Consider the following 288,358-nt stretch of genomic DNA (forward strand, 5'->3'; position numbering starts at 1 on the left):
TCGTCGTAAATAACCTCTTGTTCCTCGTATTTTATCCCTCATGCCTTAAAAATTACAAAGATTCCAGTTCTGTTAACATAATCTAATGATCTGGCATTGTAACACTAACCAAAACGGCCTTGCTGTGCTGGTACTGCGAACGGCTGAAAGCAAGGGGAAACTACAGCCGTAATTTTTCCCGAGGGCATGCAGCTTTACTGTATGGTTAAATGATGATGGTGTCCTCTTGGGTAAAACATTCCGGAGGTAAAATAGTCCCCCATTCGGATCTCCGGGCGGGGACTGCTCAGGAGGACGTTGTTATCAGGAGAAAGAAAACTGGTGTTCTACGGATTGGAGCGTGGAATGTCATATCCCTTAATCGGGCAGGTAGGTTAGAAAATTTAAAAAGGGAAATGGACAGGTTAAAGTTAGATATAGTGGGAATTAGTGAAGTTCGGTGGCAGGAGGAACAAGACTTCTGGTCAGGTGAATACAGGGTTATAAATACAAAATCAAATAGGGGTAATGCAGGAGTAGGTTTAATAATGAATAGGAAAATAGGAATGCGGGTAAGCTACTACAAACAGCATAGTAAACGCATTATTGTGGCCAAGATAGATACGAAGCCCACGCCTACCACATTAGTACAAGTTTATATTCCAGCTAGCTCAGCGGATGACGAAGAGATTGATGAAATGTATGATGAGATAAAAGAAGTTATTCATATAGTGTAGGGAAACGAAAATTTAATAGTCATGGGTGATTGGAATTCGATAGTAGGAAAAGGAAGAGAAGGAAACGTAGTAGGTGAATATGGAATGGGAGGAAGAAATGAAAGAGGAAGCCGCCTCGTAGAATTTTGCACAGAGCATAACTTAATCATAGCTAACACTTGGTTCCAGAATCATAAAAAGAGGTTATATACAATGAAGAAGCCTGGAGATACTGACAGGTTTCACATAGCTTATATAATGGCCAGACAGAGATTTAGGAACAAGATTTTAAATTGTAAGACATTTCCAGGGGCAGATGTGGACTCTGACCACAATCTATTGGTTATGAACTGTAGATTAAAACTAAAGAAACTGCAAAAAGGTGGGAATTTGAAGAGATGGGACCTGGATAAACTGAGAGAACCAGATATTGTAGAGTGTTTCAGGGAGAGCATTAGGGAACGATTGACAAGAATGGGGGAAAGAAATACAATAGGGGAATGAGTAGTTTCGAGAGATGAAATAGTGAGGAGATACTGAATTTAATTGATGAAAAGAGAAACTACAAAAACGCAGTAAATGAAGCAGGCAAAAAGGAATACAAACGTCTCAAAAATGAGATCTACAGGAAGTGCAAAATGGCTAAGTGGGGATGGCTAGAGGACAAATGTAAGGATGTAGAGGCGCATATCACTAAGGGTAAGATAGATACTGCCTACAGGAAAATTAAAGAGACCTTTGGAGAAAAGAGAACCACTTGCATGAATATCAAGAGCTCAGATGGAAACCCAGTTCTAAGGAAAGAAGGGAAAGCAGAAAGGTGGAAGGAGTATATAGAGGGTCTATACAAGGGCGATGTTCTTGAGGACAATATTATAGAAATGGAAGAGAATGTAGATGAAGATGAAATAGGAGATATGATACTGCGTGAACAGTTTGACAGAGCACTGAAAGACCTAAGTCGAAACAAGGCTCCGGGAGTAGACAACATTCCATTAGAACTACTGACAGCTTTGGGAGAGCCAGTCCTGAAAAAACTCTACCATGTGGTGAGCAAGATGTATGAGACAGGTGAAATACCATCAGACTTCAAGAAAAATGCTATAATTCCAATCCCAAAGAAAGCAGGTGTTGACAGATGTGAAAATTACCAAACTATCAGTTTAATAAGCCACGGCTGCAAAATATTGACACGAATTCTTTACAGACGAATGGAAAAACTGGTAGAAGCCGACTTCAGAGAAGATCAATTTGGATTCCGTAGAAATGCTGGAACACGTGAGGCAATACTGACCCTACGACTTATCTTAGAAAATAGATTAAGGAAAGGTAAACCTACGTTTCTCGCATTTGTACACTTAGAGAAAGCTTCCGACAGTGTTGACTGGAATGCTCTCTTTCGAATTCTGAAGGTAGCAGGGATAAAATACAAGGAACGAAAGGCTATTTACAATTTGTACAGAAACCAGATAGCAGTTACAAGAGTCGAGGTGCATGAAAGGGAAGCAGTGGTTGGGAAGGGAGTGAGACAAGGTTGTAGCCTATCCCCGATGTTATTGAATCTCTATGAATCTGTATATTTAGCAAACAGTAAAGGAATCAAAAGAAAAATTCGGAGTAGGAATTAAAATCCATGGAGAAGAAATAAAAACTTTAAGATTCGCCGTTGACATTGTAATTCTGTTAGAGACAGCAAAGGACTTGGAAGAGCAGCTGAACGGAATAGGCAGTGTCTTGAAAGGATGATATAAGATGAACATCAACAAAAGCAAAATGAGGATAACCGAATGTAGTCGAATTAAATAGGGTGATGCTGCGGGAATTAGATTAGGAAATGAGACATTTAAAGTATTAAATGAGTTTTGCTGTTTGGGGAACAAAATAACTGATGTTGATCGACGTTGAGAGGATATAAGATGTAGACTGGCAATGGCAAATCGAGTATAGATTTAAGTGTCAGGAAGTCGTTTCTGAAAGTATTTGTATGGAGTGTAGCCATGTATGGAAGGGAAACATGGACAATAAATAGGTTGGACAAGAAGAGAATAGAAGCTTTCGAAATGTTGTGCTACAGAAGAATGCTGAAGATTAGGTGGGTAGGTCACGTAACTAATGAGGAGGTATTGAATAGGATTGGGGAGAAGAGGAGTCTGTGGCACAACTTGACAAGAAGAAGGGACCGGTTGGTAGGACATATTCTGAGGCATCAAGGGTCACCAAACTTAGTATTGGAGGGCAGCGTGGAGGGTAAAAATCGTAGAGGGAGACCAAGAGATGAATACACTAAGCAGATTCAGAAGGATGTAGGTTGCAGTAGGTACTGGGAGATGAAGAAGCTTGCACAGGATAGAGTAGCATGGAGAGCTGCATCAAACCAGTCTCTGGAGTGAAGACCACAACAACAACTACAACAATCTAAACGTTTCTCTTAACCTACAAAGGCTATAAGTGTAGGTTTGCCTCTCTTTAAGCCACATTGTAAGATATAGATTCATTACTGCTAGCCGCACGGGGTAGTCGAGCGGTCTGAGGTGCCTTATCATGGTCCGCGCGGCTCCCCCCATCGGAGGTTCGAGTCCTCCCTCGGGCATGGGTGTGTATGTTGTCCTTAGCGTAAGTTAGTTTAAGTTAGCGTAAGTTAGTTTAAGTTAGATTAAGTAGTGTGTAAGCTTAGGGACCGATGACCTTAGCAGTTTGGTCCCATAAGAGCTTACCACAAATCTCCAATTTTTTTACCATTATTGCTTCCATGTTCCTACATTCCTCCAGAAATCAAACTGATCTTTGCCAATGCTGTGTATCGGCTACTCGCCTATCAGTCAGCTACCAAACACATCTACTGAGTGGCCATGCTCCAGGCGTTGACCACGGCAACCAGTACTCGCGCCTGCAGGCCAAGCACTAACCCGCACTCACCTAGCATGTTACTTAACTTTCTGGACAACGACCACACAGGCTGACTTCTTGTCCGCAGAATTCACGGCAGCCGCTACGAGATGTGCCTGGCTCGCAAGCAGATCGCGCATTCATTACTGCGGCGCTGCAATCACGGGCTCTGCCTTACCACCGCGATCTCACGTTCCTGTAAGCTGGTTGCACTGTATCTGTGCTCCGTGACAGTATTTATGCCGGCGCACAACTACGGAACTGCAGTTCACATCGGGAGTGCACTCTGTACACACCTGTGGCTCCTCAATGAGATTCACTCCGTGAAGTATCCATCTGCCTGCAGTTCCAACACCGGCTTTGGACTTACTTGTAAGCAGCATGACAACGATCCATAGTTATTGTTTGGCCACTAGACTGCTAATGAATACATATGTAACCTTATGACAATATGTATGGTTCTAATACAAACGTACTTAACCTCTCGTTGTCTGTTTCTGCATTTTATAATGCGCAGGTGCTCTTTTTATTACGTGGGTCGTCCAGAAAGTAAGTTCCGGTCGGTCGCGAAATGGACACCACACTGAAAACCCGATGAAGCTTTGCACAGATGTGTTGGGTGGGTCTCTAATATGACCGCCGATAGCATCAAGACGCTCTCTTCAGTTGTGAGATCACTGTGGGCGAGTAAAGGTGCCTAGAACAGCAATGTCTGCCGCCGAGTAGGAGGGCCCGCTGAGGTGCTTCGCCTTAATGAATGCAGCCCACGTAACACAACTGCCACGCACTTCCTCCTTCATGGCAAGTCTCAGCCGCACCCTGCAAGGGCAGGGAAGACGCTCCTGCAGCCTTTTCGATGGGAAGTGTTCGATGACCCACAACACAGCCCTAACTAGCTCGTCCTGAGTATCGTATCTGTTCACATGAAACGCTGGATACGAAGTCAACACTTGGGCGCAGGTTACGCACTATAAACCAGCGTATAGAATTATCGGAAAGCACAGCCGGCTGCCTTCTATGACAATGCTGTTGGAAATTTGGTATAACGCTCCGACAAATGTCTAAGTCGGAGCGGCGACTATGTAGAGAAGTATCTGGAAAGTGTAGCTAACTCTTGCAAATAAAATGTTTCTGATTTTCACTGTTTCCATTTAGTGACCGATCGGAACTTACTTTCTGGACAACCCTCGTATTTAGGATACCTATTTGTCAATTTTCAACATAATTACACGGTGGTTGATGAATACTCTGATGATTAAGACCATTGTTTCAGTCAAACGCAGATGCATTCACTGAATCACAAATTTCTGCAGGAACTCAGCCGCAGTGATCGCATGGTTGCTGTATTCCACTGATAATGATCACTGTTATGGATGACTTTCATGCTTGATTCCAGATGTGTACGAAATTTAATGATAAATGCTACATTTCCCCCTGAGGATATTGTTTTAATGTAAACCAAACACATTAATTGTTAACGCATGCTTTCAGCACAACACGACTGTATAAATTCTTCTCCAGCTGCCAGCGGCGGTTACAGATCGAAGAGCTTTCACTTGAATATTCTCTGGCCATTGTTAAGTGCTAACGGACCGCCGTCCAGCCTCGACCTTACTGTCGAAATACTCTACTGTCGATCTTCGGTGGAGGCTTAGCCCTCGGGCTTTACTTTCAGACGTCTGTACGTCCGTTGCTCGTTTCTTTTAGTCTTGGCTTTCCTTTCCGGTACCGATCTGAAACACGCAAAAACAAAATTACATTTCTACACTCCTGGAAATGGAAAAAAGAACACATTGACACCGGTGTGTCAGACCTACCATACTTGCTCCGGACACTGCGAGAGGGCTGTACAAGCACTGATCACACGCACGGCACAGCGGACACACCAGCAACCGCCGTGTTGGCCGTCGAATGGCGCTAGCTGCGCAGCATTTGTGCACCGCCGCCGTCAGTGTCAGCCAGTTTGCCGTGGCATACGGAGCTCCATCGCAGTCTTTAACACTGGTAGCATGCCGCGACAGCGTGGACGTGAACCGTATGTGCAGTTGACGGACTTTGAGCGAGGGCGTATAGTGGGCATGCGGGAGGCCGGGTGGACGTACCGCCGAATTGCTCAACACGTGCGGCGTGAGGTCTCCACAGTACATCGATGTTGTCGCCAGTGGTCGGCGGAAGGTGCACGTGCCCGTCGACCTGGGACCGGACCGCAGCGACGCACGGATGCACGCCAAGACTGTAGGATCCTACGCAGTGCCGTAGGGGACCGCACCGCCACTTCCCAGCAAATTAGGGACACTGTTGCTCCTGGGGTATCGGCGAGGACCATTCGCAACCGTCTCCATGAAGCTGGGCTACGGTCCCGCACACCGTTAGGCCGTCTTCCGCTCACGCCCCAACATCGTGCAGCCCGCCTCCAGTGGTGCCGCGACAGGCGTGAATGGAGGGACGAATGGAGACGTGTCGTCTTCAGCGATGAGAGTCGCTTCTGCCTTGGTGCCAATGATGGTCGTATGCGTGTTTGGCGCCGTGCAGGTGAGCGCCACAATCAGGACTGCATACGACCGAGGCACACAGGGCCAACATCCGGCATCATGGTGTGGGGAGCGATCTCCTACACTGGCCGTACACCACTGGTGATCGTCGAGGGGACACTGAATAGTGCACGGTACATCCAAACCGTCATCGAACCCATCGTTCTACCATTCCTAGACCGGCAAGGGAACTTGCTGTTCCAACAGGACAATGCACGTCCGCATGTATCCCGTGCCACCCAACGTGCTCTAGAAGGTGTAAGTCAACTACCCTGGCCAGCAAGATCTCCGGATCTGTCCCCCATTGAGCATGTTTGGGACTGGATGAAGCGTCGTCTCACGCGGTCTGCACGTCCAGCACGAACGCTGGTCCAACTGAGGCGCCAGGTGGAAATGGCATGGCAAGCCGTTCCACAGGACTACATCCAGCATCTCTACGATCGTCTCCATGGGAGAATAGCAGCCTGCATTGCTGCGAAAGGTGGATATACACTGTACTAGTGCCGACATTGTGCATGCTCTGTTGCCTGTGTCTATGTGCCTGTGGTTCTGTCAGTGTGATCATGTGATGTATCTGACCCCAGGAATGTGTCAATAAAATTTCCCCTTCCTGGGACAATGAATTCACGGTGTTCTTATTTCAATTTCCAGGAGTGTATGTTAAAAGAACATACTATTCGGCCAAGTGTCGTCAACTGATCTCCCGGAGATAAGATGTTCCTGCTACTTGATGAAGTTCCGCTGTGCGAAGATCACGAGATAGCTCTATTTTGCAACCTCTGTATGCGATCGATATGGCACCTGTCGCTTTTCCCCTGAAGACAGATGCGTTCTCCAAAACTGCGCCTAGTGGCGACTTGTACTGACCAATACCAGCATACTGTGAGACTGTTGACGTCTAGTATAGCAGCGGGTGTAGATGGCGCGGTGCTTTACCACTTTTAACCTTAGTTCTTCAACCTGTTGGTACTGTTAGATACCTCTCGAGAATGACATGTAGATGCTCTCCGACTGCATACACTCAATACATCTGACTCAAATCTGCTGCCGGGTGTCTGCTGCTACGAGGTCTTGGTTTTCGCTACATTTGATACCTCCTCCATTTTGGCGTTCTTGACTCGACGTCGTCGCAGACTGTCTGCATATCCTGGCCGCTCATACTACGCGTAAATACTCTACTGGCCATTAAAATTGCTACACCAAGAAGAAATGCAGATGATAAACGGGTATTCATTGGACAAATATATTATACTAGAACTGACATGTGATTACATTTTCACGCATTTTGGATGCATAGATCCTGAGAAGTCAGTACCCAGAACAAACCACCTCTGGCCGTAATAACGGCCTTGATACCCTTGGGCATTGAGTCAAACAGAGCTTGGATGGTGTGTACAAGTACAGCTGCCCATGCAGCTTCAACATGATACCACAGTTCATCAAGAGTAGTGACTGGCGTATTGTGACGAGACAGTTGCTCTGCCACCATTCACGAGACGTTTCAATTGGTGAGAAATCTGGAGAATGTGCTGGCCAGGGCAGCAGCCGAACATTTTCTGTATCCAGAAAAGCCCGAACAGGACCTGCAACATGCGGTCGTGCATTATACTGCTGAAATGTAGGGTTTCGCATGGATCGAATGAATGTTAGAGCCACGGGTTGTAACACATCTGAAATGTAACGTCCGCTGTTTAAATTGCCGTCAATGCGAACAAGAGGTGACCGAAACGTGTAACCAATAGCACCCCATACCATCACGCCGGGTGATACGCCAGTATGGCGATGATGAATACACGCTTCCAATGTGCATTCACTGCGATGTCACCAGACACGAATGCGACCGTCATGATGCTGTAAACAGAAACTGGATTCATCCGAAAAAATAACGTTTTACCATTCGTGCACCCAGGTTCGTCGTTAAGTACACCATCGCAGGCACTCCTGTCTGTTATGCAGCGTCAAGGGTTACCGCAGCCATGGTCTGCTGAAAACGTCGTCGATCTGTTCGTGCAGAAGGTTGTTGTCTTGCAACTGTCCCCATCTGTTAACTCAGGAATCGAAGCTTTGCTGCACGATCCGTTACAGCCATGCGGGTAAGATGCCTGTCATCTCGACCGCTAGTGATACGAGGCCGTTGGGATCCAGCACGGCGTTCCGTATTACCCTCCTGAACCCACCGATTCCATATTCTGCTAACAGTCATTGGATCTCGACCAACGCGAGCAGCATTGTCGCGATACGATAAACTGCAATCTTTATCAAAGTCGGAAACGTGATGGTACGCATTTCTCCACCTTACACGAGGCATCACAACAACGTTTCAGCAGGTAACGCCGGTAAACTGCTGTTTGTGTATGAGAAATCGGTTGGAAACTTTCCTCATGTCAGCACGTTGTAGGTGTCGCCACCGGCGCCAACCTTGTGTGAATGCTCTGAAAAGCTAATGATTTGCATATCACAGCATCTTCTTCCTGTTGGCTAAATTTCGCGTCTCTAGCACTACATCTTCGTGGTGTGCCCAGTAGTGTAGCACCGTGCTTTCGGCGTACAGAGCTGTCTGCAGAAGTGAATGTGTTGGCAGGTCCACAGTGTACAGTGTGTGCAACAGGGGATCGGACACACCGAATTTTGCGGCACCCTCTCTAGTATCCAACGGTCTGAGGACTGCCATCCGATGTCCTCAAATGGAATTTCTGTTTTCTCGCCATCGGCTGTAGTATGATTGCTAGTCTTGCCGTTGTAGAACTGTGGCTCTGTGACGTCATTGGTCCTCAGTGAATCCCTATATAAGGGAGTGTTTTTTCCACTCGCCAGTGAGCTGCAAGCCGCCATCTTCATGGAAAGTAAAGGAAGAAAGAAGTTTTACATTCCGTCGACGTCATTAGCGACGGAACACAAGCTCGGGTTGAGGAAGCTTTGGGAGGGAAACAGGCGGTGCCCTTTCGAAGGAAACTCTCGGCGTTCGCCTTAAGCGATTTAGGGAAATCATGCAACATCTGACTCTGGATGGCCGAGCGGGGATTTGAATCGCTATCCTCCCGAATATGTGTCCAGTGCCTTATAACTGCGCGATGTTGGCATTTGTGACGATAGAGTTGTCGTCGTACGCAATTTAACGTACATTTTTGATAGCATGCTCAGTTATCGCCGATACGCCGATTGGGTCTCAACCACCTCGCATGTTCAGTCCGGTGTTGTCTTGTTATGCACATGGTCTGCCGAACTTAATACTGTCCGCACTCGCATGCTGTTTATCAAACGTTAAGAACTTCGTTATCTTTCACAGGCTTCATTAGTTGTTTTTTAGCCGGAGGCCTAAAGACTGGCGTGATATTATGTCTCTTTACGTACCGGTTAACCTTCACTCTTAGCAAAGCACAGAAAGTCAAAAAACGCAAGCTTTTTTACTCATCTCTTCGGCGATGTTCTGCTCACAGATACCTTTTGAAATTCCTTGCGACAGTTGCTGACGGGTGTAGATATATATGAACAGGGACAGGTGGAAATGTGTGCCCCGACCGGGACTCCAACCCAGGATCTCCTGTTTACATGGCAGATGCTCTATGCATCTGAGCCACCGAAGGCAGAGGATAGTGCGACTGCAGGGACTACCTTGCGCACGCCTCCCACGTGGATGGAGCATCTGCCATGTAAGGAGGAGATCCCGGGTTCGAGTCCCAGTCAGGGCACACATTTTCACCTGTCCCCGTTGATATATATCAACGCCCGTCAGCAGCTGAAGGTATTAATATATAATTCTAATTTTGATCATCAGTCAAGTGGTAGTTGCTTTCATACACAGTCGACATCACATTCCCTGACAAACATCACGAACATAACAATACAGTGCATACATAGCCTGTGTTACGTATGTGAGTTGCTAAGTGTTGTGTTCCAAGGAGCTAAATGTTATGCACTTGCTGCAATTGATAAATGTATGGAAAGTGGCCAAAGGATCTTTCGCCATAGGAATATGGACAGGCAAGTAAAAGATTAACTGACATGAGGGCACTTTAAACAAATATAGTTTACTCAACTTGTGCATAATAACAGCTGCACTGTTGGCAACCTGTGGCAGTTGTGGCTAGCTATATGTCGAGGCCTGTCATGGGCATGTTTCTATGTGTACTAAACGTTTTCCAGTAGAGTTAATTATCAACAACTTAGTGCAAAATTTGACACAAGCTACCAACTAGGAGTAATCTAGAATTATAAAACTGGTGCCCCTGTGTTCGCCATATATAACATTGTTCTGGCGGTCTTCATTGGTCGTTGATCTGGAGGTTTTCCATTGGTGGAGATGTTCAAAGCGCCGCTGAAGAAGCCTGCAGGATTCTTTGGAGCAACGGCTCTGGTTCTACCAATGAGATAAGATACTACAGCCTGGGACCAAGGACTTCCCTGCTTCAAGTTTTTGAATGTCTCACGTTCTGGCTGAAGGATTGAGGGACTTTGGCCATTCGCTTATGTAATAAAATGTAACACCTTGAGAGAGGACAAGTTACTCTCTCACCTATTTTTCGTATACAGAAAATTATTAAAGATTTTGTTACAACCTGAAACACCTTGAGCGAGACTCTAGAAAATTAACAGCCTGAGTAGACGCTGATGGAGCCTGGTAGGGCACTGAAAGGCATGAGGTATTTTTATGTTTCTTAGCTCGCAGAAACGGCAGGTTAGAAATTGAAAGCAATTGGTGGCGAGCCTACCCCTCGGTAAATCTTGCCAGACAGGCTCACAGCCATACAGGACAGACAGAGCAGTCCCTAGTGGAGACAGGTCTCCAGCAGTACAATGCCAAGCTACCTGCCCCGGCGCCAGTAGAAGGCTAGGCTGGGAGCAATGGACTGAAGGGACGTGTCTACACAGTGGAGTCGTAAACTGGACATTGTGTGCAGAGCCATGCGTAATAAAAGTTCACAAGTTTTCGTGTTCACAGATACTGCAAATAGGCCTGTGACCCACTTCCATCAGCCGCTTTGGTTGCATAAGAAACTCCGGCGTCTGAAAAACGTTTAGAGATAGAGACATTATTACACCTCATAGCCATGACTAACATGCTCCAAGGCACAGGCGATTTAGATAAAGGTCTTTAAGATTGTATCTGTTTGCTTGTTGCTGTGGGAAGTGATGCGACTTTGGAGAAAAGTATCTTCTATCTCCATAAAAACTTTAAAAAAGCCAGTAATTGGCGTTTTTTTTCCAGAGACACAGGTTTCTTAACTCTTGCCCTGGTTCGACAGGAGTTTGTTCTGTTAAGTGGGTTCTCTGCCTCGTGATGACTGGGTGTTGTGTGATGTCCTTTGGTTAGTTAGGTTTAAGTAGTTCTAGGGGACTGAAGACCATAGATGTTAAGTCCCATAGTTCTCAGAGCCATATTTTTTTTGTTAAGTGGGAGGGGTGATTTAGCGCCTCTAAAGCGTGTTGATTAGCTCAAGATGGCGTGAAGGCGGTGTTGTTCGTGCACTTTGCGGGTAAACGGAATTTTTTTATCTGGAGGTGCAAAGCACTCGGATTCTGGACTTTGGTCTGAAAGCATCTTCTGGTCGAAGCTCTGGCATGTGTGGTTGGTACTTGAGACCTGTCATAAGACTGACTTCACTTGTGAGTAGTTAGACTGGGGAGCTTGTGGGTAAGATCTTACTGTACCGACAGTGTGACTTCAAATGTTTCAGACTGCTCATTTGCTGAGGGCACACTTATTCGTTTTTGGTTTACCAGTCTTGACGTCTGGTATCCTTGTGTGCTCTGTCGTATAAGTGAGCCTAATTGGTCCTTGGTATGACTAGCGAACAGGTGTGTCACACATTGGAATCTTCCGTGATTTCAGGGCTCTGGTAGAGAGTAAATTGAGATCCGTCTGCCTGATCGCTAGACCGTGAGATTTTTCCGTTTCTTTTGTGGCCGCGGTCGATTCACAGGTGCTGCCTCAACGTCTCGCCACCGCCTCACACTTCTCCCCAGCTGCAATTTACATCACCGCATGAAGCCTTGTCAGACCATAATCAATCAAAGTCTGCTCAGCGTCAGACCAATTCAGATTGTGCTATCTACATTTTTAGGGCCAGAGTACTTGCCTCACTTCTGCCACCCAGGATCCTTGCCCATTGTTCTCTTAACCCAAATGTTAGTTGTTTACAGTATTCAATCAGTAACTAAAATTCATGTCTGTTTTTTCTTTTACAAAATAAATGATGTTAGTAACTTTTACTACATTCTCAATCATTTTATATAGTCATCACCGTGGGTTAACTTTCATTATGGCGCCCCTTGCCAGGATAACTTTCATTGTGGCGTCCAATGCCGGGTTTACTTTCAACCTGCAGCAGTTCTTTCCATGTTATTTATTTTGTAAGTACCAGTTTCGGTGACTCAAAACACCATATTCACACCTTAACTGACACTGAGGGGATGAACTCCCATGGTATACACGATCCCATCAGTGGCCAACACCTATGAACTGGTATCCGTAGACTGCTGTAACAGCGATGTTGTGTCTGCAACCAGGATGGCAGCAGGTGTTACACTTTATTAAATTTCCTGCTTCAGGTGTAGTGACAGTATGGTAACATCTGTATCAACAACATCTTTGTCTGCTGAACCAGTACGATGAGAGTGTATATATGATAAAACTTTTATCAATCACCTTGCTACATGGAAAAAAATCCATTTTTAGTACTTGGTGGAAAGTCGTATTAATGTGCCAGTGAGTAGTAGTGTAGATGGTATCTCCGGATGTTCGTAAATTCACTGCATATTGCTTTATGGGGTCCACGAAAATCCGTCATACTGTCCTCTCTTTTGGGAGGCCAGGTTCTGCAGGTCAGAAACTCGGATAGAGAGCAAGTAGCGAGAAATAACACCTCCTTAAAAGAAAAAAAAAAAAAAACCATGGACCAACAGGCGCTGCGTGTAGCACCTCGTAAAGGCCTCTCTCCAGAGTTGTAGGGAAAACTGCAACAGTCTGTGAGGCAAAGAGTGCCAGGCGACCACCAATATGGGTTACAGAGTGGAAACTCAACCCTCACTATTCGGGTTGGTACACAGTGGAGCTTTATCATGGAGGAAGTCAGCAGTTCTTAACAGTCACAGCGAATTAGAGGAGACTGGTTAACACATCATTCCTGACCATGACCTTGGTCTCATTCTGTGACGGTTGTGGATGCTAGAGTGGGCTTTCGGTGTCTGGAAGAAGGCTGCCACCTGCACACTGGAGGCAGATTGGAGAACGATTCTACTTCTATCAAAGAATACCTCCTGTAAGAACTGTGAAGACAAGGTGTATATATATATATATATATATATATATATATATATATATATATATATATATATTCCGTAAGCCACTTCACAGTAGGCGACGGAGAGCAATTTCGTTATCACTGTCTATTCCTCCCACCGGTGTTGCTGTCGCAAATGGTCCGCGGGAAAAATGATTGTTGGGAGGCCCCTGTGTAAGCTCGAATCTCTGAAACTGTACCTTCACGGACATCTTGCGAGAGGTGCGTCAGAGGAAGCAGTATATTGGCTGACTCGTATATGAGCCTACGTGTTCGGAATTTTAACAGTAGACCACATCATGACGCGGAACACCTCTCTTGCGGCGTCTGCCATTACAGTTGGTTGAGCATCTCCATGTCTCTTTCGCGCTAACTAAGTTGGTCTGTAACGAAATGCTCTGCTCTTCTTTTGATCTCCTCTGTTTCTCTCTCTCAAGCATATGTAGGCTGGGTCCCAAAGTGGTGATCAATACTCAAGTACTGGTCGAACGAGATAGGAGATAGGAGAAATTAGGTTTCGTATGGAAACAGGTAGATAATCGTTTTTCCCTCGGCCTATTTGCAAGTGTGACAGGAAAGACATTGGATAGCTATGCTTAAAGGTACCCTCCGACAGCCGGCCGAAGTGGCCGTGCGGTTAAAGGCGCTGCAGTCTGGAACCGCAAGACCGCTACGGTCGCAGGTTCGAATCCTGCCTCGGGCATGGATGTTTGTGATGTCCTTAGGTTAGTTAGGTTTAACTAGTTCTAAGTTCTAGGGGACTGATGACCTCAGATGTTAAGTCCCATAGTGCTCAGAGCCATTTGAACCATACCCTCCGACATGACACGTGTGGGTGTAGATGTAGATGTAGATTTAGATATCGATAGTGGTTCGGGCTTTCTGTACGCCTTTCAGAAGTGATTTTGTCAGAGCATGTCATGCTAGCCTTAGGGCGAGTGAGTTTCTGTCATTTCCAGCGCCTTTAAGATTTAGGGGAACGTTGGTTAGCTTCAACCACTTAGGGCAAGATTGGTATCAAGCTTAAAAACATTCTGTTCGCAAGTAACACATATTTCCATTTTTAAGACAGATAAAGTTGTTAAGACATTAAAGAATCTCAGTTCATTTGCAAACATCACTTGTTCTGTGGTCAGACTAGTTCCATTCCAAGGTACAAGATGGTTCACGGTGGATAAAACCAGTGGCGGCTCGTGACCAAAGAAGATGGTGGTGCACTGTGCTCACAAAGGAAAACATCAACAAAAATGAGAAAATCAGTACACTGCTCATGTTTTTGTAATGCCTGATATAAACAGATCGCTCGCTCGTGTCACTCCTGCATCTACTCATAATAAAACCAAAAGGTGTACACAAAAAAAGTACACCCCTGGAAATTGAAATAAGAACACCGTGAATTCATTGTCCCAGGAAGGGGAAACTTTATTGACACATTCCTGGGGTCAGATACATCACATGATCACATTGACAGAACCACAGGCACATAGACACAGGCAACAGAGCATGCACAATGTCGGCACTAGTACAGTGTATATCCACCTTTCGCAGCAATGCAGGCTGCTATTCTCCCATGGAGACGATCGTAGAGATGCTGGATGTAGTCCTGTGGAACGGCTTGCCATGCCATTTCCACCTGGCGCCTCAGTTGGACCAGCGTTCGTGCTGGACGTGCAGACCGCGTGAGACGACGCTTCATCCAGTCCCAAACATACTCAATGGGGGACAGATCCGGAGATCTTGCTGGCCAGGGTAGTTGACTTACACCTTCTAGAGCACGTTGGGTGGCACGGGATACATGCGGACGTGCATTGTCCTGTTGGAACAGCAAGTTCCCTTGCCGGTCTAGGAATGGTAGAACGATGGGTTCGATGACGGTTTGGATGTACCGTGCACTATTCAGTGTCCCCTCGACGATCACCAGTGGTGTACGGCCAGTGTAGGAGATCGCTCCCCACACCAAGATGCCGGGTGTTGGCCCTGTGTGCCTCGGTCGTATGCAGTCCTGATTGTGGCGCTCACCTGCACGGCGCCAAACACGCATACGACCATCATTGGCACCAAGGCAGAAGCGACTCTCATCGCTGAAGACGACACGTCTCCATTCGTCCCTCCATTCACGCCTGTCGCGACACCACTGGAGGCGGGCTGCACGATGTTGGGGCGTGAGCGGAAGACGGCCTAACGGTGTGCGGGGCCGTAGCCCAGCTTCATGGAGACGGTTGCGAATGGTCCTCGCCGATACCCCAGGAGCAACAGTGTCCCTAATTTGCTGGGAAGTGGCGGTGCGGTCCCCTACGGCATTGCGTAGGATCCTACGGTCTTGGCGTGCATCCGTGCGTCGCTGCGGTCCGGTCCCAGGTGGACGGGCACGTGCACCTTCCGCCGACCACTGGCGACAACATCGATGTACTGTGGAGACCTCACGCCCCACGTGTTGAGCAATTCGGCGGTACGTCCACCCGGCCTCCCGCATGCCCACTATACGCCCTCGCTCAAAGTCCGTCAACTGCACATACGGTTCACGTCCACGCTGTCGCGGCATGCTACCAGTGTTAAAGACTGCGATGGAGCTCCGTATGCCACGGCAAACTGGCTGACACTGACGGCGGCGGTGCACAAATGCTGCGCAGCTAGCGCCATTCGACGGCCAACACCGCGGTTCCTGGTGTGTCCGCTGTGCCGTGCGTGTGATCATTGCTTGTACAGCCCTCTCGCAGTGTCCGGAGCAAGTATGGTGGGTCTGACACACCGGTGTCAATGTGTTCTTTTTTCCATTTCCAGGAGTGTATTACTTTTGCAGAATAATAGGAATTAAAATCAACTGCAGCTATATGTACTCAAAAAGTGGTAGGAATGCCTTACTAACCTTTTTCAGCAGGACAAACGTTAACGCCATTCGGTTTTATCTCTGAATTTGGATGTGGTGGTGATCACTTGTACAGGAACTCTATTCTTCTTTCCTTCATATTTGCAAATCTTTCAATCACTCTTTGATTGAAGTCTGCAATTCCTAAAACGAGGTTTCGTTCAATAGAGAGCATCGCGAGTGCTGATAGTCTTCCTTACTCCATAGTATTCGACAAGAAGATTTTCATCCATTTCAGCGAAGGAAAACAACGTTCTGCTTCTGATGTGGTCACTGGAATTGTAATTATCACTTTCAGGAGCTTCACAGATTCACTCAGTGTACTACAAAGATTATTGTCTGTTATGTAATCCAGAAAGCTCAAAGCTCCACATATGCTTTTGAACTCCTCTCTTACATAAATAACAGAGAGTTCTGTTCGAAGTTTCTTTGCTTCCAAAAAAGAGTAGCATTCGATAGCAGCTCTGAAAGAAGTTTCTCGAAAACTGGAAGACTAAGTAGCGAATTTCTCTGGTAGAAAGAGAGAGGCTGCAACTAGGTGTCCAGTAAACTTGAATCTTTCTTTTGCCTCGTAAAGTGTGACATCACATACTTCTTTTTCCTCCCGCATTAGATTACACATCGCTGTGCCATCTTCAGTTCTCCCTCTTTTATGGTGCTCGTGTAAACCTGTCAAATTTTCACTCACTCCTTCCCTAATGTTCGCAGTTTCACGCTCAAAAGCTGTCAGCTGATTTTGTGTGTAAGTTGGGTCAATATTCCGTTTTTGTAGCTGGTTATACAAAATATCCACATGGATCATGATTTTATGAAAAAATGAAAGGAAAAAATGACCTTTTCATCCTTTAAAATTGTTACTAAGCCACAGGCTTGCAGTATCGTGTTCTCATTACACAGTTTTCCCCCCTGGCTCATATTATTCATGCACGTGATAATATCTTCCCTATATTCGAAAACGGTATTGATTCTCCTTGACTGAAAATTCCAACGATTAGGCACTGAACGTGGCAGTCGTTTTCGTACTATTTCGTCGAGAACTGCTGTTCTTTGAGGAGATGCTGAAAATAAGCTGCAAAGACCCTGCAGTTTAGTGAAGAATATTAGCCCATTTTTATTAATGGAAGAGGCTTTCAGCATAATGCGATTCAACTGGTGGGCTTGACAATGAATGTATGAAGCATCGGGAAACTTTTCCTTAACAGAAGCCTGCATTACACGTCACGAACCACTCATGACTGCTGCACCACCATATGTTTGCGCTATTAGCTTATGTGGACAATTCCCCAAATGATTATTTATCTGTTCGATGATGGACGTTGTCAAAGACTGGGAGTCATGCTTTTCTGCTGCTATGAGGTTCTAAATATTTCAGTTGGTCTTCCGTTAATGATGAACCTATATACTATAACCGTCTGGAAACCACAGGCTACATCACTGCTTTCGTCAGCTATTACGTCCAAAAATTTAGCACCCTTAATTTCCTTTCTAATTTCCTCTTGCCAGACTTGAAGCATGCACTGGAGGAGTTCATTCTGGATGGTTTTTGAGGTTCCTTTAAAAACTATAGCTTTCTCTAAATGCGATTTAAATACAGAGTCTAATTCTGCACAAAAATTAATCAAGGAACGAAAAACATCAGGATTGGAAGATGATTCAGTCTCATCATGTCCTCTAAGGGCAAGTTCCAACGCATCACAGAAACGAATACATTTAATAGATTCAGTATGTACCTGTTATCAAAATGGCTCAAATGGCTCTGAGCACTATGGGACTTAACATCTGAGGCCATCAAACTCCTAGAACTTAACCACTTAAACCTAACTAACCTAAGGACATCACACACATCAATGCCCGAGGCAGGAATCGAACCTGCGACAGTAGCGCGGTTCCAGACTGTAGCGCCTAGAACCGCTTGGCCACTCTAGCTGGCTACCTGTTATCCATAACTTTATGGTTGTGTAATGCCACTGACTTTCTGTACCCACTGTCTAATTGGGTAGCTATATTTAAATTGCCTAGACTTGCCATATTCAAAACGTTATTTACATGGACTGAAGAAAGTCCGTGTTTTCTAATTTTGTTATGATCGTGTTGAGTGTCACAGACTCCATGTTTAGACCATGAAGGATCTCCTCCAAATAATTAACAAGAAAAACAAAATAAGCATTTTTCATGTCACAACCACACAGCCGTTCATGCTTGTTGTATAATTCAGAGTTAAATTACCTATTGAACTGGCAACTTTTGGGTTTAACGGTCTGCGAAACTGTTAAAGCAGGAGTCGGCCTACCTAGCCTCTTGATTTCTTATTTTTCTTCAAACTTTCGTGAACTGAAGGGTTCAGAGAGCAATGAAATTACCTGATTCATTATTTCACGCATTCACTTGTCACTTGAGCCTCAAAATTCGCTGTAGCACACGTTAAAATAACTAACACAATGCACAGGAAAGAGTTCGCTCGCAGCTACACTTGAACTGGTAAGGTGACGCGAGAATCGCGCTTTTTTCGAAGATCCAATAGTTCCTTTTCCCTTCAGAAGAGTTCGGGCCCTCTTCCTGTGCCTGGCAGGGTGGCCCGGGTGAGGTGTTTATACACACAAGCCCGCATACGAGTACAGTGTTGCCAAGCGTTGCCCCCGCGCCCCGCACCCCCTCTGAGACACCCAAGTCCACGTTTGCAGCCGCAGTGCAACCCGCTGCCGCCGTTGCACATTCCGTTCAACTCCGATGCGTTCGGCGTTTGGAGCCCGGACATTTCAAAAGAGATAAACGGCGCGCGACTTCTCCACTAGTATAGAATGCTCAGAAGGCAAACACAGTTGAACAAAATTATTCCTTGGGGGTAGCACAAACCTGCAAACCTATACAGGAGCTACCCCTGCATGAAACATTAAACATTCCTTAACCGTCCACATGTTATGTAACTAGTATGTATAGAGAATTTTACACACCATAAAACCCTGTAGCTGAAAAATAAACAATATGTTCAAAATACCTTAAACATACTTTGAAATTGTACCTTTGAAATTGGACATGGTGGGTTGATTTTAATCAATAATGCCTTTCAGGCGACAAAGACGCCATTATCGACACCTGACTGAGTTTGAACGAGGTTGTGTAATAAGGATACGAAAAGAAACTGGATGTTCCTTCTGTGAAATTGCAGAAAGACTTGGGAGGAATATAGCCACTGTAAATGATAGCTGGCCGAAGTGGTCACGGGAAAGTACAGTCCCAAAAATAGCAGGCTCCAGATGGCCACATAGCACTCCCTGACGGGAAGACTATGGAGTTCAGCGTATGGCTCTGACGCATCATACTGCAGCTGCAGCACCAATGTGAGCAGCAGTTGGCACCACAGTGACACAGCGAACTGTTACAAATCGGTTCCTTCAAGGATAGCTCCGAACCAGACGCCCTTTAGCGTGCATTCGAATGACCCCAAACCAGCGCCATTTGCGACTCGAGTGGTGTCAAGTGAGAGCTCATTGGAGGGCAGGGTAGAGGTCTATTGTGTTCTCTGATTAAAACTGTTTCGGTACCAGTGATGGCTATGTGCTAGTTTGGAGGAAGTTAGCTGAGGGTCTGCTACCAACCTGTCTGCATGCTAGCTGCACTGAACCTACTACTTGAGTTATGGTCTTAGGTGCGATGTCGTATGACAGCAGAAGCAATCTCGTGATTATCCCAATCATCCTGATTGCAAATATGTACACCAGTCTGGTGGATCAGTCTGTTGTGTTGCCATTCACGGACAGCATTCCTGGGGCTGTTATCCAACTGGATAACATTCGCCCAAATAGTACTGCTGCAACCCAACGTGCTTTTCAGGGTATCGACATGTGGCCCAGGATGCTCGCTCACCAGATTTGTCTCTAATCCAGCACGTATGGGACATCTCAGAACGACAACTCCAGCGTCATACACAAACAATATTAACCGTCCCTGTGTTGACCGACCAAGTGCAACAGGCATGGAACTCCATCCCACAAGCTGCCATCCAGCACCTGTACAATATTACGACAGCATGTTTACATGCTTGCATTCAACAATTTTTCACCGGTTACTACTGTACCAACATTTTACAGTATGAACGGCTTGTAGTTGTTGTGGTCTTCAGTCCTGAGACTGGTTTGATGCAGCTCTCCATGCTACTCTATCCTGTGCAAGCTTCTTCATCTCCCAATACCTACTGCAACCTACATCCTTCTGAATCTCTTGGTCTCCCTCTACGATTTTTACCCTCCACGCTGCCCTCCAATACTAAATTGGTGATCCCTTGATGCCTCAGAACACGTCCTACCAACCGATCCCTTCTTCTAGTCAAGTTGTACCACAAACTCCTCTTCTCCCCAATTCTATTCAATATCTCCTCATTAGTTATGTGATCTACCCATCTAATCTTCAGCATTATTCTGTAGCACCACATTTCGAAAGCTTCTATTCTCTTCTTGTCCAAACTATTTATCATCCATGTTTCACTTCCACACATGGCTACACTCCATACAAATACTTTCAGAAATGACTTCCTGACACTTAAATCTATATTCGATGTTAACAAATTTCTCTTATTCAGAAACGCTTTCCTTGCCATTGCTAGTCTACATTTTATCTCCACTCCACTTCGACCATCATCAGTTATTTTGCTCCCCAAATAGCAAAACTCATTTGCTACTTTAAGTGTCTCATTTCCTAATCTAATTCCCTCAGCATCACCCGACTTCATTCGACTACATTCCATTATCCTCGTTTTGGTTTTGTTGATGTTCATCTTATATCCCCCTTTCAGGACACTCTCCATTCATTTCAACTGCTCATCCTAATCCTTTGCTGTCTCTGATAGAATTAGTGTCATCGGCGAACCTCAAAGTTTTTATTTCTTCTCCATGGATTTTAATAGCTACTCAAATTTTTCTTTTGTTTCCTTTAGTGCTTGCACAATAAACAGATCGAATAACATCGGGGATAGGCTACAACCCTGCCTCACTCCCTTCCCAACCACTGCTTCTCTTTCATGTCACGTAACTCCTATAACTGCCATCTGGTTTCTGTACAAATTGTAAATAGCCTTTCGCTCCCTGTATTTTACCCCTACCACCTTCAGAATTTGAAAGAGAGTATTCCAGTCAACATTGTCAAAAGGTTTCTCTAAGTCTATAAATGCTAGAAACGTAGGTTTGCCTTTCCTTGCTCTATCTTTTAAGATAAGTCGGCTTATCTCGTACTTATTTTAACCTGTTATCTTGCAGTGTTTATCATTTAAATATGTTATCTAGACATACGTATTGCCGAAATTTTATTTCTGTACATTAACTTTTTTTTTCGCTTGTGATTTTTACCTTCACTGTATTTTACAGTACTTAAATATGCAATATTCTTAGTAACTACAAACACTGCACAAAACACAGCCTCATGTGTACAACAACAAAAACAACGCCGGCTGGGGTGGCCTAGCGGTTCTAGGCGCTACATTCTGGAACCGCGCTACCGCTACTGTCGCAGGTTCGAATCCTGCCTCGGGCATGGACGTGTGATGTCGTTAGGTTAGTTAGGTTTAAATAGTTCCAAGTTCTAGGGGACTGATGACCACAGAAGTGAAGTCCCATAGTGCTCGGAGCAATTTGAGCAATTTGAACAGAAACAACAATAACAATAGAAAATGCCGGAACTGGTAACGGTGGTGTCTAATGCGAGTTCCTTCGTGTGATACGGTCAGTAGACAGAAACACCGACCAGGTACGCTGTCCTCCAGATACAACATTCTTCCTGTTACTCGCATTGGGAACGACATTACCTGTCATATGAAATGAGAAATGATCATTTTTTCGAGAACGTGGTAAGACAAAATGTTTATATCAGATGACGGTAGGATTTGAACACAACTGTATTCTCTGCATTTCAACAGAAATTTTTATAACACACACATCAAAAAAAGTTTTGCATCACCTCAGTTCCGAGAGTTCCCGAAACTGTACAGAAAACTGGAATAGAGATCAACGTAAAAATCATTTACGCCATTTTTATTGCTCATGGAAGCCACCCATTGCATGTTGCACCACCATACAGCGAGACCTTCAGAGGTGGTGGACCAAATTGCTGTACACACTGGTACCTCTAATACCCTGTAGCACGTCCTCTTGCATTGATGCTTGCCTGTTTTCGTCGAGGCATACTATCCACAAGTTCATCAAGGAACTGTTGGTCCAGATTGTCCCACTCCTCAACGGCGATTCGGCGTAGATCCCTCAGAGTGGTTGGTGGGTCATGTCGTCCATAAACAGCCCTTTGCAATCTATCCCAAGCATGTTGGACAGGGATCATGTCTGGAGAACGTGTTGGCCACTCTACTCGAGCGATGTCGTCATCCTGAAGGAAGTCATTCACAAGGCGTGCGCGATGGGGGCGCTAATTGTCGTCCATGAAGACGAATGCCTCGCCAATATGCTGCCGATGTGATTGCACTATGAGTCGGAAGATGGCATTCACGTATCGTACAACCGTTACGGCGCCTTCCATGACCACCGGCGACGTACGTCGGCCCCACATAATGCCACCCGAAAACAGCAGGGAACCTCCACCTTGCTGCACTCGCTGGATAGCCTGACCTGGTTGCCTCCAAACATGTCTCCGACGATTGTCTGGCTGAAGGCATATGCGACACTCATCGGTGAAGAGAACGTGATCCAATCCTGAGCGGCCCTTTGGCATGTTTTTGTGACCGCGCCGCATTGTGTCGTGGTTGCAAAGATGGACCTTGGCGTGGACGTCGGGAGTGAAGTGTTGCATTATGCAGCCTATGCGCACAGTTTGAGTCGTAACACGACATCCTGTGGCTGCACGAAAGGATTATTGAACAAGGTGGCGTTACTGTCAGGGTTCTTGCGAGCCATAATCTGTAGGTAGCGGTCATCCAGCCCTTAGGCGGCCTGAGCGAGGCACGTCATCGGCAGTTCCTGTCTCTCTGGATCTCCTCTATATCCGAACAACATCGCTTTGTTTTACTCCGAGAGGCCTGGACATTTCCCTTGTTGAGGGCCCTTCCTGGCACAAAGTAACAATACGGGAGCGATCGAACCGCGGTGATGGCCGTCTAGGGATGTTTGAACTACAGACAAGAAGAGCCGTGTACCTCCTTCCTGGTGGAATGACTGGAACTGCTCGGCTGTCGGATCCCCTCCGTCTAATAGGCGCTGCTCATGCATGGTTGTTTACATCTTTGCGCGGGTTTAGTGACATCTGTGAACAGTCAAAGGGAGAGTGTCTGTGGTACAACATCCACAGTCAACGTCTATCTTCAGGAGTTCTGGGAGCCAGAGTGATGCAACACTTTTGTTGGTGTGTGTACGTAAGCAAGTAGAATCTGGTGTAATATTAAAGTGTCAGACATGGTGCCGTCTGCAATATGTGCTGTTTAATACTGGGGCTACGTTTCGGGAGTACCAAAAATCTGCTCAGAAAACGCTAGACTTGATAGTAAATAGGTACTTATTGCAGTGTTACTCCTGTTTCTCCGAATTTACGCCATTTGTCAGTAAAACAGCGTTGTGAAACACATCTAAACTTTGGACTGCAGATGCTAGATGGTACCGTAATAGTTGTATGCGCGAGTGCTTAGGAGATTTAAGCTAGCGAGGCGAATGGTAGGCAGCTATTTTGGCACTCAAGAATGCTTTCTATTTTCGCAGACACCAATAGAGCGCTTTGTTTCAACCGTTCTGGCTAGCGTCACGGAAGAGACGACGAAACTTCAGAGAGCAGAGAACAATAAATACAGCTTGCAGCAAAAAAGTATCTGCTAAACTGACGATGAGCTTCGAAGTCAGTCGGCAGTTACTTCATTTGCTTGCGACAGATTGTTCTGTCAGAACCGTAAGGCGCTACCGGTATCGCTGTTGTGGTGTGAATACCTTTTTTTTTTTTATTTCGCTGCCGTAACCACTTACAACCTGTATTATCTCGTCAGGATGAGAATGCTATTCAACTAGTATATTTATGTGTTGATGCGACGGTCCTCATTTCTAAGAGATGAATGTTTTTAGCAGCTCTCGCTGCCTAAAAACCAGGATTTCCGTATTGTGTATTGTAATAAGCTTCAGTATAATTATATTCACAATGAACGCGCCCCCCCCCTCCCCGTCCCTTGAGAGATAAGTATGTAGGGTCAGGCGTATATAGATTGGAGTGCAGCGACCAGTGACTGCGAAGTCATACATAGGCCAGACTGCCAGAAGGTTCAGGGAGCACCTGTTAAATGAGAAAGGTCAGATAAACAAAATTCCGTATTTGCTGTGGATCTGAAGTCCAGTGGGCACCAGTCCTCCACAGTAGAAAACCTGAGGATCCTACACCTTGCTTAGAAGGGGAAGAAGTTCAATCTACTAGAGGAATTGGAAATTGTTGTTGAAAGATCAACTGATTCGCAGTAATCAAATATATTATGATACAATGTTAACAGTGTTCCAAATGTTGCTGCAATATTATTTAATGTCACCAGCATCTCTCTCAATTTGTTGTTTTCGTGTGTTGGAAGTTCGGGGAACCATATTTTAAAGAGGGATTTTTAATGACTTTTTGTCGTACATGGTTTTACGTCTTTACATTTTATGAGTTTTGTTTCTTTATTGTAGCGATTAAGAATATTTCTGTCTCTTCTTTGCGATGCTTAACACTGCCCCGATCCTGGTATCTTGAAGTTTTTTCGATTCAGAAGGCATACGCTATGAATGTACTCCAAAATTTAGCTGTTTTACTCCCTGTGATGGAGTTTTAATGACTTTTTTTATATAATCATTTTTTTATCTATTCTTTATAAGGCGGTAGTTATATTTTTTATTTTTTGGGGGTTTTATATGTTTGATTTGGTTTACTCATGTGCATTTTAATTACTAGTTTTGCGTAATCTTGCGTACTGTTTCTAAAATATGCCTTAAGACGGCCTTGCGTGCCACCTGGGCAGTTCTTGCCGCACTATACGCGGCAACTGTATCTCAATTTGTCACAGTAATGTTTGTGTGCGCGCCAACACAGACAGTGCCCTATGCAGGATGTACGGCGATTTTGTAAGCGTGGCCATGTCTTGTACCGTCACGGTGAAACCGGCTGGTGTGTTCAAGTTGACTTTCGATAACCGTAACAATTTTTTCCGCCACATATTTTTACAGCGTTTGCTGTAACAGTCTGCCATGATGGAATGGGAAAATTTTTCCTTACATTAAATACAGTATTTGTACATGCAAACGCCTAGCATAATACCCATTCAGAGCACTGCCAAAAATGTGCTTCTGGAGGTGAAGTAGGTTACAATAGAGCAGACGCGCGGGATTAGCCGAGCGGTCTGAGGCGCTGCAGTCATGGACAGTGCGGTTGATCCCGGCGGAGGTTCGAGTCCTCCCTCGGGCATGGGTGTGTGTGTTTGTCCTTAGGATAATTTAGGTTAAGTAGTGCGCAAGCTTAGGGACTGATGACCTTAGCAGTTAAGCCCCATAACATTTCACACACATTTGAACAAAAGAGCAGTTTACAAAGTTTCGCGTTTAGCTTTTCAGAAATACACTCATGCTCATAAATTAAGGATGATGCTCACACATGGTGAAACAACGCTCTGGTGGGCGGTTTGCGGGTTTAAATCACCGCGGGGTATGACCATGCGGTGCATTTGACCTGCCGTCGTCGCACGGTGGCGTTGGTAGCAGTCCACATACACAAAAGTGTGTTGGTGCATGTCAGAGTACGGTGCAGCGAGTGAGTGTGCAGACGTTTTCAGACGTGCTAATGGTGACTGTGTGTTGAAAGTGGCTCAAAGAACACATATTGATGACGTTATGAGGGGTAGAATACTAATGCGACTGGAGGCTGGTCAAACACAGCAGGTCGTAGCACGGGCCCTCCGTGTGCCACGAAATGTGATCTCAAGATTATGGCAACTATTCGAGCAGACAGGAAACGTGTGCAGGCGCTACCGTACGGGACGTCCACAGTGTACAACACTACAAGAAGACCGGTATCTCACCATCAGTGCTCACAGACGGCCACGAAGTACTGCAGGTAGCCTTGCTCGGGACCTTACCGCAGCCACGGAACAGTTTTCTCCAGACTTACAGTCTACAGACGACTGAACAGACAAGGTTTATTCACCCGAGATCTGCAAGGTGCATTTCACTGACCCCTGGTCACAGCAGAGCCCTTAAAGCCTGGTGTCAAGAACATAGTATATGGTCGTTGGAACAGTGGTCCCAGGTTATGTTGACGGACGAGTCCAGGTGTAGTCTGGACTGTGATTCTCGCCGGATTTTCATCTGGCGTGAACCAGGAACCAGATACCAACCCCTTAATGTCCTTGAGAGGGACCTGTATGGAGGTCGTGGTTTGATGGTGTGAGGTGGGTCTATGATTGGAGCACGTACACCCCTGCATGTCTTTGACAGAGGAACTATAACAGGTCAGGTATATCCAGATGTCATTTTGCTCCAGTATGTCAGCCTTTTCAGGGGTGCAGTGGGTCCCACCTTCCTCCTGATGGATAACGTGCGGCCCCACCGAGCTGCCATCGTGGAGGAGTACCTCGAAACCGAAGATATTAGGCGAATGGAGTGGCCTGCCTGTTCTCCAGACCGTGTCGTGTGTGTTCCCTTTGTGCCTAGGCTATTAGCGCCAGTTTTGTGCAGAGCCACGTTGTGTGGCACTACATTCTGCAATTATCCTTAATTTATGAGCAAGAGTGTAGATACATTGACTGTAACAAATTCATTTTGTGAAAATAGAGTTTGAAGCTGCAAATGATAAAAATAAGTTCCTCATATTTTTAAACGAAGGCTCAAAAGCACCCAGTAGCTTCGTCAGGATCTTATCCCTTGTCTTCTCTTTCTCTGAAAGCATCTTTCTTCAGGATGAGTTCGCTTATTTGGTGCTGAACTCAGCTGCAGCCTGCGACTTGGCAAATTTTAATTCATCTGTAGCTTGCAGTCCCTTTAGAGTATGACAGCTAGGGCCCATGTAGAAATGCAGTAGCACTCTTATTCTCCCCGTGTTTTTATCATCAACTGATAACATAGCATCATTGACTGCCCATTTCAGAGTTTTTATCACCTCTAACACCATATTTTTTGGTAATTGTGTCATTACTCATTGTGGTTCTAAGTGCGCACACGTAGGCACTTCCCGAAGAGATGTGGCTGAGCCATATCACTGTAAATTGGCGTGATAACTTCAATAACAGCTTCATGAATACAGTTCTTGCACCCTGGTACTGGGCGTGTCTCTCTTGTTGGCTGACGTTACACTGTGAACATCTGCTTCTCAACGCTGATGGATTCTTCGTTGCGAGTAACATATGATTTTTCCTTTATAGAATGATGATTACTACTATAATTACGTTTCGTAAAGAGAGTGACACTGATAGGCTTGTTTATATTTTGTCAGACTGCACCAGAGCACACGATTCCACATGAAAGTCACCTGTTTTCATATAAAACAAATCCAAGCGGCAGACATGGTAGCCAACATTGAGCACTGCGTGTCAGATAGCGATGAGTGAAAACCACATCTTTCTATGCAGAGTAGTCTCACAGACATCCATATATAAAAAGATACATGTCCAAAATTAGGTAGCTTCACAGATATGCGCGTCATGAAAACAAATGAAAAGAAAAACAAATAAATAAATAAAAATAAATTCTACTGAGATTCATGCAGGGACAAATTATGTATCATTTCACTCAGGGAAAAGTTAACAACATTATATAACTAGTTTTTAATAGTGCCATAAGTTTCCAATTTTATTCTTGCAAGTTCCTTTTAATGTAACTAGATGTAACCTTTATCCATTTGCGAGCCTTTAGCCACGCGAAGGCAGAGAAGTCAAGTCGCGCGTAGCTTTGGTGTGTCTGCAGTCGCGCCAGTGGAAAGGGTTGCATTTAATTACATCAACACATTGACAGTCGCATGCGTTTCACCGCCAGTCTAGGCCAGACACACGGCATTAAGCCCGATTTAGACGAGCGACTTTCTGGTCGAAACTGACAACTCGAAATGGTCGTCTTGTGTGCCTGAGCGTAAATCAGCAACCAACGACGATGCGAGTGTGTCTATGACCCAGTGAACTATAGATTATGCCGAGAGTGGAGTTCTAAATTTCCGACTACGCTGCACACTGAGCATGCGCAGAAATAGGGGACTGTGAGGGCGTCTGCTAATATGGGAAATTAACCTATTCTGGTCGAACTCACTCCTAATACAGAAGTGGATGTTGTGTCTCATTACTCTTTATTGTGTTTCTGCTCTGTTTTCATGACGCATTCAAAAATTATACAAGGTTCGGGTATTTGTTTCCTGCTAGTGTTCTCTTACAAGAGAGACGAAATATCTGAAAACAAAACTGTATTTGCGTTTTAAAGAGAGAAAAATTTACACTACTCGTAAATAAGAATAGATAGACATATTATACTGAAAATTATTTGAACAGCGAAGAGGTCAGAATTATTTGACGAGAAAAATAATTTTCGGTGTTATTTGGCGCTTAGGAAGGAAACAAGATACAAAAGCAAATAGGCGCTATTTATTGCGTTCTAGATATAGTTTGCTGTAGGTTTAAGGAATTATTGCAACCAATCGCCGTTTTTTCTTTAATTTTTATTTATTCATCACCGGCTTTGAATGCCTTGGCGATTCATCATCAGATGGTACAATTTAGTTTGGAGTATTGTGGGGATCGTGCATTGTTTACAATGCTCCAAACTAAATTGTATCATCTGATGATGAATCGACAAGCGATTCGAAACCGGTCATGAATAAATAAAAATTGAAGAAAAAACGGCGATTGGTTGCAGTAATTCCTGAAACCTTTAACATACAGTCGCAGCGTTCCAACTCCAGAATGGATAAAAGTTTTATTGTTTGCTTTGTTTGCAAATATAGATTTTCTCGAACAAATAAAAGTTTACGTTCAGAAATTTTTGGACGACAGCTTTCGCATTCTTTCAATTCCCAGGAGTGTACAGAATTTATCAGATAACATTTGACAAGACCCGCCACTATGAATTCTGTTTTGGTCACTAATAAACTCTATTATCACTGCTTGTTCTCACATTTTGTACATTATTCAGAACTTTTCGTAAGAAGGGTAGTCCCTCATATTCTCACTTTCACGTTTCGGATACCAAACTGCACAAAAATTGTTCTCACAACACATATAATTTTGCGCTGACGTGTAAACGAAAATGACCGCTCTTAACAGACGAGGCTCAGTACAGAAATAAAACGCCAGGGGCTCCGCGGAAGACCCACTTGCCTCGAGTAGTCAAATGAGACAAAAAAGCCGATGGTGTAAAGGGGACTCTAGGCATGAGGCTCCGCCGTGGGCTCCGGCGGTCGCATGGCAGGCAACCTGGTACAGGACTGCCATTGGACGGGCGCACAGCGCGGCATAGCCGCCACGTTGGAACTGAACCTTAAGGAAACTGCCACTGCCGTGCGCAGGATCACCCATGCGAACCTTTTCCACGTTTTTCGGACTACCAGAACTATTTTGTTGATCATGAGAATTTCCAAGCCACGACTTTATAAACTCAACAACCATGAAACAATCCGTCTACCCCAAAAGTCCAACGACGGCCTCTCTACAACCTCGAGAGCTGCCGATCAATTATTCGAGTACGCGAACTGAAAACCTGATCCACGAAATGATTTAACAACACACATCAAAAGAAATTTTGTATCACACCAGTTCCCAGAACTCTTGAAGATAGACGTTGACTGTGGGTATTGTATCAAAGACACACTCCCTTTGACTGTACAGAGATGTCACTAAACTCGCCCAAAGATACAAACAACAATGCATGAGCAGCGCCTATCAGACGGAAGGGGTCCGACAGCCAATCAGTTCCAGTCATTCCACCAGGAAGGAGGTACACGGCTCATGTTGTCTCTAGTTCAGCCATGCCTAGACGGTCAATACCACGGTTCGATCGCGTCCGCTTTTGTTACATGGTGCCAGGATGCGCTCTCAACAAGGGAAGTGTCCAGGCGTCTCGGAGTGAGCCAAAGCGATGCTGTTCAGACATGGCGGAGATACAGAGATATAGAGAGACAGGAACTGCCGATGACATGCCTCTCTCAGGCAACCCAAGGGCTAATATTTCAGTGGATGACCGCTACCTACGGATTATGGCTCGGAGGAATCCTCAAAGCAACGCCACCATGTTGAATAATGCTTTTCGTGCAGCCATAGGACGTCGTGTTACGACTCATACTGTGCGCAATAGGCTGAAAGATGCGCAACTTCACACCCGACATCCATGGAGAGGTCCATCTTTGCAACCACGACACAATGCAGCGCGGTACAAATCAGCCCAAAAACATGCCGAATGGACTGCTCACGATTAGCATCACGTTCTCTTCACAGATGAGTGTCGCATATGCCTTCAACCAGACAATCGTCGGAGACGTGTTTGGAGGCAACCCGTTCAGGCTGAATGCCTTAGACACACTGTCCAGCGAGTGTGGCAAGATGGAGATTCCATGCATTTTTGGGGTGGCGTTATATGGGGCCGACGTACGCCGCTGGTGGTCATAGAAGGCGCCGTAACGGCTGCACGATACGTGAATGCCATCCTCCGACCGATAGTGCAACCATATCGGCAGCATATTTTCGAGGCATTCGTCTTCATGGACGACAATTAGCGCCCCCATCGTGCACAGCTTGTGAATGACTTCCTTCAGAATAACGACATCTCTCGACTAGAGTGGCCAGCATGTTCTGCAGACATGAACCCTATCGAACATGCCTGGGATAGATTGAAAAGGGCTGTTTATGGACGACGTGACCCACCAACCACTGTGAGGTATCTACGTCGAATCGCCGTTGAGGAGTGGGACAACCTGGATCAACAGTGTCTTGATGGACTTGTGGATAGTGTGCCACAACGAATACATTCATGCATCAATGCAAGAGGACGTGCTACTGGGTACTAGAGGTACCTGTGTGTACAGGAATCTGGACCAGCACCTCTGAAGGTCTCGCTGCATGGTGGTACAACTTGCAAAGTGTGGTTTTCATGAGCAATAAAAAGGACGGAAATGATGTTTATGTTGATCTCTATTCCAATTTTCTGTACAGGTTCCGGAACTCTCGGAACCGAGGTGATGAAAAAATTTTTATGATGTGGGTAGAACTTTCAACTATTCGGACTCTAAAGCAGAATGTAGACATTGTAATTCTTCAGCTCCTGCTCCCTGTAACAGAAGCATTGATCCCTGCTTAAACTTTTCAAAGTTTAGTTGGACAACTGTCAGTATGGGTCAGTGGACAGTATAGGTCAAGCGACAGAGTTTGTCACAAAACAACGGAAGCACGCCATGCTTGAAATAAAATGCAACAAAAGACCGTCAATTGCTACAACTTAGGCGATGCAGCTGTTGAGTTCGTGTCACATTTCAGTTTCATTTGTTTCTGTATGTCGCAGTTGGTGATCGCTGTAATTTTCCGTAGCGATTTATACTGTTACAGATAACAAGTAATATTTTTATATTGGTACTAATATTTACGTAACATAATGTACATTTTATCATAAAAATGAATTACATTCATTCAAGCCATCTTTTGATTTGGAAAGTCAGTCCAGTAGTGTTGGCTGGACGAAAGTCGAGTGGTATGGGAAATACAAGTAATTTTGTTTTTGTATTGGGACTGGCCCAATACTGCAATGAATGGAGCAGTTTCAAGTGTTCTAGAATGCGAAATGACTAAAAGAGCTGCTGCTGTCGATGCTCCTATTAGGTTGGTGCTTAAATTCGTAACGTTTTTGTTTTGCGTATTGGTATTCCTATTGCTATGGGATGTGTATCGATTGTCATCTTTATTTTCAATTCCTTATTGCTATTTGAGCTGGCACATTGCCATTTTGTTACTTGGAGATATTAATTGGAGCTATGGACGCTACAAAATGCATTGCGAAGTAGAACACTTCCAATATGTTCCTCCTTTGAGTTCATTAGATGGGTGGCAGCAGCGAGGGCAGCCAAAAACATTTGCGCCGTGTATGGGGATAATGCCACTGGATACATAGAACACGGCAAGAAAATGGTTTGCTCGTTTTAAGGAGGATCGTTTTGACATTAGTGTGTGACCGCGTTCAGGATGACCTTCGGAGTTTGGTGAAAATCGTTTGAACACATTAATCCAGAATGATGCACGTCAGTGTATTCGGGAACTGCCAGATGTAATGAACCCTAATGATTAAACCATCGTGCGTCATTCGGTTTCAATGGGGAAAGTTAAAAAGTCGGGTGTATTGGTACCACGGGCTCTGAGCCAAAATCACATCTAGGCATCTCTGATTGCTCGACATCAATTGACTCGTAACCAACACCGAGAATTCCTATATTGCGTTGTTACTAGTGACGAGAATTTGTCTCTTTATGATAACTAGAAGAAAAGAAAGGAATGCTTGAGCCCAAACAAAGCAGCAACGCCTCGTACAAAGACGTTCGTGCATCCGCAAAAGATAATGTTATGCATCTGATGGATTAGCGACGGCGTGTTGCACTACGACTTTTTCCCCGACGTGTAACCATCACTGCTGACGTTTGTTGTCAACATCTGAGACGTCTGTAAGACGCAGTCCAACAAAAAGGACCAGGAAGACTGCGTGAGGTATTGCCTCTCCACGGTAACTCCCCCTCCCCCCCAATCCCCACATTCTGATAGGTTGAACAAGAACACTATACAGGAGTTGGGTTGGGAAGTCGTTCCGCGCCCATCTTTTTCTCCTGATCTTACACCCTCAGATTTTCGCCTTTCGCGCTGTGTGTCGAACAACCTTTAAGAGATTAAAACTGTGTGCCCGACCGAGACTCGAACTCGGGACCTTTGCCTTTCGCGGGCAGGTGCTCTACCATCTGAGCTACCGAAGCACGACTCACACCCGGTACTCACAGCTGCAGAGTGAAAATCTCATTCTGGAAACATCCCCCAGGCTGTGGCTAAGCCATGTCTCCGCAATATCCTTTCTTTCAGGAGTGCTAGTTCTGCAAGGTTCGCAGGAGTGCTTCTGTAAAGTTTGGAAGGTAGGAGACGAGGAACTGGCAGAAGTAAAGCTGTGAGTACCGGGCGTGAGTCGTGCTTCGGTAGCTCAGATGGTAGAGCACCTGCCCGCGAAAGGCAAAGGTCCCGAGTTCGAGTCTCGGTCGGGCACACAGTTTTAATCTGCCAGGAAGTTTCATATCAGCGCACACTCCGCTGCAGAGTGAAAATCTCATTCTGGAAACATCCCCCAGGCTGTGGCTAAGCCATGTCTCCGCAATATCCTTTCTTTCAGGAGTGCTAGTTCTGCAAGGTTCGCAGGAGAGCTTCTGTAAAGTTTGGAAGGTAGGAGACGAGGAACTGGCAGAAGTAAAGCTGTGAGTACCGGGCGTGAGTCGTGCTTCGGTAGCTCAGATGGTAGAGCACCTGCCCGCGAAAGGCAAAGGTCCCAAGTTCGAGTCTCGGTCGGGCACACAGTTTTAATCTGCCAGGAAGTTTCATATCAGCGCACACTCCGCTACAGAGTGAAAATCTCATTCTGGAACCCTTAAGAGATTTCCTTTCCAGATGAAAATGGCCCTCCGAGTTGTTCGCCTCAAAACCACATGATTTCTACAGTCGCAGAAAAGTTGCGTTGGGAGACTGTGTAAATAGTGAAGGAGAATATATCGGTGATGACTAAAGGCTCTGTTACGTGTATGTTATCGAATTTATGGAGAAACGCTACGAACGTATGCATCAACCCAATACCTTCACAACGATAAAGGAACCTGTAATACGCAATAAACAAAACGTACAACTCATAAGACAGAGTAATGCGATAATCCTCTGATGAAACACGAACACTTTTATTTCAGTGTGTTCTGTGAATCTACAGTACAGCATGCAACAAATGCAGAACTGATACGTTAAAGGTATTATTCAAAATTTCCATCACGTACATTCGGCTGCTTTATATGCTCAACAACTCCACGAGTTTGGCGCGCTACTTTCGTGGCTGCGATTTTTCAAGCAAGTTCGTATGGGTATCATCCGGAGTCTCATAAACTAGGATCTCCACGTGCCCCCAAAAGAAAAATCCATTGATTTCCGAGGTAGACATGGAACGGGACCAACGTATTGTTGTCCAAACGAAATGGAATTGCAATGTTTAGAGCCAACGGAAGGTATCTGTGGACAACCTTTGAAAGTTTGTCGGTGGAGTTCTAGTTCTCCCTGTATGTTCTGAACTGTAATGATCCTATGACACTCGATTGTGGTGCACCCAAAGCTCCTTTTACATCTGAAGACTTCTCTGTTAAGAACGACATTATGTATTCTTCTTGCTAGGAACTTTCCTATTGAAGCACAGACCTGGTCTGCTACCGCATACGCTTGTATTTGGTTCATTCGGCGTGAGTGCGGAACTGTATCGAACGCCTTCTGAAAGTTAGGTGACACAGCATCAGTCTGTATGCTGGTATCCACTAAACTCCATGTCCCATAGACTAAGAGAGCGTGAGGCTCTTAGCGGCAAGGAATGCACAGCTGAAGGAGGTATAAATGGATGCAAGTTGCGGTAGTTATTCAGAGACGACGAGGTTTGCTCAGGCGTAGCAGTGCATTGAGCTGCGGGAAACCAGTCGTCGAACTGAAGACCAAAACAGCAACAATGTGCATCACCCACAACGATCTTTCAGTTTATGTATGTGAGTGATATAATCTCTCCATAATGCGAACATTTTCCAGTCAAGGATTCTCTGTGTGTGTGTTGTCAGGTAATGGGCGAGTTGTGGCGCCCTGAAAATATTCCAAGTTCGGCGTTGGCGGGGCCACACTGCGGTCTTTCGGCGGGCCGCAGCTCGTCGGCGGCCACGTGGTGCCGAACGATAGCCGGGGTCCAGGGACCACGCGGCTGGGAATTCCATGGTGACGCTGAGTCGATGAAGGAGACATGTCGGGAGCGCAAAAGATGGCAGACTTTGTGAATCCTTAATGGCAGACATTCCACAGTTCGTATAGAAATTAATAGTAGCCAGATGAATCGTGATACCTCAAAAAGAAACATGTACATTACCGTTATTTGCACGACGATTCTGATGGTGTAATCAGATTTCCAATATCTTTATTAGTTTAAAGTTTAGTATCTGATGATAAATTATACAAGTAACACCCAGCAACGAATTTCCAAAATCTAAACGGTTCATCAGATTTTGTCGATCGACGTGTCTTTAGAAATATATTAGCGTAAACCTAAATTGGTATAAATTACGGGAATGTAACTTGAATAGTAAATGAGTTATTGGAGGTAAAAGTGACCGATTACTATCGATCGCGTCAGGCCATAAGTACTTCACAGTAACACGAAAAAACGGTAGCAGCATGCTTATAAATATATTTATTCATCTATGTCTTTGTTTATATCCGATATATACTATTCATTAAGAAATTGGTCAATTATTTACTGTGTTTTACAAAGCACAGAGATATTAGGCCACTGGCTTACTTCTACATCTACATCTACATACATACTCCGCAATCCACCATACGGTGCGTGGCGGAGGGTACCTCGTACCACAACTAGCATCTTCTCTCCCTGTTGCACTCCCAAACAGAACGAGGGAAAAATGACTGCCTATATGCCTCTGTACGAGCCCTAATCTCTCTAATCTCCTTGAGCATCACCCGAGTTAACTCGAATACATGCCATTATCCTCGTTTTGCTTTTGTGGATGTTCATCTTATAGCTTTCTTTCAAGACACTGTCCCTTCCGTTCATCTGCTTTTCCAGGTCCTTTGCTGTCTCTGACAGAATTACAATGTCGTCGGCGAATCTCAACATTTTTATTTATTCTCCATGGATTTTAATTTCTACTCCAAATTTTTCTTTTGTTTCCTTTACTGCTTGCTCAATGTACAGATTGAATAACATCGGGGATAGGCTACAGCCCTGTCTCACTCCCTTCCCAACCACTGCTTCCCTTTCGTGCCCCTAGACTCATAAGTACCATCTGCTTTCTGTTCAGATTATAGATAGCCTTTCGCTCCCTGTATTTGACTCCTGCCAACTTCAGAATTTGAAAGAGAGTATTCCAGTCAACACTGTCAAAAGCTTTCTCTAAGTCTGCAAATGCTAGAAACGTACGTTTGCCTGTCTTTAATCTATCAACTAAGATAATTCGTAGGGTCAGTATTGCCTCAGGTGTTCCAACAGCTTCAATCTGGAACCGCGTGACCGCTGCGGCCGCAGGTTCAAATCCTGCCTCGGGTATGGAAGTGTGTGATGTCCTTAGGTTAGTTAGGTTTAAGTAGTTTTAAGTTCTAGGGGACTGATGACCACAGATGTTAAGTCCCATAGTGCTCAGAGCCATTTGAACAATTTGTTCCAACATTTCTACGGAATCCGATCTGATTTTCCCCGAGGTCGGCTTCTACCAGCTTTTCCGTTCCTCTGTACTGGATAAGGCCATAAAAAAGAAGAAGATTGTGTGACGTAATTCGTGCTTGACTACGATCAGCTGATTTTTAGCGATCCATTAAAATAGTTATATAAGACGGGCACAGAGTTTCTTGAGCGAAACTGTTCTACCGAGAAGCTACTGAAGATTCAGTTAAGATGATTCAGCATTATCGCAGTTTAATGCAAAATGTTTTGATGCTTACAACCTTGGCTTCGAGTGAGTTATTATCCGAATGCCCTAATAAAAGAAGTAAATAAACAACACAGGTGCCGCACCGTTTGGACGCTGTAGGCGCCGCTGGCGCGCCGCTGCCACCTTGACCACAGTAGTCTCCGAGGCTGAGCAGAGATGCCGCCGCCAGCCGGGATTTCCGCCAATGAGGGAGCCGGACGGGTCGGCGACCCAGCAGTAGCTGCTGCGGTGTAGAGGCGCCGGCAGCAGCAGTAGCAGCATCAGCGGCAGCAGCGGCAGCAGCACCAGCCATGTCCTCCGTCCACGACTACAACAGGGCCGAGGTCCCCGGCAGATCGGTAAGTCCACTGTTCCAGCACACACGCCGATGGCCCCTGCTGTTCCACACACCACGGTGTGTATCTCTTTCCGATAGTTAACCGACCTTTAATTTGAGTTTTAATATCCACTGTAGTGATTCTCAATCTTTGTACGACCGTTACCCTTCAACGAAAACAGATGGCGGCTAATACCCCAAACAAAGTTCAGCACCTACCTAAACTTTAGATTAATAGCAACAAAAGTTGACATTCATATTTTGAAAATTGCTTATGATGCATAATAACTACCGCAAAAGACAAAGGTCCCGAGTTCGAGTCTCGGACCGGCAGACAGTTTTAATCTGCTAGGAAGTTTCGTATCAGCGCACACTCAGCTGCAGAGTAAAAATTTCATTCTGGAAACATCCCCCAGGCTGTGGCTCCGCAATATCCTTGCTTTCAGGAGTGCTAGTTCTGGAAGGTTCGCAGGAGAGCTTCTTTAAAGTTTGGAAGGTAGGAAACGAGGTACTGGCAGAAGTAAAACTGTGAGGACTGGGTGTGCGTCGTGCTTGGGTAGCTCGGATGGTAGAGCACTTGTCCACGAAAGGCAAAGGTCCCAAGTTCGAGTCTCGGTCCGGCACACAGTTTTAATCTGCCAGGAAGTTTCATATCAGCGCACACTCAGCTGTAGAGTGCAAATCTCATTCTGGAATGATGCATAATGTTTTGTTAATATTCGACCAAATAAAACTACGATGTTTTTATAGATTTTTTATGGTAGCTGAAAATTAGATACTCAGACAGTCTGTTCTACTTACAGGAATGGGTTTTAAGTTTTAATTACAGACCCATATCAGTGACGGCGATTTGTGATAGGAATTTGGGACACTTATTGTGTCCGAAGATTTATCGCCAAGTGGTCAGTACGGATTATGAAACTATCGTTCTTACGAAACGCAACTGTCTCTTTATTCAAACGAAGTAATGAGTTCCATCAACAGGCGATCTCAAACAGACGATCACAGATTTATTCCGTATTCCTAAATTTTTAGAAGGCTTTTGACACCATTCTTCAAAAGCGAATGCTAATCAATTTGCGTGTCTATAGAGCATCGTCTCAGTTATGCAACTGGATTCGTGGTTTCCTGTCACGAAAGTCACCATTCTTAGTAGCTGACGGGAAGACATTGAGCAAAACAGAAGTGATATCTGGCATTCTACAAGGAAATTTTGTATGCCCTCTGTTATTTCAAAATGAATGGACGGGTTTTAAGACTTTGAAGGACATATTGGATTCACCTTACAATTATAAATAATACACCAAATGAAAGAGAAACACAGTTTTTCTTACAGTTATTCAGTGTGAACACCGATCACACATCGATTCGATAGGCGAGTTGTTCCGAAACCTTGGTTAAAGTGTCAGGAGTAACCGTTCCAACAACACTGTTTCTAAAAGTCAGATAAATCAGCTGGTATCGGGGACACATACACATGATCGGGTCAGATCGTGTGTGAACGTGGAGGTCATGCATAAAATGCTGTGTCAACCGGCCACTTGCGCCCAGTCCTTCGCTCGGATACAACGTTATTTAACCAGTCGCGTACTGAGTTATGCCAGTGAGGCGGCGCACCATCTTGCTCCCAAATAAAGATGTGTTGTTCAACTTCTTCTCGTTGAGGCACGGACCGTAGCTGTAGCACATCACGATAAGAAAGTCAGTTACAGTTGATTCACCGAAAAAGAAAGGCCCATAAACTTTCCGCGGGCATTTTTCTTGGGGCTAAGCGTCAAAGACTCGCACTCGCTCAACACATTTTTCAGTCACTCTTTGTCAAATGGCTCTGAGCACTACGGGACTTAACATCTGTGGTCATCAGTCCCCTAGAACTTAGAACTACTTAAACCTAACTAACCTAAGGACAGCACACACATCCATGCCCGAGGCAGGATTCGAACCTGCGACCGTAGCAGTCGCGCGGCTCCGGACTGAGCGCCTAGAACCGCGAGACCACCGCGGCCGGCTCACTCTTTGTCATTCCAAACTCTTCCCATTGCGCACAGGTATACAAACGAAGCTGAGTTGCTCTTTCATTTGGTGTATTATTTACAACAGTACGTTGAACGTAATAAATGCTACAACGCCTTAGAACCGGTATGCTCATTTTGAAACACTCTGTATGTAAACGATTTAGGACACAATCTGAGCATTCCTCTCAGATTGTTTGCGGATGATGCTGCCATTTACCGTCTAGAAAAGTCATCAGAAGAAATAAAACCAATTGCAAAGTGATATAAATGAGATATCTGTGTAGTGCCAAGACGGCAGTCTACTCTATATAATATGAAGTGTCAGGTCAGCAACATGAATATTAAAAGGAATCCGTTAAATTTCAGTTACACGTCGATTCACACAAATCTAAAGGCTGTCAGTTCAACTAAATACCTAGGGAATACAGTTCGAGCAACTTAAGGTGGAACGACCGCATAGATGATGAGGAAAGCAGACCGACGGCTGCGTTACGGTAGTGGAACACTTAGAAGAAGTAAGACGTCTATTAAAGAGACTGACTACACTACGCTTGTCCCAATTTCTGCGTGGCATGCGATCCGCATCATGTAGGACTGACGAAAGATACAGAAAAGGTTCAAAGGAGGACAGCGCATTTCGTATCATCACTAATTAGGGGAAAGTGTCATTGATGTGAAATGCGACTTGTGACGGTAATCATTAAAAGAAGGCGTTTTCCGTAGTTGTGAGATCTTTTCACGAAATTTCAATACCCCACTTTTTCCTCCGAATACGAAAATATTTTGTACGTGCCCACCTACATAGGCAGAAATTATCATCTTCATAAAATAAGACGAAACGGAGCATACATGGAAAAATTTAAGCATTAATTTTTCCCGCACGCTGTTTGGAACAGTAGACAAATAGCCTATGAACCATCTGCCAAGCAACTAATTGCATTGAAATATGACATTACCATCGTTTTAGAACTTGTCGTTTCTTATTGTTAAAACAATAGTAGCTCAGAAATTGGCCGAGCAGCGTGTTTACAGCGAGCGTTTCAAAAATGAGTTGCATTATGAAGTGTTAGTTTCTAGATGCACCTGAAAATGGGTCATATCCAAAATTAACATTGCCGATTCAAGCACCACTTTTAAAATAAAGCTCGATGGAATGATGTCTTTCCCCAAATTTATGGAAAGCGTAATGTCCATCCAGAAGAAAACGGCCAAAATAAAATGTAAAGAAACGGATGAGAAAAAAAAGGAAATCGCATATGAATATTTTGTACCACGATCTATTATGATTTTCGCAAATGCCTGATCAAAAACAATGGCACAGAATCATCTAATTCACCATTTGACAACCGACCAGCTTTAGAAAAGCCAGTTTACAAATGGTGTTCAGAATTTCTTGTAGCTGAGCTTCCGTTTGCGTCGAATTTCGTGAATGTCGACCAAAATCGGTTGTTATTCCCGAAAAACGTCAAAGCTGTGCCCAACGTGATTCAACAGGTTTTGCATGTTACCTCCCGTGACAAAGAGCTATCCTTAGCTATATTAGAGACTATAGTACATTCAATCCTGCATGTTCATTTAACTAAGAAAAACATTTGTTCGCGGTTGATTCCGAACAATTTGAACGAAGGTTAGAGCCAGGCTGTATCAACTGGTGTAAGAAAGAATCCAAAAGATTCGACTGTGGTAATGTAAAATTAACATACAACATCTCAACAGGATACGAAACTTACATATATGCGTACGAACCTTAAGTTGCGAGCAGCCAACCGTTTGTTTCAGAATCAAACGTTCGCGAAGCACTCCCAATAAAATGATCGCTTGTTTCTCTTGGTTACAGCAGACATTTTGCTACTGTTGTTTTAAAGAATCAAAGAAGAGTTAACGATGAATGGTATACAACGAATTGCTTGCAACAAGTCATCGATGAAATCACGAAAAACAACAGAAAACATCGCATCGCTCATTATCATAACAAGGCCAGCTGTCACACAGCAAGACAAACAAGGGGTTATTTCGCATAGAAAAAGCAGCTGGTTAACGTCTTATTTCTGCGTTCACCCAATTTGTCGACTAACGACGCTCCCGTATATCTAACAAAATGCGCGTGGACAACGATTTTAATCACTTCAAGAAGCTGTCGAATGTTTGTAAAGCCATGTTTTTGAGGTACCAGCATCAGAGTGGAAAAAACCTGTTATACGAGGGTTGTCCAGAAAGTAAGTTCCGAAATGGAAACCACTGGGAAAATCCGGTAAAGCTTTGCACAGATGTGTTGGGCAGTGTCTCTAGTATGCCCGTCAATTGTGTCGTGTCGCTCTTTTCAGGTTTGAGTGAAAGGTGAGCACGTAAAGATGAGTAGGGAATAGCGTCTCCCGCCACGTATGAGGGCTTGGTTAGAGATTTCGCCTGTGACATGCAGCCCACATAACACAACTGTCGAGCAGTTCCTTCTTCGTGCCAATTCTCGGCCGTATACTGCAGGGGCAATGAAGATGCTCCTGCAGCGTTTACGATGAGAACTGTTTGATCACCCACAATACAGTCCGTAATTGGCTCCCCCTGAGTCTCATCTCTGTTCACAGGAACCGCTGGCTATGAAGACAAAATTTCCCCGCACACAACGAGCTGCAGACCAGTGCAGATAACTGGCCGAAAGTACAGGCAGCTGCTTTCTATGACGCGGATATTGGAAAGCTGATACAACACTACGACGAAACTCGAAGTTGGAGTGGCTACTATGCAGAAAGTAGATGGAAGGTGTACATGACTGTTGTAAATAAAACGTTTCAGGTTTTCACTGTGGTTTCCAATTTCGCGACCAATCGGAACATACTTTCTGGACAACCCTCGTATATTATTAAACAGCTAACCCGTGGCTCGGTCCCAGTTGCAGGATGTCTATCTGATGGCTTTGATTTTCAGTAGGTCATATAGTTACTCACCGAATTTAAAAATTGGAAATGCTGTCGTAACAACTCACTGCGATATCAGAGGTTTAACAATAAGTCATGTATGGGTACTGCACTTACAGACAGTGTGTATTGTTTGAGGCAGCGTAACTCACAGCACGCAAATTACCCAGAGTATATCCAACCGATATTTGAGAATGAGAGCTCTTAGCGACACCCAACAAACTTTACACATAATTTCGAATCTTTAAGAAGCTTTTTCTCCTTGACACCGCCCCACAAAATGATGAAACCGAACACAATTATCTCTTAGGTATATTTTCGCCATTCATGCAGTAAAAATGCAGCACTAAGCAGGACGTTTTAATTTACAAATTTTTAGTGTTAACTATATTCACGAAACATTTCACGAAACATTTCACGAAACACATGTCACTGCACAACACATAATTTGGGAGATGTGGTGTTTTGTACAGGGGATTTCGAATCTTTAAACAATCGGGGTGGGAATTAACTGGTGTTTCCAGAATTTGTTTAAAATCGTATAAGACTGTGTAATTTTTAAAGACAAATATTTTCAGAAATTATATAATGGTTTGTATCAAAAACATTTCTCTTTCATTGTTTTTGTATGTAAGGGATCCGTGATCCCACAAACGTAGATGTTAGTATCCGACACCGAGGTCGATAGCAGACAGGAATCGATTCTCGAGTGCTGCAGGGGGCAGTGAGATGAGTGTCGAGTGAGCAGTAGTACTGGAGAGAAGGGCAAGAATTGTGGTCGAGTGAGTAGTAAACGGTAAATTCGCCGGAGTATGACAGATGAGCGCGTCCCCCTGATCGTCGTGGGGTGGACCCTCATCGATACCGATTCGCAAGTGATATGACACCAAAAGTGACAAGTGCCGAATAACGTGTTTCGCGTCAACCGCGTCGGCCAGCCACAACCATGGATTGCAATGAGGCTTGTTGTGAATATTAACCACCATCATTTCGTGTGACGAAGTCCTTAAAATCGGCAACCAATAAAAAGATATAACCGTAATTAGACGTGTAAGGCGAAGGTAGCAACTGCCTCAGAATTTGTGAGTTCGTAGAAAATACAATACAGTTTGTACATCGCAACCTTTAGGGTTTTTTTAATAATAGACAAACTCTCAATAATTAACTATTCCGTCTCAGAACAGCCGCACTCGGTTGAAATACTCCCGAAACCACAGCAGAAAACCCGAATGCCTTTCATCCATTAAGCACACGGTCATATAATCATAATAATTAATTGTTTGGCGGTTTCGGTAAATAAAGGAATTGAAACGGGGGTGTTTCATGTAGAAAGTTAAAAAATGGTACTGATATTTCTAGCGATCTATTCAGAGTGTTTCAAAATCCTTCCATCAAACCACTAGGGGTGTAGAACACGTCACAGGAAAGAGCTTTTTTGGAGACAAAATGTTCGCTGCTGCTTCCTGTCGACGCAAGGCATCCTATCGGATTAGTTATGCCCCTGAGAGACAGCAGGGTAGGCACTCTGCGACACATGTCTGCAGTGTGATTTGCCTATAATTTAGTCATTTTCTTCGCATGAAAGGCGGTAGGCCGACCAATTAAAGTTCTTCATCCGCTTCTAAAATATCGTCCTACACTTTGAGGCATTCACTCTTAAGGTTTTCCTGTTGAAAATCGCTGTCAGTTCACAGGGGTGGGTAGTATGGAGCACACCTCATTAGTAGGCCCTGATAGTTCTGAAAAAGCCCCTCATCCCAGAACGGGTAGATGATTAGTGAAACTGAACAGTTCAAATTTCTAGGTGATCAGATAGATAGTAGGCTGTCGTGGAAAGCTCGCGTTCAGGATCTCGTTCAAAGACTGAATACTGCCATTTTTGCTATTCGAACTTTATCAGAAGTAAGTGATTGTTCGACACGAAAATTAGTCTACTTGGCTTATTTTCATTCGCTTATGTCGTATGGTATTATATTTTGGGGTAACTCTTCCCATTCTAAAAGGATATTTTTGGCTCAGAAACGGGCCATTCGGGCAATAAGTGGTGTTAGATCACGAACTTCTTGTCGACCCCTGTTCATGAATCTGTGTATTTTGAAATTGGCCTCTCAATATATATATATATATATTCCTTATTGTCTTTTCTTGTTACCAGTATTAGCTTATTCCCAAGAATAAGCAGCTTTCACTCGATTAATTTTCGGCGCAAATCAAACCTGCATTTGGATCGGTCTTCCTTAACTCTTGTGCAAAACGGTGTGCAGAATACTGCTGCATCCATTTTCAATAAGCTACCACTCGAATTCAAAAATCTTAGCTGTAATCCACCCGCTTTCAAATCGAAACTGAAGAGTTTCCTCATGGGTTACTCCTCCTATTTTGTCGAGGAGTTCCTTGAAAAATTAAGCTGATTCTTATTGTATTGTTGATTGCGTTAACTTAATCTTATGGACTGAGTTTTTTCAGACTCATGAACATTTATTTTTATCTGTTATTACTTTTATGTTGTAATTTCATATTCTGACACGTTCCATGACCTTGGAAATTTACTCCTCAATTTGGTCCTACGGAACTTGACGTGTAAATAAAAACAAAATAAAATAATAAATACTATGTGACGCCTAGCGTCCATGGGCAGCGTCTGTGAACGTTTCGTCTCTAGCATATGCTGTTTCCGATTATGTGATCTACCACCACTAGACGTTATAAGCAAAGACTGAATCAGTCTGTGTGTTCTGTTCGGTTTCGGCCTACGCACGTCATAAGCTTTGCTCCAGATTCAATCGCTTGTGGCATTTCTTTTCATTGCTACCGTAGCCAAATATCCACTTAATCATCCGTAAGTTTTGGCACAGTATTTTTAAGGCTTTTTACAACAACAATATATGATATGTTCTGTTTCAGCAAAACATGTTTCCACTTTGTTGTGATTTTGGAGTCCAAGAAATTTCGCTATGGCTCTGATTTTACTATGTGAAAATATTCTTTTAGTCACAGAAAATAGTCTACGATCCAATCAGGAAAATTGACGCTAATTAATGTATTTCTGGCGACGTCGGGACTTATTTTATCTCTTAATGAACGTTTTCAGTTGCTTCCGTTGAACAAAATTTTCAGCTCTGGGAACAGTGAAACAGCCTACGCTTCAACTCTGTGTTAGTAAAGCTCTAATTTGAGATGAAGACTGCCAATCTTATTTTTCATCGTTATAATATTCATCCTGGCTCTTTAGATATCTGTTTGTTTGTCCAAGTACTCGACGAGGTATCTGCTACTTTGGCTCAGTCAGTGAGTGCGCAACTGATTGCTGGAACAATGAGTGTCAGAGGCAGTATCTCGGTCAACTGCTGGACACGACACAGTTGCGGTTGCGGTTATGTTGCGGTTGTGATACTTTGTGATAACGCGCGAATAGCAAATAACTTAGTCGATACAGTCGTTTCGTAAACTCTAGCTTCCGTTGCACTGTCTCATGTGGTAAAGCTCGTATCTGAAATTTTTTCTTAATGACGTGGCCTTGGAACATCTGAGATCTTGTATGATGCAGTTTGACGACAGGTGCCATATGGATAACAATGATAACTGACAAAAATGCCTGAAGGCAACACAAGTCAAAACTTTAACGTATACAGGTCTATTACAACAAATTTTTTCGACTAGGAAATATTCTTGCCTCTGCATACGGAGTTGCTCAGTGACAATCCAGAAGACAGCCTGGAAAGAAAAAAATGTGCACCGAATCGCCAAAAATGTCAGTAATGCCAGACCCTTTTAAAACATGTGACACGACCCTTTCGAAATATGAGTTTCCTTTTTCGTCGTTTCCTCCTTATCACACGAATTTATATTTCGGGTTCTACCTCACTTCATCGATTTACCATCATCGGACAATGACAGTGGCGTAACTTCAGATTAATATTTCTTATCTGATAGGTTGTCGCCCAGTACTGTTTCCTATTAGTAGAGAACAATTTATAAAAGCCACTCTCAGTAAGCGTAGATGTGATCAGAATGACTCAACGTGAAGGCAATGGCCGGAACGGACGCTCATCCTGCTGTTTCTAACAAAAATTAAAAAGAAAAGGTACATTGAATTTAGTGGTGAACGACAGGGCTCCATCTACATTTTCTGACACATTGAAATACGCGAAATTAATAAGATATGGTGAAGATAAAGTACTAATGACTCATCAATTCATACATCGTAGACTATACGGTGACACATCACGTGGGCATTTTTATTGTGATGATTACATACTCATGTGATCGTATCAAGAGCGGATACTTCATATACAACTAACGTCGTTTGTTTATTATCACAGACGACTAATAATGTAATGAACAAACAAGTTTCACTGACAATAAACATCGGATCACTTTTACTATGAAGTTATATCGATGTTAGCATCAGTACGATTCTACGAACACAAAATATACAAAGACCGATAACCCCCTCCTTCCACCTCCTTCCCCCATGACTCTTTAAAGAAACGAATTCCCACGTATAAAACAGTTTTAAACGTCTTCTGACTTTATGAATGAGTTACTATTGTGTGTTAATGTCAAATATATGACGTAAAGCAAGTAAAATCGTTAGGAGGAAGATGTAAAACGCTAGTGACATTGGTTTTATTACTTCTGGATTATTCACTCATAGACTAATAAACAAGTCAAAACAAAAACCGGTAAACCAAAGAAGTCATAACCCCGTTATATGATGCTTTTGTGACAGGTGTCAGTGAAAAAAAGTTTCAAAAATGGTCTGAAATCATGTGTAAATTTTGTTGAAGTCGCTAAGTGATCCCATTCTGAAATATTGGATAAAACAGTGTGGGTAATTTACACACTGTAAATTACACTGCCTCAAGATAGATGCACAGTTTCTAGCTTTAATGCTTGTCTTACTTTGGTAATCATTTAACTTAAGATCATACGTCTTAATCAGTAGATTATGATAGCGTTTCAAATATATCAATAATTGTAATGTAGATAAACGATCTCTCTCTCTCTCTCTCTCTCTCTCTCTCTCTCTCTGTCTCTCTCTTTTTGTGTGTGTGTAACTGTGTATACGTCTGTATATGTACAGATACTGGGTATAAAATATTAATACCGAAAGCTGACACCATTGGAAGTATACAGTGATAGAAGAAAAAATGCATTTCAGTAAAACTGGATCCGCAAAAGAGTCGATTGCGAGATAATCGCGAATGTGTGGTTATAAGCAGCCACTGACATCAAGTATGAAATAGCGTCCTAGTTAGTAAGAATTTGTTTAAAATACAAAGTTTTAGATTAAGATCCTATCTAGTTGGGCTCAAATTTCACGCATGCCCTTCCATAACGACATCTTACGCACCAAGACGTTTTGACGAGGATAGGTCAAGGAAAGTCTGTACCTTGGTCTGTCAGAACACCTGACCGCCCTCGTCTGGACTTTCCTGTTCGGGCCACTTTCGGACGTGAAGTGTACAGTACTCCCATTGACATGACTGAAGAACAGAAACAACGAATTGTACAGTCTTTCCAGACGTCACGAGATGACCTGGCGGGAGGGTGTGTTTGAAAGAATTCGTAGGGCACTGTAGAGACGAGTGCAGCATTGCATCCAAATCCAAAGACGATACGCGGAACACCTACTTTAACAGGAAGGAGTGTGACGTAAATGGCAACAGGTAACTTGTAAAGTCGTATTTATTGTTATGGTAGGCTGTTGTTGAAATCTGAGCATTTGACTGGAACTTAATCGAAAAGCTTACGTTCAAAAGACATCTGTAATGACATTAGCAGCTCAAAACTACACATTCGCAGTTATCTCACAAACGGCTCTTTGAACACCCATGTTTACTGCAACGTTTTAGGTTATGTTGTCCTTTACTTTCATACGTGTTTTTCGCTGTTCATTATGGTACACCCTTATACTCCGAGTCTTCTTCTGGAGCTGAGTGGTAAGCGTAGATGTCTGCCATGTGGAGGACCCTGGTTAGATTGACGGTACTGGCCAGGATTTTTGCTTGGCGGGAGGTCTAGTTCAAAATGGCTCTGAGCACTATGTGACTTAACATCTGAGGTCATCAGTCCCCTAGAACTTAGAACTACTTAAACCGAACTAACCTAAGGACATCACACACATCCATGCCCGAGGCAGGATTCGACCCTGCGACCGTAGCAGTCGCGCGGTTCCACACTGTAACGCCTAGAACCGCTCGGCCACTACGGCCGGCGGGAGGTCTAGTGCGGGATGCACTGAGCCTCGAGATGCCACCTGAGGAGCTACTCGACCGAGCAGTGGCGGCTCCACGGTCTGGAAAGTCTGCAAAACATTCGAGAGAGAGGTCTGCTGACAACGTGCAACTCCATACCACATCCGCATGGCGCCGCAAGGCAGAGGACGACAGGACTGCCGGTAGACAGCCCTTAGGCCTGGCGAGGAGTTAGTTTTGTAAACTCCAAAGTACACGGTGGCGAGTACGTCATACCGATCTTACAAGGAGACCACGCAGCAATCGGATTTTTGTACTTTTTTATACTTATGATACGTGAAGTTCAGAACTCAGATATCAGTTACCAACAACAGGTCAATGCAACTTCCAAAAATTCTCGGGAAAATCGACTTTGTAGTTTTATAAACGTTTTTAGTACCTTAAATCTACATCTACGTCATACTCCGCAAGCTACTTAATGATGTGTGGTGGAGGGTACTTTCGGTACCACCATCTGATCCCTCTAACCCTGTTCCACTCGCAATTAGTGCGTGGGAAGAATGGTTGTTGGTAAGCCTCTGTATTGGCTCTAATTTATGGAATTTTCTCCTCGTGGCCAATACGCGAGATGTATGTGGGGAGAAGTAATATGTTGTCTCACTCCTCCAGAAAAGTGCTGTCTCGAAATTTCAGTACTAAATCTCTCCGTGATGCACATCGTCTCTCTTGTAACGTCTGCCAGTGGAGTTTGTTTAGCATCTCCGTTACGGTCTCTCGTCAGCTAAACGATCCCGTGACGAAACGCACTGCTCTTCGTTGGATCTATCTTCTCTATCGGTCCTGCCGGATAGGGATCCGAAACAGATGAACAATACTCAAGCATTGGGCGAACAGGCGCCTTATAAGCCACTTCTTTCATGGATGAGTTACATTTCCTTAAGATTCTTCCGATTAATCTGAGTCTTGTGTCTGCTTTTCCCACTATCTGTTTTCTATGGCCATTCCACTTAAGGTCTCTCCTAGATATTTTACGGCAGACGCTGTCTCCAGCTATTTCCCATCAATAGTGTAGCTGTACAGTAGTGGATTTCTTTTCCTATGTATGCGCAATATGTTACATTTATTTACGTTCAGGGTCAACTGCCAGAGTCTGCACCATTCATCAGTTCTGTGTAGGTCGTTCTGCAAATTCTTACTATCTTCTGGCGTTGCTACTTTGGTATAAACAACTGCATCATTTGCGAATAGCCTTAAAGAGCACCCGAAGCTTTCTACTAGATCATTTATATATACTGTGAACAGCAACGGTCCTATCACACTTGCTTGTGGTACTCCGAATACTACCTTTACATCTGTCGATTTAGTTCCGTTAAGAGCGACGTGCTGAGTTCTATATGCAAGAAAGTCTCCAATCCAATCGCAGGTCTGCTCTGATACTCCGCAAGCTCGTATTTTGCAGTGCGGGACGGTGTCAAATGCCAACTGAAATCAAAGAACACGGCATCAGCCTGAGCGCCGTTGTCCACTGCGCTGTGCATCTCATGGAGGAACAGAGCGAGCTCAGTTTCACTGGATCTTTGTTTGCGAAATCCATGTTGATTTTTATAGAGGAGTAGTTCGTTTTCCAAGAACGTAATAATTCTTGAGCATGACACATATTCCATAATTCTACAACAGATTGACGTCAACGATATAGGTCTATAATTGTATGGATCTGTCTTACAGCCTTTCTTAAAAACGGGGATGACCTGCGCTAATTTCCGGTCGTTAGGTACCTTTCGTTGCTCAAGCGATCTACGATAAATTACTGCTAGAAGGCGAGCAAGTTCTTTCGCATAATCTCATCTGGTCCTGAAGCCTTTCCACTACTAAGCGATTGTAGCTGCTTTTCGATTCCCCAATCGGTTATCTCAATATCTGCAATTTCGACGTTTGCACGAAGATTGAAAGGAGGGACAGTGTAACGATCTTCCGCGGTGAAACAACTGCGGCCTTCTCTCTGTTAGCTTCCGTTTCGGTGACGGTGTGGTCGCCGAGGGAATGAATAGATGATTTTGACCCATTGACTGATTTTACATACGTCCAAAATCTCTTAGGGTTTTTACTCAGGTCGGTTGACAACGTCTTACTTTCGAATTCATTGAACGCTTCTCTCATTGCTCTCCTTCAGCTCATTCTCGCTTCGTTCAGCTTTCGTTTGTCAGCTAGGATTTTACTTCTCTTCAATTGGAGATGAAGTACTCTTTGTTTACGTAGCGCTTTTCAAAATTGGTTCAAATGACTCTGAGCACTATGGGACAACATCTGAGGTCATCAGTTCCCAAGGACTTAGAACTACTTAAACCTAACTAACCTAAGGACATCACACACATCCATGCCCGAGGTAGGATGCGAACCTGCGACCGTAGCGGTCGCGCGGTTCTAGACTGACGCGCCTAGAACGGCTCCGTCACAGCGACCGGCACGTAGCGCTTTTCTAACACGGCTATTAAACCACGGTGGATCTTTCCCATCCCTTACATCCCTTCAAGGAACAAACTTGTCTAGGGCATATTGAACGATGCATTTGATTTTTTTTCCATTTTTTCTCCACATCTTCGTCCTCATCACCGAATATTTTATGCTGACAGCTGAGATATTCAGAAATTTGTACCCCGTCACCCTTGCTGAGCAAACATATCTTCCTACTTTTCTTAACATTCCTTGTAGGACCCGGCGTCATAGATGCTGTCACAGCCTTATGATCACTGTTACCTTTCTGTACGTTAATTGATTCGATAAGTTCAGGTCTGTTTGTTGCAAGAGGTCTAAGATTTTACCCTCACGAGTTGGTTCTCTAACTATCTGCTCAAGGTAATTTTCGGACAAGACATGCAGAACAATGCCACACGATTCCCTGTCTGTGGCACCTGTTTTGATGGTTGATTTGTTTCGACAGGCAGCGTCCCTCTATGGTGGAGTGGTCGTCTACCATGTAGGCGTCTTAGCTTCGATCCGCTTGTTCTACAAATATTTGTAAAACTTTTGTAAAAGACCATTAATTAATAATTATTAATTTCCATCGGTAATTGGGTTTTTGTGTACAATATGTAGTTAGAAATAAGAAGAGGTAAATTTTTCATAAGGATGCCAATTAGATATGTGTTAACTTGATGAATTTTATATTTCAGAGACGCAGGTATTCGAGCTGAACAAAAAAAGGAAAAAATAATGATCAAAACGAGACTCGAACCGGCAATTGAGCGATTAGCAGTCTCGAGCGCTACTGATATTTTCCCATCTTTATGGATTTTAGACTTCACGGAAATGCTGGTATAACTTCCTACCTTCTTCAAAAATTTGCCCTGTCTAGGAATCGAGTCCACAACGCCTACATGGCATGCGAGCATTCCATCACAGAGCTGCGCTGTTTGTCGAAAAAAATTATCCTTACTTGAGGGACAGGCGAAAACTCTCGGAAAATTTCGGTCAAAGTTCAGTATCTGTTCTTGTCAACTTAGTATCTGATACGTCTTGCATCGCAAGAGCAGAATATTAAACTCATTTTTGGCTCACGACCGATTGATAGGGACTTGCTCCATCTCTGTCGCGGGTTGGCCCGGCATTGGCGAGAATTTTTGAGAACTGAACCAAATGCTTTAATTTATTGTTATTTAAGTTCTGAACTTCACTTACAATAGATACAAAAAAATTATAAAAATCTGATGGCCCTGTGGTCTGCTTGTTAGTCATGCTACCCAATTCTTTACAGTGCGAGGAGAAAAGCTATATGCCTCGGAATGCACCCGAATCCATTTTATTATCAAGGTTCCTGTGTCAGGTAACTGACGCAGAAGAATAGGTAACTCGATTTCTTCGAATACTGGTTTTATAAGCTCATTGAACATTGTTTGGTGTCCTTCCGACGGATGAGAATAGAGTAACACCCCTCCGTGACTCGTAAATGTTACACCATACTAAGTTCGTAGAACTACTCTGTTCGTATAGCTTAACGAGCAGTGAACTAACTTGCAAGACAAGGACGGGGGCCAGATTCGAATCCGTCTAACGACCCTGGGCTAGTACAGCGGCTACGCTGAGTAACGTAGTTTGTAAGCGGTTTTTCACGCTCATTTACGCAAATGGTGAGCTGGTCCCCAATATGCCCCTCAGAAAACAAGATAACAAGCAAAACTAAATTTAGAAGATTTACAGACAGGTGGTATACACGACTTCCTTAGGTTGACTAAGCCGGCCGGAGTGGCCGTGCGGTCTAGACGCTACAGTCTGGAACCGAGCGACCGCTACGGTCGCAGGTTCGAATCCTGCCTCGGGCATGGATGTGTGTGATGTCCTTAGGTTAGTTAGGTTTAAATAGTTCTAAGTTTTAGGCGACTGATGACCTCAGAAGTTAAGTTGCATAGTGCTCAGAGCCATTTGAACCATTTTTTAGGTTGACTAATGACCGTGGCGACACGAAGGACGTCCGGCCACAAAGCAAAAAATAAAATAAATATGCCAAATCATGTCATCTTAGATGACAAGATAAATGCCAACAGTGAGAGAGAGAGAGAGAGAGATAGAGAAAATGAATGTCCAGACGTACGTGCCGGAGAGCACTTTTGACTTAGCTACAACATACAGTTGATCCTCAAACGTTGTGAGCATTACTAAACCATCAGCAACCAAGCTCGAGTCATTTTCATTTCGTGCCTTACATGTGTTGGACAAAAATATGGAAACACTGCGAGAAATGCATACTTGAACATAAACGCAGGTGCTAACCAAGCCTGCAGGTTGCACTGTTGTATTTGACCTCGAATGGCACCTGTAAAGCGTCCTGAACACGTTGCTAGTGTACGTTGTGGTCAAAACAGTGTTCTTTGTAGTTGTGAGTGCGTTATGTCGGAGCTCAGTGCATTCGAACGTGGGCAGATTGCTGGTGCTTGTAAAATAGGTGCTTCCGTAACCAAGGTAGCTGATGTTGGTATTCTATTTGCCCTTCGTATTTTGCAAGGTCACATTACTGTCAAGTATTATGTGGCCATTTTGGCTGATCAGGTCCACCTCAGGGTACAATGTTTGTTCAACAGTAGTGTGCTCCATTCCAAGACGACAGGGACTGGTTTTTCGAGCACGACCATGAACTGACTAATCTCCCCTGGCCATAACAATCATCATATCTCAATATTATTGAGTCGTTGTGGTCTACTTGGTAGAGAAGGGTTCTCGATACTACCTACCTCCATCATCGTTACCTGAAATTACCACTATTGAGTGGTAGTGGTATAAGAGTGCCTTGGAAACCGTGCAGAGACTGTTTTTATCCATTCTGAGACGACTGTTTTGAATGACAACGGTTTTTCCTACGCCGTATTAGGCATGGTAATGTGTTGTGTTTTTGCTGTTTTCATGTTTTTCCCTACCCCCTGTACAACATGTCTACAGTCTGCTCTACGTCAGAATATACACTGGTGATAGTTGAAGAGGCAGTTACTATAGACACAAGTTGCACCATCTGAAATGAGCTCATGTGTCATTCGGTTGTCCGTTCTGTGGTCGCTCTCGTTCTTGCAGTTCTCAGGGGTAAGCTATGTGATTTTTGTATCACCTATAATTCGAAGAAGATGTATTGATGTGATGCCCCCGCTGATGGAGTTTTTCCAACTATTCAGCTGGTCTCTGGACAAGACCCCGTGTTGTAAGTTGCTCTCGAGATATAATTTTTTGTGTCATCAGTCATGTGACCAGTTTGTCGAGTCCCACCATGAATTCCTCTACTGCACACAACGTGATTAATTATATGTTGTATGTATACCAGTCTTCGTCTTCCCCTAAAATTTTTATCATTTGCGCCTCCCTCCAATACCATGGCACTTATTCCTTGATGTCTTAACACATGACCGACCATTTTGTCTTTTTTTCTTATCCATGTTTTCTCTCCGATTCTGTAGAGAACCTGTTCATTCCTTATCTTATCAACCCACCTAGTTTTCAACAACCTTCTATAGCGTCACATATCATACGCTTCGATTATCTTCTGTTTTGAATTTCCCACAGTCCATTTTCACTACCACACAATGTTGTGCTCCAAACATACGTTCTCAGAAAGCCTTCATCTCGTTAAGACCAATATTTGATACCAGTATACTCATCTTAGCCTAAAATGATCTCTTTGGCTCTGTTAATCTTCTTATGTCGCCCGCCCTACGTGTGTTAAAACTTTACTTCCAAGGTAGTAGAATTCGTCTACTTCGCCGTTCCCAATTATGGTCTTATATTTATGGCCAGTTTCACTTCTGCTATTCCTCATTAAATTCATGTTTCTCTGCTTTATTTCCAACCCGTATTCCGTACTCATTAGACTATTCATTCCATTCAAAAGATCCTGTAATTCGTCCTCTCTTTCACTAAGGATAGCAATATCATCAGCAAATCTTACTACTGGTATCATTTTACCAGGGATTTTAACCTCACTCTTAAACTTTTCTTTTTTTACGTCAGTTCTTCAAAGTAGTGATTGAACAGAAGGGGCGAAAGACTACACACATATTTAATACACTTTACAATCCGAGCATTTTTTTCATGGGCTTCCACTCTTATTTTTCCCTCTTGACACTTCCACAGAGCTTTCTCTGTAGTTTCCATCTACTTTTCTGAGAATCTCGATCATCTTGGGACTATACTGGACTGTCTAAGAATTTTTACAAGACGACAAAGTCTATGAATATCTCTTGATTTTTGTTGTCTTGATTCCATTATTTATCGTAATGTCAGAAACACCTCTCTGGTGCCATTAGCGTTCTTATAGTAAAATTAACAGATCTACAATTTTATTTCCATTATGCTGTACATTCATCTTGTCGGGAACTTGGGCCGTTAAGCTGACTGTGCGATAGATCTCGCACTTATATGCCCTTGCTATCTTCAAGATTTTGTGGATGATATTTTTGCGAAAGTCCGGTGATACGTCTCTAGACTTACAGATTCTGCAGACGAATATGAATAGTCGTTTGGTTACCACTCCCCACCCCCCCAAAATGGTTTTAGAAATTCCGAGCCCGCATCTCGTGGTCGTGCGGTAGCGTTCTCGCTTCCCACGCCCGGGTTCCCGGGTTCGATTCCCGGCGGGGTCAGGGATTTTCTGTGCCTCGTGATGGCTGGGTGTTGTGTGCTGTCCTTAGGTTAGTTAGGTTTAAGTAGTTCTAAGTTCTAGGGGACTTATGACCACAGCAGTTGAGTCCCATAGTGCTCAGAGCCATTTGAACCATTTTTAGAAATTCCGAAGAAATGCTATCTACGTCTCTAGACTTATGGATTCTGCAGACGAACTTGAATAGTCGTTTGGTTGTCACTCTCCCCAATAATTTTAGAATTTCCGAAGAAATGTTATCTGTGCCTTCTGCCATATTTGGTCGCAATTCTTCCAAAGCTCTGTTAAACTCTGACTCTAATATTGGATCCACTGTCTTCCACGTGGAGTCTGGTTTTTCTTCTGTCAATCTGTCAGTTCCTTCCAGTTGCAGTGGCCCGCAGTGTGATCTTTCCGTCTATCCGCTCTCTCCTTTGTGGTTAATAGTGGAATTTATCTTTCACTCTTAATGTTGGTACAATTGGTTTTAATTTTATGTAGGGTTTTTCGGATATTCCATAGCCACACATGAAACTTTTTGACATTACACCATCAGTCCAATAAACAAGTATTCGTGCGATTTTGCTGTATCAAGCAAAATTATGCTCGTTGTATTGATACTGCGTGAAGAGTTTGACAGAGCACTGAAAGACCTGAGTCGAAACAAGGCCCCGGGAATAGACAACATTCCATTAGAACTACTGACAGCCTTGGGAGAGCCAGTCCTGACGAAAATCTACCATCTGGTGAGCAAGATGTATGACACAGGCGAAATACCCTCAGACTTCAAGAAGAATATAATAACTCCAATCTCAAAGAAAGCAGGTGTTGACAAATGTGAAAATTGCCGAACTATCAGTTTAATAAGTCACGGCTGTAAAATACTAACGCGAATTCTTTACAGACGAAGGGAAAACTGGTAGAAGCCGACCTCGGGGCAGATCAGTTTGGATTCCGTAGAAATATTGGAACACGTGAGGCCATACTGACCCTACGACTTACCTTAGAAAATAGATTATGGAAAGGCAAACCTACGTTCTTGGCAATGTTGACTGGAATACTCTCTTTCAAATTCTGAAGGTGGCAGGGGTAAAATACAGGGAGCGAAAGGCTATTTACAATTTGTACAGAAACCAGATGGCAGTTATCAGTTATAAGAGTCGAGGGGTATGAAAGGGAAGCAGTGGTTGGGAAGGGAGTGAGACAGGGTTGTAGCCTATCCCCGATGTTATTCAATCTGTATATTGAACAACCATTAAAGGAAACAAAAGAAAAATTCGGAGTAGGTATTAAAATCCATGGAGAAGAAATAAAAACTTTGAGGTTCGCCGATGACATTGTAATTCTGTCAGAGACTGCAAAGGACTTGGAAGAGCAGTTGAATGGAATGGATAGTGTCTTGAAAGGAGGGTATAAGATGAACATCAACAAAAGCAAAACGAGGATAATGGAATGTAGTCGAATTAAGTCGGGTGATGCTGAGGGAATTAGATTAGGAAATGAGACACTTAAAAGTAGTAAAGGAATTTTGCCATTTGGGGAGCAAAATAACTGATGATGGTCGAAGTAGAGAGGATATAAAATGTAGACTGGTAATAGCAAGGAAAGCGTTTCTGAAGAAGAGAAATTTGTTGACATCGAGTATAGATTTAAGTGTCAGGAAGTCATTTCTGAAAGTATTTGTATGGAGTGTTGCCCTGTATGGAAGTGAAACTTGAACGATAAATAGTTTGGACAAGAAGAGAATAGAAGCTTTTGAAATGTGGTGCTACAGAAGAATGCTGAAGATTAGACTGGTAGATCACATAACTAATGAGGAAGTATTGAATAGGATTGGGGAGAAGAGAAGTTTGTGGCACAACTTGACTAGAAGAAGGGATCTGTTGGTAGGACATGTGTTGAGGCATCAAGAGATCACCAATTTAGTATTGGAGGGCAGAGTGGAGGGTAAAAATCGTAGAGGGAGACCAAGAGATGAATACACTAAGCAGATTCAGAAGGATGTAGGTTGCAGTAGGTACTGGGAGATGAAGAAGCTTGCACAGGATAGAGTAGCATGGAGAGCTGCATCAAACCAGTCTCAGGACTGTAGCCCACAGGAATGAATGTATTGATCTCGAGGTCAGCTGTCCAAAACGGACTACATGAGTGCTTTCAGTACACATGAAAATTGTACTACCACTGTATTGGATTCGAAGTAACTGAGCTTTATTGAATACAGCGTTTAAAAGATAAATGTCTGTTATATGGCGTTTAATGTTTTCTACTTGTTTAAATGACTTTTCCTGTCACATATTATTCACTGGGATCAATCACTGCTACAAATCGACTCGCCGGATTATAGTCCAATAAAATCTTCTTGTGTTTCTTGGTACTCCTGTTTGCATGTGTTCACGACGTTTCGGAAAGCGTGTACTCTCCTTTCGTCATATGTCTCGCAGTCCGTCTCCTTGCATAGGATGAACCAAAACTCCACGGACAAAATTTCAGGGGTTGTAGTATGGACGAAAACAAGACAGGGAAAGGTGTCCAACAAACATGACCTATAAAATGCTTACCTTAAGGGCTATGGGCATGTGCTTTCTTCACGCACTTCACGCACGCACACACACGCACGCACGCACACAAACAAACACACACACACACACACACACACACACACACACACACACATATATATATATATATATATATATATATATATATATATATATATCTTATACTGAAAGCTCTAACCTTCTTATATTTTGAATGATGGTAGTATGGACCAAAAGAAAAAAGAATATCCAGTAAACATGGATTCTAAGGTGCGTATCTTAAAGAGCTATTAACACGTGTTCATCTTCGATACTGCGAAACATGTTCAAAGTATCTAATGAAAAATATTTCATGATGGGAAATTGCGGGGAATGAAAATTATTATGTTTTACAATGTTGTTGGGACAAAATAAGCTGAAAGGGTAAGCGCTGTGCTACATGCCATAATTTACTTGTCACGAAAGACAACAACCTATCCACACGACGTTTTCATTTGTTAACAACGCTCTTAGTACTCATTGCATTCAAAATGTATTCAAAATGCATGTCATTTAAGATAAGGGAAAAATGACTGTAAATTCAAATTAAAATGAAATCCGAACTTGGTTAAGTTTCTCAAAATTGCAGACATAACATTTAAACCCCTTTTAATAAAATGACTCGTTGTTTTCAAGCCTATCACAGACACTAGGCATTATGAAGTATAAATTTGCTATCAGTTTTACTTTTAAATTATTAATCAAAATATCGTTTAAACTAACAGAAGTGGATGCTAACATCTTCGAAATAGGACTGTGAATCGTCTCCTTTACGCAAAACTTGAAATCACTGAACAAAGTAACTTAACAAACTACCATAATCGCCAAATGCACACAAAGCAATACAACAAATATCTTTTGACTGCTGAGTCATTTCTCCGTCAACATAAATTCCAAAATCCTTTTCTCCAATTATACTCGATTCTTAGCTATTCTCCATTTCCAGTTTCTCATCTTCAAAAGGGAACCCACTTGCTCTAACTCCTCAGTTAAGCTTATCACTTCTCGCCCAAGACTCGACTATGTCTGACTCTCCCAGCTACTGCTGTTCTACCCACGGTGCACTACTTTACTCAACAATGCTTTTCTTATGCTCGAAGACTATGTATCCTTTCATGTGTCCAAGCTTTACAAATGTATCTAAGGAAGTTAAAGTCTTTGAAACTGATCTGTTACAAAAACGATTAATAAACTCGTGCTATGGAAAATTATGTCTTAGTAAATCGAATGCAAAAGTTGTCATATTTTCTCCAAAATGTATTACTTGTATGACAGTAGCATTGTTATCACAGTAGAAATTTCAAAAAAGTATGTGGCCTAATTGGCATTTAGAGAAATAGTATCTAAATATTTGTAAAACCTTTCATTTGATTAAAATAATTCCAGTACATGTTAATAAAAGTAATGTATTTGATCTCTGAATCACTGATATAGGTGTGTTAGTTTCAAAGGAAATTGTACCTAAAGCTACAAATTTCATATTTCCGGAAAATAGATTTAAAATTTATGATACAATCTTTTCAACCTACATTCAAAGTTAAAGTTCATCAGGTCGATAGCTGTCGTCTTTGCGAGTTTCTGGGATAACGTCTGGAGGCTCACTTTTGAATTCTGACCTCTTGTGTCATTTTTAGGCCACTTTTCTCTGTTTTCTGTGACTTCGACTGTTCAGTTGACAGAACGCATTCTTCACGTTCACCCCAAGTTGTATACCAGTATCACTGAAGAGTGCCATCCTGCTGGCTGACCTATCATTGAAATACAGCACTGCATCCATGACTCAAGTCTTCAGGAGTCTGAGGCCCACAAATACTGTTTTCAGCGAACTTCCCCACACACGGTTATTGAAACTTACGTTCGGATTTTGAGTTCTCCATGAGTACGTTTACCAGGCAAGTTTTTGGTAAATGAGTCTCTGTAGATAGATTCTATATATCTATATATCTGCTATTGACATTGGTAGGGAGTGGTTGTGTCTGTATTCATCACCAGTTGGATCGGCTCTGTGATACCCCATGACTCTGGACCCTTTGGACAGAAAGCGTGACAGTGATCCTCTGTTACCTTTAAATTTATTCGCCGTATTTATGATATGCACGGATAAAATGTAATTATAAAGCCAATAAGATTACTTCCTAAAATCAAGTACTATTTCAGATCATTAACACGAGTAAAACGAAAACAGAACGCTTAAGACTGCCCAACTTGCAAAGCAGTGATCAAAGAATAAATACAGTAAAGGCAAAGAAAGTCTGCTGCAGTCGGGGTAAAGACAGCTCAACTGACAGCAGACAGAAGAGGGTGTGCCCATCCTTTAAAAAATGCTCTTGTTTCATATTAATATGCAGCAAACAAATAAAAACTATACTTACTCTGAGTCACGAAGGAATGGGGTGCAACTTATCACAATTTAAAAAATCGTTATTTCAAAAGCTTTTCACTTCCTGGTTCTCTTAAGATATGCATTTTAGAACCCAACTTTACAGTTATTTTTTATCGTTTTACTCCATACTACCACGTCTGAAAGTTTGTAGGTTTGTATGTGGAGTTCTGGTTCGTTCTGTATGGTAATCAGTAGCAGTGAATATGTAAATGCCCGCAACATGCTCCATGAACTTGGTTACAAGATCGATTCAGTGAGACTGAATATGTAGCTTGAAAGTAGAACGGAAAATTTTTGAAAATGTTCACGCACTACTGCGTTTCTCGACGTCTTCTTCAGGTATGCTCGCCTTTTCTTTGTGAGCGTCAGATAGCTTTTCGCACTTTCTAACTCCGGATCAAAAGTCGATCAATCGGGTGTCCATCGTCATGCGTACTGTGAGACCCGACAGTTTGAATACTGATAGCAATAATAATAAAAATAATGATAATCTTCTGATGTGAAATGTGGCATCAATTGTTAGAATTTGACTGGGACACAACCCTGTGCACCTCTATAAGGTGGGAGTGATAGACTGTCCCACGAGCAGCGGACATTCAGAAGACGGCGGAGATCTTAACCGTACCATTTTGGGATGGTCTGAATTTGCTCCACACCGCGATAAACTGCGTGAAAACCTCGTAAAAATGAGGATTCCTTTGCCAGCCAACATTAAAACGCTAATTAGTGAGGAAAACCTGGAAATTATATGCTTAATAGCACGTTACCTGAAAAAACGGATACAAATATGTGAAGTATCAAATCCTGATATTTGTAGTTTTATATATGTACTAATCTTAATGAGCAATTGTAATAGCTGGAGTGCTCCTAGGAAGTTAATAAAAGAAAATTAATGATAATAACAATAATGATCTTACGAGAATATACAAACACATTACAGTTCAGAATCATTAACGAGTGATTCTCATAATGTCGTGCTATCTTATTTAGGTACCTTTTGGCTATAATTCTTCTGCAGCATTTGAGCTGGTATCGATCGGGGTGTTGTAAGTGAAAATCTCTTTGTGATTATGTATTTTTCAACAGCTTATTTTTGTAAATACGCTCTTTTCATTCCTAGAGACATAATAACCTCACTTCCATTCTTGTAACTCTTCCGAGCAAAGGTTCCATTACGTTGTGAGCAACTGCTAGCCCGCAACTTAAAAATATTTTAAAAAAGGCCATGTTTCAAGTACGTCTTTATTAACTATCAGTTTCCATCAACGGCTTATCGTCAGATACCATGAAATTATTACGTCAGCCTATGTGACAAGTAGAAGGGGGAGTCCAATAAAAACAAGACAGATGGAAAAAGATAAGTTTACTCTTTGTTATTTCAGAAGTAAGTGCCATAACAATACACTGATCCTTCTGTGAGACAAGACGGCCAATGCCTTCTTGGAAAAATGTCCGCGGTTGCCTATGGAAGCATGATCGTGCCCAGGCGTGCACCTCTTCATCTGAAGCAAATCGACGGCCACGAACGTCTTCCTTCAGGGCTTCAAAAATACGGAAATCGCAAGGGAAGGGATAGGAACTGTATGGAGAATGTGTAAGGGCTTCCCTGCGGAACTTCTGCAGGTTACTGAAAACAACCCTGGAATCATGTCGGTAGGCATTTTGTTGGCATCTGGCGCTGCACATCTTCCATATAGTCCGATCTCTCCCCATCCGATTTCCATATTTTTAGAGCCCTGAAGGAAGACTTTCGTGCTTTCGATTTGCTTCGGACGAAGAAAAAATGGTTCAAATGGCTCTGAGCACTATGGGACTTAACATCTGTAGTCATCAGTCCCCTAGAACTTAGAACTACTTAAACCTAACTAACCTAAGGACATCACACACATCCATGCCCGAGGCAGGATTCGAACCTGCGACCACAGCAGTCGCGCGGTTCCGGACTGAGCGCCTAGAACCGCTCGGCCACCGTGGCCGGTTCGGACGAAGAGATGCGCGTCTGGACACAGGGAAACGTAAATATTTTTTCCATGAAGGCATTACCCGTCTTGTCTCACAGTGAGATAAATGTACTGACAGGTATCGCGATTACTTATGAAATCACAAATTTCCTTACCTTTCTCCATCTGTCTGTTTTTCATTTGACTGTTCCTTACGTAGCAACGCCCTTCACTGTTGACTCCGTTAAAAGCATTTTCCCGCTGACGACAGTTTCAGTGACGGAGGACGCTACCGGCAGTCCAGCCAGCACAGTGACTTTTTGTGGGGAGTTAAATGGGGAGACCAGACAGCGAGGTCATCGGTCTCATCGGATTAAGGAAGGACGGGGAACGAAGTCAGCCGTGCCCTTTCAAAGGAGTCATCCCGGCATTTGCCTGGACCGATTTAGGGAAATCACGGAAAACTTAAATCAGGATGGCCGGACGCCGGATTGATCTGTCGCCCTCCCGAATGCGAGTCCAGTGTGCTAGACACTGCGCTACCTCGCTCCGTGGAATTAAAGAGAATGGAGTACAGTGGTAGGGTAGCTCCTCGTAAGCCACACGTATTTTTAGTTAGCCCTAATCAACGCTCGATGTGATGGAGGGAGCGACTCCATTAGGCAGAAGATGACTGCAAACGAATGAGTTGGAGTTACGAACCACGCTATACCCTGTCGCACCCCGGTGGAAGGGTTCGGGTTTGGCGGGTGCCTGGAGAAGGTTATCTGTCATCATGTGTACTGTCAACAGTGAAGTACGAAGGAGGTGGTATTACGGTATGGGCATGTTGTTCGTCGTTGGGGTATGGTCCACCTATTTGCACTTAAGAAAACAGTAAATGCAGGAAGATGTGAACAATTTTACAGCGTTCTGTAATAAATAGATTAGAGGAACAGTTCGGACATGATGATTGTATCATCATGACGCTGTACCCTGTCGTAAAGCAGCAATGATTTTGGAGAATAACATTCCTGAAATGATTGGCCAAGAGTCCCTACCTGAAGACAGTGGTTCGTTTGTGGGATGAGTTAGACCATCTACTTAGCTTGAGGAAGAACGGGTTGCCAGTTCTCCACAGACATGCAGACCCCTCACTGAAAGTGTCCCCTAGCAGAGTTCAAGCCGCCATAAAGGCGAAAGGAAAATACGAGGGTTGTCCAGAAAGTAAGTTCCGATTGGTCGCTAAATGGAAATCACAGTGAAAATCAGAAACATTTTATTTGCAAGAGTTAGCTACACTTTCCAGATACGTCTCTACATAGCCACCGCTCCGACTTAACATTTGTCAGAGCGTTATACCAAATTTTCAACACCATCGTCATTCAAGGTAGCTGCCCGAGCTTTCCGATAATTCTCTAGGCTGGTCTGTAGCGTGTAGCCTGCGCTCAAGTGTTCTCTTCGTATCCAGCGTTTCATGTGAACAGAGATGATACTCAGGACGAGCCAATTAGGGCTGTGTTGTGGGTGATCGAACACATCCCATCGAAAAGGCTGCAGGAGTGTCTCCACTGCCCCTGCAGAGTGCAGCTGAGAATTGCCATGAAGAAGGAAGTGCGTGGCAGTTGTGTTAGGTGGGCTGCATTCATTAAGGCGAAGCCTCTCAGCGGGCCTTTCTACTCGGCGGGATACACTGTTGTTCTGGGTACCTTTATTCGCTCATAGAGCGCTCACTACTGAAAGAAGCGTCTTGCTGCGACCGACGGTCATACTAGAGACACGACCCAACACATCTGTGCAAAGCGTCATCGGGTTTTCACTGTGGTGTCCATTTCGCGACCGACCGGAACTTACTTTCTGGACAACCCTCGTACATCCCATATTAACATCCGATAACAAGTGTCCGTATACTTTCGATCAGATAGTGTATCTCGTTCCCCTGATCGCGAGTCGTATATGGGGGAAACTAATTTGTTGCGTGACTCTTCTTGGAACGTAGTCTCTCGAGATTTATTCGGAACGCTTCCAAGAATGAAATAAATACTTTTATGGTCTGTGGTGAAGATCGATTGATCGAAACTGATGAGGGTTTATTCCCTCAGCAGTTCTTGGTGTTCCTGAAATATGCTTATAATCGTTACCAATACAAGACGCAACTTTTGCATCTACATGCAACATGATGTTCCAAGATATCTAATGATAGCAATGCCCGAAACGCGTAATAATGGAATAATATTGTAAGCTTGCACCGAGTCAGTGACTTTTTCCTTATCGACCTGTTCAGGATTTTGCAGATTGCAAATATGTCGTTTTTCAAATATTGCGCTCTCCTTAAGCCAAGATGTAAGAAGAAAAATAAAGAGTAGTAGTAACATACGTATTTAATCTTATAACTGGAACATAAAGTACAATTTAAAAGATGCTGCAAAGAAATTAAATGTAAGTAAATCAGAAACTAAAATTTTATAGAACGCTTAGTGCTGTTCTGTTATGAAAACTTCGGATCGTAGTACAGTTTTCCTGTTGTAAAAGGGGAGTCCACAGTGAAGGGTAGATGACATTGTAGTGCGAACCCGTTGTGATTTAGCGACAGATCTTTTTAATTTTTTATTTTTTTTATGCGCGTGACACAGAGAGCAGATCGTCCTTCCATTCAGCAGTACTCTCTGTCCTACTACTTTCAAGAGATAGGGATTGTTCCAAAGGATATCTTCATACCATGTTTGGAAGAGTTTTGGCATAAGTGATGATGGACTGTTAGAGTCATTCTTAAATTATTTCTTTAAGAAGAGTACTAAATGACTGTTAGATCATAAAGTTATGTCATATTCGAGTATCTACGTTGGTGTGCAAAACGTAGGGACAAAAGCAACTTTCGCGTGTTGTCACTGCCAACTGACCTACGTTGTAACTTGGACCATATATCGGTGAAACTGCTGAAGTACAATACAGTACAGTACAGTATAGAAGATAACCGAAAGGAATACGCAATGAGACCAACATAAACGACACTTTTATTCACAAACAATAATTACAGTAAAGTCTCCTCGATTTATGACGGTACACTGATGTTACAAAAGCGGAACGTGTTTCATATTAGGGCGGGTGATCTCCAATACCCGCTCTGCAACTGGCTCCCATGTTGGCCACACTTTCTCGCGTCCGTCGGCAGTCGTAATTTAATTTATTATTTACTACAGAAATTGATTGGTAATGGTGATTGTTGCCGACTTACGTGGTGGGCCTTAATCAAAATGATATTTCATTCAATTTCGATTTACAATTAAATGCTTTTGTGAAGTTCCCTTTTTTAACAATATTAATCTTCAGTCGAAATTATTTGTTACTTTAATGAACGTTAGACTCGCTGAATCTTAAAACATGAGCATATAAGTTGAACAATGGAATAAACTTTTCATATTAATTTACTCGTCTAGTCAGTTCAGTTTAAACCAAAAAACTTCAGTTATTAATTACAATTGGGGCCCACACACGCCCGAGAGTATTTTTTCTTACCTCCGTTAACCATTGCATTGTAGTCTGAGTCGTGACTCTGTTTTTCGGCTGTTGTACTGAAAATAAGAATCTTAAAGCTACGTATTTTCTGCAACGTCGGGCGGCTGTGGAGAAAAATCTATGTTATATTAATAGCGGGCGAGTTTTTCGCTTCTGCTAATTTTTATAAATTAATATCGCCACATAATGGCGTCGTTGGCTGCATCGGCTGCTGCGATTGTTGCATTGTAAATTATTCGAATGCAGGTTAATTCAAGAAGGCGGACATGAAATCGGAATCACCTCTTACAAATTAAAAGTGAACAATAATATTAAATCAATATATTATCTGCTTAAATAGTACAAATATGCTTACATTTGCCACCACTTGCAAGATGTCCGTCTAACGCAACTAAGACAAGAGAAAAGTGAAGACACTAAAAATTTAGCAAAAGAGCGTATCTTGTCGTCTCTTTAGATCATTTTGCTATATTTCTTTGCCCTCGAAACTTACACAGAGAAATTATTATAATACGGATATATGAGAAAAGTACATGTTCGCCTGAGCTGCTAGTGTCCCCTTATTATTCAATTTTTAAATGTCTCTTCTTTATAAATACTGTTTTTAAGTCTTTTCTTAGTATTTCACTAGGGACGCTATAACTTCGAGAGTGTGCCGACTGAAATCTTCGTCCGACGATTAGGAATTTCGCCATTTCCCAGAATGTCACAATGATCTCTTTGAAAGGATAAGATAAATTCCTTCCCCATCAGTCTCCAATCCTAGCTTTTGCACAGCCTGATGGCCTCATTTCAGACAGGGCGTTAAATCCTGATTTTCTTCCTTCCCACCAATCCCCCTCCTCAATTCCCCTGACCAATTTCTTCCCCGGATGGAATGCAGGAAGAAAAATACTGTCATTAACCCTTTGTATAAACTGATTGTATATGATTTTTCCACTGCTGTCACTATGGACCCTAACTGGAATGGAAAATGTTAAACCGTGAACACCAAAAGCTGCCAAACTGTTGCTGCAGTATTTCCATTTCAGTGGGATATGCTTCTGACAATCCACTCCTTTTCACATTAGTCAGACATCAGCAAAAACAACCTGTGAGTTCATTAGCGTCTATAGAATAAATGACTGAGGTTAGGAGTGGACCCTTATTCTATGACAGAGCACATCGGTGTTTAGCTGTACACAATTTCTTTAATTTCAGAATTATTGTCAAAGAAGTACACAAATTTACATGGATTGTGACCTGACACTTACAGGACAGTTGTCAATATAACGCATTACGTCCTGCTTAGTAGAAATAACCCTGAACACAACAATATCAAATTTAAATAGAAAGTTATCTACAAAATTATTCCTACTACTACACCATGAAGTTGGCAATATTATTACAAATCATCCGATTCCGGTTCTAAGTTCGGTACTGTTTAAGATAACAATGAAGTCTACAGAGGATGGTTAGTTCTTGTGAGAAGATGAGCAAAAGATTACTCAAGGTTGCTCAAGTTCACAGTGGACGCGAGCTGGTGAAGCATGAACCAACAAGTTTACGCCTCTGCCAGCAGCAATTACCTTTCAGTTGCAATGTGCTGTCGGCTGCATGGCTGCTCTCACCCTCTGAAAATCCTATAAAAAACTAATCAAAATCTTTACTTACTTTGTCAGCTGAAACTGCCCTATGTTTATCGTTAGGCGAGAAAACATGCACTCTTCGCTAGTCTGGAAAATATAGCAATATACATGTGCATAGATGGTGCAGTGAGTATACTTCAATGCCCTCTCAGTTCTCACAAGAACAATTAACTACGTAGCTGTTTCGTTTCTCTGCTATCGGAGCTCAACGACTCTTCAGCTACTTTCTAGCTGAATGTCAGCCCCACCTGTGTCCTTTCATGCTTCGCATCACTGCTTTTTCAGACCATTGGGGGCGTTCCTTTCATCTTGTGGAAACTACATCTGCCAATCGCAAAGGGCCTACCTTTAAACTGCATCGAAATATCACCCCTTTCTACTCCTTCTGAGTTTATTTCAGCCAGTTGGACATTTTGTACCCACTCCTGATGCCCAAAAGTTACACACATTAATCGCGAGCATACCACAAGCACTTCACATGATCAGCTGCATCGCTGATCTGTCTGTATCCATCTGGAAATTCCCCAACGCAGTTTTCCAGATAACTTCTCTGTCGCAAGCAGTACTGGCCTGCTAACTGCTCTTCTCGATGTATCGTTTGGTGCGTTTGTTGTCCCTCTCACCATGGATCACCAAGCCCTTTTTAGAAGCGTTCCGTTGTACTAAGGCCATGACAGCACAAATCGCATCTGCCCCCAAACCAAAACGTTTCCTCCAGCAGCTTTTTTCACTTTTGCCCCTTGAAATGCAGGATTTGGGTTCGGTGTTTCAATACCATCGAAATGAGTGTTATTTCTTTGCATTACATACTGTACATTTTTACAAGCATATATGCTCATTATCAACAAAGTATGTCAGGTGATAATTTATCTACTTGTTATGACTTATACAATCTCTCATGCAAGGTGCGAAATTGATATTCATTCAAGCTGCAACCTTACATGGTTATTAAACTTTCATCCTTGCACGAACTTACCTGCAGTATTTCCACTAAAGAAAATATCCATTACTACAAATTGAGAGTGGTTTGAGTGTGTGGACCCTCTCAGATAAAAACAGTGGAACACAGCGTGGCCAGAGGATGTGCACGTGCATCTTACCGCTATCGTTGAGTCTCTGAGACAGATCGATTCATTGGCATGAATGGCATGGGAGCATCATACTGACACATTGCGCAGACAGTTGGCAGTTGTGCAATAACTGCTTAATGAGAGGTGACAAGATGGCCTCAAGACAACAGCGTGGCGCGAAGAAGATCCACTCCACAAGAAGATTGGAAGACCGTTCGACTGGTTGTGACGAGTAGAGGGATGACAACAGGAGGAATCTGGACAGAAGTTACAGGCAAGGGTGCCACCGTGTACTGGGAGGAACAGAGTACTGAAACTGGATTGAGATCTGGACTTGTTAGCTTCGTTTCCCACTGACACTATACCCAGACAGCAGAGACTTCCATGGTGGTGAACCAGAGTCAACTGAGACACTGGGTCTAATTTTGTTATGTCCATGCCCGAGCCTCTCTTCTGTTTGTGGTGGTCAGACTGAAGGCAATCTGTTTCCTGAAGTCAACCCAGGTGAAAGGCCACTTCTATGCAGGGTTTGGTTGCGACAGTGAGTCGTGAGGAAGAGGAAGGGCGACGGAAGTTCAGATATATGACACCAAAAGTCAAATATTTCGCTGGAAGTTATGCGATGACACTAATAGCGTCGTAGTGATTCGGCCACGCCCCCTTTCAGCACATTATGAGTACGGTGTGTAGTGCAACTATGATGGCTAGCTCATGGCCAGTAGGCCATAATGTCTACACCAAGGAATCTCCCTGACGCCAGGTGCGTGCCATGACGCGTGCGCCTCAGTTACACACGACCATCTGCGTGGAAGGCTGCCGGAATGCTTTCAGGGGAAGGCAGCGTCCGGTACTGAATCTCGCTCCTGTGAGTAATGCCCAAAAAATAGTGGCGGCAGCACACTGCAGACGCCCTCATGAGATATAACAGGAAGCAGTCGTTGGGAGTCATGCACCTGCAATACCTCCAGTTACGATGCGGGACCTATTGGATCTGCCAACAGGACTGAACTGCTATGTGCTCAACTGAGGCTCTAATCTCACCTGTTTGTGACATCCCCTCCATGAGTGGGGTAGTGCTGTATTCCAGCAGGATAATGCAAGACCCCACACTGCAGTTCACACCAGTTCTTCTTAGTGGAATACTTTCTGTTACTGTATTTTCTGTATCTTCGAAAATTAATGTATGTCTTAGCTTGTATGGGAATGTGGGCTCCCGGAATTGTGAGGAAAACCCTCCATTTTTGCATTATACCTTTCTTTTAGAGGCTGCCACCGAAATATGTTGAACACTCTCGTGCTAACCAACGAACACCTCAGGAAGCAGGCAGTTCTTCTAGTTATGTACACTTAATTCTGCTTACAACTTCAGTTTATTTACAAATCTCATTAAGTATCTCGATCTTGAGAGCGCATTGAAAAGCAGACTGAGCTGAAGACAAACAATGATCGAACCAAACATAGACTACGATATAAAATTGCTGCTGAAAAACTGACTCCTATGGCGGACTCCACCGCCGGATTACGAATAAGTTTTCGGCAACAAATACGAAAATACAATTGTTACAACATGTGTAAAATTAATTTACAATTAAAATTTTTGCTTTTAGGTAGATTCATATAGATGAACATGTTCTGCAGATGCTATATATTGAATCGTTGGTAAATGCGGTTTTTAAATATGAACTTCTTATGGCGTATGTGATTAGCTACTCTTGTCAGAGAATATTAGTTTGTTTTTAATGAAGAAGTATCATTCCTTACCAACATTTATTCTCAAATTTGGTTCACATTCCAAAATTAAACATTTGATGTTTTAGGAATAAATAGTTAGGGAATTCGACTGCAGGAACTGATGCCAAAACGATTTTTGAAAATTTGCATAAAGCAGATTTATTTAAAATAATTATAATTTGAAAATCAGAAACAAGAATACCTGAGCGTAAAGATAATAATAAACTTATATCCAAATGGAAACAGGAAAATTGGTATTGTCAGTCATATATAGAATATGTATTCTATATGCGACACGTGTATTGGAATGTGCGTCGTTCCCAGCATCGGTAACTTCAGTATACTTGTTTCCTGGCCTGCTACATTACAGATAGTCTTGAGATTTTCCCAAATGATTCGCCTGCTTCCTCCTTACCGCTGATACTATTGTGAAAGCAACGAATTAGAAACGCGATAGAAATGAAGAATGTATAGAAAAGTCTTTAAACACAATATTGTTAATAAAAGTGTTAATGTAAACGAGTAAGAAATATTTAATTTATGTTATTCAAATCAATGCTATTACAGCTATGCAATTCTGTGACACCATGAGACTCAGAACGGAGTTTCGTCGAGTGACAAATGAGGTTCTATTTTGAAGCCAGGAAGGTGCCACGTGACAAATGCATCTCTATAAAAACTAAGTACTGATGTGCCAAGAATTTTTAATTTGGGCGACAGTCGAGGTGAGCAGTTTCGGCAGTGGGCACTGGGCTTTATCCAAGTTGCATGTCTTTCTTGAGTTATGATTCTTTCGAGTTGTTTCCGCGTCCATCTAAGAATCGTCAATAATTTTGTAACTACTACAGCCTCCCTTTAGTGATCAATCCGAGAACTTTTTGGCAGCAGTCACGCTTTTGTACCTTCATCTGCATTCTTTTGTTGGACCTACAGTCGACATTTTTTACTGTTTAAATTGTGTTCAATATTATGGAGCCACAAACCACAGTCTTAATAGACCGGACCGAGACCCTGATACTGTCGAACTTTGACAGGGCCTGGTACACTTTTCTCCTCCTTACAAGGTCTTTCCACAACGAACATAATTATATACCCGCTGCATAACATCTCCATAAACACAGATTGTAGATGGCTTCACTCTCACCTACTATGTGTGATTGCACTGAAATGCTATTCTTTTCTATATCCAAACATCTATTACATTCAGTCTGTTTTATGTGCATTCTGAGACAAAAGATAAGAAAAAAGCCACGCACCACGAAGAAATTTTCCGAATGGAATAGAAATCGCTAGATATGATGTACATGTACAGACAAAAAAATGATTAAAATAACTCGATTGATTCAAGAGAAAGAGCTTAATAAATTGAGCAAGTCAATAACGCGTTGGTCCATCTCTGGCCCTTATTCGATTTGGCATTGACTGATAGAGTTGTTGGAAGTCACCATAAGGGATATTGTGCCAAATTCAGTCCAATTGACACGTTAGATCGTCAGAATCGCTACCAGTTCGAGGACCCTGCCCATAATGCTCCAAACGCTCTCAAATGGCCACCTTGCTGGCTGAGGTAGGGTATAGAAAGCATGAAGACAACCAGTAGAAACTATCCCGTGTGCGGGCGGGCATTATCTTGCTGAAATGTAATCCCAGTATGGCGTGCCACGAAGGGAAACAAAAAGGGATGCAGGATATCATCGTCTTACCATCGTGCTGTAAGGGGGCCCCTGTGCTGTAAGGTTGCCGCTGGTGACAACCAAACTGTTCATACTACGAAGACAAATAAAACCCCAGACCGTCACTCTTGGCTGTCGGGCCGTAAGGCGGGAGACAGTCAGTTTCGTTTCCCATCGCTCTCTGGGACGTCTCCAGACATGTCTTCGTTGGTCATCGGGGTTCAGTTCAAAGCGGGTCCCGTCACCGAAACAATTCTACTCCAGTCAGTGAGATTCCAGGCCGCAGGTGTGTCTGGAGACCAGAGGCGGACCAGAGCGATATTCACTTACTCAATTAGTGAAGCAGTGCCTCTTCAATAAATAATTTTCTCCTTTTTGTAATCATTTGTTTATCTGTACATGTCTTTACCTCTACCGATTTCCAACCCATTCGGATAATTCATTCATCGTGCGTCGTTTTTTTTCTTTTTTTAATTTTTTCTAAAGTGTGTGCTGCATGCCGTCTTCATGGTGATGTAATCTAAACATCCGGCAGCGGATAAAGAGTTGTAAACTGTTACTAAGAACAGTTTCGCCTCTTGGATACTACAGTAGATGTGTGCGAAACATTCGATTACGATTATAGCCTCTTTCAGATCTACCATCACGGAAATTGTGTCACATTCTTTCTCTTTATTCATTTTGCAAAACAATTCGAGCCCATCAACAGTTGCAGACGCTGAGCTCTTGGCTCACACATTTCTCTGAATTGTCCGTTAACAGGAGATAATTCCCCATCGCAGATGTTTTTGTCAAAACCTTATTTTTTGCCAGAGGTTTAAAGTACCGCTTCAGTTGTAAAGTTCTTTTATTATCACACAACCGGTTTCGGGCTTTTATACGCCCATCTTCATGTGTCGTAACTTGGTGTTGTGACTCCCAAGCGCCGCGGCGGACATGTACCAGGCGCGGTGTGCTACCTACGACCACAGAACATGGAGTTTATAGGTTATGAGATGGGAGTGAGGGGATGGAGAGGTCAGTCTTGTGTATTTTCGCGTGTCAAAGAAATCCCTCTTTCATCTTCCTAACACAAACTTTTGTGGCTGTCATTGCCAGTTCTTATGCACTGAATGATCGCAATGGGCAGTCGATGTTGTCCATTTAGTGGCGTGTAACATGACCCTCACAAGTTTTCTGTCTGCATTTCTCATTTGTCCTTCTGTCAACAATTATTTTGCACTAGAATGCGAGTTTTTGCGCCATGGAAGGCACTGGAGTCAAATACGGTGTGATGTGTGTTCAGATTCCTACCCAATAATCCTGATTTTCACTCTTTGTCGTTTCCATTACACGCTTAAGGTGAATGGATGGATTATACTCACTTAGGTTCTATCTTTCAGTAGTCGGTGCAGCAGTAGTCAAAAAATCCAAAATGGTATTGGTTGGAAATTTAAAAATTGCAAGATGGTATTGGTAGGATATTAAATAGAAACGAGATGGCGCTGGTACGAAATTTAAAATGCAAGATGGTGGGAGTAGCCCAGCTGTGCTTTGTACCTCCTCCGTCTCTTTCCTCCATAGGTATTCATCAAAAGCCTTTCGATTCGAAGAGACACGAAAACTAAGGCCACTAATAAAAGTAAATCAGGTTCCTACATCACTAAATGATGAAGAAATTCTTGGCGATCTTTATGAAATAAACCTCAGTGAGCACATTACAAGAGAAGAATTTCAGGAAGAAGTCAAAAAAAGATTGAAGACAGGATCTACAGGCAAAAGAACTGTCAACAATGTACTTGAGATTACACCGAGGGTCAGATTTCTGCTTTCACAAGGCGATAGTGTACATACAATATGAGTCGTTACGTATCAGATACTTCTTGTCAGTCAAAAAATATTCTAAATGTTGGGGATTTGGTCACCCGACCAAAAATGTTGTGGTGAAGACGTAGATCACGTAAGATGTGCTAAACCAGGCCACAAAAAACCGGAATGTACAAATCCAAAAACAGAATTTGCAAGAAGGCCGGGGTCCAGAGTGTCCGACCTATAAAGAACTGCATACTCATAAAAGGCGGACAGAACATACTGATTATGACATATCCAATAATGTTTACGTAGCAGTACATCAACGATAGTGAATACAGTCATCCCCTACAAATATCAACAGTAATTATCTAAGAGTACAAACCGCAGATAACAACATGACACAAATACAAATCTCCATCTACGCAAACAAGAACCTGGCGGCGAGCAATAGCATGGAGGAAACAGTTAGGGCTACTAGAAAATGACACGGAATCACCACATCTTCTTACATGGGAATTTATTAAGAGTAAATATTTATATATTGCTGATTTCATAGATGATGCATGTCTGCTAGGTGTTATGGACTGGCCGGCCGGATTGGCCATGCGGTTCTGAGCGCTACAGTCTGGAACCGAGCGACCGATACGGTTGCAGGTTCGAATCCTGCCTCGGGCATGGATGTGTGTGATGTCCTTAGGTTAGTTAGGTTTAATTAGTTCTAAGTTCTAGGTGACTGATGACCTCAGAAGTTAAGTCGCATAGTGCTCAGAGCCATTTGAACCATTTTGTTATGGACTATACCATAATAAGGCACCTAGAACACGAAAATTTCCTATGGGCAACGTTCCAAACAGCAGATTTTATGAAGTTTGAAGAACTAGAAGAGGAACTAATCAGAAACGAACAAGAAATACAGAACACGTAAAACACCACAGAGAATCCTGATCACAAACATAGCTATACAAGCATCAATAAATACACAATAAAGGGTACAGTACTCAAAGAACTTAGAACAGCATAAACAAAATAGAGCAACTGAAGATAACAAAGCCAAAGATGACGAAATAACGACTAAACCTAAACAAGAATACTGTGGGCTGAGTATGACACATAGGTCGGCCGGTACCGTTGCGCCTTCCGAGGTCTGTTCGGACGGAGTACCCACCACGTAGCCACCTCCAAACAGGACAACCTGACACCTTCCAAAACCAGCACTCTCCACTGTCCCGGGCCACCTTCACGTAATCCTGGCTGTTAGCAGACTGGCAGTCGGTATCCTAATTACGCCCATCTTTTCCTCGTATCGCGCTTGCACATCATCCGGCAAGGTGGCAAAAGCGGAAGTGGCGTCCTCTTGCGGCGTGCGATTCCAGGGAAAGTTAAAATGAAATTGCCGGAAGCTTACCCGAAATATCGATACTAACGTGTCAGAACTTTGTATAGACATCATACTTCACTGCCTCATCAATAATTTAATACGATGGATTGTGGCGTGCGTACTGTAAGACCTTCGGTACACACACCATCAGATTATTTGACTTGTCGCTCTAACGAAGTAGGCGAGTGTCAGCAATATGTCTCGTGGTCTTATCGTGGCGTGTTTATCTTCTGCCGTTAGGTCAGACGATAGATATGCCACTTGCACGATTAGAGTAGCAGATTGACGGTGACCAACTTTAAACAGAACTTGATTAATTTTCACACACATTTATTAAAATAATAAAAAGGCATAGGTATTACGTAACTTGATTCTGGATGCTGTTTACAATTGAAAATCTGAAGTTCCTTTGGTCTTGGTACGTTAATCTTATTCTCACATATCTCTCATACTTGACAAGTGTCTATTCATTTATCTTCATGGCTATGTAAAGGAATATGGTAATCTTATTAGGCGCAGAATGAAACTTGACTACAGACTAATGCAGACTGGTACAGACAGGTGCAGATAAATGCAGACTCGTACAGACTGGTGCAGACAAATGCAGACTGGTACAGACTAACGCAGACTGACTAATCAGAGGTGTGTACATTCGTTATAATACCTCTAGCATTCAGGTATCACTGCGCGAGTGTGATCCGCGAGAAGAAAAAGTTCTACGTTAGCATCAATCTCATTGGCTGCGTTACATATTAATATGCGGATAGGCGGAAGCAGAATTTGGTCCGTCTCTAAGATAGCGACATCTCGTAGTGCGGAGACGGACGAGCGCTGCTCCTTCGCTGTTGTGCTTAGCGGGGCGCGCTCTAGTGGGAAAGATGTGTACGCGCTGACTACGCGGAACTATGTACACAACATGGATTGAACTGTTGGTGTCTGTGCAGCACTGTTTTACATGATTTGCCAGAAACTTGTTTAATATGTGTCTATAACAAAAGTCGAAATGTCCAAAACGGCCATTCTTAATACAAAGACTACATGAAGCCCTTTACTTCAAAGTCAACTAATGTTTCGTTACAAATAACACTATTTTGGAAATTTGGAACGTCAATTAACGCAGCTGTTCCACATCTGCCTTCCTACGATGTCTCTAGCCTTATTCCTGCATCGTTCGCACATTTTACATGGCCTTTCCAAGAACACTACTGTTCATCAAGTTGAAAAATCTTTGCTCTAAATCAGTACTTGCACTCGTGCATTTTTATGTATTAATCTCAGTGTGTGATCAATCCAGGGAGCTTGTCTAAATCATATAATCTGGTGAATCTTTTTTAAAGACAATTCATGTTGCAAATATTGTTCCATATTAGTCGAAAACACAGTTTTTCTTATCATACAATTCTGAAAGTAATTTTTTCATTTTCTTACTGTCAGACGATGACATTTTTTCTAGACATGAGGGCATCTATGAATAAAAATCGTGAATATTGTCACAATATTCCAGATCCACTTCTAAAATGTACCCTATGTCGAAATTGTCTCGTACGTTTTCCAAATCGAAAATTTCAACACTAATTGGAAAAATAAATACAAAATTGGACACTGGAAGATACTGACTACTGCCCACACATACAGGCTATTCACATCGAGATATTCATTCGTAACGTAAGATTCATTCACTTTGTCATCATAACTGATCATAAATTGGTAGGTGGCAACAGCATGCCTGCAAGGACAACGGACAGCACTGCCTCTAATGTGTCTTTCAACAAACTGTTGAGTATTGGTAATAAGGTGCCATTCCGCTTAAGTAATTTTCAGCAGAGCATTTCATGCCAAGCCATGTGAAGCAATATTAGGTACGACATCCAGTTCACATATTTTAAGGCATAGACTGTGAAAGTTTTCAAACACATCAGCAAGGTGCAGCGCGTCTATTTTCAAATATAAATCAGAATAATCCCTACTGTTTTATACCTGAATACATTCCATACCCTGCAAGCTCCGCGCTATTCGCTTTCTGTTATCATTTCGCTTGTTAACCAACACTGAAATTTTTCAGTTGGGTGGAAGTGTTCTACCAGTAAAAGTGATTCGTTGTTCACATGGTCGTATGAAAAAAATCCCCTTTTGGTTAACTACATTAAATTGTATATCAAGTAAATATGTCCTCATTATCTTGAGTTCATTGTATTTGAGGTATAATGCATACTTTTTGAGTGATCGCGTCAAAAAAATTTGCGAATAGATAAATCGAAAATTTGTACCGCAGTTCCACTCTTGATGCAATACTGCAAGGACTTTGTAAATGATTTACACAGGATGCGGCACGTAAATCCGGTCTGCCGTACGCAACGCAGTCCAAACAGTCGCGCACGAACCAACCGTTTCCTCTGATGTAGTGACACTGCGCGGAACTCTGTTTTTGTGTAAAGCAGCTGCAGTTGCAGCCAGTGGAACGTGTCGAAACTAGTTGAGAAAATGGTCTCGTTGTGTGAAGCCGGGTCAGTGTGACTGTGTGATAATGACGTATTCGTTTCCCCAGCTTGTTGCCGTTGTTGAAGCATTCATTCGCACATTTTATGAAAACAAATAATTTGTTTCAGAATAAATTTCCAGGACGCTCTGAGCCAGCAAAAAGAACCAAACAGAAATTGATTGAAAAATGGCGGCGTACAGAATCGATTCAAAATTCCCCCAAGAACAGATCACCACCTTTCTACACACCTGAATTAAAGAGGCAGGTGCAAGAGATAGTGACAAGAAGTCTTCGTAAGTCAACCAGGAGACTGAGTCAACAGGTTCATGCGAGTGAGAGAAGTGGCAGACGTGTTTTAAGGGGACTGAATTTAAAACTGTACCGGATAAGTGTTGTGCAAGAACTGAAGGAGCCTGACCTGCAGAAAAGAGAGCATTTCCGTTCTTGGTTGCTGAGAAATGTTGCCTGTGGTGTCTTGGACCCACTAAGGCTCATCATGAGTAACGAGGTGTGGTTCCACCTATTTGGTGTCATACATTCCCAAAACGACCGATATTGGTCGACAGAAAATCTACACGCGATCCACCAGGAAGCCTTGCATGACGAGGTGGTTTGTGTCTGGTGTGCCATTTCCGCTAAGCGCGTTATGGGACCGATATTCTTTGAGACGACAGTGAACAGCGACATGTATTTGGAAATCCTGGAGGAGTTTTACTCAAACTTCACAGAAGAGGAGCGTCAGTTATGTTACTTTCAGCAGGACGGTGCAACATATCAGCTGCATCATTGTCCCATGTGCATGAGATGTTGACACCAGAGAGGACAATCAGCAAAGGCTTGCGACCTCCTCGGTCGCCAGACTTGTCCACTTGTGACTTTTGCTTGTGGGGAGTGTTAAGGGAAGAGTAAACGAAACACGTCTTCACACAATTGAAGAACTCAGGTCCAGGATCCAGGATGCCTTCAACAAGCACTGACGAGGGTGTATGTGAATCTCCTCAAGAGTGCTCACATGTGTGCTGAATTAGGCAGAGGACACTTTCAGCACCTACTGTGAAGGTGAGTAATCATATTCAACACATCCATTCTATGATATATTCTTGTGTTGACTTTACGATCTGGTTTTACATGCCGCACTCTGTCTTTCTCCATAGTAGATGGCACCAAAAAGTCCCGATCTGGATGTAATTTAACTTCTCGGTTGTTATCTGTCGCTTTTGTTTGCATGTGTTCATGACCAAGATATGTCCTTAGTAACTACTCAAAATGTAGTCTGTGACTGTCACTGCAAAGTGAGCCCTGAAGTTCACTGCGACTTAGTATGCACTGGTGAAATGGCAATGGTATCCGCGTGTAATACCTCCTTCCTTAAGCGTTTCCCGGCAAATATGGCAGCTCTCTGTTTATCGAAACGAGAATTTTTCTTCAGGATGTATTTCGATCCTTATATTTTACAATAAAAAGTCATTCACACGCTCACCAACAGTGAAGCATTTCTTGCAACAACTGCCTCCGCTAATAAATGTATCTTACCAGAACGCTAAACAGAGCCGTTACTACAGCTGCAAGTAGCAGTTGGTTCTACTACGCATTCTATGTTAGCAAAAATTACAAATTGCACCTTTAGTTTGTTACTAAACTATTTTTTGGAAAATTGTTCGTTCCACTAGGCATAACATTGTCGGCTGGTTCAGACTTTGAGCAGTCAACTAAATGCGCATCTAACTTTTCTTTGGAATAAAATCGTCACAGAGAGCGCTCAGATACTACATCATACCAACCTCGACAAGGTTTTTATACAATAGTATAATAGTTTTTATACAATCTGTATTAGGAACCTGCAACTTTAATAGATTTGTGTGTTTCTCGTGGTGGTGCTTTGTGATACTTTGCAGTAGAACTCGAAATTCTTTGTTCTCTGTCTTGTCTTCCATTCATTATCAGAATACTGAGTGTCATGGACATTTACAGAGACTTTTCGTTCTGCTTTTTGAAAATGTGAACATGTATCAGCTCGCTAGGAAATTTATTTGTTTGCATACGCAAAATAGTTAGACACACATGCTGCAAACTTATTTACAGGATTTAAACATGCTACCACTTGAAACAGGCAATATCGTATGACTAAACATTTAAACATTTATTTCTGCTTTTTTATATGATATCATTTTTGGCAGTTTCCTCTACAGTCCTGCACAAAACATTTTCTTTTCATTGACATTAGCATGCAATTGACCTCTTTGGCTCACAAATAGCCAAATAATCAATAACATTATTTCAACATTAATCATCGCTAGCTTCAGATGACATTAAATTCACATTCTTTTTTCTAAGGTACGTTTGTTTTTCATCTGGTTTGAGCAAGAGAAACTTAGAGACAAGCGTAAAACTGGTTTTAAGAGGCTGGTTAACTAGACGAACTTTGTTTTAAAAAACGTTGAACTGTGACCAGGAAAGGACTACGCTCCTTAAACTAAGATAGTTCCAACTACTACAGGTTCTCATCTTGTAACTGCGATTACTTGGTTAGTTAAAACCATTTTACAAAAGTTAGTTGAGCATGTAAATCGTTGACGTTATCTAGGAGACCACTGATTACAACTGATAAACATGAATGCATTTAATATCCGCACCTTTGTGTCTATAATGTTCTGACAACAGGAGTTCACCATATTATCTCAGATACTTAATACTTCTATGCAAAATCTGGCCACAACAACATCTTACTAACGAAAATGAATTTTAAGTACCCAATCTTTGACTGCTTTCACTTATCCCAAGAGGCTTCAGTCGAACCAAAAAGCTTCTGAAACCGTCTTATGCCTACCTATCCATTTACGTTTGAATGAAACAAGCAAAGAGACTTCAATCGAACCAAAAAAACCTCTGAAATCATCGTGTAGCTACCTTTCCCTTTATGCCTGACTGAAACGAGCAAGGCAACACAGTCACGCACTCGCGTTGGCTTTCACAAGACACTGAATACAATTATACACATTAATGTAGAAATTCTATTGCATGATAATTATTGATTGTTAAATACTTGCTATTGTTAACAGATATGTGGATAAGTAACTCAGTCATGTTTGGTGTGATTGTTATGCAAAGATTAAGTGAAGATAAATAATTTACTGATGTGTGTTAGCAGTTAGATGTAGCATAAGATATGTAGAACGAACGTAGTTATACAGAAGTATAACATCGATCGCATATCACGATGAGAAGCCTAATCAGAATGAATTAATTGTAATAGAGATTATTACTTAATGAAAATAGCACTTCTGTATGAAGTCTAAATTCAGCTTTGCTGTCAGCTACGTGTGAGCTCCTGTTGTTTCACTACAAGTCTTGTCTTTAATCTTGTGTGTTTAATATTAGTCTATTTTACTTTCTTCGAAATGTGTTTAAAAAAACTATTCCAATAAAGATAAAGTGTGGGACTGCTGCTAAAAGATGATACTCCAAGCACAACTCTAACGTTAACATGGTTTCGTTATACCATATGACTGCAAAATTATCACTATGTGTAATTAAATGCTATAACGGTTAATGTAATTATTAACTGTGGAATACTGTAAGTAATTTCTTAAACCAACTTTAACAATGTAACCATATATTTGTTGGTTTTAATTTAATAGTTTGACGAAAGTCAGCCTTCTCGGTCTCGAAACAATCTCCATGAGATCCTGAGATTTTCCAAGTTTCTGCACTGCTAAAACTGTTCTTTTCATGCACCAATAAATTTTTCGCAAAATTATTCCACACTCACGCCCAACAGCCTTTAACACTCGAATATATATAAACGCACTAGTACTTCTCAATTTCTCCGCAAAGTGAAGAAAACTGGGTTGGTGGCGAATGATATTGAAACAAAATATGCCGTTGTATCAAGCTGTCAATATCCCATTTTTCCCGCTGTGGTTGAAGGTCATAATACACTACTGGCCATTAAGATTGCTACACCATGAAGATGACGTACAACAGACGCGAAATTGAACCGACAGGAAGAAGATGCTGTGATATGCAAATGATTAGCTTTCCAGAGCATTCACACAAGGTTGGCACCGGTGGCGACACCTACAACGTGCTGACATGAGGAAAGTTTCCAACCGATTTCTCATACACAAGCAGCAGTCGACCGGCGTTGCCTGGTGAAACGTTGTTGAGATGCCTCGTGTAAGGAGGAGAAATGCGTACCATCACGTTTCCGACTTTGATAAAGGTCGGATTGTAGTCTATCACGATTGCCGTTTATCGTATCGTGACATTGCTGCTCGCGTTGGTCGAGATCCAATGACTGTTAGCGGAATATGGAATCGGTGGGTTCAGGAGGGTAATACGGAACGCCGTGCTGGATCCCAACGGCCTCGTATCACTAGCAGTCGAGATGACAGGCATCTTATCCGTATGGCTCTAACGGATCGTGCAGCCACGTCTTGATCCCTGAGTCAACAGATAGGGACGTTTGCAGGACAACAACCATCTGCACGAACAGTTCGACGGCGTTTGCAGCAGCATGGACTATCGGATCGGAGACCATGGCTGCGGTTACCCTTGACGCTGCGTCACAGACAGGAGCGTCTGCGATGGTGTACTCAACGACGAACATGGGTGCACGAACGGCAAAACGTCATTTTTTCGGATGAATCCAGGTTCTGTTTACAGCATCATGATGGTCGTATCCGTGTTTGGCGACATCGCGGTGAACGCACATTGGAAGCGTGTATTCGTCATCGCCATACTGGCGTATCAACCGGCGTGATGGTACGGGGTGAATTGGTTACACGTCTCGGTCACCTTTTGTTCGCATTGAGGGGCACTTTGAACAGTGGACGTTACATTTCAGATGTGTTACGACCCGTGGCTCTACCCTTCATTCAACCTCTTCGAAACCCTACATTTCAGCAGGATAATGCACGACCGCATGTTGCAGGTCCTGTACGGGCCTTTCTGGATACAGAAAATGCTCGACTGCTGCCCAGACCAGCACATTCTCCAGATCTCTCACCAATTGAAAAGTCTGGTCAATGGTGGCCGAGCAACTGGCTCGTCACAATACGCCAGTCACTACTCTTGATGAACAGTGGTATCGTGCTGAAGCTGCATGTGCACCTGTACCTCTACACGCCATCCAAGCTCTGTTTGACTCAACGCCCAGGCGTATCAAGACCGTTATTACGGCCAGAGGTGGTTGTTCTGGGTACTGATTTCTCAGGATCTATGCACCCAAATTGCGTGAAAATGTAATCACATGTCAATTCTAGTGTAATATATTTGTCCAATGAATACCCGTATATCATCTGCATTTCTTTTTGGTGTAGCAATTTTAATGGCCAGTAGTGTACCTTTGAATGAGTTCAAGAGTACAAGTACATTGTATCCAGCCTGAATAATGTATTCATGTCACATTTAATATCACGGAAGAACAATATTCTGCTGTACATGACACTAGTGCAGCCGATACCTTTATATGGTTGTTAGTCCTGGGCGACATTAGCAACAACTGGAGAAGCAATCTGTGCCGTCTAGAAGATGGTACTTCGAAAGATCTATGCACCCATTTACTATACCACTGAAGGAAAATGGGGATGAAGAACGAAAGAAGACGTGTCTGTAGCAGCGGTTTCGAAAGCCACACACTGGAAAGCGTGCCAATACAGTTGGTCAGCGTCCCCTGTACAACCCGCCATGTCACGGTAACGACAAACCGTTTCCTGGAGCCCAGTCATTCTGCCTCTCTCGAACTCACGCACATGCTGATATGTGACTGGATTTGTGCTTTCCTGTCAGAGAGGTCACGGTTCGTAGTAATTGACGGAAAGTCATCGGATAAAACAGAAGTGATTTCTGGCGTTTCCCAGGGTAGTATTACAGGCCCTTTGCTGTTACTTATCTGTATAAACGATTTGGGAGACAATCTGAGCAGCCGTCTTGGTTTTTTTCGGATGACACTGTCGTTTATCGACTAAAAGTCATCAGAAGATCAAAACAAACTGTAAAAAAAAAAAATGGTTCAAATGGCTCTGAGCACTATGGGACTTAACAGCTATGGTCATCAGTCCCCTAGAACTTAGAACTACTTAAACCTAACTAACCTAAGGACAGCACACAACACCCAGCCATCATGAGGCAGAGAAAATCCCTGACCCCGCCGGGAATCGAACCCGGGAACCCGGGCGTGGGAAGCGAGAACGCTACCGCACAACTGTAAAAAGATTTAAAAAATATCTGACTGGTGCGAAAATTGGCAGTTGCCCCTCAATAACGAAAAGTGTGAGGTCATCCTCATGAGTGCTATAAGGAATTCGTTAAACTTACACGATAAATCAGTCTATTTTAAAAGCCATAAATTCAACTAAATACCTAGGTATTACAATTACGAACAACTTAAATTGGAAGGAACACAAAGAAAATGATGTGGGGAAGGCTAACCTAAGACTGCGTTTTATTGGTAGGACACTTGGAAAATGTAACAGATCTACTAAGGAGACTGCCTACACTACGCTTGTCCGTCCTCTTTTAGAATACTGCTGTGCGGTGTGGGATCCTTACCAGATAGGACTGACGGAGTAGGTTCAAAGAAGAGCAGCACGTTTTGTATTATCGTGAAATATGGGAGAGAGTGTCACTGAAATGATACAGGATTTGGGCTGGATATCATTAAAAGAAAGGCGTTATCGTTGCGACGGAATCTTCTCACGAAATTCCAATCACCAAATTTCTCCTTCGAATGCGAAAATATTTTGTTGACACCAACCTACATAGGGAGAAACGATCACTACTATAAAATAAGGGAAATCAGAGCTCGTACGGAAAGATATTTCCGCGCGCTATACGAGATTGGAATAATAGAGAACAGTGAAGGTGGTTCGATGAACCCTCTGCCAGGCACTTAAATGTGATTTGCAGAGTATCCACGTAGATGTAAATTGAGCCGTTTGACGTCGACCAGTCATACCGACACTTGGTTGAACGTTTACACTTCGTTTGACAGCTCTGCGCCGACAGAGAGTGACGTAACACTGACATATCCGCACATACAAAAGAGGACGTTGCTGGGCCTACATGCACGCACGCAATCTCTCTGTAATCTTACTAACTCATAATGGTTTCAATGTTCTACTCATTCTTCGAGTTTGGAGTGTTTCAAACCATTCCTCGTGGGTGTTGCCATTTTCTTGTGTAGTTGTGTATGTTGGATGCTGTAGAACCGTTCTGCAGTGTGTCGCAGTTGCCATTGCTCTAAATTTTCTCAACAGTGTTTCGTGAAAAAAGCGTCTTCCTCCCTCCATAGATTCCCATCGGAATTCAAAGAGCATTTCTGTAGCACTCGCGTGTTGGTCGAACCTACTGGGAACAAACCTAACAGCACGCCTCTGAACTGCTTCGATGTATTTTTTCCAAACATTCGATCAGTACCCAAGAATGGATCGTATAATTGTTCTCTACACGGTCTCCTTAACAGATGAGGTTTCCTAGAGCTCTCCCAATAAACCAAAGTTTACCAATCACTTTCCATGTACGGAGCTTATATGCTCATTCCACTTGTCGCTTTGCAACGTTACACCTCGATATTTAATCGACGTGACTGAATTAAACAGAACGTCACGAACACTGCAGTCTAACAGTACAGGATGGTTTTTCGAATACATCTGCATTAAGTTACATTTCTCTACATTTAAACTGCCTTCCTTCACATCAAATAGAGATTCTGCTCGAGTTATTCTGTATCTCCTATAGTCTCCCGACGATGACACTTTCCCGTACGTTACAACGTCGTCAGGGAGCAGTCGCAAATTGCTGTTCACCCTATTCGATGGATTGTTTGTACAGGGTATCCCAAAAAAAAAAAAAAACCACCTACAAGTTTTAGGGGACAGGTTCTAATATACACTCCTGGAAATGGAAAAAAGAACACATTGACACCGGTGTGTCAGACCCACCATACTTGCTACGGACACTGCGGGAGGGCTGTACAAGCAATGATCACACGCACGGCACAGCGGACACACCAGGAACCGCGGTGTTGGCCGTCGAATGGCGCTAGCTGCGCAGCATTTGTGCACCGCCGCCGTCAGTGTCAGCCAGTTTGCCGTGGCATACGGAGCTCCATCGCAGTCTTTAACACTGGTAGCATGCCGCGACAGCGTGGACGTGAACCGTATGTGCAGTTGACGGACTTTGAGCGAGGGCGTATAGTGGGCATGCGGGAGGCCGGGTGGACGTACCGCCGAATTGCTCAACACGTGGGGCGTGAGGTCTCCACAGTACATCGATGTTGTCGCCAGTGGTCGGCGGAAGGTGCACGTGCCCGTCGACCTGGGACCGGACCGCAGCGACGCACGGATGCACGCCAAGACCGTAGGATCCTACGCAGTGCCGTAGGGGACCGCACCGCCACTTCCCAGCAAATTAGGGACACTGTTGCTCCTGGGGTACGGTCCCGCACACCGTTAGGCCGTCTTCCGCTCACGCCCCAACATCGTGCACCCCGCCTCCAGTGGTGTCGCGACAGGCGTGAATGGAGGGACGAATGGAGACGTGTCGTCTTCAGCGATGAGAGTCGCTTCTGCCTTGGTGCCAATGATGGTCGTATGCGTGTTTGGCGCCGTGCAGGTGAGCGCCACAATCAGGACTGCATACGACCGAGGCACACAGGGCCAACACCCGGCATCATGGTGTGGGGAGCGATCTCCTACACTGGCCGTACACCACTGGTGATCGTCGAGGGGACACTGAATAGTGCACGGTACATCCAAACCGTCATCGAACCCATCGTTCTACCATTCCTAGACCGGCAAGGGAACTTGCTGTTCCAACAGGACAATGCACGTCCGCATGTATCCCGTGCCACCCAACGTGCTCTAGAAGGTGTAAGTCAACTACCCTGGCCAGCAAGATCTCCGGATCTGTCCCCCATTGAGCATGTTTGGGACTGTATGAAGCGTCGTGTCACGCGGTCTGCACGTCCAGCACGAACGCTGGTCCAACTGAGGCGCCAGGTGGAAATAGCATGGCAAGCCATTCCACAGGACTACATCCAGCATCTCTACGATCGTCTCCATGGGAGAATAGCAGCCTGCATTACTGCGAAAGGTGGATATACACTGTACTAGTGCCGACATTGTGCATGCTCTGTTGCCTGTGTCTATGTGCCTGTGGTTCTGTCAGTGTGATCATGTGATGTATCTGACCCCAGGAATGTGTCAATAAAGTTTCCCCTTCCTGGGACAATGAATTCACGGTGTTCTTATTTCAATTTCCAGGAGTGTAAAAACAAGAAAAAATGTCTAGTAAACATGGGCTTCAAAATGCACCCTTAAGAGCTTGAGCTCTTTTTCAGTAGAACAAAAGCAAATTTGTGCTTTTCATTTATTAGAAGAGATATGTTTCAGACTAGAGATGAACAAGTGCTCACAGCTCTTAAAGCATGGATTTTAGACCCCACGTTTACCGGACATTTTCCTCTCGGTTTAGTCCAATTACCCCCAACCAAAATATGTAAATCAAAGTCCTTGCAGTAGAAGAGATTTTTCCATAGTCTCAGAGACGAACAAGTTCTCACAGCTATTAACGTATGCAATTTAGAGCCAATACTTACTAGACTTTCTTTGTTTTGGCGTAAGGAACCTGTCCCTAAACTTGTCAGTGCTCCTTTTTATTTTTATGTCCTGTATATACAGAATAATAGCGGTCCTATCACACATTCCTGAATTATTCTTGACGATACCTCTGTCTCTGATGAACACATAGCGTTCAAGGCAACGTACTGGGTTCTATTAATCGAAAAGTCTTAGATACATTCACATATCTGAGAACCTTTTCCGTACACTCCGACCTTCATTAACAGTCTGCAATGTGGCACTGCGTCAAACGCTTTCCGGAAATGTAAAAATATATTATCTGCCTGTTCCCCTTCATCCGACGATCGCAGGATATCGCGCGAGAATAGGGCTAGCTGATTTCCGCACGAGCGCTACTTTCTAAGTCCGTGTTGATTTGTGGATATAACTTTTCTCTCTCAAGGAAATTTATGATGAGGGTTGCCCTCAAAGTAATACACCGCATTCTTTTTTCTCAGCCGAAAACAATGCTACGAATGCGAAACGTTACGTATGTATTATTTGAAATCTCCTGAGTGAGCTCGTCAAGTTTCCGTCACTTCCGATGGACGGCGTAGATGCAGGAGTTTCAAAATGGCGTGTGTGGGTGATGTACGTTACAAACAACGTGCCGTCACTGAATTTCTCACTGCAGAAAAGGAAACTGTGAGGAATATTCACAAACGCTTGTGCGAAGTCTATGGAGCATCTACTGACGACAGTACAGTTAGTCGCTGGGCACGGAGGGTGAGGTCGTCAGAAGGCGGTTCGGCGGAGCTCCACGATTTGCAGAGGTCGGGGAGACCAACCACGGCTGTCACATCTGTCATGCTGCAGCGAGCTGGTGTTGTCATTCGCGAGGACGGAAGCATTCGCGGAAGACATTGTGAGGCCGATGAGTAGGCGATTCACACAGTGAAGCACTGGCTCCGCCACCAGGACAAGGACTGGTACCGACAGGGCATACTCTTTTGTTTCACGTTGGAGGAAGAACGGGATGGAGATTACGTGAAAAATAGGGTGTGTAGATAAAACATCATTCTTTCGTGTGTGTCATTCTCATTATGTTTAGTAAAGAACTGTTGAAGAAAAACAATGCGTTGCATTACTTTCTGGGCAACTCTCATATATTCGAACATAGACTATACTCAAGAATTCTGCAGTAATCAAGCGTTAAGAATGTTGGTCTGTAATTTTCCGAGTCTGTTCTTTTACCCTTCCTGTGTGTAGTGGTCACGTACGCTTTTTTCCTGTCTTTTGAGACTTTTGGCTGGGCGAGAGGTTCACCACTGCCGAATAGTACTCTATGTAAAACCGAATTGGCATTCTATATGTACCTGGCGGCTTATTTGTTTTCAACTCTTTCAACAGCTTCTCAATGCCATGAATGCCTATTTCTGTATTCTCCATACGGGAATTTGCCCGTCGGACATTTTGGTTTTTAGTCCAGGGGTCTGGCACTACAAACAAAAAATAATTTTTCCGGAGTGTAGCTTCTCATGAATGAGATAGTGGACAGTGGTCGATGTGCGACTTTCACAAGTCACAGAACGCCAGAATACACGCGGAAAAGCGCGTGAGTCCAGTTCAATCTGAACACAGCCGGTGGTTGCCAACGTCGCTGGCATCCCATTTAATTAATACCGGTTCGGCCCCCACCCGATCCCGGGAGTATCTTTGTCTCGCTGCCCGAAGCCGTGCGTCTGAAGGTGGCCAGAAGTGCCAACTTTATGGATCTGGCACGGTGCATCAGACGGCTGCCCTGACTTCGTTCGTAACTGAAATGTGTTCGCAACTTTACTGCTCAACACTAACTGCTCCAGCAACAGCACTTTTCTCTCGATATTTACGCGCTTTTGTCTTCCGTTCGGTATCACACCTCTACGATCTGTCCTACGACAACCCGAATTCAGTGTTTACGGCTCCAGAACTGCACGTGAACGACAGTGATAACTGGCTCCCCGTGGTAAATCAGTTGACGATGGGAAAACGGCCTATGCTTTGCGCTGTCTATTTCTCACGTCGTAAAGTAGCCGCAATGCACCAGTTTGCACAAGAGCTATGAAGTTACATTTCTGGCACGACAGAGACCAGCAGAATCTGCTTCCTACACACATACGCCCATAAACTTCATTTCGTAACGACTTTTCATCTACAAATTAAAATGATTTCACTAAATAGTTTCTTCCTAATTTAATCCTCCACATTACTCTTACTTTACATGGTTCACAGAAAGGTTGAGGAGAGGCTGTATCCCTCAGGTTGCTCATTGTCTGTCGTGCCCCGAAATTAAAACTCTATGTACAGTGTGTCTTAGAAGTCTTTCCCTGATTGCAAAAATGCATCAGGCTGAAATCACATGTCTTGCAGTGCACAAAACATAAGCCTTTGCGTACACACACGAAATTAATAAATTCTACGTGTGCTCCTTTCGTTGCCCGAAGGATACCCGGACGGCATTGCAGTTGCAACCATGTTCTGATCAACATTTCGTGAGGGACGGATCCCGTCAGCAATTATGCGCCATAATGCTGCGATGTCGGTCTCTCATGTTTGGTAAACCTGGCCCTTAACATTATCCCAAAGGAATAAATCCAATGATATTATTTCCGGTGACGACAGAGGCGAGTTGATGGGATCACCGCGCCCGATCCATCTACCCGGAAATGTTGTATCCAAACACACACAAACATCTAACTCCCAGGCCGGCCGCGGTGGCCGTGCGGTTCTAGGCGCTTCAGTCCGGAGCCGCGCTGCTGCTACGGTCACTGGTTCGAATCCTGCCTCGGGCATGGGTGTGTGTGATGTCCTTAGGTTAGTTAGGTTTAAGTAGTTCTAAGTTCTAGGGGACTGATGACCATAGATGTTAAGTCCCATAGCGCTCAGAGCCATTTGAACCATCTAACTCCCAAGGCAGTGGCGCACCATCTTGTTGGAAAATTAAGTCCCCAATGTCCTGAATCTGTGGCACATCGTATGACTGGAACTGTGATTGTCATTTCATTAAAGATAACAGGTCGTTTTATTGTGCATAAGACAGCAATACACGTTCAGCTTAGGGCAGCTTCTGACGGCCTCAGACACAGCGTGGGGATTCTCGGACCCCCAGATCCTGGCACTGTGTCGGCTGACAACACGGTTCAAATGAAATGTGGCCTCAGCTGAGAAAAGGACGCGTTTCAGGCAGTCATTATCTTCCTCAGCCTCAACCAGCATGGCAACAGCAGTCATAACTAGCACTGTAATCCTATCGTTGGAGGGACTGGACGATCTGAACTTTACACGCACGGAAAAAAAGTTGCTTATGTAGGATGCGGTGCAGTGAAGTCGACGGAATCTGCCTCTGCGGATGGACTTCTTGACACTTCTCACGGAGGCATCTCTTACTGTCTGAATTGTCTGCGCACTAGAGCCAGGCCTGCCTGTTCCAAGCGCATCACAAGCGCTCCCTGTTTCCTTAAACTTCGCATAACACATCTTGATGCTTTCAACACCTGGTGGCTGTCTATGGTATGCAGCCCTGCAGCAAACAAAGTAACAGTAAGTGTGTATGTAAACGGAAACTGGAATACATCACATGCAATTCAAGATCAGAAGTATTTACCTATGTGTCATATTTATGAGTTATGAATGTTTGTGTCACGGCAAGACTCACAGCATTTTGTTTTGAATTTAATTTGAAGGGTGAGCATAAAATCTTTCCTGATTACGAAAATATTATTTCTGAGAAACTATAATAAATACCCCCCCACGAACCATGACCTTGCCGTTGGTGGGGAGGCTTGCGTGATACAGATAGCCGTACCGTAGGTGCAACCACAACGGAGGGGTATCTGATGAGAGGCCAGACAAACGTGTGGTTCCTGAAGAGGGGCAGCAGCCTTTTCAGTAGTTTCAGAGGCAACAGTCTGGATGATTGGCTGATCTGGCCTTGTAACATGAACCAAAACGACCTTGCTGTGCTGGTACTGCGAACGGCTGATAGCAAGGGGAAACTACAGCCGTAATTTTTCCCGAGGGCATGCAGCTTTACTGTATGATTAAATGATGATGGCGTCCTCTTGGGTAAAATATTCCGGAGGTAAAATACTCCTCCCTTCGGATCTCAGGGTGGGGACTACTCAAGAGGATATCGTTATCAGGAGAAAGAAAACTGGCGTTCTACGGATCAGAGCGTGAAATGTCAGATCCATTAATCGGGCAGGTAGGTTAGATAATTTAAAAAGGGGAATTGAAAGGTTAAAGTTAAATACAGTGGGAATTAGTGAAGTTCGGTGGCAGGAGGAACAAGACTTTTGGTCAGGTGAATACAGGGTTATAAATACAAAATCAAATAGGGGTGGTGCAGGAGTAGGTTTAATAATAAATAAAAAAATAGGAGAGCGGGTAAGCTACTACAAACACCATAATTAACGCATTATTGTGGCCAAGATAGACTCGACGCCCATGCCTACTACAGTAGCACAATTTTATATGCCAACTAGCTCTGCACATGATGAAGAAATTGATGAAATGTATTATGAGATAAAAGAAATTATTGAGGTAGTGAAAGGAGACAAAAATTTAATAGTCATGGGTGACTGGAATTCTAGAGTAGGAAAAGGGAGAGAAGGAAAAATAGTAGGTGAATATGGATTGGGGGAAAGAAATGAAAGACCAAGCCGCCTGGTAGAATTTTGCACAGAGCATAACTTAATTATAGCTAACACTTGGTACAAGAATCATAAAAGAAGGTTGTATACATGGAGGAATCCTGGATATACTAAAAGGTATCAGATAGATTATATAATGGTAAGACAGAGATTTAGGAACCAGGTTTTAAATTGTAAGACATTTCCAGGGGCAGATGTGTACTCTGACCACAATCTATTGGTTATGAACTGTAGATTAAAATTGAAGAAACTGCAAAAAGATGGGAATTTAAGGAGATGCGACCTGGATAAACTGACTAAACCAGAGGTTGTACAGAGTTTTAGGATGAGCATAAGGCAACAATTGACAGGAATGGGGGAAAGAAATACAGTAGAAGATGGATGGGTAGCTCTGAGGGATGAAGTAGTGCAGCAAGCAGAGGATCAAGTAGGTAAAAAGACGAGGGCTAGTAGAAATCCTTGGATAACAGAAGAAATATTGAATTTAAGTGATGAAAGGAGAAAATATAAAAATGCAGTAAATGAAGTAGGCAAAAAGGAATACAAACGTCTCTAAAATGAGATCGACAGGAAGTGCAAAATGCCTAATCAGGGATGGCTACAGGACAAATATAAGGATGTAGAGGGTTATCTCACTAGGGGTAAGATAGATACTGCCTACAGGAAAATTAAAGAGACCTTCGGAGAAAGGAGAACCACTTGCATGAATATCAAGAGCTTTGATGGAAACACAGTTCTAAGCAAATAAGCAGAAAGCCCTCAAACACAGCGTGGGGATTCTCGGACCTCCAGATCCTAGCACTGTGTCGGCTGACAACACGGTTCAAATGAATTGTGGCCTCAGCTGAGAAAAGGACACGTTTCAGGCAGTCATTATCTTCCTCAGCCTCAACCAGAGCAGAGGGTCTATACAAGGGCGATGTTCTTGAGGACAATGTTATAGAAATGGAAGAGAATATAGATGAAATAGGAGATATGATACTGCGTGAAGAGTTTGACAGAACATTGAAAGACCTAAGTCGAAACAAGGCCCCAGGAGTAGACAACATTCCATTAGAACTACTGAGAGCATTGGGAGAACCAGGCCTAACAAAACTCTACCAGCTAGTGAGCAAGATGTTTGAGAGAAGCGAAATACCGTCACACTTCAAGAAGAATATAATAATTCCAATCCCAAAGAAAGCAGGTGTTGACAGATGTGAAAATTACCGAACTATCCGTTTAATAAGTCACAGCTGCAAAATACTAACGCGAATTCTTTACAGACGAATGGAAAAAACTGGTAGATGCCGACCTCGGGGAAGATCAGTTTGGATTCCGTAGAAATGTTGGAACACGTGAGGCAATGCTGACCTTACGTCATATCTTGGAAGAAAGATTAAGGAAAGGCAAACCTACGTTTCTAGCATTTGTAGACGTAGAGAAAGCTTTTGACAATGTTGACTGGAATACACTCTTTCAAATTTTGTAGTTCGCAGGAGTAAACTATAGGGAGCGAAAAGCTATTTACAATTTGTACAGAAACCAGATGGCAGTTATAAGAGTCGAGGGGCATGAAGGGGAAGCAGTGGTTGGGAAGGGGGTGAGACAGGGTTGTAGCCTCTCCTCGATGTTATTCAATCTGTATATTGAGCAAGCACTAAAGGAAACAAAAGAAAAATTTGGAGTAGGTATTAAAATCCAGGGAGAAGAAATAAAAACTTTGAGGTTCGCCGATGACATTGTAATTCTATCAGAGACAGTAAAGTACTTGAAAGAACAGTTGAACGGAATGGACAGTGTCTTGAAAGGAGGGTATAAGATGAACATCAACAAAAACAGAACGAGGATAATGGAATGTAGTCGAATTAAGTCGGGTGGTGCTGAGGGAATTAGATTAGGAAATGAGACACTTAAAGTAGTAAAGGAGTTTTGCTATTTGGGGAGCAAAATAACTGATGATGGTCGAAGTAGAGAGGATATAAAATGTAGACTGGCAATGGCAAGGAAAGCGTTTCCGAAGAAGAGAAATTTGTTAACATCGAGTATTGATTTAAGTGTCAGGAAGTCGTTTCTGAAAGTATTTGTATGGAGTGTAGCCATGTATGAAGTGAAACATGGACGATAAATAGTTTAGACAAGAAGAAAATAGAAGCTTTCGAAATGTGGTGCTACAGAAGAATGCTGAAGATTAAATGGGTAAATCACATAACTAATGAGGAGGTATTGAATAGCATTGGGGAGAAGAGTAGTTCGTGGCACAACTTGACTAGAAGAAGGGATCGGTTGGTAGAACATGTTCTGAGGCATCAAGGGATCACCAATTTAGTACTGGAAGGAAGCGTGGAGGGTAAAAATCGTAGAGGGAGACCATGAAATGAATACACTAAGCAGATTCAGAAGGATGTAGGTTGCAGTATGTACTGGGAGATGAAGAAGCTTGCACAAAGATAGAGTAGCATGGAGAGCTGCATCAAACCAGTCTCAGGACTGAAGACCACAACAACAACATACGTTTTCTACCTCTTCTTCGTCTGCTTGCGACGTGGATGTTTGTACATGAACTATTATTGTTGGTGTTTTGCTGTCGACTCTGATGAGAACAACCCTATCACTGAACTCTTCACAGTAACTCACTCGCCGCCCTATCGTCACATTAATAATGTTACTACTCCAGTTATACCATTTTCTCCTGATGTTGATGTTACCCTATACACATCTGACTATATATCCTTGTCTTCTTTCCATTTCACTTCAGTCAAGTGTTAGTATTTTCCTTTTCAGATTGTCTAGCTTCCCTACCACGTTTAGACTTCTAACATACTACACCCCGATTCGTAAAACGTTACCCTTTCGCTGGTTACTCACTCTGTTTCTTATGGTCACCATCCTATATCAGACCTGTCCCGGAGATCCGAACGCCATTGGAGAGATCATCATGCTACTTTTTAAGTTACAATCCATATTTGCAGTGGATACATGCTACGTGTCTTTAATGCAGTTTTTTCCATTGCCTTCTTCATCCTCATGACTTTTATCATTTTTGATTCTTCCCTTCCCCCCTCACACCGAGGGCAAGAGTATCCCCTGAAGCTCTGTCCACTCCTACGCCCTCTTTGAGAAAGTCGTAGGCATAACGAGGGTGACTTCTTATGCCGCAAGTCTTCGGCTTCCTTTGATGATGATTTTTTATTCATAATTTAAGCTGTGGCGAGGTTCTAACCCGGGATGCAGGACCTTTTAATTACTTGTCAAAGACCGTACCTCCCATACGCGTTCAGTTGGCCACAGATCTGGTGATCTTGCTGGCCAGGGAAATTGTTGTACGCCACAAAGGGAACGTTGTGTTGGAGCACTCGTATGTGGACGTGCAGTGTCCTTCTGAAAAAGTACACCACCGTCATGTCAAAGTAAAGGCAGGAGCACAGAAATAACAACCTGTGTGATGTGGCGGCCACTGGTTACTTTAAACTACAAAAATTCCAAATGTGACCGAGAGTTGTAACTGTTGTTCCCCCACGCCATTAAGCCTGAGTTGAGACCTGTGTCACTGGCAAATGCACTCCGCAATAGGCCGCTCCCTAGGTCTACGCCATAGACGAGTACATCCATCACTCGCATACAGGTAAACCATACTCTCATCACTGAAGGCAACAGAGCACTATTCTATTCTCCAGTCTACTCTTTCACGACATCATAGTAGCCGTATTTGGCGGTGTCCTTTTTTCAGTGATATCCTAGCCGGAGACACACGTGAAATTATTCCTCCTCTAGCAAGCAGATAGTTTCCAATGGTCTTTGGTGAGAGATCAGGTGCAACATGTTCCCGCATATCTTCCCTGGATGATGTCGGTTTGGCACCGGTGTTCGCAGGATGCATCGACCTTGACGTGCGTCTGTGTTATGCGTACATCCAGAAACTGGTCTACGGGTGTGGGAATGTTCCCCAGACCATTGCTGAAAGCAGAGATACACCATCAATACATTGTAACCAACAGGCGAAGCAACGTGTCAATACATCTATGCAGCTTCGCACAGGTCCACAATACGATCCCCTTCAAATGACTGAAGCTGTTCAGTGGAAATATGTACTAGTCGGTGGGCAGTGATTGTACCCTAGAATGAATGTTGCTAAAACTCTTCGCCTCTAAATTCAGCACAGCTGCTGCCTACAGAGACAAAACAGAGGGGGTGCAGACACGCCTCCCGAGCACCATTTGATCGCTGATGACCGCGACAGTCGCCAACATTCAATGTGCACATATTACGCCCTCGTTCCACTGAACACAGTCCTTGAGGATGTTGTATTTCTTTTTTTTTTCCGGCAGTGTGCAATGGTGGTCAGATGTCGGACAAAGCGTGATAAGAGTGAAGAAAATCGACGCAGATAATCCAGGTTCCATTCCAGCTGTTTCGTTGCCTTCTTTCTTTGTGCACCTCAGTACTAAGGATGCGGGGGGAACGGACGCTGCATTTCCTCTTCATAGTTTTATTTGGTAGCGTGCATTAACCCATCAGCCACAGCGGCTAAGGTTTGTGAATTTACTTGGCAAGCGAATGTTATTCAGAAACTAAGTAGCATCACCATTTTAAATATTTCTTCGACATATTACAGAAATAAATCAGGTGACCTAAATTCTTTCTATTACTAGAGACTGTTGGCTAGTTTTATCTTTAATCTCCAATGTAGATGTATCACGTCATTTGAGACGTAACCAACAAGCCAGCAATATTACTACATTGAAAGGCAACAATTTTCCAATTCACTGCACTTATTAAAATGGTGCACTACGAATACTCATTTGACTTTACGCAAGATGTTTTTAGGCTAAATCCACGCCTTCTTTTAGTAACGTTCTTTTCTTCCCGATTAGATTCTGTACCTGTACATTGCCTAGCCAATCTACCATTCTAATCTTCAATATTCTTCTGAAGCATTGCATTAGAAATGCATCTATTATCTGTTTGTCTGTACTGTTTGGGGGTTGTTTGGGGGAGGAGACCAGACAGCGAGGTCATCGGTCTCATCGGATTAGTGAAGGACGGGAAAGGATGTCGGTCGTGCCCTTTCAAAAGGCACCATCCCGGCATTTGCCTGGAGCGATTTAGGGAAATCACGGAAAACCTAAATCAGGATGGCCGGACGCGGGATTGAGCCGCTGTCCTCACGAATGCGAGTCCAGTGTGCTAACCACTGCGCCACCTCGCTCGGTGTCTGTACTGTTTATCGTACACATTTTACACTCATGAAACCTACAGACAAATACTTCCATAAACAGCTTCCTATCACTTAAATTTGTATTCGATGTTAAGATACTTCTTTTTTTCAGAAAAAGTTTTTCTTGCTGTTGCCAGTTGTAAGGTGTCAGGCAAATCCAACACCTTCCATGAAAACCCTGACATGATAAGCAAATCCGGCAGTATGTCACATAGCTCCGAATAAATCCTGACATTAAATTAACCAAAGTAATACGATCAACGAGTGAGCAAATGGAATACCACAGATTAACACAAGAACGCCTAAATGCATGTCATACCTTCCCACCATGAAACAGACGCAGTTCCGAAGGGAGAAACGAGAACAGAAGCCGAGAGCAGAACCGTGTTAACCTAGAAGGCCCTACGATAAGGGACGGACACCCACATCGCCGGCTGGCCGCCAGGACCACCCACCAGCCCATGTTAAAAGATAGAGCCTCCAGAAGAGCGGTACAGATCTTATGATAACACTAAAAGGGCCACACCACCTGCAAGTTTTAGCGTGAGACTTTTTCGCGTCTCGTGGAGATAACATCTTGGACCTACTGATAACAAACAGACCCGAACTTTTCGACTCTGTATGTGCAGAACAGGGAATCAGTGATCATAAGGCCGTTGCAGCATCCCTGAATATGGAAGTTAATAGGAATATAAAAAAAGGGAGGAAGGTTTATCTGTTTAGCAAGAGTAATAGAAGGCAGATTTCAGACTACCTAACAGATCAAAACGAAAATTTCTGTTCCGACACTGACAATGTTGAGTGTTTATGGAAAAAGTTCAAGGCAATCGTAAAATGCGTTTTAGACAGGTACGTGCCGAGTAAAACTGTGAGGGACGGGAAAAACCCACCGTGGTACAACAACAAAGTTAGGAAACTACTGCGAAAGCAAAGAGAGCTTCACTCCAAGTTTAAACGCAGCCAAAACCTCTCAGACAAACAGAAGCTAAACGATGTCAAAGTTAGCGTAAGGAGGGCTATGCGTGAAGCGTTCAGTGAATTCGAAAGTAAAATACTAGGTACCGACTTGACAGAAAATCCTAGGAAGTTCTGGTCTTACGTTAAATCAGTAAGTGGCTCGAAACATCATGTCCAGACACTCCGGGATGATGATGGCATTGAAACAGAGGATGACAAGCGTAAAGCTGAAATACTAAACACCTTTTTCCAAAGCTGTTTCACAGAGGAAGACCGCACTGCAGTTCCTTCTCTAAATCCTCGCACCAACGAAAAAATGGCTGACATCGAAATAAGTGTCCAAGGAATAGAAAAGCAACTGGAATCACTCAACAGAGGAAAGTCCACTGGACCTGACGGGATACCAATTCGATTCTACACAGAGTACGCGAAAGAACTTGCCCCCCTTCTAACAGCCGTGTACCGCAAGTCTCTAGAGGAACAGAAGGTTCCAAATGATTGGAAAAGAGCACAGGTAGTCCCAGTCTTCAAGAAGGGTCGTCGAGCAGATGCGCAAAACTATAGACCTATATCTCTGACGTCGATCTGTTGTAGAATTTTAGAACATGTCTTTTGCTCCAGTATCATGTCGTTTTTGGAAACTCAGAATCTACTATGTAGGAATCAACATGGATTCCGGAAACAGCGATCGTGTGAAACCCAACTCGCTTTATTTGTTCATGAAACCCAGAAAATATTAGATACGGGCTCCCAGGTAGATGCTATTTTTCTTGACTTCCGGAAGGCGTTCGATACAGTTCCGCACTGTCGCCTGATAAACAAAGTAAGAGCCTACGGAATATCAGACCAGCTGTGTGGCTGGATTGAAGAGTTTTTAGCAAACAGAACACAGCATGTTGTTATCAACGGAGAGACGTCTACAGACGTTAAAGTAACCTCTGGCGTGCCACAGGGGAGTGTTATGGGACCATTGCTTTTCACAATATATATAAATCACCTAGTAGATAGTGTCGGAAGTTCCATGCGGCTTTTCGCGGATGATGCTGTAGTATACAGGGAAGTTGCAGCATTAGAAAATTGTAGCGAAATGCAGGAAGATCTGCAGCGGATAGGCACTTGGTGCAGGGAGTGGCAACTGACCCTTAATATAGACAAATGTAATGTATTGAGAATACATAGAAAGAAGGATCCTTTATTGTATGATTATATGATAGCGGAACAAACACTGGTAGCAGTTACTTCTGTAAAATATCTGGGAGTATGCGTGCGGAACGATTTGAAGTGGAATGATCATATAAAATTAATTGTTGGTAAGGCGGTTACCAGGTTGAGATTCATTGGGAGAGTCCTTAGAAAATGTAGTCCATCAACAAAGGAGGTGGCTTACAAAACACTCGTTCGACCTATACTTGAGTATTGCTCATCAGTGTGGGATCCGTACCAGATCGGGTTGACGGAGGAGATAGAGAAGATCCAAAGAAGAGCGGCGCGTTTCGTCACAGGGTTATTTGGTAACCGTGATAGCGTTACGGAGATGTTTAACAAACTCAAGTGGCAGACTCTGCAATAGAGACGCTCTGCATCGCGGTGTAGCTTGCTCGCCAGGTTTCGAGAGGGTGCGTTTCTGGATGAGGTATCGAATATATTGCTTCCCCCTACTTATACCTCCCGAGGAGATCACGAATGTAAAATTAGAGAGATTAGAGCGCACAGAGGCTTTCAGACAGTCGTTCTTCCCGCGAACCATACGCGACTGGAACAGGAAAGGGAGATAATGACAGTGGCACGTAAGGTGCCCTCCGCCACACACCGTTGGGTGGCTTGCGGAGTATAAATGTAGATGTAGATGTTACGTAGCAAACATTAAAAACATTGCCCCACCACGAAAAGTATAACATTTCTCATTGGATAGACAGAATTTTTATAGGCGGAGCTTAAGGTTAACATTGAGACCCTAATTGGTCAGTTGAAAACACAGCCAGATAGCTTTCCTTAAAACAACTTCGGTAAATGGTAGTAACGAGAAGTTAGAGAGAGTTGCTTCCGAGATGGCGAGGTGTGGAGCTGCGTCGCCCGCCGCCCCTTGACGCTGCCTAACCAACGACAAGGTAGTGAACGCACGCGATGCTGCAAGAGAGCGCATAAACCTTCACTCAGAACTGCAGAAGTCTCATCTGTTATATCCCCTTTTTGCGTAATACTAGTGTCGATCGTCAATTAAACTTCGTGGTATTCGCATTTGCTACTAAGTTAAAATCTGAAACGCGATTATTTTTCTGTTACATAATTATTGAGAATCCACATCAGCCACTGTAATTTACGACAAGTTAAATAAGTAATTAAAAATAATTGAGGGTCCCTGTAGACCATTTTGATAGTTTTCTCTTTTATGAAACTTAATATAAATCTAGAGTATAGATGTGATACGCCATAGGTCATCCTTCAATCCATTGTAGAACTTGGAAACCCATTCAGGGAATATTCGTTCACATTTTTGTCGAACGCAGTTGGTTTTTATCATCCTGTATTAAAACATTTCCTTTTATCAATAGTGCAATTTATAAATAATGTTTTGTGAGTAGAATAAAATTTACAATGGTAAACTTAACAGCTTTTTCGACGTTATTTTACCAGCTAACTAAAAATAGGAAAGCCTTGAACCCCTTCCACTAAATTTAGTTAGTATTAAGATTCTTTTACAGGGAGTGCAGTGGAGCTGACGCTGAAATCATTAAGTATTTGATTATATCATCGCTAGTCTCACTGAACTCTTCTGAACTCTACATGTCACGTATGTTCTGGCGTCTCCTTACCAGCAACAGGTCCCAGGTTCAAACTAGTCAATTCCCTAAAAAAAAAAAAAAAAAAATAAATAAATAAAAACACACACACACTCAGAGGGCCGTTGCGCGGAAGTGGTAGGGAGACACGACTTAGAACAAACAGACACCACGCAGAATGTTAGACAGTGTGCAATTTATATTGTCTGTACTGTGGTGATCATCAGTTACACTGAAGACCCAAAGAAACTGGTACACCTGCCTAACATCCTAGATATGCCTAATAATGTTCGCTCCTGGGGAAAGTGTTTAAACTCAGAAGAGTGTTCCTGGAGCCACTCTGTAGAAATTCTGGACATGTGGGGTATGGCATTGTCCTGCTGAATTCCCCAAGTATGTCGGAATGCACAATGAACATGAATGGATGCAGGTGATCAGACGGGATGCTTACATACGTGTCACCTGTCAGAGTCGTATCTAGATGTCTCAGGGGTCCCATATCGCTCCACACCATTACAGAGCCTCCACCAGCTTGAACAGTACCCGTTCGTATTCATGGTCCATGGATTCATGAGGTTGTCTCTATTCCCATACATGTCCATCCGCTCGATACGTCCGACTAGGCAACATGTTTCCAGTCATGAACAGTCCAGTGTCGGTGTTGACGGGCCCAGCTTTGTGTCATGCACTCGTCAAGGGTACACGAGTTGAATGCTTCGCACGCTGACATTTTTTGGTGGCCCAGTATTGAAATCTGCATCAATTGCGGAAGGGCTTCACTTCTGTCACACTGAACGATTTTCTTCACTCGTCGTTGGTCCCATTCTTGCAAGATCTTTTTCCGGCTGCAGCGATGTCGGAGATTTTATATTTTACCGGATTCCTAATATTGACGGAACACTCGTGAAATGGTCGTACGGGAAAATCCCAACTTCATCGCTACCACGGTGATGCTGTGTTCCGTCGCTCGTGCTCCGACTATAACACCACGTTCAAACCCATTTAAATCTTGATAACCTGCCATTTTTTGCAAACAGTAACCGATCTAACAAGTGTGCCAGACACTTGTTGTCTTATACAGGCGTTGCCGACCACAGGGTCGTAGACTGCCTGCTTACATATCTCTGTATTTGGATACGCATGCCTATACCAGTTTCTTTGGCACTTCAGTGTATAATGCTGCTGAAATAGCAAATCTCGTCTCATTTCCTAATCTAATTATTTTACCATCAGCTTAATTCGACTACCCTTGGTTACACCTTGCTACACTTTTGTTGATGCTCATCTTTCCAAGTCACACATTCTGTTGATCAATCATCCATGGAAGCTGCAAATGTAGCTCTGAAATAAATGGATTGGCACTGTAGATAAATTCGTGACTGGCCACAGACAACCAGTCAGAAGACTGATGTCCCAAAAAAAAAGAATAAAGATTCAGAAACACTTTATCGCTATGTTGTACAGAAGCCACTGATGCACACATGCAGCTCTGCAAAACGCACATTACCATTTTCGAAGGTTAGCAAGGGTACACTGACAAAATTGCTGTGACCAAAGTACGTTTATCATAGTTTACAAGGATCATTTCAGATGTTTACAGATCTATCATCAAGTGTATTTATGTTATTTCGTATTGAACGGGTGTGTTGTATGTGCGATTTTTGGGTAACTTAGAGTATCATGAGGCAGCAGAAGACAAATAACTGTTTTAATACAAGGCACAAAGTTTCGCAACCATTCTAATTATTGGTACTTCTCGATGCCAAGTGAAGTAGATGAGGCAGTTCACAAAGGGAGGAATTTCCACGTCTGTGTAAAGTTTCTGTTAGCCAGTGCTGTTCCTCGTTGCAGTACAGAAATAGCACGGTGGCAGGAACAGAGTTATAAAAGACGAGAAATTATTGCCCAGCTGACATGAACGACGCGAAGGAGGGTTAGGGATAGTTGGCACTGCGAGTTCCCCTGATCTTTGCTGCATGTACGAGGTTAGTACTCAGTCATGAAAATCAATTTTAGTTGTTTAGAAAAAACAGTTGTATCATCTTAATCTAAAGACTTTTCCGTTACTTTTAGACATGATCACCTGCTCACTGCACAGGTTTTTCCTATTGTTCTGTAAGTTTCAAAATTTCTTTGAGGTGGAAGTCCGTTCCGGCTTCTCAATGGCGTAGGCCCACCGCTTCCTGAATGTCCACCAGCGTCTAGTAGCGTTGGCTTCACAGCTGACCTTTCAAAGAGCAGGAAATACAGGAACAGCACTCAGAGGGAGCCACGTCGGGACTAAGAGGGAAGCGCATAAGATGGCCCCAGTCAACTCTCCAGTTCAAATAAAATGATCTAACAAATAACCTCCACCATTCTCAGCATAAAATACTGTCCTTGATGTCATTGTTGATGAGAATCCAAATTGTCTCATATCACACACTAATGATGAAATCAGCATTCACCGATCACAGTACTCATATAAAATATTCAACTCCGTCATTTCGCTAACTCTGAAGAAGGCTTTGGGTGGTGGCTTTTCTCTGAAAAGGTGGATCCTAAATGTCACAAACTTTTCGATAGCCGACGCATTGAAAATTTTGCATACGTCTATATGCTATCGAAAGTTCAATTGCCATTTCGTACAGTGACATGTCTGTCTGCTCCAGTGAACTCGTCAGCCATTTCATTGTAACGTACCTTAGATGCAGTTGGAGGCCAACTATTCGAGGAACATCTTGGATGCTTGTGTTCTCATCTTCGATGTGTTTCACACATCTCCCTGCCCGTGGATGCATTTTTACAAGCACGCCGAGATCTGAGAGGTACTTCAGCATCAGATGTTTCCTCTTGAACAAGGAGTTCAGTGACAACACATTGTTTACTAACCGAATATATTTATGTCCGACATTTAATACACAAAGTCTCTGCACCTAATACATGTCAGTGATATCACAATACGTCAGCAGAACACGTGTGTTATGACGCCTGTGGGAAACTGGAAACGCAGCGCTGCGACATTCGGAAGCAGTGAACTTGGGTACCGGTTTTGACGTATATGATTGGCCTAAAAATAAAGGCACCTCTGAAAACTGTGCAAATAAGCATTGAAATACGACAGGCGAAGATTTTTATAGACACACTGTTCCAGTTGGTACGAATTCACGGTTCGAGCTATCTGGTATTGTCAGTACAGGACGTAAAACAGTACATTTTATACTGAGTTTGCGTGTGATTTACCACTGGTACCTTATAATTGTAATTAACTAGTACATAAACAATAAATTATAACTTACTTTGAATAAAATATAACCTAGTAAAATTTACTACGGTTTAGTAACAATGTAATACTTCCCCCCTTTAGTGTTCTAGGGTTAATGACGTGAAAATTCGTCACCACAACACTTTATCTGAAATCAAAATTAGTAAAAAGAACATAAAACGTGATCGCAAAAGTAGCTCTAAGTGAGATAGATTATCACTAACCTCAATACAAACAAATTTGGGAATAGTTTGTCTATTAAGATCAGCGGTCTACATCGTTTGGTGCGAGCTAACATCAGTAAACGCTTTTTGGATGAAATTTGCTAACAATAAGAAACAAATAATCTCTGTCGACAATATTATGGCGCAAGTTCATAATATAATGTAGACGGCACTGGAGTAGAACATCTAAATAAAACTCTTGACATAATTTGGAATATCTAAAATGTGATTTAATCTGTAGTCAGTCATTGCCGCAGATTACTGAACTCAAAAGATACTGTTATCATTTGTATTGATTTCCTGATTTGTTTGATGCGGCCCATCACGAATTTCTCTCCTGTGCCAACCTCTTCATTTTAATGTAGCACTTGCAACCTACGTCTCCAGTTATTTTCTTATTGTATTCCAGTCTCTGCCTTCCCCTACAGTTTTTGTCCTCTACAGTTCGCTTTAGTACCATGGAGGTTAATCGCTGACGCCTTAACATACATCTCAACATCCTGCCCCTTCTTCTTGTCAGTACATTCCATATGCTCCTTTCTTCGCTGATTCTGCGGAGATCCTCCTCCACAGACAAACTACACACTAAATTATCTGAGAATTGGTGAAGAAGCTGTTGTTGTGGTTTTCAGTCCTGAGACTGGTTTGATGCAGCTCTCCACGCTACTCTATCCTGTGCAAGCTTCTTCATCTCCCAGAACCTACTGCAACCTACATCCTTCTGAATCTGCTTAGTGTATTCATCTCTTGGTCTCCCTCTACGATTTTTAACCTCCACGTTGCCCTCCAATACTATATTGGTGATCCCTTGATGTCTCAGAACATGTCCTACCAACCGATCCCTTCTTCTAGTCAAGTTGTGCCACAAACTTCTCTTCTCCCCAATCCTATTCAATACCTCCTCATTAGTTATGTGATTTACCCATCCAATCTTCAGCATTCTTCTGTAGCACCACATTTCGAAAGCTTCTATTCTCTTCTTGTCCAAACATATTTCACTTCCATACATGGCTACACTCCATACAAATACTTTCAGAAATGACTTTCTGACACATAAATATATATTCTATGTTAACAAATTTCTCTTCTTCAGAAACGCTTTCCTTCCCATTGCCAGTCTACATTTTATATCCTCTCTACTTCGACCATCATCAGTTATTTTGCTCCCCAAATAGCAAAACTCCTTTACTACGTTAAGTGTCTCATTTCCTAATCTAATTCCCTCAGCATCACTCAACTTAATTCGACTACATTCCATTATCCTCGTTTTGCTTTAGTTGATGTTCATCTTATATCCTCCTTTCAAGACACTGTCCATTCCGTTCAACTGCTCTTCGAAGTCCTTTGCTGTCTCTGACAGAATTACAATGTCATCGACAAACCTCAAAGTTTTTATTTCTTCTCCATGGATTTTAATACCTACTCCAAATTTTTCTTTTGTTTCCTTCACAACTTGCTCAATACAAAGATTGAATAACATCGGGGAAAGGCTACAACCCTGTCTCACTCCCTTCCTAACCACTGCTTCCCTTTCATGTCCCTCGACTCTTATAACTGCCATCTGGTTTCTGTACAAATTGTAAATAGCCTTTCGCTCCCTGTACAGTATTTTACCCCTGCCACCTTTAGAATTTGAAAGAGAGTATTCCAGTCAACATTGTCAAACGCTTTCTCCAAGTCTACAAATGCTAGAAACGTAGGTTTGCCTGTCGTTAATCCAGCTTCTAAGATGAGTCGTAGCGTCAGTATTGCCTCACGTGTTCCAATATTTCTACGGAATCCAAACTGATCTTCCCCGAGGTTGGCTTCTACTAGTTTTTCCATTCGTCTATAAAGAATTCGCGTCAGCATTTTGCAGCTTTGGCTTATTAAACGGATAGTTCGGTAATTTACACATTTGTCAAACCTGCTTTCTTTGGGATTGGAATTATTATATTCTTCTTGAAGTCTCGTACATCTTACTCACCAGATGGTAGAGTTTTGTCAGGACTGGCTCTCCCAAGGCCGTCAGTAGTTCTAATGGAATGTTATCTACTCCCAGGGCCTTGTTTCGACTCAGGTCTTTCAGTGCTCTGTCAAACTCTTCACGCAGTATTGTATCCCCCATTTCATCTTCATCTACATCCTCTTCCATTTCCATAATATTGTCCTCAAGTACATCGCCCTTCTATAGACCCTCTATATACTCCTTCCACCTTGCTGCTTTCCCTTCTTTGCTTAGAACCGGGTTTCCATCAAAGCTCTTGATATTCATGCAAGGTGTTCTTTTTTCTCCAAAGGTCTCTTTAATTTTCCTGTAGGCTGTATCTATCTTACCCGTAGTGAGATAAGTCTCTACATCCTTACATTTGTCCTCTAGCCATCCCTGCTTAGGCATTTCGCACTTCCTGTCGATCTCATTTTTGAGACGTTCGTATTCCTTTTCGCCTGCTTCATTTACTGCATTTTTATATTTTCTCCTTTCATCAATTAAATTCAATATATCTTCTGTTACCCAAGGGTTTCTACTAGCCCTCGTCTTTTTACTTATTTGATCCTCTGCTGCCTTTACTATTTCATCCCACAGAGCTACCCATCGTTCTTATAAGTCACATAAGTCGAAAAGCTAATTCCCTTCCTTTATATCCTGCCTCTGCCCAGTACATATTCGCCTATTTTGTGCTATTATTCGTACAAGTTTAAAGTATAGAAGTGGCGCGCTTCGAAAACCTTCCAGGAAAACGTGCTTCCATCGTATCTCGACAACGGATAAAGTTTTGTGGATAAAAAAATCGTTTTGATTTAATCCATTTACCTACCTTCGTCGAAAGTTCTAACCGATTTTTACAAGTTTAAGGGATAGAAGTGGAGAGCTTCAAAAACCTCCCAGACAAACGTGATTTTTGCACGTAAATTTTAAACGAAGAAAGATTTTTACCAAGGGTTAAAACATTTGTTAGACCAAGGGCCGATAGACTGGTGGGCCAAATCTGAACCCTCAGTCTCGCTCCAGTCCGGACTTATTTAAGGGTGACTGTTTTTGCCCGTAAAATCCGAACAACAGTGACTGCTTTTTCTCGTTAAATCCTAATGGCGTACATGCAGATGTTGTCATTAGCTGAGCATTAAATTCAGCGTGATTAAAACATTTGCAAAAGGAATTAATCGTTTCGCCCAATTTGCCTCTAGTTCGTTGTTCAAACTTTGCTTAACATACTGTAATATAGCTAGAGTAAAACAGTTAGTTATTCGAATGTCTGTTGCCTGGGGCAAACCAAAAACTTTTCCCTTTGTTCCTAGATCAAATAGGAACCCAGCATCAAGACCTCCCCTCCCCCCAAACCGCGATTCTGTTTATCGGCTTTTCACAAATAATATTATCTTGTAACTCTTCCATTTGGTCCGTGTTTGCATAGAATAATAGTAATATCACAAATTTAGTCCACCTTGATGCAAACACCGTGTTATTTGTTTATTTCTTTATTGTCCCAAACTAGTTTCGGCTACAAATATCACCATCATCAGTGTTTTTTATTTTTTTTATTATTTTTTCTAATCTAAATCATTAATCTAAAACATGGTTGTACAAACACAGTAAAACATAATTACATTTTTACAAATCGTCTTTTGAAATATTGTTTTATATTGATATTTTATACTATCTTATTTATTGTATGCTACAGCATCTTTTAAGCTATTAACAGCGCCAATAATAGCTTAAAAGATTCTGTAGCATAAAATAAATAAGGTAGTATAAAATATCAATATAAAACAATATTTCAAAAGACGATTTGTAAAAATGTAATTATGTTTTACTGTTTTTGTATAACCATACCATTTTGTGAATGTTTTAGATTAATAAAAATAATAATAAAATTAAAAAAATAAAAAATAAACCACTGAGGATGGTGATATTTGTCGCCGAAACTAGTTTGGGACAATAAAGAAATAAATAACACGGTGTTTGCATCAAGGCGGACTAAATTTGTGCTATTACTATTTTTCACACATATTTGTTACAGCGCTTCCGTGCAGTAACCATTTTCGATTCCAAGCTGAGAACAGTTAATCCTCCTTCACAGAAGTGCACAATCCGACAGCGGGACTCGTGGCAACGCGAGGTCCGTAGCATGTGCTGCATATGCCACAAGGGATAAACCGCCCCAGGCCGGGGTGACGCCTTGGCAGAATAACAAGAGTCGCCACAGAATGTCGTCTTCTGCAGCGTTAGCTGCGTGAACACAATGGGCCGCTGTCTCCCAGAATAGCCCCCCTGTCAGCTGGCCGTGAGGCTGCTTTTGCCTGTTTGGCGTCCCCGCAAGTGGGCGACAGTGCGGCGCAAGTCCGTGGCGCCGCAGCCGGGGGCCATCCCAACACAGCACGTGCCTTCTGACACCTGTGGGGCCGTACTAAAAAGAACTGAGGCGCCGGGAACCGAAAGGGCCTAAAGCACACCGCCGTCGATTTTGAGATTGTAACATATATGCATGCTCCTGAAGTCTGTTAATCATACATTGAACCAGCTTTATCAGTGCTGTACCCCTACATTGAATATTTATGAATTGCTGTCTCACAGATTTCACCGATATTCACTTCGATAAGGGACAACAAGGCCCCGGGAGTAGATAACATTCCATTAGAAATGCTGACAGCCTTGGGAGAGCCAGTCGTGACAAAACTCTACCATCTGGTGAGCAAGATGTATGAGACAGGCGAAATACCCTCAGACTTCAAGAAGAATATAATAATTCCAATCCCAAAGAAAGCAGGTGTTGACAGATGTGAAAATTTCCGAACTATGAGCTTAATAAGTCACGGCTGCAAAATACTAACGCGAATTCTTTACAGACGAATGGAAAAAGTAGTAGAAGCCGACCTCGGGGAAGATCAGTTTGGATTCCGTAGAAATATTGGTACACGTGAGGCAATACTGACCATACGATTATCTTAGAAAGTAGTTTAAGGAAAGGCAAACCTACGTTTCTAGCATTTGTAGACTTAGAGAAAGCTTTTGACAATGTTGACTGGAATACTCTCTTTCAAATTCTGAAGGTGGCAGCGGTAAAATACAGGGAGTGAAAGGCTTTTTACAATTTGTATAGAAACCAAATGGCAGTTATAAGAGTTGAGGGGCATCAAAGGGAAGCAGTGGTTGCGAAGGGAGTGAGACAGGGCTGTAGCCTCTCCCCGATGTTATTCAATCTGTATATTGAGCAAGCAGTGAAGGGAACAAAAAAAAAAAATTCCGAGTAGGTATTAAAATCCATGGAGAAGAAATAAAAACTTTGAGGTTCGCCGATGACATTGTAATTCTGTCAGAGACAGCAAAGGACTTCGAAGAGCAGTTGAACGGAATGGATAGTGTCTTGAAAGGAGGATATAAGATGAACATCAACTAAAGCAAAACGAGGATAATGGAATGTAGTCGAATTAAGTCGGGTGATGCTGAGGGTATTAGATTAGGAAATAAGACACTTAAAGTAGTAAAATAGTTTTGATATTTGGGGAGCAAAATAAGTGATGATGGTCGAAGTAGAGAGGATATAAAATGTAGACTGGCAATGGTAAGAAAAGCGTTTCTGAAGAAGAGAAATTTGTTAACATCGAGTATAAATTTAAGTGTCAGGAAGTCGTTTCTGAAAGAATTTGTATGGAGTGTAGCCATGTATGGAAGTGAAACATGGACTATAAATAGTTTAGACAAGAAGAGAATAGAAGCTTTCGAAATGTGGTGCTACAGAATAATGCTGAAGATTAGATGGGTAGGTCACATAACTAATGAGGAGGTATTGAATAGGGTTGGGGAGAAGAGAAGTTTGTGGCACAACTTGACTAGAAGAAGGGATCGATTGGTAGGACATGTTCTGAGGCATCAAGGGATCACCAATTTAGTACTGGAGGGCAGCGTGGTGGGTAAAAATCGTAGAGGGAGACCAAGAGATGAATACACTAAGCAGATTCAGAAGGGTGTAGGTTGCAGTAGGTACTGGGAGATAAAGAAGCTTGCACAGGATAGAGTAGCATGCAGAGCTGCATCAAACCAGTCTCTGGACTGAAGACCAGAACAACAACAACAAGAGACAAACAAAATTGTACATTGTGGTAGGAGCGCTCACTGGCTACACTGAATTCCATTTCGTCATAGAAGCTGGAAGCTCTTGAAGGAAAGCCCCACCTTAAACTCACCTACTGTTGTTTCAGCATTCCATTCTGTAAAATGGATGCTGAGTGTTTCACAACATTTAAGAGCATTACGGACCTCACTACAGAACCAATAGTTGATGTTCGTGGCAACAATGTACATTTAAGAAATAATACAGTTATGAAGTTTTCGACAGGTTGCAATGAACTGTTGTTTAAAGTAACATATTCTTCATTAGAGTCGTAGGAGGCCACCATTCTCTTTAAGTAACATCGAATGCGCTTACTGAGTATGATGGTAACGAGAACCGTGAAGTGTTTGGATAGCTCATAACTGTGTGATTGGTGATTGTAGTATCTGTTTTTTTGTGTTCTGATTCTTGTTCTGATTACAAACTACGCAACAGTCAAAAAGGAGCTATCGCCACTAGCCAGTTTTTGAAAATTTTGTGGGTTAACATCAATCATAATAATCCTAAATATTAATTAAAATTTCATTAGATGAAATGGACACACCATTTTTATAGGAAATGTAAGAAGTTGAGTCTCGGTAAAAAAAAAAAAAAGAAAACAGCAAAACTATGATACTGGTGGTTTGCTTACAAATCTGATCTTCAAAAATGTCTGTTTTCTCAAAAACGTATCCGTGCTTTCGGCAATTATGCTTCTCAGTGTCTCAATTACATCACCTAAACTGTCAATTTGTTTGTGCCTCACTGGCCATGCAATAATGTTCAGACTACGTAATATCCACACCCTGATTTGAATATCTCCTCCAGAAGCTCTTTCCCTGTCTTACCTCTAACGGAATAACGTCAGTCTAACTGAGAAAACATGTGAAGAGATGGAAGTACCATCACGGCCTTCTTGCCATACTCAGGTGGCAATCCTTCAAGAATCGTTAGAACTGCCTCTCGTCCAATATTTTACTCTGGAGCACTATAGTGTGGCACTATGTCCCCTCTCATTTTTCTTTTAAAGATTTCTAACAGATAGCAAGCACATTGATATTTGAGCATCCAGACAGAGCCTATCCAACAGAAGGTGTAAACTTCTTTGAAGTGATTGTATTTTACAGTAGCGACACTGTTGGGACACTACGTACCATAGTATAGTGTTGCAGTAAGCGTCTCTTTCCATATTTCCGTTTTTATGGAGTTTTTAAAGTGATATAAAACTGTGTTAGGGTTCTAATACTAATTATTATTATTATAATTTTGAAACTAATAATTATAAATTACACAGGTGACTAACAGATTCCTTTTTCCTATTAATCAGAATTGCTGAAGCTGGTGGGCGGTAAAGAAATGTAGGAGAGGGGATTCTCGGGACACTTTACTGTGAAAAAGAAAGCGGTGCTGAAGGAGAAAACGAATATGGACGCAATGAAACAGACGAAAATGAGAGTGGTGTTGATGATCATGTTGATGGGATACGATAGTCGACGATGAAGTGATATGCTCGGAAAAGAATCAAGTTCGACATATTATCCCAAAAAAGAATATTGCTAAGCAAGGCGCTGCTGTTTTTGTCCAGGGAAAAGATAGAGAAACTACGTTTAAGTGTAAGAAATGTAACAGATTTATTTGGAGCATACATAAAGTGTCTTTATATCCTCATTGTACGTAATTATCAGGTAAAAACTGATTTCAGTACTCATTAGATTGATAACAGTCATTTCATAGAAATAAAACATGAATTTCCACCACTGGAGTAACAATTTTACTTATTATTATACACTGAAGAGGCAAAAAAAAATAGTACACCCCGAGAGCACGCAAAAGTGTCACAACGCGACGTCGCATGGACTCGACAGATGTCTGAAGTAGTGCTGGAGGGAATTCACACCATGAAATCTTGCAGGGCTGGCCTTAAATCCGTAAGAGTACGAGGGTGTGGAAATCTCTTCTGAAATTGCGCGTTGCAAAGCATCCCATATTTACTTAAACAGAAGTGCTCAAACTCAGAAAAGTGTTCCTGGAGCCACTCTGCAGCAATTCTGGACGTGTAGTGTGTTGCATTGCCCTACTGGAATTGATCAAGTCCGTCGGAAAATGCGCAATGACCATGAATCTATGCGGGTGATCGGACAGGATGTTTACGTACGTGTCACCTGTCAGAGTCATACCTAGATATATCAGGGGTCCCATTTCATTCCAACACCATTACAGAGCTTCCACCATCTTGAACAGTCCCCTGTTGATATTCATGGTCCATGGCTTCATGAGGTTGTCTCCATACGCATACACGTCTATCCGCTCGATACAATTTGAAGCGAGACTTGTCCGACCAGGCAACGTGTTCCAGTCATCAAGAGTCCAGTGTCGGTGTTGACGGGCCCAGGCGAGGCCTAAAGCTTTGTGTCGTGCAGTCATCAAGGGAACACGAGTGAGCCTTCGGCTCCGAAAGCCCATATCGATGATATTTCGTTTATGGACCAGTACTGAAATCTGCAACAATTTGCGGAAGGGTTGAACTTCTGTCACGTTGAACGATTTGCTTCACTCTTCGTTGGTCCCGTTCTTGTAGGATCTTTCTCCGGCCGCAGAGATGTCGGCGATTTGATATTTTACCGTATTCTTAGTATTCACGCAACACTCGTGAAATGGTACGGGAAAATCCGCACTTCATCGCTAACACGGATATGCTGTACCCGATCGCTCGTGCGCCGACTATAACTCCACGTTGAAACCCATTTAAATCTTGATAACCTGCAATTGTAGCAACAGTAACCGATCTAACTCCTGCGTCAGACACTTGTTGTCTTATACAGACGTTGCCAACCAAAGGGACGTGTTTTGCTTGTTTACATAGCACTGTATTGAGTACGCATGGCTATACCAGTTTCTTTGCCGCTTCTGTGTAAGTGGTGTATGTAGTGCTGCTGAACAGTGTTCACAAGTAGTGTGCATGGATACAGTATTGCAGGGTTAGGGATGTTTTCGAACACAAATTTGATGAAGCCAATCAGAAACTTTTATTTCGAGAGTAACAGGTAAACATAGGAAGGATAAAACTACGATCATGCGCCTAGCAGTCTTCTCATGTTTCGATTTCCATTTGATACAACCTGATCATTATTCGATTAATTTAAATCATTAACTGAAGGAGAATGATTTATATTTTACATTTCATATCGCGTGAAATCTCTATCCATATGTAGAGTGTCCGAAAAAAAATTAGTAAAAGCACTGACAACGCTTAGTATGTTGAGCGGGAAGATAAACTAATTGGTTTTCAAGAATAAGTCCATATCCAAAAACGCACAGGGTGGGTGCTCGAGAGCGTCGAAGTCTGAGAACGAATGCTAGTAACGATATTACAATGCCTGTGTTATTCTGAATATGATGCGAAGTTCCTTTGGACATGCATGCATGTCCAAAGCAAAAGGCGCTGCGGTGACCATGACGGCTACGAAATACATCAAAGGAATTCGCAATTGCGAAAAAGGACTACCGTCAGCTGTAGAATGGAATGACGAAAATTCGTGCCGCACTGGGATTCAAATGGTTCAAATGGCTCTGAGCACTATAGGATTTAACATCTAAGGTCATCAGCCCCCTAGAACTTAGAACTACTTAAACCTAACTAACCTAAGTACATGACACACATCCATGCCCGAGGCAGGATTCGAACCTGTGGCCGTAGCGGTCACACTGGGATTCGAATCCGGATTTCTCGCTCGCCATAAGCGGAAAATTCGGGTTCGAGTCCTTGTCGCACAGGAATTTTCATTGTCGTCATTCCAGTCTACAGCTGATGGTAGTCCTTATTCGCAATGACCAATTCATTTGATGTGAAATGCTTGTAACGGTTCGCTCAGATTCGTTTTGCTGTCTGAATACGGTAGGTATGCAACCAACTAGCCATCTGTGTACTGCGGATGTATGACTTGAGCCTAATAACATCCTATGTATGCTGTATATTCCTCCACTTAGGCTTATGTGCATTGTGGCGTGTCGCAGAGTATTGCGTGTTGTATCATTTCGGCAAGACTACAACAAAACCAGTTACTTATTATTAATGTGACATGAGGCTTTATTTAATCACTGCTTTTCCCGGCTAATGACCGTTATTTTGTTAAAGAAATCTCCACCTGATACGTGTAGCAATGTTGTCTGTCAAGTAGTGTAAATGACACCAAGTTCATTCACTTTAGTAAATCATACATAACCAGCAAACAAACTAAATGTATGATAAGTAACCTGAACTATACAAGAGTATAGACTTTTAGCAATTTTCAATGCTGTTGCATAATAGTCTCATTACTAGTTGCAGATCGTCTATCGAATTTACCGCTACTGTTATAAAGGAAGTGGCAACACTTTTCTTTAAGCAAAATGAACAGTTTTGTCACAAAATACCACGCGCACATAATACTAATGTATTTTTTCCTGTCCAAATATTTCATAAAAGTTGTTACGAAATACAGGGCTTCATACATCAGCAGATGATTATTGGTATCAAGTAAGATGCTGTTTGCATTGGCATAAGTTCACTATATTTTGCGATTATTTACAATCTAAGTTGAATTTATTACCTCAGAGTGGGTAATAAATCACCAACAACATTTATGTCTGTTTTAAAATTCACTTTAAAAATTCCGCTGCAACATTTCACTAAGATGGTGGCTAACGTAAGACAATCACTTATCGAATCTCCTTGAGGCACTACGTTACCCCTAAAAATAATATATATTATTTCTTTTTTGTACCTTTACTATATGCATTATCATTTAAAGGTATTTCTCGATGTTAATCGCTTATTATTCAGCATTTACCAATAAACCGTGCTGAAGATCAATGACGTTAATGGCTGCGCTCCTTTGTAGCTGATCAGAAAAATTTATATTTATATAGGACGAGAATCATAATGAAATAAAACTCCAAACAAATAAGATTGATTTCAGTGACACGGAAACTCTATTTTTCAAGTATTAATTAACAACATAATGCAGTTGTTTACAAATCTCTGTGTTACGAGACATCAATCATATCCAATCAGTACAACAGTCCGAACAAGAAGAGGGGTTGTTTTAGAAGAATCATAGATAACAACAGATTGAGATTTTCAATGCCTTTTTCCATGAGTATTGTCTGAGATATAATTTCCTACAGAACATTAAATTATGTCATTGACAATAATTATTTATTATTTTGCTGTCAATGAAGTCCTTTTTATTAATATCGCGAGAAAGTTCATTCGCACTCCACATACAACGCTATCGCGAATGTGATTCCGAATAAGATGTAGGCGTAGATATTACAACGTCCTGCTGCAAACCTGTCTTGAGAGCAGTGCAAATTGTAGCAGTATACAGCTGCGGAAATGACCGACATGGTGCTTGCATGCGGCAAAGTGGATTGCAAATCAACATCTACATCTACATGGATACTCTGCAAATCACATTTAAGTACCTGGCAGAGGGTTCATCGCACCACCTTCACAGTTCTCTATTATTCCAATCTCGTATAGCGCGCAGAAAGAATGAACACCTATATCTTTCCCTACGAGCTCTGTTTTCCCTTATTTTATCGTGGTGATCGTTCTCCCCTACGTAGGTCGGTATCGCCAAAATATTTTTGAATTCGGAGGAGAAAATTGGTGAATGGAATTTCGTGAGAAGATTCCGTCGCAACGAAAAACGCCTTTCTTTTAATGATGTCCAGCCCAAATCCTGTATCATTTCTGTGACACGCTCCCCCATATTTCGCGATAGTACAAAACGTGCTACCTATCTTTGAACTTTTTCGATGTACTCCGTCAGTCCTATCTGGTAAGGATCCCACACAGCTCAGCGGTATTCCAAAAGAGGACGGACAAGTGTAGTGTAGGCAGTCTCCTTTGTAGGTCTGTTACATTTTCAAAGTGTCCTGCCAAAAAAACGCAGTCTTTGGTTAGCCTTCCCCACATCATTTTCTAAGTGTTCCTTCCAATTTAAGTTGTTCGTTATTGTAATACCTAGGTATTTAGTTGAATTTACGGCTTTTAGATTATACTGATTTATCGTGTAACCGAAGTTTAACGAGTTCCTTTTAGCACTGATGTGGGTGACCTCACACTTCTCGTTATTTAGGGTCAACTGCCACTTTTCGCACCATTCAGATATTTTTTCTAAATCGTTTTACAGTTTGTTTTGATCTTCAAATGGTTCAAATGGCTCTGAGCACTATGGGACTTAACATCTGAGGCCATCAGTCCCCTAGACTTAGAACTACTTAAACCTAACTAACCTAAGGACATCACACACATCCATTCCAAAGGCAGGATTCGAACCTGCGACCGTAGCAGCAGCGCGGTTCCGGACTGAAGCGCCTAGAACCGCTCGACCACAATGGCCGGCTTTGTTCTTCTGTTGACTTTATTAGTCGATAAAAGACAACGTCATCTGCAAAGAACCGAAGACGGCTGCTCAGATTGTCTCCCAAATCGTTTATATAGATAAGGAACAACAAAGGGCCTATATCACTACCTTGGGGAACGCCAGAAATCACTTCTGTTTTATTCGATGACTTTCCGTCAATTACTACGAAATGTAACCTCTCTGAATGAAATCACAAATCCAGTCTCATAACTGAGACGATATTCTGTAAGCACGCAATATCACTACGAGCCGCTTGTGTGGTACCGTGTCAAAAGGCCTTCGGAAACCCAGAAATACGGAATCGATCTGTAATCCCTTCTCAATAGCACCTAACACTTCATGCGAATAAAGAGTTAGTTGTGTTTCACAGGAACGATGTTTTCTAAACCCATGTTGACTGTGTGTCAATACACCGTTTCCTTCGAGGTAATTCATAATGTTCGAACACAATATATGTTTCAAATTCCTGCTGCATATTGAGGATACGATATGGGCCTGTAATTTAGTGGCTTACTTCTACCACCTGTGGTACTTTCCAGTCTTTGGCTACAGATCTTTCGTCGAGCGAACGGTTGTATATGATTGTTAAGTATGAAGCTAATGCATCAGCATACTCCGAAAGGTACCTAATTGGTATACAGTCTGGACCAGAAGACTTGCTTTTATTAAGTGATTTAAGTTACTTTACTACTCCGAGGATAGTTACTTCTACGTTACTCATGTTGGCAGCTGTTCTTGATTCGGATTCTGGAATACTTACTTCGTCTTCTTTTGTGAAGGCATTTCGGAAGGCTGCGTTTAGTAACTCTGCTTTGGCAGCATTGTCTTCGATAGTATCTCGATTGCTATCGCGCAGAGAAGGCATTGATTGTTTCTTGCCGCTAAAATACTTCACATACGACCAGAATCTCTTTGGATTTTGTGCCAGGTTGTGGAAACTGTTATAAGCATCTCGAATTGAAGGCCGCGCTAAATTTCGAGCTTTTGTAAAAAATCGCCAATCTTAGGGATTTTGCGTCTGTTTAAATTTAGCATGTTTGTTTCGTTGTTCCTGCAATAGTGTTCTAACCCGTTTTGTGTAGCAAGGAGGATCAGCTCCGTCGTTTGTTGATTTATGTGGTATAAATCTCTCAATTGCTGCCGATACTATTTCTTTGAATTTAAGCCACATCTGGTCTACGCGTATATTATTAATTTGGAATGAGTGGAGATGGTCTCTCAGGAAGGCGTGAATTTTTATCTGCTTTTTTTAAATAGGTATATTTTTCGCTTATTTTTCGTGGATTTGGGGATTACAATATTCAGTCTCGCTAGGACAACCGTGTGTTCACTAATACCTGAATCTGTTTTGATGCTCGTTATAAACTAAGGATTATTTCTTGCTAAGAGGTTAAGTGTGTTTTCACAACCGTTTACTATTCTCGTGGGCTCATGACCTAACTGCTTGAAATAATTTTCAGAGAATGCGTTTAGCACAATTTCGGATGATATTTTATGCCTACCTCCGGAATTAAACACGTATTTTCGCCAACATATCGAAGGTAAATTAAAGTCACCACCAACTATTATCGTATGAGTCGATTACGTGTTTGGAATTAAACTCAAGTTTTCTTAGAACCTTTAAGCAACTGTAACATCTGAAGTGGGAGGTCGGTAAAAGGATTCAATTATTATTTTATTCTGGTTGCCAACAATGACCTCTGCCCATAAGAACTCACAGGAATTCAATTCAATTTCGCGACAAGTTAAACTACTTCTCACAGCAACAAACGCTCCACCGCCAACCGTACTTAGCCTATCCTTTCGGAACACCGTTAGGTTCATCGCAAAAATTTCAGCTGAGCTTATATCCGGCATTAGCCAGCTTTCAGTTCCTATAACGATATGAGCATCAGTGCTTTCTATTAGCTCTTGGAGATCTGGTACTTTCCCAGCACAGCTAAGAATAATTTACAACTGTTATACCAATGGTTCTTGTGTCTACGTTCTTCCTGTGTTCAGCCTGCCCCCTTTGTGACTGAAACACTGCATGTTTTTCCGAGACCCTCAAACCTAAAAAAACCGCCCAGTCCACTCCACACAGCCGCTGCTACCCGTGTAGCCACCTCCTGCGTATAGTGGACACCTGACCTATTCACCGGAACCCGAAACCCAACCACCCTTTGGCGCAAGTCGAGGAATCTGCAGCCTACACGGTCGCAGACCCTCCACTCGGCTCTGTACCAGAGATCCGCAATCGGTCCTGTCGACTATGCTGCAAATGGTCAGCTCTGCTTTCATCTAGCAAGCAAGACTGGCAGCCTTTACCACTTCTCATTGGTTTTCCTACCCTTCTTGTCAGCCAAGTCCCTAAGGGGCCCCATAACGCGTCTAACGTTGGAGCTCCCAACTACAATAATCCCACCTTCTGCGATTGCCCGGATATTGCAGGCTGAGTGGTTTTCTCTGAAACAGGACAGGCGACAGCATCCGGCTCAGCGGCAGTGTCGTCCACAGACAGTACCTGCAACCTGTTTGTCAGGCAAACCGGGGAGGCCTTACGTGCCCCCGCCTGGGAAGTCTTTCGCCGCCTGCTTCGCCCCAGGGCGACCTTCCACTCGACCACAGGTGAGGGGTCAGCCTCAGTGCGAGCAGTAACTGGCTTGACCACCGGTGATGACCGATCGGAGGACTCTGACGTGCTGGACGTCCGTTGGATCCCCACGGCCGACCCACAACAGTGGTGCCCATCCACTGCAGCCTCAAACTGTGTAACCGAAGCCATCACAGCCTGAAGCTGAGAGCGAAGTGTCACCAACCACACACAACAATCGCAGTCCCTGTCCATACTAAAGACCGTGGAAAACTAAACTATGCTGATAAACGGACTATCGGCACGTGCTGCGCAACTCTGCTGTAGACCCTGACGAAAACGCAGGAACTGTGTCTAATAATACCCAGATATTCAAAAACCTAACTACCGAAGCACTCAAGTGAAACTAAATAATTCGCCCCTGATTAGGAACTTGTAATATGTCACAAAATCGATTTACTTTCCGATGCAAACGAAAACGCGAGAACTGTCGCTATTACATATTAAATTTACAAGCAGAAACTCAAGAAACTAAACTATTAAAGCACACATATGTTATAATAAAATTCGCTCCTGGTAAGGAACTCGTAAATATCACGAAACCGGTTACTTCCCTGTTGCTGCGTCTGTCTCGGTCGGCTACTACTGCCTACAATGGGATAGCTGCTGCAAGATTTTCTGCGGAACGTTTTCCAAACAGACGTAACCCACATCATTCCTTTTTCTCGGCCATCGAGAGATGCCTCAGAGGAGCCGGAAAGTTGCACGTAGGTATTTTCTGCGGGAGGCGTGTCCATTGTACACTAAAGTAGTAGCACTTTGTACTTGATACTTGTGAATTCTATCCCCAGTCTGCTGTCTGTCCTCTGGTAAGTGCCGAAACATCATGCAGATCGTCCACGCTCGGCTCGAACTCTACAGGTGCAGGGCGGCGTGTTGATAATGTTCGAAGAGCATCCAGCCACCACCACTCGGCAGGTGGCACAAGCACTGCACACAGGTAAAAGTACAATGCGGCAAGTTGTCCATGAACAGCGGTTCCATCCATACCATCAGCGTTACAGAAGACGCACGTCAGGTACAGTTTCCGCTGTGGTAATTACAACAATGCATACTCCAACCACCAACTCACATGTTTCTCGCTATTTACAGATGAATGCACGTTTACTAGAAACTGTATATTAAATTTCCACAACATGCACGTATGAGCGGATGAAAATCCGCGTGCTCAGGGGATTTAAAATTAGCAACATAGTGTCGGTATTAACATCTGGGCCTGGATAACTGGTGGCCCATATCTACTACCAAAGAGACTAACAGGACCGATTTATCTCACATTTATTAGAGATGTTTTGCCTAACCTATTAGATGTAACGTCACTAAATGTTTGAATGGATATCTGGCTGGAGTTCCAGTACACTTTGATGTCGATGTGCTGCATCACCTCAACGTCGCATTCCAAATAGATCGATTGGTTGAATGGATATCTGGCTGGAGTTCCAGTACACTTTGATGTCGATGTGCTGCATCACCTCAACGTCGCATTCCAAATAGATCGATTGGTTGAGGTATACCAGTTCCAAAGCCATCACGATCGCTCGATCTGACAGCTCTCGACTATTTTCTGTGGGATAGTATGAAGAGTATGTTGTAAGGCACACCTGCAACGTCAGCGGTGGACGTCGAGTCCAAGGAGTGATTGAAATACTTCAGAGACAACCGCATGCATTGGCTCACATGCGTGGCGTTCAGCACCGCCCATGTAAGCTCTGCATTTACCATGGAGATAAGCACTTCGAAGCCCGTTTGTAATGAAGAGAGCGCGGTTTACCACTCATGTTGGGTTTACTGCCGTAATGTGGAAAGCACATTCATCTCAGACTTCGACGCTCTCGAACGCCCAAGCCTCGCGTTTCCAAATATAGATTCCTCCGCGAAAACTGATCAGTGTGCCTCCCTATACAACATCCTAAGCGTTGTTGCTGCTTTTTGGAACACTCCGTACATTATAAAAATGTATGTGTCTATGTATGTGTGTATGTTCGACATCATCGTATAAACCACTGGGCCGATTTTAAGCAAACTTTGTACAGCTATCACTTACTGCCTGGAAAAAATCGCAGTTGGGGTAAAAGGCATTTACATATCAAAGAGTAGGGATGGGAGTGGGGATGACAAATAAGTGTAGCCACGACGCACCAATACCCAGATTACATTCATCACGTATTTGAGAATGAGAGCACTTAGTGACTTGCAACAAATTTAAGACGTAATTTCAAATCTTTACGAAACTATTTCCCGCTGACAACCCCCATACAATAATGAAAGAAAAGAAGTTTGTAGTTTACTACATATTCGCTGTCAACGCAGTAATACTGCTTCATCGACGATATCGTTTTAATTTAATAGTTCTTCACTACTAAATGTTTTCGCAGACAGTACTCCCATACACCACTGAATGAACCAGCAAACTTATATCATTGTATGGCACATAGTTCAGAAGATATGACGTCATAAACACTGAGATGCGTGAAAAACTGTCGCATCACGCATGACGTTTAAATTTATTACCTCTTTGCTAATAAGTCTATTCGCAACATATTTCGCCTATAGCATCTGAACCGTGATTTATTTTCAAAGAATTCTTAAGAATTTATTTTATTTACTAGCGATTCATCAAGAAGGTTAACACATTTAATCACACTATGTAAGCATGGAAGTAGTTGCTAGGGAGTAACTGATTAAATCATAACCAAATTCCTTTTAACAAATGGGAATTTTATTCACTTTAATAGTGCCTAAAAGCGTTTTTTAAAAGAAACAGATTTAAAATTGTAATCAGAAAGCACCCTCTAAATATCAAAGTTACAATTTATTCAGAGGCAGAAAGAAACAAGTTTTGACTGTATACGACCGCTCACAACAGCCTCTGGAAGACTACACTGGTGCAAATCTGCAACACACCAGATAACTTTAAACTAAGAGTTTTAACAATTTACACAAGCACACAAACTATGCACTCCTGTAGGAGGAATGGAAATGGTACAAAACACTATGAATTAAAATATTCACTTTGCCACCGAAGGTGCAACTTGATTTTAACTTCTATGAAAGTCTTACGGTGAAAGGGTGGCAACTTTATATACTAAAATGATCATTTAAATGAAAGCCCATTAAATGCAATCTTATATAAAATTCTACAAGGTTGGCCAAACAATAGTTAAGATGCTCTGCAGTACACAGATACTGCCTTTCAAGATCATAGGCAATAATATCAAAGTTTCCAAAGATCAAAACATATTTCAGGTATTAGGCCGTTACACTCAAGCAATAAATTCGTTAACACACCAAATCCTACAAACATGACAGAGGCAGCTACTAACGTATGGTAGATTGATAGGGAGATTACCGAACAACCCGAACCGCAGGTTTCTCTAACCCGCCCCTACTCCACAAGAGAAAAACGGACCACCCAATTTATAAACAACCACTTTCCCGCGGGTGAGCAAACTGAGAAGAATGGTGGGAAGAAACCAAAACAAAATGGCTAGTGACCTTACCAAGAAAACAAGTAGAATTTAACAAGAGTAAATCAAACAACATGTCACCAATCACTTAACTTCTAATAAGCTGCGATTTCTCGAGAAGACCTGGCGAAGCACCCCCAAATCGCTCTCCCGAACCGTCTGCTGCCAGCCGCTTCAACGGACGCAGGAAGGCGCGCCGATCTCCCATCTCACGGCGTCGCAGCTCGCACCGGCCAGACTGATGTCGTGGGTTGACTCCTGTTGCTCTCGTGTCGACCGCGAAGTCACTACCCCTCGCTATACGCCGCGGCCCACTGGACTCAGGTGGCAACGCTCAAGGCGGACAAGTCATCTTGTGTCACAGTGCGCGACCGACCAACCGATCGATCCAGCCGCCAATGACCATTGCCTGAGGAAACTCTAGCAGACTGGCGGCCTAACACGCAGACTCAGATGCAGGAACTAAGCCCCGACCTGGCGACCACTCGCTGAGTTCTCTTACTGGTGGATTGGAAAGACTCTCATTTTGCTGGCTTTAAAGGTTGATCCGAACGACAGACATACTATCACTCCGAATGACAGCAGACGCTAACTGCCTAACAAATGTAGACGAGAGACAGACTAGCAAGCTGGGGACGAGAGACTGGCCCAGACTGACCGACTGGCGAGCTCATAGCGCCACTTAAATGCACGTGAACAGGCAACCTTTCCCCTTTCCCATCAGAGGAAAACACCAAAGCTGCGATTGCCACAGCGGCGCCACCGCCAGAAACGGAGGGCGACTGCTTCACACTAAACGCTGCGGCGCACTCTTCAAAACAGCAGTTGTTACCACGGCTCACATCCATATGTGTCGCTGAATGTACTTACAAAATTATGTCATTGCGCGACACATAATTCAGAAGAAATGACGTCATAAGCACTCAGATGCGTGTAGCATCATGCATGACGTTTATATTTGTTACTGCTTTGCTACTAACTCTGTTCGCAACACCGCTGAGTATAGCAGCAAAATTATATCGTTATACGACATATAGTTCAGGAGATATGTCGACATAAATCTTAAGATGCGGGAAAAACTAGGTTTCCATTAAAAAGGAGCACAAATTATGCAGATAATATTCATCCAGTATTTGGTAATGACAGCACTTGGCGACTTCCACCAACTTCTAAAAAATTTCATATCTTTTCTAAACATTTGTTTCTCTTACACGCTTAACGTCATACATTTAACGCATTTACTCATCTGTTGAAGCCGCGCGGAGTGGCCACGCGGTTTGAGACACCATGTCACGGATTGCGCGGCTCCTCCTGCCGGAGGTTCGAGTCCTCCCTCGGGCATGGGTGTGTGTGTTGTTCTTAGAAGAAGTTAGTTTCAGTAGTGTGTAAGTCTAGGGACCAATGACCTCAGCAGTTTCGTCCCTTAGGAATTCACACACACGCACATATACTGTAAATAAGGGAATTCGAATTTTTAAAGAATAGGGCGTTTACGGTTCCTTGCTGTATGGAAATAAGTACTGTGAAGTTAAGAACCACCTATATCCAAAGGGATGGGAATGAAAAGGGTCTGAAATTCAAATATAACTCTGGAACACCTGAAGAAATTTCAGCCAAATTTTTTAGCTACCTGACGTTTATATAAACATATTTTGGGAGCAAGATTCTGCACTACAACCGGGGGTTGGGATCGTGGATGAGGAGAGGAGATGTAAAAATGTTCGAAGACGACTTGCTGGTAACTGTTTCCTGTACTTATTTCCTGGAATACTTTTAAGAGTCTCTTCTTTGTGTTGCTCAGTGTGACATCCTTATCGAGAGAATGAGCACTCTAGCGAGACGGTCATTATTGTCAACATGTTTCGGGATCTAAGATCAAACCGACAGACAAAATTAACATCCTCTCTGGAGTCGCATTGTCTGAAGCAGCAGAGAAACAGACATAAATGTGTGCAATATATGTCACATTATGTTCAACATCCCCTCCTAAACCACTGTATCGGTTTCTGCCAAATACGGTATACATATTATTTACTATCTCAAGAGAAATCCTATGGGGGTAAAAGCTACCAGTCTCCCGTTGGGGTGGGGTCAGGGATGATAACTGGGTGACAAACAGAGAAAGGGGAAGAGAGAGAGGTTGTGAGGATTTGAACAGATATAGAGGGCGAGGTGATGGACAGAGAAAAGTGAAGTGGAAATGAACAGATAGAGGGGGGAGTGTGAGATGGACAGAAAGAGGGAGGAGAAGGAGGAGGAGGAGGAGGAGGTGAATAGAAAATGAGGAAGGGGGAGGCGGACTACCAGAAGACTGGAACAAATAAATATCCGGGTGACACCATTTTCAGCTAGTAAGCAATAATATCACTGTTTATTTGGCAAGTATAACATCCAACCGTAACAGTTCAAATCTGCACTAGCACTCTTTATTATTACTATAATACAACTTGCTCTACATGTGGTGTCGCTCTGGTTTGTTTCCACTGATTTTTACATGAACAGATTTGTCTCGATTTGAGACCTTACTTTCTCTCGATGTATACGTTCAAATAACTTACGGGAATGCAGGAGGGAGACGTCGTCGACAACCGCCGATATTTCGCCAGGAGCGTACCCCGCCATTTTCAGGGCAAAACTGCAAAAAGTAAGCGCTGTGCTCCGGTCGAAATATCGGCGGTTGTCAACGATGTCACCCTGCTGCATATCCGCAAGTTATCTGAACACTGTATACGCCGGAAGAAAGTAAGGTCTCACCTTGTTTACCTCTACGGGGAGGAAACGTATCGTTGCTAGCGAAAGCTGGGTAAACAGCGCAGCAGCAGAGTAAGATTGCGTTGTGCGTTATTGTTTTTTCTGAGTTGTGATCAATTGCCAAAGTTGTGCATCATATTAATCCTCCTGCCACAAATCCCATCAAGCAAAACTCTGGCCGAACTCTTATTTCGTGAAAGGATCCATAAAGCTTGTCGTCATGTGGATTTTGTTTCCAAGGAATTGTTCCGGCTTCATTTAGTGATGGCTTCAAAAATGTCGGTTTTTTCTTGGGACTGGCTGGACGGCCTTTCATGGTCGCAGTCTGACTGGGAATTTCATTCTGTAACTGCTCGGCAATCGTCGAAGTTTGAACGTTTTCGTGGCTCTTAGTGAAATACTACATCTCGACTTTCTGTGGTAAATGACGCAGAAATCTTTTGACGCTGTAGCTTTATCCGTGCTGGGGAAAGGTTTAAATTTTGCACCGACTCCCAAGCGTGTGCCAGTAGTTGATTTCATCAGTTCTGTTGAACAGGCTGTTTGTAAAGTACCTCCTGATGTTCCAAACGAGGCTAGGATGGAGGCATGTCGAGTGTTTTATTGGGGTATGTCCATCCAAGACTAATATCGTAGCAATTTGGAGGGCTACTTTATGTTCACTTAGAGTTGACCCGGATATTTTTATTTCATTTGCGGACAAGGGCAATGCTACCGTTGTTTTGGACAAACAGGATTACATTCACAAAATGTAGTGCTTGCTGTCCGATTCAGCGTATCGCAAGATTAGTGCTGACCCCTCAAAAAGCGATAATAGAAAAGCTAACAGCCTCCTGAAGAAAGTTCCTTAACGCAGGAGACTATCAAGAGTCTGTTCTTACTATTATGTTACCCCGAGGTTATATGGCCTCCCTAAGGTCTACGAAGAAGGGGTTTCTCCTGGTCCGATTGGTGCTCCGACATATCGTGTAGCAAAACACCTCGCTACTCTATTGAGCCCTACAACACATCGGTGTGAGAGCCACATTAAGAACTCGGTGGATTTCTTACATCGATTAGAGCGAATGCGTCTGAATGACTGATATTCTAATAAATTCTGATATAACCTCTCACTTCACTAGTGTTCCTCTGTCTGATTCGTTAGGTCGATTGAGGTTAGCTTTGGTGTTGAATTAACGAACCTATTTCGACATGTGTTGACTTCCACTTATTTTTTATGCAGTGACAACATAGAGATGAAGCAGACAGATGGCGTTGGGATGGGAAGCCCGTTGTCACCTGTTGTTGCCAATTTGTTTACGGAAGATTTCGAGCAACGTGCCTTTGAGTCGGCGGCTTTGAAATGTGCATGATTTTCAGTGTATAGACGATACTGTTGTTGTTTGGCCTCATGGCAGTGAGAATTTGAACCACTTTTTAGAACACCTGAATTCAATCCACAAGAATACCTTTTTTCACCTTGGATATGGAAAAGAATGGCTGTCTTCCCTTTCTTGATGTGTTGGTCGGGAGGAAGGTGGATGGTACCTTGGGATATACAGTTCATAGGAAGTCTACTCACACAGACTTCTATCTGGAGTCTCATAGCTGTCTCCATCCGGCTCAACGTGTGAGCCTACTTCGTACAGTGGTTCACAGGATCCATGTCATATCGGACTTTGTTTGTCGACCCAGTTAGTCCATCTGGAAATCATCTTTCGTCAGAAAGGTTATAGTGAAAGACAGATCAGACGTACGTTGCGCTATCGACCAACTGTGCACAGGGTGAGTGAGGATAATACCGAGGCAGCACCAAAGTCTACGGCCAATTTGCCTTACCGAGAGAGCATTTCGATCAGGATTGGCCGTATTTTGTGGAAATGAGATATGAAGTGTGTTGTTCGATCACCATATAAGATCAGGGCCCTTTTAGGTTCCGTAAGTGATTATCTTGGTTTACGTAAGGCACATGTCTACCGTAGTCCTGCGGAACGTCATATACTGAAGAGTCAAAGAAACTGATACACCTGCCTAATATCGTGTAGGGCCCGTGCGAGCACGCAGAAGTGCCGCAACACGACGTGGCACGGACTCGACTAACTTCTGCAGTAGTGCTGGAGGGAACTGACACCATGAACCCTGCAGGGCGGTCCATAAATTCATAGACCCTGGGCGAGGCGTGAAGCTTTGTGTCGTGTCAGGAGTACATGAGTGGGTATTCGGCTCTAAAGACACATATCAATCATGTTTCGTTGAATGGTTCACACGTTGAGACTTGTTGATCGCCCAGCATTGAAATTTGCAGCAATTTGCAGGAGGGTTGCACTTCTGCCACGTTGAACGATTCTCTTCAGTCGTCTTTGGTCCCGTTCTTGCAGGATCTTTTTCCGGCCGCAGAGACGTCGGAGATTTGATGTTTTACCGGATTCATAATATACATGGTACACTTGTGCAGTAGTCGTACGGGAAAATCCCCACTTCATCGCTAGCTCGGAGATGCTGTGTCCCATCGCTCGTGCGTCGACTATAACAGCACGTTCAATATCACTTAAATCTTGATAGCCTGCAATTGTAGTAGCAGTAACCGATCTAACAACTGCTCCAGACACTTGGTGTCTTCTATAGGCGTTGCCGACCACAGGGCCGTAGACTGCCTCTGTACATACTCTGTATTCGAATACGCTTGCCTATACCAGCTTCTTTGGCCGTTCAGTGTACAGTATATTGGTCACATTACTGAGCATAAGCGGCATACAAAGCCGAGGAAACCAGCCATTACAAAACATTTTCTTGGCACCGATCATCCTAAGGAATATAATACGGGGATTCTGACATGAGCTTCCAGCTGCTTGCACAGCATCATGAAGTAGGACGTTGAAATTTAATTATCAAGTAACCTTATAAATAGAGACAATGTTTTTTTTCAGATTCTACAAGGGATGCTGCTCTCTCCTTGTCAGAAAACATTGAGACAGGGGTTGTGTGACGAGAGCCTCCCGTCGGGTAGACAGTTCAAAAATGGTTCAAATGGCTCTGAGCACTATGGGACTCAACATCTTAGGTCATAAGTCCCCTAGAACTTAGAACTACTTAAACCTAACTAACCTAAGGACATCACACACACCCACCCATGCCCGAGGCAGGATTCGAACCTGCGACCGTAGCAGTCCCGCGGTTCCGGACTGCAGCGCCAGAACCGCTAGACCACCGCGGCCGGCGGTAGACAGTTCGCCAGGTCCAAGTCTTTCGATTGGACGCCACTTTGGCGACTTGCGCGTCGATGGGGATGAAATGATGTTGATTAGGACAACACAACACCCAGTCCCTGAGTGGAGAAAATCTTCGACCCAGCCAGGAATTGAACCCGGGCCCTTAGGATTGACATTCTGCCGCGCTGATCACTCAGCTACCGGGGACAGACGAAACAGGAGTTGTATTATTTCACCCATTGATTATTAATTTCACTGTCGATAATTTCTGACGTCGGTCATCTATGGTTTGTGATGGGGCTAGTGTTTACAGTGAGTGTGTGTATTTTTCTCTGAAAACTGAGGTTTCAAATTCCCTTGCACAGCGCTTACTTGCTGTAGTTTTGCTTTGAAAACGGCAGAATGTTTTCCTGTAGAGCGGTTGTTGACGGCGTCACCCGGCTGCATTCCCTTAAGTTATTTGTTCACTGCCATTACGCGCACAAAATTTAAGTTACGGAAACATAATGAGAAATTACTGTTTCTTATTACTCGCACACTAGTAATTACTTCACTCACTATTAATCATAGTGATACTTCTTTAATAACTCCTCATCACCTTATCTTCACATGTAGTATTAGTTAATTTTATTCTATTCATCATATAATTATCACCTATTTTATCAATTTTCACATTGATTACTGCTCCATGTTAATTCTACTAATCTAGCTCAGATTCATTTAAACTGAATACAGATGAAAAGCCACATACATACAAATGAAAATGCCACATTGTTTAAACTATATTCCCCAATGAACCTCCGTTTGCCTGACAAAGATGCTGGGCTGGTAGATATGGTAACTCAACAGTCTTCTGACTGTTTAAATGCAGCCCGCCACCCATACCGCTCCTGTGTCAACCTCTTCATCCCAGAGTAGCGCTTGCATCCAACATCCTCAACTATTTGTTGGGAACATTCCAATCTCTATGTTCCCTACAGTTTTTAACCCCTACAGCTCCAGTGATGTGGATGTTATTCCTTGAGGTCACACATCCAATTCTTCTGTTCGCTCTTCTTGTATATCCTTTCAACGTGTTTTTCTCCTCACAGAGTCAGCTGAGAAATTCATTTATCATCTCATCAGTCGATCTAATTCTCAACATCCTTCTATAGTACCACGTCTCGAAACCTTCGATTCTTTTCTTTTCCCGTTTTCGCGTAGTCTATGGTTCACTACCATACAATTCTATGTTCCAAACTTACATTTTCCATTCCTGCCTCAAATTAAGGCCGACGTTTGATACTGAGAGGCTTCTTTTGCCCTCTAGTCTGTCCCAGTCTACTTTTTGTGTCCTTCTTGCTTCGTTCGCCATATGTTATTTGGTTTCCAAGGTATAGAATTCCTTCACCTTTCTACTTCGTGATCCCCTGTTTTGTTGTTAAACTTCTCACTTATCCGATTTCTGCTACTCCTCGTTGTTTGTTTTGTTACCTGTTTGTCCAGCTCAAGTGACTGCTCTTTTTAGAGATGTCCATTCTTCTTCAGCTGAACTCCCTGTCTGGTATTCATTAACGCAGTATCTACAGCCCTAAAGAACTTCAAAAGCACATCATTCTTCATTACTACAGAATCCCACTTATTTCCGCATTGATTCATCGGAATGATTCTCGTAAGCTTCAGCCTGCTCGTCGTCATTATTAAATTGCAATCTGCCTCTGGCTGCTCTTACGTAATCCTTGTCTAATACCTGACTTCGGAATCTCTGACCATGATATAATTAGCATGGAATCTTCCAGTGTCTCCAGGTCTTTTCCAAGTGTACTTCCTCTTCTTGTAATTTTGAACAGTTTATTCGCTGTTACTATCTGAAATTTATTGCCGAACTCGCTTAATATCTTTCCTCTCTCGTTCCTGTTACAGAGCCAATAGTATTCCGTAACTCTGTCTCCTATTCCTTCCCCCACTACAGCCTTCCGACCACGTGTGCTTATTAGAATTCAATTTCTATTTCCATATTGAATTATAGTATAGTAGCCTCATATATTTTCTCTATACCTTCACCTTCTGCTTGTAACGTAGGCATGAAACCTGTACTACTGTTGCTGGCTTTGGTTCAGTGAAGATCATGAAGGCAATAATCCTTTTACAGAATCGCTCATAGTGACTCCCTTTCTGCCTTTCCTTCCTGTTCATGAGAAATCCTACTCCAATACTATTATTTTCTTGTTACGTTTGGTATTACCCTAGATTCGTCTGATCAGAGATCATTATTTTCTTTCCAATTCGTTTCGCTAACGCCCACTATTATCTAAGCTGATCCTCAGCATAATCCTTTCTCTAGTTCTGACTTCGCTACGACATTTCGACTACTGACATTCCACGCTCCGACTGGCAGGATATTACCCTTTCGAGGGTCATTCAGTCACTTTCTCATGGTCACCTCCTCTACGGCAGTCCCCTCCGGAAGTTCCGAATGGGGATTAATCCGAAATCTTTTGCCAATCATCTTGACGCTTTTTCATTTACATGCCGCATGACCTATGTATATAGATTGTGTCTTTAACGTAGTGGTTACCATGATCTTCTGCATTATCATGCCGTTGATGATCGCTGATTCTTACTCATTTTAGGGGTAGTTTTCCATCCGAGTGACAAGCGTGTGATCCAAACCTCTATCCAATCGTCCGCCCTCTTTAACAAGGCCGTTGGCAGAAGAAGCACGACTCCTTATGGCAGAAGTCTTCACCCGCCACTACTAACGATTTTTATTCAAAATTTAAGCAGTGGCTGGCTTCTAATCCAAGACCGATGGTTGGCTCCCAGTCGTATTTGAGCTCCGACATCAGGACCAGGAACTCATTTTACTAACACCAGCCAACAAGTGAGTACCTGGTAGGAGGATCCTTCTTTAGTATGCTGATGATACTGCTTTCCTAGCCCTTTACCCAACCCTCCACCTATCTCAGCGGATCTTTCAGTTCCATTTCCACGTCCCCTTCTAAGCTCCTCAAGGACAGTTCTTCCAAAACGCAAGCAGTTAGTTTTGCATTAACCACCTTCAGTTCCTTCCTGCAAGACCTAAGCTTAACTGTTTAGAACCGTTCTATCCAAGTTAATAACACTGAAAAATACCTCGGAGTACGATCAGCCACAAGATAACATTGTAATGAGTCTAATAAACAATCCAACACAAAGCGCGTAATAGCCTAAAACTATTAAAAGTAGCCGGCCGGTGTGACCGTGCGGTTCTAGGCGCTTCAGTCTGGAACCGCGTGACCGCTATGGTCGCAGGTTCGAATCCTGCATCGGGCATGGATGTGTGTGATGTCCTTAGGTTAGTTAGGTTTAAGTAGTTCTAAGTTCTAGGGGACTGATGACCTCAGATGTTAAGTCCCATAGTGCTCAGAGCCATTTGTTAAAAGTACTGATTAGTTGAGTACGGCGACTGCAGCCTTTCACCATCCACCACATCTAAAAACCCTTGAACCTACTTACGGTCATCTCAAACAGCACTGAAGCCGTCATATTTCTGGTATTCCCTCCAAATCATTCAATCTCAATCACTTCACCTTGCCCTGCATATTACCTTCCTTCACCTAGATCCTTTAGCATCTTATCAAATTCCCACCTCTCCTCACGCTCAAACTCGTCTCGCTTGTTTTCCTCTAATTTCCAACTCTGGTGCCTATACCAACACATGTCACCAACTCTACACACACACACACACACACACACAAGTACAAACAGGTGTGCACGCAAGCGCGTGCCCGTACACACACCAAACCTCCTTCAGCACAGTCCCTCTCCTAAATCTCATAAGTTATCAGTCCTATCAGTTCTCACTCTCCTCCATTTCTACCCCACCTCACATCAGAGCTATCTCCTTCCATCGTTCTCTGTTTCATTTCCTCTTCATACTACATCTCAAATCACACCCCAGCCCCTTATTACATTTACCACTCCGCTCTCTTACCATCCACCAACTCTGGTCTGCTCATTTACAACTCACTGAATCCCTTTGCTTATACTCGCATGCTACGATCCAACTGTACCTCATTTTTCCCTCTCGTAACACATCATTTTCAGAGCAGGTCCTCAAATTTTCCGTGAATGTACGGTGCTTTCTTTCAAGACGATCTTCATTACTGCATTATACGTTTTATTTTTATAATAACTTTTTAAATTTAAAAACGAAGGAGAAGTGAAGACTTTTATAAATCGTCCATCTTTTTGAATAAGTCTAAAAATCCGCATATATGTTTCACCTTTTCCAAAATTTCATGTAAATTTACATATTTTAAATCAATTGAGCTAAAGAGGAAAATTTGTACGGTCGACACATTACCATACCCCCGTATAGAACGAGAAGAATGAAACGCAACTAGCCAGCTGAAATACTGACCCCCTACAAACGAAACGGCAGCCAAACAAGATCCGTTGAAGACTCAAAAGGGACGAGAAAGCAGGAAATTTTCATATGTTCTGCAATAAATTTCACCTAGTAGTAACAAATGCACTTATGCCGTTCATGTTGGATCGAGTTTGGAAACTGCGTCTGTTCATGACATACAAATAAATTAAAACTGTTATCTGTTTCACTTTTTATTTATTCACATGACGCCTTTAGAAGGCTTATGTCCTCGTCTTCAGGTGGATCAGCGGATCAAATCACGTTTTTGCTCACTTAATGTAGTCGAATCAAGAGACCTTGTCTTGCGCTGTTGCAGCACGACCAGTAAGCGGACACACACGCGCAATAGTACGCTGTTACAAAACGATACTGAGGAGGAAACTGATACGTGTTGCGACGTAAGCAGAATCAGAGTGCGATTCATCAAACGGATGTCTGATAAAACACTTCGGAAGTCGACTATTGCAGCGCAACAGCTGATGCAAACTTTTCTTGTAGCTAATACGTTTCCCCTTTCAAGGAGTTTATTCGTATCTGTTCCTTCAGAGGAAGCCGTCCGTTGCCGGCATGTGTGGCCTAGCGGTTCTAGGCGCTATAGTCTGGAACCGCGTGACCGCTAAGGTCGCAGGTTCGAATCCTGCCTCGGGCATGGATGTGTGTGATGTCATTAGGTTAGTTAGGTTTAAGTAGTTCTAAGTTCTAGGGCACTGATGACCTCAGCAGTTAAGTCCCATAGTGCTCAGAGCCATTTGAACCATTTTTGAAGCCGTCCGTCTTAAGCATGGGAAATGGTTTCAGCGAGATTTTAGAAGAACTAATGTACGCAGTGCGTGCTCCCGTCCCTTCTAAAGACGTCCAGGTCACGACTCTGAGCAAAAAAAAGGCCAGAATTTCTTCTAATAGGTAGGCAAAGATCTTTCAAAATGGTTCAAATGGCTCTGAGCACTATGGGGCGTAACATATGAGGTCATCAGTCCCCTATAACTTAAAACTATTTAAACCTAACTAACCTAAAGACATCATACACATCCATGCCCGAGGCAGGATTCGAACCTGCGACCGTAGCAGTCGCGCGGTTCCTGACTGAAGCACCTAGAACCGCTCGGACACCGCGGCCGGCTACAAAGATCTTTAATTGAAGTAATTCTGTCTTTGTACTCCAAACAAACCTGAAAATATGGGGAACACTTTATGTTCGGATATACACTCCTGGAAATTGAAATAAGAACACCGTGAATTCATTGTCCCAGGAAGGGGAAACTTTATTGCAAATAAACAATTTTTTCAGCCTTCAGTTGCAAGGTAATTTTACTCGTTTACCTAGGTTTCGATTCCAGTAATGGAATCTTCTTCAGAACCTATAAATTAAACCACATACGGACATATATTACTCACTAAAATGCATTATCAGTCTAATGATTGAATAATGAAGAAATTGTGATACTTACAAGAAATGAAATTATTTTGTGAGCCAAACACTGGCCATGTCACAGATTAAAAATTAAAACATTAAAGACGCATAATCATAAGATTATGTCAGTCAAAATTAAAACCATTAGGGCGAACGTAGACGGAGCTGCGCCGGCCATAAATCAGGACCACACGTAAGCGGCTCGAAAACTAGGCGTCGTGAGTAGTTACGCGGCGCTTGGCCGAGCCTCGCAGCGTATCTGCTCACGACGCCTAGTTTTCGAGCCGCTTACGTGTGGTCCTGATTTATGGCCGGCGCAGCTCCATCTACGTTCGCCCTAATGGTTTTAATTTTGACTGACATAATCTTAGGATCATGCGTCTTTAATGTTTTAATTTTTAATCTGTGACATGGCCAGTGTTTGGCTCACAAAAAATTTCATTTTTTGTAAGTATCACAATTTCTTCATTATTCAATCATTAGACTGATTATGCATTTTAGTGAGTAATATATGTCCGTATGTGGTTTAATTTATAGGTTCTGAAGAAGATTCCATTACTGGAATCGAAACCTAGGTAAACGAGTAAAATTACCTTGCAACTGAAGGCTGAAAAAATTGTTTATTTGCTGTACATTTCACAGTTGCTGACACGCTGCAATATGTTAAAGATTTGGAAACTTTATTGACACATTCCTGGGGTCAGATACATCACATGATCACACTGACAGAACCACAGGCACATAGACACAGGCAACAGAGCATGCACAATGTCGGCACTAGTACAGTGTATATCCACCTTTCGCAGCAATGCAGGCTGCTATTCTCCCATGGAGACGATCGTAGAGATGCTGGATGTAGTCCTGTGGAACGGCTTGCCATGCCATTTCCACCTGGCGCCTCAGTTGGACCAGCGTTCGTGCTGGACGTGCAGACCGCGTGACACGACGCTTCATACAGTCCCAAACATGCTCAATGGGGGACAGATCCGGAGATCTTGCTGGCCAGGGTAGTTGACTTACACCTTCTAGAGCACGTTGGGTGGCACGGGATACATGCGGACGTGCATTGTCCTGTTGGAACAGCAAGTTCCCTTGCCGGTCTAGGAATGGTAGAACGATGGGTTCGATGACGGTTTGGATGTACCGTGCACTATTCAGTGCCCCCTCGACGATCACCAGTGGTGTACGGCCAGTGTAGGAGATCGCTCCCCACACCATGATGCCGGGTGTTGGCCCTGTGTGCCTCGGTCGTATGCAGTCCTGATTGTGGCGCTCACCTGCACGGCGCCAAACACGCATACGACCATCATTGGCACCAAGGCAGAAGCGACTCTCATCGCTGAAGACGACACGTCTCCATTCGTCCCTCCATTCACGCCTGTCGCGACACCACTGGAGGCGGGCTGCACGATGTTGGGGCGTAAGCGGAAGACGGCCTAACGGTGTGCGGGACCGTAGCCCAGCTTCATGGAGACGGTTGCGAATGGTCCTCGCCGATACCCCAGGAGCAACAGTGTCCCTAATTTGCTGGACGTGCACCTTCCGCCGACCACTGGCGACAACATCGATGTACTGTGGAGACCTCACGCCCCACGTGTTGAGCAATTCGGCGGTACGTCCACCCGGCCTCCCGCATGCCCACTATACGCCCTCGCTCAAAGTCCGTCAACTGCACATACGGTTCACGTCCACGCTGTCGCGGCATGCTACCAGTGTTAAAGACTGCGATGGAGCTCCGTATGCCACGGCAAACTGGCTGACAGTGACGGCGGCGGTGCACAAATGCTGCGCAGCTAGCGCCATTCGACAACCAACACCGCGGTTCCTGGTGTGTCCGCTGTGCCGTGCGTGTGATCATTGCTTGTACAGCCCTCTCGCAGTGTCCGGAGCAAGTATGGTGGGTCTGACACACCGGTGTCAATGTGTTCTTTTTTCCATTTCCAGGAGTGTATTTTAAAAATCAACGCCAGTTGCCACATACACTAAAACAGATAGTCCGTGCTCAATCCAGGGAAAACTGCACTAACCACCCACCACCCCATGTCCATCGGGTTTCGCAGTCGCCATTGCACGGAAAAATACCTTTTCTCAGTCGGCAGATAGATCTCTACATTGAGGTGATAAAGGTCATGGGATAAAGATGCGCACATACCCAGATCTTGGTAGTACCGAGTACAAAACGTATAAAAGGACGTTGCATTGGCGGAGCCGTCATATTTGTTCAGGTGATTCACGTGAAAAAGGTTGCGATGTGATTGTGGCTGTGGGAATAACAGACATTGAATGCGGAATGGTAGTTGGAGTTAGGTGCATGGGACGTTTCTTTTCAGAAACTGTTAGGGAATGCAATATTGCTAGACCCACAGTGCCAAGAGTGCACCGAGGATATCAAATTTCAGGCATCAACATCTCATGACGGACAACGCAGTGGCAGACGGCCTTCACTTAACGACCGAGAGCAGCGGTGTTCGCGTAGAATTGTCATTGCTAACGGACAAGCAGCACTGCGTGAAATCAACGTGGGACGTACGACGAACGTATCCGTTAAGACAGTGTGATGAAATTTGACGGCAGCAGATCTTCTTTTTCTTCTTCATCTTTATCGTCGCCTTGTCCCACGTCACGTAGGGTCGGCGTTGCTTTTCTGGGTCCTTCTCCTCCATAGTACTCTATCCATTGCCTCTTCCTTCTTCCATCCTTTCTCCCTTAGGTCCCCGGATATCTTATCCTCCCACCTCATCTTCGGTCTTCCTCTTCTTCTCACTCCTTCAATCTTTATATCTTCAACTCTGTTTCCTTCCCCTTTTCTCTGTAAGTGTCCGTACCACCTTAGTCTGTTCTCTTGTACCTTTCTCCCCATGGGTCCCAATTTCACAGCTCCTCTAACAAATTCATTTCTAATCCTGTCCTTCTTTGTTACTCCACACATCCACCTCAGCATCCTCATTTCCGCCACTTCCATCTTCCTTTCCTGGGCTACTCTGACTGGCCATGTCTCTGCCCCGTATATCATAGCAGGCCTTACCACCGACTTGTACACTTTCCTTTTCAACCCAATGCTCACCTTCTTGTCACACAACACTCCACTCATTTTCCTCCAGTTGTTCCAACCGCACTTTATTCGGCGTTGTATCTCGCTTTCCAGTCCTCCGTCCCCCTGTGTGTACGACCCGACGTTTTTAATTTGCAGACCGATTTCAGCTCATCATCCTGGATCTTGCAAGCCCTCATCCGCACATCCTTCAGTTCTAAATATTCTGATTGTCCTGCTAATTTTTATCCCTCTTTCTTCTAGTGCCTTCCTCCAAACCTCCAGCTTTTCCTCAAGTCTGTCGATACTCTGCTCACAAAGAACCACGTCATCCGCAGACATCATATTCCACGGCGCTTCCTTCTTCACATCTTTCACCAGTACTTCCATAATCAGGTCAAAGAAGTAGGGTCTAAGCGCAGATCCTTGATGTAACCCTACTTTTACTGGAAACTCCTTTGTCATGTCCACACTACTTCTCACTTGTGTCATTGCTCCTCTGTACACATATTTCTCTGGCACGCACTGCTCTCTCATGCTTCTCCATATTTGGTCCCTTGGGACTCTGTCATATGCTTTCTCGAAATCAATAAAAGCCATATTTAGATCGGCTTGTAGCTTCCCGGGTCTCTCCACTATCCGCCTTAAAGCATGTATTGCATCAGTCGTTCCTCTTCCAGGCATGAACCCAAACTGTTCTTCACACACCACAGTCTCCTTGCGTAATCTTGCTTCTATAACTCTTTCCCATATTTTCATTGTGTGTGCCATCAGTTTAATACCTCTATAGTTACTGCAGTCCTGCACATCATCTTTTCCCGTAAATACTGGGATCAGTACACTAGTTCTCCACTCGTCTGCCATCTCCTCCTGTCGCCAAATCTTCTTCATTAAATCCCAAAGGAACTCAATTCCCTTTTTACCGAGACACTTCCATACCTCAGCGGGGATCTGGTCTGGGCCAACTGCCTTCCAATGTTTCATCTTTTCAACTGCCCGTTCGACTTCATCTCTACTTATATCCATCGATAATCCTTCGTTTGCCCCTCCTTCCTCAGATTTCACTCTTACATTTTCTTCATTCAGCAATTTCTCGAGATAATTCAACCACCTTTGGATTATTTTTCCATGGTAATGCATAATTATTCCTGTTTCATCTTTCATTTGTTTTATTGCTGTTAGATCCTTACAAGCTTTATCTCTTGATTTGCCTATCCGTATCAGTTGTCTCATATCCTGATTTTTCTGTAGTTGTTCGTATGCCTCCCTTACTGATTCAGCTTTAGCTTTAGCCACGGCTCGTTTTGCCTCCTTCTTTGCACTTTTGTATGCTTGCCCATCCTCAGCACTTCCGGACATATCCCTCTTCCTCTTAGCGTCTTTATTTTCCTTCACAACCTTCTGCACTTCTTCATTCCACCACCATGCTTCCTTATCTTTTGGCACCCCTCTCCCAGATGCTACGGCAGCAGATGACCGACATGAATGCCTTTGCTAACACCGCGACATCGCCTGCAGCCCTTCTCATGGGCTCGTGACCATATCGTTTGGACCCTACACGACTGTAAAACCGTGTCCCGGTCAGACGAGTCCCGATTTTAGTTGGTAAGAGCTGATGGCAGGGTTACAGGGTAGCGCAGAACCCACGAAGCCATGAACCCAGGTTCTCAACAAGGCACTGTGCAAGCTGGCGGTGGCCCCACAATGGTATGCGTTGTATTTACGTGGAATGAGCTGAATCCTCTGGTCCAGCTAAATCGATCATTGACTGGAAATGCTTATGTTCGGCTGCTTGGTGACCATTTGCTACCATTGATGAACTTCATGTTCCCAAAAAACTTTTTCTTGTCATCAGGTCACAATTGTTTGCGATTGGTTTGAAGAATATTCTGAACAGTTCGAGCGAATAATTGAGACACCCAGATCGCCCGACGTGAATCGCATCGAACATTTATGGGAAGTACCGTAATTCAGAGGTCAGTTCATGCACAAAATTCTGCACCGACATCAGTTTCGCATATATCGACGGCTCAATATTTCTGCAAGGGACTTCCAACGACTTGCTGAGTCCATGCCACGTCGAGTTGCTGCGCTACGCCGGGATGTCCGACGCGATATTAGGAGGTATCCCGTGTCTTCTGTCACCTCAGTGTACTCTGAGTGACTGATGAGAGTGGATCATATGACGGGGCAGTTAAGCTGATAAGAGCATCGCCCACAATAGGCAAAGCACTGGGTTCGAGCTCAAGTGAAGTAAAAAGTTTGTCTGCCAGAAATTTTTGGATATTTTCTGTCATCATTTTGCTCTCCTTCTCTCGTTCCTTAGTTAGTAACATGATTTTCAGCGACTAGGAATGAGCAGTTTAATTACCACACAATATACTGAGAGTAAATCGAAAAGAGACGACCGTAATGAGGGGTAGCAGACCTGAGTTAGCATGACTCATGTTCCTTGGACCATTTGCACAATAAATCATAATGTCGGCCACCCTGAGGAGCTACCACACGTTATTGTCCACCAGCCTCGTATCCGCTGAAAAGTCTGCCAGGACGTTTTTCTGCCTCACTTAACGCACATGGCTCTCGTCCAGCCCCGGCTCACCCACAGAAGAAAAACAGAAGGGCAAGCAATGTCTCAATACCAGCTGAAATATCACAAATAAAAATCAGGGTCTTGGTTTAAAACAGTCTTGGTTGCAATTTTAGTTTTTTATTTTTCAACGACGTGTTTCGCCTTATTTAGGCATCTTCAGGTTATCTTTTCTAGATGGATGCGAGAGGCACCAAGATCTGCATAACGCGTTCCCGTTCACAGGAGCGAGTAACAGTAAGATGGGGGCTTAAGCATAATGCTTACTACCTGAGCGCAAGTGGCAGCAGGTATACCCACCCCCTAGAAGTTTGTCGCTGTTTCGTGGCGGGCTACCAATTACCACCAAGCCCTGTAACTCAAGAACAATCTGTCACATACCCACTTAACACCGACCAGTGCTGTTTTAGCGCCAGTAAAATCTCTGAAATGTAACGTGTGGTGTTACGACACTGTAAGAAATACAGTCCATTGAAGCTCCCTCTTCGCATCTGATTAATTCTTGTTCTAAGGAAAGCCGCTGCAACACGGCCGGAAGGCAGGTTATTTCAGTTTTTAAACATTTTAAATATTTATAAGGTGACATGAAAGTACACTCAAAAGGATTTTAATGATACTATCACTGATCGTGGAAGCTCACGTTTGTTTCTAGGTCAGACTCAGCGAGTGTATCAATTGATCCTAAATGTAAGTCGCTGCTGCCAGAAACTCTGTTTCTAGTAAGCTTTTTTACAATAGTAACGTTAATTTAGTTCACGAACCAGTCGTCATGTAAGGTCATAGGACGTTCATTTCTTATTTTAAGTGACCTCGAGATTTGGAAAATACTGGAACTGGACTGGGGTTCGAGCGCCGACTCCAATTTTTCTTTGGATTTGAGCTCTTCATTTCGTTGTTTCCTCACGATGCCAAACTCCTCCAGGTCTCTACGAATGGCGCGATTTTAACTACTAGTGAAAATTTGATAGTTGACACCTCTTCCCGTGGGATCAACAACGACGATATGCCCGGAGTTGGAGACCCAGTCAGCACAAAACTGTTCGTTGCGTTACCTCTAGCCGAATGTGCCCACATCTCGCTACTAACGAAGAATCAATAAATATTTCATGTCTGTTCGTAGCTACAAGACAATAGCGAAAGATGTCGGTTTCGAATCCCTGCCTGGCAAAAATCATTTATACTGTCGTTTCAGGTTACAATATCACGCTATTAGTGAACATATTTAGTATCTGACGTCTGATTGTGCTTAGTTAACAAGACATATAGGTACTGAGTTCTACACCCTGTCCATCATCACAACTTTACTCCAAGGCGTATCAAACTTCTGCGTTGCACTTTATTACACATCTTTCGTGTTTACTACTCAGAGGCAATATAAGCTTCATGGGGTTCCTGGTGCAGTGCTAAACGTATCGCCATTTATATCCAGGCTCAGGCATTCGGCATTGCAAACTGGTGCTAAACAACACTTCGAAATTTTACGTCTCTTTTGCCTAGTCTAGTCTCGATCACAGACGCAAGCTTTGTTTGGTTAACAGTGGGTTCAAATTTGCATCACGGACAACAACTCTTCATCTCATTTAATGAGCGTGATAAGACTTCCGCAGTGTCAGTTATTGTAATAAAGTTTAATTTATAAGCATTAAGGACTGTCTCATCTCTAATAACACGGTTTCTAATATGTGCCATATGACGGTATCGGTTTACATCTGGACTGAATGCCACAAAGAGCACTGTTCTCTAATAGTCTCTTGTGGTGTAGAATCGAGTTGGTATCCCGTAAGGTACAGTGGCTTTTTCTCCGTTGAGTGATTTCAGTTGCTTTTCTATCCCTTGATTACTTATTTCAAAGTCTATCGTTTCGTCGTTCTTACGACGATTTAATGGACGAACTACAGTGCGATTTTTCCTGTGAAACAGTTTTGGGAAAAGACGTTTAGTATTTCGGACTTTTCTGTGTTATTCTCTGTTTCAACACCGTTGTGGTCCAGAATGTCTGGACAGATGGCTTCGATCTTTTACTGATTTATCATAAGACCACAACTTCTTTCGATTTTCTGTCAAGTTGATAGATTGTGTTTTACTTTCGTATTTGTTTAACGCTTCACACACAGCAAGAATTGTAAGACTACCATAGGCAGTAGCCGAACGGTTCTAGGCGCTTCAGTATGGAACCGCGCGACCGCTACGGTCACAGGTTCGAATCCTGCCTCGGACATTGATGTCTGTGGTGTCCTTAGATTGGTTAGGTTTAAGTAGTTCTAGGTTCTAGGTCACTGATGACCTCAGATGTTAAGTCCCATAGTGCCCAGAGCCATTTGAGCTTTGGTCAGTTAAGGCCCTATCATCATCACGTTGGGTGTGTTGCAGACCTATTGGGCGTTATCTCATAATGACTGCTTTATTTACGTTACGTCATAATGATAGCTTTTTTTAAATATGCGATCAGTATCTTACTAATTTCCCATAAAAACTGGAAGCGGTGAACCATCTTGAAACTGAGTGAGAATGTGAGAAACTGGATGGATAACCTGCAGAAAATTTTTGTTCCACAGTTTTCCCCCTGTCTTTTACTCAAGTATAAACAGTATTTATAACACAACTGAAATCTTCAACGTTTAATTCAGTTTTGATTCGAAAATTGTTGATTTGTAACGTGAAATAGAGGGATACTGTAGTAAAACTAAAGAAAACGATGCAAATTTATCACATAGCGCTGGAAAACGAAATTTTGCCAACAAAATTTTTAAAAAAGACCACAAAGCAAAACTTTATCAAATCTCGCTTCAACACCTCGTCGAGCTTACACAAAACATGTTTCTGTTATTCATAAACAACTTTCGCATTTATCAGTAATAACAGAAAACCCTTTGCTTTTGATAATGATTAAGAACGTTCTGAGTACGAAATGACAACAAAAATTATATAGGCATATATTTTTTATGTTTGTACATGTAGACTGTCATTGTGTAAAAAGTAATTCCTTTGGTTGTGTTAAAGCTTGTAAGTTACGCCATCGTTTAATTTTTACTTGTTATAAAACGCAACGTACTTTTTGTAAGCATATAAAATACACAGTGGGCTAACAATGAACGATGTGTGGTGGTTCTATTTATGTGCCAAACAAACAACCAGACAAACAAACAAAAAAGATGTCATCGGCTCCCATTTTATCTCTACCACATTCATTTATGTTTCTTTGGTTGGTTGGTTGATCTGGGTGTGGGGACCAAAGAGCGAGGTCGTCGGTCCCATCAGATTAGGGAAATATGGGGAAGGAAGTCGGCCATGCCCTTTCAAAGGAAGCATCCTGGCAGTTGTCTGAAGCGATTTAGAGAAATCTCGAAAAACCTAAATCAGGATGGCTGGATATGGGTTTGAACTGTCGTCCTTCAGAATGTGATATGTTTCTTTACCTACCAATCCTGTGGTACCATATATCGATACCACCCTACTGGCGTATCACAGTTGGCACGGAAGTAAGTTTCCGCCGATGCCGATAGTGCGTGCACGTGGTCTGGTGGACCCAATGGTGCGCGTCCGCTGAGCCACGCCTCCAGCAGCTCTGGACTAATAGTGCTCTCTGCCCTCGCGGTATAGGATGACCGGCGGCAGCGGCTCAGGCCACTGGCACTTGGAGTATAGTCGCTACGACACTATAATTCGTGCTTAGTACAGCGAGCCTGATCCTACTAGCTATTGTATGAGCTGGAGTTTAATACTCGTTGCGTTATTTGTAAAAGCCTTCACACACTTGGAGAAATACAAGTTAAGCAAACCTTCACTTTGCTCACTAACCATTTCTGCTCCTGAACCATGTGTGGCTCCTGTTCATGCCGTTTATTCCTTGGCATCTTGTCATTGAGGTTATGGAATCTCGCTTCCTATTCGATTTACTGGTGTCACTAAGTTGCTGGCTTGCCTGCCCATGAGTGGCAGCAGCAGTGCTTATCAATATGAGTACTGTGGTACTATCTTAGGAGCGACCGCTAGTATTACCGGGTCGCGTTGTGTGGAATGGGGGAGGGGGGAGGGGGGAGGGGGTGGCGAGCGGACATCAGGTCGGTTTGGGGCGCAGCAGTGAGCAGGTCCGTGCAGTGCGAGGGCAAGCTGTGGCCACTGGCAGCGTGCGGCCACTGCCGGATCGAGGAGGGGTAGCTGCGGGAGCGACGTCTTCATTGTACACCGTACCGACTTTTAAGTTGAGTGAAGAGTTAACTGCTAATGCAACCTCGACTACTCTGAGCTCTCGCCTTTGATCGGCGGGTTGTTGCTCCCAGGGCCGCTGAGCCTGGCGGCAACGAATGAATTGTTTCGAGGCGGTCAAATATTGCAGCAGTCTTTCTCTATTTGTTATTCATCATTGAATTTAGCATTATTCTTATTAGTGAAGTGCAACCAGCGGTATTTTCTGCCTTGTGGCTGCTAACGCCCCAGTTACCTGCCCTGGAGGTTAGTGTACTTTTCTGGCAGTGTAACTTTCCTCATCGTGTTGATGCTGTCCTACACAGCGTGTAGTTCGACAACCTCTTGTATTGTACTGTGCATATTTTTTTGGGAGGTCTACCTTGGTTCTGGTGTTTGGTTCGGCCTTGGGTGCTTTCTGAAGACTTAGTGCTGTCTGTCTCTTCGCCCTTGCCTAAAAATATTCCACCGTTGTACCGGTGATCGGACGTTAGGCGGATTGGTTAGTCGGTCGGTGGGCGCTTTAGCTGCCCCTGGTTTGAGTTGCCATCATGTTACGTGAGTACAACTCTTGACTGCTGTCTCACCGTACCTTATGCTTGAGTTACCTTCCCAGGCCGACCCTTGGAACACTTGCTGAGAACCGCTTGTCCTAATTCTTTAGAGTGTGATGTTTGTTTTAAGGATATCTGTAATTTTCTAGCTATTGTTGGTGTGGCCTTTTTTTCTTTTTTTGATCTTATGGGACTTAGCTGCTAAGGTCATCAGCCCCTAAGCTTGCACACTATTTAACCTAAATTATCCTAACGACAAACACACACACCCATGCCCGAGGGAGTACTCGAACCTCCGCCGGGACCAGCCGCACAGTCCATGACTGCAGCGCCTTAGATCGCTGGGCTAATCCCGCGCGGCGGTGTGGCCTTCAGCCAAGCAATAATTCCGCTTCTTTGGTGATAAGGCCTTCAGACGTGTTACAATAAGTTTATTTTTAAATCAAACTTCTTTTAAAAGCAAGATATTTGTTGAAACGTATGCTATTTGGAATTGTTCTTCTGACTTCTAATTCAGGCCTTCAGCCATTTGTTGTCTGAGGTTACTGTTCGTGGCCTTCAGTCCTAAAATTGTGGAACTTTTTTCTGTGATAAGGCCTTCAGCCGTCATACAGTCAATTGTGTTTTTTAAGAGATTGTTTTGAAATTTTAATTTCTTTAAATAAAGTTTACGTGTTTGTTATGCAACCGAGAGTAACTGGTTACGGCCCTATCCACAATCGTAACCTTATCCTGCGCCATGCTGAGAAACCAGCTCTCAGCTCCTGTCCACCTTTTGTACAGTGACAGTTGCTACATCACTCTGTAGCCCACCTCTCCTTACTACGAAATCCTACACAACAAATTCTACCAATATTACCACTAATCCTATCATTTAGTACGTCTACATCTACATCTACATGATTACTCTGTAATTCACATTAAAGTGCTTGGCAGAGGTTTCATCGAACCACAATCATACTATCTCCCTACCATTCCACTCCCGAACAGCGCACGGGAAAAACGAACACCTAAACCTTTCTGTTCGAGCTCTGATTTCTCTTATTTTATTTTGATGATCATTGCTACCTATGTAGGTTGGGCTCAACAAAATATTTTCGCATTCGGAAGAGAAAGTTGGTGACTGAAATTTCGTAAATAGATCTCGCCGCGACGAAAAACGTCTTTGCTTTAATGACTTCCATCCCAATTCGCGTATCATATCTGCCACACTCTCTCCCCGACTACGTGATAATACAAAACGAGCTGCCCTTTTTTGCACCCTTTCGATGTCCTCCGTCAATCCCACCTGGTAAGGATTCCACACCGCGCAGCAATATTCTAACTGAGGACGAAAGAGCGTAGTGTAAGCTCTCTCTTTAGTGGACTTGTTGCATCTTCTAAGTGTCCTGCCAATGAAACGCAACCTTTGGCTCGCCTTCCCCACAATATTATCTATGTGGTCTTCCCAATGAAGTTGTTCGTAATTTTAACACCCAGGTACTTAGTTGAATTGACAGCCTTGAGAATTGTACTATTTATCGAGTAATCGAATTCCAACGCATTTCTTTTGGAACACATGTGGATCACCTCACACTTTTCGTTATTTAGCGTCAACTGTCACCTGCCACATCATACAGCAATCTTTTCTAAATCGCTTTGCAACTGATACTGATCTTCGGATGACCTTACTAGACGGAAAAATTACAGCATCATCTGCGAACAACCTAAGAGAGCTGCTCAGCTTGTCACCCAGGTCATTTATATAGATCAGGAACAGTAGACGTCCCAGGACGCTTCCCTGGGGAACACCTGATATCACTTCAATTTTACTCGATGATTTGCCGTCTATTACTACGAACTGCGACCTTCCTGACAGGAAATCACGAATCCAGTCGCACAACTGAGACGATACCCCATAGGCCCGCAGCTTGATTAGAAGTCGCTTGTAAGGAACGGTGTCAAAAGCTTTCCGGAAATCTAGAAATACGGATCAACTTGAGATCCCCTGTCGATAGCGGCCATTACTTCGTGCGAATAAAGATCTAGCTGCGTTGCACAAGAACGATGTTTTCTGAAACCATGCTGATTACGTATCAATAGATCGTTCCCTTGGAGGTGATTCATAATGTTTGAATACAATATATGCTCCAGTACCCTACTGCAAACCGACGACAATGATTTAGGCCTGTAGTTCGATGGATTACTCCTGATACCCTTCTTAAACACTGGTGCGACCTGCGCAATTTTCCAATCTGTAGGTACAGATCTATCGGTGAGCGAGCGGTTGTATATGATTGCTAAGTAGGAAGCTATTGTATCATTTATGTAATTTACCAACACTACCGAACCGTAGTTTTGGTAGAGCACAGCCCTACGTGTAGCTCTCGTTACGCTAAGTTTGGCTCGTTAGGTTTTTGTTCGCCCACGAGGCTTTGGCTACGTTCGTATTTGCAGTGACGCTTTCCTCGCATCCGTAGCAGCTTCCTAAGATCCAATGTCTTCCCAGGACTTTTAACAAAGTCACGGACGTTGACGTTTGGGCGCAGACGCGGCGTGCCATGACGACGTCGGCGCTGCTGACGACGGCGGCGACGCTGCTGACGTCGGCGGCCGTGCTGCTGGCGACGGTGACGCCGCAGGCGCGGGCGTCGTCCACCAGGGGCGTGCGCAAGGCGTTCTCGTGGCAGGCGGTCAGCTGGGAGTGGCCCGAGCAGCCGGACGCCGCCGACGCCTTGCGGGCCGGCTACACGCCGCACACCAACCTGCCGCACGGCCTCGAGGTGTGGCGCGACCGACTCTTCCTCACCGTGCCGCGCCGCAAGCCTGGCGTGCCCGCCACGCTGGGATACGTCACCGTACACAGTGAGTGGCGCCTCCGCTCCCCCCCCCCCCCCCCCCCCACTCACCTAGAGGGTTTTACTGCTGTCGATGTCTTAACTGAAACACGTTATTGCACGGTTATACGAGGGGGAACCCAAAAGAAATAGGATTGTTGGCATAAGAAATTTATTGATGAACCTTTTTACAAAATTACTTCAATCACCTTCAAAATACTCTCCATTACATGCGATGCACTTGTCAAGTCTCTTTTCCCACTGTTGGAAGCATGTTTGGAACTCTTCAAGTTTGATATTGTCCAGTGCTCTTTGCGAAGCTGTTTTTACCACCTCCACATCGTCATAACGATCCCCTTACGATCCCCTTTTAGCGTGGAAATAGGAAAAAGTCGCACGCGGCTAGGTCCGGCGGATACGGAGCGTGGGGAACGACAGATCACCTCTGAGATGCCAAATAGTGGGTCACTCGTAAGGCCGTGTGTGCTGGAGCGCTGTCGTGATGCAGAAACCAGTCACCTGATCAAAGTTCCGGGCGTTTCCTCCTCACATCCTCTCGCAGACGCCTTAAAACACCCAAGTAAAAGTGCTGGTTAACAGTCTCGCCAGTCCCGATGCACAATTCCACGAACATGAAAGAAGACAATGATCATCGTCTTCACATTTGAACTCACTTGCCTTACTTTTTTTTGGTCTGGGAGAGTTGGGAGTCCTCCACTAGCATGACGCTTGCTTGGTTTCTGGGTCATACCCGTAACACCAACTCTCATCCCCTGTAATGACTTTGTTCAAGAAGTTTGGATCACGTGCAATCTCTGTTTTCAAGTCCTGACACACATTCGTGCGGATGGTTTTTTGCTCCTGTGCGAGAAGGCGCGGAGCAAATTTAGCAGCAACACGTCTCATGTGCAAATCCTTACTCAAAATCCGCTGGCACGTGCTCCAACCGATTCCTGTCTCTGCTGAAATTTGGTCGATCTTTTTGCGGACGTTTTCAATGTTCTCCTCATTTCGCAATGTTGAAGGGCGTCGAGAACGAGCTTGGTCTTCAACACACATCTCACCACGTTTAAAACGCCCAAACCACTCGAAAACCTGTGTGCGGCTCATTGCGTCCTTCTGGAAGCTTCCTGAAGCATTTGGTGTGTCTCCGTTGCAGTTTTTTTTAAGCAGGAAAGAAATTTCACACCCACTCTTTGTTCTTTTAAAGTTGCGATAACGACATCGCAGAGCTAGCCCACCAACAGTCAGAGAAACACAATACCACACTTGCACGTTCAGCTCTACACTGACGCCGTCTGCACAGCTGTTTCATGAAGGTCTCTACTATCACCATCTAGCGTGAGAACTCTGCACTACGTTTACGAGTGGCAGCGCCCTCGGAGTCCGGTTTCTTTTGGGTCCCCCCTCGTACTTTCTTATGCCTTTCGAAAACTCTTCGGTGCGGTTCGCACTGAGGCAATACGATACGCTTTTTTTTAGAATGAGATTTTCACTCTGCAGCGGAGGGTGCGCTGAATGAAATTTCCTGGCAGATTAAAACTGTGTGCCGGACAGAGACTCGTACTCGAGACCTTTGCCTTTCGCGGGCAAGTGCTCTACCAACTGAGCTACCAAAGCACGACTCACGCCAATCCTCACGGCTTCTGTAAAGTTTGGAAGGTAGGAGACGGGGCGTGAGTCGTGCTTGGGTAGCTCAGTTGGTAGAGCACTTGCCCGCAAAAGGCAACGGTCCCGAGTTCGAGTCTCGGTCTGGCACACAGTTTTAATCTGCCAGGAAGTTTCATATCAGCGCACACTCCGCTGCAGAGTGAAAATCTCATTCTGGAAACATCTCCCAGGCTGTGGCTAAGCCATGTCTCCGCAATATCCTTTCCTTCAGGAGTGTTAGCTCTGCATGGTTCGCAGGAGAGCTTCTGTAAAGTTTGGAAAGTAGGGGACGAGGTACTGGCAGAAGTAAAGCTGTAAGGACGGGGCGTGAGTCGTGCTTGGGTAGTTCAGTTGGTAGAGCACTTGCCCACGAAAAGCAAAGTTCCTCAGTTCGAGTCTCGGTCCGGCACACAGTTTTAATCTGCCAGGAAGTTTCGCTTTTTTTTTCTTTATTGGTAATTTCACACCTGATACAGGTAGGCCAGCAGCGGCACATTACGCCGCTCTTCGGCCACAGAGAAAACTAATGAGACAAAAGAAGACAATCACAGAACAGACAGGGTGGATATAAGAACGTAGACATACAAAAATAAAACACACGGTGCCGTTCACGGGCGCAGAGCCCAAAATAAAAATGTTCAGACATGTGGCCATGCACAATGAGGACAGATGGCACACGCGAACGTTGGAGCACAAACGAGTAACACTGGAACACTTGAACACGAACACGACGTCACACACACAAACACTAAACGATGGTCTCTGGCGCGCGAAAGTTCACTATTCGTGTGCGAGTCCGGGGACCTGCCGAAAAGGGAAAGAACGGGGGGGGGGGGGAGGGAGAGGGGAGTGTGTAGATGCCAGTGGCAGTGGAGAAGGGAGGGGGAGGAGAGAAGGTAGGGGGTTAGGGGAAGCCCAGGGGAGGAGGGAGGGAGAGAAGGGAGGAGGGAGAAAAGGGAGAGTGGGTGCCCTCAGGAGAAAAACACAGGGTGCAGAAGAGGAGGATCAAAGTTGGTAGGAGCGGTAGATGGAGGGGATGAGGGCATCATCAGGGAGGGGGAGTTGGTGGAAGCAACCTTGAGCGAGGGTATGGGGAGTGGAGAGATGGAGAGCAGGTGGGATGTGGGAATGCAGATGCGGCAGCAGAAGGGGGTGGGAGAGCATGGGAGAGATAAGTTTGCGGGAGGTGTAGAGGATCCGTATCCGTTCAAGGAAAAGAAGGAGTTGCGGGAACGGAATAAAGTCATAGAGGATCCGCGTGGGGTAGGCGAGGCGGAGCGCATGGTATTCTAGGATTTGAAGGGATTTGTAAAAGGTAGGAGGGGCGGAAATCAAGGCGGGATGAGAGTAGCAGAGGATAGGGCGGATAAGGGATTTATAGGCGTGGAGGATGGTGGAGGGGTCCGGACACCATGTGCGGCCAGAAAGGAGCTTGAGGAGACGGAGTCGGCAGCGTGCCTTGGCTTGGATCGTCTGGAGAGGCGACGGTCAAGGGTGACACGATACGCGATGCTACTCGTGATACGATGCAGAAGCAACCCGCATTGGTAGAGAGCACAGGAACACAGCTGAAGCGACTTAAGGAGCTTCGACAGGGTGACAGTGAAAAATCAAGAAATTATTTTATTACGTAAGTCGAATGTATACAGGGTGGTCCATTGATAGTGACCGGGCCAAATATCTCACGAAATAAGCATCAAACGAAAAAACTACAAAGAACAAAACTCGTCTAGCTTGAAGGGGGAAACCAGATGTCGCTATGGTTTGCCCGCTAGATGGCGCTGCCATAGGTCAAACGGATATCAACTGCGTTTTTTAAAAATAGGAACCCCCATTTTTATTACATATTCGTGTAGTACGTAAAGAAATATAAATGTTTTAGTTGGACCACCGTTTTGTGATAGATGGCACAAACATACGGCTCACAATTTTAGACGAACAGTTGGTAACAGGTAGGTGTTTTAAATTAAAATACAGAACGTAGGTACGTTTGAACATTTTATTTCGCTTGTTCCAATTTGATACACGTACCTTTGTGAACTTATCATTTCTGAGAACGCATGCATGCTGTTACAGCGTGATTACCTGTAAGTACCACATTAATGGAATAAATGCTCAAAATGATGTCCGTCATCCTCAATGCATTTGACAATACGTGTAGCGACATTCCTCTCAATAGCGAGTAGTTCGCCTTTCGTAATTTTCGCACATGCATTGACAATGCGCTGACGCATGTTATCAGGCGTTGTCGGTGGATCACAATAGCAAATATCCTTCAACTCTCCCCACAGAAAGAAATCCGGGGACGTCAGATCCGGGAACGTGCGGGCCATGGTATGGTGTTTCGACGACCAATCCACCTGTCATGAAGTATGCTATTCAATACCGCTTCAACCGCACGCGAGCTATGTGCCGGACATCCATCATATTGGAAGTACATCGCCATCCTGTCATGCAGTACAACATCTTGTATTAACATAGGTAGAACATTACGTAGGAAATCAGCATACATTGCACCATTTAGATTGCCATCGATAAAATGGTGGCCAATTATTCTTCCTCCCATAATTCCGCACCATACATTAACCCGCCAAGGTCGCTGATGTTACACTTGTCGCAGCCATCGTGGATTTTCCGTTGCCGAATAGTGCATATTATGCCGGTTTACGTTACCGCTGTTGGTGAATGACGCTTCGTCGCTAAATAGAACACGTGCAAAAAATCTGTCACCGTCCCGTAATTTCTCTTGCGCCCAGTTGCAGAACAGTACACGACGTTCAAAGTCGTCGCCATGCAATTCCTCGTGCATAGAACTACGGTGCGGGTGCAATCGATGTTGATGTACCATTCTCCACGCCGACGTTTTTTAGATTCCCGATTCTCGCGCAATTTTTCTGCTATTGACGTGCGGCTTAGCCCCGACAGCAGCTTAAACACCTACTTGGGCATCATCCTTTGTTGCAGGTCTTGGTTGACGTTTTACATGTGGCTGAACACTTCCTGTCTCCTTAAATAACATAACTATACGGCGAACGGTCCGGACACTTAGATGATGTCGTCCAGGATACAGAGCAGCATACATAGCACACGCTCGTTGGGCATTTTTATCACAATCGCCATACATCAACACGATATCGACCTTTTGTGCAATTGGTAAACGGTCCATTTTCACACGGGTAATGTATCACGAAGCAAATGCCGTACGCACTGGCGGAATGTTACGTGATACCACGTACTTATAGGTTTGTGACTATTACAGCGCCATCTATCACAAAGCGAAAAAAGTGGTGCAACTAAAACATTCGTATTTCTTTACTTACTACACGAATATGTAATAAAAATGGGGGTTCGTATTTAAATAAACGCAGCTGACATCCGTTTGTCCTATGGCAGCCCAATCTAGCGGGCCAACCGTAGCGCCATCTGGTTTCCCCCTTCAAGCTAGACAAATTCCGTTCTTTGTAGTTTTTTCGTTTGACGCTTATTTCGTGAGATATTTGGCCCGGTCACTATCAATGGACCACCCTGTATACATTGAGGAAGTATTCCCCAAAATATTATGAGAGGACTTCAAAAAGTAACAATTCTGTGAGCGTTTGTGCCGAGCGTGCAGGGCCCCTGGCAGACGTTCAGTATTATGGGAAAGCTATTCGTGATAATTTCGACTCTGCTGGGAATATGACACACTACTTCACAAAAGTTCATCGGATGATAATCGTCAACATTACTTCTGTCCTGCTGGCGAGCAATCCTAGTGCGCTTGGCAGCGCGCTAAAGCAAACGGTGAACTGGTAAGTTATAATCACAAAACGCCATTGCTGCAAGTCGGTCGTTGTCGATGCCATCACCCCCTGTTTATACCGGTTTGAATAAACCTGATTTGCTGGAGCGTTGTTTGGGCGGTTTTACGCAAAATGTTGACGAAAGATGCAGTGGTCTCACTTGGACATTCACTCTAAACATAACATCCAGCCGAATCGAAATTGTCAACACTGCTTCAATTTTGGCCGTATGTCTATTCACTGTGGGCCATACTGCATTAATTCATGTGGCAAATGCCTTTCGGATCAAAACCGGCGATGAAATGCGCCGATTCTATGAAGATAGAGACGCGAGCGGTGATGAGGTCAGCGACGAAAGGTCCTTTGAGGACGAAAATGTGGGCTTATCAGATCAAAGTAGCAGAAAGCGGTCATCCACTACTCGACTACTCGGGGCAATAGTTAGCATGGACCAGGAATTGATAATATCCTATGAGCTTCAAGCTTTGTCCCTTTTTATATGATAAATCCTGGTCAAACTGTAGACGCGTTTTTCTTAAAATCACGTTTTCCGGAATGTTTGTTTCGCCCACACTACAATTTTCATCCGATTTTAAAGATTTTTGGTCTTTGTTTAAGCAGACTGAATTCTCTTCAGTTCACCGTAGCCGATTATTGTATGTTCATACTTAGTATATTTTTCGGCAAAAAACAGTGGGGTCCAAAAAATGGCCATTCTATTCAAATTTCTATAATTTCGGGTTTTTTGTCTTTTTTTTCAAAGCCCTACGATGAATTAAAATTACATCTGTAAGGATCACGGAGATATGTTAATTTCATGTTATAGCGACAACCGTCGATCTACCGCCTTTCAAAGTTGCGATGGGAAACTCCTAATTACACAATGAAGATATTAATATTTTTCAATAAAAATACCAATAAAAACTTCAAGGTATGCTTTACTCGTTGCATCAAACCCCATTTGTCTACTACATTCCCGTACGGAGAAAAAAAAAGCCCTAAATTTGAGCAATATTTTCGTCCCGCTTGACAACTTGGACGTGATTTCACTTTAAAAAAAATCGGTATTTCATTTTTCATCTTAAACTGATATTTAGAGCTTTTTGAACAAAATGGTGGTTAAAGTTATTGAATTGGACATGAGAAAGTTACTTAAAAATGAATTTAAAGACCTCTCGATGTGTATCCTACACACTCTTGTTTCAGCTGTTTTCACACTTCAATGTTATCATTAGATTCTTGCTCGAGAAAGGTATACTATACAATTTTTTTTCAAGTTAACACCACTATTATAAGATACGCTTTGCGATGTTCTTATGTTTGCCTTGTATATATTTGGTTGTCGAGCGTTGTTTTTCTTACAGACTTTTCTATAGTTCGAGTTGCTGCTACTCTCAAAGTGATAAGCTTGTAATTCATTTTAATGTGGGCAGTTAGGAGGTGTGAAGTTTTACAGTTTCCAGGAATATACTCTGCGCGCAATATAAGACAATCATTGTTGGCAGTTGATTCCATGAGAGTGACCGAAGCTGAGAAGTGTGTCCTTGAGGCAAATGAAGATGACAGAATCACAAGGAGAAACAAGAAATAGATAAGATGAGGAACATGTAAACCATGAAAATTAGGCAACTGGAATATATTAGAAACAACAAAGGTCAGTCATAGGTCAAATATATCTTTGAACTGAATTTCTCGAGAGTTAAATTTCGTGGTATGTTTATTCTATGCACAAAATACCTATTTGAACTAAAGGCACTATTTGGAGGAAAGTGGACTACAAACATTTACCGTGCTATCAACATGAAGGAAACTACATACTGATTAATTATAAAAAGTAACCTTAGCTTGGATTACCAGATGTAAATATTTCTAGAATAAAAACTTGTGGTTGAAACGACATAATTGTAGTCAGCTATTAAGATAGATATGATGTTTTTGTGTACCTAAAGTTTCAAGCGTCTAAGTAAGTCAGTTACTCAGTGCATAGATACCAAATGTGGGGCCTGTACATAAAAATGTATTTAACTGATCTTCACAAAAAAATTGTAATACAAAAAGCTCAGCGTCAGAACTAATGTGATTAATGTGAATCAAGATGTTCAGCAAGAAACACGCCTATTTTCCCATAATTGTGATCCTACTAAGAGTTCACATTTCTTAGTTACAGTTGTACAAACTTTATGAAAATTATTGGTAGTTTTCCAAGCATTTACCATCTAGTTACCGTACCTGGTTCACACTGGGACGACAGCGACGCAACATCAATACAGTTCTCTGCGTATCGCCTAGAACAAAAGGGAGTGTAAGTTGCTCCGCGCAACTGCATCGTACGATACAGGGGGTGGAAACTTCAGGTCATCTGATGTGGCTCAAAATAATTGTTTTATGTGGATGAAGCAACGGTACAACCCCCTCTGTAGTTATTTTCTCTGTAAAAGTTTACTTCTCGCGTAAAAACTTTAAAAAACTACTGTTTTGGGATTCACATTTGTTCTCCGTGATGCAATCTTTCCATTTTGAGGGAATTATTCGGTAAAAAATTATATTTTTTGGCATCTTAATTCTGGTAACAGAGTTCGACAATGAACTGGTTCTCTTTTCCTATAGCTCATATTTGTTGATAATTCGAAATTAAGTAAAACACAGCACATATTTTGAAAACCTCGCAGTAAAAAAAGGTTGTCACTCTCCAGTTTACGTTAGATGCAATTTAGACCATACAATGTTGCATACCAAATGTAACTAGCACACAAAATTGTTTTTAACGCTGGAAGGAGAGCCATAGCTCGAACAGATACGTCACATACATGGAAACTGTTCAAGAAGAGACTGGTAGCAATGCGCTCCACACAAAGCAATCGCCAGCTGCTGTGTCTTGTTGCCTGTATCGCTTCCGTGGCAACCCGAGTGTCGCACGGGTAACCGTCGCGCCACGCGCGTGACGTAGCATATCACATATTGTATCGCCTCAGTGACATCTGAGCTTTACCGAGTGACGTGGCACAATGGATTCCCATTTGGGAGGACTGTGGTTCAATTCCACATCCAGCTATCGAGATTTCGATTTTCCGTGATTTCCCTAAATTGCTCCGAGAAATGTGTTTAAGGTGAAAGACAAGGCGGCCAAAATCTGGTATTGGGGTTGAAATACCGCCTAGTGGAGCTCTCATGACATGCTTCGTCGTTAAAGAAGATAAGCCACCGCTCCAAAATATGTTTCCTCTTAGCATATTTTATACGACACGGTCAGCTACTTAGCATATTTTACACGACACGGTCAGCTACAATTCTTGAAATAGAACTACAGCATATACTAATTTATAGTGTATCAGGGGCTTAGAAAAAGTATATCAAATGTGTCAATGAACTCATTTTTAAGTGAATAGCTTTTGTGAGAAAAGGAAACGATCGAAAGATTTGATAACATGATGGAAACTGGCATCAGAGCGCTACTTTACAATGTTTAAAATACAATAGCCGACTCTGGTTGCAGCCCCTTTCACTTTTAACACATTTCTCGGATACTTTTGCCAAAATTATCATCGTCAGAATTAAAGAGGGTTGTATCTTCTCGTCAACAGCATTCATTAAAAACGTGATTCGCTGCATTTGTTTCTTTAAAAAGAAAAAAAAAGCGCGCTTGCTTCAAAATATCGTTTGATACAAGAGCACTACTTTCCCCCTCTGCCTATTATCAGTTGCTATAAACATCATTCCCATATCTTGAACCGCTCACCGAAAATAAGCCTTATTTTGTATACTGAAAGAATCATAATTCTTGAAAAATCCGGCTCGTTTTCTTTTTGACAGCCCACTTCATTATTCTTACTATTCGTAACGCACATACAGGGCGTTAAAACAAAGTGTCACATATCCTACAGGAGACAGAGTAGGTCAAAACTAGAAGAAAAGCTCCTGTAATGATACACTCCGTGATCAAAAATATCCAGACAACTGGCTAAAAATAACTTACAAGTTCGTGGCGCCCTCCATCGGTAATGCTGGAATTCAATATGGTGTTGGCCCACCCTTACCCTTGATGACAGCTTCCACTCTCACAAGCATACGTTCAGTCAGGTGCTGGAAGGTTAACACGGAATGTCAGCCCATTCTTCATGTAGTGGTGCACTGAGGAAAGGTATTGATGTCGTTCGGTGTGCCTGGTACAAAACATGCCAAAGGTGTTCTATAAGATTCAGGTCAGGACTCTGTGCAAGCCAGTCCATTACAGGGATGTTATTGCCGTGTAACCACTCCGCCACAGGCCGACAATATGAACAGGTGCTCGATCGTGTTGAAAGATGCAATCGCCATCCCTGAATTGCTCTTCAACAGTGGGAAGCAAGAAGATACTTAAAACATCAATGTAGGCCGGTGCTATGGTAGTGCCACGCAAAACAACAAGGGTTGCAAGCCCCCTCCATGAAAAACACAACCACACCAAGACACCACCGCCTCCGAATTTTAATGTTGGCACTACATACGCTGGCACATGACGTTCACCGGGCATTCGCCGTAGCCACAGCCTGCCATCGGATCGCCACATTGTGTGTCGTGTTTTGTCAATCCACACAACGTTTTTCCATTGTTCAACAGTCCAATGTTCAAGCTCCTTACACCAAGCGTGGCGTCGTTTGGCATTTAACGGCGTGATGTGTGGCTTATGAACAGCCGATCGACTATGAAATACAAGTTTTATCGTCTCCCTCCTAACTGTTATAGTACTTGCAGTGGGTACTGATGCCGTGTGGAATTCCTGTGTGATGGTCTGGATAGATATCTGCCTATTAAACATTAAGACCCTCTTCGACTGTCGTCGGTCTCTGTCAGTCAACAGACGAGGTCGGCCTATACCCTTTTGTGCTGTACGTGTCCCTTCACGTTTCCACTTCACTATCACACTGGAAACAGTGGACCTAGGGATGTTTAGGAAGGAGGAAATGTCGCGTACAGACGTATGACACAAGTGACACCCAATTACCTGACCACAATCGAAGTGCGTGAGTTCCGCGGAGCGCCCCATTCTGCTCTCTCACCATGTTTAATGACTACCTAAGTCGCTGATATGGAGTACCTGGCAGTAGGTGGCAGCACAATGTATCTAATATGTAAAACGTATGTTCCTGGGGGTGTCAGGATACTTTTGATCACATGTTGTATATCCGGAAACCAATACCTGTTGAGATATGGGCCGTTTTACTTGTAACGAGTAGTGTATAGTACTCGCTATATGCATAGCATATTATAACAACTGCCATAATATGCAAGTGTAGGCAGACACAATTCCTCGAGTAAACCTGGAGGTCAGGTTCAGTAGCAACGCACGGGCAGAAGCAGAGGGCCACACACTTCACCAAACGGCTTAATGTCTGTCCCTTGTCACCTATTTCTGTGCGATGAATTACCAGCGCTATTGTACAGCGATACCCAAGCAGAAAGACGACGACTGTCGTCTATATGGGTTTCCCTTTTACCGGACCTGAATCCGTTGGCTTTCTAGCTATGGGGACATTGGTGTATGCGCAACGTGTAGACAATGTGCAGCAGTTACAGGAGCGCGTAACCACTGTACACGACACAGTATAATGGATGCAGGTGTTAATGGAACAATGGGTGATTCTCTGCAAAAAAGGGCGGAAGGATCTGTCAGGATGTGTGGTAACCTCAAGCTTCACTGTCTATAGTATCTACTTCTATGCAACAGACACAATGGAATAAAAGAACAAACTGCTTCGTATCACAACAGGTATTGTGTTCCGAACATATCATTACCGGATCTTTTCTTCTAGTTTTGAATAGAACCTGTGCATGGATGTGTGATACCTCTTTATAAACACCTATTAGTATTCAGAATGAATTTTTCACTCTGCAATGGGATATGCACTGATCTGAAACTTCATCGTCATCATCTCCTTCCAAGGATTAGGTGCTGTAGTCACCTGCTCCGGTCTCCGTCATCCATCCATCCATCCACCTGCTATCGATTGTCTACCCAGTTCTCTCTTTGCAGCCAGCCGATAATTCACTATCTTTTTTCACATCCCATTTTCTATCATTCTAGGAACATCATCCTTCTATTTGATTCTGCATTGAGGTGAATAAAGTAATGGGATAGCGATATGCAGATATCCAGATGGCGATGTATCGCGTACAAAAGGTGTAAAGAGGACATTGCATTGACGGACTCGAGTGATTCATGTGGAAAGGTTTCCTATGTGATTGTGGCTGCGGGAATTAATAGACTTTGAACGCGGAATGGTAGTTGGAGCAAGACGCATGGGGCATTCCATCTCAGAAATTGTTAGGGAATTCAATATTCCGAGATCTACGGTGTAAAGTGTGTGCCGAGAATACAAAATTTCAGGCATTACTCCTCACGAGGGACAGTGCAGTGATCAACGGCCTTCAATTAAAAGCTGAGAACAGCGGCATTTGGGTAGAGATGTCAGTGCTAAGAGACAAGCGACACTGTGGGAAATAATCGCAGAAATCAATGCGGGACGTACGGAGAATGTATCCGCGAGGACAGTGCGTCGAAATTTGGCGTTAATAGGCTATGGTAGCAGACAACCGACGCAAGTGCCTTTTCTAGCAGCACGACATCGTTGCAACGCCTCTCTTGGGCACGTAACGATATCGGTTAGATCCTAGACGACTGGAAAACGGTGGCCTGGTCACATGAGTCCCGAATTAATTTGGTAAGAACTGATGGTAGGGTTGGAGTGTGGTGCAGATCCCACCAAGCCATGGACGCAAGTTGTCAAGAAGGAACTGTTTTACGTGGAATGGTCTGGGTCTTCTGCTCCAACTGACCTGATCATTGGCCATTTGCAGCCATTGATGGACTTCATGCCCCAAACAGCTATGGCATTTCTGATAGATGACAGACGGCTGGAGTGGCCGTGCGGTTCTAGGCGCTAAAAGCTGGAACCGAGCGACAGCTATGGTCGCAGGTTCGAATCCTGCCTCGGGCATGGATGTGTGTGATGTCCTTAGGTTAGTTAGGTTTAATTAGCTCTAAGTTCTAGGCGACTGATGACCTCAGAAGTTAAGTCGCATAGTGCTCAGAGCCATTTGAACCATAGATGACAGTGTGCAAAGTAACTGGGCCACAATTGTTCGCAACTGGTTTGAAGATCATTCTGGGCAATCTGAGGAAATGCTATGAGCATCCAGATTGCCCGACAAAAATCCCACCAAACATTTGTGAGAGATAATCGAGAGGTTAGTTCTTGCATAAAATCCTGCACCGGTAGCACTTTCGCAATTATGGACGATTATAGTATGTGTAAATATTTCTGCAGGGGACATCCAATGACTTTTTGAGACCCTGCCACATCGAGATGCTGCACTACAACGAGAAAAAGGAGGTCCGACGAAATAACAGGAGTTATCCCACGGCTCATGATTTTTCTTTTTTGTTACTGCCGTGATTTGGAACCATACACAGGAGTAGGTACAACTATAAATTCATAAAATTTCATTCGTGTTTCCTGTCTTGTTACCTTCCCCTAAGATCTTCTAAGTGTTCCAGATATGGCTTGGTATTTATCAACTGTCTCTTGAATGTCTTTTGTCATAGTTAAAACTTATATCACACCCTGGACAATTGAAGTGGGAAACTTTTTGTGAAATTTTATCATTTATTATTATTATTTGGAATCAAACTGGATTCTTTTCTTTGAAAGACATTATCAGAATGGTTCAGATGGGTCTAATCACTATGGGACATAACATCTGAGGTCATCAGTCCGCTAGACTTAGAACTACTGAAACTTAACTAACCTAAGGACATTACACACATCCATGCCCGAGGCAGGATAAGAACCTGCGACTGTAGCAGCAGCCTGGTTTCGGACTGAAGCGCCTATAATCGCTCGAGCACAGCGGCCGGCGCCATTATCTTTGTCGTATTTGTAGAGACAGTAAAGTTATAATACATCGCGTTTTGGCTGAATCGATATACTGCACCTGGTAGAATCAAAGCTGCATCCCGGACCGGGAGTTGAACCTGAGTCTTTGACTTTCGTGAGCAAGTGCTCTGCCTACTGAGCTATCCATGCAGTACCCGACCTCTCAGCGTTACTTTCGCCAGTACCTCATCTTCAAGCTTCCTAACTTCAGAGAAGCTCTTCTGCTTGCCTGGCGGGACTAGCACTCCTAGAACAAAGGATATTGTGGAGATACGGTATGCCCACAGTCTGGGATTGTTTGCTATTTTACAGTGAATTTATGTGTAGTTTGGAGTGTAGGAGATGAGTTAGTGGTGGTAGTAAGGCTGTGCTTGGATAGCTCAGTCGGTAAGAGCATTTGGCCGAGGAAGGGAATGGTCCAAAGTTCGAGTCTCAGTCCGGCAAACAGTTTAAATCTGCCTAAATGTTTCACTCTTTAGTATTGAAACTTCCTGGCAGATTCCTGTTTGAGTTTTGCAGTTGTCCCTGTAGAAAACATACAGTAGTACTACGAGGGTCACTCCAAAAGAAATGCACACTATTTTGTAAAAATACAGTTTTCATTTTGCATGTGTGAATGTTTTACAGTGTGTAGATTGATCCTTCCCGCTTGTTTCCAAACTTAGTTCAACCTGTTCCCGTGAGTGGCGCCGTCACAGCATGTCTTCAAGATGGCTGCTACACTTGACGTTCGTCAGAAGCAACGTGCTGTCATAGAATTCCTGTGCTGTGAAAAAGAGACAGTGGGAAACATCCAAAAGAGATTGAAAGAGGTGTATGGAGATGCTGCTGTCGATCGCAGTACAGTTAGTCGATGGGCAAGCAGGTTACGTGATGAAAGCTGGCACGGCAATATTGAGGATTGTCCTCGCAGCGGCAGGCCTCGTACTGCACACACTCCAGACAATGTGCAGAGAGTTAACGAATTGGTGACTGCTGACAGACGCATCATAGTGAACGAATTGTCACGCTACGTTGCGATAGGGGAAGTTAAGTGTTTGCAGAATGCGGAAAGTGTTGGCGTTAAAAAAGGTTTGTGCCAGGTGGGTTCCCAGGATGTTGACAGTGGCTCACAACGAAAAAAGAAAAACGGTATGCAGTGGACTTTTGGAACAGTACGAGAATGGTGGAGATGAATTTCTTGGAAGAATTGTGACAGGTGATGAAACATGGCTCCATCATTTTTGACTAGAGACGAAGAGGCAATCAATGGAGCGGCATCATGCAATTCACCCAAGAAAAAAAAATTGAAAACCACATATTCTGCTGGAAAAGTTATGGCTATCGTGTTTTTTGATTCCGAAGGACTCTTGATTGTGGACATAATGTGACGTGGGACCACCATAAATTCTGATGCATATGTGACGACACTGAAGAAACGTCAAGCTCGACTGAGTAGTGTTCGACCACATCGGCAAAAGCAGGATGTTTTGCTGTTGCACGACAATGCATGGCCTCATGTCAGTGAAAAAACCATGGAAGCGATCATAAAACTCGGATAGACAACACTGAAAAATGCGCCTTACAGTCCTGACCTGGCTCCATGTGACTGAAATACTATTCGTGGAACAAGGTTTGAAGATGATGACTCCCTTGTGCATGCTGCCAAACAGTGGGTCCAATAGATTGGTCCAGAATTTTACCGGTCGGGTATACAGGCGCTGGTTCCAAGATGGCGTAATGCAGCTGAGAGGGATGGAAATTATGTGGAGAAATGAAAATATTGTTCCTAAAGATGTATCTACACACTGTAAAACTTTCAAACATTGTAAGACGTCGTGGTATCCTGACCTTCATTGCTTACATATTCCGCCCTCACAATCATATTCCACACATCAAGACGCTTCATTAGAACCCAAACTCGATAAGATAAATTCAATGTTGTATGAATTCATGTAAACGATATGCAAATAACTAGTAAATCGCAAATGTGCTCCGAGATTGAAATACTCGAGGCTGGCGTACACACACACATTCAAGACACGACAGTTGCTGGGGCTTTTAGTTTGGGAGACGCAAACCACACGCCGGGGGGCCAGTCCCTTCAGAGGACGACTCAGCCTATCTATGTCGGCCTGTGACAGCCCATAGAGCAGACAGCGTTTGCGCGAGTGAAAGGAAGAATGACCCTGTGTTCGGCTTAAAAGCAAATTCCGCTACATCATGTGGGAGCGCGCAGCCTACGCATTCTTTGCAAATATAGCACGCAGTTTCAGAGATTTTCACAGGGAGACAGCAAACGCCAAACGCCGATGCTAAAGATTTTTGGATTGGTCGCCTTCAACAAAACGTCATTCTCCCTTTTTGGAAGAGTAATGCTGGTTGGCAGACGATATTCGTGACGCCTTGAGCTGAAGGAGTAATGGAAGAGACCGAAAGATATACCCCTTCACGTCTGGCGTGGGGAGGGGCCGTTCCATTGTCGGTCTTGGAGCGAGAACACGTAACGAGAGCGTGCGCGCTCGTACGTGTACTCAAAGAGTGAGGAACAAGTGTCTCCTCAGTACTTCACTGGGAAAGCACCTATGTCGAGAGCGAATCGGAGTGCGACTCTCTATATTGAGTCCTTGCGATTAAGCATTGTTCACTGTGTTGGCCGCCACACTTACTGTGCGGTGTGAACGGACAGAGTTATAGTTAAAGGCCTGCGAGCGAATTTTTGAGTGACATCGCGGTGGACTGGCCAGTGTACCACGCCAATAGATAAAGTAGGGGCGATTAGGAGTCCTTGACTTCATCAAGGCGTAGGGAGAGTTTGATTGGCGAAATGAAGACCAATCCAGATAGAATGAGAGTTATCTTATTTGTCAGCAGCGAGCAGCGCAGACAGCAGTCATCGCAGCTTATGGTATTGTGCACTACAGCACTTGCGAACCCCATATTTCCTCCACAACAGTACACTTCACTGCATTTCACACGCGACAGCCTCGACCGTACCTAGCAACATTCTAACGGATAATTATTCAAGTTGAGTAGGCGCGGCTCTCAGCCATTCTGCCAAGTCAATAACAATCTTAAACTTTGTATAGAAATTTCATTAGCGAATCCTATCCTTAAGAGGTAACTTCATATTCCGAAAAGAACCCAGAAATAACTTGTTCAGTTCATAACTAAGAGTTCCATTGTGATTTCTCGGAATTTTTGCAAAATAAATAATAATTTTTGTTAGTTTCATGTTTTTGTTACACTAACTAGCACTACTCCAGTACCCAAATATCCCACTAATTACGTAAGAAATTTTGTGAACTTTTTGTGTCATTTCATTACAGTGGACGACTCCAGAAGATATTTATTGCTGAAAGTTTTCAGGCATTTCTCTTTAGAACGTTAGGAGCGTCTGTCTGACTTCTGTAGTAGTGTGGGAGCGGGAATTGCATCTTGCAGGAGCCACAGGGTAAAGGGTACATCACAGATTAATCCGTTGCGCAGAATGACAGAATAGCACCCATACGCTCTCAACATATATAAAAGATGGATTTAAAAAAATAATTGTGTGCTTTTCTTTTGGAGTGACCCTCGTAACAACCTTGTGTTCAGAGGTTTAACCGTGATGTTTCCATATTAAGTGATGAGAGAGTGAGTGCTGGCCACTTTGCAGGGGACGAGAGGGCGCCTGCGTCGCCACGGTCGCCGCCGCTGTCGCCGTACCCGGACTGGCAGACGCAGCGGCTGGAGGCCGGCGAGCGCGCCGAGGGCGAGTCAGCGCGCATCACGTCCGCCTACCGCGTCAGGGCGGACGCGTGCGACCGGCTGTGGGTGATGGACGCCGGCACCGCCGGCCTGGGGCAGGGCGCGCTGGTCCGCCTCACCCGGCCACAGCTACTCGTCTACGACCTGCGCACCGACACCCTCCTCCTCAGGTACCCAGTCTGCGGCCGTCACGCGGAACGTATTGCTCAGCGTGAAGACGCAAAACCACGTTCCCGACGTAGTACGAGCACGCTCAGAAACGTGCTGGTATCTGGTATATCTTCTCGTCGTGATTTACAGCATATTATTTATTATTATTTAGCTAATGGCTGATACAGACATATCATGACATTAAATTACTTATACATATGTACATATTGACACACAAGAAACTTAAGGTTGTCTTTACAACTGAATATCCAGTCCTTCAATCCAGCGCACGGCATCTGGAGTTGCTAGCAGGAAGTCCTCTTTGGAGCCGTGATAGGCTCGAATCCTGCATTCACTGACAATGTGGTGAACAGTCTGGTATGGATCCAGAATGAAATATTCACTCTGCAGCGGAGTGTGCGCTGATATGAAACTTCCTGGCAGATTAAAATTGTGTGCTGGACCGAGACTCGAACTCGGGACCTTTGCCTTTCGCGGGCATGTGCTCTACCATCTGAGCTACCGAAACACGACTCACGCCCGGTACTCACAGCTTTACTTCTGCCAGTATCTCGTCTCCTACCTTCCAAACTTTACAGAAGCTCTCCTGCGAAGACAGGAGAAGAGGTACTGGCAGAAGTAAAGCTGTGAGGACGAGTCGTGAGTCGTGCTTGGGTAGTTCAGTTGGTAGAGCACTTGCCCGCGAAAGGCAAAGGTCCCGAGTTCGAGTCTCGGTCCAGCACACAGTTTTAATCTGCCAGGAAGTTTCAGTCTGGCATGGAGCCCCACAGTCACAAGCTGGATCAGGCAGCTTCTTCCACTTAAAGAGAGCATCCCTGCATCGCCCATGGCCGGTACGGATTCTGTTGAGAGTAGTCCAGGTCTTGAGTGGTAGGTCGAATCCACTTGGACGTTTAGCACCTGAGAAGATGTTGTGCAGGTGCACATCTGTCACTGCTTCCCACCGACCTTTCCATTCTTCAAGAGATTTGAAATTCTTAGCAACCATGTCAGCAGCATCGCACAGAGTTGGATGGCGTGATCTCAGTCTCTTGCGATTTAAAAGTGGCAGTCGCTATGCACGGGTAGGTTAGAATTCCTGGAGAAGTTATGGAATTCTCTCATAAGGGCAGTAGATCTGCGTAGATCAGGAGGCATTATACCGGTTAACAGTGGAAGCTAATAAACTGGAGTAGATCTGATTGCGCCAGATATTATACGCATTGTCGTATTTAGCTGGGTATCAACAAGCGTTGTATGATGACTGTTCGTCCAAACAGGTGCACAATACTCAGCACTTGAGTACACCAAGCCCAGAGCTAAAGATCGCAGGGTGGTTGCTGAAGATCCCCAGGTAGTTCCGCATAGCTTATGGAGGACGTTGTTTCGAGTCCTAAGCTTTTGAGCTAAGTTAAGAAGGTGTTGCTTGAAGCATAGTGTACGATCCAGGATGACACCAAGATATTTTGGGTTCCAATTATGACGAAGACTTCTGCCTCTGAAACTTACTTCCAGTTTTACGTTCGCCAACCGGTTACTTAGATGGAAGCACACAATTCTCTTTTACTCACACTGGGTTGGAGTCTCCAGATTTTGAAGTAATTATCTAATGCAGACAGGTCATTGGCTACAATCTCTTCTGTTGTCTTCATTTCCTGGTGTTTTACGGCATAAATATGTTTTGTGTAAATGCGTGTTTTCGATTAAGCTTCGATCCGCCGGTAGTTCGAAGCGGAATACCTTTTCTTTTCTCAATTGTTATTTCATTTCCCTCGTCCCATATGGGTCGGAAGTGGGAAATCAACGGTACAACATCTCCCTCACATCTTCAGCCAATGCTTTAAAAATTGTAAGGCGCTAACATTTTTTTTTTTTTCAATTTATACACTACTGGCCATTAAAATTGCTACACCAAGAAAAAATGCAGATGATAAACGGCTATTCATTGGACAAATATATTATACTAGAACTGATATTTGATTACATTTTCACGCAATTTGGATGCATAGATCCCGAAAAATCAGTACCCGGAACAACCACCTCTGGCCGTAATAACGACTTTGATACGCCCGGGCATTGAGTCAAACAGAACTTGGATGTCTTGTACGGGTACAGCTGCGTATGCAGCTTCAACACGATACCACAGTTCATCAAGAGTAGTGACTTGAGTATTGTGATGAACCAGTTGCTCGGCCACCATTGACCAGACGTTTCCAATTGGTGAGAGATCTGGAGTATGTGCTGGGCAGGGCAGCAGTCGAACATTTTCCGTATCCAGAAAGGCCCGTACAGGACCTGTAACATGAGGTCGTGCATTATCCAGCTGAAATGTAGGGTTTCGCAGGGGTCGAATGAAGGATAGAGCCACGGGTCGTAACACATCTGAAATGTAACGTCTACTGTCCAAAGTGGCGTCAATGCGAACAAGAGGTGACCGAGACGTATAACGAATGGCACCCCATATCATCACGCCGGTTGATACGAAAGTATTCCGATGACAAATACACGCTTCCAATGTGCGTTCACTGCGATGTCGCCGAACACGGATGCGACCATCATGATGCTGTAAACAGAACCTGGATTCAACCGAAAAAATGACGTTTTGCCATTCGTGCACCCAGGTTCGTCGTCGAGTACACCATCGCAGGCGCTCCTCTGTGTGATGCAGCGTCGAGGGTAACCGTAGCCATGGTCTCCGAGCTGATAGTCCATGCTGCTGCAAACGTCGTCGAACTGTTCGTGCAGATGGTTGTTGTCTTGCAAACGTCCTCATCTATTGACTCAGGGATCGAGACGTGGGTGCACGATCCGTTACAGCCATGCGGATAAGATGCCTGTCATCTCGACTGCTAGTGATACGAGGCCGTTGGGATCCAGCACGGGGTTCCGTATTACCCTCCCGAACCCACCGATTCCATATTCTGCTGACAGTCATTGGATTTCGACCAACGCGAGCAGCAATGTCACGATACGATAAACGGCAATCGTGATAGACTACAATCCGACCTTTATCAAGGTCGGAAACGTGATGGTACGCATTTCTCCTCCTTACACGAGGCATCACATCAACGTTTCACCAGGCAACGCCGGTCAACGGCTGTTTGTGTATGAGAAGTAGGTTGGAAACTTTCCTCATGTCAGCACGTTGTAGGTGTTGCCACTGGCGCCAACCTTGTGTGAATGGTCTGAAAAGCTAATCATTTGCATATCACAGCATCTTCTTCCTGTCGGTTCAATTTCGCGTCTGTTGTACGTCATCTTCGTGGTGTAGGAATTTTAATGGCCAGTAGTGTATTTATATTAGATCATTGTGGCACAATCGGATTATTAATCATATCATTGACTGACACTGGCTAGCACCAGCTGCTAACTATTTCCATAGTACTAAATGCTGACAAAAGCCGCTATCAGCTGGAGAGAGGTCAGGAGGAGAGCTGTGTTCTGAAGGGGCGGACGTTTACTGTTCCGAGAGAGAACAGAGCGAGGAGGCGGCTGACTACAGCGCTACAGGCCGTAGAACTGCCATAATGTGCACAGTGATGGCAGAAGTTTGGATTCTAGTTGGCTGAAAAAAAATTCAGAATAGCGATGGGGGCGAAACAAGGCAAAAAGACACCCTTTTTAGAGCAAAGGAATGCGTGGCGTCATAAACGATTGTCACAAGCTGACTTCCAAGGGCGCCGGCCGGAGTGGCCGTGTGGTTCTAGGCGCTACAGTTTGGAACCGAGCGTCCACTACGGTCGCAGGTTCGAATCCTGCCTCGGGCATGGATGTGTGTGATGTCCTTAAGTTTAATTAGTTCTAAGTTCTAGGCGACTGATGACCCCAGAAGTTAAGTCGCACAGTGCTCAGAGCCATTTGAACCATTTGAACTTCCAAGAGCACACTTCCCACTGAAAAACAGAGACGCGTATCTGAATGGCGGAGCGCTAAGGATGTAGGATGGGAATCCGTAACTTCCAGAAAATCTCCTGAAAGGAATATGAACTTTAGGCGATTAGCTGGCAGATTCGTGACCCATGTAGTTCGAGGTAATGTTTTCGTAATATATGCTGGAATTCGGTGCCTGAGCGCAAAAGTAGACGCCGCATGGCCAGGATGGAGAGGGAATATAGCGTAGACACGCTTTCATGCGGGGATTGATCGAAGACACTTCCCTCCAGGGATCGACATACAGACTTCGCAGGCGAGACCCACGGCGCAGAATCTTGCAGTTCGGTTTTGATAACTGTTGTTTTTCGCCACAAGGAAACGTGAAGTCGTTTTCCTGTGAACATAATTATTCAGTTAACTCGATTAACGATTGTTTACTTCTGTGTGGAAAATCACAAGCAATGAAATGCTTGTTTACAGGAGAATACTTGAGTCGAATTTCTGTTTCTGGCTCGTGAGCAAACAGAAATCTTGACTCGCGTTGTGTCTTGTATCGAGGTAATTTCAACGCTGGTAGTTTGTAAACAGAACTCTGCGTCCACTGTGTAGGCAGAGAATTACACGTAGCTACATACGTCATGTGCAGAACGGCCGACGCTCCAGCCAGCACGCCATCGGTGCAGTAAACTGCTGTCTGTTCTTCAGTAGGTGAGATGCAGACTTCGGTTCGGTGGATAGGGAAACACTCACAGTAAATGTGTTCGGTTCCATTTGCGTGTCTACTGAATTTTTTCTGATAGTGGCAGTCAGAGTGTAGGTCTTCTGTTTGTCACCGCTAATCGATATTAGCCAACTCTGTTTCTGTCTAATAAATTGGGACGCGGTCTAAAGATAGTCAAACGTATGTTCTGCCACTCTCAACATCACATTTATGGTAGAATCTGACATTGTGCACTCTATACGTTTTTTGCGAATAAATCATTTACGGTATCCAAGTTGTGATTCATTCTAGTAGCATCCCGACAGGAACTATTGGTTTGATCTGCTGTACTGAAGTCAAATCACAACATAATACTTGGTTTTATGCAAGTCTCTAGGTGTAGGGTCGTTTTAATCATTTGTAGCCTTGAGAATTCCTTTGCGGGGACAACATTCGACACCCACTCGTTATATGTTACAAACACCACAGGGATTTAAGTACAATATACGAAGATTGTCCAGAAAGTAAATTCCGATCGGTCGCGAAATGGAAACCACCGGGAAAATCCGGCAAAGCTTTGCACAGGTGTGTTGGGCAATGTCTCTAGTACGCCCGTCGATCGTGTCGCGTCGCTCTTTTCAGTTTTGACTGAAGAGTGAGCAAGTAAAGATGCGTAGGGAATAGCGTCTCCCGCCAAGTATGAGGGCCTGATTAGAGATTTCGCCTGTGTCATACAACCCACATAACACAACTGCCGAGCAGTTCCTTCTTCACGCCAATTCTCGGCCGCACACTGCAGGGACAATGAAGACGCTGCTGCAGCGTTTACGATGAGAAGTGTTTGATCACCCACAATACAGTCCGTAATTGGCTCCCCCTGAGTCTCATTTCTGCTCTCAAGAACCATTGGCTATGAACACAAAACTTTTCCACAGACAACGAGCTGCAGACCAGTGCAGATAACTGGCCGAAAGCACATTCAGCTGCTATCTATGACGAGGATACTGGAAAGTTTATACAACACTACGACAAAACTCGAAGTTGGGGCGGTGACTATGTAGAGAAGCAGGTGGAAAGTGTACCTGTTGTTGTTGTGGTCTTCAGTCCTGAGACTGGTTTGATGCAGCTCTCCATGCTACTCTACCCTGTGCAAGCTTCTTCATCTCCCAGTACTTACTGCAACCTACATCCTTCTGAATCTGCTTAGTGTATTCATCTCTTGGTCTCCCTCTACGATTTTTACCCTCCACGCTGCCCTCCAATGCTAAATTTGTGATCCCTTGATGCCTCAGAACATGTCCTACCAACCGGTCCCTCCTTCTTGTCAAGTTGTGCCACAAACTCCTCTTCTCCCCGATTCTATTCAATACCTCCACATTAGTTATGTGATCTACCCATCTAATCTTCAGCATTCTTCTGTAGCACCACATTTCGAAAGCTTCTATTCTCTTCCTGTCCAAACTATTTATCGTCCATGTTTCACTTCCATACATGGCTACGCTCCATACAAATACTTTCAGAAACGACTTCGTGATACTTAAATCTATACTCGATGTTAACAAATTTCTCTTCTTCAGAAACGTTTTCCTTGCCATTGCCAGTCTACATTTTATATCTTCTCTACTTTGACAATCATCAGTTATTTTGCTCCCCAAATAGCAAAACTCCTTTACTACTTTAAGTGTCTCATTTCCTAATCTAATCTAATTCCCTCAGCATCGCCCGACTTAATTCGACTACATTCCATTATCCTCGTTTTGCTTTTGTTGATGTTCATCTTATATCCTCCTTTCAAGACACTGTCCATTCCGTTCAACTGCTCTTCCAAGTCCTTTGCTGTCCCTGACAGAATTACAATGTCATCGGCGAACCTCAAAGTTTTTATTTCTTCTCCATTAATTTTAATACCTACTTCGAATTTTTCTTTTGTTTCCTATACTGTTTGCTCACTATACAGATTGACTAACATTGGGGAGAGGCTACAACCCTGTCTCACTCCCTTCCCAACCACTGCTTCCCTTTCATGCCTCTCGACTCTTATAACTGTCATCTGGTTTCTGCACAAATTGTATATAGCCTTTCGCTCCCTGTATTTTACCCTTGCCACCTTTAGAATTTGAAAGAGAGTATTCCAGTCAACATTGTCAAAAGCTTTCTCTAAGTCTACAAATGCAAGAAACGTAGGTTTGCCTTTCCTTAATCTTTCTTCTAAGATAAGTCGTAGGGTCAGTATTGCTTCACAAGTTCCACGTTTCTACGGAATCCAAACTGATCTTCCCCGAGGTCGGCTTCTACCAGTTTTTCGATTCGTCTGTAAAGAATTCGTGTTAGTATTTTGCAGTTGTGACTTATTAAACTGATAGTTCGGTAATTTTCACATCTGTCAACACCTGCTTTCTTTGGGATTGGAATTATTATATTCTTCTTGAAGTCTGAGGGTATTTCGCCTGTCTCATACATCTTTCTCACCAGATGGTAGAGTTTTGTCAGGACTGGCTCTCCCAAGGCCGTCAGTAGTTCTAATGGAATGTTGTCTACTCCCGGGGCCTTGTTTCGGCTTAGGTCTTTGAGTGCTCTGTCAAACTCTTTACGCAGTATCGTATCTCCCATTTCATCTTCATCTACATTCTCTTCCATTTCCATAATATTGTTCTCAAGTACATCGCCCTTGTACAGACCCTTTATATACTCCTTCTACCTTTCTTCTTTCCCTCTTGATACCCATACAAGTGGTTTTCTTTCCTCCAAAGGTCTCTTTAAGTTTCCTGTAGGCAGTATCTATCTTACCCCTAGTGATATAAGCCTCTACATCCTTCATTTGTCCTCTAGCCTTCCCTCCTTAGCCATTTTGCACTTCCTGTCGATCTCATTTTTGAGACGTTTGTATTCCTTTTTGCCTGCTTCATTTACTGCATTTTTATATTTTCTCCTTTCATCAATTAAATTCAATATTTCTTGTGTTACCCAAGGAGTTCTACTAGCCCTCGTCTTTTTACCTACTTGATTCTCTGCTTCCTTCACTACATCATCCCTCAGAGCTACCCATTCTTCTTCTACTGTACTTCTTTCCCCCATTGCTGTCAATTGTTCCCTTATGCTCTCCCTGAAACTCTGTACAGCCTCTGGTTCTTTCAGTTTATCCAGGTCCCATCTCCTTAAATTCCCACCTTTTTGCAGTTTCTTCATTTTTAATCTACAGTTCATAACCAATAGATTGTGGTCAGAGTCCACATCTGTACCTAACTGTTGCAAATAAAACGTTTCTGGTTTTCGCTGTGGTTTCCATTTCGCGACCGATAGGAACTTACTTTCTGGACAACTCTCGTGGAGTAATAACAATACAGATAAGCTTAAAAGCTGCAGATTTGAAAACGTTTTTAAAACCAATAAGAAGATGAATGGATAATAGATGCCATTTATCAGAAATTGCACAGTTTTTTCAACTTTTTAATTAAAATAAAATATTTAAAACGTAAAATGAAAACGAAAACTAGTTATATGAAACAAGTTGAAAATGGTGGCAAGGTTCGTTAAAAAGAAGCGTTACACTTCCTCTAAAAAGCTGAAGGATCTGCTCTGGGAAAAAAGAAGGATTTGGGGGAGGGAAAAATATTTTCTGTAGGGGTGAAGGAAGTAGCTAACAAATATTGTCCGTGGTTAGTACTGAGCGAGGTTACGCAGTGGTTAGCACACTGGACTCGCATTCGGGAGGACGACGGTTCAAACCCGTGTCCGGCCATCCTGATTAAGGTTTCCCGTGATTTCCTTAAATCGTTTGAGGCAAAACGGTTGGATTGTTCCTTTGAAAGGGCACGGTCGATTTCCTTCCCCATCCTTCCCCAATCCGAGTTTGTGCTCCGTCGCTAATGTCCTCGTTGTCGAGGGGACGTTAAACACTAATCTCCTTCTCCTCCTCCTCCTCCTCCTCCTCCTCTGTGATTAGTAACTATGCAGATGAAGGCAGGTGTTGTGGTTGATAGTGGGAAGAGAAAGTGAGGAGTAGTCTGGTGGGTGACCAGGGCTGCAGTATTAAAATAATTGATGGAGGGGGCATGGAGGGTGGAGAAGGAGAGAGAGCAGAAGGGATGGGGAGACACGGAAGATGGAGGGGCGAGCTACTGTGGAGTGGGCTGGATGGGGAAGGAATTATATTTGGTAGGTCGGATGAAATATGTTCAGAAGTAAGACAATTGGTTTTTTTGGAAAATACGCTACTGGCCATTAAAATTCCTACACCACGAAGATGACGTGCAACAGTCGCGAAATTGAACCGACAGGAAGAAGATGCTGTGATATGCAAATTATTAGCTTTTCAGACCATTCACACAAGGTTGGCGCCGGTGGCGACACCTACAACGTGCTGACATGAGGAACGTTTCCAACCGATTTCTCATACACAAACAGCCGTTGATCGCCGTTTCCTGGTGAAACGTTGTTGTGATGCCTCGTTTAAGGAGGAGAAATGCGTACCATCACGTTTACGACTTTGATAAAGGTCGGTCCGCAGCTCGTGGTAGTGCGGTAGCGTTCTCGTTTCCCGCGCCCGGGTTGCCGGGTTCGATTCCCGGCGGGGTCAAGGATTTTCTGTGCCTCGTGATGACTGGGTGTTGTGTGATGTCCTTAGGTTAGTTAGGTTTAAGTAGTTCTAAGTTCTATGGTACTGATGACCATAGATGTTAAGTCCCATAGTGCTCAGAACCATTTTTGATAAAGGTCGGATTGTAGCCTATCGCGATTGCGGTTTATCGCATCGCGAAATTGCTGCTCCCATTGGTCGAGATCCAATGACTGTTAGCAGAATATGGGATCGGTGGGTTCAGGAGGATAATACGGAACGCCGTGCTGGATCCCAACGGCCTCGTATCACTAGCACTCGAGATGACAGGCATCTTATCCGCATGGCTGTAACGGATCGTGCAGCTACGTCTCGATGCCTGAGTCAACAGATGGGGACGTTTGCAAGACAACAACCATCTGCACGAACAGTTTGATGACGTTTGCAGCAACATGGACTATCAGCTCGGAGACCATTGCTGCGGTTACCCTTGACGCTGCATCTCAGACAGGAGCGCCTGCAATGGTGTACTCAACAACGAACTAGGATGCACGAATGGCAAAACGTCATTTTTTCGAATGAATCCAAGTACTGTTTACAGCATCATGATGGTCGCATCCGTGTTTCGCGTGATCGCGGTGAACGCACATTGGAAGCGTATATTCGTCATCACCATACTGGCTTATCACCCGGCGTGATGGTATGGGGTGCCATTGGTTACACGTCTCGGTCACCTCTTGTTCGCATCGACGGCACTTTGAACAGTGGACGTTACATTTCAGATGTGTTACAACCCGTGGCTCTGCCCTTCATTCGATCCCTGCGAAACCCTATATTTCAACAGGATAATGCACGACCGCATGTTGCAGGTCCTGTACGGGCCTTTCGGGATACAGAAAATGTTCGACTGCTGCCCTGGCCAGCACATTCTCCAGATCTCTCACCAATTGAAAACGTCTGGACAATGGCGGCCGAGCAACTGGCTCGTCACAATACGCCAGTCACTATTCTTCATGAACTGTGATATCGTGTTGAAGCTGCATAGGCAGCTGTACCTGTACACGCCATCCAAGCTCTGTTTGACTCAATGCCCAGGCGTATCAAGGCCGTTATTACGGCCAAAGGTGGTTATTCTGAGTACTAATTTCTCAGAATCTATGCACCCAAATTGCGTGAAAACGTAATCGCATGTCAGTTCTAGTATAATATATCTGTCCAATGAATATCCGTTTATCATCTGCATTTCTTCTTGGTGTAGCTATTTTAATGGCTAGTAGTGCAGTATGCGAAAATCGGAAGTGTGCAGTAGGGGTGCGGAATTATGGGAATTGGGTGAGAGAGTTGTTTGAATTGGTTGGAGATGGCAGTGGATCCTCGTGGAGGAAGGTTAACTGATGCTGAAAACAAGGCGGGGAAACAGTATACCTTCATAGCACGCAAGTTATAATACAAAAACAACCAAATTAACTTTCTATATACATTTGCTATGTGCTTCGGCGTATTAACTACTGTGTACTGTATGTAACTTAGTATTAGAGTTGCATTTAACATGTTAGTTTATAGCATGATGATTTTTAATAGTTATGACTTATCATGCATCTGGTTAATAATGTCTCATTATACCTGCAGACGATCGGTTTCTGACCGAAACTAGCTGTTTAATAATGTTGAAGAGGGGGTGTCTGATTAATCTTATTTTGTTATTGTTCGCATTAAAATTATCCGTGTTCGCTGAGCATTTCAGTGAATGTAGACAATTTTTACTCTTGTTCGACCACTTATTCATGCTCTCTGAATAAGCACGCTGCCGGATATGTGCAATGGATAATGCTAACGCATTCCATGAGCCATGCACCCTAGTGTATCACCAGTGCTTACTAATGTTAAATGTACTCAACCAGATGGTTGGGAAGTTTCAGATGAATGACATAAGAGCTGCTAAGAAATTTCAACTCAAGCATTTATTCCGTACACATGCAAATACTTAGCTACTAAAAGCAGGACTAGCTATGATTCGTGACGGGAAGGCATGGAAACAACGTAATAGACTGCCCAGAATAACAACATTTTAACCATTCCCAGACGTCCAGCATCTTCCCAACAGCTTAGAAGCAGAGACTCATAAAACCACTACCCACAAAAGAAACTGCCAATGAACCATCTGATTAAACGTTCATTTGCATTCTGATAGCGTTTCTAATGCATTAGAATACGTAGTGCACTATCAACTTACTAGTTACTTAACATCAAAAAGCCTTTTAAACGGATACAGTCAGATTTCTGGAAAAATCGCAGCAAGTTTCCTCTTTTAGAAATGGCTGGCGAACGGGAATAAGATATGGACAAACGACAGACGGCAGTTATGTCCTTTTTGGATTTCAGAAAAGTTTTCGATACTGTCGACTTTGACTTTCTACTTTCTAAATTCAAGTCAAAATTTTTCTTCAAGTGCTGCACAGTGGTTCAGTCATATCTTACATCCCTCCAACAGTGTGTAAAATGATCAGAACAAAAGCGGCAATGAAGAATGTAGTATCAGTGGTCCCACAAAGGTCAGTACTGGACCCATCACTTTTTTCATTATATGTTAATGATGTGCCGACTCTTATCTCCCGTTGCAAATATTATTTATAACCAGACGACCTTCAGTTATCTTTAGTGCAAGTCGAAGAAAGCTGAGCACAGACATCCAAGCACATAAATGCTGACTTACTTGCTTGACCAGAGTGGGTGCTAAACATTGATTTAAAACTTAACTTATGGAAAACGCAAGCAATCTTAGTCACTCACAAAAGACTTAGCCCTCGGTTCAGAAATTCTGTTCCACCCTTAATCCTAAATGGCACATAAATAATGTTTTCTTCTTCTGCCAATAACTTGGGGATAGCAGCGCACCGTCATGACTGGACTGAGCAGACAACCGCAAACTGTAACAGGATGTCAGTGTCACTTCATTCACTGTATAAATTAATAAAAAAAGAAAAGAAAAGAAAACCTCTTTGCTCTGGAGCTTAGAAAAAAAGTCTTGGAGTCGTTAATACTCTCCGTTCTTCACTATGGTGATCCTCTTCTCCAGAGACTTTCGTGTGAGAGCTCACGCCGGCTGGAGCTGGCGATGAATGCTTGGGCACGATACATTTGTGACAAACGCTATTTCGACCATACCATTCCCGCCTACGAACAATTATATGTACTACGTGCTGATGTACACTCCTGGAAATGGAAAAAAGAACACATTGACACCGGTGTGTCTGACCCACCATACTTGCTCCGGACACTGCGAGAGGGCTGTACAAGCAATGATCACACGCACGGCGCAGCGGACACACCAGGAACCGCGGTGTTGGCCGTCGAATGGCGCTAGCTGCGCAGCATTTGTGCACCGCCGCCGTCAGTGTCAGCCAGTTTGCCGTGGCATACGGAGCTCCATCGCAGTCTTTAACACTGGTAGCATGCCGCGACAGCGTGGACGTGAACCGTATGTGCAGTTGACGGACTTTGAGCGAGGGCGTATAGTGGGCATGCGGGAGGCCGGGTGGACGTACCGCCGAATTGCTCAACACGTGGGGCGTGAGGTCTCCACAGTACATCGATGTTGTCGCCAGTGGTCGGCGGAAGGTGCACGTGCCCGTCGACCTGGGACCGGACCGCAGCGACGCACGGATGCACGCCAAGACCGTAGGATCCTACGCAGTGCCGTAGGGGACCGCACCGCCACTTCCCAGCAAATTAGGAACACTGTTGCTCCTGGGGTATCGGCGAGGACCATTCGCAACCGTCTCCATGAAGCTGGGCTACGGTCCCGCACACCGTTAGGCCGTCTTCCGCTCACGCCCCAACATCGTGCAGCCCGCCTCCAGTGGTGTCGCGACAGGCGTGAATGGAGGGACGAATGGAGACGTGTCGTCTTCAGCGATGAGAGTCGCTTCTGCCTTGGTGCCAGTGATGGTCGTATGCGTGTTTGGCGCCGTGCAGGTGAGCGCCACAATCAGGACTGCATACGACCGAGGCACACAGGGCCAACACCCGGCATCATGGTGTGGGGAGCGATCTCCTACACTGGCCGTACACCACTGGTGATCATCGAGGGGACACTGAATAGTGCACGGTACATCCAAACCGTCATCGAACCCATCGTTCTACCATTCCTAGACCGGCAAGGGAACTTGCTGTTCCAACAGGACAATGCACGTCCGCATGTATCCCGTGCCACCCAACGTGCTCTAGAAGGTGTAAGTCAACTACCCTGGCGAGCAAGATCTCCGGATCTGTCCCCCATTGTGCATGTTTGGGACTGGATGAAGCGTCGTCTCACGCGGTCTGCACGTCCAGCACGAACGCTGGTCCAACTGAGGCGCCAGGTGGAAATGGCATGGCAAGCCGTTCCACAGGACTACATCCAGCATCTCTACGATCGTCTCCATGGGAGAATAGCAGCCTGCATTGCTGCGAAAGGTGGATATACACTGTACTAGTGCCGACATTGTGCATGCTCTGTTGCCTGTGTCTATGTGCCTGTGGTTCTGTCAGTGTGATCATGTGATGTATCTGACCCCAGGAATGTGTCAATAAAGTTTCCCCTTCCTGGGACAATGAATTCACGGTGTTCTTACTTCAATTTCCAGGAGTGTACATAGAGATTATCATACGCTGCGTTTGCTTTGTCGTCTTCTCAATCACTGCATTCCCCCTTATTTATCTTCAACCTATACATAGTCTAAATACTAGATCAGAAATACTCGTTCTCAGCAAGCTAAAATCATCTCTTTACCACTACATAACACTATGATGTTCTCTAAATCGTTTTCTGTATCAGGTACCCGACTTTGGAACCATCTTCCCAAAAATATCAGAAAAAATAAAATCCTCTTAAATTATGAAGACAGCTAAAGGTTCACTCTTCCAAGTACTTATCTGTAGCTCATTCTCATCAACTTTTCAACCCCTACCACTTTTCCTTTCCCCTTGTCTACAAAGATCTCTATTTATATTCAGTTCTTTCTTAACAGTCATAGTCACTTTCATTTCAGTTTTCTTCTCTTTCAATAACACTTCCACTTCTTATAGTAATAAATTCGACTTCAAACGGGCTAAACTAATCAACATCATTCCTAATGCTTTCTATTGTTGTTATTATTATTATTAATGGAAATTATTATTGTGATTGTTATATAATATTTTTTTGTACGTGTTGTTTCTCATCAGGTGTAAGAGAAGTTAGTTTTTTCCAGTGTTCCTCTTGCTGTCACGTTACCATTCCCGTGTAAGAGAAATGGCAGATTCGCCTCGATGCGATGTCTCACACGGATGAAACTCTAAACTATAATAAATTGCTTCTAAACACCTCATTTTTTCATTATTTCGTACGTATTTTGCTTCTTCTGACTGGATTCAGACAGTCTTCTTAGCATCTAATGTCTGCATCTGTGATTATATAAGGCTTTTTGTTTGCCGTAAGTATCTTTCAATTGTGAAGTATCCTCCATTGGTTATAACATATATTTGATTCTTACTACAGTCGACCCTAGGTAATGAGAAGTTCACGGGACGAAACAAAAAATTCAAATAATAATTAAAGAAAATTTGAGTGAACAAGGTGGAATCAGGAAAAGGTGGAAATAAGAGTATAAGTTAAAATGGGAGTGTAGTTTCAATAAAATATGTATTTCTTCACCAACGAAAGCATAAATAAAACTCAAAACAAATTTAACTTTTTGTCTACTTGATTATTTCAATTTATTTTATTTCGAACCAAAGGCAACTACAAATTTTCGAGAATTCGAAAGGAAACTTCAAATTCATTTATTTTTCCAAACCACGACATCAACGCTCACATTTTCTACAAAAATTTTCTGCAAAACGAAGCTAAGTCTTTTTTTTAACTTAGTGAGCTACTTTTCACTTGCGGAAAATTCTTCACTGCCCAGACGAACAGCTAATAATTTAGCCTTTTCTTTAAAGATATAACATCCAGCACGTATGTTTTGAACTCTACACCGACTAAGCCATTTCAGTAAGCTTTCTTCAAGTAGCAGGAGCTCTGCTCGCCGGTCCACTTCCCGTCTTCTTACGATACATTGTCAACAATCTGATCCTACTGCTTCAAGATCGTCGACAGCGTGGAAGACAGAATTTCGAAACTTTTCACAACTTTTTTTTTTATTCACATTCCAAATCTTCGACATTCTGCTTATTTTCTGAGAAGGTCAACCATTCACACTTCTTCGAAATCACTTTTGTAACTGATTTTTATCACTGATTTATATACTATTGTTAGTTACATATTTCTGAGAAACAAACGTTACGAAAAATTGAATATCGAAATAATTAACAGTTTTCGGGGCGATTTGTCATGACAGTCATTTCGACGTACACGATTTACGAAAAGACATGGGATTTCTTCAATTTATCGAGCTTTTTGAAGAGACTTATGTTCGAGTTATCGAGAACTTTGATTTGCTGAGGTTCGAATTAGAGAGAGTCGACTGTGTGTGTGTGCGTGTGTGTGTGCGTGTGTGTGTGTGTGTGTGTGTGTGTGTGTGTGTGTACTAGATACAGGCGGCTGACGAAACTATGGAAAAACTAAAAATACAGTACATTACCATCCCCAGTACGGTGTAGGAAAACCTTTGATATTCAGAACAGCTTTCAGTCGTCTCGGAATGGATAAATACGGACCCTGTATGATTTTGAAGGGAACGTTATATCATTTGTCCTGAAAAGTAGTGGCAAGTTCAGGTATCGATGGCGGAAGTAGATAGCCTTCTCTCCAAAGTAGATCTGGTGACTGTGGGCACAGTGGAGATGCGATAATTCATCCTCGTGTTCACAAAACGAGTCCCGCACAATGCGAACTATGTGAAGAAGCACCCTGTCATCTTGGAACACAGGCTCACCACTGGGGAGCAAATATTGTACCATTGGATGGACATAACCAGGCAAAATTATCACATAATCCCTGGCAGTAATGTCACCCTACAGAGTAACCATGGGACCCATGGCATACCACGATGTGGCTGCCAAAATCATCACCGAACCACTGCCGTGTTTCACTCTTGGGATGCAATGGAGACCAATAGCTGAAAACACTGTGCAGCAAGTTTCATCCGACCATATCACCTTCTTTCATTGATCCCTCAGTTCAGGTTTTATGGCTTCGGCAATACACTTTATCGTTACGATCATTTACATCACTGATGCGTTGTTTTGCAATTGCAGCTCGCTCTGCAGGTCCAAGATTATGGAGCTCCCTCTGTTTTGCAGTGCCTTTTGCGGTTGTCGTCCTCTTATTTTTCGTCATAATCTTCTTCAGTGACAGTCACGATCACTCAGCACATATTTTCGTCCTCTTTGTGACTTAGAGGATGATGTTTTTCCACTTTCTCTGTGTGCGGTATAAATCTTCGGTACGGTGCCTCTTCGAAACCGCAAGCACCTCAGCTACTTTGGTTATAGAAGCATCCACCATACCGGCACCAACAATTTTCCCGTGTTCAGATGCACTAAACTGCAAAACAATGGACTCACAACTACACAGAAAGCTGTTCTGAACGTAACTGACACTTTCGAAGTGTGGAGGACATTGCACAGGTGTCGTTCAATGTCAAATCCAATGGTAGAACTTAGAGGCTCGGCATGTTGAATTCATGTTCAAGCATGCACTACGTCCACATACACAGGCCGACTACTGCCGAATAGGACTGCCCCGACACGTTCGCCTATCTACGCGAGATTTTACGGTGGTCCAGTCCGTGGTCTTGTAAGTAAGCTGTTTAGGTTTTTATGTTGGTAACGTCACGTAGCGCTCTGTATGAAAATCACTGGCTGTGCTGTGTGCAGTCTGTGGCTGGTTGGCATTGTTGGAATATTCGCTATTCTAGTGTTGGGCAGTTGGATGTGAACAGCGCGTAGCGTTGCGCAGTTGGAGGTGAGCCGCCAGCAGTGGTGGAAGTGAGGAGAGAGATGGCAGAATTTTGAGAGCGAACGATCTTGTCGTCTGTGCATCAGAAAGAGTAAATTTGTAATACTGGATTTTGGATTTCATGAACTACTATATATATGATGACTTTTGAACATTATTAAGGTAAATACATTGTTTGTTCTCTGTCGAAATCTTTCATTTGCTAACTAAAAATGGCTCTGAGCACTATGCGACTTAACTTCTGAGGTCATCAGTTGCCTAGAACTTAGAACTAATTAAACCTAACTAACCTAAGGACATCACACACATCCATGCCCGAGGCAGGATTCGAACCTGCGACCGGAGCGGTCGCTCGGCTCCAGACTGTAGCGCCCAGAACCGCACGGCCACTCCGGCCGGCCTCATTTGCTAACTATGCCGATCAGTAGTTAGAATCCTTTATTTAGCTGGCAGTATTAGCGCTCGCTATATTGCAGTAGTTCGAGTAACGAAGATTTTTGTAAGGTAAGTGATTCGTGAAAGGTATAGGTTATTGTTAGTCACGGCCATTGTTTTGTAGGGATTATTGATTGAGTTGCGCTAAAAATATTGTGTGCCAGTTTAGTGATGATCAGAAGAAGTAAACAGAGAAATATCTGAGTACGTTCAGTTTTGCTCAGCTGTTTGAAAATCAAATAACGTAAGGGGTTTACCAGCTGAGTCATTCATAAATTTTTCTAAGGGGAGGTTTCAGTCTGCGTGCGTCAGTTTGCGGGCAGATTTCTACCCGCTTGCTCTTGTCACTGCCTGCTATCCCGAAGTCCGTCAGTCCACAGAAAGTCAGACGGTCGGCAACCCGCTCAGCGGCGGGTAGATGTCGAGGAGGAAGGGGGGGGGGGGGGGGCGTGGTCGACCGACCAGTCGGGATGTGAATGGGCGGCTATTTCTCATGGTTTTTCCGTACTTATGTCCAATTCCTACGCAACAAAGGTTTCCTATGTTGACTGAGAACGACCTGAAAACAGCTGCCTGTGCCCACAGGTACTACCTGCGGAGAGACGACTTCGACGCGACGTCGTTCTTCGCCAGTATCGCGGTGGATGTTGAGGCCGGCCACTGCGGCGAGGCGTTCGCCTACCTGCCGGACTTGGGCTCCTCGGCGCTGGTCGTCTTCAGCCTGTCCGACCGCAGCTCGCGCCGCCTGCGGCACAACTTCTTCCGCATGGACCCGCTGTACGGCGACTTCGACATTGCGGGATTCAACTACCAGCTGACCGATGGCATCTTCTCAGTGGCGCTTTCCGCTCCCGACCCCGAGGACGACGGCTACCGCACCACCTTCTTCCACGCTCTCTGCTCTTCCAGAGAATTTGCCGTCTCGTCTCGATGGCTCAGGAACAGGTAAGTACCAGTGCAACTACTTAAGAATTGTGTACACTGTCCGCTGCGGAGAAGAATGCGTAGGACAGGAATGCGGCAGCGAGATGGGTATGCAATGTGACATGTTGTTGTTGTTGTGGTCTTCAGTCCTGAGATTGGTTTGATGTAGCTCTCCATGCTACTCTATCCTGTGCAAGCTTCTTCATCTCCCAGTACCTACCACAACCTACATCCTTCTGAATCTGCTTAATGTATTCATCTCTTGGTCTCCCTCTACGATTTTTACTCTCCACGCTGCCCTCCAATGCTAAATTGGTGAGCCCTTGATGCCTCAGAATATGTCCTACTTCTAGTCAAGTTGTGCCACAAACTTCTCTTCTCCCCAATCCTATTCAATACTTCCTCATAAGTTATGTGATCTACCCATCTAACATGATATAAAGCACAAAAGTAACGCCTTGACTACAGAACTATTCTGTTGCGTCCAACATGTCTTGCGTAAGGACCACGAAGATAAGATACGATAAATTAGGGCTCGTGCGGAGACATATAGACAGTTGTTTTTCCCTCGTTCTATTAGCGAGAAGGAAGGTGGCTTGCGGAGTATCAATGTAGATGTAGATACAGAATATTAAAAATGAGACTTACAAAAGTGTTATGGCTGCCGTTCATCAGAACATGCTTCAGTGTCCTACCAAATCAACCCGACGCCTGTCGCAAGAGACCCGCAGATCAGTCGAACCCAAAGTCGAATACTCCACCTGGACCTTGTAATGGTCGCCTGGTCGTAGATATTGCTAATTGCTATAATCGCACTATTTCACTCCCATTTACGGAGCTTGTTAGCACTTGATGTTAGGTTGGCGCCATTAAAATGCATTGTAGTAATCACTGCTGCTTGCTGGATCGCTGCTGTGTCTCGATGTTGATGCTGGCTCTAAATCTGGTTGTCTAGGGTTAAAAACATGAGGTCCCGTGTTTTGTTTTATGTGCTTTTGATGATAAAGGATGAACGAAACCAACAAATATGTAAACTTCAAATATTTATTACTCTGGTGGCCATCTTAATTCCACTGTCCACCAAAGACTATGACACAACACAACTTCCTTTACATGTTCTTTGGATTGTTTATCCACCTCAAACAATAACACACAAACACACTGTACCAAAGTGACATTCCGACTGCCTTTCGACCCTTCTTGCTGCTCGTATTTATAACATTGTCAAAGAACTACTAAAAAGAGATATAGTTTACAAGTCACATGTACATCTGTTATCATAATTTGTGCAGAAAAGTTATTAATTTGCATCGAGTGACATAATTTAACATGTTATTAAAATGACAGACAGATTTGTTGACTTGACAGAATAATTCTTTGTTACAAAAAGTCCGTTTTCTAGAAGTTTGTCAATTGACTTCTCTAATTTGCATAAATAAGTAATTAACATGAATTATTAAGAAATACATTGGTTTTCGTCTAAAACAGGATTGATTTCGTGAATACTAAGTGAAACCGCTCCTAGTGAACAAATAGGTTTCACTGGGTGATTTTTATTTAAGGAGATCCAAAATACCTAAGTTGTACACTATTTTTCGTACTTCATATTAATTATTTAAGATGAACTCAGTCTTTTTACATGATGACATTTGCTGTATCAGTGATCAAGTGATATTAACTTTTGTGTGGGTTAGTTATTCAGTATAATTTAATGGGTTGACTGTTTATGGAGACATGTTACGCAATCATTGTTAACATACACAATAACTTTTCTATAATCATAAATACTCGTTAAACTGGTTGAATTTGGAGGGTATCGCATACTTCGGTACAGTAAAGCCTTTAATATGTTCCATTACAATACCCCCCTCGGGTAATATCATTTACAGAACGTTAATGATGTTAGCCGACTAGGACAAATGTGTCAAATGGTTAAAATTTGGAAAAGTACTACTTTAATAAAAATGTTTTTTTTTTGTTTTACTATGCATAATGTGAATGTATGCAATGACCGTTACACCATTCCAAAATGACTTTTTCCCGCAAACATTTTAGTTGTGTTGTTTCAAATGCCCTTTGAGTTATGTCATTCAGTATGACAGCATAATAAAAATAATTAGTAATATATGAAAGTAAAAAAATTGTTGATCTTTGCTCCCAGTGAGCCACATGGAAAATGATCAAAAACAGACATAAATATATCACATGCGATTTTAAGATATATCAAAAATATATGTAAATTATTTCAAAGTCAGTTCTCATTGAGTCACAGATTAATCAAGATACTAGAAGGAACATAAATATATTACATAGATGGACAGGTCATATGTCCATAGGAAAATATTGCAACTGTCTGCTCTTTTTGAGCCACATAAAAGAAATGAAAACAAAGAACATAAATATAAGTATGGACATGATATATAAACACAAACACTAGAGAAGTCACATGTATGAATATAATATGCACTTGCAAAAAAAGGAAATATTTAAAAAACTTGTCTCCCATTGAGACGCATAGTCAAGACAGTACAAGAACATATTAATACTAAAATTGGACACTTAAATTGGTCACAACATAACACAAACATCAAACTTGGTGAACATCTGATTAACTGTAGAAAATTGTACACAAATCTTATGCCTAAGAACACAATAGTCACAAAATGATGGGTCTTGCACAACAATTTTTTCATTGTCTTTTGTTTGGTGCAAGTATGTCCCATATTCAACAATACAAAAGGAAAGTAATAAATGTTTGTCACCTTCTTGCCCGTTGCAAGTAAAGAAGATGTCTCAAAATTTAATATTCAATAGTGACAATATAAATATAAAAACATTCTCTCAGAGATCTGGAACTTCTCCAGGGTCTGTAGGATGAGTGGTAGTTGCTATTAGACACACCCAGTAAAAAACTTTGCTGATAACATGCTTTATGGAAAATGGGTAAGTAACTGTATTCAAACAGGGAAATGTGCTTAATCATGTTTATATGGTTTCAATTCAGTGATGTTTCTTAATCCAAATAACCTTCTTGATCTGGGAAAGATAAGTCTATATGCATTAGGATGTGGGCTTTCTTTTATTTCAAATGGACAAATGTCAATGTTTACTTTAACATATGGATAACCTAGCTCAACATCTTTGTCTATTTCAGTATTTTCAAACAATAGATCATTTTCAATTTCTTTAGTTCCTAAGTCTAATGTCTCTTTCCTACACTTAGACTCATCCCTCTCTGTTTGCAAAGCATTGACATTTAAACATAAACCTTTATTTTCATCTGTTCCTTTTAACACTGTGTTGTCACTTAAACTACTGTTTTCACCCCCTTTTTTATAAAGTCCACTATGGATTCTTGTCCACCATGTAGGATACAAGGTTGCACTTACCTTTGCTAATTCTTTCCAAAAGGCATCTTTGTTTATACAGTTTCCATAGTTGTTCCACAAAACTTCTAAAAACTTTTCCCTTTTCTCTTGAAAACACACATTTACATTCCATCCCTTTATATTTTCTTTAATATTATTATTATTACCATTCTCATAGATTAGTGTTTCATAGTTCCCAATAGGCAATAGCTTATCCTCAGATACACATTCCCTAGTCTGCATTTCACTTACATTAACCTCATTATGACCCATGTTTGTCACACCACTTACCTTTACCTCATCGTCACTTTTCAATTCTACAAATACTTTTATTTCTTCCTCCACACTCTCATCAACAACATCACTTGATTTAGGATCATTATTTAAATGTCCCTCTATTACTTCTTCCTCCTCCTCCGCAACAACCCCATCTTCAGTTTCCCCCCTATGTATCTGAATCTCAGCAATTGAGTCTTTGGCTCCATTAAACACTTCGTCATCCCCCTTCTTATCAAATAAACCCCCCAAAATAGATTCTATTTGTGGTGTGTCTGACTTGATATTAACACCAGTATCTTTTTCAGCCCAACTATGGAACTCTGCAATACCTTCAACTTCTGCACTTTCACTAACTACCTGTGCTTGAACACTGTTTTTATTAACTGTATCACTTTTACTCATAGTATCCCAAAACCTTTTATTAAATTCTAATTTATTCATTCTAACAACATCAGTGTTTTCATGGTACTTACTCTTTACATTGTATCCTCTCCTTTTCTAGTTTCGGTTATGTGTTGTCCTATCATAATATTGTCTAGCCCCAAAACTACGGACATTTAGTGGGACTGTCCACCATTTCCCGGCTGGTTCCCTCGGTCTGTCCGTTTGTAGTTGTCGTTTTGTTCACTAGTTTCAGCAAACCCCCTTCTATCTTGTTCTCTTCCCCAATACCTACTTCTATCATTCCTGTTATCTCTCCTCCATCCTCCCTCCTGTGTATTGTTTCTGAAATCATTTTCATATCTCCTATCTCCCCTATTTGGAGCATTATTTCCAGAATTTTCAAAGTCTCTCCTCCCATAATAATCTCTATTTACATTCCTGTTCCACCCCCCATACTGGTTGTTGCCAGAGCCAAAACTTTGGTTATTTTCTCTTTCCAAGGCCCTATCTAATCTATCTACAAATTTCAGGAACTCTTCCATTGAATCGTCTGGTCCATGGACCAATTCCCACTGCAGTCTCTCTGGTAACCTTCTTTTTAAAACATCAATTTGTGTCATAATATCAAAAGAGTTATTCAAGTGAGCAAGCTTTTTCAATTGATCTCTGCAAAATTTATGCATTCCCCCTACTTTCCCTCTATACACTGGTCCATTTAGAAATTCTGACTTTAATCTGGCTTGTATGGATTGTGACCAAAATTTGCAAATAAATTTAGCTTCAAACTCTTCAAAAGTATTCCAAGAATCATTATTCTCATTTGCCCAGGATAGGGCCTCCCCTTCTAGAAACCGTTTTACTAACTTGATTTTTATGTTATCTGACATTCCTACCACAAACATATCCTTACATTGGTGAATAAAGTCAATAGGGTGCAGATTTTCACCAGGAAAGCATTTCACTTGGATGTGCCCATACATTGTATTTTGATTGTAAATCGTTTCTTTGGACATCAATGCGTCCTCCAATTGTGTACATTTAGTGTGTATATTTTCTACTTTTGTATCTACATTAGTGGTATACAGGTTGTATTCTTGTTTAAGGTTTTCTGAAGTTTTGTCTATTCTCTGATCTAATCTTTCAACTTCAGTATCTACTCTGTTGTAGATGACAGCAATGCTGTCTGTGTTAGCTTGTATGTTTTCATTTAAACTTTCAACTTCAACTTGAAATTCTCTAGTGTCCTTGCTGAGGGTAGTTTTAATTTCCTCACACTTCTCATTGAGATGAGTACTTAATATATCAAAATTGAAACTTAACTTATCCAGTCTATCTGTGTTTTCTTTCAGTTTCACATTTATTTCTTCACTGGATTGTTTAAGTTGCGAGCTTATTTGAGTTGCAAACCCTGCTAGCCACTCTGTTAAGTTTAATTGTTCACCATCCCCTGGTCCAATTTTTACATTTCCTACGAGCTCATCACTCTCAGGTAGAGACATGTTAACTATTAATTATTTTAAATGACAACAACAACAAAATACCTTGGCTTATGCTATGATGTCGTGATCGGTGTTCCTGTTGGTTTCTTCACTTCTATTCGGTTTTATTGAAGCTGAGGTCTTGATTGATGAATTCCGTTGACATAATCCAGACGTTAATCTTCCGAGCGGTGTGATGATGGTTTTTGGTAGTCGCACAAACACACTTTATTTATTTATTTAATTTTGACATATTTTCACTGTTGCCACACTGCACAAATAAACTTTTTTTTTTGGAATGCTAAGCACTTACGAAATTTATCGCTGCACTATTATCATCGATGCACTTAAAGATCCCGGCTGAGCCCCCACTTTTGTAATGGTAGCCTGGTCGTAGATATTGCTAATTGCTATAATCGCACTATTTCACTCCCATTTACGGAGCTTGTTAGCACTTGATGTTAGGTTGGCGCCATTAAAATGCATTGTAGTAATCACTGCTGCTTGCTGGATCGCTGCTGTGTCTCGATGTTGATGCTGGCTCTAAATCTGGTTGTCTAGGGTTAAAAACATGAGGTCCCGTGTTTTGTTTTATGTGCTTTTGATGATAAAGGATGAACGAAACCAACAAATATGTAAACTTCAAATATTTATTACTCTGGTGGCCATCTTAATTCCACTGTCCACCAAAGACTATGACACAACACAACTTCCTTTACATGTTCTTTGGATTGTTTATCCACCTCAAACAATAACACACAAACACACTGTACCAAAGTGACATTCCGACTGCCTTTCGACCCTTCTTGCTGCTCGTATTTATAACACTGTCAAAGAACTACTAAAAAGAGATATAGTTTACAAGTCACATGTACATCTGTTATCATAATTTGTGCAGAAAAGTTATTAATTTGCATCGAGTGACATAATTTAACATGTTATTAAAATGACAGACAGATTTGTTGACTTGACAGAATAATTCTTTGTTACAAAAAGTCCGTTTTCTAGAAGTTTGTCAATTGACTTCTCTAATTTGCATAAATAAGTAATTAACATGAATTATTAAGAAATACATTGGTTTTCGTCTAAAACAGGATTGATTTCGTGAATACTAAGTGAAACCGCTCCTAGTGAGCAAATAGGTTTCACTGGGTGATTTTTATTTAAGGAGATCCAAAATACCTAAGTTGTACACTATTTTTCGTACTTCATATTAATTATTTAAGATGAACTCAGTCTTTTTACATGATGACATTTGCTGTATCAGTGATCAAGTGATATTAACTTTTGTGTGGGTTAGTTATTCAGTATAATTTAATGGGTTGACTGTTTATGGAGACATGTTACGCAATCATTGTTAACATTCACAATAACTTTTCTATAATCATAAATACTCGTTAAACTGGTTGAATTTGGAGGGTATCGCATACTTCGGTACAGTAAAGCCTTTAATATGTTCCATTACAATACCCCCTCGGGTAATATCATTTACAGAACGTTAATGATGTTAGCCGACTAGGACAAATGTGTCAAATGGTTAAAATTTGGAAAAGTACTACTTTAATAAAAATGTTTTTTTTTGTTTTACTATGCATAATGTGAATGTATGCAATGACCGTTACACCGTTCCAAAATGACTTTTTCCCGCAAACATTTTAGTTGTGTTGTTTCAAATGCCCTTTGAGTTATGTCATTCAGTATGACAGCATAATAAAAATAATTAGTAATATATGAAAGTAAAAAAATTGCTAATCTTTGCTCCCAGTGAGCCACATGGAAAATGATCAAAAACAGACACAAATATATCACATGCGATTTTAAGATATATCAGAAATATATGTAAATTATTTCAAAGTCAGTTCTTATTGAGTCACAGATTAATCAAGATACTAGAAGGAGCATAAATATATTACATAGATGGACAGGTCATATGTCCATAGGAAAATATTGCAACTGTCTGCTCTTTTTGAGCCACATAAAAGAAATGAAAACAAAGAACATAAATATAAGTATGGACATGATATATAAACACAAACACTAGAGAAGTCACATGTATGAATATAATATGCACTTGCAAAAAAAGGAAATATTTAAAAAACTTGTCTCCCATTGAGACGCATAGTCAAGACAGTACAAGAACATATTAATACTAAAATTGGACACTTAAATTGGTCACAACATAACACAAACATCAAACTTGGTGAACATCTGATTAACTGTAGAAAATTGTACACAAATCTTATGCCTAAGAACACAATAGTCACAAAATGATGGGTCTTGCACAACAATTTTTTCATTGTCTTTTGTTTGGTGCAAGTATGTCCCATATTCAACAATACAAAAGAAAAGTAATAAATGTTTGTCACCTTCTTGCCCGTTGCAAGTAAAGAAGATGTCTCAAAATTTAATATTCAATAGTGACAATATAAATATAAAAACATTCTCTCAGAGATCTGGAACTTCTCCAGGGTCTGTAGGATGAGTGGTAGTTGCTATTAGACACACCCAGAAAAAAACTTTGCTGATAACATGCTTTATGGAAAATGGGTAAGTAACTGTATTCAAACAGGGAAAGGTGCTTAATCATGTTTATATGGTTTCAATTCAGTGATGTTTCTTAATCCAAATAACCTTCTTGATCTGGGAAAGATAAGTCTATACGCATTAGGATGTGGGCTTTCTTTTATTTCAAATGGACAAATGTCAATGTTTACTTTAACATATGGATAACCTAGCTCAACATCTTTGTCTATTTCAGTATTTTCAAACAATAGATCATTTTCAATTTCTTTAGTTCCTAAGTCTAATGTCTCTTTCCTACACTTAGACACATCCCTCTCTGTTTGCAAAGCATTGACATTTAAACATAAACCTTTATTTTCATCTGTTCCTTTTAACACTGTGTTGTCACTTAAACTACTGTTTTCACCCCCTTTTTTATAAAGTCCACTACGGATTCTTGTCCACCATGTAGGATACAAGGTTGCACTTACCTTTGCTAATTCTTTCCAAAAGGCATCTTTGTTTATACAGTTTCCATAGTTGTTCCACAAAACTTCTAAAAACTTTTCCCTTTTCTCTTGAAAAACACACATTTACATTCCATCCCTTTATATTTTCTTCAATATTATTATTATTACCATTCTCATAGATTAGTGTTTCATAGTTCCCAATAGGCAATAGCTTGTCCTCAGATACACATTCCCTAGTCTGCATTTCACTTACATTAACCTCATTATGACCCATGTTTGTCACACCACTTACCTTTACCTCATCGTCACTTTTCAATTCTACAAATACTTTTATTTCTTCCTCCACACTCTCATCAACAACATCACTTGATTTAGGATCATTATTTAAATGTCCCTCTATTACTTCTTCCTCCTCCTCCGCAACAACCCCATCTTCAGTTTCCCCCCTATGTATCTGAATCTCAGCAATTGAGTCTTTGGCTCCATTAAACACTTCGTCATCCCCCTTCTTATCAAATAAACCCCCCAAAATAGATTCTATTTGTGGTGTGTCTGACTTGATATTAACACCAGTATCTTTTTCAGCCCAACTATGGAACTCTGCAATACCTTCAACTTCTGCACTTTCACTAACTACCTGTGCTTGAACACTGTTTTTATTAACTGTATCACTTTTACTCATAGTATCCCAAAACCTTTTATTAAATTCTAATTTATTCATTCTAACAACATCAGTGTTTTCATGGTACTTACTCTTTACATTGTATCCTCTCCTTTTCTAGTTTCGGTTATGTGTTGTCCTATCATAATATTGTCTAGCCCCAAAACTACGGACATTTAGTGGGACTGTCCACCATTTCCCGGCTGGTTCCCTCGGTCTGTCCGTTTGTAGTTGTCGTTTTGTTCACTAGTTTCAGCAAACCCCCTTCTATCTTGTTCTCTTCCCCAATACCTACTTCTATCATTCCTGTTATCTCTCCTCCATCCTCCCTCCTGTGTATTGTTTCTGAAATCATTTTCATATCTCCTATCTCCCCTATTTGGAGCATTATTTCCAGAATTTTCAAAGTCTCTCCTCCCATAATAATCTCTATTTACATTCCTGTTCCACCCCCCATACTGGTTGTTGCCAGAGCCAAAACTTTGGTTATTTTCTCTTTCCAAGGCCCTATCTAATCTATCTACAAATTTCAGGAACTCTTCCATTGAATCGTCTGGTCCATGGACCAATTCCCACTGCAGTCTCTCTGGTAACCTTATTTTTAAAACATCAATTTGTGTCATAATATCAAAAGAGTTATTCAAGTGAGCAAGCTTTTTCAATTGATCTCTGCAAAATTTATGCATTCCCCCTACTTTCCCTCTATACACTGGTCCATTTAGAAATTCTGACTTTAATCTGGCTTGTATGGATTGTGACCAAAATTTGCAAATAAATTTAGCTTCAAACTCTTCAAAAGTATTCCAAGAATCATTATTCTCATTTGCCCAGGATAGGGCCTCCCCTTCTAGAAACCGTTTTACTAACTTGATTTTTATGTTATCTGACATTCCTACCACAAACATATCCTTACATTGGTGAATAAAGTCAATAGGGTGCAGATTTTCACCAGGAAAGCATTTCACTTGGATGTGCCCATACATTGTATTTTGATTGTAAATCGTTTCTTTGGACATCAATGCGTCCTCCAATTGTGTACATTTAGTGTGTATATTTTCTACTTTTGTATCTACATTAGTGGTATACAGGTTGTATTCTTGTTTAAGGTTTTCTGAAGTTTTGTCTATTCTCTGATCTAATCTTTCAACTTCAGTATCTACTCTGTTGTAGATGACAGCAATGCTGTCTGTGTTAGCTTGTATGTTTTCATTTAAACTTTCAACTTCAACTTGAAATTCTCTAGTGTCCTTGCTGAGGGTAGTTTTAATTTCCTCACACTTCTCATTGAGATGAGTACTTAATATATCAAAATTGAAACTTAACTTATCCAGTCTATCTGTGTTTTCTTTCAGTTTCACATTTATTTCTTCACTGGATTGTTTAAGTTGCGAGCTTATTTGAGTTGCAAACCCTGCTAGCCACTCTGTTAAGTTTAATTGTTCACCATCCCCTGGTCCAATTTTTACATTTCCTACGAGCTCATCACTCTCAGGTAGAGACATGTTAACTATTAATTATTTTAAATGACAACAACAACAAAATACCTTGGCTTATGCTATGATGTCGTGATCGGTGTTCCTGTTGGTTTCTTCACTTCTATTCGGTTTTATTGAAGCTGAGGTCTTGATTGATGAATTCCGTTGACATAATCCAGACGTTAATCTTCCGAGCGGTGTGATGATGGTTTTTGGTAGTCGCACAAACACACTTTATTTATTTATTTAATTTTGACATATTTTCACTGTTGCCACACTGCACAAATAAACTTTTTTTTTTGGAATGCTAAGCACTTACGAAATTTATCGCTGCACTATTATCATCGATGCACTTAAAGATCCCGGCTGAGCCCCCACTTTTGTAATGGTAGCCTGGTCGTAGATATTGCTAATTGCTATAATCGCACTATTTCACTCCCATTTACGGAGCTTGTTAGCACTTGATGTTAGGTTGGCGCCATTAAAATGCATTGTAGTAATCACTGCTGCTTGCTGGATCGCTGCTGTGTCTCGATGTTGATGCTGGCTCTAAATCTGGTTGTCTAGGGTTAAAAACATGAGGTCCCGTGTTTTGTTTTATGTGCTTTTGATGATAAAGGATGAACGAAACCAACAAATATGTAAACTTCAAATATTTATTACTCTGGTGGCCATCTTAATTCCACTGTCCACCAAAGACTATGACACAACACAACTTCCTTTACATGTTCTTTGGATTGTTTATCCACCTCAAACAATAACACACAAACACACTGTACCAAAGTGACATTCCGACTGCCTTTCGACCCTTCTTGCTGCTCGTATTTATAACATTGTCAAAGAACTACTAAAAAGAGATATAGTTTACAAGTCACATGTACATCTGTTATCATAATTTGTGCAGAAAAGTTATTAATTTGCATCGAGTGACATAATTTAACATGTTATTAAAATGACAGACAGATTTGTTGACTTGACAGAATAATTCTTTGTTACAAAAAGTCCGTTTTCTAGAAGTTTGTCAATTGACTTCTCTAATTTGCATAAATAAGTAATTAACATGAATTATTAAGAAATACATTGGTTTTCGTCTAAAACAGGATTGATTTCGTGAATACTAAGTGAAACCGCTCCTAGTGAACAAATAGGTTTCACTGGGTGATTTTTATTTAAGGAGATCCAAAATACCTAAGTTGTACACTATTTTTCGTACTTCATATTAATTATTTAAGATGAACTCAGTCTTTTTACATGATGACATTTGCTGTATCAGTGATCAAGTGATATTAACTTTTGTGTGGGTTAGTTATTCAGTATAATTTAATGGGTTGACTGTTTATGGAGACATGTTACGCAATCATTGTTAACATACACAATAACTTTTCTATAATCATAAATACTCGTTAAACTGGTTGAATTTGGAGGGTATCGCATACTTCGGTACAGTAAAGCCTTTAATATGTTCCGTTACAACCTGCACACGCACGCCTACTGAGTGTCTGGTGTTCATGCGTTAAGTCCAGCAGATGCTGCTCGGCGCCTCCAGTTTTGTTAGTGACTGTTCACTGAGATAACAATGAATGGCTTGGACGTGGATAGTAGCCAGAAGTGCATTCAGCTGCTCGCAAACTGTGGCCAGCTCTACCTGCGTCCGCACACAGTATGTACACATTCTACCCATCCTAGCAAGACTAACTGAAAACGTAAACTGTAAAAGCAGACACAATCCTTGATATGAAACTTGCTAACCTCCTGATGTGCTACCAATGGACGCTGTTGCGTTAATGAGCCATGTATCGGGGTATTCAGAAGAAATGAAAACTGCGCTACAGACTTCCTGAATTCACACTAACAAAATGCGAGCTTACGCCTCTTCAAGGGAAACACGAATGAAATTTAATATACTACGAGGACAAGACAGGAACAGATAAACACTTAACTTGCCGCTCTGTAGCTGTGTATCAGCCATGAGCTGGAGCCTCGCTGACGGCGTCTTCCTAACTTTACACGCATGCTTCGCCATCAACAGGGACAATCATAGCAAGATTCGTTACATATTGCACAGCAGTATCCTGAATTCTGATCTATGGCACGTACACCATGAGAGGACTTAGCAGTTTCTGCCAAATGGTGACGACCCGATGGAAATTTGAGGAGTTCTTCCTCGTTCAAAGATGCACCTTGATACATGAAATGTCCTCGATTGCGTCCGTTGGCTTCTAGGCAGGGTGGGAAACCTCTGAGGAACAAAGAACGAAGGAATTATGAGCGTTATATGTCCAGTAGGTAGAGCCTGGCCACTACCTTTTTCAGCAGTTGGCAAATCTAATTTTTGGCGTCGGTAGCTTACTAAGTACCGGTCACTCTTAGGTCATAAAACTCTGTCACGTGGCCTGTTCTGCCCCATTCTCCTTGTGCGGACATTTGCGGTTGCACGTTGGGAAGATGCCAATGGTTATCAAATTTGGCTCCTTATAATTTGGGCAGTGATGCGCAATGATGCCCCCGGTAAAGCTCCGCCATTTTAACAAGGCGCAAACAACTGTTTCGGTTGGAGCGTTGTAACAGCTTGCAGGACGCCGCAAGCCTCTTCAACATCACCACATAGTACAAAGACATCGCAACCATCCAGCCCCCTCCCCCCCCCCCTTGCCACATTCTCGCTTCAACCGAACCCTCAAGGATGCAATAATCTCTCTGATTTATCACGAAAACTTTTCTTCGACAGTATCTGCAGTGTTGAGGTTAAGTTTGGCTTCTAGAGTAAAGGCATGTTGTTCGCTGGTTACTTGCAGTGAAGTTTTAGCTGCAGCCATCTTTCGTGAATTCTGTTGTCGGCGTTGTGAAAGTGCTCGTTTTTTATACATGAATATTTTAATGACAACTTTTTTTGTATTTTGTAATCTCTGTCAGCTTCCTCAGTTAATTAATCAGTTTAGAAACCGGTGCAAGTAGGGACGTCTTGAACTGTCATATGCGGTCAGGATTGATTCCAGAAATTATATGAATTAATTTTCCCACTGACAGCGCACAAAGTGGAGATTCTCTCTTACCCTAATTTAAACGGACTGGCTCCTTATCAAGCAAACAGTAGCAAAATGAATCAGTCTTCTGACCAAATTCTTCTTTATCATGGTGGTACCGACACGACCAATGAAAGAAAAAATAGGCTTCAATGTGAAATACTACTACAGAATATCATAACAAAATAGCAGCATTTTTACGGTAACACGCATGTGAAAACGATATGTTCAAAAATAATTGAGCGCGAGATTACAAAAAAGGAAGTCGTTTAGTACGGGAAAGGGCAGTGGAACTAATGAGATACCCGTCAGACTGTATAGTGGTACGAGCATACTGCAAATATGGAAGAGGAATAACGTATCATTTGAGATGAGGAAATCATTTCCCGATCTCTGGGTAGAAAGTTTTTAGCGAAAATCAGGAAAAAATCTTCAATTTACAGTTGACTTGCTAATCATGATAAAAATCCAAGTAGGCAATTTTTCTGACAATTTTAATTCTCTGTAGTATGCGCTACATTCAAAGCAGTTGTTCAAAGTAGCGTCATCGAACCTCTGTGCAACCATGATACCGTAGCATAAAATCCTGTCGTATCCGTCTGAACATACCATGTGTTATTTGAATGGATGTCGCGAATTACTGGTAGCAATTTCTCTCCTGGTTTTCCGAACACGCAACCCGACAAGTAGAAATTAAGATGAGTCACATCCAGCAAACGAACTAAGAACGAAGAATCCGTCCAGATATTGGGGATAAGTGCTTGAGGGAAACTACGTAAACGCCACTGTCCTCATTTGCGCTGACACTGAAGTCCGTGTGGTGGTCGTAGTTGGATCTTAACGCACATAGGCGTCCACAAAGGAAAACAATAGGGGGCACATAGCGTGCCCCGCCCATCCCCAGGAATGTGTAGTATACGGAGTTTTTATTCGTTACAGAATTTTCATATACTTCCAGAAGTGATTTCGCGTGATTCCACTATACCTCGCGTTTAGTCAACTGTAGCATTAAGTGGCTGATCGCAGTAGGACTGTACTGCGCTTCAGCAATTGTTATACAACTTACGTTTGTAGAGTCTTGCGGCGCTCTCACCCAGTCCCCCTGCCGTATAAATTTCTGCGGACCTTATGGTAGCGCACCGAAGCAGAACGCGAATTTTGTAAATTGTGCAGACGTTTTTCTTCAGTATCACAACAAACTGTACATCGAGGCGTCAGATTTGGATCAGGCACTGCTGACTGAAACGGTTAGCTACTATGTCTCGGATATTCAGGCTCAGCAGACTATTAAGTGATGAGTGCTATTGACCGAGGATCTCAAATTGGTTCCATATTTCTAGATTTACAAAAGGCTTTTCATACCGTTCCTCACAAACGGCACAGTTCGTAGTAATTGACGGAAAGTCATGGAGTAAAACACAAGAAATATTTGGCGTTCTCTAAGGAAGTGTTACAGCCCCTCTGCTGTTCCTAATCTATATAAATGATTTAGGAGACAATGTGACCAGCCATATTAGGTTATCGTCAGGTGATCCTGCCATTTACCGTCTAGAAAAGTCACCAGAGGATCAAAACCAATTGCAAAATGATTTAGGCTATGTATGTGTATAATGCGAAAAGTGGAAATTGGTCCTGAATAATGAAAAGTGTGAGCACTAAAAGGAATCTGTTAAATTTAGGTTACACGATAAATCACAAAAATCTAAAGCTTGCCCATTCAGCTAAATACTTAGGAGTTACAATTACGAACAACTTCAGTTGGAACGATCACACAGATAATGTTGCAACAGAACACTTAGAAGATGTAACAAGTCTACTAAAAGGGCTGCCTACAATACGCTTGTCCACCCTCTGCTAGAGTACTGCTGCGCGATATAGTTTCCTTACCAGATAGGATTGATGGAGGACGTCAGAAAAGTTCAAACAAGGTCACCTCGTTTTCTATTATTGCAAAATAGGGAAGTGAGTTTAAGGGATATGATCGCGAGTTAGGTTGACAGTTATTAAAACAAAGGCGATTTCCTTGCAGCCAGATCTTTTCAAGACTTTCGTCTCCTACGTCCTCCTCAAAAGTGAAAATATTTTGTCTAAATCTACCTACATAGGGCGAAATGATCATTGTAGTAAAATAAGATAAATCAGAGCTTGCACGGAAAGATTTGAGTGTTCGTTTTTCTGAGGCACTGTTCGAGGGTGGAAAGGTGGAGAAAGAGAGTGAAAGTGGTTCGATGGATGATCTACTAGGCACTTAAGTGTGAGTAACTGAGTAGTCACAATGAACGCTCTGCCAGGCACTTACATGTGAGTTGTAGAGTGGTCACAATGAACTCTTTGCCAGGCACTTCCGTGTGAGTTACAGAGTGGTTACAATGAACTCCCTGCCAGGCACTTACGTGCGTGTTGCAGAGTGGTCACAATGAACAATCCACCAGGCACTTATGTGTGAGTTGCAGAGTGGTCACAATGAACGCTCTGCCAGGCACTTACGTGTGAGTAGCAGAGTGGTCACAATGAATGGTCTGCCAGGCATGTGTGAATTGTAGAGTGGTCACAATGAAAGTTCTGTGAGGCACTTAAGTGTGAATTACAGACTGGTCACAATGAATGCTCCACCAGGCACTTACGTGTAAGTTGTAGAGTGGTCGCAATGAAAGCTCTGCCAGGCACTTACGTGTGAGTTGCAGAGTGGTCACGGTCAACTCTTTGCCAGGCACTTACGTGTGAGTTGCAGAGTGGCTACAATGAACTTTCTGCCAGGCACTTATGTGTGAGTAGCAGAGTGGTCACAATGAACTCCCTGCCACGCACTTACGTGTGAGTTGCAAAGTGGTCACAATGAATGCTCCACCACGCACTTACGTGTAAGTTGTAGAGTGGTCGCAATGAAAGCTCTGCCAGGCACTTACGTGTGAGTTGCAGAGTGGTCACGGTCAACTCTTTGCCAGGCACTTACGTGTGAGTTGCAGAGTGGCTACAATGAACTTTCTGCCAGGCACTTATGTGTGAGTAGCAGAGTGGTCACAATGAACTCCCTGCCACGCACTTACGTGTGAGTTGCAAAGTGGTCACAAAAAATGCTCCACCACGCACTTACGTGTAAGTTGTAGAGTGGTCACAATGAAAGCCTGCCACGCACTTACGTGTGAGTTGTAGAGTGGTCACAATTAACTCTTTCCCAGGCACTTACGTGTGAATTGTAGAGTGGTTACAATGAACTTACTGCCAGGTACTTACGTGTGAGTAGCAGAGTGGCCACAATGAACTCCCTGCCAGGCACTTACGTGTGAGTTGCAGAGTGGTCACAATGAACGCTCCACCAGGCACTTACATGTGAGTTATAGAGTGATCACAATGAAAGCTCTGCGAGGCACTTACGTGTGTGTTCGAGAGTGGTCACAATGAACTCTTTGCCAGGCACTTACGTGTGAGTTGCAGAGTGGCTACAAAGAACTTTATGACAGGCACTTATGTGTGAGTAGCAGAGTGGTCACAATGAACTCCCTGCCAGACACTTACGTGTGAGTAGCAAAGTGGCCACAATGAACTCCCTGCCAGGCACTTACGTGTGAGTTGCACAGTGGTCACAATGAACGCTCCACCAGACACTTACGTGTGAGTAGTAGAGTGGTTACAATGAACTCCCTGCCAGGCACTTACGTGGGTGTTGCAGAGTGGTCACAATGAACACTCCACCAGGCACTTACATGTGAGTTGCAGAGTGGTCACAATGAACACTCTGCCAGGCACTTACGTGTGAGTAGCAGAGTGGTCACAATGAATGGTCTGCAGGCATGTGTGAGTTGTAGAGTGGTCACAATGAAAGTTCTGCGAGGCACTTACGTGTGAATTGCAGACTGGTCACAATGAATGCTCCACCAGGCACTTACGTGTAAGTTGTAGAGTGGTCACAATGAAAGCTCTGCCAGGCACTTACCTGTGAGTTGCAGAGTGGTCACAATGAACTCTTTGCCAGGCACTTACGTGTGAGTTGCAGAGTGGCTTCAATGAACTTTCTGACAGGCACTTATGTGTGAGTAGCAAAGTGGTCACAATGAACTCCCTGCTACGCACTTATGTGTGAGTTGCAGAGTGGTCACAATGAATGCTCCACCAGGCACTTACGTGTAAGTTGTAGAGTGGTCACAATGAAAGCCCTGCCAGGCACTTACGTGTGAGTTGTAGAGTGGTCACAATTAACTCTTTCCCAGGCACTTACGTGTGAGTTGCAGAGTGGTCCCAATTAACTCTTTCCCAGGCACTTACGTGTGAATTGTAGAGTGGTTACAATCAACTTACTGCCAGGTACTTACGTGTGAGTAGCAGAGTGGCCACAATGAACTCCCTGCCAGGCACTTACGTGTGAGTTGCAGAGTGGTCACAATGAACGCTCCACCAGGCACTTACATGTGAGTTGTAGAGTGGTCACAATGAAAGTTCTGCCAGGCACTTACGTGTGAGTTCGAGAGTGGTCACAATGAACTCTTTGCCAGGCACATATGTGTGAGTTGTAGAGTGGTTACAATGAACTTTCTGCCAGGTACTTATGTGTGACTAGCAGAGTGGTCACAATGAACTCCCTGCCAGGCACTTACGTTTTAGTTGCAGAGTGGTGACAGTGAACTTTCTGCCAGGTACTTACGTGTGAGTAGTAGAGTGGTCACAATGAACTCCCTGCCAGACACTTACGTGTGAGTTGCAGAGTGGTCACAATGAACACTCCACCAGGCACTTATGTGTGAGTTGTAGAGTGGTCACAATGAAAGCTCTGACGGGCACTTACGTGTGAGTTCCAGAGTGGTCACAATGAACTCTTTGCCAGGCACATATGTGTGAGTTGCAGAGTGGTTACAATGAACTTTCTGCCAGGTACTTATGTGTGACTAGCAGAGTGGTCACAATGAACTCCCTACCAGGCACTTACGTTTTAGTTGCAGAGTGGTGACAGTGAACTTTCTGCCAGGTACTTACGTGTGAGTAGCAGAGTGGTCACAATGAACTCCCTGCCAGACACTTACGTGTGAGTAGCAGAGTGGTCACAATGAACGCTCCACCAGGCACTTACGTGTGAGTTGTAGAGTGGTGACAGTGAACTCCCTGCCAGGCACTTACATGTGAGTTACAGAGTGGTCACAATGAACGCTCCACCAGGCACTTATGTGTGAGTTGCAGAGTGGTCACAATGAACGCTCTGCCAGGCACTTACGTGTGAGTAGCAGAGTGGTCACAATGAATGGTCCGCAAGGCATGTGTGAGTTGTAGAGTGGTCACAATGAAAGTTCTGCGAGGCACTTACGTGTGAATTGCAGACTGGTCACAATGAACGCTCCACCAGGCACTTACGTGTAAGTTGTAGAGTGGTCACAATGAACACTCCACCAGGCACTTACGTGTGAGTTGCAGAGTGGTCACAATGAAAGCTCTGCCAGGCACTTACGTGTGAGTTGCAGAGTGGTCACAATGAAAGCTCTGCCAGGCACTTATGTGTGAGTTCCAGAGTAGTCACAATGAACTCTTTGCCAGGCACTTACGTGTGAGTAGCAGAGTGGTCACAATGAAAGCTCTGCCAGGCACTTACGTGTGAGTTGCAGAGTGGTCACAATGAAATCTTTCCCAGGCACTTACGTGTGAGTTGTAGAGTGGTTACAATGAACTTGCTGCCAGGTACTTACGTGTGAGTAGCAGAATGGTCACAATGAACTCCCTGCCAGGCACTTACGTGTGAGTTGTAGAGTGGTCACAATGAACTCCCTGCCAGGCACTTACATGTGAGTTGCAGAACGGTTACGTGGATGCAGATGTAGATTGCAGGGTGACTGAACTGCCAACGTTCCACATATGAGCCCAGCGCTTTAGCACTGTATCACTTCGCTCAGTACATATAGAAACCATCCATGAAGCATGATCTCCATTTCTAAGAATCTTCAAGTGAAAGGTGGACACAGGTTTTCACGTGAAGAGTGACCTGGAACTCCATCATAGTCGACTTACTTTTTACACGAATAACATGCGTCAAATCTCCTTCAATGCACATGGTCCGTAGCTTGTGGTCTAGTGGCTAGCGTTGCTATAGCTGGGTCACTGTGTCCCGGGTTCGATTCACGGCCGGGTTGGAGATTTTCTCTGCCTGGGGACTTGGCGTTTGTGTTGTCTTCATCATTTCATCATCATCCTCATCATTCGTGACAGTGGCTAGATTGGACTGTGAAATAAATTGGTGTGTGAAGAAAATTGGGGCTTTGTACGGACGCTGATGACCGCGCATTTGAGCGCCCCACAAACGAAACATCATCATCAATACATATGTTTTCTCCGTTTAATGAACTTAGCCATTACTGTACTGTCCATTTTGAGACTTTCCACATGTTGAGGCACACCGTTTGTGTTGGCAGCACTGCCGCTGGCAGCACCTCGTGGTTCCGGTCGTTTCAGCCGGTGGGCAGCCGCGGGGACCGCGGCCAGTCCACAGGCAGCTTCCTGGACGAGCGAACAGGCGTGCTCTTCATGATGGAGGTGCTCAACCACCGCGTCACCTGCTGGAACTCGCGCTCCGGGCTCCCCATGGACGCAGAAACCATAGGCGTCGTCGCCGAGGACGACGGTACTTCATTCGTCTATCCCAGTGACGTTAAGGTACATCTACAATTACGCTTGAATTTATCCTCGAGAAATCACTCTACAGTACAGTTCCGCATAAGCTCACAACAAAATGTGTCACCTCCTCTATAGCGCACACTGCTCACGTTGGAGCGCTGTCTAAGGCTTTGCAGTTGTATGGGCGGTGGCTAATGATGTTAGCCAACATGACAAAAGACAAATGCGATTATTGTTGGAGTACTACACAGTCATGACTTTGCTAAATGGTCGTGTAAATCAAGAAATCCACTCCACAAAAAGAAAACTAAAAAAAGTTGTGAACGGCTCTCACAATGCAAGCTTTATTAATACATCTAATAAAAAAGAGCTATATACAGCACATTGACTATGAGCGAACTGGCAAAGAACGAAAGGCCACTGGAATTCATGAGTCATTGAAATCGAACAGGTAAGCTTACAAAACATCTGTAGAACTAAAGTAGATAGAAAGTCAGTCAAAACAGTGACAGTCACAACTCCCACATGAAGAACGTCAGCATCTTTATATATTATACAATATACATATTATATACATACAATATAAATATTATATATTATACAATGCCTCAGTAAAAAATCATATTCAAGGGATCAATGCAAAAGTTAAAAGAAGTACCGAATGAAAATAGCCCGGCAACAGTTGCGACAGAGAAGAAATCTTATAAAGAGACAGAACAAGTTGTAGACAGAATAACAGGAACACAAGTTCAGGCGGTGGGAATCCCAACAGGCTGTATATGACAGTCAACCCGCAAAAACAAACCACTACCAAAGGGCCAGGATTGTTGGTGGGATCAGAGGTTGTACACAAGAGAAAGTGCTTAGCAAAGGGATTCAACAAACAGAAGAACAGGTATGGGATTACCATAACACGTACTGGCACAATACACTAGGATTGAAGAAATTAACTGAGCCTAACACTTCAAATGTAAAGACAAATAGCTCCGAGAGAAATGTAGATAGAGACAAACTACTCACTTTTCTACAAATTAACGTATGTTGCATTAGACATAAGGTTTTTACAATTACAGCGGTTGAGTAATATTCAGCATGTCGATATTATATGTGTATCAGAGCGCTGGTTAACCCAAATTTAAGTAAATATATTTGTTCCCAATGGTATGTTGTTGCAGACATAATGTGTAGGAGACAGAGAAAGAATGATGGGGCTGGAATTTTTCACAAACAAGGAGTAAAATTTTCCAAAACTCATTTATCTACATATTGCTCAGAATTGGATCGGGAGTTTAGTTGTGCAAAACTGGAAAATGAAAATGTAGTTAGTCTGTATAGGTCTCTAGATTGATATGTAATTTTTTTATTGAAAAATGTGAGTCAATAGTTAAAAAATTTCTTGGTGATTAAGTCAAGAATTGTTATCTGTGGTGATTTTAAAGTATAAATGGTAAACACCCGGGGCCAAGCCACAAGGATATTCCTGAATATGGACCTATATTGTGCAAATAACTGTGCTGTATGAAAGAATGCCTGCATGGACAATATTATGGTGAATTTCCACAGGGAAGACATTACAGTCAGATTTGCAGGAGGTGGTCTGGCAGATGATGAACCTTTACTCCTCACACTTTGTAAGAGACAACCAATTAAAATCGAAGAACCTAAAGTGCTTCTATAGAGGGCTACCTAAAGAGGGCAAAAGAAAGAATACATAAGAGTGCATGTTGACAGACTAGGGGCTGCAAATTGATACTTTCTATATTATTGTCAACTAAGGGAAGAGGAGATGAAATGATCTTTGATAACCTTTTGAAGAAATATACAGATTTATGGTATTCTTCTTCACCAGTAACAAAAATTAATTATCCAAGTGCACCGAAAAATAAAAGACTGAGGTTTTTTGAAGAACTTGTGGAAATCTGAGAAAACGTGATCATGCTGCACCCAAAGGACAGAGCAGAAAGAGAACATTTACAGCTCCTATCTGAAAAGCAAAAAAAATTACAAAGCTAAGCTCCTTACTGCAAAAAACTGGCAGGAGAAAACTAAATTGAAAGGGCTCGCAGTAAATGAATATTAAAGAATCCTTTGAGATGCCTGAGTAGGATATTAGTATCTAACAAATTTTCCTATAGCTTGTTGTATCATTATGTGCTGTGGTTATGTCTTGTATAATTATGTCCTCTATACTCTATCCAGTTATTATGCGCAGGGTTTATACGATACTATAGTATAGATTAGATTATTGACACTAGCTCTTAGAAATCTGCCTGTAGTGCACTTTGCAACTGATACTAGGCGATCATCGGAACCTCAGCTGCTACCATATGTCAGACTCTTGAGGCGGTGTGCGTGTTCCAGTCGGTTGTATGGAATTAGCGCGTAACATGAGTTGATATAAAGAAGCGATACAATGAAAGCAAGCATCTATGATGTTTGGACAATCCTATGACCACACTGCTAGTAACATTTTTAGATTTGCTGGTGCACTGGTACGGAAGGTCCGATGTATCTACAAGGAATAGTACACCACTCACTGACATGTGACACGGAGTAAGACCAATGGCTGTAAAAAGCCCCTGTTCTAGAGGTACTGGAGATTAGTGTCACTCCTTCTCATTGTCAATCCATCTTCACCAGTCTTCGAGATAACTTTGGGAAGAGAACTGCTTGCATTGGACATTTGAATCTAATCCCTTGCAGTAATCATTTGATCACATCTGCACGTCTTCATTGGGCTAAACAATACAGAACCTGGACAGTATCTTGCTGGAGGCGTGTAGCGTGGTCCGACAAGTTTGTTGCCTCAATCCAAATCATGCAAGGCGCAAACTGCACAGATGGCCCAATGAATCGTTTAATCTACAGCCCTCTGGGGGCCATGGTTCACTTTGTAGGTGTTTCTATGATGTTTTCCAGAGTGGGGAGAAGGGCGGTGAGGGGAATTCGTACCATGACTTTTGCCCATTTATTCTGGTTATAGTGAACACGAACCACAATGTTTATTTAAATATACTTGGTGACCAAATGTTGTCGCATCTCCTACACCTCCCTGATGAGACTCTGTGTACACTTCCAAGATAACAACAGCCGTGTTCACAGGCTGCACCTAAACTTTTGTGGTTTGGCAAACACTCAAGGCGTTATCTGCACCTCGAGTGGCACTAAATGATCCGATCCTACTCCCACAGAAAAATCGTGATTTGATTCAGTGGGTGAAGTATACAACCAGCGTTCAATAACTAGTACAACACATTTTTTCTGAAATGAGGTTGGTTTTATTCAGGATTCCGATACGCATTATTACCCGCTCTTTTCGCTAGGAAACCCTATTTTTCAACATAGCCTCCGTTCAGTGCGACGGCCTTAAGCCATCATACTGGGACGGGCCATATGCCCACATGGTACCACCCTACTGTTCAGTGTCAGAGCCAACGTCTTGCCTCATCAATAATCTCTCCATCATCCATGTACTGCTGCCAGTGGAGTAGACCCTTCAGTGGTCCATACAGATGGAAGTTGGAAGGTGCGAGTACTGGGCTGTGGGGTGGATGAGGAACAACGTTCCAATGAAGTTTTGTGAGTTCCTCTCAGGTGCGCAAAATTCTGTAGGACCTCGCATTGTCATGGAGAGGGAGAACCTCATTTGCATTTTTATGGCGACGAACATGCTGAAGTCGTTCCTTCAATATCCTGAAGCTAGCACAATACATTAAAGGGTTTATCGTTGCACCATAAGGGAGGGTATCAAACAGCACAACCCCTCAAAAGCCCCAGAAGACGGTAGCCATGGCTTTACCGGCTGAGGGTGTAGCTATGAATTTTTTCTTCGAAGGAGAGGTGACGTGACACCACTTCATGGATTCCAATTTTGTTTCCGGTTTGAAGTGACGAACCCATGTTTCATCATCTGTTATGTTTGACAAAAAGCTATCACCATCATCCTCGTAATTGTTCAATCAATTTTGCGCAGGTGGTCCTTCGATGCTCTTTATGGTCTTCCGTTAGGCGGCGAGAAACCCAGCAGGCGTACAGCTCTCTGTACCACAACTGGAAAGTGAGTGCGTCAGAAGCGCAAACAGAGATGTCAAGTTAAGAAGTGAGGTGTTTGATTATGATCCGTCGAGCACTTCACGTGAGACTGTCCGCACGTTCCAGAATTGAAGGTGTCACAGCCGGCACGCAGGAGATCGGGCAGGTTTGCGCGACCTTGTTGCTATGATGACACATGCCTTGCTCAATGGCTCGTCGTGCTATTGTTCACTGCCAGGCCTCCGTAGACCTCCTGAATGCGTCTATGAATATCTGCGATGCTCTGGTTTTAATCCAAAAGAAACTCTATGGCAACTACCTGCTATCAGCGAGAAAATGTGTTGCATAACTTATTGAACGGTCCTCGTAGCAGTTGACATTCGCGCAGTTTGGCACCTCTACGGGATATAAACGTCAGTGCTTCGGTTCAGCTGGTTATAGCATACTGAGAAAACTTGTGGCCCTTCTTACCTGTCGAATTTACACCTTTATCAAGGCCAGAGATGGTGTTACACAGTAACAGAGGTACGTCTCCCGAGGGAAAGTTATTTTTTGTGTGTTGTGCTTACTACAACCCGTTCTTTTCCATACACGTAAAAACATTTTAAACCTTTCCGTTCATTGAGTGGGCGGGCTGTTTGAGATTTAGATCGTAATTAAGCTCAATTCATTTCATCCAAAACCCAGAGAGCACGGAGTGGAGCAAAGGGTTTTCCAGTTCGTGGCGTTTGGGAGAGGATTTCCAGTTTTAGAATTTGCTTACACCAAAAAACGTTCCCGAACATTTTCATGGGAACCGGGGGACTGGAGCTCTTTTTGATTTGTTTCTAAGAAAATATGTCAGATAAAAATATGAATGCTTAGTGTATATCTGTTAGAGCATATAAAGAAGTAAAGTCAATAAACTGTTCGACAAGTACAGCGGTGGATTTCTGCCTGATTCATGGGCGGAGCTTGAATACGTTTGTGTGAATCTCAATTAACATAATTTTACGTTCAATTTTTCATGTGAGGAGTGTATAGGAATGTTTCTACATGTCACTCTGAGAAAATTAATATTTTTACATTTTGGATAGCTGTCATTCTTGAAATTTCTTCCATGTTTTTGTGACGTTCTTACCTGAGCTAAATAAACATCTGAGGATTCGTTTTGCCCTAAATAATACAGATTTAATGTTTATAAAGTGTCGATATCATAAGACCTATAGCAAGAGATTATGAATGAAAATACACACAACACCGATGTAATATTCTACAATATTTATTACTTATTTCACAAGTCGGTTTTCGACTGTTACCTCTGCATTAAGTACAAAGATAAATACGTAGTGATTTTTTTGTAAGATTTAAGATTTTAACAATCAACAGAGTATGAGAGGACTGTTAATGTTAGATTTAGGAATAAAACGAGAGGAATTATTTCATTGAAAATGCGAATAAGTTTATTGAACTAAGAGAAAATACGTGACACTTCAACCAATGAACTACATTACAAACAACAATTGATCTTAGGAGAAAATAAATCGAACAATAAACTTTGGTGACTTGTTTCAAGGGTGTGGCTGAACAAAATAATCTTGTCTTTAACAAGTCCTAAATTAAAAGCAGATGAGATGTACTAGTGAGCTGAAGCATGTAACTGAAGTGATTATTTCAAAAGATAAGAGAAATTATAGTACTGAAATAAAGGAAAAATGGGCATTGTGCGTAAGAGGGGTAATTTACAACATGACCAGGATGGGATTAAGCGTAGAACACTTGTTCCTTTAAAATAATGTTTTACATTTCCTGAATTTACGTTTTCTGGCTATTTTCTGCGAGACTTTTCCCAAACATGGGATTGTGCACCTTTTATTGCGTCCTTGAGGTGGAGGGTCGAGAACAGGGTAAAGAAGTGAGTGCACCTGTTGTTCCTACTTTTTGTCCATTACGGAGTCCACTAAGGTAGGAGGGTAGGTAGTTGTCTGACTGCATTTAGTTCCCCTTGGAAGTCATCTTTGCTTATGGTGGGGGGGGGGGGATGGATGTTAGGTGATGTATATTGAGAGAAAGGCCGGTCTGGGTGGCCGAGCGGTTCTAGGCGCTACAGTCTGGAACGGCGCGACCGCTACGGTCGCAGGTTAGAATCCTGCCTCGGACATGGATGTGTGTGATGTCCTTAGGTTAGTTAGGTTTAAGTAGTTCTTAGTTCTAGGGGAATTATGACCTCAGAAGTTAAGTCCCATAGTGCTCAGAGCCATTTGAACCATTTGAGAGAAAGACAGTATGTTTATGGGTCACTATGTGTTGAGAAGTGAAGGCATTATAATATCTGTGGTGTCAGGTTTCGTATGAATCTTGAAAGTATGAATATGGTCACCTATGTCTATGGTTAGTTTTAAATAATTTATGCATTTATCTCAAAAATACATTGCGAATTTTTTGCTGTGGTGTTTAGAATTTAGCTGCTTGAGGAATTTTTGAAGTTTTCTGGTATGTCCGTAGGCACAAAACTTCATCAACATACCTAAACCAGTATACAACCTTGGAAGAGAGTAGTTCATTTAGGCAAAGATGGGGAAGCAAATCGACCGCATCCTTGTAAAAAAAAAAAAAAAAAAAAAAAAAAAAAAAAAAAAAAAAAAATCTATTCCGAAATTCATCTGAACGATTCTAGGAGATCATGTGAAACTTAAAATTCTGATCTACCACAATAGGTTATTCATTTTGCGGTTCCAGGTACTCCCATCAAGTCATTTAGACGTTTTGTAAGCTCTCTTTTTTTGTAGACAAACTGTAATTTCTCAGTATCTTAATAATGGTCTGAAATCTGCCAATTCCATTACCTGTGAATATATGTGGTCCTTATATGTCATATGCTCAGGACTAGGTAATCCTCGCTTTCTGCTCAATTCCATTCATAAAGTCCATGGAACCGAGCCAGAAGCAGAAATGTTGTGCAGTTGTCACGCCAGTACAGATAACTTCCTTAGATTTATGATCACCATGGACCTCTGCCGAATTTATCACTATGATTCCGAGACAGGAGAAATGCTAGCAGTGGAAATATGTGGATTCATCACTACCTAAAAAGGCAAAGATCTAACCGTCGTCGGAGAAGGTGATCCTCAGTGTCCTTTGGAACTGTCATGCTGTGGTGTTAACAGATTATGCTTGTGAGAGGCTTTCCGTACAGGAGCATATCACCGAAATCTCCTGACGAGATTACGGGAGACTGCCAAGACGAAGCATCGCAGGAAGTTGTCCAAGTGGGTGTTTCTGCTCCACAGCTAGTTCTCCGTAGCACACAGTCACGAATGTTGCTTCCCTTAGTTATCAAATTTCGTCTCACCCCTGCATTCTCCAGATAAATCACACAGTGATTACTTCCTTTTTCCTTGAAGTTTCAGGGTTCCAGCCGTATGACATCGACGATATTTCGGCTAACAACCATGCAGCCCTCTTCACGTCACTAACTTCATACCAAAATTGATGCTGAGGAGCATGTATAAAAGCAGCCGCTGCATGAGCGACCTACGTCGAGGATGGCGTCCTCTGCGAATATTGCTCCATCTAAGGCTCGCAGGCGCAGGCGAAACAGTGATATTACATGTGAGCTCTCTGAAGGAATGCGGGCTTGTGGAGTTCAAATTCAGATTTCAAGTTAATAAAATGTGTCACTAGTCATAAAATGTTTCCTTTACGCAGATATTAAAGAAATCACCGGCTCCCAAGACTTACCCAGTTGAAAGACGACACCATGATTAATACGACATTCCGCGTACCTTATTTCCACAGATTCCTTAACAATTGAATTCCAAAAGAACCTCGTCGAGGCGAAACTTTCCGCGACAGAATAATCCATAGAATGTCCTGTGGAGATACAATGCTCGGGCATGGCTGACTTACTAGGTTGTGAAAGGAGAGCGTGGCGATCATGTTGAACACACCTCTCACGCATGTGTTCGTTGTCTGACCAAAGTAGATTTTGTCGCATTGGGGACGTATTCCACAGATTCCAGCACCCCGCAATCCCAGATTGTCCTTTGCCGAACCGAGAAAAATCTTTTTAGGTGGGCGAAAGATGTATTGTGCTTTTCTCGTTCAGGCGAAGGACTATCTGGGATTCCGGAAGGCTGGAATGTACAGAATACCTCACCAGTATGTCACAGTCTACATTGGTCAGGCAACGAGCACAATATGTGAAAGGTGCTTTGAACATGATCGCCACACTCGCCGCTCTGCTACTAGTGTCGTAGTTCTAGAAGAGAGGAACTCAATGACATTTCACTGTTCAAACTCGAAGTAAGTACAGTTTTAGACACGGGATTCATCTGCTTTGAATATTAAACCGGTTGCTATCTAATTGGAAGATCATGTCGGGTTATGGAACTTTTGCGTCAGGCAGATGGGGCGTTCCAGACTGACGGAGCTGCGACAGTCTACTTACAAAGCGGAACAGTGGAAACAGGTTTAATTTCAAACTGACGCTTGTCTGTATGTAGTTGGACCAACACACCAGCCAAAATCGGGAATGGCCTACACGGACACCCGAGTTAACACCAGTAGATTTCTTTTTTGGGGGGATATCTACACTGAAGAGCCAAAGAAACTGATACACCTGCCTAATATCTTGTAGGGCCCCCGTGAGCACGCAGACGTGTCGCAACACGACGTGGCATGGACTCAATGTCTGAAGTAGTGCTGGAGGGAACTGACACCATGAATCCTGCACCGCTGTCCATAAATCCGTAAGAGAACGAGGGGATGGAGACATCTTCTGAACAGCATGTTGCAAGGCATCCTAGATATTTTCAATAATATTCATGCCTTGGGAGTTCGGTGGCCAGCTAAAATGTTTAAAGTCAGAAACGTGTTTCTGGAGCCACTCTGCAGCAATTCTGGTCCGTGGGGTGTCGCATAGTCCTGCTGAATTGTCCAAGTCTGCCGGAATACACAATGGACTTGGATGGATGCAGGTGATCAGACATGATGCTTACATACATGTCACCTGTCAGAGTCGTATCTAGACGTATAAGGGGTCCCTTATACTCCAACGGCAAACGCCCCACATCTTTACAGAGCCTCCACAAGTTTGAAGATTCCCCTGCTGACATGCAGGGTCCGTGGATTCACGAGGTTGTCCCCATACTAGCACATGTCCATCCGCTCGATACAATTTGGAACAAGGCTCGTCCGACCAGACAACATGCTTCCAGTCATCAAAAGTCCAATGCCGGTGTTGACGGGCCCAAGCGAGACGTAAAGCTTTGTGTCGTGCAGTCGTCAATGGTACACAAGTGGGCCTTCGGCTCCGAAAACCCGTATCACTAATGTTTCGTTGAAAGGTTCGCATGCTGACACTTTGACTCCATTGAAATCTACATCAATTTGCGAAAGGATTGCACTTCTGTCACCTTGAATGATTCTCTTCAACTGCTGTTGGTCCCGCTGTTGCAGGATGTTTTTCCAGGCCCAGTGACGGGGATTTGATGTTATGTTTTACCGGATTCCTGATATTCACAGTATACTCGTGAAATGGTCGTACGGGGAAATCTCCACTTCATCGCTACCTCGGAGATGCTGTGTCCCACCTCTCATGCACTGACTATAACACCACGTTCAGTAACCGATCTAACAACTGCGCCAAACACTTATCTTATATAGGCGTTGCCGACAGCAGCGCCCTATTCCGCCTGTTTGCATATCTCTGTATTTGGATGTGCGGAGCCTATACCAGTTTCCTTGGAGCTTCAGTGTAAATACGCCTGTTTTTCACCAAACCCACCAACCCAGGTGATTTCAAACCGTGCATCGAGCACGCTTATCGTTCCGTTATTCCAGCAACTTTATGTACAGCATACACCCAAGACTTTCAACATGTCTAGATTCGTAACTAAAATAGATAAGACTTTGGTTTCTGCACAGTTGTTTTATAAATGTCAGCTAGTCGATAGAAAAAATAACGTTCTATTTCAGAAATTATAGCTCCTTGCTGTGACTCTCCGGTAATTCATACATATAGTAAAAATGGATATGTGTGTGTGTACGTACTTTCCACATGTCGTCCTAAACCAGTGGACTGATTGTAACCGAACTTGGAACTTATATTCATAGACATACGCATGTACTATACTGTCTTGCAACAGTCGCTGTGGTGGTAAGAATCACCCAAATATCAAAGGTGTGGGGGCGGGGAGGAAAAAGAAGCGTAGCCCGCGGCGCGTGCATTGGCAGACTTTATTCACCCAGTACTTGTGAATGAGAGCACTTAGCTACTACCTACAAACTTTACACATAATTTCAAACCTTTGCGAACTTTTTTTCTCGTTGACAACTTCCACAAAATGATGAAAGCAAAAGTTTATCGCTTACTATTTTTCCTCTGTTCATGCAGTAAAAGTACCTCATGAGGAATGAAGTCATAATTTCAGTATGCATTCATAACATTGAATGTAACTGCAAAATTGTATCGTTGTGCAACACGTTGTTCATGGGCTATTATGTCATAAACAATGAGACGCGTGAAAAAACTGCCACATCATGCATGGCCTTTAAATTTACTACATCTTTGTTACCCACTCTACTCGCAACGAATTTGGCAGACGGTATCCGCGTATGCCGCTGAATGTACCTGCAAAATTATATCAGTGTACGACATACGAGGGCTATTCGGAAAGTGAGGAATGATTGGTCGCGAAATAGAAACCACTGTGAAAATCTGACGAGGCTTTTCACAGACGTTTTGGGCAGTGTCTCTAGTACATCCAGCAAGACGTTCTTTTCAGTTGCGAGCGCTCTGAGGGCGAGTAAAGGTGCCTAGAACAACAATGTCTCCCGCCAAGTATGAGGGCCCGCTGAGGTGCTTCGCCTTAATGAATGCAGCCCACCTAACACAACTGCCACGCACTTTCTTCTTCATGGCAATTCTCAGCCGCACTCTGCAGGGGCAGTGAAGATGCTCCCATAGTGCTCAGAGCCATATGAACCACTTGCACCCACGCCCGTCCCACGCAGCGTCTAGCCATGTGCTTAATGTTTATGGCATCATATTTCCTGAAATATACGAGGGTTGTTCGGAGAGTGAGGAACGATAGGTGGTGAAATGGAAACTGCAATGAAAACGAAAACTGTTTTCTTTGCACATTTAGCTACACCTTCCAGGTACTTCTTTACAAAGTCGCCGCTCCAACTTGGACATTTTTAGTAGCGTTATACCAAATTTCCAAAACCATTGTCATAGAAGGCAGCCACCTGCGCTTTTCGATAATTCTCTACGCTCGTCTATAGCACGTAGCCTGCACCCAAGTGTTCGTATCCAGCATTTCATGTGAACGGCGATGATACTCAGGACGAGCCAATTAGGGCTGTGTTGTGGCTCTGAGCACTATGGGACTTAACTTCTGAGGTAATCAGTCCCCTAGAACTTACAAGGGAACCTCCCCATCCCATCCCCCTCAGATTTAGTTATAAGTTGGCACAGTGGATAGGCCTTGAAAAACTGAACACAGATCAATCGAGAAAACAGGAAGAAGTTGTGTAGAACTATGGAAAAAATAAGCAAAATATACAAACTGAGTAGTCCATGAGCAAAATAGGCAACATCAAGGATAGTGTGAGCTCAGGGGCGCCGTGGTCCCGTGGTTAGCGTGAGCAGCTGTGGAGCGAGAGGTCCTTGGTTCAAGTCTTCCCTCGAGTAAAAAGTTTACTTTCTTTATTTTCGCAAAGTTATGATCTGTTCCCTCGTTCATTGACGTCTCTGTTCACTGTAATAAGTTTAGTGTCTGTGTTTCGCGACCGCACAGCAAAACCGTGCGACTAGTAGACGAAAGGACGTGCCTCTCCAATGGGAGCCGAAAACATTTGATCGCAAGGTCACAGGTCAACCGATTCCTCCACAGGAAAACACGTCTGATATTTTCTATACGACACTGGTGACGGCATGTGCGTCACATGACAGGAATATGTTGTTCAGGTGTAGCGTCCCCATACTACCGCGCAGTTACCTCGCATCGTAAGGACGGACGAACAGATAATTGTCTGAAAATAAAAAATTAAACTTTTCACTCGAGGGAAGACTTGAACCAAAGACCTCTCATTCCGCAACTGCTCACGCTAACCACAGGACCACAGCCCTCCTAACCTCACACTATCCTTGATGTTGCCTATCTTTCGCATGGACTACTCAGTTTGTATATTTTGCTTATTTTTTTCATAGTTCCACACAACTTGTTCCTGTTTTCTCGATTGATCTGTGTTCAGTTTTTCAAGGCCTATCCACTGTGCCAACTTATAACTAAATCTGAGGGGGGGTGCGATGGAGAGGTTCCCTTGTTAGAACTACTTAAACCTAACTAACCTAAGGACATCACACACATCCATGCCCGAGGCTGGATTCGAGCCTGTGACCGTAGCGGTTGCGCGGTTCCAGACTATAGCGTCTAGAACCACTCGACCACCCCGGCCGGTGCGTGGACGCACAACAATAAATAAATACCTGGACAACGGCGGGTTTCTCTGCTAGTAAGTAAATAAACTACATTCATAACGCTGGAGGAAGAGTAAATATTCATTTTACTTATTATTTTGTAAGTTACAGAGAAAGATACTGTTGTGACTTGGCAAGACAGCCAAGCCACCATGATTGGTAGCCGAAAGGCACGCGTCTAAGCTCACGCAGGCTGGCGTGAGGACTGGAACAGTTATAGGAGTTTATAGTAGGAAGAAAAGTACGTAGCTTCTGGAATACTTAACTTTAATCCATAATTGGTGAGCATCGGTCTGACGGTACATGCATCACAAGATAAATAGCAAATGATAATGGCGCCTTGCTAGGTCGTAGCAAATGACGTAGCTGAAGGCTATGCTAACTATCGTCTCGGCAAATGAGAGCGTAATATGTCAGTGAACCATCTCTAGCAAAGTCGGCTGTACAACTGGGGCGAGTGCTAGGAAGTCTCTCTAGACCTGCCGTGTAGCGGCGCTCGGTTTGCAATCACTAACAGTGGCGACACGCGGGTCCGACGTATACTAACGGACCGCGGCCGATTTAAAGGCTACCACCTAGCAAGTGTGGTATCTGGCGGTGACACCACAGATACCGTACCTCAAACACTCTGTTCTTTGTGAAATAGAAATACATTCTATAAATTACACAATGTCTTGATGTGTCTGTTGTAAGGTGGACGCTTCGCGAAACGAGCTGTGGTTCCTGACGAATGTGTACCCGGTGCTGCTGCTGGGCCGTATCAACACGACGGAGTACAACTACCACGTTTTCACTGGCGCGGTAGACGACGTGGTGCGGGACACGCCTTGCGAGCCTGCACGTGAAGCCACGGGCAGCGGCCACTGGCGCCGCTACCAGGCAGAAGCCGCGTCCCCCGTGTCTCCCAGCCTCGTCATGGAGGCGGCGGGGCCGCAGTAACACCAGCTGGCGACGACGCTGCTCCAACAGGTGGTCGCTGACTGCTTCCACCTGTCTCCGCCAGCCTCGTCGTGGAGGCGGCGGGAGCCCAGTAACGACTGCAGGGGAGCTCCAACAGGTGTTCGGCAACTGTCTGTGTCTCCCATACTCGTCATGAAGGCTGTAGCGTAGGCTTCCGCGAACTGTGACTCAAAGAGTGACCTGCAACACGTGGTCGGAGCAAATGACGAAGAGTGCACAGTACAGGGTGATTTTTATTAATGTTTGAATACACACAAAGCGACGTATATGGTCCTGAGAGAACTAATTTAGTTACAGACACGTGGGGCTGCAAATTTCGGGAAAAACCACAAAAGTGGACGAAAAACATTGAACATGTGACTTCACCGGGTGACGTACCTCGCAGCAGCTGGTCTTATCGATCCTGCTGTCAATCGCAGGGGGCATTGCTACACGTCGCTCCCCTAGGCTACTCTGTTTTCGTACATGTAAACAGACTCGTTGCAGTCTTGTACCGCGAGCGCTATCGTATCACATCGAATAATACAAGAACGAAAACAGAGTAAACTAGCAGAGTGATGCGCTGCACAGCCCCTATCGATGAAGGAAGGATCGACAAGCTGCGCGTGCGGCGGCATGCGTCACCTCGTGATGTCACTTGTTCAACACTTGTCATCAACTTTTGTTGTGTTTCCTGACATTTGTGGTCCCACGTGTCTTATATTAAATCATTTGTCTTAGCGTCATCTACATCGCTGCTGTGGTTTTTAAACGTTAATAACAATCACACTGCGTATAAATAAATTGGACTGGACTGTCAGTCAGGCACAATGACAAGCATGTAATGCTACAAACACACGACAGACAAGCGTGTGAACGACTGATCAAGCCTCCTTACTGTGCCTTAAATCTGGCGTTTAGCCTTATCAGAGTTTACAAGGTTAAATCGACTCTTGTGTTTCTGCTTGACAGAACAATATTCATAAATTAAGAGAAAAAATTTTGGTTCTTCAACAGTATTTGTCTGTGGTGGCCTACTAAGCCAAAACCAATTAGCTAATTAAATAGATACTATAGGACATCCACAGTGTTATGCTTTCCATTCATACTCTCTCAAATGGTAAGTAATTGTTGAAACCATGTGTTTGTTGGTTGTGCCCTTCTGATTGTAGGTTGGCAGAAAGCTATTTAGCTATGAACGGCAGTGAGGAGACAGAACTGTTGTGTTGACACAGGCTAGATATCAGAGACATGTTTTTGGTGATATGGACATTTTTGTGGTGATAAGTGCGTGAAGTGCTTACAAAATTATATAAATATATACTTATATGTATGTATGGTGAAACTCAATGCATGAAAGATAACTGCTATACATAAAATCGTTCTCATTACTAATTGAAAGTATGTATTTCTATCTATCACAGTTTACAGACTTTTTAAAAAAATATATATTTTATATGTTGAGATTGAACTGTCCCTTGGATTTCTTCGATGTATCGTAGTTAAGATAATGATTTTACCACTTAAAAAGAGTTAGTTTTTATAAACGTCGCACTGCTGCAAAAAAATGATGTTGTTCTAGTCTTCAGTCCGAAGACTGGTTTACTGTTTCTCTCTATGCTAGTCTGTGCTGTGCAATCCTCTCCCCTCTGCATAATTACTGCAGCCAAAGTATGTTTGAAGCTGCTTATTGTTGAATTAGATTATATTCAGTTTCCGTTTCATAGACCCAAAAATGAGACGATTCTCGTGCGTGTGGAATATGTCAAAAAGTATAACATAGAAAACATAAAACATTTGAATATAATACTCAATACCCTGATTAATTCTTAGGAGATTGTCAAAACAGGTGAACATGAAACTCCGCTGCAGAGTGAAAATCTCATTCAGGTGAACATACTACAGTAAACTGGGACTGCTAATATTTACAGAATTAATACACTGTCAGAATGAAACATAGTAAAGCACTTTAGTAAATTTATAGACACAAAATACCTAATATTGATTGTTGTGAGCAAATGACATCAAAACTGAAATCTAACAGACATTTTCACTTAAGATGGTCTAACAGTCCCAGTTAAGATATTCATCTATAAAGTAGAAGGAGTCGCCTATCAAAAAGTCTTTCAAGCTCTGTCTAAACTGTGCTTTATCTGAAACCAAGCTCTCAATATTTTCTAGCAATTTATTGAAAATTTGTGTACCTAAATGTTGGACCCCTTTTTGCACTAAGGATTAAGTGCTTTTAGGTCTTTATGTAGATTATTCTTCTTCCTAATATTGATTCCGCGATTGGGCTGTTGGTTGGAAATAGAGACGATACTTGCAAAATTTTATTAAGGAATAAATATACTGAGAAACAGTGGTTAGAACACAAAGTTTCTTGAACAAGTTTCTAAATGATATTCCTGAATTTGCAGCACAAATGATTCTTGTTATATACTTTTGCATGCTAAAAGCTTTTGCTCGATTTGATGAGAACTTCCAAATCACATATGACATAATAGAATGAAAGTAAGCAAAGTATGCAAGTTTTTTTATATTTATGTCTCCTACAAGTGACATCATTCTCACTACAAATACAGACTTATTTAGGCATTTCAACTATTCTGTGGTATGCCCTTCCCAACTGAATTTATTATCGAGTTGTAATCCCAGAAATGTAGTACTGTCAACCTCCTCGATCTGCATGTCTTCACATTACACGTGCTGGAAGAAAATCTATTACAGGCTCTGAACTGCATATAATGGGTCTTTTCAAAGTTTAATGACAGTGAATTAGCTTTAAGGCAATTATTAATGTCAGTGAAAATTTTATTAGCAGCCATTTCTATATCTGTACTTGACTTGCAACTTATTGTGATGTTTGAACCATCTGCAAACAAAACGAACTTGGCACCTGGCAATGTAAAAGACGAGAGGTGATTAATGTACACAAGAAACAGCAACGCACCCAAGAGGAAACCTTGAGAAACATCACATGTAATTAATTTCAAATCAGATGAAGACTGACTTCCTACTGCACAGGTATTGCGCAACGACAGCCTTTGTTTCCTGTTACTTAGATAAGACTCAAACCATTTCGAAACACTGCCAGTGACTCCATAATATTCTAATCTACTTAGGATAACGCTGTGATTCACACAGTCAAAGGCTTTTGATAGGCCACAGAAAATGCCAGTAGCCTCTAATTTATTATCTAATGAATTAAGTGCATTCTCACCTGTGTGTAAATAGCTTTCTCTACAACATAACTCTTAAGAAATCAAAAGTGTGACTTTGACAATATATTATTTGCAGCCAGATGCTGTATGACACGCCTGAACACAAGCTTTTTAAATATTTTTCAAAAAGCTGGCAGAAGTGAAATTGGACGATAGTTTGATGGCATTTCTTTATCCCCATTCTTGTAAAGAGGCTTAGCTTTAGCATATTTTAACCAGTGTGGAAATGTTGCCATGATAAGAATTTGATTAACAAATAACTTAAGAGAGAACTCAATGTACATGATCACTCTTTGATTAACTTCGTTGATATGTTATCATACCCACTAGAAAACTTAGATTTTAAGGATTTTATGGTGAATGCTACTTCTTTGGGAGACGTGAGTGTCATTTCTATTTTACACAAGCTATTTTTAAAGATTGATCTCAGATACTTCGTTGCACTGTTCATCGAACTGATAAACGCAAGCTTTTAGCAACAGAAACTAAGTGCTTGTTTAAGAGGTTTGCAACACTACATGCACTTGTTATCAATGTCTCATTTCTTTTCAGAGATATCTGTTCCTTTTCCTTTGTGGCCCTACCCTTCACTGTTTTCGCTATATCACATAGAGTTTTTATTTTGTTGCCAGATGTGATTATCTTTTTCTCATAATAAAGCTGTTTTGATTCCTAGGTTACTTGCTTCAATATTTTGCAGCATTCTTTGTAATGCATTACACTGCTAACATCAAAGCTGTTCCTAAATAGTAGGTACAGTTTCCTTTTTATCCCACATGATATCTTTATTCCTTATGTAATCCATGGTTTATTTTTAGAGTTCTGTATGATTTGAGTTGTCTTTAGGGGGAAACAATTTTCAGAAGAGGAAGTAACTTTACTAATGAATGCTTTGTATTTTCCATTTGAGTCAGCAGTATTGTAAACCTCTATCCACTTCATGTCTTTGAGCAATCTCCTAATCTTCTCAATTTTTGATTGATTTATTACTCTCCTAGATTTTTAATCCTGACATGTTTCAAAATTTAACACAAGATGCTGCACGTCATGATCAGATAGTACATGTACATTGGTTTTGTGATATGACTTTTTTCCTAGATTTTTCTACAAAAATATTATCAATAGCAGTCTCAGAGCATTTAGGTATGCTACTTTTAAAGTTCACAGTAGGAATTAAACTGAATGACAATGGTACTGATTGCTATAACTGTTCATTGACAGAGTTTATCAATAAATCCACATAAAAGTCAGTAGCAACTACTATTTCCTTGTTTTTTACTATTAGATGTGGACAACAGAGCTTCTAGATTTCTTGTAAAGAGGTTAAAGTTTCCTGACGGTGCTCTGTATATATTTTCTATTATAAAGTACATATTATGAAATACTACTTCCTGCAAAAGCTTCTAACTGTTTCTCTGAGAAAAATATATTAATACGAATATTCTTGAAATCAAAACGGTTTCTGACAAATGTGGCAACTCCTCCTTTCTCCCAATTTTCTCTACAGAAGTAAGGAGCTAACTTGAATCCTGTAACGTACAACATATCGATATGAGTGATCACATTATGTTCAGAGAGGCAGAGTACATCATCTGGTTTGCTAAACTCTAATTCTTCAACACAAATAAGCATCTCATTAAGCTTACCCTTTAGCCCTCAGATATTCTGATTCAATAAGGATAACTGATTTTGTGCACTCACTGAATTACAACTAGATGAACCAAATTTTTCTGTCAATTTTTCAGTAGTTTCAACCAGAGGCTGTCTCCAAGAATTGTTTACATTAAAATGTCCTGTCTGGCTGTCTGTTTTATCAATGTAAGTGTCATTTTCAGCCTGTCTCTGAACATCTTTTGTTTCTGCCCTCCCTACCCTAAAAGACTGCTATTCTGTCACTTGTAACCACTGGTACTTTACCACTTGTGATAGTGCCCCCCTCCCCCATTCAGTTATTTGATATTAGCCCAGACAGTTTACACTTCCCTTTCCTGTCTAGTAAGTGCCACCTGCCGATTGAGTTAACACGAACCACACTGATATGAGACCATATACCTGATCCAAGCAGCCGTTCCACCTCCAAATTGAGTCTCCTAACAGAAGAGTTTATATGAGACCGGTCTTGGTGCCTCAGAACAGATACAAGCTCAACACCCGTATGTCTCGTTGCTGAAGCTATCTTTACCAGATCAACTCCAATTGAATAATTAGGGTCCCTGTCTATGCTGTTGCCCGTCCCACCCACTATTAATACTGTGTCTTCCTTTGTGAAGTTAACATGTCTTCTATCACGTGATCCAGACTTGCAGTAGGTTTACAAAAACTTGTGAACTGATAACCTAACCATAGTTCATCCTGCAACAGTTGGCTAACACCTCCACCATGTGAACTATCTAATAATAAACCTTTCTTCTTCTTCAGAACTTTTTCTGACTTCTTATTTTTCAAACACTTTTTGAAACTTGGTGGTGTCCTATCTACTCCTACACCTACCTGTATCCATGTCTTGGTCTCCCTGTACAATTTATGACCCCCACACTTACTTTCTTTAGCAAACTGGCAATTTCTTGATGCATCAGGGTACTTCCTATCAACGAGTCCCTACTTTTAGTTAAGTAATGCCATAAATAAAGTAACATACCCAGATGGAACGTCAGTTGTGCTTACATTGAGGTTGCACAGTTGATGTTTCTAAGAGATAAACTGGTAGAAATCGAACCCATCTACTTGAAATGCGATTCTAGAAGAAATATGAATAGAAATACATATACATAAATTTACTGTAAATGAAAAGAATTTGATTTAAGATGTTTTGAAAAATATTTTTTAATTTCAGTTATTTGCTGTGCATAGCCGCCTTGTGATACGTGGCTCAGTTTTACTACCCAAACCGATAAAGATTTTTGAAAAAGGGAAGATAGTACTTCTAGATAAAAGCTTAGAGAATAAATCGCTAAAATTTGGACAATTTGCTTCGCTTAGCTATGTAGAGATCGGCTGCTAATAGCGATAAAATGCTGAAAGAAGCTTTTTTTCGGGTTTTCTCAGAAACCTAAATGGTGCCTCCATAAGCCCCTTAAGGTGTATCGTAGACCACATCTAATGCAGAAGGAACCAGCCGATTTGCTCCATTTGCCTAAGTTGGAGGAAGTGTGTGATAGTCAAACATTTACCCCGCATTGTAAGATAGTTACAGCAAGACGATCCTTTTGTTGGGAATATAAATAGTCCCCGTCCCTAGCTCAAGGCCTGTCCAATAACCTGACCTTACGTTTTTGTCACCAACCCCGAAAAATTCCCCTTTTTTATGCACAGTGCTTTGGAAGATATTGGTAGCCCTTGCTGTTGTAAGCGTACCGATAACAATACGGGGTGAATCACATACAACTTGTAATGCAAATATTGTGCAAATAAAAAGAGCTATTGATGAGCGGTCTTCACAGAATAGATTGGAAGTCAGGAGCTCGTATTGTCAGCCAATCAACAGATTGCAATACCACTTAGAAAGCTTATTTTTTATGCAAACGTTCAGTTTTTTAAATAGAACAATGCCCGTTGACATTGACAGATTCTAAGTAGGGTAAATTAGAATGGCAGTGGTACTTGTTGCAGGATTCTAGCGCGAATCCTTTACGAAATATCGTATTTTGAAAAGTTTCCACATCGACACTTGCACAATACCTGTGGTAGCACACACTAAAGACCAACAGAAGTGCTTACTCTAGTTATGTGGATTCCGACCACTAACGAGACGACTGACCATCACAGATTGTATTCAGAATGACCACCGGCAGCGGCGATGCACTCTGCTAGTCTGGTACGTAACGACTGCTGCACACGTGCTAGCACGGAGACGTCCGAGCAAGCTGCAGTAATACGTCGCTGCATTTCATGGGGTATAGTTGGTATGTTCTTGTAGAGAGCGTCTTTCAGTTTTCCTCAAAAAAAGTCTGCAGGCCTGAAACCCGGACGACAGGACGACCAAGATGTAGGTCCTCTGCACCTAATACTATTATTTGGAAGCTATTCACTAACACACACTGCAGTACTTCGTGCACTATGGACTGGACAGCATCATGTCGGTACTACAGGTTCCTCCTAGTCTGCACAGGAATGTCTTGTACCACCTGTGAAAGATGGTCTGTAACGTGGCTGCGATACTTGTGCGTGTTCAGTGTTCTTTCCATGAAACACGATCTGATGAGCTGATGGTTCACTACCCCGCACCACACGTTTATACCCCATGGACAGCAACGTTCCACCTGATGAAGCTAAGGAGGATTATCAACAGACCAGTAGTGCATGTTTCAGCGGTTTATCTGACCATGATTGGCAGATGTGGTGGCTTCATCACTAAACAAGATGCATGATACATCTCAAATATCCTTTCTTAATTCCCATGTACAGAAGTCATAACGATTCTCATAATTGTTTTGATGCAGCTCTTGATGGAGAGAGATGTGATAGGGACGGATCCTATGTCGATGGAGAATGTGTAGGCCACTTTCCTGACTCATGCCACTTCCTCGTGCAATTGACCTGAAGCAAACATGCGGATCAGCTGCGACAGCAGCAAGAACATTCATTTTCCCCTCTTCTGTCGTCACTTGTTTCCTTCTGTTATGTTGTCCAGGTGTTACACTACTACTTTCATTGGTTGAAAAGGCCGATAAATAATTTCTGAGATAGTTGACGTCTATTGGAATATCTTAACGCATTCACCGTACAAGAACGAACTGCGCTCTTCCCGTACTCTCCATACAACATGAGCATATCGACTTTTTCTTCATTGGTAAAACCCATAGTCCACTCACGAGCTACTGCTTGGACTGTCACACACTAACCGACTAGCAAATGGCAGTGCACTCAAGGAACACACAAGCACACTGTAGCCATACATAACAACATCGTAACTAGCATCTACGCAGGTTGAACAGCACAAACAAGTGGCGGAGTGGAAACTTCTCAAAATACGATATCTCATAAATGACTCGCTCTAGAATCCTGCAACAAACCCAACTTCCATGGTTTTTGAGTGGTGCTTTAGATTATGTGTGCACGTAGATACAAAAAAAGTGCTTCACATGATCTTCGCTGTTGCATCAACACAACCAGTCAACAATGGAACGTAATGGCGCGGAATTTTCGACATAAATAACCAAAAGAATTTCACTTTAATAATTTGTTTACATAGTTTAAAATCGTTGTGAGACACAATTACAGTTAAAAAAATTTTCACATCCTGTTTCGGTTGTAGGTCACCAGCACCTCCAAGGAAATTTCATCGTATGGGGAATGAAAATTGAAAACAACAATGTATCTTAGCGTGAACAAGCTGTCTGATCATGAAACTGTCGCTTCTAAGCCGGTAACGGTGCCATTAACATAAATAAACAACTTAATAGAACGTGGCTGATTGCTGTTATCTTCTCTGCAAGAATCAAACTGTATTGTGCACACAGCAGCGGGTTCAAAATTTCAGTTTTCGACAAAATAGCAGCAAATAGTCTGAGTAACAAAAAGTGAACAAAACGTAAGTGTAAGTCAACGTAAACAACAATTCTTTAGGGTAGACATGATCCTGTTGGCAGAAATATGCCCTTACCTGCCCTCAGACATCACACCAGGACTGGTGTACAGAGGCTGCGTCGTAACTTAGCCGTAGCTAAATATAAATTTTCAACAGTTCACGAAACAGAACTATAGCTACGGATTGCTATCATTTTGTTTGAGAACACTGAAGTTACTTTCACACAGCGATGGCCCGACTCGGGTTTACGTCAAACCGAGTAAACCGAGTTGCAAGTTTGCGTAAGGCTAGTTCAAACCGAGTTGGGACGAAAAAACTCTCTCTCGCGTCTGCGCAGATTACTATTCAGTTCAGTTAATCAACCCGAGCTTCGCTGGTACATAGTCGCGATTATATGTGTAGACAAGAGTGTGATTGATATTATATTTTTGGTCTTTGGCTTGAAATTTTGGAGGAAGACTTGGAAAAAACATGAAACATGGTGTAAAGATTTTAACAGCTATAGAGTAATCCTAATGTACCCAAATTGTAGTTTACGTAGATGACTGCGTTTCGCACTACAGGCCGCAATATTCAGTCTTTTAGTTTAAAACTTTGAAAACAGACTTGTGAAACATCCAAAATTCGCAGTATAAATTTTGATAGCCATTGGTCGATAGTAAGGTAGCGAAATAACTGTTCACGAGCATGACAGCATACTGCTCTGCCTGCCGCAATTTTAGGTCTATTTTGAAATTTTGAAAACAGATTTGTGAACCATCCGAAATTTGCTGTATAGATTTTAATATCCATCGGACAATCTTCAGATAGCCAAATGGACCGTCACGAGCGTAAATGGATATCGTGGTATAGGCTGCTTTTCTTAATTTATCTTTCTCTTTTTTTTTTAAGGAAAAAAAGCAGACTCTGCATTAGCTGCACCGTTTCCTCTTCCGCATCTGTTGATTTCCGTACTTTCATGAAAATAAACAGCAACGGATGGTTTTCTTTGCGAGTTTAAACCTCATTATTTATTTATTACCAGCTTTGAGTCGAATCTGCATTCATATAACCACAGATACATGTAAAAGTAAGACAAACGCCCATTCAACTCCATCTATAGGAATACGGAAGTTTTTGTATGAGATGTAAATGGCATGAGTCATAGATGTAATTGTAAGCAGTGATAACTGAAGATGCATTTTTACAACTCGAAATCAGTTTTAAACCCTTAAAGAAAATCATGTGATGCTGTTCATTTTCTTAAAAGTATTTATAAACGACAGCAGACAAACAAACAAATGTAATACGATTCGTGCCGGTAGGGTCACTGCTATTCGGCAATTAAATAATGCTGCCTGTCTCAGCAAGATCAAATCCAGCTGGTTCAGGCTCCGTTAAATTTTTTAGTACGGCGTCATAGGGATATACTTTACGGCGCCAGATCATCTCCCACCACAGCCCATCGGAGTGCTTGTGCCTTGCGGAATTTACATTTACATTAATATTTGTTCCATAGATCATGAATACGACATTTCGTAATGTTATGGAACGTGTCAGTTTACTATAAGGTTTCTTTGCATGATTTAATTAATTAATTCGACTTTTAACGCTATGTAGTAAATAACCAAAGACGTTTGTAACAGCATAATTCACCCCTTTCTGTGCTGAATTCATATTTAAGCCGAAATAGTGAACATCATCATCCTTCTAGTGTTTAGCTATGCACTTTGCTAATATTTTGTAATTGGTATAGGTTATTAATAACAAATTTCATAACTGAATATATATGTTGTGAAGGTACTGCGAATATTCCTTGTTCCTTAAATAAATGTCTGCAAGATGATCTTTGGTGGCCTCCAGCTATTTTGTGCAATGAAGACATTTTCTCTTAATAATGAGTTATCTCAAAATATAATGCTATATCAAAGACATGTATTAAAACAGGCATTTTAGGCTAATTTACTGGCATGTTTATCACCAAAATTTGCAATAATCCTAATAGCATAAGTAGTTGAACTCAAATGTTCCACCACATCATCAATGTGTTTCTTCCAATTCAATATCTCATCAGTGCAAAAAACCCAGAAATTTTGAATATCCTGTCTTAGCAACAGACGTCTGCTCAAAATCTATATCTATCAATCGTGTTACGTCATTTACTCTACAGGACTGTGTATACTGTTTCTTCTCAAAATTTAGTGAGAGTTCATTTGCAGGAAACCACTTAATAATTTTCTGAATGACATTATTTGCAAATTCCTCAGGTAATTCTTGTTTGTGGGGTATCATAAGAAAAAAGAACCAGTTTTGTACCTTCATGAACGTAGAGCGACAGTTCGTTATATGTATTAAGAACAATAAGGAACCCAATACTGAATCCTGTGGGAAACAATTCTTGATACCTCCCAGTTATGGGCCTATGCTGATTTTTTTCAGACCATCTGTACTGTTAATTTCGACCTTATTCATTCTTCTGGTTGAACATTAATTACATCATTTACACATTGACTCTCTTGTACCACAATCCTTAAGCTTATCCAGAAGACTTAAATGATTCACACAGTCAAAAGCCTTTGAGAGATCACAAAAAATCCCAATGAGGGATGTTGGGTTATTCAGAGCATTTAATATTTGATTAGTGAAAGAATACCTAGCATTTTCTGTTGAAAAGCCTTTCTGAAAACCAAATTTATATTTTGTTAGTACTTCATTTTTACAAATATGTGAAGCTTCTCGTCAATATATTCCTTTTTCAAGAATTTTGGATAAGGCTGTCAGAAGTGAGACTGGCAGTAGTTATTAGCATCAGACATATCCCACTTTTAATGCAATTGTTTAAAAATAGTATATTTCAGTCTTCCAGAAAAATATCCCATTTCAGTAAGCTACTACGCATGTGGCTGAGAATCATACTTATCTTTTGAGAACATGCCGTTAGTATTCTGTTGGAAATGCCATCAATTCCATGAGAGCTTTTACTTTTGAATGAATATATTTTTTCCTCATTTTGGTAGAAGAGGTGGGTTTAATTTCATTTTTATCAAATTGTATAGGTATTGCCTCCTCCATACACATCCTTGCATTTTCTAATGAACAGCTGGATCGTATTTTCTCCACAACACTTAACAATGGATTATTGAATACATTTTCTACTTCTGATTTCATGTCTTTCTGTGCTCTCGGTTTCCCTGTTTCCTTTTAACAACATTCGAAATTGTTTTAATTTTATTGTCAGATGTGGTAATGTCAGACAGAATGGACATACTTCTGGACTTTTTAATAACTTTTCTTAATATTTTGCAGTAGTTTTTGTAATGTTCCACTGTTTATGGATCTTTACTCCTTTTACCTATAAGATACGTTTCCCTTTTCTGTTTACAAGATTTATATCCCTTTAATAAGATTCAGTTTTTAGATCGTTTCTTACAATTATGTTTCACTGTTTTCTTAGGGAAACTGTTTTCCAATATTCTCACAAAGATATCATAAAATAGGTTAAATTTTATACTAGTATCAGGTTCCCTGTACACGTCATCCCAGCCTAAATGTTGCAAGCTTTCCCTAAAATTTGCAATTGTTAAATTATTAATTTAATTCACTGTTTTTGAGGACTGTTTTGCATTACTATATGGAGCTATGTCATATACTGTAACTAGCTGTGCATCATTATCAGAAAGATCGTTCTTAACATGAAAATGTTTTATTTGATTAAATTTGTCTTGGTCTATATAAACATTATCTATCAGTGTGCTGTTTGCCTGTGGCACCCATGTAGGAAAATCAATAACTGATCGTCAAACTGAAGGAAAATCTACATTTAAATCTCCCACAAACGATAATTTGATTCCCTCTGTCTGACTGATAGCACAACAAAGAATTCAAGTTTTTCAAAAACAGCTGAAAATTTCCCAGTGGGGACCTATGCACAGCTACAATTATAAAAGTACCGTTACTTAATTTAAGCTCGCAGGCACATGCTTCTATGTGTTGCTACACACAAAATATTTTAGTTTCTAAACTTTTCACTGAATGATAAATTTTAACATATATTGCAATTCCTGTTCTCTCCATAGTGTCTCTATTTACATGTGCTCAAAGCTTTTATCCACTGACATTTACCTTTTCCATATCTGTGAGAATGCGATGTTCCAACAGGCATAGTATGTCTTTCCAAATCTAAATTTTCTAAGCAAATAAGAAGCTTATCTACTTTGTTTTTTCATCCCATGATATTCTGGTGCAATATACCAACATTATTTTTCACTGTACTTTTATGAGAATCTTGATGTATATTAACTATATTTTTCACTGTAATTATACGAAAATCTTATTTTATTTTAACATCTCTAGTACCTGCCTCTCTGAGCTTCTCATTAAGCTTAATTTCATTCAATGTTGAACAGTTGGACATTGATGTTAGCCTAAAAAGAGGTACTCCATGAGTTTCAGTGCCCCTTCCCCCCTTAAGATTTTGCTGTCATCTCGGTCAACTTACTTTTCCCTTTCCTACTGAGATCGTGGCCATACCTTGGGAAGTCCCAACTACCAATAGTGTCAACAGGAAACAAGCCCATACCTGACAAAGCCTGTTGCAGCTGATCTAGCTTCATATTGACCCTCCTGACAGACCTGTTCAGTTGGGGCCAATCATACTGCATGAAAGTAGGAACCAAGCCAACATTTGTGTGGTTCATTGCAGATGCTATTTTTACCAGGTCACACTCAATATTGTAGCCTTGATCCCTATCAGCACTGTTACCTACTCTACTTTCTATCCCAACATGCTCCTGCTTTGTAAACCCTTTGTACAGATGTCTTATATCCTCTATCAGTTGGCTAAGACATGCACTGGACTTGGAAAAACTTGTGATCTGGTACCTGGCACCTAATTTTTCCTGTAAGATTTGGCCCATACCTCTTCAATGGTTACTACCTAACAACAGAACCTTACGCCTACTTTCTGCTTTTTTGAAACAGTTGGTTTCCTGGTAAAAGTCTTACATCTACTTGAGTGTCTTCCTGAGTTATCTGAGGTAGTAAGGGAAATCTATTGTCTGTGATATTGATAAAACTGTCAGATACTGTTCTATTTCTGTACCCCTGTTCCTTGCTACCACTTCCCACCTCTTTTCACCCTTCTCCCTCCTCAACTTCATCGGTTCCTCCGTAGCACTACCCAGTTCAGCCTTAAGGGCTCTAATCTTCCCTTCCTGTTCAGCTATTTTCCTATCCTTGAACATATTTTGCAATACCATGGAAGAGACCCATTTACTTTCCCTATCTCCATGCCATTACATTGCCCACATTGTAACTATTCGACATAACAGCTGCATAGAACCCAGAACCAACTTTCATATGGCAGCTCAAACACTTCTCGCTCACAGTTATTTACAACTTTTTTTACAAAATTTACCTAGACGATAACATTAATATTCTATCAACTACAGATCGCAAGAATCACTAAAGTTATACGGAAAATTTATGCATGTGTACACTATAAAATAGTAACGTTAAAACTCAGAACTTGCACACTCGATAAATTAGACCCAAAATCGAGCATGTGTGACACGGACTTATAGCGTTTTGAAAATAAATAGAAGATAAAACTTAAAATATTTATTTCCCCGAGAAGATACGGACTACTAATATATGTGTAACGAAAACAACCTGAATTCTTCACTCAAATTTGTATGAAAACCTACGTCTTATAAACGCCGAAACCGATGTGCTTTCTTCCCGGAAATACGTTGAAACAAGTGTAACCTTAAATACGCTGAAGCGCCAGAGAAACTGGTATTGGCATGCGTATTCAAATACAGAGAGATGTAAACAGGCAGAATACGGCGCTGTGGTCGGCAACCCCTATATAAGACAATAAGTGTCTGGCGCAGTTGTTAAATCAGTTACTGCTGCTACAAAGACAAATCAAGAACATACGAACTACTAAATATATGTGTACAGAAAACAACCTAAACTGCAAAACGAGCTTACTGGAGAGGAAACCAGTGTCAGAATGAAAAATAACCGCACGCTTTAGAAGAAATGTGCGAAATATCACTCTAATTCAATACTACGCACGTACTGAAGTGGCTGAAGGAGGATAAAAGGATGCATTTCATACACAGCTGATGGAATCTTTAGACAAACGAATTGTAAAAACAGAAAAATTTTAATGGGAGACTTGAACGCAAAAGTTGGTTCCGAAAACGAAGGGCTTGAACACAACATAGGTGTACACAGCGTTGGGAATAGAAATGCAAATGAACTTCTGATAGATACGTGCGCTGAGCATGACCTACTCATTGGAGACACACTGCTTCCACATCGAAACTGCCCTAAGATAACGTTGGTCTCGCCAGATCTTGTTACTAAAGTCAGATGGATCATATAGCCGTAAGACGTTTGTTTCGACACTCTAAGAAATAAAAAAGGAGTGGACATTGAAAGTTACCACCTAGTTTTGACTGAGTTCAGATTGAAGATAGTGGGAAACAGAACCAAGCTCAATCACAGCAATAAAATAGATGTGGACCAACTCTTATTTCTGGCCGGCGTAGCTTCGTCTACGTTCGCCTTAATGGTTTTAATTTTGACAGACATAACCTTATGATCATGCGTCTTTATTGTTTTAATTTTTAATCTGTGACATGGCCAGTGTTTGGTTCTCAAAATAATTTAATTTTTTGTTCTGGAGAAGATTCCATTACTGGAATCGAAACCTAGGTAAACGAGTAAAAATTACCTTGCAGCTGAAGGCTGTAAAAATTGTTTATTTTTAATTCCAGGTAACCATGTACCTGGCACTAATCGATTTTGAAAAGGTCTTCGAGTCTGTGAAACGTCAAGTGCTGTGGCAGGTGTTACGTAAGTGTGGTATACCATAAAAGATTCTAAACATCATCAAAGATCTCTATAATGGCTACAAATGTTGTGGTAAATCTCACAGATCCAACAGAAGTAACGGAGTTGGGCAGGGTTGTATTCTGTCACCTACCCTCTTCCTACGTGTCCTTGGCTCAGTTATGAGAAGAGTGACAGCGGGTAGGAGACGAGGAATCTAATGGGGGATCCATGAACGTCTGGAGGATTTGGATTTCGCAGACGACATTGTTTTATTACTTCAAAAGCTGCCAGATATGAAAGCTAAATTAAACTCACTGGAAAAAGAAGCAGAAATTGTTGGGCTCAGGATAAACATTGGTGAAACAAAGAAAATAAGAATAGATTCTAGAAACACGGAAGTGCCGCTGTTTGTGGGCCAGCAACAACTGGAGATTGTCAGTCCATTCATGTATCTGGGTAGTGGGGTGATGGAAGATGGTGGAGATGGAGAAGATCTGAAGAATAGCGTAAAGAAGACAAATTCTGCCTTCATACAACTGTGTCCAATATGGAGAAACATAGATATAGTGTGCAAAACTAAAATTTGTATTTTTAATACAAATGTGAAGGCTGGCGTTCTGTACGGCATCACAATTACGGAGCTTCATAAGTAGATATCTCCGGCGCATCATGAACATCTGATGACCAGAAAAAAATAACTAATGAGGATTTCTGCAGTAAACAAGCCAGACACCTCTAGAAGAACAGACATGTAAGAGAAAGTGGGGATGGCTGGGGCAAACATTGATAAAGCCAGATCGAGCAGTCGAAAAGAAGGCATTGAAATGGATTCCCCAAGGAATAAACAAGAGAGGCAGGACTAATGGTACAAGGGAGAGGACGTTGGAAGGGGAAGCAAGGAGTGCTGGCAACACCTGGGCGGAACTGAAAGAAATGACTAAAGGTACAGATGGATGGCGAGTTTTCCTGGATGCCTTATGCCCCCAAAGCGGTCAAAGGAATTCAGTCAAGTAAGACTGACTAAATCAGAAACCGGAACAGCTGTTTTCCAGACGATATATTTAACAGGAATAGCAAATCCATTTCAGACCTTAACAAGTAAAAATGGCAGCGAAAAACTGTTCCCTAAATTCGGTTTTCATATCATGGATGATGTGTTGTATGTAAACGTAATGTATATATTCACTCATCAACCTATGATTTTGTTTTACTTAGTACTGAACAATGATTATTAAAATTATGTCTTGGGTAACAAATAGAATATTCGCATTGTGGAAAATAATATATTTTAATCGACTAAAAATGTCGAACTGTATGTTCACAAAATGTGGTTTAAGTAAACGTTTTTTAATCACCAACAAATTGTATGTAATACTTAAGAAATGAGAATAGGTTATAAACAACATATTATGCATTACATGCAATGAGTAATTGAAGATGTAGAATAGTGACCTTTAGCAGGTGCACAAAAGTATATCAACCGATAATTAAAACAATAAAAATGCAAACTTTAAGAGTAAGAAATGTACTAAATACAAAGTAAGTATAGGAACAAAACACGCATCTGTAGTATAATTACTTCGTTCTAGTTATCAAAAGTTACTACATTAATTCATAATAAAATCAAAAAATAAATTTTAAAGCAGTGTATTAAGAAAAAGAATTTCATTACGTTTTTTGGGCCCTAGTCGTCACCTTCGATCATTACACAAAACACCTGGTTTTGAAAATGGTCTTTCAGGTGGCACCGAAGACGCCGGTGTGCAGAGATATTTATGCGCAATCTTAAATAGCGTCAAAATAGAGATTTTCTTTCACTCCAGTCCTGAAGCGTATCTTATTTCCTGACCATATATGGTAATTCAGTGCATAGTTGTATCATCGCGTCTGCTGTATCAAATGTAGTGGAATTGGAGCGCCTGACAGTTCAGTAGTACGGCAGAAGTAGAAGGAGCGGCGAAAGCAAGAGACTTGGAAGGTTGGTCTGTGAATCCACCGTCTGCACTGATAAATAGTCCTTTACTTCATTGATTACCCACATTTGTGCATTGTTTGCGTTACTTTTCTCAACTGAAAGCTTCTCTTTTAAATCACGGTTCAAGAAAAGTAGCCTTTGCCGCTGTTATATTAAGTCTCGTAACCCCAATTTGCCTTTCTATTACACTGGCAGTATCTCTTTGTAAGCATTTGCCTATCTCTGTCATTGACGTTTTGCTATTTATGACATTTTGTAGGCCGAATACAAGTAGCATAAAAGATGATAACGAAGGATATTTTCCCCCGGATAAAATTGCAGTCACCTTGTCAAACGGACGTAAGACAACCCCGATGACTTCAATCAATAAGCATTCTTGTGGTTCCAAATTCGCCTGAGTTGATTGCAGTTTCGGTGAAGTTGTAGAAAGTGGAACCCTAAGCGTTAGTAGGCTATCGAGCATGTGAAATGTACTGTCCAAGCGGCTGCGGACATGTTACTTTCCTCTATGAAGACTAAGTCATTTGAAGATGGTTCAAATGGCTCTGAGCACTATGGGACTTAACATCTGAGGTCATCAGTCCCCTAGAACTTAGAACTACTTAAACCTAATTAACCTAAGGACATAAAACACATCCATGCCCGAGGCAGGATTCGAACCTGCGACCGTAGCAGTAGCGCGGTTCCGGACTGAAGCGCCTAGAACCGCTCGGTCACCAAGGCCTGCTCATTTGAAGGTCTTGTGCTATATTTAAAATATGAAACCACAGCACGCTGTTCACTTAATACTTGCATTAACTGATACCGTCTCCTAAATCAAGCCTCTCTATTTCTATACAGGCTTTGAATGCAAGATCGACAATGTGAGTGACACATAAATGATTTCGCTTATTTCAAATTTCGCTAAAAGTGTTTTTCATCGAGGCTGCGTTGTCTGCAACTGTAGTTACTATTTTTTAGTTTATCTGCCAGCTTTCCAATATTTGTCAAATAACATTTGCTGTGTTTTGAGCTGTGTGATTATCTTGTATTCCTGAAGTAAAACTCACTATTGATTGCCGTTTTGTTTCTTCTATAAAATAGCAGGTCATACTAATAAAACATTTGTTACTTTCTGATGTCCAAATGTCAGATGTTAAACCTCCTGCATTTTTTTCTTATGAGCTGCTGACCCAATGTTATACTTTTCTTCTAATGACTGGGTCAACTTTTTCTTGGAGGCAGTTCATAATCAGCATCTTTTATTTTGGTGTATTTGCGGAAATCTTCATTCTCAACAATTTGCAGTGCCTGGGAATTCTTAACTATCGTATGACTCAGCGTATGATCCCCAGATTTCTGCAAAATTTTCACGGCACTGTCAAACCAATTTGCCTAAATCGTGGCGTTGAAGGTTCAACATCAACAGATGAAGAAGACGGTGACAACAGCGACATTGTGTTCGAGAAATATTAATGGTACTTGTAGATACCAAAGTATTATTGTCTAATCTTAAAAATCCACAGTATTCGCTAGGATCCTTTTTTAGAATATGATTCATCAATGCGCTTGTATCTCCAAAATATTTGTAAGTGTCCGGACATTTTTTGTACTTTACTTTTCCGTCTATAGGCGAACCTAAAATTTCTCAGACGAGAAGGTTTTTGACCCTGGAATTGTTCAATAACACATCGAAGAAGTTATATAATAAATAATACACGTCAGGCACTCCACGAACGTAAATTAAATAAGACATCTCATCAAAAGATATTACGCTTTACAAAATCAGTTGGTGACATTCATTTCGCGCGCGTTACTGAAGGTGTAGAAGACATTAGGATAAAGTCGATTTCGGTCGGTGCAAAAGCAGCGGTGAGCTCCGAACCAGAGAGAGAAAGACCGTAACTCGGCGCCGCCCGCCGTGCAACCCGTTCAACTCGAGTTCCTAATAACCTCAACCCAAGTTGGCCCGTTTCATAAACACACTTGATCCTAAGCTCGATCAATCCGAGTTGTTAGGGAAACCTAAATTAACGTTCGGCGTCATTTATCACGTTCAAGTCCGCACGGTTTGTATCATCTCATAAGATACGACAGCAAAACCCGAGTTTGTAGAAAAGTTCTAGTAGCGTTCATTTCTCTCGTTCATTTTTGCGCGGTTTTTCCGAACTGATTTGATTGCTATTTTGTACACTATGTAACATTGGCGACCAAACTGGAAAAACTTTTTTTATTGCCTGACATCCAAGTTTCTGGTGTCAAAGCAATTTTTTCTACCGATAGAAAATTTTTTCTACCGATTGCTATATACTCCATGTTATATAAACATGCTGTTAGTCCATTTTTCTTTCGTTAGAGCAGTTCGTAATTGCGATATACTATAGAAGCCAAATGGCTTACCACAAGCAGGCGCTGCAGGCTGCAATTTCGAGTCTTTTGACATGAAATTTTGAAGCTTGAAGCTGGTGATACACCCGGAATTTTCTGTATTGGTTGGTCGACGATCAGACGATCTTAAAGTAGCCACATGCCACACTATAGGCTGAAACTAGACAATACACTCGCGAGACACTTCTAATTTGCTGTAAGATTTGTATGGTGATCGGATGATTTAAGGCAAATGCCTCGTCATGTGTCAGGTCTTGCCGTGCTAAGGGCCGCAGTTCGAAAATACACACACATGGAATCTGCTGTAAGCATCCTGACGACAATTGGACGATCTTAAGGTAGGCAAATACACGGCTCGAGGAGCATGAATGGTGTAGAGCTACAGTTTCGTCATCGTTTCCCTCAGCCACTTTATACTCAAAACTTTTATATACTCTGAGTTGCTGTGACGCTACCAGACAGACATAGAGCAGATCATCTCTTCTCGACCATGGTTTGTCACCGTGCAACTTAGTAGACGTTATTGTAGCTGCTATCGTTCGCATAAGGCTAGGACCCAGATGTTACCTCCCACACGTATATCGTTGAAGATTACCACATCTGGACACTGTGAGAAGGAAACAACGGCAGTAGCAGATCTTAACCACATCATATTGGCATGTTCCAAGTACACGACTGCACAGTCAGACTTGTTTAAGAAATTAGTTGCGAGAAGTTACCCCCTCCCCACCAGAATTCCTATTTTGATCTACAGTTCTGATAAATATAACTTGTTCACAGACTGCTTGAAAGCTACCAACATTCAAATTTATGTGTTGCCGAGGTCTTCATTTACACATGGCATCAGCCCCGTTCGTAAATGGGTGCGTAATTTTGTTTTTTTAATTTGTGTACTTGTACACTAAATTTTCATTATTGCTCTCTTGTGCATTTTCTGTCACTGTTCTACTGGCACTACTGTAGATACCGTTGGTTGTACAACTTTGAACATGGCTGACGTTTGCAGCAACCGTATACACAAATTTGAAAAATATGTAAAAATCTGCCAACCGGTTGCATAGGTTTTCTGTATACCTTGGCCAGGTTTCGTCACCTCTAAGGGTGACTTCATCAGAAGGTAACCGGTTGGTAGATTTTTACACATTTTTCAAATTTCTGTATACGGTTGCTGCAAACGTCAGCCTTACCCGCCCATGTATCAAAGGCTGTCTCAAAGTACAAAGACATCAGAAAGAAGATCCTACACACAGATGATGTCACCGTTAGAGGTGACGAAACCTGGTCAAGGTATATAGAAAACCTATGCAACCGGTTGGCAGATTTTTAAATATTTTAAACAAAACCGTTGGTTGTATTACATCTGTCATTTTGGGTTTTACTTTTACTTTAATTACATGTCTGTACGCTACATTTTTCATTTCGTTATATGATGTTATTTGCAGCCTTCTTCTTCAGCTATTGTACTTACTGTTTGTTACACGGTGTTTGCCTTTTCATGCTTTTCTTTTACTATAAGAGCAATGGATCTTTGTCATAATGTTGCTGTATAGTCCTGTTTGTAATTCTGCTACAATGTCATTTGACTTTAAGAGTGTGTTCGTATGCTAAATTCGTAATTTCGTGGTATTTCGCATCTTTTCGATTATGTTTCTTTGGCATTTTATAGGCGTTGTTGGCTGCATGGTCATTGTAACCCAAAACCAAAATTAAAAAAAAAACTCGTGTTAGTTACACGTAATGCGGGTTGACTGGAAATCTCCTCAGGTCGAGTTAAGCCAATTTGGCTCTGAGCACTATGGGACCTAACATCTGACGTCATCAGTCCCCTAGAACTTAGAACTACTTAAACCTAACTAACCTAAGGACATCACACACATCCATGCCTGAGGCAGGATTCTAACCTGCGACCGTAGCTGTCGCGTGGTTCCAGACTGAAGCGCCTAGCACCGCTCGGCCACACCGGCCGGCTAAGCCGATTTGACAACTCGAACTGACACATTTCTACTCTCTGTCGCGAATTGTGAAAAAGACGTTGCATCTGATGAGATTTAGCAACTTTGTAGTCCTGAGCCGACAGTGAATATTCATAGACACTTTGAGGCGCTGCCTGTTATACTAGCGGCAGCTGCGACATCTGACGAAGGATTGTACGTCAGATGCAGCAAGTTCACCTCTGTTTCTCACGTTCACCGGCTGATGGCGTACGCGTTCGTGTCAGGTCTCACGACTAAGTAGTACTCTACTTTTATTTCGCAAACAAAATACAAATACATTTATGATTCTGTGAACAGTAGTAAAAGCTCCACACTATAAATGTATTTCTAGAAGAAATCTCTCTTCTCATGTAGTATTGCGTTAATTAACTAGCGACTCTACCCTGGCATCACTTACATACATACGAAGTAATATGTGTAAAGATGTTGCATATTTGTCGTCAAAGCTTTCACGAAGCGCGGAGAATGTTTAAGGAAAGCCGCCCTAAAGTGAAACAAATTCTAGAGTTTTCTACGCATACGCGCGACACGTCATCCGGAAGACGAACACAGAATTCCGGAAACTATTTCTTGCTGTTGTGTTTACGCGTTAAAGCCTGAAGCGGGTTTGCTGGCCCAGTAAGATATGACGTCTGGAAAACAACTGTTCCAGTTTCTGAATTAGTCACCACAATCACTATTTCCCTTCGTTCAAATATTAGACGTATACAACCCCATGCTCGATCTAAGACTTCACTGTGTAAAAAGTCACTTCGTCCATATAAGCCGAAAATTTTTGAAAACAAGACAACCTGACCAGCCAATCAGGTTTTAAAATCGGTTATGCGTTTAGATGGCAGCGAACTGATCGTGGAAGTGGAAAAACGGCAACTACACCGGAATTTCCAGAATCGATTTTTGAATGTTACATGACCAAGTGAAAGCAGTATTGAGAAATCGGTTTACGAAATCCAGTTTTTCAGCGTGTAAACATAGTGAATGTTACGTCATTTGTAATCCTTAGAGGTAGATGCGACAGTAGACCACGAATTCTGATGCTGCCAGGTTTCACAACAGACCAGAACTGCCCGTACAGAAAAGTAACGGCAATGTTCAGGTAACTTAAATGGTGATTTCTAGAAGAAAGAAACAGAGGCTGGAACATTGGGACATCATTACAGATCATGATACTGTCAATAGGCTAGTTGTCCTCATAAATCCTGTTGGCTAGTTTGCAAAACTTGTATTCGAATTACACTGTGCAACCATTATGCTGCCTCTCTCGTGTAACTTTCATACAGAGCATCAAAATAACAGATGAGAGTTCAGACGAAACTCTATATCATCCTTAGGATAAGCACTACATGAAGTGATAACCTCAGGTGTCAGGCTGCCAGATTTATTGGCTTATATAATTTTTTTATTAATCTTATTTCATTTGTCTGATCATTTTAGAGCTCAATTTATTACACTGACTCACATTCTGACATTAATTTTGTTTCGATCTTAGCAGGCACACAAATATCTCTGCGCTAGTGTGACTATTACTAATTGGTATTTGAACGTCAAACATAACAATTCTAGTTTTGTATTTCTGGAACACCTTTTAGAAGAAGTGAAACTAGCTTTTTGTTAGTATTTACGGAATACTCATGCAAATGTGAGGCACATTTTCAAACTAATAATATCCATGATATTAGAAACTTAATAAAACGCATTGTCGAAATATATTCTACGCATTTCAATACTAAAAGCCGTGTAATGTTTTATCTTGCTACGTGAGAGGAACAAATTAATGCGTAACTTGATAAGGCCAGTCGATATACACCAGCAAGTTTTTGATTATAATCCATAAATTTTCTATTAATGGTACATTGGCAGTAACTCAGCACGTTGCAGCAAATTTTGGTGGAGCAGATACTCGCAGCTGCTACTGGATCGGAGGCCGCCGAGAAATGAAGATGAATATTTGCTAGTTAACTGTTATCTCCTGGTATATCTCAGAGTGCTCCAAGCAAATCCCATAGGCTAAAAAATCCTTACTGTTAGGCTAAAGCACCGTCCACCATGCAGTGTACAGCAACTTGCAGACGTACGTGTGGATGCAAATGTAGAATTCCTTCATCTCATGGATTATTTTGTTCATTTTTTCATACTAACAAGTGAAATACACACACGCCGTCGGAAAATACAAAGGTGCAGCGGAAAGATACTTAACGTAATGGAAAAGAATGATTGCCATGAGTGACGTCAGACATGCTTCCTGTCCATATACTACACCATGTACACAAATGTATTCCACCCTCTCAATCGGAACAACTTCACTTCTACTACTATCTGGTTCTCCATTACTATAATGTCAACGTCTCAGGCAGCTTCGCTATTCCCAATGGCCCCCACTTTGACCTCGTGTTGTACTTTCGTAGATCGCTCGCTTCATTTAGGGAAATATCGGAGCAGGAGTGAAGACTGCAGCATATAGTTAAGGATACAGAATTAAATTTTCACTCAGGAGCGGAGTGTGCACTGATACGAAACTTCCTGGCAGATTAAAACTGTGTGCCGGACCGAGACTCGAACTCGGGACCTTTGCCTTTCGCGGGCAAGTGCTCTACCAACTGAGCCAAGCACGACTCACGCCCCGTCCTCACAGCTCTACTTCCGCCAGTACCTCGTCTCCTACTTTCCAAACTTCACAGAAGCTCTCCTGCGAACCCGAGTTCGAGTCTCGGCCCGGCACACAGTTTTAATCTGCCAGGAAATTTCGTGTCAGCGCACAGTCCGCTACAGAGTGAAAATTTCATTCTGGAAACATCCCCTAGGCTGTGGCTAAGCCATGTCTCCGCAATATCCTTTCTTCCAGGTGTGCTAGTTCTGCAAGGTCCGCAGGAGAGCTTCTATGAAGTTTGGAAAGTAGGAGACAAGATACTGGTGGAAGTAGAGCTGTGAGGACGGGGCGTGAGTCGTGCTTGGGTAGCTCAGTTCTTAGAGCACTTGCCCACGAAAGGCAAAGGTCCCGAGTTCGAGTCTCGGTCCGGCACACAGTTTTAATCTGACAGGAAGTTTCGCAGTTAAGGATACTTTGACACAGCAGAATTGCATACCCCGATGAAGGCCACGAGGAACAGAGCCTGGAACGGTTGGACATCGTTACAGATCATGACACTGTCAATAGCCAAGTATAGTGGAAGTAAGCCATTTTTCTTACAATCTAACACCATTAACATACCTTCGCCCAGCTCCCAGTGTTGGGAAAGTGTTCACAAAACTTAAAACACCAATCACAGCACGCAATATCAAGAAAGGCACTACAATAATATCGCCATGTGTATCCTTCCGCATAATGCTTGCCTCACATTACAACTAGTTTCACCCCCCCCACCCCCACCCACCCCCCGCCCACCTCTGTCTCTCGTACACACACGTACACACACATTCAGTCGGTCTAAGCATAATTTCAGAATTCAAGCAAAATCGAAAACACGTCCTCTCAGATAATGACGAGGTGGTGTAGACGAAACTCAACCACAAGACAATGCAGTGGCTCCAAATAAGTCAAAAACGAGCACCGTTCAATAAGATACAATGTTTCTTAGGATACGTGGACTAACGGAGAAATATTTGTTCTTGAAGGACCTTCCCCTACTGGCATACGTTATTTTATGATAATTATTACCATAGTGTCTCTGTGGGTTTTCGGAATACTATAATGGATCTGTATGTACGAACACCTGTGCTCTAAATGGATTCAAAACGGAATACAAAATTGTTGACGGAAATTGTAAGAAATGCAAAGCACCTTTATACAGATAGCTGGAGCACGACTAAAGGCGTGGATAATGAAAATACACAACGGGATGAACGGTGATAAGGCATCATAAATCTAGTGAAAAGCCATATCTTCAGCTTTTTATATCAGTAAAATAATTTGGACTTTTCCTCTTAAAATGGTTCAAGACTGGTTAAGGAATACTATTTAGATTTTTTTAAATTATAAAATCGTATGTGCTCTAAGAAATGTTACCTAACTTGTGATGTGTTGGTATTCAGATCATCACGACTATTCCGCCCCTTCAACCACATCATAATTGTCTTTTTACCACGAATGAGTAATTCTGCCATTTGCTCTGTTATTGATATACCAAGTAACTGCTGGTGTTGTTGACAACATTGGTAGTGCAGAACTCTAATCTGACAGAATTAAAGTTGTGTACCCAATCCTTCAAGCATGATTGTAACTTCTGCTATAGAGATCTCTACAGGACGTCTCATCTTTCAGTTGGTAGTATAGTCACAGCGATCACTTTCGTCACAAGGCAGTTTTTAAATTTCGTTTGCGCCTCGATCGGAGTTCCTTAATTTTATTGTTGTTACTTTTAGTGCTCAGTCACGAAGACCTACTATGTGACTACGTGGTTACCTGCTGCTCACAGTGAAAGTTCTAACGTTTGTGGAGATGGAAAGTGAGGAGACACACCTACTAAAGCTGTATAAAAAAAAAAAAAAGGTTACCAAGCGAAGTAAGAGAAGATAAAGATGGAAACTATAATGAATAATTCCTTTTAGTGGATCTTCCCGTGTTTAGTGAGTATGTCAAGTATTGTTTATATGATGATATTTGGGGGGGGATTGTATTGACATGAAAATAACAACACCAATTTTGAACTTCCCTGCAACGCTGCTATTGTTGATGCTAGTTTTCGTAATGGGATCTCTGCTGGACTTCTAAAAAGTGCAGTAGTAATATGTTTGAGAGTAACATCAGGAAACTATTGGTAAAGAATATACACCGGCTCAAACACTTTGTGCCATAATGAATCTTTCAGCTCCACCTACTAAAATAGACAAATGCTCTGAAGTGAAACTGAAAGAAATTATCGTATTGCCTGACTGGTTGCGGCAGGAGACTGTACAGTCGTCCTATAAAAGCTGCTGCCATTGACGCCAAATATTCAAATAAATGAAAACCATATATATCAATTGTTTTAGATGGAAGTTAGCGAAGAAAGATCACACGTCAAAAAATGCTGTTCCTCCTGTCATCAATGTAGATACTGGCAAAGATTTCGATTATGAAGAACTTAAGAAACACTGTTAGGGCGGCACACGTGGTCTAGGGATAGCGTCTTTGATTAGTAATCAAGACGTCCTCGAATCCGGGTTTGAACCCCGCTACCGCAGCTTAATTTTTATTACAAATAATCAGCAATGGCGGCCGAACACTTCCAGCATCAGAAGTCACGCCTCATTCTTCCAACGGCCTTGTCAAAGAGGGCGGAAGAGAGGGCAGAGGTTCAGGGTAGTCTGTTGTCCTTGGGATGGGAAAATGCCCCTAAAGGTGGAAGAATCAGCGATGATCAACGGTATGAGGATGCAGAAGGCAATGGAAACCACTACGTTAAAGACACATAATGTGTATCCACAGGACATGTAAAGTTACATGATGATCTCTCCATCGGCAAAAGATTCCTGACAAGTCCCTCATTCGGATCTCCGGGAGGGGACTGGCAAGAGGGAGATGACCATAAGAAAAAGATTGAGTAATCACCGAAAGAATAGCGTTCTACGAGTCGGAGAGTGGAATAACAGAAGTTTGAACGTGATAGGGAAACTAGAAAATCTGAAAAGAAAGATGCTAAGGCTTAATCTAGATATAGTGGGGGTCATGAAGTGAAAGGAAAAGAATAAAAGGATTTCTGTTCATATGGGCACAGGGTAATATTATCAGCAGCAGAAAATTATATAATGGGAGTAGGATTTGTTATGAATAGGAAGTTAGGGCAGAGAGTGATTTATTGTGAATCGTGCAGTGATAGATTTGTTCTTATCAGAATCGACAGCAAACTAACAGCAACAACGATAGTTCAGGTATACATGTCGAAGTCGCAAGCTGAGGATGAAAAGGTAAAGAAAGATATGAGGATATTCAACAGGTGCATAAATGGAGATGAAAATCGTACTGGGGGATTGGAATGCGGGTGTAGGGGAAGCAGTAGAAGAAAGGGTTACGGGAGAATATGGGCTTGGTACTAGAAATGACTGAGGAGAAAGATTACTTGAGTTCTACAATAAATTTCAGCTAGTAACAGCGAATACCCTGCTCAAGAATCACAGTAGGACGTGTTATACTTGGAAAAGGCGGGGAGATAAGGGAAGATGTCAGATTCCATCATGTTCAGGCAGATATTACGAAATCAGATACTATATTGCAAGGCGAACCCAGGAGGAAGTGGAACACGGAACTACTAAGAAATGAAGAGATACTCTTGAAGTTCTCAATCTATGCAAGAAGGAAGTACAAAACTGTTCAGGTAAATTCAGGAACACACAAATACAAGTCACTTAGGAAAAAAATAAATAGGAAGTGCAGAGAAGCTAACGAAATGACTGCCTGAAAAATCTGAAAAAATCGAGAAACAAATGAGTCGGAAGGAATTCCACTGTTAAATGCAGAGGAGAGAGCGGATAGCTGGAAACAGTACATCAAAGGCATCTATGAGAGGGAAGGCTTGTCTGATGACGTGATAGAAGAAGAATCAAGAATCGATGTAGAAGAGACAGATGGTCCAGTATTAGAATGAGAATTTAAAAGAGCTTTGGAAGACTTAAAATCAGATAAGGCAAAAAAGATAGATAATATTCCATCAGACTTTCTAAGATCGTTGGGGAAAGTGACAACAAAATGTCCACGTTGGTGTGTAGAAGATGTGAGACTGGTGATATTCCATCGGACTTTCGGAAAAACATCATCCACACAATTCCGCAGATTTCAAGAGCCGACAATTGCGAGAATTATCGTACAATCAGTTTAACAGTTACTGCATCGAAGGATAATACACTAAAGTTTGGAAAATAAAACTGAAGATATGTCAGATGACGGTAAGTTTGGCTTTACGAATGGTAAAGGCACAGAGAGGCAGTTCTGGTGTTGAGGCTGATAATGGAAGCAAGACTAAAAAAAGACCCCTTCCTACGACATGTCGTGCCGGAGAAAGCGTTCAACAATGTCAAATGGTGCAAGATGTTCGACATTCTGAGAAAAATAGGGGTCTGCTATAGGGAAAGACGGGTATATACAATATGTACAAGAACCACGAGCGAACAATAAGACTGGAAAATCAAGAACGAAGTGCTCGGATTAAAAAAGGTGTAAGCCAGGTGTGGTGTCACCGCCAGACACCACACTTGCTAGGTGGTAGCCTTTAAATCGGCCGCGGTCCGTTAGTATACGTCGGACCCGCGTGTCGCCACTATCAGTGATTGCAGACCGAGCGCCGCCACACGGCAGGTCTAGAGAGACTTCCTAGCACTCGCCCCAGTTGTACAGCCGACTTTGCTAGCGATGGTTCACTGACAAATTACGCTCTCATTTGCCGAGACGATAGTTAGCATAGCCTTCAGCTACATAATTTTCTACGACCTAGCAAGGCGCCATTACCAGTTACTATTGATGCTGTAAAACATGTACCGTCAAGAGCGATGTTCACCAAATGGATTAAAGTTAAGTATTCCAGCTGCTACGTACGTTATTGGCTATTATAATTAGCTTGTCCTGTTCCAGACCTCACGCTAGCCTGCGTGAGCTTAAACGCATGCCTTTCGGCTTCCTCCTAGTGGATTGGCTGTCCTGCCAGTCCACAACACCAGGGATGTAATCCTCGTTCCTACTATTCAATCTATACATCGAAGAAGGAATGACGGAAAAGTTCAAGAGTGTGATTAAAATTCAAGGTGCAAGGACATCAGTAACAGGATTAGTTGATCACATTTTTATCCTCAGTGAAAGTGAAGAAGAATTACAGCATCTGCTATACTGAATGAACAGTGTAATGAGTACAAAATATGTATTGAGAGTAAATCGAAGAAAGATGAAAGAAATGAGAAGTGGCGGAAATTATAACAGGGAGAAAATTACCATCGGGATTGATGATTACGAAGTAGGTGAAGTTAAGGAATTCTGCTATTAGGTAGCAAAATAATCAATGACGGATGGAACAAGGAGGACATCAAAAGCAGACTAGCACTGGGGAAAAGTGCATTCCCGGCCAAGAAAAATCTGCTAGTATCAGACATAGGCCTTCATTTGATGAAGAAATTTCTGAGAATGTACGTTTGGAACACAGCATTATATGGTAGTGAAACATGGAGTGTGGGGAAACCAGAAAAGAAGAGAATGAAAACATTTGAGATGTGGTGCTACAGAAGAATGTTTAAGGTTAGGTGGACTGATGAGATAAGGAATGAGGAGGTTCTCCGCAGAATCGATGAGGAAAAGAATATTTAGAAATCACTGTTAAGAAGAAGGGACAGAATGGTAGGACATCTGTTAAGACATCGAAGAATATCTTCCATGATACTAGAGGATGCTGTAGAGCTTAAAAACTGTAGAGGAAGACAGAGACTTTAATACATCTAGCAAATAACTGGTGACCTAGGCTGCAAGTGCTACACCGAGATGGAGATGTTGGCACTGGAAAGGAATTCGTGGCGGGCCGCATCAGACCTGTCAGAAGACTGGTAACTAAATTAAAAAAAAAAGAACCTTTCGTTCAACTGATGGCAAAGAGCACATCTAAATCAATAATTATGAGAATAATTATGAGGATATCAAGTGGAGGCATGATGGAGGCCTGAGCTGTCATTTTATACTAAATTCCTTGGGGATGGTGACTAAGACTTACAAGGAGATGATAAAATCTACATATGGCATACTCCGTAGACCACCGTAGATGCATGGCGGAAGGTACCTTGTATCGCCACTAGTCATTTCCTCTCCTATTCCACTCGCAAGCAGAGCGACGGAAAAACAGCTGTCTAACACCATCCATATGGGCCCTAATTCTAAGCATCTTATCTCCTTGGTTTGCCACTCACTCTGTCAGTCAGGTCATTTATGTACACAGACAATAAAAGGGGTCCTGTCACACTCGCTGGGGCTCTCTTCACGATACCTTGGACCACATTTATACAATCTCCACGCCTGACAGCGTTGTTAGCAGAGGTCAGTCTGGTAGCGGCCCCGGCTGGCCGCCCAGATCACCTGATCTGCCAGTGTGCGATTATTTTGTGTGGGAGTCCCTCAAGACTAAGTTGTATCGCAACAACACGCATAGTCTTCAAGAACTGCAACAGGACGTTTCGGATGAGACTACAGCAATTCCGGCACTTCACAAAAGTGCCAAGAGATGAATGGTGATCACTTTCTACATCTATTATAGTCAAGTTAGTACTGTATTTCCTTTCCTCTACTGTGTTTCATTGTATCCTGGAACTCTGTTCTCAGGGCCACTTTCATTTGTCCAACCCTGCATATAGAGAATAACAGCAGTCCTAGCACACTTACCAGGTAAACTCTAGTCTCCGATGAACATTCGCCGTCGAGCACCAAGAACGAAGTTCTATTATTTAAAAATCTTTGAGCCCCTCACATACCTGGAACATAAACTCTATGCTCGGACCTCCGTCAACAATCTGCAGTGGGGCAACGTGCCAAATGCTTTTCGAAAATCTAGACTATGGAATTTGCCTGTTCCCTGCATCCATGCCAGGTGTCAATAGGACAATAACTAAAACTTTAATGTTATTTATTCTTCGGTTGTGAGATAGAGGTTGTTACACTTAATCAGTAATAATTATTTACATTCAGCCGCTTTAATAGTACTTTATACAATTCAGCTACACGCATCAAAAGCCGAAGAATATAAAGGCGCTTACAGACTGAGGAATTACAATTCATCAGTAGTCAAAAATGTCTATAAAACAAGAAAGCACTTAAACGGTGTAGAATACGGGATTGGAAATCTTGTACAGGGGAAGAAAGCAAGAAACCTTGCCTTGATGGAAGAATTTGAAATAGCTGTTCACGAGAATAAATTCAACGATGTTCATAATTTGCAAATGAATTACTACGTAAAAACACTTAAACAGCTTTCTGGATTTATTTCAATGTAGAAAAATAGTTAAAAGTATGTATTATTCGATGGAAGTAATAGTTGGATGTTGGCCAAATTTGTCTATGGAAATATAAACACTAGCTCTTGATGCATTGTGATACCTCAGACATAGCTGCTCACATCTACCTCCGGGTACCAGCAAAAATGTCAAGTGAAGACTCTTGGTTACCAGAACTGAAAAAGAGGACACAGGGTGCTATGGAGTGTGAAATGAAGTGCTTTGTGCAAGTCAAGAACTCAGAGTCCAATGTCGTTTTATTATGTTTTACTTAATGGACGCCCGCATCTCGTGGTCGTGCGGTAGCGTTCTCGCTTCCCACGCCCGGGTTCCCGGGTTCGATTCCCGGCGGGGTCAGGGATTTTCTCTGCCTCGTGATGGCTGGGTGTTGTGTGCTGTCCTTAGGTTAGTTAGGTTTAAGCGGTTCTAAGTTCTAGGGGACTGATGACCATAGCTGTTAAGTCCCATAGTGCTCAGAGCCATTTGAACCATTTTTGAACTTAATGGACACCACAAACTGTCAACAACCTGGTGATGAGATCACTATGTCTTCAAACTCGTTGATGTATTGTATCTGGAGAGACCCGGGTACATTGGCCACAGGGGCACGATTATTTCGTTAAGCTGCCGTTGGAATATGCCGTCGACCAAGGAGGTCGGTGGCAGTAAGACAGTCGTCTTTCCATAAATGCATCAATGCAGTTACATTGTCGAGCGAGGAAGGACATGCAGCTTATGTGTTGTTGTTAGCAAAAGTAAATTTTCCTTGCTCCAGATACTTGTTGTGTACACCAAGACGACCCTCTTACTAAACAAGAAAGCCCAACGATTACAGTCCTTGATTAAAGATTATTTTGACACTATATACGGCTAAAAATGTGTGAAACGTTCTCGTAAATGAACTAAAATAATTCCAATACGGCTATGGGACACAATGGTCCACTTAAACAGGGGCACTTCGACCCACATGCCCAACCTGCCCCGCTGCTTATTGTTTGTAAGTACTCTCCTTATTGGAATGAAAATGTACTCAACTTTGTACTGCAATTGAACTTCAGACACCATAACTCTTCAAGGGAAGGATGGAATCACAAGACAGTAACAACATAACCCGTGATGTAAAGTGGGCGAGGGGGGGGAGGGGGGGGGGGGGCAGGGCCTTAAACATCACTCTGCCACAGTGGTACTCAGCTCCCGGTATTCTCGCGTCGACCACTGCCAATTATCTAGAAGACAAAACACATCAGCGTCGGACAATATTCTGAGGCATGAGATACACAATCTTGTCAAGAGAGCAGGTGATCAATACTTTCAATGAAATCAGCCTCAGTGAGTTATTTGGCCAGTCTCGGCCCTTACAATTTTGTTTAACAACTCGCAAAAGGAACACTAAAATAATGTCATAAAGTTAAAATGACAAGAATTATATCAGCACACGTTTAAACGCCAAACTACAAGGTAGAATGGAAGAAATGTCTCGGCATGGCTTGTAACGCCAGACAGCGACTTACGCACTACCCGTTGCACTTCTAGCTACGTATCTAAATAAATGCTTCATGTCGGTTTGTTGGACGTAGCCAGACTTCCTTAAATGCTGTCAAGTATCACAACTAGAACAATTCCAAATGGTTTTTAGTACACTGGCATGTTCAGTTAAGATGCACGCAACCCAGTGAAGCAACTCGACGACTCCAATTCATTCGGCCTGTGTAGCTTGTAACAGACTCGAAGTAACTTGTCCTTCCAACTTCTAGGAATACCAAATCACCATGGGCAACGGATCGGCGTTGCACGATTCAACCTGTCGTAGCGGCTGGCCACGCTCCTTCGTCGTGCCGACTCGGCCATTCCGCGTGCTGCCTACGTACACAGTCCCACGTCACTGCGTCTCACATCGCGGATCCCCACACAAGAGTGTCAGCAGAACGCACGTTCTGCAGTTAAATGCCCGCCGCCAAAGATATGAAGAGGAGCAATCAACATCGAAGTCGACTCAAAGATGAAAATGAGAATGGATGGCAACTGGCGCCAGAAACGCACCAGCTCACCAAACAACGACGGAAATTTTACGGATGACAATGCGCCATGTCACCGGGCTACAATTGTTCGTGATTGGTTTGAAGAACGTTCTGGACGATTCGCGTGAACGATTTGACCTCACAGATCGCTCGACACGAATCCCATTGAATGTTTATGGGACATAATTGAGAGGTCAGCTTGTGCACAAAATCCTATATAGGCAATATTTTCGGACTTATGGATGGCTATAGAGGCAGCGTGGCTCATTATTTCTGCTGGATACTTCCAGCGATTTGTTGAGTTCGCGCCACGTCGAGATGCTGCACTACGCTGGACAAGAGGAGGTCCGACACGATCTTAGGAAGTATCCTATGACGTTTGTAACCTCTGTGAAACCCGCAGTAGATAAATCAGGTGAAAAGGAATACACACGTCTACAAAATTAGATCGACGGAAAATGCTTATTGGTTAAGCAGGATTGACTAGATGACGAATCAAAGGCTGTAGGAAAATTAATGATTCTTGCCGAGAAAAGAACCGTAGCTGTACGAATAACAAGAACTCAGAAGGCACCCAGTATTAATCAAAGAAAATGAAAGGTGGAAGCAAGACGCAGAAGGGCTGTACAACGGAAATAAACCTGACAATCTTGAAGAGGTTGTAAACGAAGACGAGATGAGAGAGATGCTACTGCGAGAAGATTTTACAGGGCACTGAAAGACCTAAGCTGAAAGGAGGGGCCTGAAGTAGACGACATTCCCTCAAAATTTTTGAGGGAAGCATGATTAAACTATTCCACTTGCTATGCAAAACATATGAGCCAAGCGAAATATCCTGAAACTTATAGAAGTATGTAATAATCTACATTCCAAAGGAAAAATTTACTGACAGGTGTGAATATTACCGATCCATCGGTTTAATAATTCATGGTTGCAAAATACTAACACGAACTATTTGCAAAATAATGGACAAATCAGTAGAACCTGACCTTGGGGACTTCCTGAGAAATGTAGGAACACGCGAGTGAATACTGTGCCTACCACTCGTATAAAGGTCAGGCTAAAAGGACACAACCTACATTAATAACATTTGGAGACTTAGAGAAAGCTTTTGACAATGTTGACAGAAACAAACTCTTTGAAAATGTGAAGGTAGCAGGGATAAAGTGCAGCTAGTGTTATGTAACCTGTACATAAATCATACTGCTGTTATAAGAGGTGATGGAAAGCGAAGCGGTAGTTGTGAAGGCAGTGAAACAAGTATGTAGCCTGTTCCACATGTTATTCAGTAGCTACATAGAGGAAGGTGTCAAGGAAACGAAGGGGAGGTCTAAAACTTAATTGAAGTTCAGAGGGGTGAAACAAAAAGTTTGAGGTTTGGTGATAATATTGTAATTCTGTCAGAGACGGCAAAGAACTTGTTAAGAACAGTTGAACGGAATGGACAGCGTCTTTAAAAGAGGTAATAAAATTAATATCAACAAAAGCAAAACAAGGTAATGGGATGCCTCGAATTAAATTAGGAGATGATTAGGAAACGATACATTAAAAGTAGTTAATGAGTTTTGCTATTTGTGCAATAAAATACAATGTCTGACAAAAAATTGCGAAGCACCTAGGTTCATGTTCGGGTGTCAATGTAACATCGCACACGTACATACCAACGGCGGGCACGTAAATGATTAGAGTTGCGATTCTTCGTGAGAGGTAGAGCCGCCACCAGAATGCATTAGGATTTTTCGTGTTTAATGGTGTTACCAAGGCGGGGTGGAGGACATAAGGGGGGGTGAACCGTTTCAAGTGTTGAGCGGTCGCTATAACGGAGTCGAAAATGCTTGAAACATATCAGCACATGACAGAATTTGGGCCTCATTGTGGGTCTGAATCGTTTAATATCCAGATTCTATTTGCATTCAGATTTGACAGTGGTCCAATATTGGACTGCACGAGAACATGAGGGCAAGCATAGTTGTCGTCAAGGTTCTGATCGACCACGTCTGACCAGCATATAGGAGAATCGCAGTATTGGCACCAAGCACACTGTAACCCCTTAAATCTGCGCCTGCAATTCGAGAACGAGTAGTGGACTCTCTTGCAACATTCTACGTCAGTGGTTCCCTACAAGTGGTCCTCGGACCCCCAGGGGTCCGCGAGGTATGCCAGAGGGGTCCGCAAGATGCTATTAGAATAAAAAATATATTTCATATGATAACAGATTTTTTGTTTTGGCCGCTTCCTGCATGAGCAGCGCAAGACCAATACACTCAATTTTAATTTTTTCCTGTAATTTTCAGTTCATACTCAATTTTTATTTTTTTAAGGAGTTATACTAAACACCCAGATTTGAAGACAAAGATTTCGAGCAATAACCAAAAATTTAACAATAACAATGATGGCTCAATATTTTTTCAATTATGAATATGTCAATGTTTTTTCTAAGTATCAAAAATAGAAAACGTATAACTAGACTCTTAATTTGGCTTTTTTTAGGTACTTGATACTGTGATATGGCAAAGTACCAATCATGCTCTATGAGGGGGTCCTCGAGAAAATTTTGTTGGGAACCCCTGTTCTACGTCAACCTGTACCATTGGAGGGAGGGGGGAGGGGGGGGCTAGTAGTAACGAGACTATGGAGTTGTCTTTGTATGTGTAGGCTGTCGTTAACATAGCATAACAAACGACTGCGTTTGATGCAGTGCCGTGACCGGGGAAACATGGACTACTGATGAAGACCACTGTGTTCAGCAATGAGTTAGTATCCCAGATGACCATCGTCGGCCAGTAAACAGGCGACCTGGGGATAGATTCCCTTCTTTCAACGTTTTGGAGAGGCGGCGTGGTGTGAGGAGGCATTGGGTATAGCCTCAAGTCACGACTAGTAGTGATTGAGGGAACTCCGGTGGAACAACGCTATGTCGCGGGCGTCTTACGTCTTCGTGTGTTACCTCTAATGCGACAGTATCGTGGTGCCGTCCTTCAACAGGTGTTCGTACTCACACGCCATGTGTCTCTATGTACTGTCTGCGTGATGTTGAAGTACTCCCGTGACCAGCAACGTCCCCATATTTGTTCCAGACGAACATGTGTCGGCTCAACTCAGACGTCAATTCTGCCCCAGTGCCAGTATTCAGGATATTGTGGCGCAGTGCAAATGGCATTAAGTTGCAGATCGTTTATCGCATTTAACGCTACTGTTATTCGATGTGTCAGCACTTTTCTTTAAACAAAATGAACAGTGTTGTCACACAGTACTACATGCACACAACACTAATGTAGTTTTCCTATCAAAATATTTCATAAAATTTGTTAAGAAATAACCAGGCTTCATACATCAGCAGATAAGAATTTATATCACGTAAGATGCTATTTGCACTATGTTTAAGGATTATTCAAAATCTAAGTTGAATTTATATCCTCAAAGTGGGTTCCAGGCCACCAATACACAATTATCAACGCAATTATTACCAACAACATTCAATAAGATGGTGGCAAACATAAGATAATCATTTATCGATTCTGCGTCAGGGCCTGCTTTACTATTAGCAAGTAATATATATTAAATGTTTTTTGTACCTTCACTATATGCATTAACATTTGAAAATATTTCTCAATGTTAATCGTTTATTGTTTAGCATTTATCAATAAACCGCGCTGTAGGTCAATAGCCCCAATGGCTGCGCTCCTTTGTAGCTGAACAGGAAACTTAACATTTATATAGGGCGAGAATTACAGTGAAATAAAACTTTAAACAAATAAAATTCATTTCAGTGGCTCAGAAAAACTGTTTTTCAAATGTTTATTAACTACATAATGCTGTTGTTTACAGACCTCAGTCTTACAAGACATCAACCACGTCCGATCATTACAACAGTTCGAACAAGAAGGATTATTCTAGAAGAATAATAGATAACAAAAGATGAAGATTTCCATTATCTTTCTCCATGAGTATTGCCTGAGATATGATTTTCACAGAAAATTAAATTATGTCACTGACAATAATTATTTACTATTATTTTAGTATCGATGAAGTCCTTTTTTAATTAATATCACGAGAATGTTCCCTCAAATTCCACGCACAATGTTGCCGTGAATATTGTTCTGAATAAAATATAGTCGTGAATATTACAATATCAAGGGCCAATTATAACATTTCTGTGCCAGCTTACGTGAGGACAAGATACAATGACTTTATGACACCCTTCGCAACCGAATGATTGCATATATCACAGCCAGAGAGAATGCAATGTCATATTGTTGATATCACCAAGTTGTTTTTAAATTTGACTCCATTCCGTAATTACTGAAATAATATCACGTACCTCAAGTTTCATTTCCTTTATATCTCCGCTTCTGGGAGTTTCACTTTTTTCTTCAGGCAGCGTAAGTGATGCCTGCAGAAGTACACAAGATATAAAATGCATAGTGACAATAGATAGAAAAGCATTTCTGAGAAATTTGTTAACGTCGAAGCATTTTCGAAGATATTTGTCTGGATTGCACCCTTGCAAGGAAATGAAACATGGACGATAAACATTTCAGACAAGAAGGGAATAGACGATTTAGGAATGTGGTACCACAATAGAATAGACAGTATTAGGACTATATCAGATAACTTATGAGAAGGTATTGAATGGCGTAACTTGAATAAGTGAAGAGATTGCTTCATAGGGCACATATTAGGGTATCAAGGAATCGTCAGTTTCGCAATAGAGGGAACTGTGGAGAGTAATAATTGTGGAAGGAGACCAGCATGTAGGTTCAAGTGGTTGTATTTCGCATTGGCTTCACAAAGTGAGGAGACCTGCAGAGGACAGAGTTGGATGGTGAGTTGCATGAAACTAGTTTCGTGCAGAAGTCCGCAACAACAACTGAAGAGTCTTTCCTAAAACCACTGGCTCAAATGGCTCTGAGCACTATGGGACTTAACTTCTGAGGTCATCAGTCCCCTAGAACTTAGAACTACTTAAACCTAACTAACCTAAGGACATCACGCACATCCATGCCCGAGGCAGGATTCGAACCTGCGACCATAGCGGTCGCGCGGTTCTAGACTGTAACGCCTAGAACCGCCCGGCCACTCCGGCCGGCCCTAAAACCATTACGTAGCTTTTCTGTTTTGACTGCTGGTATTCCGGATGCTACGGGTTTGTTTATTGATTGCCATTTTTTATTTGTGGTTCACTGTTGCTATTTGAGTTGGGGAAGATTCAAAAACCGCATGCTCTAAGCCAAAATCACAAAAGTCAGCTGGTGGCTATATGTGCATCTCAGCTAGCTAGTCATCACCTGGCTCGTGAAAAACACCATCCATTCCTACCCTGTATTGTTTACTGGTGACGAGAAATGGAGTCCTTATGCTAACGTCAGGAAAAGAAAGCAATGGTTGAGACCAAACGAAGCAGCAACTTCCCGTACAAAGGCCTACGCTCATCCACAAAAGATAGATAAACGTATGAACCTGTTGGAACAGCGATGGTGTGATGTGTATTCTGAATTGCTTCTCCGAGGTGTAACATCACTGCTGACATTTGTTATCAACAACTGAGAACGTCTTGCAGACGCAATGCGAGAACAACGACCAGGAAGACTGTGTGAAGTGATCCTACCCCACGATAACCCCGCCCCCATTCTTCTAGAATGAAAAAAAAAAAAAAAATGTACAGGAGTTGGGTCGGCAGGTCATTCCAAACCCACATTATACACCTGATCTTGTGCTCTCATATTTTCACTTTTTCGCTCTCTATCGAGAAACCTTTAAGGAACTTCCTCCTCATATGAACATATGCTCCGAACCTGGCTCCACGTGTTCTTCGGCTCAAAACGACGTGATTTCTACTGTTTCAGAATAGAGAAGTTAACCGCAGCGTTCATAAACTGTTGCAAATAGTGAAGGAAAATATATTACTGTTGTAAACAGTCAAGGAAAATATATTATTGATGAGTAATGTCGCTGTTCTGTTTGTATATGTTGTGTTTCTTGAACGTATTGAAAAACGTTACGAGCTTGTGCACGAGCCAAATATGAGGTGTGACGAAGTAATGAGACTTATTTTCTATGCAAGATGTGGCAACCCTACAGGCTTGCGTAGGAACAACATCTTTGACATTGATCTACAGGGTGTTACAAAAAGGTACGGCCAAACTTTCAGGAAACATTCCTCACACACAAAGAAAGAAAATATGTTATGTGGACATGTGTCCGGAAACGCTTACTTTCCATGTTAGAGCTCATTTTATTACTTCTCTTCAAATCACATTAATCATGGAATGGAAACACACAGCAACAGAACGTACCAGCGTGACCTCAAACACTTTGTTACAGGAAATGTTCAAAATGTCGTCCGTTAGCGAGGATACATGCATCCACCCTCCGTCGCATGGAATCCCTGATGCGCTGATGCAGCCCTGGAGAATGGCGTATTGTATCATAGCCGTCCACAATACGAGCACGAAGAGTCTCTACATTTGGTACCGGGGTTGCGTAGACAAGAGCTTTCAAATGCCCCCATAAATGAAAGTCAAGAGGGATGAGGTCAGGAGAGCGTGGAGGCCATGGAATTAGTCCGCCTCTACCAATCCATCGGTCACGGAATCTGTTGTTGAGAAGCGTACGAACACTTCGACTGAAATGTGCAGGAGCTCCATTGTGCATGAACCACATGTTGTGTCGTACTTGTAAAGGCACATGTTCTAGCAGCACAGGTAGAGTATCCCGTATGAAATCATGATAACGTGCTCCATTGAGCGTAGGTGGAAGAACATGGAGCCCAATCAAGACATCACCAACTGTGCCTGCCCAAACGTTCACAGAAAATTTGTGTTGATGACGTGATTGCACAATTGCGTGCGGATTCTTGTCAGCCCACACATGTTGATTGTGAAAATTTACAATTTGATCACTTTGGAATGAAACTAAAATGAGCTCTAACATGGAAATTAAGCGTTTCCGAACACATGTCCACATAACACCTTTTCTTTATTTGTGTGTGAGGAATGTTTCCTGAAAGTTTGGCCGTACCTTTTTGTAACACCCTGTATAAGTTGCTTCTAGTCCAAGTGGCACATCGATGCAACTGCTCAGTCGTGAGTTGTGCTGTAATAAGTTAACACGTGCTTGTGTCTTGTCACAGAAATGGTACCGCATAATATTGCGCAACGGTATGCCATTTCTTTTTGCGTTAAATTGGGTGAAAACGCGATGAAAACTTACGGTAAGCTTCAGAAGGCTTTTGGAGAGGAGGTTATGTCAAGAGCTCAAGTTTTTCGTTGGCATAAAATGTTTAGTGAAGGCAGTAAGAATGTTGAAGATGAAGACCAGAGTGGACGAACATCAACCTCACGGACAGATGTCAACTTGGCCAGGATGTGTGAACTCATACAATCGGATCAAAGATTCTCCGTGAAATTGATTGCAGAAGAACTGAACATCAATCGAGAAACAGTTCGTATCATGATAACTGAAGATTTGTGCAAAAATGGTCCCCAAAAATCTCATACCACAACAGCGATAAACACGGAAAAATGTGGCAGCCGATCTGTTAGAGCAAACGGAAATCAATCCAGAATTGTTGAGCCGTGTTATCACTGGTGATGAAAGTTGGTTTTTTTTTTTCAGTACGATCCAGAGATAAAACTCCAATGTTTGCAATGGTCCTCAAAGGGATCACCCAGACCAAGCTCGCATGTCAAAGTCAAAAGTGAAATGCATTCTTGTGTGCTTCTTTGATTCCAAGGGAATTGTTCATAAAGAGTGGGTGCTTCCTGGACAAACAGTTAACCAGTATTACTACAAAGAAATTTTAGAAAGACTTAGTAGAAGAGTTCTTCTTGTCCGAGCCAACACTGTTGATAATTGGATTCTGCACCACGATAATGCGCCATCCCATACTGCTCTCTCAGTACAGCAATTTTTAACCTCAAAACAAATTTCAGTACTACCACAGCCACCTTATCCACCAGATGTCGCACTGTGCGACTTTTTTCTATTTCCAAGAGTCAAAACGGCGGTCAAAGGACACCATTTTCAAATAACACAAGATGCCCAAAAAGCTGTGACGAGAGTCTTGGAGGAAATTACAGAAGATGAGATCCAGAAATTTTACCATCAATGACAGAAGCGCTGGAAAAAGTGTGTGTAGTCAGAAGGGAACTACTTTGAAGGAGACAATACTAAACTTGACCAAAACGGTAAGCAACATTTTCTTCACATCAGTCTCATTACTTTACTGTCGCACCTCGTATATTGTGCTTCATTCCAAAACTTTAAAATTAAAAAGACAGAAAAGGATACGTTTCTGTATTTTAGGAAAAAATGGATGAGATAAACAGCTGACTAGATAAACTGCTATATCACCTTAAGGCGGGACGAATGAAATGTCCGTGCTAAAGCAGAGACGGAAACGGACAAGGTCTTAGAATTTTCTCGCAGGTGGAAACATGAAGCTGAGCGAAAGCTGTCGATACGGCGGCGGCAATTACCAAGGATACTGGAGTGTCGGTATCGACGGGGAACCGGTGGGATTGGAAGCGATAAGGAAAGTAAAAGTAGAAAACCCTCAGACGGTAGGCAGTCGCTGGGCCCAACCGTTACAGTCGCTGCACATACAGGACGCTGAACTGCAGCCAAAGCGCTCTTGCAAGACAAAAATCAGCAGCCGCCAGAGAGACTGGTGAAGTACCTGGTCGCCTCAGTGCAACTTCACTGGGATACGGTGTTACCGGTAGCTATGATAATGTGTTCTGCATGACGTCGTCCTTATTCTAGTATGCAATTTTCATCAACAGTTTGCCGGTTGACTGGTAATATACTGTACATTTATGTATGAGCATTTACTTAGTCTCCGGTACGCAGTAGCCATAAATGCAATGAGAGGGAGCTGACTGAAGATATGGCTATTACGCCAGAGGGTGTGGACAACATGTGATTATCAAAACTGTGTGCCTGACCAAGACTCGAACTCGGGACCTTTGCCTATCGCGGGCAAGTGCTCTACCAACTGAGCTACCAAAGCACGACCCACGCCCCGTCCTCACAGCTTTAATTCTGCCAGTACCTCGTCTCCTACCTTCCAAACTTTACAGAAGCTCGCCTGCGAACCTTGCAAAACTAACACTCCTGAAAGAAACGATATTGCGGAGACATGGCTTAGCCACATCCTGGGGGATGTTTCCAGAATGAGATTTTCACTCTGCAGCGGAGTGTGCGCTGATATGAAACTTCCTGGCAGATCAAAACTGTGTGCCGCACCAAAACTCGAAGGCAAAGGTCCCGAGTTCGAGTCTCGGTCGGGCACACAGTTTTGATCTGCCAGGTAGTTTCATATCAGCGCACACACCTCTGCAGAGTGAAAATCTCATTCTGGAAACATGTGATTAGTTAGACTAACGTTTATTAATCAAACATCACTGCTACTTTTATAGTAGAACAGAATTACAAATTCAATTAAATTCAATACGGTGTTGGTAAAGAATCTATGCACAAAAATGTCATAGCTCTTACTGAACTATAAATGATTGTTAAACTTTGGGAGCGCAAATGGGACCTAATACGGTAACGATTTATCAAAACGGCATACTCTGCCTGTCTCTCATCTGCACTCCACCGTCTCTGCTAGAAGTGAATGCCATCAAGTATACATGTGCAGTGAGTTTACCACGTCTCCACTGGAAGTGAGCGCAATTCTCGGGCAGATGACACTTACTTCTAGGTCTGCATCTCTGGAGAAGCGCCATCCGGTCACGTTGCGTCCATCCACCACCGCTGGACCCTTTCGATATTATACAGGGTGGTCCACTGATCGTGACGGGGCCAAATATCTCACGAAATAAGCGTCAAACGAAAAAAAACTACATAGAACTAAACTTGTCTAGCTAGAAGGGCGAAACCAGATGGCGCTATTGTTGGTCCGGTAGATGGCGCTGCCATAGGTCAAACGGATATCGACTGCGTTTTTTTTTTTTTTTTGGAATTGGAACCCCCATTTTTATTACATATTCGTGTAGTGCGTAAAGAAATATGAATGTTTTAGTTGGGCCACTTTTTTCGCTTTGTGACAGATGGCGCTGTAATAGTCAAAAACATATGGCTCACAATTTTAGATTAACAGTTGGTAACAGGTAGATTTTTTAAATTAAAATACAGAACGTAGGTACGTTTGAACATTTTATTTCGGTTGTTCCAATGAGATACATGAACCTTTGTGATCTTACCATTTCTGAGAACGCATGCTGTTACAACGTGATAACCTGTAAATACAACATTAATGCAATAACTGTTCAAAATGACATCCGTCAACGTCAATGATTTGGCAATACGTGTAACGACATTCCTCTCAACAGAGAGGAGTTCGCCTCCCGTAATGTTCGCACATGCGCTGATGCATGTTGTCAGGCGTTGTCGGTGGATCACGATAGCAAATATCCTTCAACTTTCGCCACAGAAAGAAATCCGGGGACGTCAGATCCGGTGAACGTGCGGGCCATGGTATGGTGCTTCGACGACCAATCCACTAGTAATGAAATATGCTATTGAATACCGCTTCACACGCACGCGAGCTATGTGCCGGACATCCGTCATGTTGGAAGTACATCGCCATTCTGTCATGCAGTGAAACATCTTGTAGTAACATCGTTAGAACATTACTTGGGAAATCAGCATGCATTGCACCATTTAGATTGCCATCGATAAAATGGGGGCCAATTATCCTTCCTCCCATAATGCCGCACCATACATTAACCCGCCAAGGTCGCTGATGTTCCACTTGTCGCAGCCATCGTGGATTTTCCGTTGCCCAATTGTGCACATTATGCCGGTTTACGTTACCGCTGTTGGTGAATGACGCTTCGTCGTCAAATAGAACGCGTGCAAAATATCTGTCATCGTCCCGTAATTTCTCTTGTGCCCAATGGCAGAACTGTACACGACGTTCAAAGTTGTCGCCATGCTGTTCCTAGTGCATAGAAATATGGTACGGGTGCAATCGATGTTGATGTATCATTCTCAACACTCACGTTTTTGAGATTCCCGATTCTCGAGCAATTTGTCTGCTACTGATGTGCGGATTAGCCGCGACAGCAGCTAAAACATCTACTTGGGCATCATCATTTGTTACAGGTAGTGGTTGACCATTCACATGTGGCTGAACACTTCCTGTTTCCTTAAATAACGTAACTATCCGGCGAACAGTCCGGACACTTGGATGATGTCGTCCAGGATACCGAGAAGCATACATAGCACACGGCCGTTGGGCATTTTGATCACAATTTGTTGTTGTTGTTGTGGTCTTCAGTCCTGAGACTGGTTTGATGCAGCTCTCCATGCTACTCTATCCTGTGCAAGCTTCTTCATCTCCCAGTACCTACTGCAACCTACATCCTTCTGAATCTGCTTAGTGTATTCATCTCTTGGTCTCCCCCTATGATTTTTACCCTCCACGCTGCCCTCCAATGCTAAATTGGTGATCCCTTGATGCCTCAGAACATGTCCTACCAACCGATCCCTTCTTCTGGTCAAGTTGTGCCACAAACTTCTCTTCTCCCCAATCCTATTCAATACTTCCTCATTAGTTATGTGATCTACCCATCTAATCTTCAGCATTCTTCTGTAGCACCACATTTCAAAAGCTTCTATTCTCTTCTTGTCCAAACTATTTACCGTCCATGCCTCACTTCCATACATGGCTACACTCCATACAAATACTTTCAGAAATGACTTCCTGACACTTAAATCTATAATCGATGTTAACAAATTTCTCTTCTTCAGAAACGCTTTCCTTGCCATTGCCAGTCTACATTTTATATCCTCTCTACTTCGTCCATCATCAGTTATTTTGCTCCCCAAATAGCAAAACTCCTTTACTACTGTAAGTGTCTCATTTCCTAATCTAATACCCTCAGCATCACCCGACTTAATTCGACTACATTCCATTATCCTCGTTTTGCTTTTGTTGATGTTCATCTTATATCCTCCTTTCAAGACACCATCCATTCCGTTCAACTGCTCTTCCAAGTCCTTTGCTGTCTCTGACAGAATTACAATGTCATCGGCGAACCTCAAAGTTTTTATTTCTTCTCCATGGATTTTAATACCTACTCCGAATTTTTCTTTTGTTTCCTTTACTGCTTGCTCAATATACAGATTGAATAACATCGGGGAGAGGCTACAACCCTGTCTTACTCCCTTCCCAACCACTGCTTCCCTTTCATGTCCCTCAACTCTTATAACTGCCATCTGGTTTCTGTACAAGTTGTAAATAGCCTTTCGCTCCCTGTATTTTACCCCTGCCACCTTTAGAATTTGAAAGAGAGTATTCCAGTCAACATTATCAAAAGCTTTCTCTAAGTCTACAAATGCTAGAAATGTAGGTTTGCCTTTCCTTAATCTTTCTTCTAAGATAAGTCGTAAGGTCAGTATTGCCTCACGTGTTCCGGTATTTCTACGGAATCCAAACTGATCTTCCCCGAGGTCGGCTTCTACTAGTTTTTCCATTCGTCTGTAAAGAATTCGTGTTAGTACTTTGCAGCTGTGGCTTATTAAACTGATTGTTCGGTAATTTTCACATCTGTCAACACCTGCTTTCTTTGGAATTGGAATTATGATATTCTTCTTGAAGTCTGAGGGTATTTCGCCTGTTTCATACATCTTGCTCACCAGGTGGTAGAGTTTTGTCAGGACTGGCTCTCCCAAGGCCGTCAGTAGTTCCAATGGAATGTTGTCTACTCCGGGGGCCTTGTTTCGACTCAGGTCTTTCAGTGCTCTGTCAAACTCTTCACGCAGTATCGTATCTCCCATTTCATCTTCATCTACATCCTCTTCCATTTCCATAATATTGTCCTCAAGTGCATAAACACGATATCGACCTTTGCCGCAATTGGTAAACGGTCCATTTTAACACGGGTAATGCATCACGAAGCAAATACCGTAAGCACTGGCGGAATGTTACGTGATTCCACGTACTTATAAGTTTGTGACTATTACAGCGCCATCTATCACAAAGTGAATAAAGTGGTCCAACTAAAACATTCATATTTCTTTACGTACTACACGAATATGTAATAAAAATGGGGGTTCCTATTAAAAAAAAAAGTCGGTGATATCCGTTTGCCCTATGGCAGCACCATCTAGCGGGCCAACCATAGCGCCATCTGGTTTCCCCCTTCAAGTTAGACGAGTTTCGTTCTTTGTAGTTTTTTCGTTTGATGCTTATTTCGTGAGATATTTGCCCCGGTCACTATCAGTGGACTACCCTGTATACTAGATACACTGTGTGCAAAACTTAAGGACTAAAGGAAGCGTCGCATGATATGTATCTGTCGTGTAACATATTAGATGAAACTTGGGCCTCACTTTGAAAGAAATATCACAGTATAGCGCAAAAAATGAGCTTAATGGGCAATCAGACTAATAGAAAGGACATTTTTGTTCAAAGACAACGATTACACAGAAGTCTCCGAGATTCATGATGGCCGCCTGGACTTTACAAAACGCGGGATACGGTTATTAAAAGGCTGTGTGATCATCACAGACGACACTGAATGTTCTACGTTGAATATTATGCAATGTGCTCCCATGCTGTCCACAAGGTTGGTAAGGAGTTCTTGCTGTAGGGCGGTCTGTTACCCCACCAGCACGGCTGACGACTGCTGGACGGTCGTTCATGGTTGTGGACGTGCCGCAGTACGTCTGCCCAACGCATGCCACACGTATTCAATAGGATTTAAGTCGGAGAAATGGCTAGGCCAATCCAGAGCCTATTTTTACTGGACATTTTTGTCTTTTTTTTTGTCCATTCTATGATGTCCCAAAACATTAAGCAATAGCTTGCAGCATAAGGGATTTTTTTTTTCACATTATCGAAGATGGAGAAGCGCTCATGGTTCTTAAGGCATGCATTTTAGAGTCCATGTTCGCTACACATTTTGCTTCCTATGATCGTTGCTCTGATCTCCGTAAACATCGACCATACCTCCTGAGACACGCTGCGTGTGTGTGTGCCTTGCAGCCTGTAACATTCTTAATCACTGTTATGTCAGTACTGTCGTTGCCTGTTGCTTTCGAAGACAACCTCCTGATTGCTTTTCTTGTCATATCTATTGTTACATGTTTTAGATTTAAAGCGTCGTTGTTAATTATGTAGTCTGGGGATTCCTGCGTGCGATAGCTCTTTGCAGAATGGGGACTGGCTGGTGCTGAGTAAAATTCATTGGTGGATTTCCAGCGAGATGGGTTAATAACAGGACTGCAACCTGTGTTAACCATTTTGATGTAGAAAACAGCCAAAGATGCAAATAAAAAGAATGAAATTTTACAACTTTGGCTGTTTTCTACATCAGAATTCATTGGGTTGGTTAACTGAAACCTGATTTTGTTTTTCCAACATTCAAGCTGCGGAGACTCTTCCACATAATCGGGGGTATCGTCAATAATTTCACTAATGGAAGGGGAGGGCGATTTGTTAAAGAGGACCTTAAAAAAACTTATATTTATCATTTATTCTTAAAATTTCCATAAAGAACAATAAGCCATTTTACTTGACAATGATCTCCAAGTTTTCACCAAGCGGAGTTATAACCATTATTTAGGAGTGCTGTATATTGCCAAACCACTAAGAAGCAGTCATGCTATAATCTCCCTTCATTCTTCAATGTTATTTTAAACTCACCTTCTTTCAATTTGGATTTGAACTGAGGAAGAGATCATAAACGGACGAGCGCAAATTTTTTGGGACACCGTGATTATTACTGATAGATCTTACGGAATGAAGAGACCTCTGTTCGACACAGAAGCTAGAACAAGTTTTGGTGGCGAAAACGCGAAGGACCTGGAGTCATTCAACCTTACACTACCCCAGATTGCCTCATTTAAGTATGCATCCTTCACTTCTGGCAATGTAGGAACGATCATTTCCTGCATTAACGAATGTCCCGAAAGACAAATAAATGAGCATAAATGAGGATAATTTGCATTATTATTTATTCATCATAATGCTTTTAGTGCTGGGAATCTCCAATGAGATGTTCTACTCGCCTTCGATGTAGGTCTTTTCATTTAAGCAGAGGGGCTGCACCTTTAAGGGAAATGGGATCTTTCAGGAACTGGCTGTGGCTTATAGTAAGGGACCGACCCTGGCATTTGCCCAAACGGAAGGTGGGAAACCACAGAAAACCACTTTCAAAGTTGCCGCGAATGGATTCAAAGAAGCTCGTCTCCCGAATCCCGGAATAAGTCGATGGACAATTTGGAAAACTGATTACTGTACCTTGTTTTCAAATTAAATAAAATGAATCGCAACAAAAGACTGAATTCTCCTGTATTTGTGCTTGTTTACTCATGCTTGTTTACTGCATGAATGCAGAGAAATTTTAAGATTTAACTGCAGATGGAATTTTGGGCTTCAGTTATTACAGTATTTCAAGAAAGTAAATAGACTTTGGAAAAAAAAATGGGGAGGGAGTGGTGCAGAGAACAGTCAGCTCGGACGAACTGAAGCAGCTAGCCGAAAAAATCTGTTACAAACGAATGAACTATAGAATGTCCCGTCATCTCGTACACCTTCCGCTCTCCGCAGACTCCTCCAACGTCCCGTATCGGAACTGGTTTTCATAACTGAGTACCGCTCAGGTGACCAGATTGGGAGATATTTTGCCATTTTGACTACTAATGATAGATTATTGAGCAAATTTTTTAAATAAATGCAACCATCGCCGTTTGGGAGATATTTTTGTTGATCAATGCGATTTTTTGGGCGACAAAGACAAATCCAAGTGTATTTCCATACACTGATTTTAATTTAATGTTATTTGTAATAATATTTACCTCTCCGGTGCCTTGTGAAATATTGAAAATTTGTAATCTCAAGGTTGTACCAGCCTCCAAATAATGAATTTAGTGGTAACATTAAACTGCATTATGGAAATGTAATTACGCTATTATAGCAGTGCGTACCTAAGCGAATGAATCAAAATCGATTTTCCTTTTCTTTCTTGTTACAAACTTATTCATAATTAAAAACTGCCACAACAGCACCGAGCACAAAAAGTAAACGGTGGCACTTACATTAAATTTAACTGTAAATAAGAGCTGAACTGTTGAACATAGCAACAACTGAGCCCAAACAAGGGACCCATAATTGGTGTTAGCTAAAATATGGCTAGGCGATAGCCGATAGTACTATGGGTGTACAGATAGGTTAAACCCTTCGTTGGCCTTGCTGAGTATCGGCAATGCGCATCAATTTTTTACCATTCAAATCAAAGTAGCTTTCAATTTCACTACACGCCAATTAGGCCATTTGTAATTTTATTTAAGTGATAGGGGGTTGTGGACCCTTTGGACCCCTGTTCTGGCTACGGGCTTGCTAGCGTGTCGTTTCACGTACAGGAACGAGTGTGTCTGATTTTGGCATTGCAGCTTTCTGTATTCTTGCTACCGTTCCGGATTCGGGGTTTGCTTGAAGCTTCTTTAAGCAGCATCCCTGTTGTTCATCATTTGACGTAAATCGGTTGTCAGCCTAGAGACAGGAATTTTTTTTGCTTGGATTGTACTTACATATGTAGAAAGCAGTGAGGTATAATTAGCAAGTTCATGAATTTTTCCAGCAGTTGTGGGCTTTCCGCTTATTTAATACCATTGGGTTTCCGAACAGTCAGCTGCAAGAGCTTCACGATCTATATTCGTAACGTTCATACGTACTCAGTTCGGCAGTTTGTGTTTTGGGGGCTGTAACAAGCAGACGAGGAAAATTACGTCGCGTGCTATGAAGGCTGTGGCTGATATCTGATCTGTATACCCTACTTTGTCAGTCTTCTTCGTTGCGATTACATCTACAGGTTGGAAGAAATAAGAGTGATCCAGACTAGTGGATACTATTTGTCGTAGCATTAACGGAGTAGTTAGCCGTATAGTTTTTCCAACAGGATGGAGCACCTGTCCATACAACCGCTTGAACCTTGGAGCACATTTATACAGTCTCCACATCAGTCGGAGTTTTAGCAGAGGTCAGTGTGGTCGCGGCCCTAGCTGGCCACCCAACTCACCTGATCCGTCAAGTGCGATTACTTTGTGAGCAGAGCCCTCAAGTCTAAGTTGTATCACAACAACCCTCATAGTCTACAACAACTGGAGAAGAACATTCCGGAATATGCTACAGCAAATCTGAAACCTGCTGACCATGGGTCAAGAACGCCAGGAGATGAATGGTGGTCCCTTTCAACATCTGCTGTAGTCACATTAGTGCTATGTTTCATTATTTTTTGTTTTGTTTATTTGATTTGTTCTCCGGCCTACTTTTATTTGCCCCACCCTGTATAGGAATGTTACCGTGCGCCATGTGGTGTGTGGGCTACGGTGGAAGAATACTCACACTGTTGCAACTAAATAACCTTGTTTCTGGTGGAGGGAGAGTCTCCCAGCAGGGCTACGTTTATGTCCTCCATTACGATGACGCACAGCAGTGTCACTCAAAAGCACCAAAAGCAAGTATATTGCATTGTCTCGCAGCAATGTATTGTATGGTTTCGAGACCCGATCCAAGGTAAGTTCTCGATATCGAGTTGTCTTGCAGTCACGTTTAGTATCGTTTCGAAACCTTCTAATCTAAGGAAAATTCTTACTTCATGTAACTGTTACAAGTTAACATAACAAGTTATGATTTTACAACATAACTGCGCTGAAAGAGTGGTTACCTAGAAACAAATTCCCACGTAAACGGATACTCCATCGGACGCTGCCTTCAACTAACAACAGCTTTCGTGGGATGGTGACAAGGCGGCCACAGTGGCCAGTATGGTTACTGCCCCTGTCTATTTGTCGGCGTCTGCCTGGCATCAACTAGACATCTTTTAGTTCCGTTCTTATTGATATTCATGAGAACAAGTATTGAATGTAACTATAATAAGCGAAGAATGTTAATAAATAAAAATAATATTAATAAGTGAAACAGGGCTAATATTTGTCCATTAATACACTACTGGCCATTAAAATTGCTACACCAAGAAGAAATGCAGATGATAAAAGGGTATTCATTGGACAAATATATTATACTAGAACTGATATGTGATTATATTTTCACGCAATTTCGGTGCATAGATCCTGAGAAATCAGTACCCAGAACAGCCACCTCTGGCCATAATAACAGCCTTGATATGCCTCGGCATTGAGTGAAACAGAGCTTGGATGGCGTATACAGGGACAGCAGCTTCAACACGATACCACAGTTCATCAAGAGTAGTGACTGGCGTATTGCGACGAGCCAGTTGCTCGGCCACCATTGACCAGACGTTTTCAATTGGTGAGACATCTGGAGAATTTGCTGGCCAGGGCAGTAGTCGAACATTTTCTTTATCCAGAAAGGCCCATACAGGACCTGCAACATGCGCTGGTGCATTATCCTGCTGAAATGTAGGGTTTCGCAGGGATCGAATGAAGGGTAGAGCCACGGGTCGTAACACATCTGAAATGTAACGTCCACTGTTCACAGTGCCGTCAATGCGAACAAGAGGTGACAGAGACATGTAACCAATAGTACCCCATACCATCACGCTGGGTTATACGCCAGTATGGCGATGGCGAATACACGCTTCCAGTGTGCGTTCACCGCGATGTCGCCAAACACGGATGCGACATCATGATGCTGTAAACAGAACCTGGACTCATCCGAAAAAATGACGTTTTGCCATTCGTGCACCCAGGTTCGTCGTTCAGTACACCATCGCACGCGCTCCTGTCTGTGATGCAGCGTCAAGGGTAACCGCAGCCATGGTCTCCGAACTGATAGTTCATGCTGCTGCAAACGTCGTCGAACGTTTCGTGCAGATGTTTGTTGTCTTGCAAGCGTCCCCATCTGTTGACTCAGGGATCGAGACGTGGCTGCACAATCCGTTACAGCCATGCGGATAAGATGCCTGTCATCTCGACTGCTAGTGATACGAGGCCGTTGGGATCCAGCATGGCGTTCCGTATTACTCTCCTGAACTCACCGACTCCATATTCTGCTAAAAGTCATTGGATCTCGACCAACGCGAGCAGTAATGTTGCGATACGATAAACCGCAATCGCGATAGGCCACAATCCGACGTTTATCAAAGTCCGAAACTTGATGGTTCGCATTTCTCCTCACACGAGGCATCACAACAACGTTTCACCAGGCAACGCCAGTCAACTGCTGTTTGTGTATGAGAAATCGGTTGGAAACTTTCCTCATGTCATCACGTTGTAGGTGTCGCCACCGGCGTCAACCTTGTGTGAATGTTCTGAAAAGCTAATAATTTGCATATCAGGGCATCATCTTCCTGTCGGTTAAATTTCGCGTTTGTAGCACGTCATCTTCGTGATGTAACAATTTTAATGACCAGTAGTGTAATAATGCGCTCCGTCTTCAGGCCATAATTGGCCCATCGGGACCATCTGACCGTCGTGTCATTCTCAGCTGGGGATGCGGATAGGAGGGGCGTGCGGTCAGCACACCGCTCTCCCGGTCGTTATGATGGTTTTCTTTGACCGGAGGCGCTACTATTCGGTCGAGTAGCTCCTCAATTGGCATCACGAGGCTGAGTGCACCCCAAAAAATGGCAATAGCGCATGGCGGCCCGCATGGTCACCCATCCAAGTGCGTGCCACGCCCGACAGCGCTTAACATCTGTGATCAGAGGGGAACCGGTGTATCCATTGCGGCAAGGGCGTTTCCCGTTGATGATAATACTTGAACAATAAAAATAATATATTGTTCTCCGCACAACGATTGTGTACATACATAAGCATAAAGAAGACAGTCAATCATGGAATCCATGTGACGTGGAGACAGCATAACAGGCAATGTAGGGCTGTAAGGCTTTCAAAACTGCTGCAACCACTTCTCGAGTTCCAAGGGATACTTTGAAGAGGAGAGTTTTGAAGAAAAATTTGCATGCTGTTGGCAGAAAGATGAACTATGTATGGTTACAGAACGTTTTAACCTCAAAACCAAAAAAAGGGAAATTTCTGGCTATCATCTGCTGTTGGAGAGAAGATTTTTCGTCTCAAAAACTAAGGATCTGCAATGCACAGCATTTGAACTGGCCCTATAGGAGTTACCTTCCTCATAATTTTAATAAGGAGATCAAAATGGCTGGAAAGAGGTGGACTGTTGTCTTCGGGAAAAGGTTTCGCAATTTGAGTCTGAGCAGCTGGCGAAGATATGCAATGTTAAGGCAACGGTTCTTGGTAACGATGAAAATCCTGTTTGTGGAAGAACTGTGATTGCTACTATTTGAATCTCTTTGCTGTAGTTTTTCTCTTTCCTAATGATAACATTGTTTGACAAAAATTGTAATTATATATCTAATTTTTACGCTTGCCATGTAACTCTTACTGTAAACAAGTTTTTTTCTAATTTTTCTCAGTTGAAACTGGCTTCCGCAATTTATTTCATTTGTAGCTTTGTAGCCGTTATGTCTCACCCCGTCGGGGAAAATGGTCGCTTGGGTATTGTTCGGATTACTGATCATTTAGATGCTTTCCTTTTGTCCAACGTTGCGAGTGTAGCCGCGCGGTCTAAGGCACCTTGTCACGGTCCGTGCGGCTGCCTCTGTCGGAGGTTCGAGTCCTGCCTTGGGCATGGGTGTGTGTGATATCCATAGCGTAAGTTAGTTTAAGTCAGATTAACTAGTGTGAAGCCTTAGGGACCAATGACCTCAGCAGTACGGTCCCATAAGACCTTACCACAAATTTCCAAAATTTTGTCCAACGTGAATGGAAATAATGGATAGCTGGGAGGATAGTGTGACTGTGAGGCCTATGATGGTGGAGTTTCTCGATCGATTAAAATGAAACTCATGAAATCTTAGGGTAGCCGCTATGTCAGTTCTTTTCCTGTTCAAATGGTTCAAATGGCTCTGAGCACTATGGGACTCAACATCTTAGGTCATAAGTTCCCTAGAACTTAAAACTACGTAAACCTAACTAACCTAAGGACATCACACACACCCATGCCCGAGGCAGGATTCGAACCTGCGACCGTAGCAGTCCCGCGGTTCGGGACTGCAGCGCCAGAACCGCTAGACCACCGCGGCCGGCCCTCTTTTCCTGTGTTTAGTCTTGTGATCGCTATAACTGGCCGCTTGTCAACATCTTGCGGAACCCACAGTACCTTGTGAGTCAAAGGTAGACGCATATTCTGTTAGATTTGATACCATAACTTTCTGGACTATCACTAGAAAGATGACGCACCCGAGGAGGCCTATTAAGCCCGTCTGTGGCAGTCTCCCATAATTTACGTGTCATATTAGAGAAATTACCAAAGATTTAATTGAGGATAACCAGACTGGGCTTTTAAACTTACTCCTCATGGGAGTAAACTCCACATAACCATCTATTCAAGCCAGTCGTTGAGAGCAAGCTTACTGATCCCTTCTTGTAATTCTGGAATTCTGAGTACATCATCGAACATGGACCCGACATAATTCCTTGTATTACAAGATGAGAGAATTTTTCAAGTGTTTCAACAATATCAGTGTGTCAGAGTCTGAAGCACAGAGCTGTATTAATGAGACGAACAACTTCTGATTTTAATAAATTATTTCGATCACTTTAGCAGGCTGTCGTCGATTATCTATGGCGTTGCAGAAAAAATAATGACGAAGAAGTCGCCACCAGTATAGGTATGTTTACATTATCTTGTGCATTTGTCAATGTAGCGAAATCATGCTCGAACACGCTACCTACTGGACATCACGTCTTTCTGCTGTTCCTGAAAGCTGTCACGAGACACAATTTAGCTTTAGCGTGCAGCATGGGGAGAGTGGTAAGCTTTTATTCCTTGTCAACAATAGATGTGTTCCAGATGGTGTAACCGGGGAAACGCCATAGTTGGTTCTAATGCCAGCCATGTTCGGTGGAAGCGGAGTCGCAGTCGCTGTTTTCGTGGTGTATTACGTGCTCGCGTGGTAAGTTGCCTCAGCGCCGTGTACGACTTGCCTGTGGATCAGGTCTTTAACTTTATTTGGCAGTATAGGCGTACTAAGGATAGGAGTGGGCTCCAATAAGCATCCTCCCATTTTGGAGTAGCTTTCTTAATGATGTTTAAAGTTACGGATAGCTTCTTGGTTTAATGGACACCTTGAGACAGCCACAATCGGATCTGTAAAAAAATTTTGCAATATGGTGTATGTTGTGACGGTCACAATTAATAAGTAATGAAATAGCTTATACGTGTAGCTTTGCGGTTACTTAACCCCGCATTTCCACATTTAATACTACCCGTATTACATTCGGTACAACATATTTTTCGCTCCTAGTTAAAACGATTGTAGCATCACAGCTACATAACGCCTGAATGTCGTATGTTCAAAACCTGTGGAAAATAAATTTACAATATTTTCTTTCAGTTCTATATTTCAGTTTCCTGTGTAAGGAATTTAATCTTTTTTTTTATTATTCAAGTGAGAACGTACAATGCTATGTCACGTTCTCAGAAAACGACAGACATTGGGTATTGCAGAACTCTCTAATATTCCAGTGTAAATTATGATTTTCTTATAGCATTGCTGATAAACGGCTGTGATCCATTCCGAAGCTGTCAGTGAAACAGCGACTGATAATGCGACGAAGGTATAATTTACGCTGGACAACACTCACTCACTCTCTCTCTCTCTCGCACACACACCACACACACAAACACACACACACACAAACAAACACACGACACACGCACACAAACACACACACACACACACACACACACACACACACACATACATACATACACACATAAACACACACACACACACACATACACAAACACAAACACACACACACACAAACACACACACACACAAACACACACAAACGCACACACAAACGCATGAGCTCGGTTGGAACAAGGAGTTCATCTCATAATTAATGAAAAGCCGCTAAAGTTGCTTTTTTAGAACTTTATTAAGCTCACACGACCGATTTCAGCCGGCAGTATTAAAAAGTACATTCCGAAAAACTGGTAACATTTTTTAGCTTATAAGAGCTATATTCTGATGCGCTTCAGTGTTACAGTTGCATTTGCTTCAAATAAAAGCTGAAGGTAATTATTTGGACTAAATAAAAGCGTAAAATACTCAGACGAGTAAAATTTTAACCACGGCGAACTATTGATGGCTCTAGCATGGCTTGTACGAATCGTCGATGTTTACGAACAACCAGCTACAGCTGCTTACTTGTGGAAAATCGTTAAAGGAAGTTGTCAGCCGGAATATATCCAATAAATAGATGTTCCTTAACGTGCATTGCTAGTTAAGCGTCTTTTCCTTAGGTTTTTTTGTGAGCGTAGGTTTTAGTCAACAATACGGAAAATTTTTCTGTGCGTTTTACACTGGTACCCATACAACTTCAAGACAGTGTAGCAACTGAAATCTCGTGATTCACAGCAACGGTTTAAATTTGCTCTTCAGCTCTGCTGCGGGTCGAAGTTGATGACGTGTTTCCAACTAATAGTCTGTGGAGTGACGAGGCACATTTTACGCTACAGGGCGCAGTGAATGCACAGAAGTGCCGTATTTGGGGTACCGTTAAACTGCGTGTTGAGCACAAATAGCCACTGCACTCGTCGTAGGTGACTGTGGTGTGGATTCAGAAGAACCTTTTTCCTAGGTCCGATCTTTTTTGAAGAAAATACACCCAGAGGGGCTATGAGTTGTACCGCGATGTCTGCACGTTATCGAGATATCTTTGCACAGCATGTGATTCCCGCTTTGGAAAATCGCAAGAAGATCGCAACTTTGTGGAAACCACTGTTTTCATGCAAGATGGGACAACACCTCATGGTGCTCGCCCAGTGGAAGATCTGCTTAATGCAACCTTCCTCGAACGTGTTATCTCCAGAGGTTTTCAAGATGCGTACATAGCCTGTACGGTAATCTGATATGAATATATGTGACTTTTGGCTCTGGGGACATCTAAAAGAATGAGTTTACCAGTTCGGTCTCCATCTCATCTGAAGGACAGCATACAGGAACACGCTGCTCTGATTCCATAGGAACTGTTGCTAGCGATTGTTGATCACGTCGCCTTAGGTTCGCGACATCTCGTCGAAATCTCCAGTTCTCATACGGAACAAACTGTGTAAGGGGTGGTTAATAATAGATAGTGTTACGCCTTTCTTACGTATCTGAACTTTTCTCTCCATGTACCGTTCGTAATCGATTGCATATGGAAACATTTCAATACGTCTGGCATACCGGGTGACCAAAAAGTCAGTATAAATTTGAAAACTGAATAAATGACGGAATAATGTAGATAGAGAGGTACAAATTGACACACATGCTTGGAATGACACGGGGTTTTATTAGAACCATAAAAATACAAAAGTTCAAAAAATGTCCGACCGATGGCGCTTCATCTGATCAGAATAGCAAAAATTAGCATAACAAAGTAAGACAAAGCAAAGAGGATGTTCTTTACAGAAAATGCTCAATGTGTCCACCATCATTCCTCAACAACAGCTGTAGTCGAGGAATAATGTTGTGGCCGGCCGCGGTGGCCGTGCGGTTCTGGCGCTGCAGTCCGGAACCGCGGGACTGCTACGGTCGCAGGTTCGAATCCTGCCTCGGGCATGGGTGTGTGTGATGTCCTTAGGTTAGTTAGGTTTAAGTAGTTCTAGGTTCTAGGGGACTTATGACCTAAGATGTTGAGTCCCATAGTGCTCAGAGCCATTTTGAATAATGTTGTGAACAGCACTGTAAAGCATGTCCGGAGCTATGGTGAGGCATTGGCGTCGGGTGGTGTCTTTCGGTATCCGTAGAGATGTCGGTCGATCACGATACACTTGCGACTTCAGGTAACCCCAAAGCCAATAATCGCACCGACTGAGATCTGAGGACATGGGAGGCCAAGCATGACGAAAGTGGCGGCTTAGCACACGATCCTCACCAAGAGATCTTTCACGCGTCGAGCAATATGGGGTGGAGCACCATCCTGCATAAACATCGTACGTTCCAGCAGGTGTTTATCAGTCGGGCTGGGAATGATGCGATTCTGTAACATTTCGGCGTACCTCTCACCCGTCACGAAAGCAGTTACAAAACCAGAATCACGCATTTCCTCGAAGAAAAAAGGCCCGATAACGGTAGATGTGGTAAATCCAACCCATACCGTGACATTCTCGTCGTGCAATGGAGTTTCCACGACAGTTCTAGGATTTTCGGTAGCCAACATTCTGCAGTTGTGGGCATTGACAGACCCTCGGAGCGTGAAATGAGCTTCGTCGGTCCACAACACGTTACTCAACCAATCGTCATCTTCCGCCATCTTTCGAAACGCCCACATCGCAAATGACCTCCGCTTCACTAAATCACCAGGTAACAGTTCATGATGCCGATGGATTTTGTACGGATAGCATCGGAGAGTACGCCTCAGTGCCAACCAAACAGAAGTGTATGGAATGCCTGTGCGACGTGCGACTGCACGAGCGCTGACTTCCCCGTGCATAGACGAACCCGCTACAGTCCCCATTTCTTCCTGAACTGTCACAGCAGCATTACGCCTTGTGCTCGGTCGGCCACTACGGGGTCTATCGTCTAAACAACCCATGGCTTCCAACTTCGAAATCATTCTCGCCACAGCTGTATTTGTCAACGGACCTTTACCCGTTCGAATCCCTTTCCTATGGTGATAGGATCGTAACGCTGAACTAGCACATGTCCCATTCTGATAATACAGCTTCACTAAAAGCGCCTTTTCAAGTAACGTCAACATGCTGCGACTGCTGGCGCATATGATTCTCTCTCTCATTACAGCTCCTTTTATACACGATTGTCATGCGCAGTCACTGACGTTTTGCTGTATAACGCCATCTGTCGGACATTTTGTGAACTTTTTTTGTTCTAATAAAACCCCATGTCATTCCAAGTATGTGTATCAATTTTTACCTCTCTATCTATACTATTCCTTGGTTTATTAGGTTTTCAAATTTATACTGACTTTTTGATCACCCAGCATATCCACAGCGCCAGATTTGCACCTGGTGGCGAAAATTGGAACTAATGTTTTCCGGCCTAAATCGGTTTCTCATTAACGCTTTAGAATAGCTAGCACGTTTCGCTGACATATAATAATTACAGCTTACACTGGACCTCTGTGAATAGACTCACATTAATTATAATCACTGAGTAAATCGGCTTGCAGTCTCAGCAGTGGATTTTGTACACACCTCTGTCTTTGTATATGCGATGTGCAGGGTTAGTGTCGTGCACTAAAGGCGTAAAAGTGATAGTTGTTATTTACATGCGATTTGTACATTGTATTTTTTAAGAAACGTTGCTTAGTCTGTATGAGACCTGGCCATTGAAAGCAAACGAAACAAATTATTTATTTATGTAGTACCTCTTTTTGTGTCAACTGGTTCCTTTTAGACTTCATAAAAACGTAAATTTCGTCTACCACCATGTTATTATAGCCGTTATTCAGTGCTATACGTCACAGCGAAGACCAGGTACTCAAACTACAGTATTATTCAGCTCCGTGTTGCACATGGGCAAATCATGGGCCTCGACTCACAGGGACGCACAAGGGTGCCTGACACACAGCATAATAACATACCCTGAGAGCTGAAACACCAAGAAACGCTTCTCGGCTTTTGGCCAGATTAATGGGTAATTTTTTTTCTAGGTCACATAATTTATTTATGAAAATATACGATCAAATCACCAACAAGACTGACATTTTCACATGCACGTATTCACCATGTTCTTCACAACACACAAATTACATCGTCAGGGCAAACTTTACAAATACCATGTGTTCTTACAACAAAAGGCATTGTACTGTTAAAAAAAAAGATGTACCTAAGTCTGTGTTGTACACTTCGTAAACGTTAAACGTACGATAAGCAATTACACTACGATCATTGAAACTTTGAAGGTAACGTCCCTTTTCAACTTCCCTAGCTTTTAGCAGTAGTTTTCAGATTGTATCGCTGAATGAAAACGACCTTTTCATACTTAGCAAAAAAATGGTTCTGGGCACTATGGGACTTTGACTTCTGAGGTCATCAGTCCCCTAGAACTTATAACTACTTAAACCTAACTAACCTAAGGACATCACACACATCCATGCCCGATGCAGGATTCTAACCTGCGACCGGAGCGGTCGCGGGGTTCCAGACTGAAGCGCCGAGAACCGCTCGGGCACACCCGCCGGCCATACTTACAGGATGGCACGATACGCCTGGAATAATGACGTCGGAAGATGTAGGCTTATGATAAATGCTAAAAACGTTTCTATGTTTAGTCAAGGCGACGGAAAGAGCTAAGAAATTAATAGTTATCATGCTGGTGCTCAACCGTAAAAGTAATTTTATTGTGCATTTGCGGATTAGTCAGTTTCTTGTTGTGAGCCACGGAATAAGACGAGAATGTCGTCAACATAACGATTGTAGTAAGCTATACAAGCCTTTATTTCAAGGTGTTCCTTTAAGAATTTATTTTCCAATCGATTGACGGAAATGTATATCAATGCCTCTGCCAACGGTGATCCCACAGCTAATCCATCTATCTGGAGGTAGATCTTGTCCTGAAACGCTAAGTAATTATACACTCCTGGAAATGGAAAAAAGAACACATTGACACCGGTGTATCAGACCCACCATACTTGCTCCGGACACTGCGAGAAGGCTGTACAAGCAATGATCACACGCACGGCACAGCGGACACACCAGGAACCGCGGTGTTGGCCATCGAATGGCGCTAGCTGCGCAGCATTTGTGCACCGCCACCGTCAGTGTCAGCCAGTTTGCCGTGGCATACGGAGCTCCATCGCAGTCTTTAACACTGGTAGCATGCCGCGACAGCGTGGACGTGAACCGTATGTGCAGTTGACGGACTTTGAGCGAGGGCGTATAGTGGGCATGCGGGAGGCCGGGTGGACGTACCGCCGAATTGCTCAACACGTGGGGCGTGAGGTCTCCGCAGTACATCGATGTTGTCGCCAGTGGTCGGCGGAAGGTGCACGTGCCCGTCGACCTGGGACCGGACCGCAGCGATGCACGGATGCACGCCAAGACCGTAGGATCCTACGCAGTGCCGTAGGGGACCGCACCGCCACTTCCCAGCAAATTAGGGACACTGTTGCTCCTGGGGTATCGGCGAGGACCATTCGCAACCGTCTCCATGAAGCTGGGCTACGGTCCCGCACACCGTTAGGCCGTCTTCCGCTCACGCCCCAACATCGTGCAGCCCGCCTCCAGTGGTGTCGCGACAGGCGTGAATGGTGGGACGAATGGAGACGTGTCGTCTTCAGCGATGAGAGTCGCTTCTGCCTTGGTGCCAATGATGGTCGTATGCGTGTTTGGCGCCGTGCAGGTGAGCGCCACAATCAGGACTGCATACGACCGAGGCACACAGGGCCAACACCCGGCATCATGGTGTGGGGAGCGATCTCCTACACTGGCCGTACACCACTGGTGATCGTCGAGGGGACACTGAATAGTGCACGGTACATCCAAACCGTCATCGAACCCATCGTTCTACCATTCCTAGACCGGCAAGGGAACTTGCTGTTCCAACAGGACAATGCACGTCCGCATGTATCCCGTGCCACCCAACGTGCTCTAGAAGGTGTAAGTCAACTACCCTGGCCAGCAAGATCTCCGGATCTGTCCCCCATTGAGCATGTTTGGGACTGGATGAAGCGTCGTCTCACGCGGTCTGCACGTCCAGCACGAACGCTGGTCCAACTGAGGCGCCAGGTGGAAATGGCATGGCAAGCCGTTCCACAGGACTACATCCAGCATCTCTACGATCGTCTCCATGGGAGAATAGCAGCCTGCATTGCTGCGAAAGGTGGATATACACTGTACTAGTGCCGACATTGTGCATGCTCTGTTGCCTGTGGCTATGTGCCTGTGGTTCTGTCAGTGTGATCATGTGATGTATCTGACCCCAGGAATGTGTCAATAAAGTTTCTCCTTACTGGGACAATGAATTCACGGTGTTCTTATTTCAATTTCCAGGAGTGTACTTTAGTACCATTTCCAACAACTCAATAATTTCAGTGACTGCCCCAGGGTTAAGTGTCTTGTGCGTTATCAAATTATTTTTATTCGCTGTTATCGTTTAGTGAGCAGTGAGATTAACATACATGTTTATTATACCGAGCGAGGCAAAACCTCGCATTCCAAAATAGTGCAGCTCTGACTGTAAGGCGACCTACGTAGGGCAAACCGGAAGAAATTTCAAAAAGCGATTTAAGGAACGCACGGAATTAAAAAGTAAACAATTATGTAGTCATTCCACATTCCAACTCATCTTATACAAGATAGTCACAAGGTACACAGTATTGAAAACAACCTCGTAATCCTTCATACAGTAGAGAAGGACTACATCTTATGAAGAGATAGAGGTCTACACTTACCTGCAAAAAGCCAAGGAAAAGACGCTTGATGAACAACGCACATTAAGGGGCACCGATATCTTGGATATCTACCGCTACCAACTTCCTTCAACGATTTTCCCCAAGCTGACAGCTGTAGCTAGTTGCTTGTAGACATATTTTCGTCAGCCGACGACGATACGTGCAAGCTATACTAGAGCCCTCAACAGTTCTCGGTGGTTCAAATTTTACTTGCTAGAGACGGTACCGTTACGCTCGGCTTTGATATCTCTCCTTCATTGCAATTGATTTGCACTTTTCTTTATTCCAACCATGCAGCTGTAATTCTGAAACATGTCAGAGCATAACTCTTTCAAACTAAAACATATTAACAGTTTTTCGAATTGTACATACCTATTCTTCTCATGACGTCACTGGATGAGAAACTTTATTAAATCCACTTCTACTTTTTATGTTGTATATTAATGCACTTGTATTATACATTCATAATTACTGTCTCTAAACTGTTATTATAAAAAACAAAAACATCTGTATCCCCAACATCATATTATTGCATCATTTTTCAAGACATTTGCTTGAAAATCGCGTGTAAACACATACAGAGACACGTGTGCACGCCTTGTATTTCATACGTTAAATTCCATACTCCTTGCACGTTTATCTCTCTTACGTAGTAATCCAGTAATAGTATTTCTGTTTCCTTGTACATACGGGCACTTGTACGGCCGTGCGGTTCTAGGCGCTACAGTCTGGAGCCGAGAGACCGCTACGGTCGCAGGTTCGAATCCTGCCTCGGGCATGGATGTGTGTGATGTCCTTAGGTTAGTTAGGTTTAATTAGTTCTAAGTTCTAGGCGACTGATGACCTCAGAAGTTAAGTCGCATAGTGCTCAGAGCCATTTGAACCATTTTTTGAACATACGGGCACACATACACACACCCTCCGCCCCCCCCCCCCCACACACACACATTCGTTTATTTCGGACACAGTAGCTTCAGCAGAAAATTTCGCTGTTCATTTTCTTTACTCGTCTTCATACTTAAATTTATGTCCACATCTAAAAGTGTTTTACAGGGGCCTCAGAAGTATCTAAATGTTCTGAAATTTTATGCCACTTTCAAAAGTGTTTACTCAGACAATTATGCAAAGGGTTTAACTTGCGGTATTTAAAAGTGCTTTACAGGGTTCAGAAAGATATCTGAATGCTTTAATTTTTTTGCACCATGATCAAAAGTTTTTATGCAGAAAATTACGTAAACAGTCTAATTTGCAAAATTTTTGATGACGCTCTAAGGTATCCAAATGCTCAGAATTTTTTAAGTATATTCAAAAGTTTTATATCTATCACTGTTGTAGAAATAGTAGTAAGTGTATGCTTTTGCAGCTACTAACAGTGATCGGTAAATTCCACAAAATGTTCTCCCTCTTCCATAATTTATAGAATCCAAAGAAAATAGTATTATGCAATAGTTCTTCACAGACCAACATACTTAAACACAAATGAATATTTTGTAAGCATCATTAGTGATAACTAACTTGCTGTTTACTGAATCTAAGTTCGAAACTTGCAAACAGCGTTTAGTTTTCACCTGATTTGCAAGATGGGCACAAAAAAGTGTATTTGTTCTCAATTTTATCATTCTCTCCAACACAATATGGCTCAGCAAACATTTAGTTGTATAAAAATATTATTTGTGATATAATGGTATATTTATAATGGAGCAATGAGCTTTAATGATCTGAATGTTAACATTAACACAAAATCTGTACAGGAATTATTAATCATAAATGTAGGAGATATTTTAAATACACAATATATCTTGTCATTTATGTTGAAGATAGGGCCACAATGTAGTCTGTGTGTTTTCATATTAATATAAAACCTATATGGAAACACTCATTTGAAAATAACGTATTAAGTTTTCTGAATATTCATAAAGGAAGGCCTTTTATACTAACAATAGGATCATAATGTGGCCTCAATTGATTACATGTAAAATAAAGATGTGCCAAAATGGTTAAACAAAAAAGTGTCACTCACTAAAGGCCTAATTAAATCCGAGAAATGACAAATGAAAGGAAATAATCTAAAGTATGCCAACTATGTACCAGTGATGTCACAAGTGAGAGTGAACATCTTCAAAATGTATGAATATATACAAAAATTTTAAAATGAAAATGTAGGAATCAACTTCAGTGTATGGCCTCTGTGCCTTCACGATAGATAAAACACATTATGTACCAAAACAATTGTAGTTGATGGAGAGAATTAACAATTCAATAATAAGAATAATAAAAGAATAATAATGTTCGCCAGAGACTGCTTTGTATGCTCTCTCGATGATGATCTTGCGATTGACTTCATAGATGCGTGTGTTTCATGACACTACACCTTCACATATTTCGAAATGTTTCCGCCACTCTCCTTCTTCAACGACGGAGACGTCGCAACAGACCTAAACTTAACCAATCAAATCGTAAAATGGTAATTGTATGTCATCGTAACAATTCCTTACCTTTTGTTTAATTCTTCTTCCAGAATCTAGGATGACGTATATCTTTTTTACAATAGCGCCTATGCTCCTCTCCTGTCAGTATAGTAGTTCAAAGCGAATGCGTTTACTGTCTCATAATAATGGAGACCAAAGGCGGATTCCGTCTGAACCAATCAGATACAGAACCAAACAGATGCCAACTCGAGAAGAAGGACCAGAAGATAGAGAAAAATGAACACCAGATAAAATTAATGGGGAACGAAACTAATTCAGTGATTAAATGGAAATGTACTAATTGTCTCCTGTCTTTAAAAGTGAGTCTCTGGACACAGAAGAAAGTTTAATTGACTTTATGGAACTGACGAGATGTATTAACTGAATCTAAAGACGATTGTCATTTAAACAGTGACCAAATTAAGTCAGGTGGCATTGTCGTCTAAGTGAAGATTGTGTACATGCTTTACGTGAAAGGTATGAAAGTTCTCCACGCGTAATGTTCGACATACACATGTTCGCCGGACACTGATACATGCAGCAAGTCGACATGTGCTGATAGTAGGATTACGCTGCACCATTTCAACAATGTGTGGCGTCCCTGTACAAGTTGTTCTTCTACGTGTGCAGAAGAAAAATGAGAACGTGGAAGAATACCTGATTGACACACTGTAATGAAAACTGGTACGCATTCTATGGTCAGGATTTCGGCGTACCAGAAAACGCTTACGGTATTGCTCGACAACAGCAGGAACATTATCAGCGCGGAAGCCGTAAACATACGCCATATCTGCATGTTCTTCATTAGCGTAGGTATGTGACATGTTAGACAACGTGTGTACAAACACAGTTAAGCGATGCTTCTGTTTAATACACTCTCAATTCCTCTGCTGTTAACTGCTCATTAAGTGGGATAGTTTAATGGCAAACGACATCCTGAGCAAGGAGGTTGAGAATAAGGTAGGCTCAGCCGGAATGAAACGTCAAAGATGTTGGGTGAGTGGGACCATACATAACGCCAAAAACAAACGTACATTAGATGTGTTCTATCTTGCAAACCATTTGGAGTAGGGCATGTAAGAAGCTTTTTGTCTCAGATGGTCTATTCTGTCGTATCTCTGACTACTGATCATTCCTCCAGGGATAAACTGTCCATAAAAAACAAACATCATATACTCAAGAAATGTAAACGCTAAATCAATGAACATATAAATCATTGGCAGATTCTCAAGTAACACATTCTCTTCCTGTGAAGAAAGATAACTGACAATGATAGACACACCCTCAACCACAATAAATTCCACTGCTTCTCCATATCGACTATTTACATAATATCCCAGATGCACTCCATGTTCATTTTATTAAATGGATTCTACTGTCGCCTGATTTCAGCCATGGACCGCTCCTCTTTAGTATTTTTTAGTCTCTCATCTTCCATCAACATCTTCATTCATTCTTCGGTGATCTATGATCTTCTACTAACCTATGGTTTGTTTAAGCGGTGCCAATAATAGAGCTGTATTTTAATAACTTATGCAGACAATTTGGAAATATTTAACGTAAAGGTCAATACAGCCTAAAAAGTGTGACACAACAATCGAACTTCTTAGCAGAAGTGCCAATAGGAAAGCTGCATTAATTTTAATAAGCAATATCGACAATTTAGGTATGCAAATATTTAACTGCAAGACTCACGGTCTTGCAACCTGTCTTTTGTATTCTATATAATGCAGTTTTATTTTTCTGCATGGTTGGAAGTCCCAAGATCTGCATTTTTACTTCCATGTGTTTTGATGGATAATTATACCTTCGACATACTGACTGTCATCATCTTACGTTCTATTACTGCCGTTGGTCGTGTTGTCGTAAAACAAAGCAGGCACTCGACAGTTCAAGTGGTCCAGCACCTAGACCAAGACAATTAGACTTCTAACTTCCAAAAATTAGTGGAATTCTGGAAACAGTTGTATTCACTCGAATAGGTCTGTGATATGAATAATCTAAGTTTGCCCGATTTCTGAGTGGAGCATCAACCGAGGTGAAAGGCAAACAACTAAAATTTCGGACTTTTTCTCGCTTTTTCCGATTCCTCCTAAATTAACCGTTTAATCGGGAAAATTCAAGGTTACCAAAAATGCAGAGCATTAAATTGTGCACCGATTGAACACAAAAAATTTGCTATTTGACTAAATTTTGATAGAGGAAAGCTGTGTCAAAGAAAGTTGTTTTTCATACTTCTCAATCAACACTCGGTTTGTCGCTTTAAAATGTGCAGCATCCACGAATTGGCCAATCTGACGCAAAATTTTATAGAACAAAAGTTGTAGAGCATCAAGTTGTGTATTAAAAAAGTCAAAAGTCAAAGAAAGTGACAAAAAACCTAGCTAGTAAATAAATACCCCCACAGTTCAATTTTACGTAAATCAACCTGTTGACGACCAGCATCAACGTTCTGCTTTGTGTAACGAACTTTTTCAAGATTCAGCTTTTTCATCCTTGTTACTGGTACCTAATCTTCAACCTTCACTTTATTGAGGCGATAGTTCTGAAAAGTTTAAAACTAGCAGAATGAATTAAGAACAGGCAAAAAATTTGTTTACAACTGAATTAGTGAAAAGAAATGCATTACGTTTGTTATTGTTTTATTCGAGATGTAGAAACTTAATTCGGTTGACGACAAATTTATTACATACGTTTATATAAAAATGCGTTAAATTTATGCAGTAAAACACAGTATCTTCTCTTAGAGCAAAAGAATAATGGTCTATAGTTTTTTTCTTAATTTAACAGTATTACTTCCTTACGCCCTTGGAGAATAAAGGCCAAGATGACGTTAACTCTAAGTCATTTCTACCGTATTCATATCCTCGAGGATCTCTTCTTCCTTCTTCCAAAATGTCGTTGTCTATGTCACAGTCATCAATGCCAATAACGAGAATGCTAGATGGAACATTGGTACAGGATTGGCCTTAGTATTATAGCCTGCAAATGGTGGTACACTTAATGCCATTATCTCCTGCAGGAATAACTTCCATATCACCCTGTTCGGCATATGCACTAAATCGTCTTCAACAATTCCGCAAGTGCTGGTTCTTCAGCTGTGGCAATTAGCGTGAGGCCAAAGTCTTAAGCCTTTCAACACCGTTGCAGTGGATCCAGCGCGCTGCTCTCCTAAGCCTGCACCTGCAAATACTTACTCAGTGGATCCTGTCGAGCAGCTGCTTCCGTAGGAGACAATGAAGCGAAGTTGAATGACGTCTTTGATACACATTCTTCAAAGATTTGATAGAAAAGTGAATTTAATAGCTTTGTTTCATCTTTGCAGCGCAGGACTGCCACGAACTTCAGTCTAGCTTCATTACTCGCCTCAGAAATAGCATTTGAATTGATAAACATCTCTGCTGCTTTCCGAAGGTTGTTTTTCAACCCCAGTTCCTTGAGAATTTTCGGTTTTACTTTGCAAAAAAAAAAGACAAAGTCGTATCGCGGCCACTGTAGGAACTGAATGTTGACTTTCGATACTTGACACAACGTGAAATTTAAGAGGCTGTAGACGGCGGCGCCTGTCTTTCTATTGAAATAGAAATATGTTGTGAGGCAATGGGCCTAAAGTGCTCGGAATCACAAGAAGGACTGTGTTATCCCCAACGACAACACAGTCAGAAAACTGGGCAACGTCAACAGCAGTAACTACAATTATTCCATCGGCGTCCTCAGCAGCTTGAAAACATAAAAGTGGTCACCATCAAGATGTCCAGCTGTTTTGGCATGGCTACTAACACTGTTTATTTTGATGACTCTGTGTAGCCGCTCAGCTGATTGCGTGCTCATGTCAGTTGTGTCAAGGTATCCATCAAACACAATCATGACTTCTCAGCGATACCAACGCTTTATGTAACCCACATACTTTTTAACTACGGAAGAAAATAATTCTTTTGCCAACCATGTCACGCTACGCAACAGATATCTACAACCTGCAAGGAACTCTACCTTTTCGAAGACAATTGAGTCTTTAAAGGCGTCAAAGAACTCGTAAAACACAGCTGTTTTATGTTTTCCGCATACCTAGGTCATCAAACACGGGTATAGGATACGGGGCAAATCGTATTCAAAATAGCGCATAGCTTTCTTGAGTTTTCCGCATACCTACGCCATTAAACACCGTTAAAGAATAGGGGGCCAGCTGATGCCCAACATTGGCAAGGGTGTCCTCGTCATCCGTTGTTATTTTAGCTGTCACACACTTTACAGGTAAGACTCGATTTCTTCTTCGAAATTTCACACTGTCAACGCTGCTGCCAATAAACTCTGAAATACATAAATTGCCAAATCCATCACTGGCAATTGATATTTTCATCACCCTCTATCCTAGTGCTAATGGATATTACACGTTCACGAACAGGAAAAAGATCAGAGACAAAAACTAGTCATACAACTTTTTTTATTCTTGTATTTCTCGAATCAATACGTTGCTCAGTAGCTGCAAATGAAAGACCACAGAACTGTTTAACTTGATCGATTAAGTCACCTGTTTTAGGTACCGAAGCAATCCATCTGACCAGAGTACTATCTGCTAATCCACTATCTTGTCTTCACACACAATTACTTTTCACTTTAATCATTACAGTTTTTTTCAGCTTTCATATCAGACCAAATACCTTCACAACTTTTTTTTTTACCTTCGGACAGTGAACCATCCCTTACTTACAAGAAGCTCATATTCTTGTCCCTACGTTTCGTTTCGAGTTCTGTCGCGTCTTGTAAAAATAAATGACATAGTTTTGCATAAAAGTAGTGACCACTGGCATGAAAATAGCATAGTATACACTCACGTGTTGCAAATGCAACTGACTACCTCCAACCTTCTCAGCTCCCACAAATTTCTTCACAGGACTTACAGTTTTGAAATACTGCTCCCATAATCGTGCTGTACCTGTAGAACTGCTTTAACTTTTTGATCAATTATTTCGGCCACCAATTTAATCGAAGACGCATCTACATCCAAACTGTTAGCTTTCCAGTCACTGAAGATAGATTTCAGTGCTGAATGCTCTTCCTCTGTTTGATCGAGCCTCAATAAAACAATGTGGGGCCGAAGTCAGGCGTGCCAACACACGGCTCCGCAAAGCTCTTGAGTAGCCGTGTCCAGTCATAACCTTTGTGGAAGTGTCTGCGTAGATAATACTAAACAAATTTACAACCCACTTCTACCCATAATATATCTTATAGCTCCCACGAAAGTCGTTAATAAGTGGAAACCTCCAAAGCGGGCAATGACAGATCCCAGCACATTGTTAGGATCGCAGGAAACAACGAATTTTCGAGCCCTTAGATAAATTTGAGATTTATGCTTTAGTTATAAGGTACTTCAGTCCCCTCTCTCCTCTTATAAATGGAACTATAGGCATAGTTCAAAATTTTCATGAGGCAGTTGCAGTAAGAACTGTCTGTTTTGGAATCGGCTCTCCAGCACGAATTGATGATTTTGGTAATATACACTGGACGCCACCCACAGCGTGAAAAGTTTTTCTTCCATCACTAGTACCAATATTTACGCCTACGTTGCCGAATACAAGCTGGATAAAAGAATTTA

At 42.6% G+C, this 288,358-nt stretch overlaps 1 protein-coding gene and 1 pseudogene across 1 annotated transcript; both read left to right on the forward strand.

The window, feature by feature from the left end:
- The first annotated feature begins 37,136 nt into the window (after nucleotides 1–37,136).
- Nucleotides 37,137–218,528, forward strand: LOC126100873 (L-dopachrome tautomerase yellow-f2-like). Its single transcript, XM_049911539.1, has 6 exons — nucleotides 37,137–37,245; nucleotides 147,476–147,791; nucleotides 164,746–165,007; nucleotides 183,057–183,416; nucleotides 203,425–203,665; nucleotides 216,819–218,528. Exons 1-6 carry the CDS (start codon nucleotides 37,198–37,200, stop codon nucleotides 217,062–217,064), a joined length of 1,473 nt encoding a protein of 490 aa, XP_049767496.1. The 5' UTR covers nucleotides 37,137–37,197; the 3' UTR covers nucleotides 217,065–218,528.
- Nucleotides 51,798–51,957, forward strand: LOC126102799 (U2 spliceosomal RNA; annotated as a pseudogene).
- Nucleotides 218,529–288,358: the final 69,830 nt, after the last annotated feature.

Source organism: Schistocerca cancellata, chromosome 9, assembly GCF_023864275.1.
Source record: "Schistocerca cancellata isolate TAMUIC-IGC-003103 chromosome 9, iqSchCanc2.1, whole genome shotgun sequence".
Lineage (NCBI taxonomy): Eukaryota > Metazoa > Arthropoda > Insecta > Orthoptera > Acrididae > Schistocerca > Schistocerca cancellata.

Bases quoted from the DNA above. Each gene is read 5' to 3' on its own strand.
- LOC126100873 (XM_049911539.1), top strand. From the start codon at position 37,198: ATGTCCTCCGTCCACGACTACAACAGGGCCGAGGTCCCCGGCAGATCG. The intron at 147,792-164,745 runs GTGAGTGGCGCC...GCCACTTTGCAG, and splicing joins GGGATACGTCACCGTACACA to GGGACGAGAGGGCGCCTGCG. The intron at 183,417-203,424 runs GTAAGTACCAGT...TTGTGTTGGCAG, and splicing joins TCTCGATGGCTCAGGAACAG to CACTGCCGCTGGCAGCACCT.